The 246,838-nt window shown below is 32.6% G+C and overlaps 17 protein-coding genes, 3 long non-coding RNA genes and 2 pseudogenes across 28 annotated transcripts; 11 read left to right on the top strand and 11 right to left on the bottom strand.

The window, feature by feature from the left end:
* Positions 1 to 19,044: 19,044 nt before the first annotated feature.
* Positions 19,045 to 62,435, top strand: LOC144548045 (uncharacterized). 2 transcript variants are annotated; one of them, XM_078296731.1, is made up of 4 exons: positions 19,045 to 19,377; positions 61,410 to 61,736; positions 61,870 to 62,091; positions 62,201 to 62,435. In XM_078296731.1, the coding sequence occupies exons 2-3, from the start codon at positions 61,509 to 61,511 to the stop codon at positions 62,065 to 62,067; spliced, it is 426 nt and encodes a 141-aa protein (XP_078152857.1). In that variant the 5' UTR covers positions 19,045 to 19,377; positions 61,410 to 61,508; the 3' UTR covers positions 62,068 to 62,091; positions 62,201 to 62,435. The 2 variants fall into 2 exon arrangements, with proteins under 2 accessions (XP_078152857.1, XP_078152856.1); XM_078296730.1 differs by lacking the exon at positions 19,045 to 19,377 and adding an exon at positions 60,751 to 61,124.
* Positions 20,580 to 23,485, bottom strand: LOC144548044 (uncharacterized). The gene is made up of 2 exons (XM_078296729.1): positions 21,416 to 23,485; positions 20,580 to 21,016 (listed from the first exon to the last, which is right to left on the bottom strand). Exons 1-2 carry the CDS (start codon positions 23,466 to 23,468, stop codon positions 20,685 to 20,687), a joined length of 2,385 nt encoding a protein of 794 aa, XP_078152855.1. The 5' UTR covers positions 23,469 to 23,485; the 3' UTR covers positions 20,580 to 20,684.
* On the bottom strand, positions 36,025 to 38,692 carry LOC144548043 (receptor-like protein EIX2). Its single transcript, XM_078296728.1, has 2 exons — positions 38,400 to 38,692; positions 36,025 to 38,366 (listed from the first exon to the last, which is right to left on the bottom strand). Exons 1-2 carry the CDS (start codon positions 38,640 to 38,642, stop codon positions 36,141 to 36,143), a joined length of 2,469 nt encoding a protein of 822 aa, XP_078152854.1. The 5' UTR covers positions 38,643 to 38,692; the 3' UTR covers positions 36,025 to 36,140.
* Positions 48,573 to 51,861, bottom strand: LOC144548041 (uncharacterized). The gene has a single exon (XM_078296726.1). The coding sequence runs from the start codon at positions 51,782 to 51,784 to the stop codon at positions 48,908 to 48,910; it is 2,877 nt and encodes a 958-aa protein (XP_078152852.1). The 5' UTR covers positions 51,785 to 51,861; the 3' UTR covers positions 48,573 to 48,907.
* A 517-nt stretch (positions 62,436 to 62,952) lies between the features above and the next one.
* On the top strand, positions 62,953 to 63,539 carry LOC144548047 (uncharacterized). The gene is made up of 2 exons (XR_013509214.1): positions 62,953 to 63,049; positions 63,501 to 63,539. It is a non-coding gene; the product is annotated as an uncharacterized LOC144548047 (long non-coding RNA).
* Positions 63,540 to 64,456: 917 nt separating this feature from the next.
* On the bottom strand, positions 64,457 to 67,439 carry LOC144548162 (uncharacterized). Its single transcript, XM_078296871.1, has 2 exons — positions 66,524 to 67,439; positions 64,457 to 66,307 (listed from the first exon to the last, which is right to left on the bottom strand). The coding sequence occupies exons 1-2, from the start codon at positions 67,422 to 67,424 to the stop codon at positions 64,686 to 64,688; spliced, it is 2,523 nt and encodes an 840-aa protein (XP_078152997.1). The 5' UTR covers positions 67,425 to 67,439; the 3' UTR covers positions 64,457 to 64,685.
* A 3,307-nt stretch (positions 67,440 to 70,746) lies between these two features.
* On the top strand, positions 70,747 to 72,844 carry LOC144548147 (uncharacterized). Of its 2 annotated transcripts, XR_013509260.1 has the most exons (4): positions 70,747 to 71,227; positions 71,353 to 71,444; positions 71,767 to 71,956; positions 72,718 to 72,844. It is a non-coding gene; the product is annotated as an uncharacterized LOC144548147 (long non-coding RNA). The 2 variants fall into 2 exon arrangements; XR_013509259.1 differs by lacking the exon at positions 70,747 to 71,227 and having other exon boundaries at positions 71,303 to 71,444.
* A 3,435-nt stretch (positions 72,845 to 76,279) lies between these two features.
* On the bottom strand, positions 76,280 to 79,204 carry LOC144547728 (receptor-like protein EIX2; annotated as a pseudogene).
* Positions 79,205 to 89,365: 10,161 nt separating this feature from the next.
* On the top strand, positions 89,366 to 90,093 carry LOC144548046 (uncharacterized). Its single transcript, XR_013509213.1, has 2 exons — positions 89,366 to 89,523; positions 89,806 to 90,093. It is a non-coding gene; the product is annotated as an uncharacterized LOC144548046 (long non-coding RNA).
* A 1,182-nt stretch (positions 90,094 to 91,275) lies between these two features.
* Positions 91,276 to 94,080, bottom strand: LOC144548042 (receptor-like protein EIX2). The gene has a single exon (XM_078296727.1). The coding sequence runs from the start codon at positions 94,021 to 94,023 to the stop codon at positions 91,291 to 91,293; it is 2,733 nt and encodes a 910-aa protein (XP_078152853.1). The 5' UTR covers positions 94,024 to 94,080; the 3' UTR covers positions 91,276 to 91,290.
* A 1,090-nt stretch (positions 94,081 to 95,170) lies between these two features.
* Positions 95,171 to 111,910, top strand: LOC144547781 (uncharacterized; annotated as a pseudogene). The gene is made up of 14 exons (XR_013509149.1): positions 95,171 to 95,179; positions 98,372 to 98,623; positions 98,963 to 99,064; positions 103,892 to 104,002; positions 105,071 to 105,247; positions 105,751 to 106,000; positions 107,853 to 108,010; positions 108,299 to 108,424; positions 108,682 to 108,825; positions 109,594 to 109,681; positions 110,031 to 110,404; positions 110,661 to 110,988; positions 111,123 to 111,344; positions 111,621 to 111,910. The product of XR_013509149.1 is annotated as an uncharacterized LOC144547781 (transcript).
* A 903-nt stretch (positions 111,911 to 112,813) lies between these two features.
* LOC144547690 (receptor-like protein EIX2) lies at positions 112,814 to 115,876 on the bottom strand. Its single transcript, XM_078296376.1, has 2 exons — positions 114,949 to 115,876; positions 112,814 to 114,732 (listed from the first exon to the last, which is right to left on the bottom strand). Exons 1-2 carry the CDS (start codon positions 115,850 to 115,852, stop codon positions 113,063 to 113,065), a joined length of 2,574 nt encoding a protein of 857 aa, XP_078152502.1. The 5' UTR covers positions 115,853 to 115,876; the 3' UTR covers positions 112,814 to 113,062.
* Positions 115,877 to 151,654: 35,778 nt separating this feature from the next.
* Positions 151,655 to 155,567, top strand: LOC144547933 (uncharacterized). 4 transcript variants are annotated; one of them, XM_078296619.1, is made up of 7 exons: positions 151,655 to 151,771; positions 152,191 to 152,259; positions 152,353 to 152,504; positions 152,599 to 152,678; positions 152,784 to 153,986; positions 154,125 to 154,263; positions 154,628 to 155,567. In XM_078296619.1, exons 3-7 carry the CDS (start codon positions 152,366 to 152,368, stop codon positions 155,257 to 155,259), a joined length of 2,193 nt encoding a protein of 730 aa, XP_078152745.1. In that variant the 5' UTR covers positions 151,655 to 151,771; positions 152,191 to 152,259; positions 152,353 to 152,365; the 3' UTR covers positions 155,260 to 155,567. The 4 variants fall into 4 exon arrangements, with proteins under 4 accessions (XP_078152745.1, XP_078152746.1, XP_078152744.1 ...); XM_078296620.1 differs by having other exon boundaries at positions 151,660 to 151,771; positions 152,191 to 152,255; XM_078296618.1 differs by having other exon boundaries at positions 151,769 to 151,902.
* Positions 155,568 to 173,151: 17,584 nt separating this feature from the next.
* On the bottom strand, positions 173,152 to 173,964 carry LOC144547780 (F-box/FBD/LRR-repeat protein At1g13570-like; the record flags this gene model as incomplete). Its single annotated transcript, XM_078296474.1, has 1 exon — positions 173,152 to 173,964. A coding segment is annotated over exon 1 (813 nt), but the record flags the coding sequence as incomplete, so codon positions are not given.
* An 8,192-nt stretch (positions 173,965 to 182,156) lies between these two features.
* On the top strand, positions 182,157 to 184,117 carry LOC144547779 (putative F-box/FBD/LRR-repeat protein At4g00315). Its single transcript, XM_078296473.1, has 4 exons — positions 182,157 to 183,119; positions 183,242 to 183,409; positions 183,638 to 183,954; positions 184,099 to 184,117. The coding sequence occupies exons 1-4, from the start codon at positions 182,157 to 182,159 to the stop codon at positions 184,115 to 184,117; spliced, it is 1,467 nt and encodes a 488-aa protein (XP_078152599.1).
* Positions 184,118 to 186,542: 2,425 nt separating this feature from the next.
* Positions 186,543 to 188,422, bottom strand: LOC144547778 (F-box/FBD/LRR-repeat protein At3g26920-like). Its single transcript, XM_078296472.1, has 3 exons — positions 187,418 to 188,422; positions 187,128 to 187,295; positions 186,543 to 186,899 (listed from the first exon to the last, which is right to left on the bottom strand). The coding sequence occupies exons 1-3, from the start codon at positions 188,420 to 188,422 to the stop codon at positions 186,543 to 186,545; spliced, it is 1,530 nt and encodes a 509-aa protein (XP_078152598.1).
* A 7,125-nt stretch (positions 188,423 to 195,547) lies between these two features.
* NMT1 (myristoyl-CoA:protein N-myristoyltransferase) lies at positions 195,548 to 198,374 on the top strand. Its single transcript, XM_078296665.1, has 2 exons — positions 195,548 to 196,149; positions 197,149 to 198,374. Exons 1-2 carry the CDS (start codon positions 195,775 to 195,777, stop codon positions 198,130 to 198,132), a joined length of 1,359 nt encoding a protein of 452 aa, XP_078152791.1. The 5' UTR covers positions 195,548 to 195,774; the 3' UTR covers positions 198,133 to 198,374.
* Positions 198,375 to 199,494: 1,120 nt separating this feature from the next.
* On the top strand, positions 199,495 to 201,237 carry LOC144548175 (uncharacterized). Its single transcript, XM_078296881.1, has 4 exons — positions 199,495 to 199,840; positions 199,988 to 200,086; positions 200,199 to 200,378; positions 200,944 to 201,237. The coding sequence occupies exons 1-4, from the start codon at positions 199,613 to 199,615 to the stop codon at positions 200,983 to 200,985; spliced, it is 549 nt and encodes a 182-aa protein (XP_078153007.1). The 5' UTR covers positions 199,495 to 199,612; the 3' UTR covers positions 200,986 to 201,237.
* A 591-nt stretch (positions 201,238 to 201,828) lies between these two features.
* LOC144547844 (tetraspanin-18-like) lies at positions 201,829 to 205,458 on the bottom strand. The gene is made up of 6 exons (XM_078296529.1): positions 205,125 to 205,458; positions 204,931 to 205,030; positions 204,327 to 204,407; positions 203,863 to 203,967; positions 203,099 to 203,293; positions 201,829 to 202,164 (listed from the first exon to the last, which is right to left on the bottom strand). The coding sequence occupies exons 1-6, from the start codon at positions 205,286 to 205,288 to the stop codon at positions 202,111 to 202,113; spliced, it is 699 nt and encodes a 232-aa protein (XP_078152655.1). The 5' UTR covers positions 205,289 to 205,458; the 3' UTR covers positions 201,829 to 202,110.
* A 1,843-nt stretch (positions 205,459 to 207,301) lies between these two features.
* Positions 207,302 to 210,713, top strand: KIS (tubulin folding cofactor A (KIESEL)). Its single transcript, XM_078296537.1, has 4 exons — positions 207,302 to 207,472; positions 208,976 to 209,132; positions 209,819 to 209,905; positions 210,406 to 210,713. The coding sequence occupies exons 2-4, from the start codon at positions 208,980 to 208,982 to the stop codon at positions 210,502 to 210,504; spliced, it is 339 nt and encodes a 112-aa protein (XP_078152663.1). The 5' UTR covers positions 207,302 to 207,472; positions 208,976 to 208,979; the 3' UTR covers positions 210,505 to 210,713.
* A 4,932-nt stretch (positions 210,714 to 215,645) lies between these two features.
* On the top strand, positions 215,646 to 218,024 carry LOC144548171 (pentatricopeptide repeat-containing protein At4g01570-like). The gene has a single exon (XM_078296878.1). The coding sequence runs from the start codon at positions 215,650 to 215,652 to the stop codon at positions 217,894 to 217,896; it is 2,247 nt and encodes a 748-aa protein (XP_078153004.1). The 5' UTR covers positions 215,646 to 215,649; the 3' UTR covers positions 217,897 to 218,024.
* A 414-nt stretch (positions 218,025 to 218,438) lies between these two features.
* LOC144547843 (CLIP-associated protein-like) lies at positions 218,439 to 230,809 on the bottom strand. 3 transcript variants are annotated; one of them, XM_078296527.1, is made up of 20 exons: positions 230,397 to 230,809; positions 227,378 to 227,555; positions 226,471 to 226,635; positions 225,982 to 226,079; positions 225,610 to 225,684; positions 224,854 to 224,922; positions 224,672 to 224,757; positions 224,157 to 224,274; positions 223,484 to 223,582; positions 223,099 to 223,242; positions 222,448 to 222,668; positions 222,326 to 222,399; positions 220,616 to 221,952; positions 220,289 to 220,390; positions 219,978 to 220,082; positions 219,804 to 219,878; positions 219,640 to 219,708; positions 219,475 to 219,543; positions 219,005 to 219,106; positions 218,439 to 218,856 (listed from the first exon to the last, which is right to left on the bottom strand). In XM_078296527.1, exons 1-20 carry the CDS (start codon positions 230,748 to 230,750, stop codon positions 218,713 to 218,715), a joined length of 3,684 nt encoding a protein of 1,227 aa, XP_078152653.1. In that variant the 5' UTR covers positions 230,751 to 230,809; the 3' UTR covers positions 218,439 to 218,712. The 3 variants fall into 3 exon arrangements, with proteins under 3 accessions (XP_078152653.1, XP_078152652.1, XP_078152654.1); XM_078296526.1 differs by having other exon boundaries at positions 222,326 to 222,668; XM_078296528.1 differs by lacking the exon at positions 230,397 to 230,809 and adding an exon at positions 228,009 to 228,226 and having other exon boundaries at positions 222,326 to 222,668.
* Positions 230,810 to 246,838: the final 16,029 nt, after the last annotated feature.

Genomic DNA, 246,838 nt, shown 5'->3' with positions numbered 1-246,838 from the left:
CGTGTGTGTGGGTGTGTGTGCGCGCGTGTGTGTGTGCGTGCGGACGATACATAGATCTATTTATTTCCAATTTCACCTCTTGAAACACTCTTACCGCTGATTTTATTTTAGGATCCTGATAACAATCTCCGCACCTTTATCCCCCACAATTAATTCCACATGTACTTCCAAAACAACCATGGGGGACCACTCAATCATTAATAAAATGCTAGTGTTTAACTTGAAGCATCAAAGTATTTATATTGAATTTGCAAGTATTAATCTCCATGCAATGATCTCTATTTATGAAAGAATAAATTAATCCATCAGTTATCCCCGCAAAAAAATTTCTTTTTTCTTTGTATCGTCCTCGCACAACTAGGGACTATTAAATAAACATCATGGTCCAAAACTTCATGGGTTGAACTTCTCAGACATTATGATAAATACTTATCAGAAAGAATGATAAATATTTTTTTGAACATCAATAAAAATATAAACATTTATTTCTAAATATTTTAATATCAACTTTTAGTAAAACATCTATGACTTAAATAGATTATATTAATATTTTATGTTACATGGATAAATACTTGTCAAGACAAAAATAAATATTGTATTTTTGAACTTGCCAATAAGTAATGTTTAATCAAATCAATGTATCATCATGTCAGAGACAATGATAAATACTTTCTTGAACATCAATAAACAAATAAATATTTATTTCTAAATATTTTAATTGCAACTTTCAGTAAAACATATATGACTTAAATAGGTTGGATGAATATTTTATGTTAAATAGATAAATACTTTGTTCTTGAACTTGCCAATAAGTAATGTTTAATTAAATAAATGTATCATCATGTTAGAAATAATGATAAATACTTGTCATACATAATGATAAATACATTCTTGAACATCAATAAACATTTATATCTAAGTATTTTAATTACAACTTTCAGTAATACATCTATGACTTAGATATATTAAATAAATATTTTATGTTATAGGAATAAATACTTGACAAGACAAAAATGAATATTGTATTCTTGAACTTGCCAACAAGTCCTGTTTAATCAACGACAATTATTAGCGGGACCATCGATAGTTAAGGAAGTTATTAGGGTACAGTATATTTTAATTCAAAAGTAAGTCAAGGTAGCTATTAGCGGGGATCGTTATTAGGAGACAGTATTATTTAATGGGGTGCTAAATGAAAGTTATTAGCGGGATAAATGGGGAGGACAGGGGAGAGGGGAATGATATAATTATTCTTTATTTTAATATTAAATATTAAATAAAAAATAATACAAATGTCCAAGTAGTCTTGAGAATTTTAAAAATATCCAAACCGCAAAAAGTTTCGGCAGTCGAATAAAGAACTGGATCGCCGGAATTTTCGGCAGCCGTATAACATGAGTTAGGTTTCTACCCGAAACCTTTTGTATATTTATGATTTTTTATTTAATTAGAAATTTCTATGATTTTTTTATTTTTTATTTTTATATTAGAAATATTTTATATGTTTTCTCGAAAATAGATGCAATATTATATAATTTGATTTATTAGAATGACAACAACAAATAATCCAGATGAACCTTTTTGGAGCTGGATTTTTTGTGAATGTAAGAAAAATTAATTAAATATTTCTTTTTGTTCTATTGGAAAAAATAAAAAATATGTTTTATCTGAGTAAATAAAGAAAATATTATGGTCCTTCTAATGCAATTAAATTCTAAGATATTATATCTATTTTGAATTTTTTTTCTTAAAAGAAGTAATTTCTATGACAAAAGTCAGAGAATATTTTTCTTTTTTCAAAAGTAGAAGGATCACAATATTTTTTGTATTTATTAAGAAATGACTTTTGAAACGAAATCAATAACTCAGAATTAAATTATATATTATTTCATCTACTTTCGATATATATCTCTTTCCAATGCCTACTGTATAAACGATTATGTTACTGCGGAAGATCTTTTCCATGTTACTGTGAAAGATCTGGAGAAGTTCTATGCTGGTTATCCTGACATTGTTCTATATTCATCCTTGAATTTTCGCCTTTATAACGACTTAGCAACATCCAATATATAAGTGCATTAAAATAATATGGATAGAACAGGCTGATAATTAAGTAGTAATAATGAATTTAATGTTGTTTCCCAAACAAATTTGGGGGTATATACCCAACCAGATGATGTGATCCTATTCTTTAAAAATAACTCAGTCAGTCAAAAACCCTGAATTTTATTTTAAAATGAGGTTGGTACCAATATTTGGATCCTCAACCGTCTGAAAAGAAAAGAAAGTAATTTTGTTGTATTTTATACACATCTCATTACAAACAATGTTCTTGAATTGCACATCGCATTTCTATTTTAGGATGAGATGCTGCGCGGGGATATCGAAAAATCCGTTCAATGTACTATGCGTGACAAAAGTTAAGTGTCACAGAATCTGTTGCTCGCCAAGAAATAATGGAAATGATTTTGAAATATTGGATATCGCTCAACGGCGAAGTTTATGGCAATTCTACTTTTGAGAAGTATTTCAAAAATGTTGCTCTCAATATCCCACGCATGACACAACGTTTTTATCGATATGGCGATGGATATGGAAAGCCCTGCAGTGATATAAAAAATCTAGTTACCTCAATATTGTTTGAACCAATTAATTACTAGGATGTTTTCTTTTCTTCATTTTCTTGTTTCTTTCTTTCATTAAAGTGATTTATTTTTTACTTGTACTCCCACTGCAGATTTTGCTGTTGATTTTTCGTTCTAAATATATTAATAATAGACTTTTGTAGAAACTGTATGAAGTTATTTTTGTTTAGTACTTTCCTATTAGAAAATATGTAAAAAGGTTTTGCAAACTAGTACTTTGATTCTCTCTAATATCCAACTAATAAAATTCAAGTTTGCAAGTTGTCTTGTGTAAGAATATATCACTACTACAAAAACGTGAACTATACATGACATATCATATATACATGGCTATGAAAAAAATTCACATTAACAGTGTGTAATGAAAGGAGACACTTCGACGAAAAACCATACATACCCACAGGGTCTGAGAGTTTTGAACAGTATTCGGAAGTCATGCTGTAAATTTTTACGTTTTTTTTTTTGAAATTATTTGAACGTGTTTATAAATTTTGTAAAATTAGGGGTCACTTTTATTAAAATGGAAAACGCAAAAAAAAGGTTTATCTAACATGGCATGGGAGCCAGATCATGACCTCATGCATGGATATGTTTTACCACCGTTAAAATATTATTTAAAACGAACCATTCTATCACGTTACCGGATGAGGATGAAAAAAAATAAAGAAGAACAAAGTGAAATTGAAAATAGAGAGAAAGAGAGAAAAAAAAAAAAAAAAATTTGACAAAATGAAAAAAAGAAGTTTTGATAAACATGATGATATTTGATTTAAAGCCTAATTAGAATTCTGATTACATTGTGTTAATTCTGAACAATTAATAGGACTTCTCTACAATGTGTTTCGCTTTGTTGGTTGAATTGGATTTCGAATTGGGTGTTGAATTATGAGGGAATATTTAATGGGTTAGCGGATTTAAGGTTTGAATTTGAATTGTGAAATGATATGATTGTGTGTTTCGAATTTGCGAAATGATATGATTGTGTGAAATGAAATGATATGAATACTTTGTGACTTGTTTATTGATAATCTAGACCCAGGTGCTATCGTTGGTTCAATATGCATGCGTAATTTGATTTGAATTTGGTTAATTAATCCAGTTGGTTTGAATGGTTATTTATTTAAGTCAATTATGTAATTGTGACTTGAAAATTACATTCCTTTTTTAAGAAAAAAAATCTTTTGTCTCTGCAAATACTGGCATAGCAATGCAGTATTGTTTTCTCCGTTTATCTATTCTTATTCAAGTGACTCATACAACATAACACGTAATGAAATTAGAAATTATAAACTTAGATAATATAATCCCAACACTTCACGGTACAAAAAAAATAAAGATAATTCAAACCTCAACACATCCATATATATATAATTCAAGAAATATTCAACATGAACAACATACATAAGACAATATTCAACATTCAACAAACATATAAATCTATAATTGAAGAAATATTCAACGTTAATTCAATTATATTAATTAACATACATAAGACAGTGTATATTAAGCATTAATTCAACATAAACAACTTACAAAGGATAATTAATTAATATTAAACATTTAACATACATATAAAATATATATATATCAAAAAATATATATATTAAAAACATTTAATATATATATTTCGATTTAAATAATTTTTTAGTTGGATATCAATTATTATTTCTGCAATATAACTGTTTTTCAAAATCAATTATTTTATCTTAAAAAAATTGAATGTCAAACTACCCAAGGAAAGAAAAACCCAAAAATCATTCTTCCCTCATTTTCTACCATTTCAAACAGCCCCTAATTAATTAAGGGATGCCTATTAATTAATAATTACCCAAACTATAACAAATTCTTCTCCTACAGTAAAAAATGGTCCAAGATAACAATTGTTGAGGGGTAAGTTGTTTATTTATTTTTTTCCGACAGAGAGGGCCCATGGGCCGATTTCATATATAAAAACGTGGTTCAAGCTGCTGAAAGTGAAAATATAGTTAAACCTATTGGATATGTTTCTCGAGGTATTTTGTGAATTGTGAACTAATTAATTTGATGCACACTGATCATGAGTAATTAATATCGGTAAGCCAACATGATAGATTTTGCTAACTTATTTATGCAAGTTCTTTAATATATATAGTCTCAAGGATGTAACTTAATCATTAACCCTGCATGCTCTTCTTTATCTACACGAATTGAAATTAGGTGGCAGTTCCATTGATTAAGGATAAATTATCCAACTTTGACATGAACGTCTGGATTATAAGTCAAATTTTGAGTTTCTTTAGAGGAAACTGTTATTTTATTCAACTTAATTTCTAAGGGTACAAGCTATTCTTTGCAAAAAGTGGTAGCGTACTTGTGACCAAGTATTTGATATATATTAACAGTAAATTAGATATGGCTCCCTCTCCTAGCTCACCCTGCAAGCTGAATAGATTAAAGAGTACGGAGAATTAAGAATATTTTCTCCTCTCAAATCAAAATAAAAGAATCTATACTTTTTTTTTATTAGTCTTATAGATTAATGGTGTATCAATTATGATGTAATCTGCGTGTCACTTGATAATCCATCAAATGCAGTTGAAAATGGACTATTGTAAGTTTCAAAGTTATTTACTTAATTGTAAAAGATGTATTAATTTGATTAATCATTTTTTTATGTACAGGACATGCCTATTGTATATATTGCATATATAATTGTAATATTAAATTTTTGTTTGTGTTATAAAAAAAATATTAAGTTAATTTATTATAAATAATGGTGTAGCCAACTTTTTCAAGTTATTTTCTCAATAAGTACTTATTTTATTTTATTTTTGTCTATTATACTGTAACAAAAGAAAAAAAGTATATCATTCTCTATTGGATTATTCTCCATATTATTTTATTTCGCGAAAAATAGTGTAGTGCCAGTAGCCACAGTTCAATCAGTCCAGACTGACAGAGTCAAATATCAATAATTGATCATATTACATATATAAAAAATTAATGAGACCATAATTGTTCAGGAATGCAAATAAATTTTACGACATTACATATATAAAATCTGAACCGATGGCACAAAAATACAGTAATGTCTTATTGCTTCTCAATTTTCTTTCAAGTACTGCTCATAATCTAATTCTATATATTTGTAGAAATTAATTAAGGTTATCTACTTTTGCACGATCTAAATTTATTTTTTCATGTTCAAGATCGCAAGTTAATTACAAAGAATGATAATATATATATATATATATATATAAATATATATATCGTGCAAAAGTAGATACATATTAGAGTCAGAAAAATAGAAGTACTTGATGTATTTATGTTAGTCAAAGATTGTTAGGACTTAAACAGAATTAGTTAGTTAGTTAGTTAATCTAGCTGCTTATATCCTTGTATCCAGGGCTTTATAAGCCGATGTATTCATTACTCAGAAACATGATTGAATAAAATCAAATCTCAATTCTTCTCTCTGTCTCTCTATCTCTTCTCTCTTAATTCAAATCTACCAACTCTATATGGTATCAGAGCATTGATCCTATCCTATCATTTTTTTTCTTGCTCTCTAATGCCTAGTTCATCTATCTCTAACTTCACTATGTCTCCTGCTCCGATTATCCCGGATGTGCACATTACCATTCATGTGTTGACTAAGCTTGATCGAACTAATTTTCTTATCTGGAGGTCATAGATTGAGCCTATTGTCGATGGCTTCGAACTTACTTTGCATCTTGATCCCAATTTCACCCTGCCGGCCCAGAATCAAGATCCACAATTTCTGGCATTGTTATTTCTCAATATGTAAAGTGCCAAACTACTGCTGCTCTTTGATCAGTGGTTAAAGGAGGAAAAATGGTGATTAGTGATAATAACCCATTCTTGATGCATTTCTTGAATAACTCAAGATATGGATGATGCATATATTATCCTACATCTAATATGTATTTTAATTGAAATAATTTTTTAATTGAATTTAAATTTAATTTGATTTCCTCTAATATTTTATTATTTTATGTTAACATACACTTACAACAGTAAACAAATACATGTCTAGATGGAACATAGAGATTTGAGAGAACCTTTTTGTTAGTAATTTTATATTTATATTTTCATCGAAGAATTAAGAGCTGATAATAAGCATATATTTAAGCAAGCAGTCACATAAATGTGATGAATTGGTCACAGGAAATGTGTTATGACATTAATTCTAGAGTTTGGAGCCGGTAGTATTTGTTAGTTTGTAATAATCTAGAAGTCAATAATACGATAAATTATCATAAAGATTTGTTCATGAATTGAATGTTTATTTATATATCATTTTGTTGCCTTGAGTATTATTGAATTTATGGATCATTTCGAGTTCATGACTGAAATTGTGAAACTCCATAATATAGATGATATATACTCTTAAAAAGTCACTGACCAAGGTAATTAGCAGGAACACTAATTACCGCGATAAGGTTAGTATGTGGATTAAAAGATGGTTAAGTTTTACAAACCACCTGACACGAGATGTCATTTTAATCACATAGATACATGTTCTAGGAACATGGTATTTGACAGACCCCGAATGAAACATTAAATAGAATTGTGTTCGTGTCATTAATGTTTTCATTCAGTGTTAAGTTCTAAAGTATGAGGTATTCATCTTTCCTACTAAGAAATGTATATGTGTGATTGTTATCAAACGCTGTCGGTAAAATGCAGTTATAACGGTAGCTCTTCGGTATACATGGCTTAGCTGAGGTAGTGATGGTTTAACAAGAATACTATTTGTCCCTCGTATCTCTATACGAGCTATAGCATCACTGGGCCCCTTGATAGAGTAAGATTATCTGCTAGCAGTATAATTACAAGAGTAATTATATTTGATAATTTGCTCAAAGATCAAGAAAAGATTCAGTTAGCAAGGATGACACACATCTACCTTGAAACTAATCTGATAGCTATGAGACAGAAGAACAGACACAAGTAAATTGTTTACTGGATCGTGATATTGTACAGTACAGCATCATCTGTGTAATTGGATGGTCATGATGTGTTGCCAGATGCCGCTCATGATTATAGAAGTTAAAACAGTTTAACTCTATTTACCAACATAACACAGATCCTATTGGGTCACACCATATAGGAGTTAATCGGAGAATCTTATTGTGATTGATTATAAATTGGTTATGATCAATAGTAAGATGGTTATAATTAATTATACGTGTTATAATTAAATTATAAATGTTATGTAAAAATAACAAGCAAAAACATTAGTTAATTTATAAACGTGTGTGCCACGTTATAAAAGTTAACCGGTTAATTTATAAATGTGCAGGACACATTGTATAAATTACCGAAACAACAACTGCAAGAAAAATATATATAATTGTTCAGAATAATTATACGAATATTATTTGTATTCGGGCCGAGGGCATTCGGGTCTTTTCAGATTCGTGCTTATCCGCATGACATGTCATCGATCCTATCCAGATGACACGTCATCGATCTTATCCACATGACATGTCATCCTTATCCATTCAATGACATATCTTGTAAATAGGCCGAACTTGGAGGGCATTTTGGTCTTTTTTCAACCGACCCTAAACCCTATAAATAGGGGTGGAGGGGTAGAGAGAAATTTGCTAATTCACTCATACTGTTTCGTGTCGAAACGGATCGGTATTTTCTCTCTTTCTCGGTTTCTCTCCCAAATAGTGTTTCGGTTGAGAAACGAAAGTTATACGTAGTTGACGTATAATCTTACGAGTTGTTGTGAAGTATATTTACGGGATCGATGAATAGTGTTTTACCGAATTTCGCGGTATGTCAGTTTTGCATATTGATGAAACTGAGCAACCGAAAATTCATGTTTACGGGTTTTCGTCTTTTTCCCGTGAATAGTGTGTAGGGTTTTCGGATACCACTTTTGGGGTTTCGCGGTAACCAAAACCCTTTTAGGCTTAAGCTGCGGAAAGAACGTAAAACAAAAATTTTTACTTCTAACTCAAGTCGTGAATTAAAAGGGATATGCCGGAAAGACCAAAGCAGAGTTCCTTCTGAAGTCTTTCATTGCAAGGACCCTTTTAATCCTTTTTACAGATCTACTCCATGATTGATTTCTAAAACTTTAATCTACTTACAAATTAAATAGATTAATATAACATATTTATACCTTGTTTCCAAATCACAGTTGGAATGCAGACCGAGCGAGTAGAGCCTCACCAGGGAAGGAGTCGACTCGGAGTATCACACGTGTGATACCTCTATCGGTTATCCACCAGGACTAACCGGAGAGCGGTTTATTTCTTCTGCCAGAAATACCGTAAACCGCGGAATTATGCAAAAACACTATTCACGGGAATAAGACGAAAACCCATAAACACGAATTTTCGGTTGCTCAGTTTCATCAATATGCAAAACTGACATACCGCGAAATTCGGTAAAACACTATTCATCGATCCCGTAAATATTCTCCACAACAACCCGCAGATTATACGTCAACTACGTATAACTTTCTTTTCTCAACCGAAACACTATTTGGGAGAGAAACCGAGAAAGAGAGAAAATACCGATTCGTTTCTGCACGAAAAGATACATGTGAATGTGCATATGTATATATGTGAATATATAATTTCTCTCTCTACCCCTCCACCCCTATTTATAGTGTTTAGATTCGGTTGCAAAAGACCAAAATGCCCTCCAAGTTCGGCCTATTTACAAGATATGCCATTGACACCTCATCCTTTTATATGTGAAATGACCAAAATACCCCTTCCACACCCTTCCACATCCTTCTCCATGCTTCTACACATGCAAGGTGGCATAGGTGTGAAATGACCATTTTGCCCTTGTGGATAGGATTGATGACATGTCATCTGGATAGGATCAATGACGTGTCATGCGGATAAGCTCGAATCTGAAAAGACCCGAATGCCCTCGGCCCGAACACAAATAATATTCGTATAATTATTCTGAACAATTATATATATATATTTTTCTTTCGGTTATTTGTTTCGGTATCGATGACGTGTCATCTGGATAGGATCGATGACATGTCATGCGGATAAGGACGAATCTGAAAAGACTCGAATGCCCTCGGCCCGAACACAAATAATATTCGTATAATTATTCTGAATAATTATATATATTTTTCTTGCGGTTGTTGTTTCGATAATTTATACAATGTGTCCTGCACATTTATAAATTAACCGGTTAACTTTTATACAACGTGTCACACACGTTTATAAATTAACCAATGTTTTTGCTTGTTATTTTTACATAACATTTATAATTTAATTATAACACGTATAATTAATTATAACCATCTTATCATTGATCATAACCAATTTATAATCAATCAAAATAAGATTCTCCGATTAACTCCTATATGGTGTGACCCAATAGGATCTGTGTTATGTTGGTAAACAGAGTTAAAACCATTTTAACTTCTATAATCATGAGCGGCATCTGGCAACACATCATGACCATCCAATTACACAGATGATGCTGTACTGTACAATATCACGATCCAGTAAACAATTTACTTGTGTCTGTTCCTCTGTCTCATAGCTATCAGATTAGTTTCAAGGTAGGTGTGTGTCATCCTTGTAAACTTAATCTTTTCTTGATCTTGAGCATATTATCAAATATGATTACTCTTGTAATCATACCGCGCGCTGATAATCTTACTCTATCAAGGGGCCCAGTGATGCTATAGCTCGTATAGAGATACGAGGGACAAGTAGTACTTTTGGTAGACTATCACTTCCTCAGCTAAGCTATATATATCGAAAAGCTACCGTTATGACTGCTATTTACAGACAGCGTTAGATAACAATCACACATATATATTTCTTAGTGGGAACGATAAATACCTCATACTTTAGAACTTTGACACTGAATGAAAAACATAAATGACACGAACACAATTCTATTTAATGTTTTCATTCGGGGTCTGTCAAATACCATGTTCCTAGAACATGTATCTATGTGATTAAAATGACATCTCGTGTCAAATGGTTTGTAAAACTTAACCATCTTTTAATCCACATACTAACCTTATAGCGGTAATTAGTGTTCCTGCTAATTACCTTGGTTAGTGACCTTTTAAGATTAAGAGTATATATCATCTATATTATGGAGTTTCACAATTTCAGTCATGAACTCGAAATGATCCATAAATTCAATAATACTCAAGGCAACAAAATGATATTAATCATCCAATTCATGAACAAAGCTTTATGATAAATTATCGTATTATTGACTTCTAGATTATTACAAACTAACATAGTGTTATTGCAGAATTCCACGGTTTACGGTATTTCTGGCAGAAGAAATAAACCGCTCTCCGGTTAGTCCTGGTGGATAACCGATAGAGGTATCACACGTGTGATACTCCGAGTCGATTCCTTCCCTGGTGAGGCTCTACTCGCTCGGTCTGCATTCCAACTATGATTTGGAAACAAGGTATAAATATGCTATATTAATCTATTTAATTGGTAAGTAGATTAAAGTTTTAGAAATCAATCATGGAGTAGATCTATAAAAGGATTAAATTGGGTTTTGATGCCAAAGGAATACTGAAGGTGGACCGCCTTGGAAAGTTTCCTGACATACCCCGTTTAATCCTGAGCTTAAGTTGGCCGTAGAAATTTTTGTTCTACGGTCATTCCGTAGCTTAAGCCTAGACGGGTTTTGGTTATAGCACCGTGAAACTGTTACATTTCGAAATTCTAAAACATGATTAAAATTTCTAAATCGATCTTTTGGCTTAAATAAAAATTTGAATTAACTTAACGATCGTTCATAAATTTTCTGACCAACTAAAACGAAACTAAAATTTCGTAATATAAATAATGTATGAAATTATGTATAATAAAATTTAGAGATTTAGAAATAAAATAAAATATAGCACTAGGAATAAAATCATAATTATTCGGTAAATTAGAAACTTAGAAAATCCGTTACAATTCTTTTGAATTTTTAGGAAAGAAGAAATTGATTTAATTAGATTCATGTGAATAAATAAGTAATTGAATTCCAAATAAGAGTATAATTATATGAAATTATTCGTACAAATAAATTATGTAAATTATAAAACTCGTTCATTTAGAATTTTTAAAGAACTAATTGAATATATATAATTATATAAAAGGAGATCGAATTATTCGAATATGAAATTTAGAATTTAACACCTGAAATATTATAACGAATATATGATAAATTTTACGAGACTTGATTCTAATTTTTGTAACATAGAACGTCTTAAAATAACCGATTGAGACCATATATTAAAAATCAGAATTTTAGAACCTTTGATCTTGACCAACACAAATCCTGATATAATACCATTCATTGGATTGAATAAATTAGAGCTTCCCTTGTAAATTAATAAACTCTGCAATTATCTTGGTCGTCCGATCTAATCTAGCACGAATCTTGAAGCAGCCCTTTAATACAACCCGCTCTCCCTTCTCTCTTTCTCTCCTCTCCTTCTCTACCCGTGACAGACCCTCACCCGTGCCCCTTTCCTCTCTGTTACGCCAAACCAGAGGGGCTCCGCCCCCTCTTCCCTCCTCCGTCGCCGGCGAGCCGCCCCCGCCCCACTCCTCACCCTCTCCTCTCTCTCCTTCCCGGTTCGGAAAACCCCAACCCCGCCCATCTCTCTCTCTTCTTCTGCCCCCCTGCCCCTCCGCACCACCCCCTCCTCCTCACTCGTTGATCCCCGCCACCACCACGAAGACCTTCATTTCTTCTCTCCCCAACCCGTGGACCCCTCTCCCGACTGACCTCTCTCTCTCGTTGTCTCGGTTGCCGTTGATTTGAGAGTTCGAAAACCCTAGAAATTAGGGTTGAGGTGTGCTCCATCCTGGTGCTGGCTTGGTGCTGTCTCGGTGCTTGATTGGTGCTGTTCTGGTGCTTGGTTGGTGCTGAGCCGTGCTAAGTGCTGGTTGTTGTTGCTCCGGTGTCGATTCCCCTTTCCCCTTTGCTCTCTCCATACCGAGTTAGCTCTAATCGGATAAATTATCGAGCCTCTTGTTCAATTGATTGTGTTTTGTTGAGGGAATTGTAGTTAATTACACCTTTTTGCTCGGGTTGTTGATTTTCCCGGCAATTGGTGCTGACTTGAGGTTTGAGCCGTGTTGTTGATTTCTGGTGTGCCTGTTCTGATCTAACCTGTGGCTTGTTTCTGTTTTGCTGGTTCTGTTGTTGCTGGCCTGGTCTGTTCTTTTTTGCTGGTTTGTGTTGAGAATGTGGTACTTGTGGTGCTTGTTGTTGTGTATGTGCTGCTGGTACCAGTCGGTACTGGCCCAGTGATACCACTGGTATTGTGCTGAATTTTTGTGTGTATACCAGTCCTTGAACTGGCAGGGGACCATATTGCAAATTAATTATATTTAGGGGTTTGAATTGTAAAATATAAGGCCTTATGTAGAGTAGTATAAATTAAGAGCCTAGATGTGAAAATGTGAGGTTTTGAATTAATGGCCGGCCTATGCATTAGAAATGTTATAAATGGACTTGGAGTAAATTGTGAATTGTTAATTAGAGGCTTAAACCTTTGCTAAATTATGGGCCTTTAATTAAATTGAATTGGAATAAAATAATTGATACGTCAAATGGGACAAAGTGTAAATTGGTGAAATTTATATACCTGGTCGGCCATATGTGAATTGAAATAATTGTAAAGAGGTCTTAAATTGAAATGTTGGTAGATAGGCTTTGAAATAACTTGTTATGACCATATGTATGAAATTATGTGAGATTGTATAAATGTTAAGTAATAAAGAAGAATAAAAAGGATTGACACCAAAAATATATGAATTTCGCTGAGGAAAGTATAAAGAAAATAATATCACTCAAGGAAGCAGATAAATCGTCGAACAATGATTTAAATTAAGTATACATGTAATATAGGCGTAGACTTGGTCGAACAAGACCTTGCGGGACACTTCGAGACGTCTGATTCTTAATTAAGCGGTACGCTCGTCATAATAAGGTGCGGGATTCTTGGACTTATTTGATACTTTATTTTCAGAAATTAAACTGTGTATTCGTTTGTCATGTTGAATATCATTGATTGCATCATTGAATTGTATAAAGCATTTGCATAGCCCAATCAAATTAAACTCGAATTGATGTGACTTGAGTGATTTGCATGCTGGTATGGTTGTAGGTTGTGTCGATCTATTATGATCTGATTTGATTGAAAGTCACCACGATTTAATTTGATATGTATGTGAATGGATTTACGAAGTTAAGCACTTGGATCCAATGAATTTGCAAAGTCGGGTTGTATGCTGACTTTGATTCCCAGGATCCTAAATGGCCTTAGGTGAACAGCCCTCGATATTCCCAGTACCGGTTGGGACAAGGGAGGGTGATTATGTTATGAGATGTGATTGGAAATTGTGGGTGACATGTGTAACGTCTGTTGCTCGGTGGCATTCTCCTACGTGTTAATGCATTTGGAAGGTCAATTGGATATTACGACTATTGGAATGATTCCAAGGAGGATTTTCTTTATATGATTTGAACCAGACCTTAATAAACTGTTAAGCCAAGCAATTGCAGATGGGTGTCAGATAAAGGGTCCAGCTCGGTTGGCCATCTGTAGGTGTCAATAACCCTACAGATGTGGGTTTGATAAAGGGTCCAGCTCGGAAGAACATCTGTAGTTGCTACCAGTCATAAGGAATCGAGTTAAGCCAAAAAGATATGTTGTGTTTGAAATTCATCTTGGAAATTTCGTTGAATTGTGTTTCAAGTTGATAAATTGTTGTCTAGCATTGGCATTCTGTTTATTATGAATATATCTGTTTGAACTGTTATGGTTTGGGTTTCATTGTTGAATATAGAGTTTGATTGCAAGTCCAATAATCTAAACTGTGGCGAATTTCGCACTGAGGATTTATTCTCACCCCCACCCTTTGGGTTATTTTCAGGTTTATTACACGGATGCAGCGAATGAGGATATTGGTAATGCATATAAAAAGATCCACTGCCTTGCGTGTGTTTATATGTGACACTTAATAGATACACGCGGCAGGCTGTCAGACCCGGGATTTGGGGTGTGACAGAAACCCCAACAGTATTGGATTCTAAAGAGTTTCAAATTAACTTATTAATTGTAGCGCATACTATGCTAACTATAGCTAGATCAATTTGTCTCCTTATTTCTGACAGAGGGACGCAACGTCTCAAATTTTGAAGTATTTTTTTAACTTGATTGAGTTGTGCATATTGTAATTGCTTCACAATAAAAAAAAAATTCTCAAGAGTAGTTATTTTGTAATTTTTTTTAATTATCTTTGACCATATTATAAACTTTATAGATCTTCGGATTTATTTATGTATGTGTCTTCACACAATTATAATTAATCAAACATAGATATATTTTACAATTTTGATATCCACTACTATTTCTACAATATAACTGCTTTTTAAAATCAATTATTTTATCCTGAAAAAATTGAATGTCAAACAACTCAAGGGATGCCTATTAATTAATAATTACCCAAACAATCACAAATTCTTCTCCTACAAAAAAATTAGTTAGTACGCGTGATGCCCATGGGCCGATAATTTTTCTGCGTCTTAGAGCATCTACATCCCTGAAATTCTTGGAGTTTCTAATCTGATGTGGCAGTTGCTAAACCAGTTTCAGGGATGCAGATGAGTTTCTTATTTAGCAACTTTGCTCCAAAGTTTCTTAATAAGAAACCGTTTATAAATTCTGACGTGGCCAAATAATTGGTTGAAATTCTTTTCTCTTGTAATTTATTTGCTGATGTGGCAATTAAGAAATTATAATCTTAGTTTCAGGGATGTGGGAGTTTAGAAACTTTCAGAGACAAAATTTCTAAAAATTAGTTAACAGTTATTTAGAAACTCCAAGAGTTTCACGGATGTAGATGCTCTTACATAATTTATTATTTTTGTTCTTTTCGGCAGAGAAGGCCCATTGGGCCGATGTCAAATACAAAATCGGGGTTCAAACTGCTGAAAGTTCTTTAATATAGTTAAACCCATGTTGTGATTTCTATCGGATATGTTAGTTTCTCGAGGTATTTTGTGTACTTTGAAGTAATTAATTTGATGTGCACTGATCATGAGTAATATCGGTTAGCCAACGTGATAGATTTTGCTAACTTATTTACGCAAGTTCTTTAATATTGTTTCAAGGAGGTAACTTTTTTTTTTTGAGCAAAATCAGGCAGAGTCTGCCAGATGTATTGGATTGAAAAAGAAAGAGATATGGTACATCATGCATGTTCTTCTAGCTAGCAACAACCTAGTGTATCATAAAAAGAACACAACATTCATTCCATCTAGCTAGGTCTCCATATCTCGCATGCCCCTGTTATTTACTAGACAGCATACAACAAACACTTAACCGTACTTCCCTTTTCCCATTCTAAGGAGAAATTATTAGCCACAATTAATGTGAAGTTGTCATATGAAACCGAGTTAACTTTAGAAGAAACTTTAATAAGATTTTGTTCAAATATTATGATTACGTGCGTTCATTGCCCGTAGGAATTGTAAAAAGAAAAGAAAAAGGAAACAGAATTAAGACAATAGAAAAATTCAACGAAGAATATTATGTTGCTTAAAATAACAAATGTATTGTTGTCAAGAATGTACAAACTCATGAATTTATATAATCAGCATTAATTAATGGAAGGAGCTTAATTAGGTGTATCGGTGTTTTCTTTTTCCTTCTTTTAATTTGGTTCATTGTCCGGTTGGATCTCATAAAAACAATTCGCTGTCTCTTTGAGCAAGCCAAGTCACCACTTTTTATATTTATTCTTTTTTTTAATCAGCTACTTGGTTGTTGTTTTTTCAAAAATCCTTTTTCAATTCAGTTATGTCACTGTTTAACATTTATGTTCAATCATACGAAATTACTATTCGTGTTCATGTTAAATTTGGTGGCCACGTAAAACCCGCAATGTCCAATTGTTCTATGTTCCATGTATTTATTTATTCAACATTGAATACATTTAAATTTACTTAATTTCTGTTTCCTGACTCAAGTCACTGCCCTCCATGATATCATATGATACTTTTTTCTGATTAAATTACCACCATACCATAAGAACCTCTTTGATAATTTATCAATTTGTAATTTATTCTAGCAAACATATTAAACACTGCCAATCAGTATGAAGGAATGGAGGAAATTACATCATTTAGTAAAGTTACTCTGCCTCCTAAGAATGTGATTCAGAAAAAAAAAAAAAAAAAATAGAGAAGAGGAAAAAAGAGAAGGTGAACTTTATATACAAATTATTCAAATTTTGAAAACTCCACTTATCCTGCCCTCTCCCTTCCCCTCTCTTCTCCGATATAATTGGAAGGCAGATATTCTTACACCTCTAATATATTTGCTAACTGGAACTAATTGAATCAGATATATTTAGGAGTATCATTTCTCATTTAGCAAGATTATTTTTTAACTCTTAAAATCTGCAAACCCCATTTATTTGAAAGCCTCAATCATGAAAGGTTTTGTCCTTATAAAGATTAGGTATCATCAGTAAAATGTAAATTGAATATTTGTCTAGTAGATGAAAAATTACTCAATCCTTGAACAATTACTTGAGTTTTTTTTAAGAATTTTATTTAAAATTTCAGCTACTAGGTCAAAAAGAAATAGGGATAATGAATCTCTATAAGGCCCCTTACAAGAAAAATAATTATCTTAAGGCCCCTTACAAGAAAAATAATTATCTAAAATGCCATTAAAATTGACACAAATTCTAAAAGATTCTGCATCCCTAAAAGAAATTTATCTCCTAAAACCCCTTGCTTTTAAAACTTATAATAAAAATAAACAATTCACTCTATCAAAAGTCTTTTCAAATTATAATCTGAAAAAGACTCCCCTGAGTCTTAGTCAATCTAACTTGAAGCAAAAGACTCCCCTGAGTTTTTTTGGTGATGTCGAACCGAACGTTGAATTATTTGATTAACCGAATTTTGATCGAATTAAACTCAAATAATGCGCGAACTTTACTAAATTCTTTTGAATTTTTTAAATTATTTGCGAATTTTTCTTAGAACATTTTTTTTTCTTTTTCCTTTTTTTTCCTCTCTTGCAGGCTGAGATCTCTGGTCCGGATAATTCTGAATCATTCCCGAATTATACCCGAATTATTCATGAATCAGAAATTTTACCTCGCCGAACCGAACCCGGATAATTCATTTGTCACTTTGCTATCTATGAGAAAATTCATGAATGAGCTAATCTATTTTATAAGACTTTAGTTATTAATTTAAAACTGCAATTTAATAGACTTATTGCCTATAATTGAAAATAGTAGTTGCATAATAAAATTTGCTATTATTAATTGTTTAAAATATTAATACCAACTATATATACAATATATAACAGACACCTTGTGGTAAGTTTAATTTTTCTTGTTATTGAAAAGGAGTACCTACATGTGCAAGTTTGGTATAATTTTTATATACAAAGTAATGGTGTCATTTGCAAGAGCTCTGGTGTAGCACACACATATTTGTTAATGACTTGTAATTAATGGTACATTTAAATTTTTGGCAGTGTTATCAAGCCCATAGGCTCCATCTTTTATTATGTCAAATTGAATTAGTATAAGCAACATTTATCTGTCCCAAGTTGGTCAGATTCTAAATGCAGCAGGTTTTATGTATTTACCATTAAAAAATTTAATAACTCATCTATTTATTCAATTCTTGATTGTATGACTTATACTTTGGAAATATGTTTAAATATAATTTTTATATTTTATTTATAAAAGTAAATCAAAGAAAGGGTATTTTGGTCATTTCAGGACTTGGCTGATGATTAAATATGTTCAATTATGATTTAGAAATGTAGAGAATGTAATTTGGGTTAATTTATAACTGGTTTGAGATGATTTGTACTTGAAACGAAGAAGTTATGACCAAAAAAGACTTGAAATTGCTTTTCTGTAAAGTTTTTATGCTTTTAGGAACCTATTTGTAATTTTTTAGGGGCCTAGGACTTAATTTGCGTTTTTAACAGGCTCTAGAGTGTAAAATGGGCTGCGAAGGGCTTGTTTGGAGAAATTTTAAGTCGCCAGGAACCTATTTGTAAACCTTTAAGGGCTATGCTGCACATATTGCATTGTCAAAAGGGTTTTTCTGCAAAAGAGGTTTCATTTAATTATTTCTGGGCTTTGAGATTGGTGTTTGGGCTTTATGATTGGGATTTTGGGCTTTAAGTTGTGTACTATGCATTAGATTAGGTCACTGGGCTTTCAGATTTGGGTTTTGGGCCTTAAGATGAGTGCTGGGCCTTCAATATGTGCACCGGGCCTTTGATTTACAACTCTTAAGAAAACACAGTAATATTATGCATTTCCATGCAGGGCTCGTGACAAAACTTACTTACGATCAAAAGTACGGGATGATAGAAGCCATAGCACATCGAATCCACCGTGACTATGATGCAATTGTAAAAGATTTTGTCAAGCTTGGTTTCATTCCAGATGGGGTTAACCTCGATCCTATTTTACCTGTGTTAGCCAAGGTCTTTGATCAGGCTTTAGAAGGAGGTGGCGCCAAAAATATTAATTTCCAAGAATTAGCGTCTGATCTTGCACAGATATCCTTTGATTATCCTTTTAGAATCCCTCCGTATTTTGCCCTGATTATTCGAGCTATTGGCGTTTTAGAAGGTATTGCATTGGTCGGCAATTCTGATTTTGCTATTGTTGATGAATAAGCTTATCCTTACATTGCACAGGTAAACATATAGGTAGGCCAGCCCACGTTATTCCCAAAATGTGAGAGAAGACATTGCATCAATTCTATACTAATGGACCAGACTGAACCAGCTAGCCAATACTGGACTCATCTGGTACATTACTAGGCCATATTGGAGACAAAAATATTTTCTTACTTTTTCTTGATTGGCAATTAACTTTAAGCCTCAGTCCGACTCTATGCATAAGAACCTTTATTAAAGTAAAAAAAAAAAGAGTCAAAATAAATAAATTAAAGTTGGATATACTAGTGCCATTGAAACACTTTTCCTTGATGCCTTTTGATATGATTCAACTGAAACACTTTTCGCTGGTGCTTTTTTCTCTTATGCTATAATTCTAGCATCGTTGGGACAGGTGTACAAAGGCCGCTTGAAAGAAACAGGAGAATTAGTAGCTGTGAAAGCCGCAAAACGGACACAGTCTGAATTTGAACTCAAGTCTTTGCAAATACAAAGAATACACATTTAACGTCTTATGGGGCAGACTAAATTATATATAATTTTTATTAAAGTTCAATTAAATTTTAAAATACATAATTAAAAAAATTAAAATTATAGATGGCTCAGTGCTGAAGGTCTGCCTTGATTAAACTCCAAATTTTTTTGGGAGGAAGAGTAAATATTAACAGCAACTCGGATTGAAAAAGAAATAACGGTGTTTGTATTAAATATTAACAGCAACGGTATTTGAGTAAATATTAAACTCAAATGGGCTTCGGCCTATAAAATTTAAATTGGGCTTTCATATAGCCTAGTATACTGGTTGACAATGCTTGGTTTGTTGCAACTTGAATGATCTTCTTTTATATTTCAAGCAACAATTCAAGTTCCATTTTTTCCTTCTGCCATTTTCTTAGAAAGGAAACTCCAAATCTTTTATTACTCCTCGTGATGCTATGGTACTATCATATTGCATATTGATCCACACTATGAATTCATTTTTTTAACTTTTTTTTTATATGCGGACTATTGATCTTTTATTACTCGTGATCCGTACTTCACTTTTTTTTTATAATGCCATTTTTATAACTTTTCTTTTATCGAGCACCTTGCATGCATACATCCATTCCCGATCAAATAAAGAAATATGGAAATCAAACAAGAAGCAAACACAAACAAGCAATCAAGCAATCAAGCACAAGATTTTACGTGGAAACCCTTTCGGGAAAAAACCACGGGAGTACACGGCACAAATTCACTAGATCAATGGAGTGTTTACAAATACAAGGAGATAATCAAGCCATTAATACTCACTCTAACACTCTCTAACAAAATGACTTAATGGCTTACTGGGCTGAAGCCCATTTGAGTTTTGGCTTCAACATCAACCCATACAACCTGTTAAACACAGTATCAACCATTTGAAAATAAGTATATCTCCACTTTACTTTGAATAGTAGGATGAAATACACCACCACAAATCCTACCACAAATCCAAACTCGATGAACAAATACAACCACTTATCCCTATCCCCAGTATTTTTTGAATTGGAATCGTTGTTACCATTATTATGAGGAAATCTCCCACTACTTCCGCAACTCGTCTCTAGTGGGGGTCCACATAGGTATGGATTACCACTGTAGATTGATGGGTCATCAAGCGCCTGCAATTGATACCCTGTGGGAATGCTCCCAGATAGATTATTGTAAGAAAAATTGAGTTTTCCTAAAGAGTATAAAGCAGATAGGCTTTGTGGGATAGTCCCAGACAGGTTATTCATGTGAAAGTCAAGTGACTCTAGAGTTGTCATGTTTCCGATTTCAAGCGGAATGTTTCCTATTAAGTGATTGTTTGACAAGTTTAGATTCAATAAACCAGCAAGAACAACTATCTCACGAGGTATCTCACCAATTAGATTATTGTTTGACAAATCCATACTCTTCCATAAAAGAAGACCACTAGCATCATACTGAAGTTTCAACCCTTTGGTCATTGCAATTAAACTTTCGTCACTATAATATCCATGTAACGTCCACAAGGATAATTGATTACTCATCGAAGTAAAATTATTCAAACCTCTAGGTAGCTGTCCCGAAAGGTAGTTATTTGCAAGATCTAAGACTTGTAAATTATTGAGTTGTGTCAACTTGGATGGGATATTACCTGAAAATAAGTTTGAACGCAATATTAGGAATGCCATATAGGGAAAGCTTTCTCCTACCCAATCTGGTATAATACCGTGAAAATTATTTTCTCCAAGATCAAGCAATTGTAATCCTTTGCAGAATTGCAAATCAAATGGAAACTCTCCAGTTAGACTGTTGTTTTCAAGTTGAACCACTTCTAGTTCAACTGAACAACTCAAAGAGCTGGGCACAACTCCAGAGAACCTATTATTTGTCAGTTTTACTAGTCCACTGATGTTTGACCAGCAAGGAGGAAGATGCCCTGATAAACTATTACTCGAAAGATCAAGAAAACCCAAACTAGTTAATCCACAAGGAAACAATTCTACAACTTCAGCAATGTGATTGTTCGAAACAATCAATTTATTCTTATATGGTGACTTAAAGTGTTTACGCAATTGTCCTGACAAGGAGTTATTGGAAAGATCCAAATACACCAAACTTGTAGGAAGAAATGGTATTTTACCCACAAGCCGATTATTACTCAAATCCAACAACTCTAGTTTGGTCATGTGCAACAAGCTGGCTGGTAACTTTCCTCTAAGTATGTTAGTAGACAACCAAAGGTATCTAAGTGAAGATAAGCTCCAAACCCAATCGGGTATACAGTCATCAATTCCAGTGTCTCTCAGATCTAGATACTCAATCAGTACTTGTCTCTGGATCCAAGAGGGAAATTTTGGCCCAAGTTTATTTGACCGCAACCAGATTGTATTCAATTGAAAAGAGGGGGTCCATTCACTACCAAACAAAATAGTCATGTTGTTAGATCTAAGGTTTAAATCCTTGAGTTTTGACAAACCAGTTAGGTGAGTTTCTGATAGTAATCCTGTGAGGGAGTTAAAACTAAGATCAAGCTTAACAAGATTTGTTAAATTTCCAATTTCAGTTGGTATTGTTCCATTTAGGTTATTAACGCTAAGATCAAGCTCAACAAGATTTGTTAAATTTCCAATATCAGTTGGTATTGTTCCATTTAGGTTATTATCGCTAAGATCAAGCTGAACAAGATTTGTTAAATTTCCAATATTAGTTGGTATTGTACCATTTAGGTAATTATATCCAAGATCAAGCTGAACAAGATTTGTCAGATTTCCGAGTGTAGCGGGATATGGCCCCACCATGTGACAGCTTTTGAGAATTAGAACATTTAAACTGTGTAAACTGCCCATCCAATTGGGTATGGTGGTATTGATGTTTTGAGCAGAAAGATGAAGCACTCTGAGAGAGGTGAAGTTCACTAAAGTGAGTGTATTGGGAATTTGGATTAGATTGTTATCGGACAAAACTAACACTTCAAGTGATGATAGTTTGTTCAAACTTTGCACCCAGTTATTTGAATCTTTGAAATCAACTCCTGACATGTCTATATACTTTAGAGACCTCATATTAGATAACCACCATGTATCGGCACTAAACATAAAACCAGAAAAATAATAGTCTTGCCTAAGATCAAAGTACAACAACTTAGAAAGGTTCCCAAGCTGAGGATGTATCATTCCTGACAAACCTGTGTTAGACAAATTGAGATACTTTAAGTTTCTAAATGCGCTAATAAATTCTGGAAATTTATTCCCACTAAAATTATTGAAGCTGAGATCTAAGTGCTTCAGATCACTAAGAAATAACAAAGATGGGCTGATCTTCCCGGTCAAGCCAGGGTGGTAATTCAAATAATACTCGATGGTACCTTCATAATAAATCGGTTCAACGTTGGTATTTCGAAGGTTAAGCTTGACAACACGACTTGTTCGATTGTTGCATCGAATCCCTGCCCAGTTGCAACATTTTTCACCTCTCCATGAAGCCAGACGACTACTATTATCATTGACACCAGCTTTGAATTCAAGCAGGGCATCCCTCTCCTGCTCAATACAGCAATTTGCCAAGAAGGCTTGAATGAGTAAGAGGAGGAGGATGAAATTGGGTGAGAAATAGCACATCTTGAATTAATGTGAGAAGCTCTCAATGGTTCACCAAAATATTCCCGTTGCAACTACTTATACAAGTAGATATTGTTGGTGTGATAAGATAGCTACTTGCAAAATATCTAGTGCAATTTTCTACAAGATTTATTTCGACCATACAAATAGTAAGAAGAATTGTATGGTACTAGTCTTTTACTCAAAAAATAAAATAAAATAAAAACCTACGGTACTAAACATGTCTATATATGTTACTTTATGAGAAATTGTACTTGTATTTCAAATGATATACGGGCATAATTAATTTGCAAATTTATAGTTTTGATGTGTTGATTATGCCTTACATTAATGAATCAAATAAGAAAGCAGTGTTTTCACGATAATTTAATAAATTCAGCTATACATACAAATAAATTGTTCTCAAATTTATCAATTCCATGTAGAATCTAATTAGAATAGCCATAACTCCCACGGCAATTTATTGAATTTCGCAGATCAAATTTCTTCTACAAATTTGTAATAATGTTGTTGATAAGAGACGACTGTCATTTTAATCAAAGACTTGAATTGCTGAATTTTCCACAGTGAAACCTTCTGTTAATTATTGGAGAAAAAAGCAGGTGAAACGGAGAAACAAGCAGCACAGCGCGCACGGGCGAGAGAGGCAGTCCAAAGAGAGGGAGAGAGAGAATGGAGAGGGTAGGGTTTCAAATTCAACCTGCTTCAGGACGCGTGTTATTTGAGATCCAACAGTTGAAACAAATTCGGTCAATTTAAATTGGTTTCTATTTATTAAATGATCTATTATGGTTATAAAAACTCGAATTGAAAGATTTATAAAATTTTACAATTAAAATTCGCATGAATATTTCAAATGTTTATCGTTCTAATTTAAAACTCGATTTATTTTGTTATTAATATATATCAAATTAAAGTGATCATTATCCAATAAATCAACGAGACTTGTATAATTAAATATTTAAATTACGAATCTTTCGAATAGTCAGCGTTAAATTTATAGTTTCTAATTTTAGTTATAATTTCGTTAATTACATTTTTATCATAAACGCATTGTAATGTATTATCATCCATATCATGAATTTAGTATTCGTTTTGAAACGGACATCTCATTGAAAGTTTCAGAATTTTAAATCGTATTAGATAATTTAGTTAATACTTTGATCACCATTTATTTAACGAAATTTTTTTTATTAGGCGAAATTACAATTAATTATTCGTTAATTCTTGATTTAAATTTATGGATTATAACACAAACCAAATCTAAAAAGACCATTAATCTATACTTAGCTTTGCGATTAAATCTCTTAATATACCATCCCTGTGGACCGATATCCCAATCTATATTATACAATTGATTCATGTGCTTGCGAATTAATAGTAAAGTAGACAATTAGAATTATAAATATTATTAGCTCTGATTTTGATTCATGATACGCTGGCTGCAGAACTTTCGGTATTTCGTTCCATCGTTTGGTAGCTTTGGCTCTCACACAAATTGGTGATAACCTTCGCTACTTCTTCAACACTTAAGTTGAGAAACAATCCTTTGGCGGCTAGATCTAATGATCCAACACTTAATTTGTGTGACTCCATCCACTTTGATCATGCTGCAAGCGTCTTTGAATCTGTTGAGGTGGATCTGAGGATTCTCGTCGGGTTGACCTTCAAATATATTTCTAATCACAAATCGGATGTAAGAATTCTTGATGTCGAAATTAGCTGCATCTATCTATCACAAAAAGATTTGTCGTAAACAACCTTGTATTTATATTTAGTAATTGTATTCATCTTGTATAATTTTTTTTTAAATAAGGAATTCACGAGTACTTAAATATATGGAAATAATTTCTTTTAAAAGACCAAAATTAATACACTATCAAAAATCTGTTATATTGTTGAAAGTAATCATACACATTTACTCGTCAAAAAAAAATTTAAATAATGTTGTCAGGGATAAAATTTTAAGTTTTTTTAAAATATTTTGGTATCCAACTTGCAATAATTTATTAAATAAGCAAACAAATTATCAGACATCAACTCTCCTTGTGTTCCCGATCGATCAGGTCTCCGAGAAGACTTTGGTGAGATGCATGGCGAGTGTTCTTTTAAGAGTCGTTCAGATCAGGTAAACATTTAATTACATTTATTGCCCGTAGGAATTGTATAAAGAAAAGAAAAAGGAAACGGAATTAAGACAATATAAAAATCAACGAAGAATATTATGTTGCTTAAAATAACAAATGTATTGTTACAAAACTTTTGAATCGTTTTATAAAATATCATGGTTTATACTGTACATAACTTTTGAATCGTTTTATAAAATATCATGGTTTATGCTAAAATATGAGAAAGCTATGAAGGAGAAGTATGGAGAGGATAGAGATACATGACCCAGTTACGACGACGATCTCTAGTACACTACGGGCATTGATAATCAGAATGCCTATGGCGATAACTATGGTCTCGGTGCTCTAGGTAAAATAAATATTTTTTGAAATTTGAAATTTATTTTTAGTTTTGTCAGATAATACTAATTGTCTTACTTTTATTCAGGCAAGACGAGAGGCATGTTCTGCTCCAGTGGGTCTAGCAGTGCTCTGTCGCATTCGATATAGTCATATACTTCTATGTCGCCAGCGACGCATCTCACAGAAGAAGATATTGACATGATATCTTCTCAAGTACTTGATAAGATGGAGGCTCGGGAGGCTCAGTTGATTGATAGGATGGAGGCTCGGTTCAGAGCTCCAGTACGAAATTCGATATTTCAGTATGTTTTAATTGTGAACTCTAAACCCTAAATCATAATTATCTAAAATATCTTTTTACAACTTCATAGGGAGGTTCAGGCTTGCAGCCGGCCTCGATTCCCGCTCCTCAGGATGATGAGGATGACAAGTTGGATGTTGGCGACGATGGTACTGCTTAGTTTAGTTATTTATATGTTGTTCAGATGTTGTCTTGACATGTTATGCGACATTTAGAATATCTGTTTATGTTATACGACATTTAGATCGATATATTACTTGACATTTCGATGTTTATGTTTGATCAATATATTATCAATTTTCTGATATTTATGTTTATATCTGTTTTTTATGGATCGATGTCTTGTATTATGTGTATGTATCGATGTTTTCTATTTATGTATTGTACATATCGATGTTTATCTTTAAATTTGTTCGTAATTTTATGTTGTATGTTGGTACGTCTCGTAGCAATTATTAAATGGTGCAAATTTAAATAATAAAAAAATCTAAAAAATTGACAGTTCGCAGAAACTTTTGTCTGACGTCAGCAAAAAACTTTCAGTGACTGTCTTTTAGTTTTTGCAACCGTTATTTTGATCGCAGACACTATTTTCTGATGTCAACAGAAAAAATAGCGACCAAAACATTTTGGTTGCAGAAAAAAGTATCAGCGACCGTTTACGTTAGCAGAAGAGTATCTGCAACAGTACTTTCCGTGACCGTACTTTCAGCAACCGGAATCAGACATCAGCGACCATTTTCATGTTCTGTGACCGGAATTCTGGTCGCAGAAAGCCTGTTCTGCCATAGTGATACACATTTACTCGTCAAAAAAAAAAATTAAATAATGTTGTCAGGGATGAAATTTTAAGTTTTTTTAAAATATTTTGGAATCCAACTTGCAATAATTTATTAAATAAGCAAACAAATTATCAGACATCAACTCTCCTTCTGTTCCCGATCGATCAGGTCTCCGAGACGACTTTGGTGAGATGCATGGCGAGTGTTCTTTTAAGTGTCGTTCAGATCAGGTAAACATTCAATTACATTTATTGTCCGTAGGAATTGTATAAAGAAAAGAAAACGGAAACGGAATTAAGACAATGTAAAAATCAACGAAGAATATTATGTTGCTTAAAATAACAAATGTATTGTTACAAACTCATGAATTCATATAATCAACATGAATTAATGGAAGGGGCTTAATTAGGTGCATCGGTGTTTTATTTTTCCTTCTTTTAATTTGGTCCATTGTCCAGTTGAATCGAGCCGTTTGATCTTCATCAATATCCGTGTCTACTTGATCCACACAAAGTTTAAAGCTATGTGCGATCGAACACCCCCTCCCCCCATTTCAACTTAACAAGTGTGGTTTGGAACAAATTTCTTGCATGCATAGCACATGTAATTTTTATGGTTTTAATAAAGAATAAAATGGGTATTTTATAATGATCTTTACTAGAAAAGACAAAAAGTTTATTAATTTGTGAGTTTTTTAAATTTAGAAGGGTAAATATGATTTTGATTATGAAAAAAATATGATTTTGATTATGAAAAAATTATTTGGTTTGAGTCTAAAAAAATTATGAAAAAATTATTTGGCTAAGTACACATGACATTATGTAGGAAGACGCTATTTAAATCGTTAAACTATGTTTTGCCTGACCATGTGGGACCTTAAAAATTAGAAATTAATAAACCGCCAGGAAGGCACACACGTGGCTTGCCTGATCTGAATTGTCAAAATGGCTAAGTACGCATGACACGTACTAACTTACCGATTACCGGTACCTCTGGTTTGTTATGGCTTTAAGAATTCGAATCACGAGGCAATCTCGAACAACGAATTCAAATTGGACGGTCTTGATCCAAAACCCAAAGATTGGGTTACTTTATGGGATCCGGACCCGTCAAATATGATAGATCATTGTTTCATCAGAGGTTTCCATGGCTTTACTAGGCATTCTGATCCAGACTTTTCCATAAGCAATGGACTACACGTGCACAGTTTGACGCAAAGCGGTCCCGTTACGATTTTGCCCGTTAAGCTCACGTACCAGTTTAGCAGCAAAGAGGAGAAATATAGAGTCACAAACAAAACGAAACAACAAACAATCAAACTTTTCTATTAAACAACATTGCCCCAACATAGGGGATTCGTTACATATTTATAGTAAAACAAAATTAAAAACTATCATAGGAATTGCTAACTAATAAATGCTAATTTTTAGTAAACCAACAAATTAAGTTTTAATTCTTATCAAGACCCATGCGTGCATGGTCAAAGAAATAAAAACTTGATTGTTTCAAGACTCCTAGAAGACCATGACATTTAATTGTTTCTTAGAAGACTGCTCATGTCATTATTTCGGATTAAATTTCAAGTTGTAGATATAAATTCTTGATCGGCTTGGATCTTATGTGGCCATTGTTTACGTCCAAATCTGAATCAAACATTTCTTTGATACGCACTGCGTCAAGCTCCCCGGGTTGGTTGAAGCTTGTCCTCAAGCTTGCATCTTTTTCGTAGTACTTGTGAATATGATTAACATTGAACTTATTGGAGATATGGAAATCATTGGGTAATTTCACGCGATAGGCATTCGCTCCAAACTTCTTTTCTTTGTAGAACTCTTTAAAACAATATAGTTTTAGATCACGTACCATTAAATCTTTGCAATCCTCTTTCAGATTGGATTTTCTATGCATGTGTTTCCACTGCACTACTCTAGAAATTAATGAACTAAAGCCAACTTCAATCGTAAATGGTTTGACACTTGGTTGTAAGAATGGATCATTGTAGTTGACCGGCAAGGCTTCATTGTTGGTGGAACACAAATGTTTGGTTTGCAACAAAAAATCATATTGAACCTCTATGGACAAAGAATTTGCTAAATTACCCGTAAGCATCGGAAAATTACCAACAAAGACTTCTTCAATGTTTGAAGAGTTCTCAACAATCACTGCTTTTGTCTTGAGTTCATCTGTCAAGGTGTTGGCTTCGTCTTCATCATCGAGCTCTTGAATTTCTTCAACCGTGACAAGCCTATCAACAAGCTCATCCGGCTGTTCTAGGTGCTCTTCTACTGGAGTGGTTGCCTTTCGGTCTATGACCTGCTGGGAACATGTGCTCAGTGAGGTGTTGTGTTGATGTCGAGCGTCTTCATCACATGAGACCAATGATTTGCTGCCGTGAAAGGGGTTCATCTCTTCTTCTACTCCATTGAAATTTTCTCCTTTTGAATCATAAGGCAAATGATTGAGGATTTTGGGATAGTTATCTCTCTGTTGGAGGTGAGGAGAAGGAGAAATAATATTAGTGGAGATATTGTATCGGTGTTGAGGAGAAATGTTGTTGTAGCTCGGTGGTGAGGAGAGATGTTGGTGGTTGTTTTGATTGTTGGTGGGAGCAAGGCGTTCAACAAGATTAATGATCAGTTGCATGGTTTTGGCATGGTTTTGTTGCATACGATCGAGAATAGCGAGAAGGTTAGGATCGGCCATGGTGTTGGCGATAGGTGGGAATAGCGTGAGGTTTTGTTGATGGAGGTGGTTGTCGAATTTGCCGATTGGTGGTGATACAACTTCACGCAAGCATGAAGGTGGTTGTCGAATTTGGCGGTTGGTGGTGATACAACTTCACGCAAGCATGAAGGTGGTTGTCGAATTTGGCGGTTGATGATGATACAACTTCACGCAAGCGTAAAGGTGGTTGTCGAACCTGGCTCTGATACCACTTGACGCAAAGCGGTCCCGTTACGATTTTGCCCGTTAAGCTCACGTACCGGTTTAGCAGCAAAGAGGAGAAATATAGAGTCACAAACAAAACGAAACAACAAACAATCAAACTTTTCTATTAAACAACATTGCCCCAACATAGGGGATTCGTTACATATTTATAGTAAAACAAAATTAAAAACTATCATAGGAATTGCTAACTAATAAATGCTAATTTTTAGTAAACCAACAAATTAAGTTTTAATTCTTATCAAGACCCATGCGTGCATGGTCAAAGAAATAAAAACTTGATTGTTTCAAGACTCCTAGAAGACCATGACATTTAATTGTTTCTTAGAAGACTGCTCATGTCATTATTTCGGATTAAATTTCAAGTTGTAGATATAAATTCTTGATCGGCTTGGATCTTATGTGGCCATTGTTTACGTCCAAATCTGAATCAAACATTTCTTTGATACGCACTGCGTCACAGTTCCATGTAAGTGTAACTCGAGATTGGCAAGGCTTCGACAATATTGATTGAACTTTGAAGGAAACTTAGAAGAAAAGAAGAAGAGCCACCGTTATTGACAGCGTGTGGTTGTAGGTTAGCTCAGGCATATTATCAAACAACTTGCGTGCTCAACTAAATCAAGGGAATGGAGATGGTGTGGCTTTGTCAGCTTGAATTTGTCTTCAAAATGGTGCGTTCAAGTGGAATTAATACGGTCGCAAAATTTCTCTTGCTAATTAATTCCAAGTCCGGCCTACAGAACATACGGTCATAAGCCCAATCTGACACCGACAACCTGTTTTGAGATTCATGCCAGGTTGAAAGAATGGTCGGGATCCATTAATTGCACCTCAGGTTGAAGCACTGCATTGCTATTCGCTTCGCCTATTTAATTTACCATACTGTGGGAAAAAAAATTACATTGAAAAATATTTACATATTTAAAAAACGCTGAACTAAACAAATAAATATGAGCTAATTAAGAATATTTTTTATATTTATTACATAAATTCTTTATTATTTTCATTCTGATCAATATTAGTTATTAGAAGAAATATTACATGTATACAATATATTTATTCAGATATATTGTTAAAATCTAAATTGATTAAATTAATATATTTTAAATATACAACTTATTTTAGTAGTGTATAAAAGACTGAAATTTTTTGTTAACTTGAAACTTTGTTAGATTTTAACAAAAAATTTACATGTATAATATTTATTCAGATATCTTAATATTGTATTAAAATCTAAATTGATTTAATGAATATATTTTAAATACACAACTTATTTTAGTAGTATATAATTAAAAGACTGAAATTTCTTGTTAACTTGAAACTTTGTTAGATTTTAACAAAAAATCATTTTAATCTAATCAATTTAAAAGATGAGTTACCGTTGTACTATTTATAATGAATGAGATGAGAAAAAAACCAATTAATGAAGGAAAGGTTACTACAGGTGATGGGCTCTAATTTGGGATGCTCCTTGGGTTTGGGCCTGGACTTTCAATTGAGGCTATTGCTCTACCTTCAGTTATCATTTAACATGTCTCTGTAATTTACAAAAGACAGTTTACATTGCAACAACAATTATAAAGATATTAACCAAAAGTAAATGTAGCTTTTGAAGGTTGGAAATTAATGCATTAAGAGAATTATTTACTATTAAGAAAAAAAAATGTCCGAAGAATGAGGAAAATGTTGTCATAAGATAATTGAAAAAAAAATAGAAATCTTGAATCTTAGGCAGCCTTTTTATTTTATTATTTTTTAAAGCTAGTTTGTTTAAAGCTCAAGTATTGTTGTCTCCTGAATTTATCTAATTTAGTTGGGTTTTTAATTTTTATTGGAAGTGTTTTGCATTTTCTTTCATTCCTCTTATTTAATTTGTCAAATAAAGAATTTTGAGCCATTTCAAATAAATGCTGACTGACCATTTCAAATAAAAAAAATTAGTTAGTATAATTAAAAGAAAACAAAAGATTTGTCAATATTTTAATTTCTTAATCATTTTTGTGTTACTTATTATTTTATGAGACTTTAGATAATGTTGATAATTACTAGAAATATAAAATAAAATTAAAAAAAAAGCTATGTAGAATAGCTTTTGCTATAGCTACACTATTCGCGATAACTTTTTTTTAGCCTTCCCGCTACTATGACGTGATAATCGTTATTTACAACCTTGGGTATACGTGAAATTTTCCCTTTTAAATTTGTTATCATTCGAATTCACTTTTACTATTTGATTTTTAACATTGTTATTATTTGATTTTTAACATCTTTACTATTTGTTTTTTTTTCGTATTATACAATTTAAACTCAAACCACGGTTCTTTTGGGATCAAAATTATATCTTGAACTCACAACAAGGTAAGGACTTCACTTCAAGTGCAATCAAAATGGTCAACAAATTTATTAATTATGTCAACTCTTTAAACTGTCATCTTTTTTATTCTTATATTTTATTTCATTTTATAATTGGCTAGATTATTATATTTAAAATACTAAATAACTTATAATCTGGACTCATGGGACTAATTATAATTGAAACTAAACCAACCGTATTGTATTACAATATGCGGCAGACATTGAAAACTTGATAAAATATGCAGTTGATTTCTAGACACAGTGATGAACCAGTCCATAGTCTGCTCTAGTAAAGTCGGAAATTGAAGATAGGAGGAAAAATGGTGGTAAGTGAGGATAAACCGTTTTGGAAGCATTTCTTCAATAGCTCAAGATATGGATGATGCATATATTATCCTACATCTAATATGTATTTTGATTGAAATAATATTTTAATTGCATTTAAATTTAATTTGATTTTCTCTAATATTTTATTTTAACATACACTTACAACAGTAAATAAATGCATGTCTAGATGGAACATATATATTTGAGAGAACCTTTTGTAAATAATTTTATATTTATATTTTCATCGAAGAATTAAGAGTTGATAATAAGTATATATTTAAGCAAGCAGTCACATAAATGTGATGAATTGGTCACATAAAATGTGTTATGGTATTGTAGAGTATGGAGCCGGTAGTATTGGATTCTAAAGAGTTTCAAATTATTGACTTATTAATTGCAACACATAACTATTAGATCAATTTGTCTCCTTATTTTTGACAGCGGGACGGAGCGTCTCAAATTTTGAAGTATTTTTTTTAACTTGATTTAGTTGTGTACATTGTAATTACTTCACAATATATAAAAAAAAAATATATCTCAAGAGTAGATTGTGAAAACAGAAAAGAAGAACTTGGATCACGTTGTTTGTGTTCCGAAGAATATTGTTTCCATGCATGTGTATTAACAAATTTTAAGTAGACGATCGTTCCTTAACTAAAGCAATCACATTATTTTTTTAAAATGGCTCTTCACAAATTGAGTATTGTTAAAGTTATTATTTTTTTTAATGTTTTCAAGTTATTGATTCCTCTTATATATCGAGTCCATCAAGCACGTGTGTAGTTAAAATTTGAATTCAAGAGAATTTTTACAAGTTTTCATTTTAATTGACGTTATAAAAAAATTTGTATGGGGAGTTGGAGAGAGCGAGAAATAAATTTACTATTATGTAATTATCTATGTGGAAAGGACAAGAAATGGAGATAAAAAAAAATACTCCGCAAATTTAGATTCCTAAATGATCTATTACAAAAATTATTTCTCAAATATTGACCATGATTTAACATACCGGCCTTACCTCAATGCCTACAAAATTCGGATTATTTTCCATAGATATATTGTATATATCACAAATGACGAAATGCACAACTCGATCTTGTCTAATGCCAGTATTAAATTCTCCCAACTTAATTTTTCTCCATCCATCTTCTCTTTTCTGAGATTCTTTCCGCCAGATATCCATTGAGTAAATTGAATTTACATGGCCACTTGAACTGTCACAGATCCATTGAGTAATTCTGAAAAACGGCGAGTACTGTGTTCCTGTAAATATAATATAAGCAGCATAGTTCCTCTTGGGGGAGAGATCTTTACAATGTATTGCTCCCTTTATCCCTTTTGGAGTTTCTATCAGATCCTTATTTGTTGATAGATATTCCTTTGTTGATAGATATGGTTTTTGTAAAAGTATTATCTTTGCTCCGCTCAACAATTCCAACCTTAACACCTTGTTTGGATGGAGAGTAGAGGGAGGGAGGGAATGGAAAGGAACAAAAATTTTCCGTTGAATTGTGTTTGGTTGATAAAATTATGTCGGAGGTGAAGGGTACAGGAGGTAAAAGGTTTAACCTTGTATCATGATAATTAATAGAATCGGTTTCTCTCCCAAATTGGAGTGTAACGGATGGAAAGAAATTTTATTACAAATATTTTTAGAAAAAATGACACAAATGGTCAACCCTATATCTTACATATATAATTTTCATACAAGATTTTTTCCTCAAACCTACAACAGTCACTGAATTTCTCATTAACCTCCTAAATTTTAATCAACCAAACAAGAAATAAGACGGAAAGGAAAATTAAATTTATTTTCTCTCATTAATCATCCAAACACGAAGAGGTTAAATATATTAATCTTCCTTTCTATTCCATTCCATTCCCTTCTATTCTTTACCTCCCATTCCTTCCTCTACTCTTCATCCAAACAAGGTGTAAACTCTTTTTCCCACCAAGCATGAAAACACAAAGTAAACAAAATCATAGAAAATTCAAAATTCAATATGGTATGTATAAAGTACAAATTAACATACTGTTTTGTTTCTTGTAATGGCTCACAATTATTATTCACTTATGTTTCTTCTCATAGCAGTTCATTCCAAATATTACGTTATATTAATTTTCAATACAAAGCTTTATATGTGGACCGTTCTGCATACAAAATTATGATATAACTGATTATTTTCTTGGAAATGAATTTTGCGAGATGGAACCAATATTTGAAAACAGCATATTGCACAATGGAATTAATCAAATATTTGTTATGCTTTGTTTATTGAGTGTTTAATATTCTCATATTAAATGTAATTGAATATGATACTTATTGTCGGATAAACAGTTAAAAAGGGTGCCATTGAAACCGCCAGATATAGCTGAGAAAGAACATATTTTGTTTGCACTTGTTGCGAACCTTTTGGACGAGTTCAAATCAAAATGAGTCATGTTCTGATATTGTTAGCACTCCTTTTATTTTTTTTTAATAAGAAGTATTTTAAATGATAGTCACGTAAGATGTCAAATTAATTCGTCATCACAATGTCTAAAATTTTTAATATATGATTGGGATCATTGTATACTTGCGATCAGGTACCGACTAGTATCAGCATCTCACAAGCCTCAACAAGGGACCATTCGCAAAATGGTCGCAGTCAGAATTGGAACTCAAGTTTTTGCAACTACATACAATACATATTTAACGTTTTATGTGGCAAACTAAATTATATATAATTTTTATTAAAGTTCAATTAAATTTTAAAATACATAATTAAACAAATTAAAATTATAGATGGCTCCGAGCTGAAGATCCGCCCTGATTGAACTCAAATTTTTTTTGGGAGGAAGATTAAATATTAACAGCAACTCAGATTGAAAAAGAAATACTGTTTGTATTAATCTAGAAGCAAGTCTATAAAATTTTAATTGGGCTTTCGTAGAGCCCAGTATACTAGTTGACAATGCTTGGTTTGTTGCAACTTGAATGATCTTGTTTTATATTTCAGGCAACAATTCATGTTCCATTTTTAATTTCCTTCTGCCATTTTCTTAGAAAGGAAACTCCAAATCTTTTATTACTCATCGTGATGCTATGGTACTATCATATTGCATATTGATCCGTACTATGAAGTCATTTTTCTAACTTTTTTTTATAATGCGGACTATTGATCTTTTATTACTCCTCGTGATCCGTACTTCACTTTTTTTTATAATGCCATTTTTATAACTGTTTTTTTATCGAGCACCTTGCACGCATACATCAATACCCGATCAAATGAAGAAATATGAAAATCAAACAAGAAGCCAACACAAACAAGCAATCAAGCACAAGAAAATAAAAGAAGATAAGATTTTACGTGGAAACCCTTTCGGGAAAAAACCACGGGAGCACACGGCACAAATTCACTAGATCAATGGAGTGTTTACAAATATAAGAAGATAATCAAGCCATTAACACTCACTCTAACACTCTCTAACAAAATGACTTAATGGCTTAATGGGCTGATGCCCATTTGAGTTTTGGCTTCAACATCAACACATACAACCTGTCAAACACAATATCAACCATTGGAAAATAAGTATACCTCCACTTTACTTTGAATAGTAGAATGAAAAATACCACCAAAAATCCTGCCACAAATCCAAACTCGATGAACAAATACAACCACTTATCCCTATCACCAATATTTTTTGAATTGGAATCATGGTGACCATCGCTCTGCAGAAGTGTCTCACTACTACCACAACTTGTCTTTAGTGGGGGTCCACATAGGTATGGATTACCACTGTAGATTGATGGGTCATCAAGTGCTTGCAACTGATGCCCAGTTGGAATGCTCCCAGATAGATTATTGTAAGAAAAATTGAGCACTTCCAAAGAGTATAAAGCAGACATGCTTTGTGGAATAGTCCCTGACAGGTTATTCATGTGAAAGTCAAGTGACTCTAGAGATGTCATGTTTCCAATTTCAAACGGAATGTTTCCTATTAAGTGATTGTTCGACAAGTTTAGATTCAATAAACCAGCAAGAACAACTATCTCACGAGGTATCTCACCGATTAGATTATTGTTTGACAAATCCATACTCTTCCATAATAGAAAACCACTAGTATCATAATCATACTCAAGTTTCAACCCTTTGGTCATTGCAATTAAATTCTCGCCCAAATATATATTTAACGACAAGAAGGATAATTGATCACTCATCCGAGTAAAATTATCCAAACCTCTAGGTAGTTGTCCCGAAAGGTAGTTATTTGCAAGATCTAAGAATTGTAAATTATTGAGTTGTGTCAACTCGGATGGGATATTACCTGAAAATAAGTTGGAACGCAATATTAAGAATGCCATATGGGGAAAGCTTTCTCCTACCCAATCTGGTATAATACCGTGAAAATTATTTTCTCCAAGATCAAGCAATTGTAATCCTTTGCAGAATTGCAAATCAAATGGAAACTCTCCAGTTAGACTGTTGTTTTCAAGTTGAACCGCTACTAGTTCGACTGAACAACTCAAAGAGCTGGGCACAACTCCAGAGAGCCTATTATTTGCAAGTTTTACTATTCCACTGATGTTTGACCAGCAAGGAGGAAGATGCCCTGATAAACTATTACTGGAGAGCTCAAGTAACCGCAAATTAGTTAATCCACAAGGAATCAATTCTACAACTTCAGCAGGGTGATTGTTCAAAACATTTGATTTATTCTTATATGGTGACTTAAAGTTCTTACGCAATTGTCCTGACAATGAGTTATTGGAAAGATCCAGATACATCAAACTTGTAGGAAGAAATGGTATTTTACCCACAAGCCGATTATTATTCAAATGCAAAACCTTTAGTTTGGTCATGTGCACCAAGCTGGCTGGTAACTTTCCTCTAAGTATGTTAGTAGGCAACCAAAGGTATCTAAGTGAAGATAAGCTCCAAACCCAATCGGGTATACAGTCATCAATTCCAGTGTCAGTTAGATCTAGATACTCAATTTGTACTTGTCTCCGGATCCAAGAGGGAAATTTTGGCCCTTGTTTATTTGACCTCAACCAGATTGTATTCAATTGAAAAGAGGGGGTCCATTCACTACCAAACAAAATAGTTATGTTGGTATCTGCGAGGCCTAAATACTTGAGTTTTGACAAACCAGTTAGATGAGTTTTTGATAGTAATCCTGTGAGGGAGTTACCGCTAACATCAAGCTGAACAAGATTTGTTAAATTTCCAATATCAGTTGGTATTGTTCCATTTAGGTTATTATCTCTAAGATCAAGCTGAACAAGATTTGTTAAATTTCCAATATCAGTTGGGATTGTTCCATTTAGGTTATTACCGGAAAAAACTAACACTTCCAGTGAAGATAGTTTGTTCAAAGTTTGCACCCAGTTATTTGAATCTTTGAAATCAACTCCCGACATGTCTATATACTTTAGAGACCTCATATTAGATAACCACCATGTATCGGCACTCAATATAAAATCAGAAAAATAATAGTCTTGCCTAAGATCAAAGTACAACGACTTAGAAAGGTTCCCAAGCTCAGGATGTATCATTCCTGACAAACCCGTGTTAGACAAATTGAGATACTTTAAGTTTCTAAATGCACTAATAAATTCTGGAAATTTATTCCCACTAAAATTATTGAAACTGAGATCTAAGTGCTTCAGATCACTAAGAAATAACAAAGATGGGCTGATCTTCCCGGTCAAGCCAGGGTGGTATTTCCACTCAATGAAGGTACCATCGTAATAATAGAATACCGGTTCAACGTTGGTATTTCGAAGGTTAAGCTTGACAACACGACTTGTTCGATTGTTGCATCGGATCCCTACCCAGTTGCAACATTTTTCACCTCTCCATGAAACCAGACGACTACTCTTATCATTGACACCAGCTTTGAATTCAAGCAGGGCATCCCTCTCATGCTCAATACAGCAATTTGCCAAGAAGGCTTGAATGAGTAAGAGGAGGAGGATGAAATTGGGTGAGAAATAGCACATCATGAATTAATGTGAGAAGCTCTCAATGGTTCTCCAAAATATTCCAATTGCAACTACTTATACAAGTAGATATTGTTGGTGTAATACGTCAGCTCATAAAGATAGACATCCAACTTTGACTGGACGTTAACCTTCTACTTGCAAAATATCTAGTGCAATTTTCTACAAGATTTATTTCGACCATACAAATAGTAAGAAGAATTGTATGGTACTTCAATTCTATGGTACTAGTCTTTTACTGAAAAAAATAAAATAAAATAAAAAACCTACGGTACTAAACATGTCTATGTTACTTCATGAGAAATTGCACTTGTATTTCAAATGATATACGGGTATAATTAAGTTGCAACTTTATAGTTTTGATGTGTGGATTATGCCTTACATTAATGAATCAAATAAAAAAGCAGTGTTTTCACGATAATTTAATAAATCCAGCTATACATACAAATAAATTATACTCAAATTTCTCAATTCCATGTAGAATCTAATTGGAAAAGCCGTCACTCCCACGGCAATTTACTGAATTTGGCAGATCAAATTTCTTCAACAAATTTGTAATAATGTTCTTAATAAGAGACGACTGTCAGTTTAACCAAAGACTTGAATTTGCTGAATTTTCCACAGTGAAACCTTCTGTTAATTATTGGACAGCCTCATAATTTATTTATTTAAGTAATGAATTGACTGATGACAACTACAGATGAAAGCTACACGTTCTTGATTACATGAGGCACAGATATAATAGTTATGGCACAGGAGCACTTGACCAGTAAATGTAACGACTGAATCTGGTCTCACCAGAGCACGCACGACATTTGTTTAAAACCTTCTCCTAAAAGAACAAACGACAGTGCTCTGATGTACCCAATTTTTTTTTTATTAGCATGTTTATTTCCAAAAAAAAAAAAATGGATTAAACGTGTAGACTCCCTTTCACAGGCTAAAATGATTAATTTATCAAAAAAAAAAATTATCCGAGAAGATAAAACATTTTTTTTCATAATTGCATCTTTATTTTTTATTTGATGTTAGTCAAGTGTCATTCCTGTGACCCCTCATAGTTGGATTGCCATTCCACACTAATTGAAGCTGTTTTCCCATTTAGAAGATTACACAACTGGAGAAAATCAGTAAAGAAACGAAATTCTGATAAGTGAAAGTACCTCTGTTCGGATAAGTGAAACAGAGTTGAAGCATGCTTAAAATTAGAAGATTTTTTTTGTCTATATAAAATATTGAAAAACAAGATACAGAACCAAAGCAAGCACACAAGAACCAGGCGGCACAAGCCAAACCAGAGACAGGAAGAAAAAGGGAACAATGCAAAAACACACACAACAAGCACCAACGTACCCGGCAAGGGTGAACCAAGAGGTACCGCTGGTACCGTAAAATTGGTGGCAATATCACAAAATAAATTTTCAGGGTCTTCGGTGAAAAATAGACACAAAATAAAATAATATATATCTAAAACATTTCAATTATTCTAATTGGTTAAAAAAAAATTCCCAATCCGCTACATTATATAGTAGTTTGGGCTATTGGCAATTAAATTTCCAGGATATTCGGTGAAAAATAAGCACAAAATAAAATAAAATATATGTAATTAGACTTCTTAGTAATAAAAATTAATTTATGAATATCGGTGATTAAACTTTCAGGGTCGTCGATAAAAACTAACCATAAAATAAAATAATATATATCTAAAACATTTCAATTATTCTAGTTAGTTAAAAAAAAATTCCCAGTCTGCTACATTAAATAGCAGTTTGGGATTTTTTTTTTTGAAAAAAATCCCAAACCACTAATATAATAGTATTCCAATCCGCTATATAATATAGCAGTTTGGGTATTTCTATAAAAGTTTAAAAACTTAGTTAAAAGTGGTAAAATATATTTAAAGTTGGTTATTAATAAAAAAAATCACTGTCCTTTAATTTTGTTCCTGGTATTATTTCTTCCTCTAATATAAGCGTAAATATCCCACAAATCCACGCTTGCATATGCATTTGAAAGTGTTATATAACCTGATACATCATCTCTAGAGAAAAATCCTTCACTAATTTCACCACCACATCACATCACATGAAGACTTATACAAGTAGACTGGACGTGAACCTTCTACTTACAAAATATCTAGTGCAATTTTCCACGAGATTTATTTCGACCATACAAATAGTAAGAAGACTTCTGTGGTCCTTCAATTCTATGGTACTAGTCTTTTACTCAAAAAATAAAATAAAATAAAATAAAAAACCTACGGTACTAAACATGTCTATGTTACTTCATGAGAAATTGTACTAGTATTTCAAATGATATACGGGCATAAATAATTTGCAACTTTATAGTTTTGATGTGTTGATTATGCCTTACATTAATGAATCAAATAAGAAAGCAGTGTTTTCACGATAATTTAATAAATCCAGCTATACATACAAATGAATTGTACTCAAATTTCTCAATTCCATGTAGAATCTAATTAGAAAAGCCGTAACTCCCACGGCAATTTATTGAATTTGGCATATCAAATTTCTTTCACAAATTTGTAATAATGTTGTTGATAAGAGACGACTGTCATTTTAACCAAAGACTTGAATTGTTGAATTTTCCACAGTGAAAACTTCTGTTAATTATTGGACAGACTCATAATTTATTTATTTAAGTAATGAATTGACTGATGGCAACTACAGATGAAAGCTACACGTTCTTGATTACATGAGGCACAGATATAATAGTCACATGGACCAGAAAGTGTTCTGGCACAGGAGCACTTGACTTACCAGTCCTTGACGGCCTATTAGAAACTCGAATTATGGAAAAAATTAAATCTGTAGGGACATGTATACTTGTATTACATACCTGTCGTTGTCATCCATGAATTAACCATTGTCATGTTCATTCAATCATCTATAACCTAATAGTCTGGACCAGCTGGAGCCTGGAGGCATGGATAAGGTTTGGATTCAAAGTGTCATGGAAATACGAAGCCTTCATTTCATGAAAGACTTCATTCGGGGTGCCATTTGACTGTGGAGAGTAACACGTTTGGAGCTACATTTAAATATGTGGGTTTCATATAGAATATATATATTCGGAACCATGGAAGACTAATGACTTTGAGGAATATTGTAGTGTCACTGGGGATAAATATTTTTATATACAGATCACATAAAAATTAGTTTCATTATTATTTTTAAATATTACTTTTATTCATATTTTATCTTTACTTTGTGCTGAGGCAATAGGCAACTAATGAATAGCAAAAATCAATAATTTACTAACATGAAAAAAACCTAGGGTTTTCAACAGCCACCATCCCCTCTTCTCCCTTCAATCGACTCCACTTTTTTTACTTCTTGTAGTCTTCATTCCGAAGCAACACCTCCCATCTCTCGGATCTACCTTCTCAAGCGACGAGGATAATGAGGGAGAGGGGAGGAACCGAAGCCGGATGGAGCCGATCGGAGCCGATCGGAGCCGAGAGTGCGGTCTCGTCAGACTTCGGAGTGTAGAGTTATTATAGCACGATGGTGAGTAGATTCGGTCGTCATCGGAGCATGACGGCAGTTGAAGAAGAAGATCCAATCGTAGAGCGAGATGGTGATTAAAATACTAGTAGATCCGGTCATCGTCGAAGCACTGCGGCGGTCGACAAAGCAGATCCGGTTGTGAAGCAATATAATGATTAAGATATTGGAGTTATTATGAGAGATTTTTGATGTTATATTAGTTTAGAGAATTTTATGAGAATAAAATAATATATTTAAAAATTATAGTCATTTGACCCATTATAAATACGTTTTTTTATTAATGAAATATTGTTAGTATGGCATTTAAAACCACTAACCTTCAAGAAAATAATTTACTAAGATAAAATTAAACATATGAATACTACCATTATATATATATATATATATATATATATATATATATAAAAGTATGCAGTTGGTGATCTTGTTTTAAAAAAAATATCAATTACTTATTTAAATAATACAACTATACAAAATGTTAGAAAAACCCCATTACAAATAATGTATTGTTAAATGAATGACTAATAATTATCAAATATGAATAAAAATAATACACACGAAATAACTCTTCTAGATTTATGTCCAGACTCAAGTTTATTTATCATACAAGTCTCACGATAGAATTGTTTTTCAGAGTTAATTTCATTATGTTTTAGTCGGCAGGTAAATTAAATAAAGTTTGGATAGCAGACACTCAGGCCGGTTTGGGTCATTTCGGAGAAACTCTTGGAGTTTCTAATCTGATGTGGCAGTTTCTAAATCAGTTTGAGAGATGCAGATGAGTTTCTTATTTAGCAACTTTGCTCCAAAGTTTCTTAATAAGAAATTGTTTATAAACTCTGACGTGGCCAAATAATTCGCTGAAATTTTTTTCTCTAGTAATTTGTTTGCTGATGTGGTAATTAAAAAACTCTAATTTTAGTTTCAGGGATGTGGGAGTTTATAAACTTTCAGAGATAAAATTTGTAAAAATTAGTTAACAATTATTTAGAAATTTCAAGAGTTTCAGGGATGTAGATGCTATAAGTTGTTTTGAGTCTTAGGTTATTATGTTTTTGCCAAATATGGTCAGCTCTCTAGTATGAATTATGATGAGCTGGCGTGTCCTTGCCATCATGATACGTCGCCGATTTCTCGTTGAATTGTGACGATATGGTTGGAGACCGTCGGGACACTTCTATTTATTTATTTTTTGTCTCCGCACAATTTGCTCCTGGTCCCAAGCTTTCAGAATATTTAATTAATTTTGTTCTTGGACCTGGTCCAATACACCCCGTCCAAAGATTGCTTGCAATAATTGAACTATTTTTGCTCCGTGCGTGGTTCGAAAACATCTTGGTAAGGCCAAAACCCTTACCCACTGTGATAGAGATAGACTATATTATGTGATATATTCTAGTAGGTATAATATTTAATTTATACTCAAGTCTTTGTACAAGTTTGGTTTAAATTTAATATTAATCTAAATATCATAATTAAAATAGAAAAATAATATATAATAGATGTATCATATTCTAGATTTTTTAAGATTACCGTACTGCCGTATGTGTATCGTATCCGATACGATCCTTGCAACATAGGTTATTATTAAATAATGCTGTTGCTGTGTATGGGCATCCTCTCTGGTGCAATTAATAAACCGCCGGGAAGGTGCGCGTGGCTTGCCTGATCTGAACAAGAAGAACACTCGCAACGCAATCTCACTGAAGTCGTCTCGGATACAGATCTTCGTCAGTCCAATAGTTCATGTCTCTCATTCGCAGGTAGAGCTACAGAAAACCCTTAGACGCCTATCCAACCAACCCTTCCAGGTAGAGCTACAATCTCGTTAAGTCCTCCCATCTCTACCAGGGTCTGTTTCTATGGAAGAGGGGAGAGGAGTCACTTAAGGAAAAAGCAGCTGAGAGCTTCTTGGCATTTCGTTCTCTGGGGCATTTTTACGAACAGCTGGCAGGCGACAGACAAAGGGACACAAACTGTTATCTGAGAGCTGTTACACTCAACCCTGATGATACCGAAGCTAGAGTAAGTGTTCAATTATTAAATTCTTGGATTCTTGGATTGTGACATGGTCTGGCCCAAGTAAAATGATTTGTGTCAAAATCCGGTTTTTTCGGTTCTGACCTGTAAACAACTCTATCATTCGAGCAATGCATGCAATTAGATGTTGCTTTGGCTGAGGCATGGTCATATATTGGAAAGGTGATAAATCATCTCAAGTTCATTAAATTAGGAATGTTGTAATTTATGGCTTGCATCTGAGACGTAGGTCTGGTTAGAAAATGGGTGTTTATGGCTTTTACTGAGCATAACTCATTCATGGAACCCAAAGAATCTTACATTAAACTAATTTCTTTTCATTTCTTAGTGAGTTTGGCTAGTATAACATCAGTGTCATTTCAACTTATATAACACCAACTCTAAAACCTATCGAATCGACTTCAAACGGTGAATCCAAACCGTTCAAACCAATCTACTTCATTAGTTGTGCGTTTCCATGCAAAATTTATAACTTTCGAATTTATTTAGTATTAAGTCAAACGGTCAAATATGTGAGTTTTTAAGTTAATTTTAATACATTCATTTTTTCAATATTTTTACCGCTTGATTTGATACTAAAATAACTCAAAAATATAAAAAATTTGTATGTAAACGCATCACTCATAATGTAAATCGGTTTGAACGGTTTGGATTAATCGTTCGAAGTCGATTTGATAGGTTTTAGAGTTGGTGTTATATAGGCTAAAATAACACTGATGTTATATTAGCCAAACTCTTTATTAGTTCTTCATTTTTTATATTAACATTATTTATATTATTTATGGGCTGGGATGTCAGTTGATAATCAGACTGGGTATTATTAATTGCTTCTTCTTTCCAAATTTGTATTATTTTTTCTACTGCTTCAGTAGTGTCTTGTATTCTCTGATTGTTTGCGTACTAGATAAGGCCCTTTTCGATTTATAAGGCCCATGAGCCCATTTCATAGATAAAATAGTTTTTACATTGAGCGCAGTGAGGTGAATGTAAGCTGTAAATTGTTCCAAAAACCATCCATACACGCAAATAACCAGCTACTTTTGACAATACAGAATATAAACCATACACGATATACCACTGTCTACCCGGAATCCAAAACAGCGACTTACACAATTTAGACTCAAACCAAACAATTTTTTCATAATCAAAATCATATTTATTTATTTTTCAAATTTGGGCACTTTCTCATAAAAACAATTTGCTGTCTCTCTGAGCAAGCCACGTCACTCCTTTTTATTTTTATTCTTTTTTTAATCAGCTACGTCGTTGTTGTTTTTTTAAAATTCCTTTTTAAATTCAGTTATGTCACTGTGTAACAGTTATGTTCAATCAGATGAAATTACTAATCATTCATGTTCCATAAATTGTTATAAAGTATGTTAAATTTGGTGGCCACGTAAAGCCCGCAATGTCCAATTGTTCTATGCTCCATTTATTTATTTATTCAATATTTAATACATTTAAATTTACTTAATTTCTGATTTCGCGTCATAGCCTTTAAGCTCCAACTTTTAAAGAATAATTTTATTTAGAGACGATATTCAATAACTCGTGGTTTGTCCTGAGGCACAAACATATTTGCTCTACCGATCCCGCAACAGTGATCTGACCATACTATACAGTGATTGGATTATTTTTTTTAAAAAAACAGAACAAATTTTAAATATTTTGAAAGAACAAACATCATTGTTTTTTAAAAAAACAAACATCGCAGAAGTGTTATTTTTTACATTTTTGCCAGAAAATTCTTTTTATGCTTTTTCAGTCTAACTACATTACCCGTCTCAGCAATTATGTTAGCATGAGAATTCATAAACTTGTACACAAGTATTATATTTCCAAAAATATAAAATAAAATTTTCACTTTTATATTCATATTCTTATCCTTGAATAATAAAAATCAGTTTATTAATGGATCTTAAATGTACAACTAGAGTCAAGCATATTTTGTTCTACGCTTTTGGAATTAGATATCAACCAATTCTTAAAAAAAGTGAAGGCAAGGTAACAGCAATTAGCATAACTCTCAAAATTCTAAAAATAATGGACTAGACTGTTCTTGGTTCCTAAAACAAATGAAATTAACTAGAAAATAATGAGATATGTTTTTGCTTTTAGCATTTAGTGGGTGAACAAGTTTTCCTAACCAATTACATAGCATACTTGGTTTCAATAATTTTGCTGCAATTTCCTCCGATCTTATATTTTCTTGAGTTCCATCAAGATAGGTTTTTTTTTATCTATTATGTTGTCGATGATGCATATATATTTTTTGATTGAAATAATTTTTTAATTTGATTTTCTCTAATATTTTATTTTAACATACATTTACAACAGTAAACAAATGCATGTCTAGATGGAACATATATATTTCAAGGAACCTTTTGTAAATAAATTTATATTTATATTTTATCTAAGAATTAAGAGCTGATAATAAGTACATATTTAAGCAAGCAGTCATATAAATGTGATGAATTGGTCACACAAAATGTGTTATGGAATTAATTCTAGAGTTTGGAGCCGGTAGTATTGAATTCTAAAGAGTTTCCAATTAACTTATTAATTGCAGCACATACTATGCTAACTATAGCTAGATCAATTTGTCTCCTTATTTTTGACAGTTGGACGCAGTGTCTCAAATATTGAAGTATTTTTTTAACTTGATTGAGTTGTGCACTTTGTAATTGCTTCACAATTAAAAAAATCTCAAGAGTAATTATTTTGTAATTGTTTTTAATTTTCTTTGACCAGATTATAAACTTTGTAGATCTTTGGATTTATGTATGTGTCTTCACATAATTATATTTTGTTTTAATCAAACATAAATATATTTTACAATTTTGATATCAGCTACTATTTCTGCAATATAACTGCTTTTTAAAATCAATTAGTTTATCTTGAAAAAATTGAATGTCAAGCAACTCAAGGGATGCCTATTAATTAATAATCACCCAAACAATCACAAATTATTCTCCTACAAAAAAAAAAGAAAAAAAAAATTGAAGATAACAATTGTTGAGGGGTTAGTACGTGTAATGCATTAAGGGAGTAGCTAACAGTCCCCCAACTCCAGTCTCTCAAAAATCCCCGGAGATTTTCAACTAATTCTGTAAACATCAATATTAAATCCTGTAAACATCAATACTAAATCCTGTAAACTAATTTAACAAATCCTGTAAACATAAAAACGGGTGAAAATTGTTAAAAATGCGTGACAGCTGTTAAAAACACGTGACAGCTATTGAAAACACGTGACAGCTGTTGAAAATGCGTGACAGCTGTTGGGGACCACCTTCTGTGAACATACATATAATATCCTGTAACATACACATATTATCATGTAAACATACACATATTATCCTATAAACATACACATATAATTCTGTAAACATACATAGTGTACTTAAAATTATAGCAGTTGAAATTATGGCAGTTGTGGCAGTTAAAAATGCGTCAGAAATAACTACAGATCATACATCACAAAGTTCAATTTCTGTTAGCCATCAGCTGTTTTGGTTACTTTGATGCTAGCCTAACCCACTTTGGCTTGGTTATATATTATTTCTTTTTTAAATATTTACGTTTCTGTTTGCACTTGTTGCGAACCTTTTGGACGAGTTCAAATCAAAATGAGTCATGTTCTGAAATTGTTAGCGCTCCCTTTATCTTTTTATTATTATTTTTTTAATAAGAAGTTTGACATGATTTAAATGATAGTTACGTAAGATGTCAAATTAATTCATCATCATAGTGTCTAAAACTTTTATTATGTGATTGGGATCATTGTATACTTGCGATCAGGTACTGACTGGTATAAGCATCTCACAAGCCTCAACAAGGCACCATTCGCAAAATGGTCGCAGTCAGAATTTAAACTCAAATCTTTGCAACTACAGAGAATACACATTTAACGTTTTATGCGACGAACTAAATTATATATAATTTTTATTAAAGTTCAATTTTAAATACATAATTAAAGAAATTAAAATTATAGATGGCTCAGAGCTGAAGATTCGCCCTGATTGAACTCTAAAAATTTTTTGGGAGGAAGAGTAAATATTAACAGCAACTCGGATTGAAAAAGAAATGGTGTTTGTATTAATATAGAAGCAGACCTATAAAATTTTAATTGAGCTTTCGTAGAGTCCAGTATACTAGTTGACAATGCTTGGTTTGTTGCAACTGGAATGATCTTGTTTTATATTTCAGGCAACAATTCAACTTCCATTTTTTCCTTCTGCAATTTTCTTAGAAAGGAAACTGCAAATCTTTTATTACTCATCGTGATGCTATGGTACTATCATATTGCATGTTGATCCGTACTATGAAGTCATTTTTCTAACTTTTTTTTTATAATGCGGACTATTGATCTTTTAATACTCCTCGTGATCCGTACTTTACTTTTTTTTATAATGCCATTTTTATAACTGTTTTTTTTATCGAGCACCTTGCACGCATACATCAATACCTGATCAAATCAAGAAATATGAAAATCAAACAAGAAGCCAACACAAACAAGCAATCAAACACAAGAAAATAAAATAGAGACACAAGATTTTACGTGGAAACCCTTTCGGGAAAAAACCACGGGAGCACACGGCACAAATTCACTAGATCAATGGAGTGTTTACAAATATAAGAAGATAATCAAGCCATTAACACTCACTCTAATACTCTCTAACAAAATGACTTAATGGCTTAATGGGCTGATGCCCATTTGAGTTTTGGCTTCAACATCAACACATACAACCTGTCAAACACAGTATCAACCATTTGAAAATAAGTATACCTCCACTTTACTTTGAATAGTAGGATGAAAAACACCAGCAAAAATCCTGCCACAAAACCAAACTCCATGAACAAATACAACCACTTGTCTCTATCACCAGTATTTTTTGAATTGGAATCATTGTGACCATCGCTCTGCGGAAGTGTCCCACTACTACCACAACTCGTCTTTAGTGGGGGTCCACATAGGTATGGATTACCACTGTAGATTGATGGGTCATCAAGTGCTTGCAACTGATGCCCAGTTGGAATGCTCCCAGATAGATTATTGTAAGAAAAATTCAGCACTTCCAAAGAGTACAAGGCAGACATGCTTTGTGGGATAGTCCCCGACAGGTTATTCATATGAAAGTCGAGGGACTCTAGAGATATCATGTTTCCAATTTTAAGCGGAATGTTTCCTATTAAATGATTGTGGGACAAGTTTAGATTCACTAAACCAATAAGAAAAACTATCTCCTGAGGTATCTTGCCCGTTAGATTATTGTTTGACAAATCCATACTCTTCAAATAGACAACATCTTCATAACTATACTCAAGAATCAACCCTTTCATGATTGCATTTAAATTCGCAGTCTCACCATAATCACCTTTATACAGTGACTGACTCATCAAAGTAAAATTATCCAAACCTCTTGGCAATGGTCCAGAAAGGTTGTTATTTGCAAGATCTAAGACTTGTAGATTATTTAGTTGTGTCAACTTGGACGGGATATTACCATAAAATGAATTGGAGTGCAACCTTAGGAAATGCAACCATTGAAAGCTTTCTCCTACCCAATCAGGTATTATTCCATGAAAATTATTTTCTCCAAGATTAAGCATTCGTAGTCCTTTGCAAAATTGCAAATCAAATGGAAACTCTCCAGTTAGACTGTTGTTTTCAAGAGAAACCACTTCTAGTCCGTCTGAACAACTCAGAGATCTAGGCACAAATCCATAGAGCCTATTATTTGCAAGATTTACTACTTCAACGATGTTTGACCAGCAAGGAGGAAGATGCCCCGATAAACTATTACTTGAAAGATCAAGAAAAACCAAACTAGTTAATCCACAAGGAAACAATTCTACAACTTCAGTAGTGTGATTGTTTGAAACAATCAATTTATTCTTATATGGTGACTTAAAGTGCTTACGCAATTGTCCTGACAAGGAGTTATTGGAAAGATCCAGAGACCACAAACTTGTAGGAAGAAATGGTATTTTACCCACAAGCCGATTATTACTCAAATCCATATAATATAGTTTGGTCATGTGCACCAAGCTGGCTGGTAAATTTCCTCTAAGTATGTTAGTAGACAACGAAAGGGATCTAAGTGAAGATAAGCTCCAAACCCAATCGGGTATACAGTCATCAATTCCAGTGTCTGCCAGATCTAGATCCTCAATTTGTACTTGTCTCCGGATCCAAGAGGGAAATTTTGGCCCTTGTTTATTTGACCTCAACTGGATTGTATTCAATTGAAAAGAAGGGCTCCATTCACTACCAAACAAAATAGTTATGTTGGTAGATGCGAGGCCTAAATACTTGAGTTTTGACAAACCACTTAGGTGAGTTTCTGATAGTAATCCTGTGAGGGAGTTATAACTAAGATCAAGCACAACAAGATTTATTAAATTTCCAATATCAATTGGTGTTCCATTTAGGTAATTACGTCTAAGATCAATCTGAATAAGATTTGTTAAATTTCCAATATCAGTTGGTATTGTTCCATTTAGGTTATTATCGCCAAGAGAAAGCTGAAGAAGATTTGTTAAATTTCTAATATTAGTTGGTATTGTTCCATTTAGGTTATTCATGCTAAGTTCAAGCTGAACAAGATTTGTTAAATTTCCAATATTAGTTGGTATTGTTCCATTTAGGTTATTAAATGTAAGATCAAGCTGAACGAGATTTGTCAGATTTCCCAGTGTAGCGGGATATAGCCCCACTAGGTTACAACTTTCGAGAATTAGAACATTTAAACTGTGTAAACTGCCCATCCAATTGGGTATGACGGTACTGAAGTTTTGATCAGAAAGATGAAGCACTCTAAGAGAGGTGAAGTTCACTAAAGTAAGTGTATTGGGAATTTGGGTTAGATTGTTATGGAACAAAACTAACACTTCAAGTGATGATAGTTTGTTCAAACTTTGCACCCAGTTATTTGAATCTTTGATATCAACTCCCGACATGTCTATATACTTTAGAGACCTCATATTAGATAACCACCATGTATCGGCACTCAACATAAAATCAAAAAAATAATAGTCTTGCCTAAGATCAAAGTACAAATCAGAAAAATAATAGTCTTGCCTAAGATCAAAGTACAACAACTTAGAAAGGTTCCCAAGCTGAGGATGTATCATTCCTGACAAAAGCGTGTTAGACAAATTGAGATACTCTAAGTTTCTAAATGCGCTAATAAATTCTGGAAATTTATTCCCACTAAAATTATTGAAGCTGAGATCTAAGTGCTTCAGATCACTAAGAAATAACAAAGATGGGTTGATCTTCCCGGTCAAGCCAGGGTGGTATTTCCAATAATAGATGGTACCTTCGTCATAGATCGGTTCAATGTTGGTGTTTCGAAGGTTAAGCTTGACAACACGACTTGTTTGATTGTTGCATCGGATCCCTGCCCAGTTGCAACATTTTTCACCTCTCCATGAAGCCAGACGACTACTCTTATCATTGACACCAGCTTTGAATTCAAGCAGGGCATCTCTCTCATGCTCAATACAGCAATTTGCCAAGAAGGCTTGAATGAGTAAGAGGAGGATGAAATTGGGTGAGAAATAGCACATCTTGAATTAATGTGAGAAGCTCTCAATGGTTCACCAAAATATTCCAGTTGCAACTACTTATACAAGTAGATATTGTTGGTGTGATACGTCAGCTCATGAAGATAGTAATCCAACTTTGACTGGACGTGAACCTTCTACTTACAAAATATCCAATGCAATTTTCTGCAATATTTATTTCAACCATACAAATAGTAAGAAGACTTGTATGGTACTTCAATTCTATGGTACTAGTCCTTTACACAAAAAATAAAATAAAATAAAAAAACCTACGTTACTAAACATGTCTATGTTGCTTCATCAGAAATTGTACTTGTATTTCAAATGATATACAGGCATAATTAATTTGCAACTTTATAGTTTTGATGTGTTGATTATGCATTACATTAATGAATCAAATAAGCTAGAAAGCGGTTTTGTCACGATAATTTAATAAATCCAGCTATACATACAAATAAATTGTACTCAAATTTCTCAATTCCATCTAGAATCTAATTAGAAAAGCCGTAACTCCCTCGGCAATTTATTAAATTTTGCAGATCAAATTTCTTCAACAAATTTGTAATAATGTTGTTGATAAGAGACGACTGTCATTTTAACCAAAGACTTGAATTGCTAAATTTTCCACAGTGAAACCTTATGTTAGTTATTCGACAGCCTCATAATTTATTTATTTAAGTAATGAATTGACTGATGACAACTACATATGAAAGCTACATGTTCTTGATTACATGAGGCACGTATATAATAGTCACATGAACCAGAAAGTGTTCTGGCACATGAGCACTTGACTAGAATATGTAACGACTGAATCTCATAGTAAATGGCAAAAGAGACATTTACTTGTAAATTAGAAAACCATCAACATTCCTCAAAATTAATTAGTAAATAATAAATCTCATAGTACATGAAATTCCTCACAATTTGTTAAAAAAAAAAAAGGATTTGTAAAGTAGTGGCAATCCACACGTATTGTTTTTAGAAAAAAGAAGAAGAAGACATAAATAGTTAAATACAAATTGTTTTCTAAAAAAACTAATTAACAAGGATCGTAAAAAAGCCCCCAAAAACAGCATAATCCCTGACACGACAAATCCAGTGTACTGGACTTACCAGTCCTGTGGTTCAAACAGACTCAACAGACATGCTTGACGGCCTATTAGAAACTCGAATTACAGAAAAAATCTGTAGGGACTTGTATACTTGTATTACATACCTGTCGTCTATGAATTAATCATTGTCATGTTCGTTCAATCATCTATAACCTAACAGTCAGGATCTGCTGGAGCCTCGAGGCATGGATAAGGTTTGGATTCAAAGTGTCATGGAAATACGAAACCTTCATTTCATGAAAGACTTCATTCGGGGTGCCATTTGACTGTGGATAGTAACACGTTTGGAGCTACATTTAAATATGTGGGTTTCATACAAAATATATGATGCCATCACTATGTCGGAACTATGGAAGACTAATGACTTTGAGGAATATTGTAGTGTCACTGGGGATAAACATTTTTATTTACAGAGCACATAAAAATTAGTTTCATTATTATTTTTAAATATTACTTTTATTCATATTTTATCTTTACTTTGTGCTGAGGCTATAGGCAACTAATGAATAAATTATCAAACTCTACATATTGAAAAATAGCGATGGCGTTGGGTTCATCAAATCCGATGGTCAAAGGTGCCCTGCCGATGGTATATTGATTAATGGCATCTGTTTTGATCAATAGCATAGATGTGTATATTTTTTATTGGGGCGATATGCATCGGTTCGAAACCCGATAGCAGAATGCGATTTCAACCAATATAAAAGTGTTTTTTTTTGTAGTAGTGTGTGACATTAATCGACTCATCAAGGCACAAATCAAGAATTTTAGAAGCAAATTTTAGAAATTACCCAAAAGAGAGAATATCAAATAAAAACGGCCGGTTCCAACGGGTTCGCCTCGCCTCACAGCCGCCTCAATCGGGAACCAGCAAGCACCAGAACAACCAAAGAAGGCACCAGTGGCCCAGATTGAAAACCGATTGACTGAACTTTGGTTAGAATTGAATGCAACATATTTTGTGAATGGTCTTGGGTTACCTAACAGTCAATGTACATATATTCAATGATCGATAACGTAACATTCACGGCCAGCTGGATAAGTTTGGGTTCCGAGGGAAATAGGAAGCATTCAATTCATGGAAGACTTCATTGACTGTGTAGAGCAACCCGTTTGGCGCTGTCCATCAGATATTTTGTTATCAAATATTAACAAACACATATAAATAAATAAAAATTAGATAAAACAAGGTTTACTTGACTTATGACTTGTCAGGTCTACTTAGATAAGAAAATATCTTTATAAACTACAAATAGGGTTGCGTCTATACATTCAAAAAATGTAATTATATTATTTTGATATATACTATGAAAGAGTGACTTCAAGAAATTTTGTACTGTGTCCATGAGGATAAATGTTTTTATATACATATCCAGTAAAAATTAGTTTTATTATTATTTTTTTAAATATTAATCTTATCCATATTTTATCTTTACTTTTCACTAATGCTACAACCAACTAATCGATAAATTATCAAACTCTACATAATTGAAAAATAGCTTTGAATAATATACTAAGAAAACATGTAACATATCAATACTTCCATTATATAAACAAAAATGTATGCAGTTGTTTATCTTGTTTTAAATAAATATCAATTACTTATTTTAATAATTTATACTATACAAAATATTAGAAAAATCCCATTACAAATAATATATGGTTTAATGAATGATTAATAATTATCAAATTTGATTAAAAATAATACATACCAAATAACTCTTCTTCATACTCGTAGACCATAACTTAGATATTTTTAAGAGCATATAATTAATAATCATTACTATATGAGAATCATTTCATCTAGTGGTTAAAGACAATGCTCTCTACGGAGGAGATAAAGTTTTGAAACTCAGATGTGATTCTTTATGGATACTAATGGTTGGATTGCATAACCCTTATTAAAAAAAATCCAATTACGAACTGCCTGCTTTGTTTGCATTTCTTTCATATTTGATGAACTAAGAAAGAAGTTTATTTCTATCCTACAAGAAAGTTTCAAGTCAATGCCTACTTTTTATTGCAAGTATAATTTGTCAGAATTATTATGATAGTATAATAGAGAACACGAACACACTCTCCCATGAAGCTCCCTTTCCTCCCTTTGTTTTATTAACTCTGAATAGAATTACCGAGTATTTTTGTATATCTTTTTCTGGTTAGCATGCCCTCATATATATAAATTTGATTGCTAATCTATCCTGTCTCAAATTCATCTTTCTTAACAAATACATATATTTTTTTTTTACTATTTCCTTAATCTAAGATTGCCTAAATATTACATTGAAAATAAGCAAATCTTCTGCCTTGTTCCGTTGTTCGCCACTCTTATTTAGATTTCCTATGACACACGTAAACATGTCAATGTGTATATTCCAACATAATTGCACTAATTAATCCTTAGGGCCAAAGAACCGAATTTTTTATTAATATCCAAATTTAATATTCAATTTCAAAAAATATCCGAATCAGCGGTATTTTTCGAAATCTACCATTTCCAGAAAATTTTTTTCCGGAAATTGCCTCCGTTTCCGGAAATTTTTTTTCCGGAAACGGCCTCTCTTTCCGGAAATTTTTTTCCGGAAACAGACTTCGCCTACAAAACCCCACCCCCTTTACAAATTCCCATCCCCATCACTCACCATCCGAATTTTTCACCTCAAAGGTAATTTTTTTTTCTAATTTAATTTATTTAATTTATTTTATTTTAAATGGTTTTAAATAATGTCCAAATAATTTAGAAAATACAAAAATGGTGCCAAATAATTTAGAAAATACCAAAATAGTGTAGAATAATTTAGAAAATACCGAAATGGTGTAGAATAATTTAGAAAAATACCGAAATAGTATAGAATAATTTAGAAAATACCAAAATAGTGTAGAATAATTTAGAAAATACCGAAATAGTCTAGAATTGTTTAGAAATTACCGAAATTGTGTAGAATAATTTAGAAAAATACCAAAATAGTGTAGAATAATTTAGAAAATTCCAAATGGTGTAGAATAATTTTAAAAAAAATACCAAAATAGTCTAGAATTGTTTAGAAATTACCGAAATGGTGTAGAATAATTTAGAAAATATCAAAATAGTCTAGAATTGTTTAGAAATTACCAAAATAGTATAGAATAATTTAGAAAATACCAAAATAGTCTAGAATAAATTAGAAAATACCAAATGGTGTAGAAAATTACCTTAGTAATATAGAACATTGTTCGATTAATTTAAAATTACCTTAGTAATATACCAAAATAGTCTAGAATAATTTAGAAAATACCAAAATGATATAGAATAATTTGGGAAAATTTAAGGTGATTTACAATATTGTTTGAATTTTGTAGTATGGCAGACCCAGTACTTAAGCATAGATTTAGCCCCCTGTTGTGGATAGTTCACGGTAATCACAGGATATCTGAGGCGTCTAAGGAGGTAAACATTTACTTATTTCGTTTAGAATAATTTAAAAAGTAATCAAATAAATATTGTAATTAATTTTTTTCTTATTTTAGAGTAAAGAGATTTTAACCGTGAGACATTATCGGCACAAATGCGAGTATAATGAGAGGTACGCACCGTTTTTAATTTGAATGGGCTTATATCAGCTCGCGACATTGCCCGATATTGCCCTCGATGCGGCCCTCATTCATGGACTTGTCGAGCGGTGGCGTCCGGAGACGCACACTTTTCATCTTCCATTCGGAGAGATGACAGGTATTAACTAATTTAAATTTATATTTTTTTTTATTCCTTACTGACAAGTCAAATATATTTTCAGTTCCCAATGTCCACTCCATGTCTGTGCCACTATTGACATACGGTACAAGGGGTTGACGTATAAATTTTCATTATATCTCATTTCACGGACAACGGCCATGAAATGAGAACAAGGTATGCCGGTCAATTGAGGCTTCTGACATTCACATTCAACCTTGTTGTCCTTAACAACAACCCTATACCCGAAATCCCTACGAGTATACTCAAGTCTCGGCTGATTACGCCTTGCTGGAATTTTTTCACCCTTAACTAGAACCTCAAAAAGCCCATGACTTCCACGATAAGGAATCACAGTCATGTCCCTTCCTTTTCCGATACGCTTTTGCAATAACTTAGTTACCCTGTCGGACCACACCTGACCATGCTGACATGTCATTTGAGCTTTGTTCCATCGTTCAAAAAACCACTTATTCAACTTATAGAACTGGTCGGGATCTAACTGGTATTGGGTCTTGATCCACATGATTCTGACTGCTACTGGGTCGAGATATAACTGGTTGATCCACAGAGTTGCTACCGATACTGGGTCCGGGTCTCATTCTTACATCCACAGAGTACCGACCGGTGCTAGGTCGGGATCTAACTGGTATTGGGTCAGGTTCCACAGGATTCTGATTGGTACTAGGTCGGGATCGAGGTTCAGGAATCTGACTGGTACAGTTCGGTTCCAATTCTACATATAACTCCATAATCTGGAACATTTGTGACAAAGACGACACAATTCCTAAAATCATTTCGAATGATTGTTGGTCCATTACCGGTACTAATTGATAGTCACGTTGTCCATCGGTGGACATATTAAACCTGGCTTGAATTTCCAGATTTGCTTGACTAGCATTGTACCCAACAAATTTATAAATCTCGTTCTGAAGATAATCAAAATTGTGGTTCACGGTTAGCGGTAATGAGTATTTAGCTCGGGTACTGTAATAGACCCCGTCATCATTATATTGGATTTCCACTCCAGTATAAATTTTCGCACAAATAGTTGTCATTTATAATTTCGATTGGTCTGGCAATTTCAAAAATAACAACATATAATTAATTAAAAATTGTGTTGCCATTGGTAAAAATATTATAGACAATTTTCAATAATTATTCTACACTATTTTGGAATTTCATCAATTAATAGGGCAACATTCTAAACTATATTGGAATTTTTTAAATTATTATAAACCATTTTGGAAGGTTGTAAACAATTATAAATTTTCTGGACAATATTATAAAAAATAAAAAAATATTTTGGAATGAAGTAATTAATTATAAATTAAATTAAATTAAAAATAATATAAAGAAAAAAAAATTACCACAATCGAAAACCGGTCGATCTGACTGTCAGAGCTCCGTAAGGAATCCGAAAAGCAAAAAGTTCCTAAAAAAATTCTAAATCATTTCAGAATTAATCAAAATTATTTAATAATTAATAAAATTATTTTAGAATTAATAAAAATTTTAAAATTATTCTGCACTATTTTTTATTTTTTTCAATTAATATGACAATATTCAGAATTTAAATAATTTCAAATTAAATAGTAACATATTTAAATAATTACAAATTAAATACTTCTAAATTTAAATTATAAATAAAATAAATTTAAATTTAAATTATAAATAAATGAAATTAAATTTAAAATATAAATAAATTATAAATTAATTAAATTTAAATTATAAATAAATTAAAACTTACTGTGAGAGAGCAGGTGCTGTGAAAGCAACGACACTCCGCGGATTTTATAAACTAATTCAATGCATTTCCGGAAAAAAAATTTCCGGAAATTCCATCTATTTCCGGAAAATTTTTTTCCGGATTTAGCTGGTTTTCGGAAAAATTTTCTCCGGAAATATAGGCTGTTTCCGGAAAAAAAATTTCCGGAAAGGGTAGATTTCGAAAAAGGGTGCTGATCCGGGTATTTTTTGAAATTGAATATTAATAAAAAATTCGGGCCAAAGAAGCTGAAATATAATTCCTGTCTTTCTTGATGACAACGCGCGTGAGGTCACTAAATTATAGGCTTTTTCTTAATGACATTGGATTATCTCTGATAACCCAACAATATCTGATGATTCGGTGACTTCTCAATGTTAATATCACACAGTGTACACAAGGAAATAATTTATTTTATGTAAACAGCAAACTTATAAGGAGATAATTTATTTTTGCAATTCTGCATTATGCCCCCTCATTTTTGCCAAATTAAAAGGAGAAAAATTATTTTTGCAAACTTAAAAGGAGATAATTTATTTTTGCAATTCTGCATTACGCCCCCTTCATTTTTGCCAAATTTAAATTGCTCTAACTTGGCTGATCAAGATTGATGTCAAAAAGTTTCATTTATACCAAATTTAAATATCATATCATATTCTCATTACAAAATAGTTGAGTTACATGCCAAATTAAAAGAAACAATTACCAAAACAACAAAATATCTATACAATTAATATTCCCAAACAAAAACAGAGACTAGAGCAACATGTTGTGGTTCTACCAAGCTTGGTTGTCAGAGTTTTTGAGCACCGGCTGGTCAATGCAACGGAGCTGCCGTGTGGGGCCAATAAGAAGGGCATCAACCTTTTGTATCTCTCGAGTGCTGTGTTTTGCACCATCTCTCGATTGCCCATTTTTGGTGTTTAACTGTATGAGCAGAGCCTGAATGTTGTTTATGAAGATCAATAAATACACAATTCAAGAGTAGTTATACCATATGAATTTAAGAATGGAGCATTTACCCAATTTTTTATTAATCTCCTCCATTAAAAAAAAAAATCCAGAAATGCCCTCAAGTGCCCATTTTTGGTTTTTTTTTTTTTTAAAAAAGATGTAAAAGATGCTATGTTGTTGACAACAATCACAACATATTGGTTTATATTCATCTAAAATAAATTTTTAAGTTTTTATTATTGTCAGTGGGTGGAATTTTAACTAACTAGTAAATAGTCGAAATTCGTATTCATGAAGAACACTTAATTAAGAGAGGTGCGGATAATGATAATTTCCGAAAGTACTTGTAAACAAACCATATATTTGCTTCCATGGTGTAGGAAGATTTGCACACAAAACATTCCACGGTGCCAACTTTCGAATCTAGATTTCTGCAAAATAAATAGTAATTAACTTGGAAAAAATCAATAAATCCTGCAACTATACTGTTAAAATTGATGCCAATTAATTCCGACCATCTAGGTTTTTTAATAAAAAAGAAGAAGAGGAAAATGACACCATCTAAGATTTCAATATCATATGTTACAGAAACTTTTTTATGATTTGGCAATAAAAATTAAATAATAAAAATGATAACAAATTATCCCAAGATATTTAGTTAGTGCATTGCGAAAATAGAAAACTTAATTACATACTTACATAACACACTTAACATTCTTTCCATAATTGCATATTGGGCAGATGAACTCTGTGTCGAGCTTTGGCGGCTTTCGTTTTGGTGCAAGTGCCCTCCTTGACTTCCTCTTCCCCATTTTCGAATCTGTTTAAAGAAAATATGTTCAAGCAGCTGATGTTAAGTAAACAAATGAAGATTAGCTCCCAATGTTATTTTTTTAAGAACAAGGTTTAACTTCAAATTTCACCCCCTGACAATAATATAAACTTCAAATTTTATTTTAGATGAATATAAACTCAGATTGTTGTCAAAAATAGCAACTTTTACATCCTTTTAAAAAAAGAAATGTAGCAACCGCCAGGAATCCTAGCGGTTCTGTGCTATACAGTAAACCACCGGCAAGCCTAACGGTTGGGGCTTTTAAAAAAATATATATATATTGAAGTCATTTCTAGATTTTTTTTTTTTAATGGAGGATATTAATAAAAAATTTGGGAGCGTTTATAGTGGGATATTATTCAAATTAGTACCCCCCTCATTTAATTCTGTTTCAAGGCCGAATAAATCAAGACCTTCAGCTAGGCCCGCATCTATTATTTAGTGTTTTGCGGGCCATCACATTGGTTAGGCCCAGTAAGGCCGAAATGAATAGGCCCATTAGCCTCAGTTTGGGCTATTTCAAGAGTAGGAGTAATTAAAATATCTTGGCCCAGTTGTATGGACTGGTTGGGTGTTTGTATTTCCATGCAGGGCTCGTGACAAAACTTATTGACGATCAAAAGTACGGGATGATAGAAGCCATAGCACATCTAATCCACCGTGACTATGATGCAATTGTAAAAGATTTTGTCAAGCTTGGTTTCATTCCAGATGGGGTTAACCTCGATCCTATTTTACCTGTGTTAGCCAAGGTCTTTGATCAGGCTTCAGGAGGAGGTGGCGCCAAAAATATTAATTTCTAAGAATTAGCATCTGATCTTGCACAGATAACCTTTGATTATCCTTTTAGAATCCCTCCGTATTTTGCCCTGATTATTCGAGCTATTGGCGTTTTAGAAGGTATTGCATTGGTCGGCAATTCTGATTTTGCTATTGTTGATGAAGCTTATCCCTACATTGCACAGGTAAAGTATCTTTCTTAAACCTACTAGTTCTTGTTCAGACTGGAAATATTCCTAATTTTAGTTGTTATATCACCAAAAGGAAAATGTTCCGGATCTCAAGGACTTCTATTTTCCCTTTATATGTTTCCAGGAGTATATAGCCTAAAGGCATGATTCCTAACTAAAACATGTAACATTTAGTTAACGGTACTGTATAGTGCGCTGATGTAATCTTCTGTGCTTTGGTTCTTTATATTTTGGTATTTATCTACTTTTTTCATTTGTTTCTCTTTTTGTTTTCAACAGAGATTATTGACTGATGAATCACCTCGGTTAAGGAGTGCATTAAGATACACAATTTATGGAAAGTCTGGTGTGTTTGATGCTGAGAGATTTATTGATGTCATGCAAGCCTTTGAGAATTTTATTACAGCAGCAAAAAGTGGAGGTGGTGAAAATTTGAAAGGAAGCATGGCTGAACTCGGTGTTTTACAAAGTCTGCCAGGTTCCCCTTTGGTGCCAGTGCTGCCATCTATGATTTCTGGACCAGAGCAACCAATCAAAACTCGAGCAGCACTTGCATTTTTGTTGTCTGATAAAGGAAATTTCTTCAGAGAGTTTATTCTTGATGAGGTATATTATTGGTTCTGTTATTCCAATAAAGTATCAAAAATTGTTTTGCTACCGTTGCATGTTCTGTTATTACTTCATTTATTTGCTATATGTTACTAATTGGTGAATACTATTTACATGGTATTGAATGTAGATACTGAAGGCCATAGATGCGATTTCAAGGGATCAATTGGTACAAGTTGCGACTGCTTTGGGTATAAGAAACCCGGTGCCAGTTTTCGGAATGGCTCCCGTAAGAACTACCGCTCTTCTACCGACAATTACTGCAGAAGACAAGGTCATTTTAAACAATGTGGAGAAGGTGGTTAAATTTCTCACAGCTGGGACTTGAAATCCAAATTCTACATCTGACAGGGTAATTCCGCGTGTATATCAATTTAATTTTGCTTCATTGACAGAAAAAGAATTAGTCAATTCCGCGTGTATCAATTTCTTAGTATGCATATTATTTTTTTCATTGGCAGGATATGAATCTGGCAAATACTATTCAAGAGCTTCTTCCAGTATTGCCGGGAATATCTGCAAAGGTGCTACCAGATATAATGAGCAGACTTTCTCGCATATTTGCACGGATAATCCGGGAGGTCTTTTTGTAGAAATTTATCATTCCTTGCAAAAGTAGTCTGACTTCATTTTTTTTTTCCTTTTCTTGTGCATGTATAGCATTAAGTAACATCTTTCTTGTGTATAATGCCACCACAAACTGTTGGGATTTCGGGTAGGTTATAGTGCAACAATTCGAAACAGTTCAATATTTGTTCACTACCCGAAAACCAGAATCCATGTATGAAACTAATTCTAGGATTAAAACAGATTTTACCACTAGACGCGCAGCGGAAACTTTAAGTCTAGCAGTAGCCTTCTTCTCCTTTCGTTCTGTGTCAGATTCACATAACAGCCCACCAGTCACGCCTCTATCAGTATCCACACGAACAGATCCAAAATCAACAATCAGTCGGTATGCTAGTATCGATCTGAAAGCCCCGTCTTTTTCTTTTTCTTTCTCTCTTCCGTTTTCTAATATCCGTGGAACAGAATTTCTAGAACCAACCAAAAACCGAACTGCTGCATAATACTTATGCATCCATTCATTCGCACCATCTGGTTGCATCTCTTCAGAAAACGTGATCTGATCTGATCAAGAATTTGGGCCTAGCCCAATAAGACTTAATACTTTAATTCAGCCCATATTATTTGGCCTGTAGAACACTTCTTACACAAACTTTAGAAATAACTACAGATCATACATCACAAAGTTCAATTTCTGTTAGCCATCAGCTGTTTTTGGTTACTTTGATGCTAGTGTAACTAGAGTGGAAAAAACGTGCCGTACCGTGACTAACATGTCGTGATTTTGATCTCGTGCCGTGCTGTGCCGTGACCAAGTCAATAGTGGCCCGTGTCATGCCATGCCGTGCCATGCCGTGACCAAAATGTCAAGGGGTGGTTATGGCACACGAGTCACGGCGTGACTTGCGTGTCGTGTCCAAACATAACTAGTCACGTTTCTCAGGTTTAACTATTTTTTTTATAATTTAAGTTAGTTTATTCAAAATTCACCACTTGATTAAGACCTAACGGTCCTAATTACACGTGACTCACGTGATTATGTGTCGTGCCGTAACCGGATCTTTCACGTGCCGTGCCGTGCCATGGCCAAAATGTCAAGGGTTGATTACGGCACGGAATATTAATACATACCGTGCAGTTTTGTGACAGAACCAGCTCCGCCGTGCCATTTGTCGCACTCTAAGTGTCACCCAGTTTGGCTTGGTTATATATTATTTCTTTTTTAAATATTTACATTTCTGTTTGCACTTGTTGCGAACCTTTTGGACGAGTTCAAATCAAAATGAGTCATGTTCTGAAATTGTTAGCGCTCCTTTTATTATTTTTTTTAATTAGAAGTTTGACATGATCATTTAAATGATAGTTACGTAAGATGTTAAATTAATTCGTCTAAAACTTTTATTATATGATTAGGATCATTGTATACTTGCGATCAGGTACCGACTGGTATCAGCATCTCACAAGCCTCAACAAGGCACCATTTGCAAAATGGTCGCAGTCAGAATTTGAACTCAAGTCTTTGCAACTATAGAGAATACACATTTAACGTTTTATGTGGCAGACTAAATTATATATAAATTTTATTACAGTTCAATTAAATTTTAAAATACATAATTAAAAAAATTAAAATTATAGATGGCTTAGAGCAGAAGATCCGCTCTGATTGAACTCAAATTTTTTTTGGGAGAAAGAATAAATATTAACAGCAACTCGGATTGAAAAAGAAATGGCGTTAATTTGTATTAATATAGAAGCGGGCCTATAAAATTTTAATTGGGCTTCCATAGATCCCAGTATACTGGTTGACAATACTTGGTTTGTTGCAACTTGAATGGTCTTGTTTTATATTTCAGGCAACAATTGAGGTTCCATTTTTTCCTTGTGTCATTTTCTTAGAAAGGAAACTCCAAATCTTTTATTACTCTTCATGATGCTATGGTACTATCATATTGCATATTGATCCGTACTATGAATTCATTTTTCGAACTTTTTTTTATAATGCGTGCTATTGATCTTTTATTACTCCTCGTGATCCGTACTTCACTTCTTTTAATAATGCCATTTTTATAACTTTTTTTTCATCGAGCACCTTGCACGCATACATCAATACCCGATCAAATGAAAAAAAATATGAAAATCAAACAAGAAGCCAACACAAACAAGCAATCAAGCACAAAGAAAATAAAAGAGAGACAATATTTTACGTGGAAACCCTTTCGGGAAAAAACCACGGGAGCACACGGGACAAATTCGCTAGATCAATGGAGTGTTTACAAATACAAGGAGATAATCAAGCCATTAACACTCACTCTAACACTCTCTAACAAAATAACTTAATGGCTTAATAGGCTGAAGCCCATTTGAGTTTTGGCTTCAACATCAACACTTACAACTGTCAAGCACAATATCAACCATTTGAAAATAAGTATACCTCAACTTCACTTTCAATAGTAAGATGAAAAACACCAGCAAAAATCCTGCCAAAAAACCAAACTCCATGAACAAATACAACCACTTGTCTATATCACCAACTTTTTTTAAATTGGAATCATTGTGACCATCACTCTGCGGAAGTATCTCACTACTACCACAACTCGTCTTTAGTGGGGGTCCACATAGGTATGGATTACCACTGTAGATTGATGGGTCATCAAGTGCTTGCAACTGATGCCCAGTTGGAATGCTCTCAGATAGATTATTGTAAGAAAAATTGAGCACTTCCAAAGAGTACAAGGCAGACATGCTTTGTGGGATAGTCCCTGACAGGTTATTCATGTGAAAGTCGAGGGACTCTAGAGATGTCATGTTTCCAATTTTCAGCGGAATGTTACCTATCAAATGATTGTGGGACAAGTTTAGATTCACTAAAGCAATAAGAAAAACTATCTCCTGAGGTATCTCGCCCGTTAGATTATTATTTGACAAATCCATACTCTTCAAATAGGAAATATCTGCATTATTATACTCAAGAATCAACCCTTTCATGATTGCATTTAATTTCACAGTATCATTCTCACCTTCATACAACAATAACTGACTCATCAAAGTAAAATTATTCAAACCTCTTGGCAACGGTCCAGAAAGGTTGTTATTTGCAAGATCTAAGAATTGTAGATTATTGAGTTGTGTCAACTTGGATGGGATATTACCATAAAATAAATTAGAGTGCAACCTTAGGAAATGCAACCATTGAAAGCTTTCTCCTACCCAATCAGGTATTATCCCATGAAAATTATTTTCTCCAAGATCAAGCACTTGTAATCCTTTGCAAAATTGCAAATCAAATGGAAACTCTCCAGTTAGACTGTTGTTTTCAAGAGAAACCACTTGTAGTTCGACTGAACAACTCAAAGATCTAGGCACAACTCCAGAGAGCCTATTATTTGCAAGAGTTACTCTTGAACTGATGTTTGACCAGCAAGGAGGAAGATGCCCCGATAAACTATTACTTGAAAGATCAAGATACTGCAAACTAATTAATCCACAAGGAAACAATTCTACAACTTCAGCAGTGTGATTGTTCGAAACAATTAATTTATTCTTATTTGGTGACTTAAAGTTTTTACGCAGTTGTCCTGACAAGGAGTTAATGGAAAGATCCAGATACCACAAACTTGTAGGAAGAAATGGTATTTTACCCACAAACTGATTATTACTCAAATCCATAAACTCTAGTTTGGTCATGTGCACCAAGCTGGCTGGTAACTTTCCTCTAAGTATGTTAGTAGACAACGAAAGGGATCTCAATGAAGATAAGCTCCAAACCCAATTGGGTATACAGTCATCAATTTCATTGTCTGTCAGATCTAGATTCTCAATTTGTACTTGTCTCCGGATCCAAGAGGGAAATTTTGGCCCTAGTTTATTTGACGACAACCCGATTGAATTCAATTGAAAAGAGGGGGTCCATTCACTACCAAACAAAATAGTTATGTTGGTATCTCCGAGGTCTAAATACTTGAGTTTTGACAAACCAGTTAGGTGAGTTTCTGATAGTAATCCTGTGAGGGAGTTCACACTAAGATCAAGCTGAACAAGATTTGTTAAATTTCCAATATCAGTCGGTATTGTTCCATTTAGGTTATTAAAGCTAAGATCAAGCTGAACAAGATTTGTTAAATTTCCAATATTAGTTGGTATTGTACCATTTAGGTTATTAAATCTAAGATCAAGCTGAACAAGATTTGTAAAATTTTCAATATCAGTTGGTATTGTACCATTTAGGTTATTAAAGCTAAGATCAAGCTGAACAAGATTTGTCAGATTTCTCAGTGTAACGGGATATGGCCCAACCAGGTTACAACTTTCGAGAATTAGAACATTTAAATTGTGTAAACTGCCCATCCAGTTGGGTATGGTGGTATTGAAGTTTTGATCAAAAAGATGAAGCACTCTGAGAGAGGTGAAGTTCACTAAAGTGAGTGTATTGGGAATTTGGGTTAGATAGTTATGGGACAAAACTAACACTTCAAGTGATGATAGTTTGTTCAAACTTTGCACCCAGTTATTTGAATCTTTGAAATCAACTCCCGACATGTCTATATACTTTAGAGACCTCATATTAGATAACCACCATGTATCGGCACTCAATGTAAAATCAGAAAAATAATAGTCTTGCCTAAGATCAAAGTACAACAACTTAGAAAGGTTCCCAAGATGAGGATGTATCATTCCTGACAAACCCGTGTTAGACAAATTGAGATACTTTAATTTTCTAAATGCGCTAATAAATTCTGGAAATTTATCCCCACTAAAATTATTGAAGCTGAGATCTAAGTGCTTCAGATCACTAAGAAATAACAAAGATGGGCTGACCTTCCCAGTCAAGCCAGGGTGGTATTTCCAATATTCGATGGTACCATCGTAATAATCGATTACCGGTTCAACGTTGGTATTTCGAAGGTTAAGCTTGACAACACGACTTGTTCGATTGTTGCATCGGATCCCTGCCCAGTTGCAACATTTTTCACCTCTCCATGAAGATATACGACTACTTTTATCATTGACACCAGCTTTGAATTCAAGTAGGGCATCCCTCTCATGCTCAATACAACAATTTGCCAAGAAGGCTTGAATGAGTAAGAGGAGGAGGATGAAATTGGGTGAGAAATAGCACATCTTGAATTAATGTGAGGAGCTCTCAATGGTTCTCCAAAATATTCCAGTTGCAACTACTTATTCAAGTAGATATTGTTGGTGTGATACGTCATCTCTCTCAACTTTGACTGGACGTGAACCTTCTACTTACAAAATATCCAGTGCAATTTTCTACAAGATTTATTTCGACCATACAAATAGTAAGAAGACTTGTATGGTACTTCAATTCTATGGTACTAGTCTTTAACTCAAAAAATAAAATAAAATAAAATAAAATCCTACGGTACTAAACATGTCTATGTTACTTCATGAGAAATTGTACTTGTATTTCAAATGATATACGGGCATAATTAATTTGCAACTTTATAGTTTTGATGTGTTGATTATGCCTTACATTAATGAATCAAATAAGAAAGCAATGTTTTCACGATAATTTAATAAATCCAGCTATACATACAAATAAATTGTATTCAATTCCATGTAGAATATTCTAATTAGAAAAGCCGTTACTCCTACGGCAATTTATTGAATTTGGCAGATCAAATTTCTTCAACAAATTTGTAATAATGCTGTTGATATTTGATAAGAGACGTGCTTGACGGAACAGAGTCAACAGACGTGCTTGACGGAACTATGGAAGACTAATGACTTTGACGTGCTTGACGGAGGCATGGATAAGGTTTGGATTCAAAGTGTCATGGAAATACGAAGCCTTCATTTCACGAAAGACTTCATTCGGGGTGCCATTTGACTGTGGAGAGTAACACGTTTGGAGCTACATGTAAATATGTGGGTTTCATACAGAATATATATATGATGTCATCACTATTTCGGAACTATGGAAGACTAATTAATGACTTTGAGGAATATTGTAGTGTCACTGGGGATAAACATTTTTATATACAGATCACATAAAAATTAGCTTCATTATTATTTTTAAATATTACTTTTATTCATATTTTATCTTTATTTTGTGCTGAGGCTATAGGCAACTAATGAATAAATTATCAAACTCTACATATTGAAAAATAGCAAAAATCAATAATTTACTAACATGAAAAAAACCTAGGGTTTTCAACAGCCACCATCCCCACTAGTGGAAAAACTGGAATTAGTATCGGCTTATCTGGATCGGCTATATGAAACAACCGATACTAATACCAATCTGGATTGGTTTTTTAAAAAAAAATCGATCCTAAAAACTATTCAGATCGGCTTTTAAGTGAACCGATCCTAATACTATGCTAATTAGGATCAGTTCTTTGCAAAACCCGATCCTAATAGTATTAGGATCGGTTATTTTAAAGAACCGATCCTAATAGTGCATACATTAGGTTTGGTTTTTCGAAAAAACCGATCCTAATACTATTAGAATCGGTTATACAAAGAACCGATCCTAATATATGCACTATTAGAATCAGTTCTTTATAATAACTGATCCTAATACTATTAAGATCGGTTTTTACAAAGAACCGATCCTAATTCTGCAAAAAAAAATGTTGGTTCTGCAAAAAAAAATAAAATAAAAAAGGAATTAGGATCGGTTCTTTATAATAACCAATCATAATACTATTTTGTAAATAATTTAATACTATTTTTTTAGAGATCTTAATATTTTGATTTAAACAATTTTGTGAAGAAAAATTTTTCTTGTATGCCAAAAACAAGGTTCTAAATAGCGCGCTATAGCGGCGCAAAACACTATAGACTGACCTCTGGTATGGTACCAAGTCCAAACTCAGCATCCAAGCACTAAGCAAAGGCCACTGGTATAGTGCAATGCACTAAAAACATCAAATTTGACCTCTGCTGGTAAATCAGCAAGTATGGATTGATATATGAATCAAACTGCAAAAACGATTACACCAGCATGTAGAGCATTCAAAAATACACAGAATTGACACAAATTTCAATTTATTTGGATTTTTCTATAGTTGTTATGAATTTCCAAAGTTCAACTTTCGAAAAATTTTAAACATCCATAATTTTGGCTAAGAAAGTCGGATTTGCGCATATGACCACTTTTCGGAAAGGGGAGGATGAGACGGATCCAGATATCACGGTATTTGAAGCATCAAAATTCCAAAAAAAAACGTCGTTTAGTGCCTCAAAAATGCAGTTTAAGTTTTCGTTCGACGGTAGATACAATGATCGGTGTTTTGTTTAGTCAAAAGCCTAAGAGATTATTTAAGAATTATTCATATAATTATTTTTAAATACATTTACTATTTATTGTGTCCGTTTGCCTATCTCCGAGCAAGTGGTATATGTCGACAATAATCAAATAATCCAATTATTATCTCTCTCGCTCTCCAATTATTCTCTAAAAAAATAGAAGTTGACATCATTGAGGCAATCTAACTATATTTTCTTTTGTATATTTAAATAAAATAAATTATTAAGAATCAAGGCCAAGTCCTTAATTAGTGTTATCTTTAGACTTATGATATCCAACTGACAAATCAAATCAAAGTTATAAAGAGTTACAACATCACTTCATAAATAATGGAGATGATTGTTTTAGCCCCCTGTGCCAAGGATTTATTGTTTCAAATGTTTCTGGGGCACCTGTTTCAGGAGGAAAGGTTGCACCACTCTTCACATATAATGGAGATGATTACTTTGTTACACTGAGCATAAAGATGGTTAATTTTGCAAAAAAAAAAAAAAATAGGATTGGTTTTTTGAAACAACCGATCCTAATTCTTTTTTTTTTAATGTTGGTTTGGCAAAAAAAAAAAAAAAGAATTAGGATCGATTTTTTGAAACAACCGATCCTAATTCTTTTTCTTTTTTTTAATGTTGGTTCTGCAAAAAAAAAAGAATTATGATCGATTTTTTGAAACAACTGATCCTAATTCTTTTTCTTTTTTTTTAATGTTGGTTCTGCAAAAAAAAAAGAATTAGGATCGGTTATTTCAAAAAACCAATCCTAATAGTACTATTAGGATCGGTTTTTTGAAACAACCGATTCTAATTCCTTTTTTTTTTTTTGCAGAATCAACATTAAAAAGAAAAAGAAAAAAAGAATTAGGATTGGTAAACAACCAATCCTAATAGTACTATTAGGATCAGTTTTTTTGAATTAACCAATCCTAATTCTAATTTGGCACTAGGGTTTATTTTCATTTCGCGCCTCTGTACTTAGCCAAAAATTTTGAATCTCAAATCTCAATACTATTAGGATCGGTTCAATAAATAACCGATCCTAATAACTCTCTATATAACCTGCTTAGGGTTCTTATTTTCATTTCGCGCCTCTCATTTTCAACTTATCATCTATCTCTCTGTGTCTCCGTCTCTCCCTCTCAAATCCTCAGATCTCCATGTAGTTATGAGGGAGGTGACATCCTCTATAATTAAAAAATGGGCATACTAATTTACTAAGCTTATTAGTGCATTCTGAAACGGATAAAGTCGGTGTAGTTATTCTTGATGATCGCATGCAGGTAAATAAGAAAATGCAAAATAAAACTGACTCCTCTCTTATTTTTAATCATTTTTCTTTTATAAATTGTTATTTTTTTTCCTAGGCAGCACTTGAATTTGTGAGTAACTCCTCTCTGATATTATAGTAGGTTATACATCAAAATGAAGGCATGAATTAATTGTTGTTTACATATAGATTAACTGATTGTTTTTTTTTAATTTATCTTTTTAAGCACCATATAGATTAATTGTAATAGTCATTTGAAAATATTAATTATAACAACATTTGTCGCATCAAAAGCTGAAAGTAGAATTTATTTAATGGGGAAGGAAGAGGTCAACAAAAAATTTGGATCAGTACATGACTGGTTCTGTGCTGTAGTAGTAGAATAGTGGTATTTATTTCCTCTGCCTTAGAATTAATGTGTCAGTAAGCAATAATTGTTATCAGTACATATTGTATTGAAAAGTTTTTATCTTTTTCTCATCATTATTTTCTTTCCAACAATTGTAATTGCAGAGTTGGAGAAGAACATTCTCTAAGAGACAGATCCCAACTTTGATGCTTTAATATCCGTGCTATATCCTGATATTGACAGATTTGAGAAAGAGGTATTACATCTTTTATTGCATTTTTTTTTTTTTGAACTACTTAGCATGTTATATTTTCTTTTGAAATGAGGCTATGGTACTATGCATAGCGCATAATGGTCTGTACTATGGATCAATATCTTTATTTTTAAAGTCCAAAAAAATTACTTAAACTGTTCAACATGATCTCCATATAAAAATGTACATATAGATCAAATTTTACATTTAATTTTTTTACTATTTTTCTATACCAATCAAAAAGTAGTGATTTTGTTGGCATAAATTTTTTGCTGGAGCTATGTTTTAATGAAGAGGAAAAACTAAGCATAGCACTGAATCACAGATTACTGATGAGAGAATAATAGGCGAAACAGGAAAGTTATTTACAAGACAGTTTAAACTCATCACTTCTGATAGCGTGGTGCCGCAATGGGACCCGGTCCTGCCATGCTAGGGTTCTGTGCTTGATCAAGTTGAGAAATTCTGAAGAAGAAACTAATGAGGTATGAATGTATATGATTCATTTTTTGATGGTATGTGCAAATTAATTGTCATTCGAAAAGTTAGAAGAAATTAACTTGTCATTATGTTATTATCTGCTTTGACATCCGGTGCATTGGCCCTGCTTTGACTAAATTGCCCCCGTTAAAACTTTTTGTGAAGTCAAACTTCCCAAAATGACATATTTAATAAGACTTCTTGGAAAATGTTAGCATATTATCCATGAATGGTGGACCTTATCTTTGTTGCAAGTACAACTAAGAAAGAGTTTGGTTTGAAGAAAAGTAGTATATTTAATAACTCGGGGGGGGGGGGGGGGGGTTTCGTAAATTTTACTTTCACGGAATACATCAAAATGGCATAGATTATCCAGTATAGCAAGTAAGGTAAACAAAACAAAAATATTATAGTAAACTTCCCAAAAACTATCTAGAGGGTTTTTGTTATGTGATCAGATGAATCTGTACTATGGGTTTCAGTTCAACTGAACTGTAACAGTTTACTGTTATCTGTACTATAGGTTTACTACGGGTTTCAAGTTACTGTTATTCAAACGATCAGTTAGTAGTTTACTGTTACTGCAGTTAGTTTACTCATTTGTGAAAGAACATTCATATATTTTATTTTTTTATCTACTTAAGCACCATAGATTAATTGTAACAGTTATTTCAAAATATCAGGTAGCAAGAGGTACTACATCAAAGCTGAAAGTAGAATTTATTTAATGGGGAAGGAAGAGGTCAACAGTTATTAACCCTTCTCTTCTCTTCTCTTCTCTTCTCTTCTATACCAGTTCAAAATACTCTCACACACTGGGACTGTCACTGGACTGCCAATTTAATACTTGCTTACCGACCGGTACATTCTAAGAGACGATCCAAACTTTGATGCTTTAATTTTACAAGTTTAATGAAAATTTTAATGAAACACCTCAAATAAATTAAATAAACATCAGAGATACAGTTCATATATATATATCATCAAATAAATCAGAGATACAATTTGGTCCTTACAGTTTCATCTCTTTTCCATTTTGGTCCTTGTAGACTTTGTACCAATTTGGTCTTACCATTAATTACTGTTAAAAGTAATATTTCGATCCAGCTCTGCATTGATTGAAAACATATATTATAACATGAAACTTACAAAGACCAAAATGGGAACCGTGAAATTTGGAGATCAAAATTAGGGTATGAGTGATACATTGAGGACCATTTCTGTAATTGCTCCTTTTTTTTCTTTTGGACAGGTGGTTGCTTGGCTTGATGAAGATGGATAGTTTTGTTAATTTTAATTATATAGATGTCGTGGTTTTGTTAATGAATAGTTGAAAAATGCTGTTTTGGATTTTGACAAAACGAGGGTCTGTTTTGTAAATATATATATATATTTTTTTTTTCTGATATAATTTAGGATATATATATGATGGATTTTGTTTAGTAACATGACGGTTTACAAGTTTTCCTGTGTTTTTTTTTTTTTGCTTGTATTATTTGTGCCTTTTTTACTTTCAAAGTTTTTAGATCTAGGTAGAAATGAAGAAATAAATTCACGCGTTTTCCCCCCTCGTTATATCAAAATTAACTTGCTCCAAAAGAATTAATTTGTGGGAGAATTTCAGGTGTACAACAAAAACTACAAAATTATGTAATTACCACTAAAAAATTTAGTAACTCATGTATTTTACCGAATTAATTGAATAATGATATTAATTAGGTTTAAAATTAATCTCAATTGGGTTGATCGCACAGCAGCTAGTGGGCAGTCTTACTTGCATTGTGGAGTCATTAAAATTGGGTAAATAAATATGGGAGTGATAAAATTTTGCATGGCAAATACTTAATTATAGAATTTGGAGAAGGAAATACACAATTTTACAGTTTCTGAGGAGAATGAGTATGTATCCCAAAATAATAACAACAAGGATTTATTTGTATAAACTGACCCGCAACCCGTTAGCAGAACACATCGGGAGCTTGGAGGATGCACGGAAGGTGTTTGACAAAATTCCCGAGAGAGAGAAATCATATCACACGGTCAGCTGTGATTTGGGGGTATGGATATGTGTATGGCGATAGTGAAAAAATTATGCTCTATACTCTCAGGTAACCGAGTACTTGAGTTTGGATTTTGACTGTTAGATCAAATTACTCTCCATCACAAGTACATCAGACGCTCCCCATTCATAACCAAATTTTATGTTACTTCAGGGGAAGGACAACAAAGGTGATATGAATTTACCTGATGTTTTTGTTCTCTGCTTGTAGCTTTTTAATTTCCATCTTGGAGGCCTGTTGGGCTTAACTACTTTTTTTTCATACGCTGCATTCTCTAATTCTACAACATAGTTAGCTAGCCCAATTTGTTCTTTATTTCTGTTTTTCTGGAATTCGACGCCCGAGTCAATAATGGGTGAACCACAAAAAAAACCAAGAAAAAGTAAATTTCTGAACTGACAATTAGAGTACCATATATATTTCCGTTGAATTATTTTGCTTATTTACCTTTTCACTTTTCATGCATTGTAGCATTCACACCAAATTTCAATTGCACTGTTTGAGATGATAGACGACGCTGATCCCTCAGTTAGAGAGCTCTCTCTCTCTCTCTCTCTCTTTACTTGTTGAGATGCTTGATAAACAGGTACAGTTATACATCTCGAGTATGCTCTAAAATTTTCTAAGATCAATGCAAGATCTATTATATATTCCTGAGAAGTAAAATTGTTGTGTTTGTTATTCAAGAATGTACAAACTCATGAATTCATATAAGCATTAATTATGTGCCTCGATGTTTGTTTGTTTTTTTTCATTTTTTTAATTTGGTCCATTCTCTGGTTGGATCGAGCCGTTTGATCTTCATCAATATCCGTGTCTTCTTGATCCACATGAAGTTTAACAAAGAATAAAAGGGGTATTTTTTTTTAATGATCTTTAATAGAAAAGACAAAAAGTTAATTAAATTTGTGTTGTAGAAATTTAGAAGGGTAAATATGATATTATGAATATTAGAGGAAGAAATACAAAATTTCAATTATTTTGAGAGATATAAATAAAAAAAAATGTGATTTTGATTATGAAAAAAATGTGATTTTGATTATGAAAAAAATGTGATTTTGATTATGAAAAAAATATTTGGTTTGAGTCTAAATTAAAATTATGCAATATAAAAAAAAATTCAAATTGTCAAAATGACTAAGTACGTATGACACGTACTAACACTTACCCAAATTTCAGTACTAACTCTTGTTACTTATGGCTTCACGGTGATTAAACTTTCAGGGTTGTCGGTGATTAAACTTTCAGGGTTGTTGGTGAAAACTAATCATAAAATAAAATAATATATATCTAAAACATTTCAATTATTCTAATTAGTTAAAAAAAAATTCCCAATCTGCTACATTATATAGCGGTTTGGGACTTTTTTTTTTTTTGAAAAAAATCCCAAACCGCTATATAATATAACGGTATTCCAATCCGCTATATAATATAACGGTATTCCAATCCGCTATATAATATAACGGTATTCCAATCCGCTATATAATATAGCGGTTTGGGTATTTTTATAAAAAGTTTAAAAACTTAGTTAAAAGTGGTGAAATATATTTAAAGTTGGTCACTAATAAAAATCAGTCCTTTTGTTCCTGCTTTTATTCCTTCATCTAATATATATATAAGCGGAAATATCCCACAAATCCATGCTTGCATATGCATTTGAAAGTGTTATATATAACCTGATACATCATCTCTGGAGAAAAATCCTTGACCAATTTGACCACCACCTCCATTCATCAATGGGGACTGGATCGAATGTTTCTTGGTTTTCTATTTGGCCATTTCAAATAGTGTGGTAACATTGTTTATTATCTTGGATTTTTCACTTTAGGAGAAGGATTTGTGATTGTTAATTTGGGTAATTATTAACTAATAGGTATCCCTTAGTGGCTGTTTGAAATGGTGGAAAATGAGGGAAGGAGTATTTTTGGGTTTTTCTTTCCTTGGGTTGTTTGACATTCAAAATTTTCAAGATAAAATAATTGGGCTTTCGTAGAGCCCAGTATACCGGCCGGTTGACAATGCTTGGTTTGTTGCAACTTAAATGATCTTGTTTTATATTTCAGGCAACAATCCAGGTTCCATTTTTTCCTTCTGTCGTTTTCTTAGAAAGAAAACTCCAAATCTTTTATTACTCCTCGTGATGCTACGATACTATCATATTACATATTGATCCGTACTATGAATTTATTTTTCTAACTTTTTTTTATAATGCGGACTATTGATCTTTTATTACTCCTCGTGATCCGTACTTCAATTTTTTATAATTCCATTTTTATAACTTTTTTTTAATCAAGCACCTTGTACGCATACATCAATATCCGATCAAATCAAGAAATATGAAAATCAAACAAAAAGCCAACACAAACAAGCAATCAAGCATAAAAAAATAAAAGAGAGACACAAGATTTTACGTGGAAATCCTTTCGGGAAAAAACCACGGGAACACATGGCACAAATTCACTAGATCAATGGAGTGTTTACAAATACAAGGAGATAATCAAGCCATTAACACTCACTCTAACACTCTCTAACAAAATGACTTAATGGTTTAATGGTCCGAAACCCATTTGTGTTTTGGCTTCAACATCAACACATACAACCTGTCAAACACAATATCAACCATTTGAAAATAAATATACCTCCACTTTACTTTGAATAATAGGATGAAAAACACCAGCAAAAATCCTGCCGCAAAACCAAACTCCATGAACAAATACAACCACTTGTCTCTATCACCAGCTTTTTTTAAATTGGAATTATTGTGACCATCACTCTGCAGAAGTACCTCACTACTACCACAACTCGTGTTTAGTGGGGGTCCACATAGGTATAGATTACCACTGTAGATTGATGGGTCATCAAGTGCTTGCAACTGATGCCCAGTTGGAATGCTCCCAGATAGATTATTGTAAGAAAAATTGAGCACTTCCAAAGAGTACAAGGCAGACATGCTTTGTGGGATAGTCCCTGATAGGTTATTCATGTGAAAGTCGAGTGACTCTAGAGATGTCATGTTTCCGATTTCAAGCGGAATGTTTCCTATTAAGTGATTGTTCGACAAGTTTAGATTCAATAAACCAGCAAGAACGACTATCTCACGAGGTATCTCACCGATTAGATTATTGTTTGACAAATCCATACTCTTCCATAATAGAACACCTCTAGCATCATACTCAAGTTTCAACCCTTTGGTCATTGCAATTAAACTCTCGCCATTATAATATCCATATAACGACGAGGATGGATCATTCATCGAAGTAAAATTATTGAAACCTCTAGGTAGTTGTCCCGAAAGGTAGTTATTTGCAAGATCTAAGAATTGTAAATTATTGAGTTGTGTCAACTCGGATGGGATATTACCTGAAAATAAGTTGGAACGCAATATTAGGAATGCCATATGGGGAAAGCTTTCTCCTACCCAATCTGGTATAATACCGTGAAATTATTTTCTCCAAGATCAAGCAATTGTAATCCTTTGCAGAATTGCAAATCAAATGGAAACTCTCCAGTTAGACTGTTGTTTTCAAGTTGAAACACTTCTAGTTCGACTGAACAACTCAAAGAGCTGGGCACAACTCCAGAGAGCCTATTGTTTGCAAATTTTACTAATCCACTGATGTTTGACCAGCAAGGAGGAAGATGCCCTGATAAACTATTACTCGAAAGATCAAGAATCCACAAACTAGTTAATCCACAAGGAAATAATTCTACAACTTCAGCAGTATGATTGTTCGAAACAATCAATTTATTCTTATATGGTGACTTAAAGTGTTTACGCAGTTGTCCTGATAAGGAGTTATTGGAAAGATCCAGATTCTGCAAACTTGTAGGAAGAAATGGTATTTTACCCACAAGCCGATTATTACTCAAATCCATAATCTCTAGTTTGGTCATGTGCACCAAGCTGGCTGGTAACTTTCCTCTAAGTATGTTAGTAGACAACCAAAGGAATCTAAGTGAAGAAAAGCTCCAAACCCAATCGGGTATACAGTCATCAATTCCAGTGTCTGTCAGATCTAGATACTCAATTTGTACTTGTCTCCGGATCCAAGAGGGAAATTTTGGCCCTTGCTTAGTTAACCTCAACCTGATTTTATTCAATTGAAAAGAGGGGGTCCATTCACTACCAAACAAAATAGTTATGTTGGTACATGTGAGGCCTAAATAGTTGAGTTTTGACAAACCAGTTAGGTGAGTTTCTGATAGTAATCCTGTGAGGGAGTTATAACTAAGATCAAGATGAACAAGATTTGTTAAATTTCCAATATCAGTTGGTATTGTTCCATTTAGGTTATTATCTTTAAGATCAAGCTGAACAAGATTTGTCAGATTTCCCAGTGTAGCGGGATATGGCCCCACTAGGTTACAGCTTTCGAGAATTATAACATTTAAACTGTGTAAACTGCCCATCCAATTGGGTATGGTACTGGTATTGAAGTTTTGATCAGAAAGATGAAGCACTCTGAGAGAGGTGAAGTTCACTAAAGTGAGTGTATTGGGAATTTGGGTTAGATTGTTATCGGACAAAACTAACACTTCAAGTGATGATAGTTTGTTCAAACTTTGCACCCAGTTATTTGAATCTTTGAAATCAACTCCTGACATGTCTATATACTTTAGAGACCTCATATTAGATAACCACCATGTATCGGCACTCAATATAACATCAGAAAAATAATAGTCTTGCCTTAGATCAAAGTACAAATCAGAAGAATAATAGTGATCTTGCCTAAGATCAAAGTACAACAACTTAGAAAGGTTCCCAAGCTGAGGATGTATCATTCCTGACAAGCCCGTGTTAGACAAATTGAGATACTTTAAGTTTCTAAATGCGCTAATAAATTCTGGAAATTTATTCCCACTAAAATTATTGAAGCTGAGATCCAAGTGCTTCAGATCACTAAGAAATAACAAAGATTGGCTGATCTTCCCGGTCAAGCCAGGGTGGTATATCCAATAATCAATGGTACCTTCGAAATAATAGATCGGTTCAACGTTGGTATTTCGAAGGTTAAGCTTGTCAACACGACTTGTTCGATTGTTGCATCGAATCCCTTCCCAGCTGCAACATTTTTCACCTCTCCATGAAGCCAGACGACTACTCTTATCATTGACACCAGCTTTGAATTCAAGCAGGGCATCCCTCTCATGCTCAATACAGCAATTTGCCAAGAAGGCTTGAATGAGTAAGAGGAGGATGAAATTGGGTGAGAAGTAACACATCTTGAATTAATGTGAGAAGCTCTCAATGGTTCTCCAAAATATTCCAGTTGCAACTACTTATACAAGTAGATATTGTTGCTGTGATACGTCAGCTCATGAAGATAGTCATCCAACTTTGATTGGACGTGAACCTTCTACTTACAAAATATCCAGTGCAATTTTCTACAAGATTTATTTCGACCATACAAATAGTAAGAAGACTTCTATGGTACTAGTCTTTTACTCAAAAAATAAAATAAAATAAAAAAACCTACGGTACTAAACATGTTTATGTTACTTCATGAGAAATTGTACTTCTATTTCAAATGATATATGGGCATAATTAATTTGCAACTTTATAGTTTTGATGTGTTGATTATGCATTACATTAATGAATCAAATAAGCTAGAAAGCAGTGTTTTCACGATAATTTAATAAATCCAGCTATACATACATATAAATTGTACTCAAATTTCTCAATTCCATGTAGAATCTAATTAGAAAAGCCGTAACTCCCTCGGCAATTTATTGAATTTGGCAGATCAAATTTCTTCAACAAATTTGTAATAATGTTGTTGATAAGAGATGACTGTCATTTTAACCAAAGACTTGAATTGCTGAATTTTCCACAATCAAACCTTCTGTTAGTTATTGGACAGCCTCATAATTTGTTTATTTAAGGAATGAATTGACTTTTGACAAATACAGATGAGGCACAGATATAATAGTCACATGGATCAGAAAGTGTTCTGGCACAGGAGCACTTGACCAGAAAATGTAACGACTGAATCTCATAGTAAATGGCATAGGAGACATTTACTTGTAAATTAGGAAACCATCAACATTGCTCAAAATTAAATACTAAATAATAAATCTGATAGTGCATGAAATTCCTCACAATTTGTTAAAAAAAAAAAAAAAATTTGTAAAGTAGTGGCAATCCACACGTATTGTTTTTAAAAAAAGAAGAAGAAGAGATAAATAGTTAAATACAAACTGTTTTCTAAACAAACTAACAAGGACCGTAAAAAAGCCCCCCAAAAGTAGCATAATCCCTGACACGACAAATCCAGTGATCTGGACTTACCAGTCCTGTGGTTCAAACAGAGTCAACAGAGACGTGCTTGACGGCCTATTAGAAACTCGAATTACGGAAAAAATCTGTAGGGACTTGTATATATACTTGTATTACATACCTGTTGTCTATGAATTAATCATTGTCATGTTCATTCAATCATCTATAACCTAACAGTCAGGAGCAGCTGGAGCCTGGAGGCATGGATAAGGTTTGGATTCAAATTGTCATGGAAATACGAAGCCTTCATTTCATGAAAGACTTCCTTCGGGGTGCCATTTGACTGTGGAGAGTAACACGTTTGGAGCTACATATAAATTTGTGGGTTTCATACAGAATATATGATGCCATCACTATTTCGGAACTATGGAAGACGAATGACTTTGAGGAATATTGTAGTGTCACTGGGCATAAACATTTTTATACACAGATCATATAAAAATTAGTTTCATTATTATTTTTAAATATTACTTTTATTCATATTTTATCTTTACTTGTGCTGAGGATATAGACAACTAATGAGTAAATTATCAAACTCTACATATTGAAAAATAGCAAAAATCAATAATTTACTAACATGAAAAAAACCTAGGGTTTTCAACAGCCACCATTCCCTCTTCTCCCTTCAATCGGCTCCACTTTTTTTACTTCTTGTAGTCTTCATTCCGAAGCAACACGTCCCCTCTCTCGGTTCTACCTTCTCGAGCGGAGAGGATAATGAGGGAGAGGGGAGGAACCGAAGCCGAATGGAGTCGATCAGAGCCGAGAGTGCGGTCTCGTCGGACTTCGGAGCATAGAGTTCCCATCTCGATTATAACACGACAGTGAGTAGATCCGGTCGCCGTCGGAGCACGACGGCAGTTGAAGAAATGGATCCGATTGTAGAGCGAGATGGTGATTAAAATACTAGTAGATCCAGTCATCGTCGGAGTGTTGCGGTGGTCGAAGAAGCAGATCCGGTCGTGAAGCGAGATAATGATTAAAATACTATGTTTTGCCTGACCATGTGGGACTAAAAAAAAATATAAATTAATAAACCGCTGGGAAGGCGCGTGCGGCTTGCCTGATCTGAACAAGATAAACTGTTACAAGAAGAACACTCGCGACGCGATCTCACAAAAGTCGTCTCGGGAACAGAAGGGGAGTTGAGATGTGCTTGAGAGATATAGCCTCGGAGACCAGATATTCGTCAGAAAACCCTTAGACGACTATCCAACCAACCCTTCCAGTCACTACAATCTCGTTAGTTCCTCTCATCTCTACCAGGGTCTGTTTCTATGGAAGAGGGGAGAGGAGTCACTTAAGGAGAAAGCAGCTGAGAGCTTCTTGGCATTTTGTTCTCTGGGGCATTTTTACGAACAGCTGGCAGGCGACAGACAGAGGGACACAAACTGTTATCAGAGAGCTGTTACACTCAACCCTGATGATGCCGAAGCTGGACTAAGTGTTCAACTGTTAAATTCTTGGATTCTTGGATTGTGACATGATCTGGCCCAAGTAAAATGATTTGTGTCAAAATCCGGTTTTTGTTCGGTTCTGACATGTAAACAACATTCTATCATTCGAGCAATGCAATTAGATGTTGCTCTGGCTGACGCATGGTCATATCTTGGAAAGGTGATAAATCATCTCAAGTTAATTAAATTAGGAAAGTTGTAATTTATGGCTTGCACCTTAGCATAACTCTTTGATGGGACCCAAAGAATCTTACATGATTAAACTAATTTCTTTTCATTTATTAGTTCTTCATTTTTATATTAACATTATTTATATTATTTATTGCTTAGTTTTTGTTTTCAGATTTATTGGGAATTAAATGAGAAACTTTATCTGGATCGTGCAAGAGGCATAGACGGAACCCTTCTCTGGCAGTGTCATGGGCTGGGATGTCAGTTGATAATCAGATCAGGTATTATTGCTTCTTCTTTCCAAATTTGTATTATTTTTCTACTGTTTTAGTAGTGTTTTGTATTGTCTGATTGTTTGCGTACTAGATAAGGCCCTTTTCGATTTATAAGGTCCATGAGCCCATTTCATATCTAAAATAGTTTTTACATGAGCGCGGTGAGGTGAATGTATGCTGTAAATTGTTCCAAAAGCCATACACGCAAATAACCAGCTACTTTTGACAATACAGAATATAAACCATACAAGATATACCACTGTGTCTACCCGAATCCAAAACAGCGGCTTACATAATTTAGACTCAAACCAAACAATTTTTTCATAATGAAAGACGGCTTTATATAAAAAAAAACTATTAGTTAGAATTGATTGCATATTTGTATTTTAATTTTATATTAGTAATTTCGATTGCATATATATGACATGATAAGTTTTAATGATTTATTTGTAAAAATAATAAAACCATTATATTTGTATTATTCGTTATTCGCCCGCTACCTGTTAATTTTAACGGATATGAATAGAGTAAGATAAAACATATTCTTAACGGATATAGATAGGATATGTGTAAGTTTAATTCTTAAGTGAATATGGATAAGAAAATGGTTCTACTCTACTTTTATCGTACCCATTGACACCCCTAGGTGTATTTCTCATATAAACAATTTGCTGTCTCTTTGAGCAAGCCACGTCACTACTTTTTATTTTTATTCTTTTTTGAATCAGCTACGTCGTTGTTGTTTTTTTTAAATTCCTTTTTAAATTCAGTTATGTCACTGTGTAATATTTATGTTCAATCAGACGAAATTACTATTCGTGTTCCATAATTTTATGTTATAAAGTATGTTAAATTTGGTGGCCACGTAAAGCCGGCAATGTCCAATTGTTCTATGCTCCATTTATTTATTTATTCAATATTTAATACATTTAAATTTACTTATTTTCTGATTCCGCGTCGTAGCTTGTAGGCTCCAACTTTTAAAAAATAATTTTATTTAGAGACGATATTCAATAACTCGTGGTTTGTCCAGAGGCACAAACATATTTGCTCTACTGATCCTGCAATAGTGATCTGACCATACTATACAGGATTCTTTTTTTAAACAAAAAATAGAACAAATTTTAAATATTTTAAAAGAACAAACATCATTGATTTAAAAAAAAACAAACATCACAGAAGTGTTATTTTTTACATTTTTGCCGGAAAATTTTTTTTATCCTTTTTCAGTCTAGCTACATTACCCTTCTCAGCAATTATGTTAGCATGAGAATTCATAAACTTGTACACAAGTATTATATTTTCAAGAGTATAAAATAAAAGTTTCACTTTTATATTCACATTCTTATCCTTAAATAATAAAAATCAGTTTATTAATGAATCTTAAAGGTATAACTAGAGTCAAGCATATTTTGTTCTACGCTTTAATTTGGAATTAGATGGCAACCAATTCTAAGAGGAAGTGAAGACAAAGTAACAACAATTAGCATGGCTCTCAAAATTTTTAAAATAATGTATTAGACTGTTCTTGATTCCTAAAAAAATGAAATTAACTAGAAAATTATGAGATATGTTTTTGCTTTTAGCATTTAGTGGGTGAACAAGTTTTTCTAACCAATTACATAGCATACTTGGTTTCAATAATTTTGCTGCAATTTCCTTCGATCTTATATTTTCTTTAGTTCAATTAAGATATGTTTTTATTTATTTATTATGTTGTCGATGATGCATATATATATATATTGATTGAAATAATTTTTTAATTTGATTTTCTCTAATATTTTATTTTAACAAACACTTACAATAGTAAATAAATGCATGTCTAGATGGAACATATATATTTGAAGGAACCTTTTGTAAATAAATTTATATTTATATTTTCATCTAAGAATTAAGAGCTAATAATAAGTGTATATTTAAGCAAGCAGTCACATAAATGTGATGAATTGGTCACAGGAAATGTGTTATGGCATTAATTCTAGAGTATCGAGCAGGTAGTATTGGATTCTAAAGAGTTTCAAATTAACTTATTAATTGCAGCGCATACTATGCTAACTATAGCTAGATCAATTTGTCTCCTTATTTCTGACAGAGGGACGCAGCGTCTCAAATTTTGAAGTATTTTTTTAACTTGATTGAGTTGTGCATATTGTAATTGCTTCACAATAAAAAAAAAATTCTCAAGAGTAGTTATTTTGTAATTTTTTTAATTATCTTTGACCATATTATAAACTTTATAGATCTTCGGATTTATTTATGTATGTGTCTTCACATAATTATAATTAATCAAACATAGATATATTTTACAATTTTGATATCCACTACTATTTCTACAATATAACTGCTTTTTAAAATCAATTATTTTATCCTGAAAAAATTGAATGTCAAACAACTCAAGGGATGCCTATTAATTAATAATTACCCAAACAATCACAAATTCTTCTCCTACAAAAAAATAAGTTAGTACGCGTGATGCCCATGGGCCGATAATTTTTCTGCGTCTTACATAATTTATTATTTTTGTTCTTTTCGGTAGAGAAGGCCCATTGGGCCGATGTCAAATACAAAATCGGGGTTCAAACTGCTGAAAGTTCTTTAATATAGTTAAACCCATGTTGTGATTTCTATCGGATATGTTAGTTTCTCGAGGTATTTTGTGTACTTTGAAATAATTAATTTGATGTGCACTGATCATGAGTAATATCGGTTAGCCAACGTGATAGATTTTGCTAACTTATTTACGCAAGTTCTTTAATATTGTTTCAAGGAGGTAACTTTATTTTTTTTGAGCAAAATCAGGCAGAGTCTGCTAGATGTATTGGATTGAAAAAGAAAGAGATATGGTACATCATGCATGTTCTTCTAGCTAGCAACAACCTAGTGTATCATAAAAAGAACACAACATTCATTCCATCTAGCTAGGTCTCCATATCTCGCATGCCCCTGTTATTTACTAGACAGCATACAACAAACACTTAATACAACAAACACTTAACCGTATTTCCCTTTTCCCATTCTAAGGAGAAATTATTAGCCACAATTAATGTGAAGTTGTCATATGAAACCGAGTTAACTTTAGAAGAAACTTTAATAAGATTTTGTTCAAATATTATGATTACGTTCATTGCCCGTAGGAATTGTAAAAAGAAAAGAAAAAGGAAACAGAATTAAGACAATAGAAAAATTCAACGAAGAATATTATGTTGCTTAAAATAACAAATGTATTGTTGTCAAGAATGTACAAACTCATGAATTTATATAATCAGCATTAATTAATGGAAGGAGCTTAATTAGGTGTATCGGTGTTTTCTTTTTCCTTCTTTTAATTTGGTTCATTGTCCGGTTGGATCTCATAAAAACAATTCGCTGTCTTTTTGAGCAAGCCAAGTCACCACTTTTTATATTTATTCTTTTTTTTAATCTGCTACGTGGTTGTTGTTTTTTCAAAAATCCTTTTTCAATTCAGTTATGTCACTGTTTAACATTTATGTTCAATCATACGAAATTACTATTCGTGTTCCATAAATTGTTATAAAGTATGTTAAATTTGGTGGCCACGTAAAACCCGCAATGTCCAATTGTTCTATGTTCCATGTATTTATTTATTCAACATTGAATACATTTAAATTTACTTAATTTCTGTTTCCTGACTCAAGTCACTGCCCTCCATGATATCATATGATACTTTTTTCTGATTAAATTACCTCCATACCATAAGAACCTCTTTGATAATTTATCAATTTGTAATTTATTCTAGCAAACATATTAAACACTGCCAATCAGTATGAAGGAATGGAGGAAATTACATCATTTAGTAAAGTTACTCTGCCTCCTAAGAATGTGATTCAGAAAAAAAAAAAAAAAAAAATAGAGAAGAGGAAAAAAGAGAAGGTGAACTTTATATACAAATTATTCAAATTTTGGAAACTCCACTTATCCTGCCCTCTCCCTTCCCCTCTCTTCTCCGATATAATTGGAAGGCAGATATTCTTACACCTCTAATATATTTGCTAACTGGATACTAATTGAATCAGATATATTTAGGAGTATCATTTCTCATTTAGCAAAATTATTTTTTAACTCTTAAAAATCTGCAAACCCCATTTATTTGAAAGCCTCAATCATGAAAGGTTTTGTCCTTATAAAGATTAGGTATCATCAGTAAAATGTAAATTGAATACTTGTCTTGTAGATGAAAAATTACTCTATCCTTGAATATAACCAGCTAATTACTTGAGTTTTTTTTTAAGAATTTTATTTAAAATTTCAGCTACTAGGTCAAAAAGAAATAGGGATAACGAATCCCATTGTCTCAAGGCCCCTTACAAGAGAAATAATTATCTAAAATGCCATTAAAATTGACACAAATTCTAAAAGATTCTCCATCCCTAAAAGAAATTTATCTCCTAAAACCCCTTGCTTTTAAAACTTATAATAAAAATAAACAATTCACTCTATCAAAAGTCTTTTCAAATTATAATCTGAAAAAGACTCCCCTGAGTCTTAGTCAATCTAACTTGATGCAAAATTTCTTGTGGCACAACCACATTGTCCTTGATCAATCTAATTCTTAATGTAAGCTGTTTTGTCTACTATCTAACGTGGTCACAGGATTTGCGAATTATTCGCGAATTAAACTCGAATAATTCATTTTTTTGGTGATGTCGAACCGAACGTCGAATTATTCGATTGACCAAATTTTGATCGAATTAAACTCAAATAATGCGCGAACTTTACGAAATTTTTCCGAATTTTGCAAATTATTTGCGAATTTTTCTTGTAACATTTTTTTATTTTTCCTTTTTTTGCTCTCTTGCAGGCTGAGATCTCTAGTCCGGATAATTCTGAATCATTCCCGAATTATACCTGAGTAATTCATGAATCACAAATTTTACCTCGCCGAACCGAACCCGGATAATTCATTTGTCACTTTGCTATCTATGAGGAAATTCATGAATGAGCTAATCTATTTTATAAGACTTTAGTTATTAATTTAAAACTGCAATTTATTAGACTTATTGCCTATAATTGAAAATAGTAGTTGCATAATAAAATTTGCTATTATTAATTGTTCAAAATATTAATACCAACTATATACACAATATATAACAGACACCTTGTGGTAAGTTTAATTTTTCTTGTTATTGAAAAGGAGTACCTACATGTGCAAGTTTGGTATAATTTTTAAATACAAAATAATGGTGTCATTTGCAAGAGTTCTGGTGTAGCACACACATATTTGTTAATGATTTGTAATTAATGGTACATTTAAATTTTTGGCAGTGTTATCAAGCCCATAGGCTCCATCTTTTATTATGTCAAATTGAATTAGTATAAGCAACATTTATCTGTCCCAAGTTGATCAGATTCTAAATGTAGCAGGTTTTATGTATTTACCATTAAAAAATTTAATAACTCATCTATTTATTCAATTCTTGATTGTATGACTTATACTCTGGAAATATGTTTAAATATAATTTTTATATTTTATTTATAAAAGTAAATCAAAGAAAGGGTATTTTGGTCATTTCAGGACTTGTCTGATGATGAAATATATTCAATTATGATTTAGAAATGTACAGAATGTAATTTGGGTTAATTTATAACTGGTTTGAGATGATTTGTACTTGAAACGAAGAAGTTATGACTAAAAAGGACTTGAAAGTGTTTTTCTGTAAAGTTTTTATGCTTTTAGGGGCCTATTTGTAATTTTTTAGGGGCCTAGGACTTAATTTGGGTTTTTAACAGGCTCTAGAGTGTAAAATGGGCTGCCAAGGACTTGTTTGAAGAAATTTTAAGTCGCCAGATACCTATTTGTAAACTTGTAAGGGCTAGGCTGCTAATATTGCATTGTCAGAGGGGTTTTTCAGCAAAAGAGGTTTCATTTAATTATTTCTGGGCTTTGAGATTGGTGTATGGGCTTTAAAATGTGCACTGTGCATTAGATTAGGTCACTGGGCTTTGAGATTTGGGTTTTGGGCCTTAAGATGAGTGCTGGGCCTTCAATATGTGCACCGGGCCTTTGATTTACAACTCTTAAGAAAACACAGTAATATTATGCATTTCCAAGCAGGGTTCGTGACAAAACTTACTGACGATCAAAAGTACGGGATGATAGAAGCCATAGCACATCTAATCCACCGTGACTATCATGCAATTGTAAAAGATTTTGTCAAGCTTGGTTTCATTCCAGATGGGGTTAACCTCGATCCTATTTTACCTGTGTTAGCCAACGTCTTTGATCAGGCTTTAGAAGGAGGTGGCGCCAAAAATATTAATTTCCAAGAATTAGCATCTGATCTTGCACAGATAACCTTTGATTATCCTTTTAGAATCCCTCCGTATTTTGCCCTCATTATTCGAGCTATCGGCGTTTTAGAAGGTATTGCATTTGTCGGCAATTCTGATTTTGCTATTGTTGATGAAGCTTATTAATTCCTACATTGCACAAGTATCTTTCTTAAACCTAATTTCAGTTGTTATATCACCAAAAGGAAAATGTTTCGGATCTCAAGGACTTCTATTTTCCCTTTATATGCTTCCAGGAGTATATAGCCTAAAGGCATGATTCCTAACTAAAACATTTAACATTTAGTTAACGGTACTGTATAGTGCGCTGATGTAATCTTCTGTGCTTTGGTTCTTTATATGTTTGGTATTTGCACACTTTTTTCATTTGTTTCTCTTTTTGTTTTCAACAGAGACTATTGACTGATGAATCACCTCGGTTAAGGAGTGCATTAAGATACACAATTTATGGAAAGTCTGGTGTGTTTGATGCTGAGAGATTTATTGATGTGATGCAAGCCTTTGAGAATTTTATTACAGCAGCAAAAAGTGGAGGTGGTGAAAATTTGAAAGGAAGCATGGCTGAACTCGGTGTTTTACAAAGTCAACCAGGCTCCCCTTTGGTGCCAGTGCTGCCATCTATGATCTCTGGACCAGAGCAACCAATCAAAACTCGAGCAGCGCTTGCATTTTTGTTGTCTGATAAAGGAAATTTCTTCAGAGAGTTTATTCTTGATGAGGTATATTATTGGTTCTGTTATTCCAATAAAGTATCAAAAATTGTTTTGCTACCGTTGCATGTTCTGTTATTACTTCATTTTATTTGCTATATGTTACTAATTGGTGAATACTATTTACATGGTATTGGATGTAGATAGTGAAGGCCATAGATGCGATTTCAAGGGATCAATTGGTACAAGAAACCCGGTGCCAGTTTTTGGAATGGCTCCCGTAAGAACTACCGCTTTTCTGCCAACAATTACTGCAGAAGACAAGGTCATTTTAAACAATGTGGAGAAGGTGGTTAAGTTTCTCACAGCTGGGACTTCAAATCCAAATTCTACATCTGACAGGGTAATTCCGTGTGTATATCTATTTAATTTTGCTTCAATGACGGAAAAATAATTAGTCAATTTTGCTTGCGTTATTTAATGTTTTCTCGAGCAAGTCGTTCTTCAGCTTAATTTTGTTCTGTCGAACTGTTATGTTGTCAAAAAATTTGCATCTTCCATACCTGAACTGCATCATCTCTTGGGGCAAAATATCAAATATGTGCACCTTAGTAGCATTTTTACGGACTCAATATAATGCATACGTTACTATTTCTTAGTGTGCATATTATTTTTTCATTGGCAGGATATGAATCTGGCAAATACTATTCAAGAGCTTCTTCCAGTATTGCCGGGAATATCTGCAAAGGTGCTACCATATATAATGAGCAGACTGTCTTCTCGCATATTTGCACGGATAATCCGAGAGGTTTTTTTGTAGAAACTTATCATTCCTTGCAAAATTAGTCTGACTTCATTTTTTTTCCTTTTCTTGTGCATGTATAGCATTAAGTAACATCTTTCTTGTGTATAATGCCACCACAAACTTTAGAAATAACTACAGATCATACATCACAAAGTTCAATTTCTGTTACCCATCAGCTGTTTTCGTTACTTTGATGCTAGTCTAACCCACTTTGGGTTGGTTATATATATATATTTTTTAAATATTTACGTTTCTGTTTGCACTTGTTGCGAACCTTTTGGACGAGTTCAAATCAAAATGAGTCATGTTCTGAAATTGTTAGCGCTCCTTTTATTTATTTTATTTTATTTTAATAAGAAGTTTGACATGATTTAAATGATAGTTACGTAAGATGTCAAATTAATTCGTCATCATAGTGTCTAAAACTTTTATATATGATTGGGATCATTGTATACTTGCTATCCTGTACCGACTGGTATCAGCATCTCACAAGCCTCAACAAGGCACCATTCGCAAAATGGTCAGAGTCAGAATTCAAGTCTTTGCAACTACAGAGAATACACATTTAATGTTTTATGTGGCAGACTAAGTTATATATAATTTTTTATTAAAGTTCAATTAAATTTTAAAATAATCAAAAAAATTAAAATTATAGATGGCTCAGAGCTGAAGATCCGCCCTGATTGAACTCAAATTTTTTTTGTGAGGAAGAGTAAATATTAACAACAACTCGGATTGAAAAAGAAATGGTGTTTGTATTAATATAGAAGCAGGCCTATAAAATTTTAATTGGGCTTTCATAGAGCCCATTATACTGGTTAACAATAGTTGGTTTGTTGCAACTTGAATGATCTTTGTTTTATATTTCAGGCAACAATTTAGGTTCTATTTTTTCCTTCCGCCATTTTCTTAGAAATTAAGGAAACTCCAAATCTTTTATTACTCCTCATGATGCTATGGTACTATCATATTGCATATTACTCCTTCCGCCATTTTCCTTCCGCCATTTTTTTATAATGCGAACTATTGATCTTTTATTACTCCTCGTGATTCGTACTTCACTTTTTTTAATAATGTCATTTTTATAACTTTTTTTTTTTATCGAGCACGTTGCACGCATACATCAATACCCGATCAAATGAAGAAATATGGAAAATCAAACAAGAAATCAACACAAATAAGCAATCAAGCACAAGAAAATAAAAGAGAGAAGATTTTACGTGGAAATCCTTTCGGAAAAAAACCACGGGAGCACACGGCACAAATTCACTAGATCAATGGAGTGTTTACAAATACAAGGAGATAATGAAGCTATTAACACTCACTCTAACACTCTAATAAAATGACTTAATGGCTTAATGGGCTTCAACATTTGAGTTTTGGGTTCAACATCAACACATACAACCTGTCAAACACAGTATCAACCATTTGAAAATAAGTATACCTCCACTTTACTTTGAATAGTAGGATGAAAAACACCAGCAAAAATCCTGCCACAAATCCAAACTCGATGAACAAATACAACCACTTATCCCTATCACCAGTATTTTTTGAATTGGAATCGTTGTTACCATTATTATGAGGAAATCTCCCACTACTTCCACAACTCGTCTCTAGTGGGGGTCCACATAGGTATGGATTACCACTGTAGATTGATGGGTCATCAAGCGCCTGCAACTGATATCCAGTGGGAATGCTCCCAGATAGATTATTGTAAGAAAAATTGAGTTTTTCTAAAGAGTATAAAGCGGATATGCTTTGTGGGATAGTCCCAGACAGGTTATTCATGTGAAAGTCGAGTGACTCTAGAGATGTCATGTTTCCGATTTCAAGCGGAATGTTTCCTATTAAGTGATTGTTCGACAAGTTTAGATTCAATAAACCAGCAAGAACAACTATCTCACGAGGTATCTCACCGATTAGATTATTGTTTGACAAATCCATACTCTTCCATAAGAAAAGAATATCATCATACTCAAGTTTCAACCCTTTGGTCACTGCAATTATACTCTCGCTACTATATGAAGCTAACAAAGAAGAGGACAATTGATTACTCATCCAAGTAAAATTATCCAAACCTCTTGGTAGCTGTCCCGAAAGGTAGTTATTTGCAAGATCCAAGACTTGTAAATTATTGAGTTGTGTCAACTTGGATGGGATATTACCTGAAAATAAGTTGGAACGCAATATTAGGAATGCCATATAGGGAAAGCTTTCTCCTACCCAATCTGGTATAATACCGTGAAAATTATTTTCTCCAAGATCAAGCAATTGTAATCCTTTGCAGAATTGCAAATCAAATGGAAACTCTCCAGTTAGACTGTTGTTTTCAAGAGAAACCACTTGTAGTTCGACTGAACAACTCATAGATCTAGGCACAACTCCAGAGAGCCTATTATTTGCAAGATTTACTACTCCACTGATGTTTGACCAGCAAGGAGGAAGATGCCCCGATAAACTATTACTCGAAAGATCAAGAACATACAAACTAGTTAATCCACAAGGAAACAATTCTACAACTTCAACAGTGTGATTGTTCGAAACAATCAATTTATTCTTATATGGTGACTTATAGTGTTTACGCAATTGTCCTGACAATGAGTTATTGGAAAGATACAAATCCAACAAACTTGTAGGAAGAAATGGCATTTTACCCACAAGCCGATTATTACTCAAATCCATAATCTCTAGTTTTGTCATGTGCACCAAGCTGGCTGGTAACTTTCCTCTAAGCATGTTAGTAGACAACCAAAGGAATCTAAGTGAAGATAAGCTCCAAACCCAATTGGGTATACAGTCATCAATTCTAGTATCTGTCAGATCTAGATCCTCAATTTGTACTTGTCTCTGGATCCAAGAGGGAAATTTTGGCCCTAGTTTATTTGACCACAACCAAATTGTATTCAATTGAAAAGAGGGGTTACATTCACTACCAAACAAAATAGTTATGTTGGCATGTGCGAGGCCTAAAAACTTGAGTTTTGACAAACCAGTTAGATGGGTTTCTGATAGTAATCCTGTGAGGGAGTTATAACTAAGATCAAGCTTAACAAGATTTGTTAAATTTCCAATATTAGTTGGTATTGTTCCATTTAGGTTATTACCGCTAAGATCAAGCTGAACAAGTTTTTTTAAATTTCCAATATCAGTTGGTATTATTCCATTTAGGTTATTACCGATAAGATTAAGCTGAACAAGATTTGTTAAATTTCCCAGTGTAGCGGGATATGGCCCCACCAGGTTACAGCTTTCGAGAATTAGAACATTTAAACCGTGTAAACTGCCCATCCAATTGGGTATGGTGGTATTGAAGTTTTGATCAGAAAGATGAAGCACTCTGAGAGAGGTGAAGTTCACTAAAGTGAGTGTATTGGGAATTTGGGTTAGATTGTTATCAGACAAAACTAACACTTCAAGTGATGATAGTTTGTTCAAACTTTGCACCCAGTTATTTGAATCTTTGAAATCAACTCCTGACATGTCTATATACTTTAGAGACCTCATATTAGATAACCACCATGTATCGACACTCAATATAAAACCAGAAAAATAATAGTCTTGTCTAAGATCAAAGTACAAATCAGAAAAATAATAGTCTTGCCTAAGATCAAAGTACAACAACTTGGAAAGGTTCCCAAGCTGAGGATGTATCATTCCTGACAAAGCCGTGTTAGACAAATTGAGATACTTTAAGTTTCTCAATGCGCTTATAAATTCTGGAAATTTATTCCCACTAAAATTATTGAAGCTGAGATCTAAGTGCTTCAGATCACTAAGAAATAACAAAGATGGGCTGATCTTCCCGGTCAAGCCAGGGTGGTATTTCCAATAATTGAAGGTACCTTCGTCATAATAGATCGGTTCAACATTGGTATTTCGAAGGTTAAGCTTGACAACACGACTTGTTCGATTGTTGCATCGGATCCCTGCCCAGTTGCAACATTTTTCACCTCTCCATGAAGCCAGACGACGACTCTTATCATTGACACCAGCTTTGAATTCAAGCAGGGCATCCCTCTCATGCTCAATACAGCAATTTGCCAAGAAGGCTTGAATGAGTAAGAGGAGGAGGATGAAATTGGGTGAGAAATAACACATCTTGAATTAATGTGAGAAGCTCTCAATGGTTCACCAAAATATTCCAGTTGCAACTATTTATACAAGTAGATATTGTTGGTGTGATATGTCAGCTCATGAAGATAGTCATCCTATACGCAAACAAACGTACAATTAATTAATTTGGAATTATCTTACCGATATTATACATACATACATATTTTAAAATTATTGTTTTTCAATGGAATTATCTTACCGACATTATACATACATACATATTTAAAAATTATTGTTTTTCAATGGAATTATCTTACCGACATTATACATGACATCACATGAAGACTTATACAAGTAGACTGGACGTGAACCTTCTACTAACAAAATATCTAGTGCAATTTTCTACAAGATTTATTTCGACCATACAAATAGTAAGAAGACTTGTATGGTACTTCAATTCTATGGTACTAGTCTTTTACTAAAAAATAAAATAAAACAAAAAAACCTACTGTACTAAACATGTATATGTTACTTCATCATCAGAAATTGTACTTGTATTCCAAATGATATACGGGCATAATTAATTTGCAACTTTATAGTTTTGATGTGTTGATTATACCGTACATTAATGAATCAAATAAGAAAGCAGTGTTTTCACGATAATTTAATAAATCCAGCTATACATACAAATAAATTGTACTCAAATTTCTCAATTCCATGTAGAATCTAATTAGAAAAGTCGTAACTCCCACGGCAATTTATTAAATTTGGCAGATCAAATGTCTTCCACAAATTTGTAATAATGTTGTTGATAAGTAGAGAACTGTCATTTTAACCAAAGACTTGAATTGTTCAATTTTCCACAGTGAAAACTTCTGTTAATTATTGGACAGCCTCATAATTTATTTATTTAAGTAATGAATTGACTGATGGCAACTACAGATGAAAGCTACACGTTCTTGATTACATGAGGCACATATATAATAGTCACATGGACCAGAAAGTGTTCTGGCACAGGAGTACTTGACTTACCAGTCCTTGACGGCCTATTAGAAACTCGAATTACGGAAAAAATTAAGTCTGTAGGGACTTGTATACTTGTATTACATACCTGTCGTCTATGAATTAATCATTGTCATGTTCATTCAATCATCCATAACCTAACAGTCAGGAGCAGCTGGAGCCTGGAGGCATGGATAAGGTTTGGATTCAAAGTGTCATGGAAATACGAAGCCTTCATTTCATGAAAGACTTCATTCGGGGTGCCATTTGACTGTGGAGAGTAACACGTTTGGAGCTACATATAAATATGTGGGTTTCATACATAATATATTATGCCATCACTATTTCGGAATTATGGAAGACTAATGACTTTGAGGAATATTGTAGTGCCACTGGGGATAAACATTTTTATATACAGATCACATAAAAATTAGTTTCATTATTATTTTTAAATATTACTTTTATTCATATTTTATCTTTACTTTGTGCTGAGGCAATAGGCAACTAATGAATAGCAAAAATCAATAATTTACTAACATGAAAAAAACCTAGGGTTTTCAACAGCCACCATCCCCTCTTCTCCCTTCAATCGACTCCACTTTTTTTACTTCTTGTAGTCTTCATTCCGAAGCAACACCTCCCATCTCTCGGATCTATCTTCTCAAGCGAAGAGGATAATGAGGGAGAGGGGAGGAACCGAAGCCAGATGGAGCCGATCGGAGCCGAGAGTGCGGTCTCATCGGACTTCGGAGTGTAGAGTTCCCATCTCGATTATAGCACGATGGTGATAGATCCGGTCGCCGTCGGAGCATGACAACAGTTGAAGAAGCAGATCCGATCGTAGAGCGAGATGGTGATTAAAATACTAGTAGATCCGGTCATCGTCGAAGCGCTGCGGCGGTCGAAGAAGCAGATCCGGTCGTGAAGCAATATAATGATTAAGATATTCAAGTTATTATGAGAGATTTTTAATGTTATATTAGTTTAGAGAATTTTATGAGAATAAAATAATAGATTTAAAAATTATAGTCATTTTATCCATTGTAAATACATTTTTTATTAATGAAATATTGTTAGTATGGCATTTAAAACCACTAACCTTCAAGAAAATAATTTACTAAGATAAAATTAAACATATGAATACCACCATTATATATATATATATATATATATATATATATATAGGCTGTGGCTAATTTGCTGCCGGCAGCATTTCTGCCGGCGGTGCTGCCACTGTTTTTTCTATTTTTTGATGTTCAAATGACAAATCTAAACCGTTAGATGTTTAATCTATATTATAATCTACTTGGAGACCAAATTTTACATTTTTTGGAATTTTTGTACTATATATTAAGCTGGTTTGAAAACCGCTGATTTCAATGCTGCAGAAATTTACTGAAATCAGCGGTTTTCAAACCAGCTTAATATATAGTAAAAAAATTCCAAAAAATGTAAAATTTGGTCTCCAAGTAGATTATAATATAGATTAAACATCTAACGGTTTGGATTTGTTGTTTGGACATCACACGGCTAAATATAGCCCCGGCAGCACCTCTGCCGAAATGCTGCCAGCAGCAATTTAGACAGACCCTATATATATATATATATATATATATATATATATATATATATATATATAGGGTCCGGCTAATTTGCTACCGGTAGCATTTTAGCCGGAGGTGCTGCCACTGTTTTCAATTTATTTTTTGTAGGTCAAACAACAAATCTAAGCTGTTAGATGTTTAATCTATATTATAATCTACTTGGAGACCAAATTTTACATTTTTTGGAATTTTTTTACTATTTATTAACCTGGTTTGAAAACCGCTGATTTCAATGCTGCAGAAATTTACTGAAATCAGCGGTTTTCAAACCAGCTTAATAAATAGTAAAAGAATTCCAAAAAATGTAAAATTTGGTCTCCAAGTATATTATAATATAGATTAAATATCTAACGGTTTAGATTTGTTGTTTGAACATCAAAAAATAGAAAAAACAGTGGCAGCACCTCCGGCTAAAATGCTGCCGGCAGCAAATTAGCCGGACCCTATATATATATATATATATAAAAGTATGCAGTTGGTGATCTTGTTTTAAAAAAATATCAATTACTTATTTAAATAATACAACTATACAAAATGTTAGAAAAACCCCATTACAAATAATGCATTGTTAAATGAATGATTAATAATTATCAAATATGAATAAAAATAATACACACGAAATAACTCTTCTAGATTTATGTCCAAACTCAAGTTTTTTTATCATACAAGTCTCACGATAGAATTGTTTTTCAGAGTTAATTTCATTATGTTTTAGTGTAAATTAAATAAAGTTTGGATAGCAGACACTCAGGCCAGTTTGGGTCATTTCGGAGAAACTCTTAGAATTTCTAATTTGATGTGGCAGTTTTTAAACTAGTTTCAAGAATACAGATGGGTTTCTTATTTAGCAACTTTACTCCAAAGTTTCTTAATAAGAAATTGTTTATAAACTCTGACGTGGTCAAATAATTCGCTGAAATTTTTTTCTCTAGTAATTTATTTGCTGATGTAGCAATTATAAAACTCTAATTTTAGTTTCAGGGATGTAAGGATTTATAAACTTTCAGAGATAAAATTTGTAAAAATTAGTTAACAGTTATTTAGAAACTCTAAGAGTTTCAGAGATGTAGATGCTATAAATTGTTTTGAGTCTTAGGTTATTATATTTTTGCCAAATATGGTCAGCTCTCTAGTATGAATTATGATGAGCTGGCGTGTCCTTGCCATCATGATACGTCGCCGATTTCTCGTTGAATTGTGCCGATATGGTTGGAGACAGTCGGGACACTTCTATTTATTTATTTTTTGTCTCCCAAGCTTTCAGAATATTTAATTAATTTTGTTCTTGGACCTGGTCCAATACACCCCGCCCAAAGATTGCTTGCAAAAATTGGACTATTTTTGCTCCCTGCGTGGTTCGAAAACATCTTGGTAAGGCCAAAACCCTTACCCACTGTGATAGAGATAGACTATATTATGTGATATATTTTACTTAAGTTTTTGTGCAAGTTTGATTTAAATTTAATATTAATCTAAATATCATAATTAAAATAGAAAAATAATATATAATAGACGTATCGTATTCTATATTTTTTAAGATTGCTGTACCACCGTATCTGTATCGTATCCGATATGATATATGTACCCGCATCCTTGCAACATAGGTTATTATTAAATAATGCTGTTGCTGTGTATGGGCATCCTCTCTGGTGCAATTAATAAACCGCTGGGAAGGTGCGCATGGCTTGCCTGATCTGAACAAGAAGAACACTCGCAACGCAATCTCACTGAAGTCGTCTCGGATACAGATCTTCGTCAGTCCAATAGTTCATATCTCTCATTCGCAGGTAGAGCTACAGAAAACCCTTAGACGCCTATCAAACCAACCCTCCAACCAGGGTCTGTTTCTATGGAAGAGGGGAGAGGAGTCACTTAAGGAAAAAGCAGCTGAGAGCTTCTTGGCATTTCGTTCTCTGGGGTATTTTTACGAACAGCTGGCAGGTGACAGACAGAGGGCCACAAATTGTTATCAGAGAGCTGTTACACTCAACCCTGATGATGCCGAAGCTGGACTAAGTGTTCAATTGTTAAATTCTTGGGTTCTTGGATTGTGACATGATCTGGCCCAAGTAAAATGATTTGTGTCAAAATCCGGTTTTTTCGGTTCTGACCTGTAAACAACTCTATCATTCGAGCAATGCATGCAATTAGATGTTGCTTTGGCTGAGGCATGGTCATATATTGGAAAGGTGATAAATCATCTCAAGTTAGTTAAATTTGGAATGTTGTAAATTTGGTTAAAAAATGGGTGTTTAGGGCTTCTACTGAGCATAACTCATTCATGGAACCCAAAGAATCTTACATTAAACTAATTTCTTTGCATTTATTAGTTCTTCATTTTTTATATTAACTTTATTTATATTTTTTGTTGCTTTCAGATTTATTGGGAATTAAATGAGAAACTTTTGACAAGGCAAGCTTTAATGGATCATGCAAGAAGCATAGACGGATCCTTCTCTGGCAGTGCCATGGGCTGGGATGTCACTTGATAATCAGACTGGGTATTATTAATTGCTTCTTCTTTCCAAATTTGTATTATTTTTTCTACTGCTTCAGTAGTGTCTTGTATTCTCTGATTGTTTGCGTACTAGATAAGGCCCTTTTCGATTTATAAGGCCCATGAGCCCATTTCATAGATAAAATAGTTTTTACATTGAGCGCGGTGAGGTGAATGTAAGCTGTAAATTGTTCCAAAAACCATCCATACACGCAAATAACCAGCTACTTTTGACAATACAGAATATAAACCATACACGATATACCACTGTGTCTACCCGGAATCCAAAACAGCGACTTACACAATTTAGACTCAAACCAAACAATTTTTTCATAATCAAAATCATATTTATTTATTTTTCAAATTTGGGCACTTTCTCATAAAAACAATTTGCTGTCTCTCTGAGCAAGCCACGTCACTCCTTTTTATTTTTATTCTTTTTTTAATCAGCTACATCGTTGTTGTTTTTTTAAAATTCCTTTTTAAATTCAGTTATGTCACTGTGTAACAGTTATGTTCAATCAGATGAAATTACTATTCATTCATGTTCCATAAATTGTTATAAAGTATGTTAAATTTGGTGGCCACGTAAAGCCCGCAATGTCCAATTGTTCTATGCTCCATTTATTTATTTATTCAATATTTAATACATTTAAATTTACTTAATTTCTGATTTCGCGTCATAGCCTTTAAGCTCCAACTTTTAAAGAATAATTTTATTTAGAGACGATATTCAATAACTCGTGGTTTGTCCTGAGGCACAAACATATTTGCTCTACCGATCCCGCAACAGTGATCTGGCCATACTATACAGTGATAGGATTATTTTTTTTAAAAAAATAGAACAAATTTTAAATATTTTGAAAGAACAAACATCATTGTTTTTTAAAAAAACAAACATCGCAGAAGTGTTATTTTTTACATTTTTGCCAGAAAATTCTTTTTATGCTTTTTCAGTCTAACTACATTACCCGTCTCAGCAATTATGTTAGCATGAGAATTCATAAACTTGTACACAAGTATTATATTTCCAAAAATATAAAATAAAATTTTCACTTTTATATTCATATTCTTATCCTTGAATAATAAAAATCAGTTTATTAATGGATCTTAAATGTACAACTAGAGTCAAGCATATTTTGTTCTACGCTTTTGGAATTAGATATCAACCAATTCTTAAAAAAAGTGAAGGCAAGGTAACAGCAATTAGCATAACTCTCAAAATTCTAAATATAATGGACTAGACTGTTCTTGGTTCCTAAAACAAATGAAATTAACTAGAAAATAATGAGATATGTTTTTGCTTTTAGCATTTAGTGGGTGAACAAGTTTTCCTAACCAATTACATAGCATACTTGGTTTCAATAATTTTGCTGCAATTTCCTCCGATCTTATATTTTCTTGAGTTCCATCAAGATAGTTTTTTTTTATCTATTATGTTGTCGATGATGCATATATATTTTTTGATTGAAATAATTTTTTAATTTGATTTTCTCTAATATTTTATTTTAACATACATTTACAACAGTAAATAAATGCATGTCTAGATGGAACATATATATTTGAAGGAACCTTTTGTAAATAAATTTATATTTATATTTTCATCTAAGAATTAAGAGCTGATAATAAGTACATATTTAAGCAAGCAGTCATATAAATGTGATGAATTGGTCACACAAAATGTGTTATGGAATTAATTCTAGAGTTTGGAGCCGGTAGTATTGAATTCTAAAGAGTTTCCAATTAACTTATTAATTGCAGCACATACTATGCTAACTATAGCTAGATCAATTTGTCTCCTTATTTTTGACAGTTGGACGCAGTGTCTCAAATATTGAAGTATTTTTTTAACTTGATTGAGTTGTGCACTTTGTAATTGCTTCACAATTAAAAAAATCTCAAGAGTAATTATTTTGTAATTGTTTTTAATTTTCTTTGACCAGATTATAAACTTTGTAGATCTTTGGATTTATGTATGTGTCTTCACATAATTATATTTTGTTTTAATCAAACATAAATATATTTTACAATTTTGATATCAGCTACTATTTCTGCAATATAACTGCTTTTTAAAATCAATTAGTTTATCTTGAAAAAATTGAATGTCAAGCAACTGAAGGGATGCCTATTAATTAATAATCACCCAAACAATCACAAATGCTTCTCCTAAAAAAAATAAAAAATAAAAAAAAAGCAATTCGAAGATAACAATTGTTGAGGGGTTAGTACGCGTAATGCATAATGCTTAGCCATTTTGCTGCGTCTTACATAATTTATTATTTTTTATTTTCGGCAGTGAAGGCCCATTGGGCCGATGTCATATACAAAATTCTCTGGCAGTGCCATGGGCTGTGATGTCAGTTGATAATCAGACTGCGTATTATTGCTTCTTCTTTCCAAATTTGTATTCTTTTTATACTGCTTTAGTAGTGTATTGTATTCTCTAATTGTTTGCTTCTTTTATTATTGTAAAAGGTGTCAGTTTAGTAGAGGACTCTTTGAAAGCTGCTTAAGGGCTGTGCGGATATTACCTGTGAGTAATCTTGTTGCTTTCTACCCAACTAAACATAAATGATACTTGTGTGTTTGAGTTTGAAATTCTTATATAGCATTTCTCATTTGATTTAAATTATTATATCCTATGCAAGGGGGATGAACTGGTACAATCTGAAGTCCGGCACAGCTAGGGGTGCAAATGGATCGGATAATATCCATACCCATACCCACCTTATCAGATACGATACGGGTCGGATAAACGGCTAAAAAGGTACCATTGACAACCCTACTTATAGGTGTATTTCTCATAAAAAAAATTTTGGTCTCTTTGAGCAAGCCACATCACTACTTTTTATTTTTATTATTTTTTGAATCAGCTACGTCGTCGTTGTTTTATTTAAATTCCTTTTCAATTCAGTTATGTCACTGTTTAACATTTATGTTCAATCACATGAAATTACTATTCCTGTTCCATAAATTGTTATAAAGTTTGTTAAATTTGGCGGCCACGTAAAGCCCACAATGTCCAATTGTTCTATGCTCCATGTATTTATTTATTCAATATTGAATACATTTAAATTTACTTAATTTCTGATTCCGCATTATAGCTTTTAGGCTCCAACTTTTAAAGAATAATTTTATTCTAGAGACGACATTTAATAACTCGTGGTTTCTTCAAGATCAAATTAAAAAAAAATTATAATTAGCTGGTTCGATATTCTGACTCAACCACATCGTCCATGATCAATTTAATCCTTAATGTAAGCTGCTTTGTCTAGTATCTATGATGAAATGTATGAATGAAGCTAATCTATTTTGTAATACTTTAGTTATTAATTTAAAACTACAATTTATGAGACTTATTGCCTATAATTGGAAATAGTAGTTGCATAATAAAATTTCTCATTATTAATAGGTTTAAAATATTAAAACCAACTATATATACAATATAACAACCACCTTGTTGTAAGTTTATTTTTTCTTGTTATTGAATGAGTACCTACATGTGCAAGTTTGGTATAATTTTTAAATACAAAATAATGGTGTCATTTGCAAGAGCTCTGGTGTAGCACATATTTGTTTATGATTTGTTATTAATGGTACATTTAAATTTTTGGCAGTGTTATCAAGCCAATAGGCTCCATCTTTTATTATGTCAAATTGAATTAGTATAAGCAGCATTTATCTGTCCCAAGTTGGTCAGATTCTAAATGCAGCAGGTTTTAGGTGCTATAACTCCTTATTAAATTCCATTTATATGCATTTATATTCTTGTTTGGTAAAATTGGTATTGACATAAATATATAGACAATAAGCATCCACCCTTAATTCATATGTCAAGTTCACCTATTGGGTTAAAAAGAAGAAGAAGAGGAGTCTTCCAAAGAACTTTTCATTTTTATTTTTCTGTATCAACTTTTTGTTATATTTTTAGATTATTTATTTTAGATTGAAAGAGGATCAAATTTCTGAACATATAAATTTACACAAATTTTTCAGCCGAGTTTCGAATTTCTAAACTTGTAAAAAGATAGATCATTTGTCCCTCCATATATACGTGAGGAAGAACTGGTTTGTTATTTGGTGGCTAAAAATGTTCTTCTGTGAGAGACCGCAGGTTGAAAAATCAACTAAAAACTCTCTTGTAATTGTGGATATTTAAAATTGAGGGACTTGACTATCATTTTTATCTGAAAAATATTTACAAGAAAAACTCATAATTTATTTATCCAAAAATAATTACTTATTAATCAGAAGCTAACTAAACTTTTTTTTACTTAAAAATGCATAAATGCGCAAGTTGCATGGTTCAATTAAAAGAGTTAATGATAGACCTTGATGCAAGATATTAAAAATGTGCTTCTATTAGTTATTATTAAATAATGCTGTTGATGTGTATGGGCATATATCCTCTGCTGGTGCACTTAATATGCTTTACTTTGTCGGTGCCTGATTTTGCTGTTGCTCTTTAAAATATAAATTTGACCATTATTTATGCCTAGATTCCTTCAACTGCGTAGAAAACAGTTCCAAGGAAATAAACGCAGAGAAAAAAAAAATACTTGGTAACTTGTTTTATTCAATTATATATAATTGATCTCATTTACATTTGATTTCTATAACTTAAAAGTTTGATTCCGTCTATGATATAAATATATATATTTGTACATAGTTGTAAAAATTAATTTGTTAAAAAATAAATAAAACAGGTGACATCTTGCCACTTATTTTCAAAAACCAATTTTTTTAATATGCTTTTGGCTCTTTGGCAGACTATATTTTTTTTTCTTAAAAAAATATTTGATACTTTCAGTTATTATCACTTCATCCTTGCACAGTTGCACTTTGGATTGAATCCAATAACCCGCTAAATGAATCCATTACCATTACTTCTATACGGTATGGGCCTATTGGGTTCTTTCAAGTTTCTTGCTATCCGGCCCAAATAAGCCCCAATTAATTAGGCTCGTTCAATTCAATTTCGTACAAATCAGCTGCGCAATTAATTATAACTCAAGCAAAATGGTTCATAAAAATGCGCAAGACATAATTACATATATACGATCATTGCTTTTAATGTTGAGAATAAATGGATTTATTTCCATATTTGCAAGGTTTTATGCTACGTAGCTCCGACTGTTTTCCATAGCAGTGACTATAGTGACAAATGAATTATTTGGGTTCGGTTTGGCGAAATTAAAATTTCTTGATTCGAGATTAATTCGGATATAATTCGGAAATAACTAGGAATTATCTGAACTAGAGATCTCAGTTCTGCAAGAGAGCAAAAAAAATCTTCTTGGAAAAATTTGAAAATAATTCGCAAATAATTCGGAATATTTGAAAAAAAAATCGTAAAATTTTCAAATTATTCGGGTTTAATTTGGTCGAACTTCGGTCAAGCAAGTAATTTGAAGTTCGGTTTGGCATCACCAAATTTCGGTCAAGAATGAGACACTTTTTGCGAGGATAAAAATGTGACTTTTTGCGACCGAACCGTCATTGTTCTGCTTTTTCTATTCGCGACTGTACTTTTCACGACGGAGTACTGTCATAAATGTGTTTTTTCCCTTGCGAAAAGTGTCTACTCCGTTGTTGTGAAAAAACATATTATTCGAGTTTAATTCGTGAATCTATGACTACGGCGGTGACCCATTGGGTCATACCGCTTGTAAAAAAAGTGATGAAAAAATTAAAAGAATCTAGTCAACTATGAACACATTTAAATTGAACGTCTGGATTATAAGTGAACTTTTGATTTACTTTAGAGAAAACTGTTACTTTATTCAACTTTCCACGGGGTACAAGCTATTCTTCACACAGAATCACCCTTAACTAAGCTTAGCCCGATATAATTTTCAGTTTGGACCTAGTTGACGATTTAGCTTTACTGATGGTCAAAATAAGCTGAGATATATACCAATTTGTATGGCCTAATTAATAAAATAATTATACGTCTGCATGTTTTAGCTTTTCTTCTTTCAATTTCTAGGTTGACGGGGTAAATACAAAAGATGCATTGCCATTGGTGTATGACCCAGATATAATATCAGCTTACTGGGGCAAGAAACCCACAGCTGTTGCCACTCGAATTGTGCAACTTCTTTCTGTGGCTGGTGGTTTCTTATCCGGTCTCATATCTGATTTGATCAACAAAACAATCAAAGAGGTAAGTATATCACCATTCACCGCATCAAATTTTTTCTTAGTCACAATGTCTTATATTGATATATGAAGTTACTCTTCGGTAATAATGCCATGACTTTCAATGAAATAATCCACATCTAAATACGAGATGCTGATCGGACACTCTGATCTGTCTGTCCATGATTACTAACATTCCATTTTTTTGCTTATTGAAAATATGTTAACTCCGAAGATTGCAAGTTTGATAATGCGAAAGTATAAGTTGATTTGCGGGTGATTGGTTTCCAATAACTTCACATGTGTAGTTTCTAGTACCCAATTTTATATAATTACACAGAATTGAAAAAGTTTTTAAACTTCCTATAATTAGTACCCAAAATTTGAAAAAAGTTTTCTAGTACCCAAAATGGAGCCAACAATATTAATAAGGGAGCATAATTTGAACTGGATCAGATTACTTCATGACTTGACTGTTATTTATTTATTTTTTTTTTTGTTTTCATTATGTGTTCTCTGTTTTTGTAGAATGAGGTATCAAGGGCAATCGAACTGAGGGAAATAGTGACATCCCTGGGCCCTGCATATATAAAACTAGGCCAAGCACTGAGCATCAGACCTGATATACTTTCTCCTGCTGCTATGACAGAGTTGCAAAAGTTATGTGATAAGGTCCCTTCTTTTCCTGATGATGTGGCAATGGATTTAATCAAAGAAGAGCTTGGTCGGCCCTGGCAGGAAATTTATTCTGAGCTGTCTCCCTCTCCCATTGCAGCTGGTAAAGCTCATTTCATTCTTATGCTTTTGGGTGATTTCCATGCATGCCCCTGCAAAACTTCGCAATATTGCACACATGCCTGTCAAAGTTTGACTATTGTGCCTAATTGGAAAGTAGGAAAATACACACATTCATGGCCCTTGTAAGTTTCCCTGAAGAGGCTCCAAATTAATCCTCCTACATGATTGATTATTTTTTATATATTAATTTCTTTTCAGACCAGTGTGACGAGTATGTGATATTTCCTTTGTTCTTGAGGTGTTGTGTGTAAATTACTAGCCAAGTATGATATATTTAGGTTTTGCTAGGGCACATGAAACTTTTTTCTTATTGTGTATAACAATAGCATAAAAAGCCAAAATGTAAGAGAAGACATTGCATCAATTCTATACTAATGGACCAGACTCAACCAGCTAGTCAATACCGGACTCATCTGGTACATTACTTGGCCTGTTGGCCATATTGGAGATGGAAATATTTTCTTACTTCTCTTGATTGGCAATTAACCTTAAGCCTCAGTCCAACTCTATGCATAAGAACCTTTATTAAAGTAAAAAAAAAAAGAATTAAAAGAAATAAATTAAAGTTGGATATACTAGTGCCTTCGAAACACTTTCCCTTGATGCCTTTTGAAATAATTTAACTGAAACACTTTTCGCTGGTGCTTTTTTCTCTTATGCTATAATTCTAGCATCATTCACTAGTGGAGAACATACAATTAGTGTCGCCTTAAAAAACCGACACTAATACTTTAGTATCGGTCGTTTACAAAAACCCGACACTAATAATATTAGTGTCGGGTATTTATATGTAGGCGATACTAATAACTGAGAATTAGTGTCGGCTGTTTATAAACAGCCGACACTAATGTATTAGTGTCGGCTATTTATAAACAGCCGACACTAATACTTAACAATTAGTGTTGGCCATTTATAAACAGCCGACACTAATACATTAGTATCACCTTTTTATAAACAGCCGACACTAATTCTCAGTTATTAGTGTCGCCTATTTATAAACAGCCGACACTAAAGCTAAAAAAATTTCATTTTAAGTCCCGCGCACCTCTTTCAAACGCACGCCTAGGGTTTAAAACATCTCCTTCACTTCGCTTCACGCTTCTCTCCGATCTGATCTTCTCAAACCGAGCCGCTTCTAGGCGAATACCAGAAGATGTAATGCAATATGGTCCTGCGCATGCTTCACGAAAAGGGACGTAACTTTTGATCCGTCCGTCGGATCGGACTGAAATTTTGACAGGAACTCCACAGCTCAAAACCGGATGAGAAACCAATCTATGATTCGTTTCGCCATTTTGCGGGCTCAGATTCACGATCCGAGTCTTCCTTCATGGACTTTTGGTATAGTGTTTATAATTTTAGAGTTTTTAGGGTCTTTTATGTATCTTTTATGTATTTTTTGTTTTAGGGTTTGTATGATATTTTATTTAGGGTCTTTTATGTATCTTTGATGTATTTTATGTTTTAGGGTTTGTATGATAACAATAAATAAGCAATTTGGATGATATTTTATCTAGTGAGTGTTATTTGTAAATTATGATGAATTATTTGATATCTTTGTTTTATATATAGTTCAGCAAAAATATATGAGCATTCCAGAATAAAAATTTTCATTTTTAGAATTTTCTATGATTTATAGTGAATTTTTGAAATTTATTTTTTTAATAAATAGCCGACACTAAAAGTTAGTATTAGTGTCGGCCATTTAATAAATAGCCGACACTAATGCCTTACTTTTAGTGTCGGCTATTTACAAAGTATTAGTATCAGCCCGATTAGTGTCGCCAAATGTCCGACACTAATACCCATAAACAGCCGACACTAATTCCAAGTTCTCCACTAGTGATTGGGACAGGTGTACAAAGGCCGCTTGAAAGAAACAGGAGAATTAGTAGCCGTGAAAGTGCAAAGGCCTTTTGTACTCGAGACTGTCACTATAGATCTCTTCATCATTAGGAAATTAGGGTTAGTACTAAGGAGACTTCCGCAGGTAAAGAGTAGCTGCATTTTTGTCAAAGCTTAACTTTTCTGAAGTTTAGGTTAAGGTATATGGTTGTTAGGATGAATACGGCCGGCCCCAACATTGTTGAATCCTTTATAATTGGAGCTACCTGTGTTGTAAACAAAAACTCCAAATGATTAATCATTGAGGTTATTTCTGACATAAGTTAGCTTCCCTTGGTGTGCTAGTCAATGCTTAAGCTCCATATGTCCTTTGATACCTTGTCCTTTATATTTTTTCTTGATAACAATTAGAAATTGTAATCTCGTGTGCTAGATCTCAGTTGATGTGGTGGGGTTGGTGGATGAATGGGCCGCTCGCTTTTTTGAAGAACTTGATTATGTGAATGAGGGAGAGAATGGTACCCGGTTTGCTGAAATGATGAGGAAGGATCTTCCCCAGGTAAACATGAGAATTTTTGTTTGTTTTTGCCATAAACGTAGTTAAAACATTAATGTTTTTGCTTTTTTTGCTTAATGCGAAATGGCTGGGTAGAAATTTAATTGTTCGCTCTTCTAGCATCATGATCTGTATGTGCAAGTTTAAGTGCATGCTACTGGTACCATAAGGGATCGATTAACCGGCTTGTATGTACAAGCTGTCTAGTTGGTGATCTGTCACTCACCTATTATCTTGGTATTTTTGGTTTGCAATTCCAGGTTGTCGTACCAAAAACATATACAAAATACACTTCAAGAAAAGTTCTCACCACAGGATGGGTTGAAGGAGAAAAGCTATCACAGAGCAAAGAAAGCGATGTTGGAGAACTCGTCAATGTAGGAGTGATTTGCTACTTAAAACAGGTTGGTTGAAAACTACACATTTATTCTTTTATTAATATAACCTAAAGTCTGAACAGGAGCGCTATGAGACCAAACAATTGCCAAATTAAGTGTGTACAGTGTAATCAGAATTGGTGTGTTGCAGAACAACACAGATTGATTTTTGCAAGATTCCTCTATAATTATAAGAATCTAAAAATCTCACAGAAGTTATTCAAAACTTCCACATTGGTACAACAGAAATCCCTAAAAAATATAGCCACCATGTTGGTGCTTACGATTATTGGTATATTAACCCTGCTGTTGTACATAATATTGTTAAAAATAACTAGTGTATATATTCAGTGGAGATGCATTTCTTGGGGACATTTATCAGAACATCAAGGATTTTTGCATCTTACCCCCTAATTTCCTTTCCTGGCGCTATGAGCTCCCATATCTATTCTAATTTGGTGACAGCTGCTCCTACTTTTTGTGCTGCTCCAGAAGATTGCAATCTATCTATAATCAGCACCATAATCTTTCTATTAATTATTTGTATATTAACTTTCTTTATTAGTTCCAACGGCTATTTAGCCTAAGTGTGTATAAATAGAATAGCTGCTGTACATTGTAAAGTATGATTTGATAATCAATAAAATCTAGAAATTCCTCTTATCAGAAATTTCAAATATGTTATTTATCTTTTGATCAGAAGCACTAGTTTTGTATGCAATTTACGTTTTTACGTTTACAATATTACCACATATTTTGAATGACTTATTAAGTAAAATGATGAAATCTTTGTAGTTGCTTGATACCGGCTTCTTTCATGCTGATCCTCATCCTGGTAACATGATTCGAACTCCTGATGGAAAGTTGGCCATACTTGATTTCGGTGTGTATTTCTTTATCTTTTTTCACTTTTTAAACTCTGTATATATCTCTTTAGATTGTAAAAATGTGAATATCATCACATGTAATTCATTCTCAATTGCCTCAATATGCACTTTATCGCTCAGAATAATGCAACTTTCATGAAGGATTGGTATCACGGTATTTTGTATCAATACTGCACCTGTCAGGTCAGGTATTGGTGCATATATTATAGCCAGTACCCAGTAGGCCAGAATCATCCTTTTTGGATTCAATTACAATTTCTCTATTACCCCTTTTGTTTCCTCTTTTGTCTTCTTGTTATTTACAACTCTTTAGAAAACACAGTAATATTATGCATTTCCATGCAGGGCTCGTGACAAAACTTACGGACGATCAAAAGTACGGGATGATAGAAGCCATAGCACATCTAATCCACCGTGACTATGATGCAATTGTAAAAGATTTTGTCAAGCTTGGTTTCATTCCAGATGGGGTTAACCTCGATCCTATTTTACCTGTGTTAGCCAAGGTCTTTGATCAGGCTTTAGAAGGAGGTGGCGCCAAAAATATTAATTTCCAAGAATTAGCATCTGATCTTGCACAGATAACCTTTGATTATCCCTTTAGAATCCCTCCGTATTTTGCCCTGATTATTCGAGCTATTGGCGTTTTAGAAGGTATTGCATTGGTCGGCAATTCTGATTTTGCTATTGTTGATGAAGCTTATCCCTACATTGCACAGGTAAAGTATCTTTCTTAAACCTACTAGTTCTTGTTCAGACTGGAAATATTCCTAATTTTAGTTGTTTTATCACCAAAAGGAATTTCCCTTTATGTTTCCAGGAGTATATATAGCCTAAAGGCATGATTCCTAACTAAAACATTTACATTTGGTTAACAGTACTGTATAGTGAGCTGATGTAATCTTCTGTGCTTTGGTTCTTTAAATATTGGTATTTGCACACTTTTTTCATTTGTTTCTATTTTTGTTTCAATAGAGACTATTGACTGATGAATCACCTCGGTTTAAGGAGTGCATTAAGATACACAATTTATGGAAAGTCTGGTGTGTTTGATGCTGAGAGATTTATTGATGTGATGCAAGCCTTTGAGAATTTTATTACAGCAGCAAAAAGTGGCGGTGGTGAAAATTTGAAAGGAAGCATGGCCGAACTCGGTGTTTTACAAAGTCAACCAGGTTCCCCTTTGGTGCCAGTGCTGCCATCTATGATTTCTGGACCAGAGCAACCAATCAAAACTCGAGCAGCGCTTGCATTTTTGTTGTCTGATAAAGGAAATTTCTTCAGAGAGTTTATTCTTGATGAGGTATATTATTGGTTCTGTTATTCCAATAAAGTATCAAAAATTGTTTTGCTGCTGTTGCACGTTCTGTTATTACTCCATTTTATTTGCTATATGTTACTAATTGGTGAATACTATTTACATGGTATTGAGTGTAGATAGTGAAGGCCATAGATGCGGTTTCAAGGGATCAATTGGTACAAGTTGCGACTGCTTTGGGTATAAGAAACCCGGTGCCAGTTTTTGGAATGGCTCCCGTAAGAACTACCGCTCTTCTGCCAACAATTACTGCAGAAGACAAGGTCATTTTAAACAATGTGGAGAAGGTGGTTAAGTTTCTCACAGCTGGGACTTCAACTCCAAATTCTACATCTGACAGGGTAATTCCGCGTGTATATCTATTTAATTTTGCTTCATTGACAGAAAAAGAATTAGTCAATTTTGCTTGCGTTATTTAATGTTTTCTCGAGCAAGTCGTTCTTTAGCTTAATTTTGTTCTGTCGAACTGTTATGTTGTCAAAAATTTTGCATCTTCCATACCTGATCATCTCTTGGGGCAAAATATCAAATATGTCCACCTTAGTAGCATTTTTATGGACTCAATACAATGCATATGTTACTATTTCTTAGTGTGCATATTATTTTTTCATTGGCAGGATATGAATCTGGCAAATACTATTCAAGAGCTTCTTCCAGTATTGCCGGGAATATCTGCAAAGGTGCTACCAGATATACTGAGCAGACTGTCTTCTCGCATATTTGCACGGATAATCCGAGAGGTTTTTTTGTAGAAACTTATCATTCCTTGCAAAATTAGTCTGACTTCAGTTTTATTTTTTTCCTTTTCTTGTGCATGTATAGCATTAAGAAACATCTTTCTTGTGTATAATGCCACCACAAACTTTAGAAATAACTACAGATCATACATCACAAAGTTCAATTTCTGTTAGCCATCAGCTGTTTTCATTACTTTGATGCTAGTGTAACCCACTTTGGCTTGGTTATTTTTTTAAATATTTACATTTCTGTTTGCACTTGTTGCGAACCTTTTGGACGAGTTCAAATCAAAATGAGTCATGTTCTGATATTGTTAGCACTCCTTTTATTTTTTTTATTTTTTTTAATAAGAAGTTTGACATGATTTAAATGATAGTTACGTAAGATGTCAAATTATATGATTGGGATCATTGTATACTTGCGATCCGGTACTGATTGGTATCAGCATCTCACAAGCCTCAACAAGGCACCATTCGCAAAATGGTCACAGTTAGAATTCAAGTCTTTGCAACTACAGAGAATACAACACATTTAACGTTTTATGTGGCAGACTAAATTATATATAATTTTTATTAAAGTTCAATTAAATTTTAAAATAATAAGAAAAATTAAAATTATAGATGGCTCAGAGCTGAAGATCCGTCCTGATTGAACTCAAATTTTTTTTGGGAGGAAGAGTAAATATTAACAACAACTCGGATTGAAAAAGAAATGGTGTTTTTATAAATATAGAAGTAGGCCTATAAAATTTTAATTGGGCTTTCATAGAGCCCAGTATACTGGTTAACAATGTTTGGTTTGTTGCAACTTGAATGATCTTGTTTTATATTTCAGGCAACAATTCAGGTTCTATTTTTTCCTTCCGCCATTTTCTTAGAAAGGAAACTCCAAATCTTTTATTATTCGTGATGCTATGGTACTATCATATTGCATATTGATCCGTACTATGAATTCATTTTTCTAACTTTTTTTTAATAATGCGGACTATTGATCTTTTATTACTCCTCGTGATCTGTACGTCACTTTTTTTAATAATGCCATTTTTATAACTTTTTTTTATCAAGCACCTTGAACGCATACATCAATACCCGATTAAATGAAGAAATATGGAAATCAAACAAGAAGCCAACACAAACAAGCAATCAAGCAATAAGCACAAGAAAATAAAAGAGAGACAAGATTTTACGTGGAAACCCTTTCGGGAAAAAACCACGGAAGCACACAGCTCAAATTCACTAGATCAATGAAGTGTTTACAAATACAAGGAGAGAATGAAGCCATTAACAGTCACTCTAACACTATAATAAAATGACTTAATGGCTTAATGGGCTGAAGCCCATTTGAGTTTTGGCTTCAACATCAACACATACAACCTGTCAAACACAGTATCAACCATTTGAAAATAAGTATACCTCCACTTTACTTTGAATAGTAGGATAAAAAACACCAGCAAAAATCCTGCCACAAATCCAAACTCGATGAACAAATACAACCACTTATCCCTATCACTAGTATTTTTTGAATTGGAATCGTTGTTACCATTATTATGAGGAAATCTCCCACTACTTCCACAGCTCGTCTCTAGTGGGGGTCCACATAGGTATGGATTACCACTGTAGATTGATGGGTCATCAAGCGCCTGCAATTGATACCCAGTGGGAATGCTCCCAGATAGATTATTGTAAGAAAAATTGAGTTTTTCTAAAGAGTATAAAGCGGATATGCTTTGTGGGATAGTCCCAGACAGGTTATTCATGTGGAAGTCAAGTGACTCTAGAGATGTCATGTTTCCGATTTCAAGCGGAATGTTTCCTATTAAGTGATTGTTCGACAAGTTTAGATTCAATAAACCAGCAAGAACAACTATCTCACGAGGTATCTCACCGATTAGATTATTGTTTGACAAATCCATACTCTTCCATAATAGAAGACCATTAGCATCATACTCAAGTTTCAACCCTTTGGTCATTGCAATTAAACTCTCGGCACTATATAACGATGACAAGGATAATGACGATAATTGATCACTCATCCAAGTAAAATTATCCAAACCTCTAGGTAGCTGTCCCGAAAGGTAGTTATTTGAAAGATCTAAGACTTGTAAATTATTGAGTTGTGTCAACTTGGATGTGATATTACCTGAAAATAAGTTGGAATGTAATATTAGGAATGTCATATGGGGAAAGCTTTCTCCTACCCAATCTGGTATAATACCGTGAAAATTATTTTCTCCAAGATCAAGCAATTGTAATCCTTTGCAGAATTGCAAATCAAATGGAAACTCTCCAGTTAGACTGTTGTTTTCAAGTTCAACCGCTGCTAGTTCCACTGAACAACTCAAAGAGCTGGGCACAACTCCAGAGAGCCTATTATTTGCAAGTTTTACTACTCCACTGATGTTTGACCAGCAAGAAGGAAGATGCCCTGATAAACTATTACTCGAGAGATCAAGATACCACAAACTATGTAATCCACAAGGAAACAATTCTACAACTTCAGCAGTGTGATTGTTCGAAACAATCAATTTATTCTTATATGGTGACTTAAAGTGTTTACGCAATTCTCCTGACAAGGAGTTATTGGAAAGATCCAGATACGACAAACTTGTAGGAAGAAATGGTATTTTACCCACAAGCCAATTATTACTCAAATCCAACCACTCTAGTTTGGTCATGTGTACCAAGCTGGCTGGTAACTTTCCTCTAAGCATGTTAGTAGACAACGAAAGTAATCTAAGTGAAGATAAGTTCCAAACCCAATCGGGTATACAGTCATCAATTCCAGTGTTTGCCAGTTCTAGAACCTCAATTTGTACTTGTCTCCGGATCCAAGAGGGAAATTTTGGCCCTTGTTTATTTGACATCAACCAGATTAACTTCAATTGAAAAGAGGGGGTCCATTCACTACCAAACAAAATAGTTATGTTGGTATGTGCGAGGCCTAAATGTTTGAGTTTTGACAAACCAGTTAGGTGAGTTTCTGATAGTAATCCTGTGAGGAAGTTATTACTAAGATCAAGCCAAACAAGATTTTTTAAATTTCGAATATCAGTTGGTATTGTTCCATTTAGGTTATTATCGCGAAGATCAAGCCAAACAAGATTTATTAAATTTCCAATATCAGTTGGTATTGTTCCATTTAGGTTATTACCGCTAAGATCAAGCTGAACAAGATTTGTTGAATTTCCAATGTTAGTTGGTATTGTACCATTTAGGTAATTAAATCGAAGATCAAGCTGAACAAGATTTGTCAGATTTCCCAATGTAGCAGGATATGGCCCCACCAGGTTACAGCTTTTGAGAATTAGAACATTTAAACTGTGTAAACTGCCCATCCAATTGGGTATGGTGGTATTGAAGTTTTGATGAGAAAGATGAAGCACTCTAAGAGAGGTGAAGTTCACTAAAGTGAGTGTATTGGGAATTTGGGTTAGATTGTTATAGGACAAAACTAACACTTCAAGTGATGATAGTTTGTTCAAACTTTGCACCCAGTTATTTGAATCTTTGAAATCGACTCCCGACATGTCTATATACTTTAGAGACCTCATATTAGATAACCACCATGTATCGGCACTCAATATAAAATCAGAAAAATAATAGTCTTGCCTAAGATCAAAGTACAACAACTTAGAAAGGTTCCCAAACTGAGGATGTATCATTCCCGACAAACACGTGTTAGACAAATTGAGATACTTTAAGTTTCTAAATGCGCTAATAAATTCTGGAAATTTATTCCCACTAAAATTATTGAAGCTGAGATCTAAGTGCTTTAGATCACTAAGAAATAACAAAGATGGGCTGATCTTCCCGGTCAAGCCAGGGTGGTATTTCAAATAATGGAAGGTACCTCCGTAATATATCGGTCTTTCGAGCAGTTCGACATTGGTATTTCGAAGGTTAAGCTTGATAACATGACTTGTTCGATTGTTGCATCGGATCCCTGCCCAGTTGCAACATTTTTCACCTCTCCATGAAGCCAAACGACTACTCTTATCATTGACACCAGCTTTGAATTCAAGCAGGGCATCCCTCTCATGCTCAATACAACAATTTGCCAAGAAGGCTTGAATGAGTAAGAGGAGGATGAAATTGGGTGAGAAATAGCACATCTTGAATTAATGTGAGCAGCTCTCAATGGTTCACCAAAATATTCCAGTTGCAACTACTTATACAAGTAGATATTGTTGGTGTGATACGTCAGCTCATGCAGATATATTGTCATCCAACTTTGACTGGACGTGAACCTTGTACTTACAAAATATCCAGTGCAATTTTCTACAAGATTTATTTCGACCATACAAATAGTAAGAAGACTTGTATGGTCCTTCAATTCTATGGTACTAGTCTTTTACTAAAAAAATAAAATAAAATAAAAAAACCTACGGTAAACATGTCTATGTTACTTCATGAGAAATTGTCCTTGTATTTCAAATGATATATGGGCATAATTAATTTGCAACTTTATAGTTTTGATGTGTTGATTATGCCTTACATTAATGAATTAAATAAGAAAGCAGTATTTTCACGATAATTTAATAAATCCAGCTATACATACCAATATTCTAAATAGCGCGCTATAGCGTTTTTTCTCCCATAAAAGCTATGGCGCAATGTCCAAATAGTGTCACTATAGCGCAATTTTTTTAACCCGGCCGCTATGACGCGATAAACGCTATTTAAATCATTGATACATACAATTAAATTGCACTAAAATTTCTCAATTCCATGTAGAATCTAATTAGAAAAGCCGTAACTCCCACGGCAATTTATTGAATTTGGCAGATCAAATTTCTTCAACAAATTTGTAATAATGTTGTTGATAAGAGACGACTGTCATTTTAACCAAAGACTTGAATTGCTGAATTTTCCACAGTGAAACCTTCAGTTAATTATTGGACAGCCTCATATTTTATTTATTTAAGTAATGAATTGACTGATGACAACTACAGATAAAAGCTACACGTTCTTGATACATGAGGCACAGATATAATAGTCACATGGACCAGAAAGTATTCTGACATAGGAGCACTTGACCAGAAAATGTAACGACTGAATCTCATAGTAAATGGCACAGGAGACATTTACTTGTAAATTAGAAAACCATCAACATTCCTCAAAATTAATTAGTAAATAATAAATCTCATAGTACATGAAATTCCTCACAATTTGTTAACAAAAAAAAGATTTGTAAAGTAGTGGCAATCCACACGTATTGTTTTTTTTTTTTTTTAAAAAGAAGAAGAGATAAATAGTAAAATACAAACTATTTTCTAAACAAGTTAACAAGGACCGTAAAAAAGCCCCCCAAAGCAGCATAGTGTACTGAACTTACCAGTCCTGTGGTTCAAACAGAGTCAACAGACGTGCTTGACGGCCTATTAGAAATTAACTCGAAAATTACGGAAAAAAATCTGTAGGGACTTGCATACTTGTATTACATACCTGTCATCTATGAATTAATCATTGTCATGTTCATTCAATCATCTATAACCTAACAGTCAGGATCAGCTGGAGCCTGGAGGCATAGATAAGGTTTGAATTCAAAGTGTGGAAATACGAAGCCTTCATTTCATGAAAGACTTCATTCAGGGTGCCATTTGACTGTGGAGAGTAACACGTTTGGAGCTACATATAAATATGTGGGTTTCATACAGAATAGAATATATGATGCCATCACTATTTCGGAACTATGGAAGACTAATGACTTTGAGGAATATTGTAGTGTCACTTGGGATAAACATTTTTATATACAGATTACATAAAAATTAGTTTCATTATTATTTTTAAATATTACTTTTATTCATATTTTATCTTTACTTTGTGCTGAGGCTATAGGCAGCTAATGAATAACTTATCAAACTCTACATATTGAAAAATAGCGATGGCATCGGGTTCATCAAACCCGATGGCCAAAGGTTCCACTACAACAAAACGGATTTTCTGCGACCGTTATCAGCGACCGTTGAGGTCGCCGGTCGCAGAAAATTATTTTTCCCCCCAAAAAAAAGAAAAACCAATATTCTCCGGCGACCATTATTTTCTGCGACCGTCATTAGCGACCGGTTATTTCGCCGGTCGCAGAAAGTATTTTTTTCCGAAAAAAAAAGGCGCCACGCAGCATTGCGCCGAAAACCCTTTCTCTTCTCTCTCGCTCTCTGTCTCCGTCGATCGATCGCTCCGCCTAAACCCTAACCCTAAACTCGTGCCTCCTCTTCTTCTCACCCCGCTTCTCTCCCGTTAGTTAGGTGAAACAAGCGAAGGCCCGCTCCTCTCCTCTTCTTCTTACGCCGGTTCTCTCCTCTTCTTTCCGAGCAGCCGTGCCGTCCTGTGCCAGTCCGTTGCCTCTGCCTGCGCGAAGAGGAAAGATCAACTCACTCGCCCCCCACCGCTGCCTCAGGTACATTTCTCTTCTCTTTTCTTCTCCACCACTTATGTGTGCATGGAATTCATATGACCTAATTTACCTCAAATTTTGAGTGAGTTTTGATCCCAACCGTCCCATGATCTGCGGGAATTTTTTAGACTGATTGTGGTTATGAAGAAATTCATAGACGGAGGGAGCAAAACATGATCTGCGGGAATTTTTTATTTGTAGAAATTATAATAAAATAATATAGGTTATTAGACTGATTGTGGTTATGAAGGCCCAATGACGCGTAACCAAGGGTAAGAACTAATTCTCTGTTGGAGACGATAAGAATGTAACTTTTATTTAACCTTGAAAGGTCGATTATACATGATCACTAATAAAGCATAATTTGGAAAGTTGCTGAAATATATGTTTTAAATTCAGAATTTCATGAGACATCATATCAATTTTAGTTATGGGTGTTTGGTATAAGGTGTCAAGGACATCTATGACTGACTTTACAATTTTTAGAATTTTATTTATATTTTTAAAATATTTGATTCAAACAGGGAGGGCATTATAGTCCATGAGTTGCAGAAATTTTATGTTTAGTTTGAAGGCTTTGCTTGTACAAGTAATATTCATTTTTTGTGTATTTTGTAATTATTCATTAATTATAGTGCTTGTAATAATTATTCCTGTTTGCAGGACTTTTGATGCAGGGCATCCAGAGAAGACGAAGCAAGTCGCAAAAGTTATTTCGCAAACAGTACGTCAGAATTATCCTGGCCCATACTACAGATACACGGATTTCCCCAAGGATAATAAGGATGTTATCCAGGAAGAGTTTTTAGTAAGTAAATTTTTCTGAAACAAAACCTCTAATAATTACTTTTTTTTTTTTAAGCTAACAAACGATATTAATTCTTAACTATACATTGCAGAAGCACTACCAGTTTCATCCAGATATACCTTTGATAGATGCATGGACTGTATTTAGAAAGATAGCTGATGTACGGCTTTCAGGATATGCTGAATAAATGCAAGGCGGCAGCAAAAAAGTCATACGGAGAGTCAATGCTCGAGTGGAAGGAGCATGGGGCTGCTCCTCGCCCCTACGACGCCTGGATCCAGCCAGCGTACTGGCCCGGACTCGTCGATCATTGGTGCAGCGACGCCTTTGCTAGTCAGAGCCAGCGAAATGCAGAAAATAGGGCCAATGTTGAAGGTGCAGGGGCTTCGACGGGCTCTGTGAACATGCTTGTTCACAAACAGCGCTTCGTAAGTTGTTTTTCATTAAATTAATATATTTTGATTCTTATTGAATATAATCAAATTAACCTTGATAATTTTTTTCTAAATGAAATTGTCTTTCAAATACTTAACAGGAGCAAACACAAGGGCGCGAACCCAGATGGAGCGATGAGCTGTTTCAGCCTACCTATACGAACAAGACGACGGGGGAATACGTTAGTACTAAGGCTAAAAATGCACAGGTAATAGTACTTTCGAATCGTTGTATAAAATATCATGGTTCATGTTATACGTAACATTATTGTTATATTTTACAAAATTTGCAGCTAAAATATGAGAAAGCTATGAAGGACAAGTATGGAGAGGATAAAGAGAAATGGCCTAGATATGACGGCGATCTCTGGTTCACTACGGGCGTTGATGATCAGAATGCCCACGGCGATAACTATGGTCTCGGTGCTCTAGGTAAAATAAACATTCTTTGAAATTTGAAATTTATTTTTAGTTTTGTCAGATAATTCTAATTATCTTACTTTTCATGTTTCAGGCAAGACGAGAGGCATGTTTCGCTCTGATGGGTCTAGCAGTGCTCGGTCGCACTCGTCACAGTCATATTATTCTATGCCACCATCGACGCATCTCACAGAAGAAGATGTTGAGAGGATATCTTCCCGGTTACTTGATAAGATGGAGGCTTGCATCGAGGCTCAGGTGGAGGCTCGGTTCAGAGCTTCTTCGGTACAAAATTCGATATTTCAGTATATTTTTTTAATTGTGAACTCTAAACCCTAAATCATAATTACCTAAAACACTTTCTTAAAACCTCACAGGGAGGTTCCGGCTCGCAGCCGGCCTCGATGCCTGCTCAGGATGACGAGGATGATGACGAGGGGCATTACTCGGATATCGCTGGCGATGGTACTGCTTAGGTTTTTTTATATATTTATATCTTGTTAAATGATACTGTTTATTGTTTATGGTACTGTTTACTGCTTGAGTTACTCAGATATTTATGTTTGATGAGATGATATACAGTTTCTTGATCTTTATGTTATATGTGATTTGTATGCTTATGTTATATGCGATGTTTATGTTGTATGTGATTGTTTTGTTGTGTGTATCGAATTTTATATTTGTTATGATGTATGTTGGTACGTGTAGTATCAATTAATTAAATGGTGCAAATATAAATAACAAAAAAAAATTCAAAAACCTAAAACAAAGTATCTGCGACCGGAATATTATATCAGCGACCGTTTTATGAACGTTTTGATGGTCGCAGAAACTTTAATATGACGTCAGCAAAAAACTTTCAGAGACCATTGTTTAAGTTTCAGCGACCGTTTTATGCGTCGCAGAAAGTTTTTTCTGACGTCAGCAAAAAAAACAGCGACGAAAAACAATTGGTTGCAGAAAAAGTATGAGCGACCGGCGTACGTCATTCAGCGACCGTTGACGTCAGCATAAGAGTATTTGCGACGATGCTTACAGCGACCGGCGTTTCAGCGACCGGAAAATTGTATCAGCGACCGTTTTCTACATCTGCGACCGGCGACACAATTATCTGAGACCGGAAACCCGGTCGTAGATAGTCTTTTCTGCCGTAGTGTTCCCTGCCGATGGTATATTGATTAACGCCATCTGTTTTGATCCAATAGCGTAGATGTGTACATTTTTTATTGGGGCGATATGCATCGGTTCAAAACCCGATGACGGAACGCGATTTCAACCAATATAAAAGTGTTTTTTTTTTTTGTAGTAGTAGTGTGTGACATTAATTTTAGAAGCGAATTTTAGAAATTACCCAAAAGAGAGAATACCAAATAAAAATGCCCGGTTCCGAGGGGTTCGCCTCGCCTCACAGCCGCTTCAATCGGAAACCAGCAAGCACCAGAAGAACCAAAGAAGGCACCAGTGGCCCAGATTGAAAACCGATTGACTGAACTTTGGTTAGAATTGAATGCAACATATTTTGTGAATGGTCTTGGGTTACCTACCAGTCAATGTACATTCAATGATCAATAACGTAACATTCATGGAAGACTTCATTCGGGGTGTCATTGACTGTGTAGAGCAACCCGTTTGGCGCTGTCCATCGGATATTTTGTTATCAAATGTTAACAAACACATATAAATAAAAAAATTTAGATTAAACAAGGTTTACTTGACCTATGACTTGTCAGGTCTACTTAGATAAGAAAATATCTTTATAAACTACAAATAGGGTTGGGTCTATACATTCAAAAAATGTACGTAATTATATATGAGTGGGGTTAAAATGCACCCTCCTTTTTGTGCTCCTAACGTGCACCCTCCCCTCGTTTCTTCATTTTTAAAGTTCAAATAGTTGATTTGAATCTACCAACGTGTTCTACATATTAAAATGTGCTTGGAGACCAAATTTTACATTTTTTGGAAATTTTTTACTATTTTTTCAGAATTTTTTAAAATCATCACTGTGCTGAATTTTTTATTATTGTTTAGTTTAATAAAAAATTCTGAAAAAATAGTAAAAAATTTCCAAAAAATGTAAAATTTGGTCTCCAAGCACATTTTAATATGTAGAACACGTTGGAAGATTCAAATCAACTATTTGAACTTTAAAAATGAAGAAACGAGGGGAGGGTGCACGTTAGGAGCACAAAAAGGAGGGTGCATTTTAACCCCACTCATTATTTTGATACTCTGAAAGAGTGACTTCAAGAAAATTTGTACTGTGTCCATGAGGATAAATATTTTTATATATATCTACAACAAAGTAGACACTTTTTGCGAGGGAAAAACGCATTTATGATGGTCGTCCGTTACAAAAAGTACCGTCGCAAAAAAAAAAAGCTGAACAATAAGAGTAGTCCGTCGCAAAAAGTCACTTTTTTATCCTCGCGAAAAGTGTCTCATTCTTGTTGTATATATACATATCCAATAAAAATTAGTTTTATTATTATTTTATTAAATATTAATCTTATCCATATTTTATCTTTACTTTTCACTAATGCTACAGGCAACTAATGGATAAATTATCAAATTCTACATATTGAAATATAGCTATTAACAATATACTAAGAAAACATGCAATATATCAATACTTCCTTATATAAACAAAAATGTATGCAGTTGTTTATCTTGTTTTAAATAAATATCAATTACTTATTTTAATAATTTATACTATATATACAAAATGTTAGAAAAATCCCATTACAAATAATATATGGTTTAATGAATGATTAATAATTATCAAATTTGATTAAAAATAATACATACCAAATAAGTCTTCTTCATACTCGTAGCCCATTACTTAGATATTTTTAAGAGCATATAATTAATAATCATTACTATATGAGAATCATTTCATCTAGTTGCTAAAGACAATGCTCTCTACGGAGAAGATATAGTTTTGAAACTCAGATGTGATCCTTTATGGATTGCATAACCCTTATTAAAAAAAAAAATCCAATTATTAACTGCCTGCTTTGTTCGCATTTCTTTCATATTTGATGAACTAAGAAAGAAGTTTATTTGTATCCTACAGGAAAGTTTCAAGTCAATGCCTACTTTTTATTGCAAGTATAATTTGTTAGAATTATTATGATAGTATAATAGATAACACGAACACACTCTCCCATGAAGCTCCCTTTCCTCCCTTTGTTTTATTAACTCTGAATAGAATTACCGAGTATTTTTGTATATCTTTTTCTGGGTAGCATGCCCTCATATATATAAATTTGATTGCTAATCTATTCTGTCTCAAATTTATCTTTCTTAACAAATACATATTTTCTTTTCCTTACTATTATGATATTATAATGGATAAGGTTTGGATTCAAAGTGTGATGGAAATACGAAGCCTTCATTTCATGAAAGACTTCATTCGGGTTGCCATTTGACTGTGGAGAGTAACACGTTTGGAGCTACATATTAATATGTGGGTTTCATACAGAATATATGATGCCATCACTATTTCGGAACTATGGAAGACTAATAACTTTGAGGAATATTGTAGTGTCACTGGGGATAAACATTTTTATATACAGATCACATAAAATTTAATTTCATTATTAATTTTAAATATTAGTTTTATTCATATTTTATCTTTACTTGTGCTGAGGCTATAGGCAACTAATGAATAAATTATCAAACTCTACATATTGAAAAATAGCAAAAATCAATAATTTACTAACGTGAAAAAAACCTAGGGTTTTCAACAGGATTTTTTTTTTTAAATAGAATTACTCAAAATTATTTCGTTGAAACAAGCCTCCTCTGGTCTGATATTCGAAAACTAGCATCCACCGATTCTAGGAATCGGTGGAGAAAAAAAAACGCAACCTACACCGGTCCTAGGGATCGGTGGAGCAATTTTTTTATCCATTTTCGCACCTAGTATAGCAGTGCCACAGAAAATCTGAATTTTGTCTACACCGATCCGTAGGATCGGTGGAGGGTTCTTTAAAAAAAAAACCGACGGGTCCTGGGTCCTGCCTCATTTCCTATTTACCTTGTTTAATATTCTTTCCATCAAAGCTAAATCCTTCCACAATAATCCATGACCTTGAAACACTTTGAATGAATTTACAGAAGTAGAGTCGGTGAAACTTGAATCAATATACTGGTGAAAGCTCTAAATGGAGCACAGCTAACCAATACTCGGTAGTCGGTTCCAAGAATGCAAATAAAAACTCTCTCAGTCAAATCTGAATAGGGACCGGAGTGAAGAAAAATACTGGATGATCCAAGAGCAGCACATATGGCACCTACTCAATATGATGAATTCATTCAAATTAAAATGAGGCTGTGAGCCGGGTGTTGACAAAAACTTAATCCCACAGATGCTACGCTACAAAGGCAAAGACTACAGCTGTAGGCTCAGCTTTTGTCTACACCGATCCTAGGGACCGGTGTAGGTTATTTGTGTGGTCTTTGGTGAAACATGGTGTGGTAGATGCAAAACAAGCTCCACCGGTCCCTAGGACCGGTGTAGAATTAATTTTTTTTACTACACCGATCCTAGGGATCGGTGGAGGCTAGTTTTTGAAAATCAGACCAATCAAGGCTTTTTTCAACAAAATAATTTTGAGTAATTCTATTTAAAAAAAAAAATCTTTCAACAACCACGATCCCCTCTTCTCCCTTCAATCGACTCCACTTTTTTTACTTGTAGTCTTCATTCTGAAGCAACACCTCCCCTCTTTCGGTTCTACCTTCTCGAGCGAAGAGGATAATGAGGGAGAGGGGAGGAACCAAAGTCGAACGGAGCCGAGAGTGCGGTATCGTCGGACTTCAGAGCGTAGAGTTCCCATCTCGATTATAGCACGACGGTGAGTACATCCCATCACCGTTGGAGCACGACTGCAGTTGAAGAAGCGGATCCAATCGTAGAGCGAGATGGTGATTAAAATACTATAGTGATCAACATCTTGATAGGAGCTTGACGATGAGTAGATCTGGTCGTCGTCAGAGCGCTACGGTAGTCAAAGAAGCAGATCCGTTCGTGAAGCGAGATAATGATTAAGATATTGGAGTTATTACGAGAGATTTCTAATGTTATATTAGTTTAGAGGATTTTATGAGAATAAAATAATAGATTTAGAAATTATAGTCATTTGACTCATTGTAAATACGTTTTTTTTATCAAGCGAAAATAATTTACTAAGATAAAATTAAACATATGAATACCACCATTATATATATATATATATAAAAGTATGCAGTTGGTGATCTTGTTTTAAAAAAAATATCAATTACTTATTTAAATAATACAACTATACAAAATGTTAGAAACGACGCAGTTGGTCCTCTCCTTCGCCTCCTGCGTTTCTCCTCTCCATCTCGAAACAATGCATCCTCAACCCTTCTTCACACGCACTGTCACAGCTGCAACGCTTCTTGCTATCCCAGCCATGCTGTTTCTCGCTCAGACACACTGCGGAAAATGTCCCAAGAATGAGGAAAATGTTGTCATAAGATAATTGAAAATAAAAATAAAAATCTCGAATCTTAGTGCCAAGTGCCAACCTTTTGATTTTATTACTGTTGCGTCCTGAATTTATCTAACTTGGATTTTTAACTTTTTATTGAAAGTGTTTGGCATTTTCTCTCATTCCTCTTATTTAATTTGTCAAATAAAGAATTTTGAGCCATTTCAAATATATGCTGACTGAGCATCAAACATGTGGATCATCATATATATACCATGTAAAGATTTCCAGCAACTTGCAATGAGGCGAAGCCAATAAGGGATGATAGACGAGTGAATGTACCTTATTTTGCTTGATCTATATGATTGGAAAACGACAATGGATACAAGCAACTAGCTAGAGCAAAATTAAAGTGTGATGTACTCATCAAAAGGGGTTGGTGAGCACATCTTCAAAAGACTATCAGATTGACTTCGAACTGCAAATCCAAACCGTTGAAATCCATGTACTTCGTAAGTGATGCATGTACATGTGATAAATGAATTTGAGTTTTTAACCGTTTGGCTATATGCTAAATGAATTTGAAACTTTAAAAAAAATTGCATGTACATATTATAATTTCCGAAGTATGAAAACAAATTATGTGACACTTGATTTTCTATTTGTATACAAAAGATCATTTTCAAAAAGCATGTAGAAATATAGGTTGAGTGCACAGAAAATTCATAAATTTCAAGGTTGTTTCTTGAAGAAAATATCAAGCAATGTATTGAATTTAGTCTATTTGTAATTGTATTCAGTAACTATCACAAAAAGATTTGTCGTAAAAAACCTTGTATTTATATTTAGTAATTGTATTCATCTTGTATAATTTTTTTAGAGTAAGGCTTGGGTGCTACGGATAGCATAGATGACTATGGTGCTACGGCTCAATATTCGAGTTTTCAAAATTCTAAGGGTCGATCCGAACCGTTCATTTTGTTCTCCATATTAATATGTATTTTTGGAAACCAAATTTTTCATTTTTTTTCATTTTTTACTATTTTTTTAGCTAGGTAGAAAATCACTTAATCTAAAAAATTCTACACCATTCAGATATTTGATTTTCTACCTATCTAAAAAAATAGTAAAAAATTTCTAAAAAATGTAAAATTTGGTCTCCAAACACATATTAATATGGAAAACAAGATGAACAGTTCGGATTGACCATTAGGATTTTGAAAACTCGAATATTGAGCCATAGCACCGTAGCCCTCTATGCTATCCATAGCACCCAAGCCTTACTCATTTTTTTTAAATAATGAATTCACGAGTACTTAAATATATGGAAATAATTTCTTTTAAAAGGCCAAAATTAATATACTATCAAAAATCTGTTATATATATTGTTGAAAGTAATCATACACATTTCCTCGTCAAAAAAAAAAAAAAAATCAAATAACGTTGTCACTTGTCAGGAATGAAATTTTAAGTTTTTTTAAAATATTTTGGAGTCCAACTTGCAATAATTTATTAAATAAGCAAACAAATTATCAGACATCAACTCTCCTTCTGTTCCCGATCGATCAGGTCTCTGAGACGACTTTGGTGAGATCGATGCATGGCGAGTGTTCTTTTAAGTGTCGTTCAGATCAGGTAAACATTTAATTACATTTATTGCCCGTAGGAATTGTATAAACTATAAAGAAAAGAAAAAGGAAACGGAATTAAGACAATATAAAAATCAACGAAGAATATTATGTTGCTTAAAATAACAAATGTATTGTTACAAACTCATGAATTCATATAATCAACATTAATTAATGGAAGGGGCTTAATTAGGTGCATCGGTGTTTTCTTTTTCCTTCTTTTAATTTGGTCCATTGTTCGGTTGGATCAAGCCGTTTGATCTTCATCAATATCCATGTCTACTTGATCGACACAAAGTTTAAAGCTATGTGCGAATCTTGATATGGGTCAAACTCATCGATCACCCCCTCCCCCCATTTCAACTTGACAAGTGTGGTTTGGAACAGATTTCTTGCATGCATAGCACATGTAATTTTTATTGTTTTAATAAAGAATAAAATGGGTATTTTATAATGATCTTTACTAGAAAAGACAAAAAGTTAATTAAATTTGTGAGTTTTTGAAATTTAGAAGGGTACGTAAATATCTACGTGAGTAAGAACCAGTTTTTAATTTGGTAGCTAAAAATGTTCTTCTGTGAGAGATCGCAGGTTGAAAAATTAACTGAAAACTCTCTTGTACGTAATTGTGAATATTTAAATTGAAAGACTTGACTATCATTTTTACCTGAAAAATATTTACAAGAAAAACTCATAATTTATTTATCCAAAAATAATTATTTATTAATCTTACACTAATTACTAATTGTTGACTTAAAAATGCATAAATGTCATGAACATGTGCGCAAGTTGATTCAATCAAAAGAGTTAATGATAGACCTTGATGCAAGATATTAAAAATGTGCTTATATTAGTTATTATTAAATAATGCTGTTGCTGTGTATGGGCATCACTTCATGAGAAATTGTACCCGTATTTCAAATGATATACGGGCATAACTAATTTGCAACTCTATAGTTTTGATGTGTTGATTATGCCTTACATTAATGAATCAATTAAGAAAGCAGTCACTACAACAAAGTAGACACTTTTTGCGAGAGAAAAAACGCTTTTACGACAGTTGTCCGTCGCAAAAAAAAAAACTGAACAATAAGAGTAGTCCGTCGCAAAAAGTCACTTTTTTATCCTCGCAAAAAATGTTTCATTCTTGTTGTGAGTGTTTTCATGATAATTTAATAAATCCACCTATACATACAAATAAATTGTACTCAAATTTCTCAATTCCATGTAGAATCCAAGTAGAAAAGCCGTAACTCCCACGGCAATTTATTGAATTTGGCAGGTCAAATTTCTTCCACAAATTTGTAATAATGTTGTTGATAAGAGATGACTGTCATTTTAACCAAAGACTTGAATTGCTAAATTTTCCACAGTGAAACCTTCTGTTAATTGTTGGGCAGCCTCATAATTTATTTATTTAAATAATGAATTGACTGATGACAACTACAGATGAAAGCTACACGTTCTTGATTACATGATGAGGCACAGATATAATAGTCACATGGACCAGAAAGTGTTCTGGCACAGGAGCACTTGACTAGAAAATGTAACAACTAAATCTGGTCTGACCAGAGCACGTACGGTATTTGTTTAAAACCTTCTCCTAAAAGAACAGACACAGCGCAGCACGCACGGACGAAATGAAGAAAAACACAGCACAACACACATGGGCGAGAGAGGCGATCGCCTCTCTTGCATCTCACAGGAGAGACAGCGAAAGAGAGAAGAAAAGGAAAGGGCCCAGGGAGAGAGAGAGAATTGAGAGGGTAGGGTTTAAAATTAAACCCGCTTCAAGATGCGTGTTATTTAAGATCCAACAGTTGAAACAAATTCGGTCAATTTAAATGATGATCTATTATGGTTATAAAAAACTCGAATTGAAAGATTTATAAAATTTTACAATTAAAATTCGCACAAATATTTCGAATGTTTATCGTTCTAATTTAAAACTCGATTTATTTTGTTATTAATATATATAAAATTAAAGTAATCATTATCATATAAATCAACGAGACTTGTAATTAAATATTTAAATTACGAATCTTTCGAACAGTCAGCGTTAAATTTATAGTTTCTAATTTTGGTTATAATTTCGTTAATTACATTTTTATCATAAACGCATTGTAATATATTATCATGCATCCATATCATGAAATTAGTATTCGTTTTGAAACGGACATCTCATTGAAAGTTTCAGAATTTTAAATCGTATTAGATAATTTAGTTAATACTTTGATCACCATTTATTTAACGAATTTTTCTTATTAGGCGAAATTACAATTAATTATTCGTTAATTCTTGATTTAAATTTCTGGATTATAACACAAACCAAACCTAAAAAGGCCATTAATCTAGATTTAGCATTGCGATTAGATCTCTTAATACACCAAGGAGCTGTTTGAAATGGTGGAAAATGAGGGAAGTATTTTTGGGTTTTTCTTTCCTTGGGTTGTTTAACATTCAAATTTTTCAAGATAAAATAATTGATTTTACAAAGCAGTTATATTGCAGAACTAATAATTGATATCAAAATTGTAAAATAAATTTATCGTTCGATTAAGAAACTATTTATAATAATGTAAAGAACGTGAAATCTACACATACATAAGTCCGAGTATATACAAAGTTTATAATATGGTGAAAGATAATTAAAAAAAATTACCAAATAACTACTTTTGAGATTTTTTTTTTTATTGTGAAGCAATTAAAATGTGCACAACTCAATAATTTCAAAAAATACTTCAAAATTTGAGACTCTGTGTCCCGCTAAATAAGAAACTCTCTCACATCCCTGAAACTGGATTAGAAACTGCCACGTCAGATTAGAAACTCTAATAGTTTCAGGGATGTAGATGCTCTAAGAAGTCTATTTTTATAATTTAAGAAAAAGACCCACATTTCATTCTTATTGTCATCAGAGAAATCAATTTATTTGAGAAATTAAAATAAGCACAAAAAATAAGAAGACAAATTGATCTAGCTAATGCTAAGCATAGTATGCGCTGCAATTAGTAAGTTAATTCGAAACTCTCTTTAGAATCTAATACTACCAGTTCGGTACTCTACAATGCCATGGCATTTTTTCTGTGACCAATTCATCACATTTATGTGACCACTTGCTTAAAAATATATGCTTATTATTAACTCTTAATTTTTCAATGAAAATAAAAATGTAAAATTATTTACAAAAGGTTCTCTCAAATATATGTGTTCCCTCTATACATATATTAAAATAAAATATTAGAGAAAATCAATTTAAATTTAAATTGAATTAAATAATTACTTCTATCAAAATATATATTAGATATAAAATAATATATAAATCATCATCAACAGATCAGATCAAACACTTGAGCTATTCAAGATGTGCATCAAGATGGGGTTATCGATATCCTCGCTTATCTTAGCAGTGTCCAATCAAGTGCGTAGGAATGATAATGAAATCTCTCCATCAATCTGTGATCTAAACTAGACAACTACAACCAACTCCAATAGAAGACTGAGTTGTCTCTTAACAAAAACAAACACCACATGTAACATCCGGTAATTTAAATTATTTATTTAAAATTTATTTTGGACTTAATTGTAAAATTTGAAAACTTGAGGATTTAATTCTTAATATACAAAACATAAAAAAAAAATATTGATGAAAACCAACGCGGCTGACTTGCCACGTAGTTCTCATGCACTGATCACTTTGATCCTTTTTTATTTCTCTCATCTTCTTACCGAGATGGGTAAAGGAAAAATAAAATGAAGCAAATTAACAACAAATAATGGAAACGGAGAAAAATTAAAGAAAGAAAGAAAGTTATTTGTGATACAATTTTGATTGCGATTTATTATTTGATCGTATGTCCGATTGAAATTCTAACTTTGTCGTATTTATTCTGAACAGTCGTTGCAACTCAAATTGAATTTCTGAACTTATCACTAACAGGTAATTAGACTTCTCTATAATATGTGTTTTTTATTTGTATGGTTGATTGAGGTATTGAATTAGATAATTAGATTATGATAGTATATTTAACTAGAATATGGAGTCTAGATACTGAAATTGTTTTTAATGGGAATACTGGAAATCGTCTGTTTCAGGGATTCCAACTGGAATGGAACTATTGTTATTGAAAACCTAGACCCAATTGATATTATCAGTTAAATATGCATACATAATTTGATATAAATTGTGTGGATTAATCTAGTCCTATTGAAATGGTTGTTTATTATTATTAAGCCAATTATAGAGAAGTTGCGTCGTTCAATAATTGGTTATGCGGCTTTGTATAGCTGACTCCGTATTGTTTATTTTCTTTCTGTTGTGACGTAGGTTGACAGGATGACGGATGAATACGAGAATGTCGTTCTGCCATGTCGCGTGCTTGACTTGGCCACTGAGGCGTGACACCATATCATCAATTCTTGATTCGGTCTCTGATTCTTAGAATAACAACCATTAAATAATTAGTAGCCAGATATAATTGGGACTAAGTATTTGATATATATTAACAATGAATTATATATGGCTCCCTCTCCAAACTCACTCTGCAAGCTGAAAAGTACTGAGAATTAGGAATATTTTCTTCTCTCAAATTAAAATTAAAGAATCTACATTTTTTTTATTAGTTTTATAGATTAATGGTGTATCAATTATGATGTAATATGCATGTCGCTTGATAATCCATCAAATGCAGTTGAAAATGGACTGCTGTAAAATTTCAAGTTATTTACTAAATGGTAAAAGATTTATTAATTTGTTTAATCATTTTTTCATGTCCACGACATGCCGAATGTATATATTACATATATAATTGTAATATTAAATTTTTTGTGTTATAAAAAGATTATTAAGTTAATTTATTATAAATAATGGTGTAGCCAACCTTTTAAATAATATAAGTGCAGAAAATTTAATACAATATGTTATGAACCCTCTGCAATATTGTTACAGACTTATGATTATTTTCTCAATAAACACTTCTTTTATTTTTATTTTGTTGTCTATTATACCTTAACAAAAGAAAAAAAAATATTCTCTATTGAATTATTCTCCGTATTCTCTTACTTTGCAAAAAAAATAGGGTAGTGGCAGTAGCCACAGTTCAATTGGTTCAAACTAGTGTTCTAAATAGTGCACTACACGCTACGCGCTATAGTGCATGCTACGCTATATAAGCTTTTATTTTAAAGATCCAAACTGATGGTACATGCGTTGATTTTCTTCTAACTGCTAATTTTTTAATTAAAAGTAAAATGTTTTAAATTGAACTTAATAAAATATTAAAGTATACATCAAGAATTTAGGAAGGACTACTGTTTAAAAGTAAAAGGAAAAGCTAGAAACTAAGGTTTAGATATGTTCTCAATTATTTAGATGTGTGTATCAAATTTGAAAAGATATATGAGGATCAGTCATAAAGAAATTTCAATGAAGTATAATGGTGAAATAAATGTATTTTTAATAATTACAGTAAAATATATCCAATGCTCAGAATAGAATTAAAAAAAATGAATAAAGTTAATTAATCTATTTGTCACTTATTAAGGATCAGTCCAGACTCCAGATAAATAGTTTTAATTTTTTTTATTAAGAATATTAATTCATGAGGTAACAGCTCAGAAGTTAGAGAGAATTTTCAGAATTTTCAGTTTGTACAAAGTAACAAAAATGTTTAAAAAAAAACAAAAAGGTAAATGTTTACATAGCATTTAATGCTGAACCCATTTCTCTCTATTGCCTTCTTGCTATCGCTCTCTCGCCCTATCTCTGTTTCACCATTTCTCTCTCATTGTTTTTATCCATGTCCCTCGCTTTGCCATTCCGTTTCATATTCACAATTCTGCATTTGAAGCAGTTAAGCACCGATCAAAGTAAAGGAAGTGATCAAGGTCCATCTGATGAGGTGAATAAGCAACTGCAAAATCAGATCGTAGCATTTGATCGATCAAATTGCGGAAGTGAGGCACATAAATGTATTTTTGTTACATTTTCGTATTTTTTTCAATATTGTTTAGGTTTTTGATGTATTTTTAGGTATAAATACTTTACCAATTTGTTATAGATGCTTGTTTGTAGGTTTATTTTCGAGATATATTCAAAATTTTGAACAATTTTTGAGTAATTGCCGAAATTTTTTCTATAATTACAGTAATTTTTGTTATAGTATTTTTTTGTATTTTTTTCAGATTTGATAAATATTTAAGTATAAATATCTCTAATTGTAGTTAATAGTTTTTATTATAGTTACAATATAATAAAGTCGGATGTCGGAGATAGGAGGAAAAATGATGAGTAAGGATAACCCGATCTTGATTCATTTCTTTAATAGCTCAAGATAAGTTTTTTTATCTGTTATATATGTTGCCAATGATCCATTTAATATCCTAAATATCTAATATATATTTTGATTGAAATATTTTTTTAATTGAATTTAAATTTAATTTGATTTTCTCTAATATTTTATTTTAACATACACTTATAACAATAAACAAATGCATGTCTAGATGGAACAGATATATTTGAGAGAACCTTTTGTAAATAATTTTATATTTATATTTTCATCGAAGAATTAAGAGCTGATAATAAGTATATATTTAAGCAAGCAGTCACATAAATGTGATGAATTGGTCACACAAAATGTGTTATGGCATTGTAGAGTATGGAGCCCGTAGTTTTAGATTCTAAAGAGTTTCAAATAAACTTATTAATTGCAGCACATACTATGCTATTGCTAACTATAGCTAGATCAATTTGTCTCCTTATTTTTGATAGCGAGATGCAGAGTCTCAAATTTTGAAATATTTTTTTTACTGATTTAGTTGTGTACATTGTAATTGCTTCACAATAAAAAAAAAATCTCAAGAGTAATTGTTTTGTAATTTTGTAATTATATTTCATCAAATTATAGATTAAACAAAGTTCTTTAATATAACCCATGTTGTGGTTTCTATTGGATATGTTTCTCAAGGTATTTTGTGTATTTTGAACTAATTAATTTATCAACCCTGCATGCTCTTTTTTTAGGGATCGACTAACTATCCCCCAGTCAATAACTACTTGTAGAGACCATTAACTAACTGAACTTCATTAATTACTTAGGGGCCACCTAATATTTAATAGATTTTATATACCAAGTATTCATATCTAAGATACCAAGTATTTCGAAAAAAAAACTGGACACATCACACACACATCTTTTACACGTTTTTAGAGTTGGTTTTTTTTCCTCTGTTGAATTTCATCAATATATTATGACGATCTGTGAGAAAATTTGTAAATCTAAAACTGTGGACGTCTTCTACGTAATTTTCTCTTTCAAATGAGATCCATGATGACATACTTTCGAGTTGTCCGTCGTGGAAGTATTCATACCTTGTCATGCAAGTATTCATACATTGTCGTGTAAGTATTCATATCTTATTGAGCAAGTATTCATACCTCGTAATGCATTACCTGTGGGGACCGCTAATTAAGTGGGGGATCACTAACTACTTAGGTAACCACCTAATATTTGATAGATTTTACAACTGTCACATGTAAATATGGATGCATATGCGTGCAGGTGTTAATATATAATATATCAAGTATGAATACTTGCGCGGCAGACAACTCAAAAGTACTTCTTCATGGATCTCATTTGAAAGAGAAAATTACGTAGAAAACGTTTGTGAGTTTAGATTCACAAAAAAAAATTATAGATTGTCAGAAATATGAGCGACATTGAAGTAAGAAAAAAATCATAAAATATGTAAAAAATGAGTATGTGATAAGAAAAATTGTTTAAAAAAATACTAGATATCTTACATATGAATACTTACTATATTAGATCTTATTTATTGCTTAGTTTTTGCTTTCAGATTTATTGTTTAAAAAATTACTTAGTTTTTGCTAAAAAATACTTACTAAAAAATTGTTTAAAAATATTATTTATTGCTTAGTTTTTGCTTTCAGATTTATTGGGAATTAAATGAGAAGCTTTTGACAAGGCAAGCTTCGGATCATGCAAGATTGCAAGAAGCATAGACGGACCCCTTCTCTGGCAGTGCCATGGGCTGGGATGTCAGTTGATAATCAGACTGGGTATTATTAATTGCTTCTTCTTTCCAAATTTGTACTCTTTTTTCTACTGCTTTAGTGCGTAGTGTCTTGTATTCTGTGATTGTTTGCGTACTAGATAAGGCCCTTTACGATTTATAAGGCCCATGAGCCCATTTCATATATAAAATAGTTTTTACATTGAGCGCGGTGAGGTGAATGTAAGCTGTAAATTGTTCCAAAAGCCATAGACGCAAATAACCAGCTACTTTTGACAATACAGAATATAAACCATACAAGATATACCACTGTGTCTACCCGAATCCAAAACAGCGGCTTACATAATTTAGACTCAAACCAAACAATTTTTTCATAATGAAAGACGGCTTTATATATAAAAAAAAAACTATTAGTTAGAATTGATTGCATATATATGACATGATAAGTTTTGATGATATATTTGTAAAAATAATAAAATCATTATATTTGTATTATTCGTTATTCGCCCGCTATCTGTTAAGATAAAACATATTCTTAACAGATATAGATAGGACATGTGTAAGTTTAATTCTTAAGTCAATATGGATAAGAAAATGGTTCTACTCTACTTGTATCATACCCAATGACACCCCTAGGTGTATTTCTAATAAAAACAATTTGCTGTCTCTTTGAGCAAGACACGTCACTACTTTTTATTTTTATTCTTTTTTGAATCAGCTATGTCGTTGTTGTTTTTTTTTAATTCCTTTTTAAATTCAGTTATGTCACTGTGTAATATTTATGTTCAATCAGACGAAATTACTATTCGTGTTTCATAATTTTATGTTATAAAGTATGTTAAATTTGGTGGCCACGTAAAGCCGGCAATGTCCAATTGTTCTATGCTCCATTTATTTATTTATTCAATATTTAATACATTTAAATTTACTTATTTTCTGATTCCGCATCGTAGCTTGTAGGCTCCAACTTTTAAAAAATAATTTTATTTAGAGACGATATTCAATAACTCGTGGTTTGTCCTGAGGCACAAACATATTTGCTCTACTGATCCTGCAATAGTGATCTGACCATACTATACAGGATTCTTTTTTTAAACAAAAAATAGAACAAATTTTAAATATTTTAAAAGAACAAACATCATTGATTTTAAAAAAAACAAACATCACAGAAGTGTTATTTTTTACATTTTTGCCGGAAAATTATTTTTATCCTTTTTCAGTCTAGCTACATTACCCTTCTCAGCAATTATGGTAGCATGAGAATTCATAAACTTATACACAAGTATTATATTTCCAAAAGTATAAAATAAAATTTTCACTTTTATATTCACATTCTTATCCTTGAATAATAAAAATCAGTTTATTAATGGATCTTAAAGGTATAACTAGGATCAAGCATATTTTGTGTTCTACGCTTTTGGAATTAGATGGCAACCAATTCTAAGAGGAAGTGGAGACAAGGTAACAGCAATTAGCATGTCTCTCGAAATTCTAAAAATAATGTACTAGACTGTTTTGGTTCCTAAAAAAATGAAATTAACTAGAAAATTATGAGATATGTTTTTGCTTTTAGCATTTAGTGGGTGAACAAGTTTTCCTAACCAATTACATAGCATACTTGGTTTCAATAATTTTGCTGCAATTTCCTCCGATCTTATATTTTCTTTAGTTCAATGAAGATAGATTTTTATTTATTTATTATGTTGTCGATGATGCATATATATATTTTGATTGAAATAATTTTTTAATTTGATTTTTTCTAATATTTTATTTTAACAAACACTTACAATAGTAAATAAATGCATGTCTAGATGGAACATATATATTTGAAGGAACCTTTTGTAAATAAATTTATATTTATATTTTCATCTAAGAATTAAGAGCTAATAATAAGTATATATTTAAGCAAGCAGTCACATAAATGTGATGAATTGGTCACACGAAATGTGTTATGGCATTAATTCTAGAGTTTGGAGCCGGTAGTTTTGGATTCTAAAGAGTTTCCAATTAACTTATTAATTGCAGTGCATACTATGCTAATTATAGCTAGATCAATTTGTCTCCTTATTTTTGATAGAGGCATGCAGCGTCTCAAATTTTGAAGTATTTTTTTAACTTGATTGAGTTGTGCACATTGTAATTGCTTCACAATAAAAAAAAAATTCTCAAGAGTACTTATTTTGTAATTGTTTTTAATTATCTTTGACCAAGCTTAATAGATCTTCGGATTTAGATATGTGTCTTCACATGATTATAATTTGTTTCTTAATCAAACGTAAATATATTTATAATTTTGATATCAATTATTATTTCTGCAATATATAACTGTTTTTTAAAATCAACAATCACAAATTCTTCTCCTACACAAAAAAATAAAAAAAAATAAAAAAATAAAATCCAAGATAACAATTGTTGAGGGGTAAGTTAGTACGCGTAATGCGTACTTAGCCATTTTGCTGCGTCTTACATAGTTTATTGTTTTTACCGAAAAGGCCCATGGGCCGATTTCATATATAAAAACGTGGTTCAAGCTGTTGAAAATATAGTTAAACCTATCGGATATGTTTCTCGATGTATTTTGTGTATTTCGAACCAACATGATAGATTTTGATAACTTATATATTTATGCAAGTTCTTTAATATAGGTTTAAGGATGTAACTTAATATAGTTCTTATCTACACGAAAGAATGTGGCAGTTCCATTGATTAAGGATAAATTATTAGCCACAATTAATGTGAAGTTGTCATATGGAAGGAAACAAAATATTTTCACTAAATATGAAATTAACCGATTTAACTTTAGAAAAAACTTTAATAAGATTTTGTTCTAATTATAATTACATTCATTGCCCATAGGAATTGTGTAAAGAAAAACAAAACGAAACGGAATTAAGACAATAGAAAAATTCAACGAAGAATATTATGTTGCTTAAAATAACAAATGTATTGTTGTCAAGAATGTACAGACTCATGAATTCATATAATTAGCATTAATTAATGGAAAGGGGCTTAATTAGGTGCATAGGTGTTTTCTTTTTACTTCTTTAATTTGGTCCATTGTCCGGTTGGATCGAGCCGTTTGATCTTCATCAATATCCGTGTCTTCTTGATCCACACGAAGTTTAAAGCTATCTGTGCGAATCTTGATATGGGTCAAACTCATCGGACTCCCCCTCCTCCCATTTCAACTTAACAAGTGTGGTTTGGAACAGATTTCTTGCATGCATAGTACATGTAATTTTTTATTTTTTTTGATAAAAAATAAAATGAGTATTTTATAATTAATGATCTATAATAGAAAAGACAAAAAGTTAATTAAATTTGAGAGTTTTTGAAATTTAGAAAGGTAAATATGATATTATGAATATTAGAGGAAGAAATACATAATTTCAATTATTTTGAGAGAGATAGATAAAAAAAAAATTCAATTTAAAAATATGATTTTGATTATGAAAAAATTATTTGGTTTGAGTCTAAATTAAAATTATGCAAGATAAAAGAAAAATTCATCCCATCATGTCATGAGAAGTGATCGTGTTTCTTACCACATAGACTATTAATTTAGTAGAGCCTAAGGGTGTGCTCCAGAGAGGAGGAGAATCCCTTCATTAAAGGGAAGGAAAGGTAATGCGTGCTTAGACCGAAGCTATCATGACGTTCACCAGAGCCAGAAGCGAGAAAATCGGAGAGAAAAGGAATAAGGGAAGAGGCACTGTACCAAGGAGAACTCCACATACAAAAGTTTTGAAATCCATCCCTCCAAATTCGGAGTGTAGAGAGAGTAAATCAGACTCATGTTCCTTCCTTCGCCTCTCGTCCCCTTCCTCAGCACGACTCTTTTCTGAAGCAGTCTAAGCAACCAGAGTACTTTAATTAATGTAAGAGTAATGGAGGAAGCAGTGGATCATGCTCTATAAATAATGTGACATTGACCAACCCAGAGGTGAGATAATTTTACTAGACGTGATGAATTATTAATTTGATGCAATAATTAAAGAGGAGATCAATTATAATGGAAGTACGCACCATGGATTGTTATCATGCTCTATACATAGGTCACACGTGCATGCATTCCTTTATCCAGAAATAGCACAGAGTTATTCAAGAGAGGGTCGTTGATCAGTTTTTATTTTTCAAATACCTAATAATAGAAGTTATAATTAATTACTAAAGTAAAGGATGTGACTAATTGTATTCAAGCTTTTGTATCCGGTTTTTGTTCAAACCCAACTGTTACGATTCTGAAAAGTTAAAAGTGGATTTAAATATGTTGTTAAAATCAAAGACAAATTATTTATTTCTCTACTTCTGATATATACCCACTAACATACTACATATTTTTTATTTTTTATAAAAGAGTAAAATGTGTACTTTATAAATTTAAAATGAATTTCAATAGAAAATACAATAAAATGAGTAAATTAGTGAGTTTTTTTTTAATTTAGTAGGGTAAATATGGTATTATAAAACTTAAAAAAGGGACATTATGTAATTTTGAAGTTTTTGAAGGGTATACGTGAAATTTTCCTTTTTAAATATGTTATCATTCGAATTCGCTTCTACTATTTGCTTTTTTTCGTCTTATACAATTTAAACTCAAACCACAGTTCTTTTGAGATCAAAATCATATCTTGAATTCAAAACAAGGTAAGGACTTCACTTTCAAATGCAATCGAAATAGTCAACAAATTTATTAATTATGTCAACTATTTAAACTTTCATTTTTTTTTTATTCTTGTATTTTATTTCATTTTACAATTGCCTAGATTATTGTATTTAAAACACTAAATAACTTAGGCAATACTTGTATTTGAAACACTAAATAACTTCTAATCTTGACTCATGTGACTAATTATAATTTGAACTAAACCGACTGTATTGTATTACAATATACGGCCACACATTTAAAACATGATAAAATATGTGGTTGATTTCTGGTAATGGTGATGCACTAATCAGTGGTATGCTCCAGTAAAGTTAGAGGTCAAAGATAGGAGGAAAAATAGTAATTAGTGAGGATAAACCGAAATTAATGCATTTCTTTAATAGCTGAAGATATGTTTTTTATCTATTATGTTACTGATTATGCATATATTATCCTACATCTAATATATTCTTTAATTGAAATAGTTTTTTAATTGGATTTAAATTTAATTTGATTTCCTCAAATATTTTATTTTAACATACAATTACAATAGTAAATAAATGCATATCTAGATGGAGCATATATATTTGAGAGAACTTTTTGTAAATAATTTTATATTTATATCTTCATCGAAAAATTAAGATCTGATAATAAGTATATATTTAAGAAAGTCGTCACATAAATGTGATGAATTAGTCACAGGAAATGTGTTATGGGTCTTATGGCATTAATTCTAGAGTATAGAGCTGACAGTATTGGATTCTAAAGATCTCAAATTAAGTTATTATTTGCAGTGCATACTATGCTACCTAGATCAATTTTGCTGCGTCTTACATTTTTTTTTTTCGGCAGTGAAGGCCCATTGGGCCGATGTCATATACAAAATTCTCTGGCAGTGCCATGGGCTGGGATGTCAGATGATAATCAGGTTGGGTATTATTGCTTCTTCTTTGCAAATTTGTATTTTTTTTTGTCTACTGCTTTAGTAGTGTCTTGTATTCTCTGATTGTTTGCTTCTTTTATTATTGCAAAAGGTGTCAGTTTAGTAGAGGACTCTTTTATTATTACCTGTGAGTAATCTTGTTGCTTTCTACCCAACTAATACTTGTGTGATTTGAGTTTAAAATTCCTTTTGAAATTCTTATATAGCATTGCTCATTTGATTAAAATTCTTATATCCTATGCAAGGGGGATGAACTGGTACAATCTGAAGTCCGGCACAGCTAGGGGTGCAAACGGATCGGATAATATCCATACCCATATCCACCTTATTGGATACGATATGGATCGAGTAAACGGCTAAAAAGGTACCATTGACACAACCCTACTCATAGGTGTATTTCTCATAAAAAAAATTTGATCTCTTTGAGCAAGCCACGTCACTACTTTTTATTTTTTTTTTTTTTTTAATCAGCTACGTGGTTGTTTTTTCAAAAATCATTTTTCAATTCACTTATGTCACTGTTTAACATTTATGTTCAATCAGACGAAATTACTATTCATGTTCCATGTATTTATTTATTCAATATTGAATACATTTAAATTTACTTAATTTCTGATTTCGCGTCATAGCTTTTAGGCTCCAAGTTTTAAAGAATAATTTTATTCTAGAGACGACATTTAATAACTCGTGGTTTGTTCGAGATCGAATTAAAAAAATGTTCATAATTAGCTGGTTCGATTCTGACTCAACCACATCGTCCATGATCAATTTAATCCTTAATGTAAGCTGCTTTGTCTAGTATCTATGATGAAATTCATGAATAAAGCTAATCTATTTAATAAGACTTTAGTTATTAATTTAAAACTGCAATTTATTATACTTATTGCCTATAATTGGAAATAGTAGTTGCAAAAATTCAGCATTATTAATGGGTTTAAAATATTAATACCAACTATATATATATATACACAATATAACAGACACCTTGTTGTAAGTTTAATTTTTCTTGTTATTGAAAAGGAGTACCTACATGTGCAAGTTTGGTATAATTTTTAAATACAAAATAATGGTGTCATTTGCAAGAGCTCTGGTGTAGCACATATTTGTTAATGATTTGTTATTAATGGTACATTTAAGCCCATAGGCTCCATCTTTTATTATGTCAAATTGAATTAGTATAAGCAGCATTTATCTGTCCCAAGTTGGTCAGATTCTAAATGCAGCAGGTTTTAGGTGCTATAACTCCTTATTAAATTCCATTTATATGCATTTATATTCTTGTTTGGTAAAATTGGTATTGACATAAATATATAGACAATAAGCATCCACCCTTCATTAATATGTCAAGTTCACCTTTTGGGTTAAAAAAACTTTCTCATTTTTTCTGATTTTCTGTATCAATTTTCTGTATCAACTTTTTGTTATTTTTTTTAGATGTTTTATTTTAGATTGAAAGAGGATCAAATTTCTGAACATATAAATTTACACGAAAATTGCAACCGAGTTTCGAGTTTTGAATTTCTGAACTTGTTAAAAGATAGATCATTCGTAAAGCCAGCAATACCTACGAAAAGGAGAACCAGTTTTTGATTTGATGGCTAAAAATGTTCTTCTGTGAGAGATCACAAATTCACAGATTGAAAAATCAACTAAAAACTCTCTTGTAATTGTGGATATTTAAAATTGAAAGACTTGACTATTATTTTTACCTGAAAAATATATACAAGAAAAAATCATAATTTATTTATCCAAAAATAATAACTTATTAATTACGCTAACTATTTTTTTAAATTAAAAATGCATAAATGTCATGAACATGTGCGCAAGTTGGTTGAATTAAAAGAGTTAATGATAGACCTTGATGCAAGATATTAAAAATGTGCTTATAATAGTTATTATTAAATAATGCTGTAGCTGTGTATGGGCATCCTCTCTGGTGCACTTAATATGCTTTACTTTGTCTGTTTGTCAGTTCCTGATTTTGCTGTTGCTCTTTAAAATATAAATTTGACCATTTTTTAAGCCTAGATTACTTCAACTGCGTAGGAAATAGTTCCAAGGAAAAAAAAAAAAAAAAAAAACTTGGAATACTTGTTTCATTTGCTGAGAATTAACAGAGAGCCATATAAAGTCATAGGGACTCACATTTTTTTTTTCAAAATATACTTCTATTCTTTTATATTTTTTTTATAAAAAAAACCAATAAAAATATATTTAAAATTAAAAAGAGTAAGGCTTAGGTGTTGTATGGATAGCATAAGATCTTTCGTGCTATGGTCTCAAAAATCTATCGTATAAACTTCAAACTTCGATCTAAGTAGCTCAGTAAATTAGTTATATAATGAACTTGTAAAATACCAATTTTTATTTTATTTTATTTTTTTTCTTACTATTTTTTATGATTTATGAAAGATAGTAAAAAAAATGACTTAAAATATTATCAATTTTTTTTATATGTTTTCGGCTCTTTGACAGACTATTTATTTTCTTAAAAAAATATTTGATACTTTCAGTTATGAGTGAGTCTATGGTACTATGCATATCACGGGTTGTTACCGTGCTACGGCTCTATATTCGAGTTTTCAAATCCTAACGGTCGATCTGAACCGTTCATCTTGTTCTCAATATTAATATGTGTTTGGAGACCAAATTTTACATTTTTTGAAAAAAATTTACTATTTTTTTAGATATTTAGAAAATCACTTGATCTGAAAATTCTGGACCATCCAAAAACAGTGATTTTCAATAAATCTAAAAAAATAGTAAAAAAATTTCAAAAAATGTAAAATTTGGTCTCCAAACACATATTAATATGGAGAACAAGATGAACGGTTCGGATCGACCGTTAGGATTTGAAAACTCAAATATAGAGCCGTAGCACAGTAACAAATCGTAATATGCATAGTACCATAGACTCACTCTTCAGTTATTATCACTTCATCCTTGCACAATTGCACTTTGAATTGCATCCAATAACCCGCTAAATGATTCCATTACCTACTTCTATACGACTATACCGTATGGGACCTATTGGGTTCTTTCAAGTTTCTTGCTATCCGGCCCAAATAGGCCCAATTAATTAGGCTCGTTCAATTCAATTATGTTTCGTACAAATCAGCTGCGCAATTAATTTCAACTCAAGCAAAATGGTTCATAAAAAGATTTTTTTTAGAAACCATAAATAAAAAAATAAATTTTATCATTTTCACAATGTGAAAATGCCTCGGACTGAATTGCCATTTCGGTCCCGGAAAAAAAAAAAAATGATCGAAATGGCATTTCAATTCTTATGGTTTTGTTTTAAAAAAAAAAATGTTGGTTTCATAAAAATCTTTTTTTTTTAATTATGGTTTATAAAAAAAAAATTCTCATAAAAATGTGCAAGATACAGTTAGGCCCTGTTCGGCGGCCTGCTAAGGAATAGAAATGAAACTAGGAATCAAAAATTTTGAACTAATTTTTACTGTTCATCGTGGGAAAAAAAAAACTTTGGTCTGAGTGAATTTTTTTTTCCCCATGTAAATAGTAATCTGCCGAACAGGACCTTACATATATACGATCACTGCTTTTAATGTTGGGATTAAATGGATTTATTGCCATATTTGCAAGGTTTTATGCTACGTAGCTGCGACTGTTTTCCATAGCGGTTACCCATTGGGTCATGCCACTTGTAAAAAAAAAAGTGGTTAAAAAAATTAAAGAATTTAGTCAACTATGAACACATTTAAATAAAATTATGATTATATAATTAGGTTTGTTCACTCTTCATCACCTGATTTTGTGCAAAGTAAACGTAAAATTAATGTGCACGCGTCTTACATAAAAAATTAACAAAATTAATGATTTGGACTCGATATTGGATTTCAAATTTTAAAAATATAAATGAGAAAATAATGTTGAAATATTTTATTACAATAAAATTTGTAAAATTAAAACACTCGATATATTATTTAATTTGTCTACAGATAATTAATTATTGGCTTCCGATATTTTTAAAATCCGGACAAAATGAGACTAAAGAAGGTATTTTTAATCAGCTCTGAGAAACCAGTGTTCAATAGAATTAAACAATTAAGGAAATTAAAAGAAGTGCATTAAGTCTTAGGGAAGCTTAATCCCTTGTTGCCGAACAGTCCTATTAATTATGTTAGAAGATACGATTTGAGATTCATTATATCATTGATTGCTCCATGACAAGTGTTACACAGTAACACCTACAAAAAAAAACAAAAAAAAAACAAGTAGGTTAACAGTGTGATCTCCCCATTATGACCTTGTAGAGAGAGAGAGAGAGAGAGAGAGAGAGAGAGAGAGAGGGAGAGAGAGAGGGAGAGTGTTGTTTAATTAAAAATTATTTATTTAATGTATCATGTACTCAAGTGAAGACAATATGTGAGACATTAACTTGTAATTCCACTTGTATAACCAACCTTACATGGACCATAAAATAGTATAACTTTCTATTTATATAAATATAATAAAAAAATTCTACAAGTAATAAAATGTTATTTCCAAGTAAATTTTAAATGGAGATTATATTGAGCGGTTTAAATTGATTGTCTAAATTTTAAAAATCACGAAGATATAAAATTTAATTAGCTTTTATGCAAAATAACCATGTTGATGAATGACAAATGTTACACAATTTTAAGTAGCTCGTGGCTCGATCGTGATTCGCATCTAACTCATTCGTCATTGGACTGAGCTATTAACGAACCAGCTCGATCGCCATTAGCTCAGTTCAAAATTAACGAGTTCAAGCTGGAACCTAGCTTGCTCACGAGCTAGATCGGTTAGGCATCAATTTGTGAATTTATATGAACTTATGTGCATTTTATACTATCTAACTCAGTCCAGCTTGATTCAAGCTGAGACGAATGCCCTAAGTCCAGCTCGTTCAGCTGTAGCTCAATCCAAAATTAACAAACTAAGTTAGAACTTAGTTCAGACTGAGCCAACTCGTTGCCCCCCCCCCCCCCCCCCCCCCAAAAAAAAAAAAAAAAAAATGTAGGTTACCAATGTGATCGCTCCATTATGAGCGTGTAGAATAAGACAATGTCGTTTAATTAATAATTAGTTATTTATTGAGTGTATCATGTACTCAAGTCAAGACAATATGTGAGACGTGCGTTTGTATAAGGAAGTTAGGAACCGTACCATTTAAGTTATTCCGTGATTGCATATTTTACGGACTAATAATCCCTATACGTGTCTTTTTCCTCACATTATTAAAAAAAACAATTTTTTTTTGGCTTCTTCTACACTAGAGGGGAATCTTGCACCAAGGTCCTTCATTAATTTTTAATACTCAACAAATTTATTTCTACAACTACTATGTACGTACATGCCTTTTGAGATGTCTGACACATCACTACACGGCGGTATGGCGCCGTCACAGTATGACACGTGTGCCACAGTGTCAATCATATACTGTGACTCGCTGGTCACGTGACGTGTTCATACACATGCTGTGATCAACCTATGAAAATAGGCACAGTACGTGGACCAGTTTAGTCACAACACGATGTGACACGTGACCGAACATGACTACAAGTGATCAAAACAATATATAACCTTTGTGCCATTGTTAATTCCAAACAACAATTCAAATTTATACAATAAATTTATTCTTTTACACAGGGTTTTTAGCAATATGCTTCTTTGTGTTACAAGTTTTCCACATTTTCCAATTTTTTATTGTATCTTCCTTAAACTATACTTAAATAATAATTAAATGTTATCAAACATAATTGTACGTAACCAAAGATAATCAAACCTTAATAGCATGACCAAATGTGATCACACGTCAGTAATGTGTCATGGTCATATCACCTTCTATAATTTTGGTCACGACTCGGCTTAATACGACATCACAACAATAAAGTAGGCACATTTCGCGAGAAAAAAACGCATTTATGACGGGACTCCGTCGCAAAAAATACCATCGCAAATAGAAAAAACACGTTTATGACGGTACTCCGTCGCGAAAAGTCACTTTTTATCACAATGTAATCAGTCACGATCACAATAAGCATTACACGGATTTACATTTGATTGTTATAATAAATGTGTATAAATTGATAACTTATTTTATTTAATTTAGTAATTATTAAGAAGTGTAATTTTTTTAAATGATATCAAAGATATCAAACTTATTTAATTTATTAATTATTAACTATTAGAGCTCTTGTGTGCTGATAACTTGTTATAAAACAAAAATAAACAAACATAAACAAGATAGAGGAAATAAAAAGAATTTATATCTCTTTGTTCATATATTTCTCATGTATATAATATAAGACTACAAAAATTTTACTTATAGACCGTAAATTGTAAATAAAAAGTCAAATAAATTAATTCCGATAATAAATAAATAGACAAATGAATTGAGATAATTAATATTGAAAGATACAAAATAAATAAATATTTATAACATTCTTGCATTTATTGTCCTTTTGGAAACAATAATCATGCATAAAAGTTAAAAATGCTGTTGGAAATGTAGGAGACCTACTAATACCATGTCTAAAGATTGTTGGCTGGTTTTGGAAAATGACACAACAACACAATGAAGTGTCAGTGTATTAATTAGTTACATATATATATATATATATATATATATATATATATATATAGTACAAGTGTACAACACAACACTCATGTTTCAACTTCCCATCTAATTATTGAAATGTCAATTTAGGTGTAGATAAGTATCAATTTACCATTAAATGTGTGTTAGGTAATTTATCTGCTAACAACAAAAAAATCATGGAAATATACTTTAAATGTAATTTTTAAAGCAATAATAAATAAGTTTATTTGTCAAAAGCAACTGATATATATTTTAACTTGTAATTTTAAACTAGATCCTTACATAAGGAAGCCAAATTATAAATTAAGGTACACGTTTATTAATTGTACAATGTTGTAAAAAAAAAAAACAATTATTGCAGCCACTAGTTGGAGTAGGCAGATCAATCATCATATATTAATTAATATGATTGTACTGGAATGATATTTTATATTTTAAATATCAAATCAGCAGTCAGACAAGATTAGTTAGTCGTTAAATATGATTAATTAATAAAGAAGTTTAATTAATTAGTTTAGTCATTTATTGTGTAGGATTCACGTACATATTTTGATTGGTATTATGTTTTTCTCGTGTAGGGTGTTCATTAATTGGGTCCGGTTTAGTCGGTTTTGAACCGAACCGAATTAATTAGTTTAGACCAAACGGTTCGGTTTCTTCAATTTAATGGTTCGGTTCGGTTTGATTTTTAAAACCGAACTATAACTTCAGTTCGGTTTGATTTGAAAATTTTGAAAATCAAAATAACCGAACCGACCAAACTTTTATATATTATGAATTTGGTCTGGACTACTCCGGTTTATTTTTTTAATTAATTGCTTTAAATACTTTAGTTTATTTCTTAATATATTTCGGTTTATTATAAATCAATTGCTTTAAATAAAAAAATAATATATTTTGATTTTAACCGAACAAACTGAAATAAAACTTTGGTTCGGTTCGGTTGCAATGCTAAATTGGTTTGGTTCTATTTTTGAAACCGAATGACAACTTTGATTTACCTAGTTCGGTTCGTTTTTAATCAAACCGAACCAATAAACACCTCTACTCTCGTGTTAGTATAAAAACAATTATGCATTTTTTTTATCATTACTAAAGATTTATGGGTCGAATAATTTAATGGAACAGGCAATGCCTGTATCCTAACACATTCAAGAACTATTAGCAATCAAAATCTATGCAAAACTTGTTCAAATGTCTAATTTCCGTTTTTTTTTCTTTCCTTAGATAATTTTTTTTATATATTGTAGATATTAATCTAATGTGACTGATTCGGTCCGGTTGATTCAGTTCCCGGTCTGAATTGATTCAGTGCTTCTTTTGGATCTTCAAAGTGGTGATTGTCTTGGTCCGGTCGATTCAATTCCCGGTCCAGTTTGATTAAGTGCCTTCTTCAATGTCATTTGTCAGAAAAAAAAATATGACAACTATGCGCATCGAGGAAACAATCACTAGGCTTCTGTCATTTCGATCAAGCAAGGATAACCAACTTGGTCTCAACATGATGCATATAGCTGTGGGCTTTTTTCAGACACTCGTGGTTTAATCTTATGTAACAGCTTGTGTGTAACTCTTTTAGTTCAATAAAATTTGTCAACAAGTTTCAACCCAAAAAAAAAAAAATGTTTATATTATTTGAAAAAAAAAAATTACTTTTGGTGTTATCTCATATGTCTACCAAACTCCAGTCTATATTTCTTACAGCATTGTGTTTTTACTTTTTGATTATTTCAAGTGAAATGGCTTTTTACCACGATATCCATAACTAATTGCATAAATACATTAGCAGCGAAACAATATAAATATGGTGAGTAGGGATACACTTACAATATCTTATAACAATTTGATTTTGTGATTTTCAAAGTCTAAACAGTCGATCCAAACCGTTCAACATGATCTCTATATTAAAATGTGTTTGGAGATCAAATTTTACATTTTTTTGAAATTTTCTACTATTTATTAAGTATTTTACAAAGCTGCGTTTTTCAGTGGTCCATAATTGTCTAAGAACAACAGTTTTGTAAAATACTTAATAAATAGTAAAAAATTAAAAAAAATGTAAATTTTGATCTTCAAGGATATTTTAATACAGAGATCATGTTGAAAGGTTTGAATTGCAAAACCGAATTGTTGTAAGATGTTATAAGTTACAAATATTATAAATGAATCCCTCCTCAAATATGATATCAAAATTTCATTTTCCACCAATAATAAGGTTTTTTCCCTGTCAATTTCCGCCGTATGGATTCAATTGTTGAAACTTGAAAGTAATTACTTGTGGTTGCAAAAAAAAAAAAAAATTACTGAAAAGAACCTTCTACTTAAAATATAGAGTGAGTCTATGGTACTATGCATATCATGGGTTGTTACCGTGCTACGGCTCTATATTCGAGTTTTCAAATCCTAACGGTCGATCCGAACCGTTCATCTTGTTCTCCATATTAATATGTGTTTGGAGACCAAATTTTACATTTTTTAAAATTTTTTACTATTTTTTTAGATATTTAGAAAATCACTTGATCTGAAAATTCTGGACCATCCAAAAACAGTGATTTTCAATAAATCTAAAAAAATAGTAAAAAATTTTCAAAAAATGTAAAATTTGGTCTCCAAACACATATTAATATGGAGAACAAGATGAACGGTTCGGATCGACCATTAAGATTTGAAAACTCAAATATAGAGCCGTAGCACGGTGCCAAATCGTAATATACATAGTACCATAGACTCACTCTAAAATATATGTAAAACTTTCCTTAAATTTGAAGTCCAAAAAATTACAGTGCATTTACTGCTTTATACAATAAATAAACTGATACTAATCATATATTAATATCTTGTACAAAATATTGGCATATAAAAATATCTTCAGCCTAATATATTAAGTGGTTACGATGTCGTTCACAACTTTCTTAAGAAAATAATTCACAATATAAAAAAGGATCGAGTACTATTAAATATATTTAATATAATTGGCTAAAATAATATCCTTTCTTTGTAAAATATTACGGGGTTAAAAACTTAAAATCTAGCACTAACTTGAGGAATTTTTTTTAGAAACCATAAATAAAAAAATAGATTTTACCAAACCAATTTGATTGTTTTATTTTTTACAAAAATCATAAGAACCGATATGCCATTTCGGTCTCTTTTTTTTTTTGGAACCGAAATGACAATTCGGTCCAAGTCGTTTTCACAAATTTTGAGAAAAAATACATTAAAAAATTATAAAAATATCTCTGACCGAATTGCCATTTCAGTCCAAAAAAAAAAACCGGACCAAAATGGCATTTCAATTCTTATATTTTTTGTAAAAAAAAAATTAATTATGTTGGTTTCATAATTTTTTTTAATTATGGTTAATAAAAAAAATTCTAACTCTAGTTCATAAGTCAGTCCTTCCCAAAAGGGAAAAAAAAAGAAGGAAAAAATAAAAACATTTCCCAAAGGATCACTACGTGATATTAGAGAAAACAAGGGTACAGATGCAAAAGATCTAATGTTAATTTCTTTGCTATTGTTATCCATCAAAGAACCGTGAATCCGTGATTATGGGCCAGTGATGCAGATATTCTCGTTGAATACATAACTCTCATTGGAAAAACAAAACCCAATAAATTACAGAACTTAAAAAAAAAGAAAAAGAAACAGTTAAAACCGCAGCCTATGGTATGCTATGTGTGAAAGCCGGGAAAGAGGTATTTACATATCCATTTTAACTTCACACAGCGCAATAGTCAGCCACTTATTCATTTTCTCTATCGATGTTCGCTCTGCGGGAAGCTAAATAGCTCTGTCAATATCATTACCCGTCTAAGCCGCTTAGCAAATAAGGCCAAACCAGAACTTAAACGAGAAAGAGAGGGACTACACACTTAGAACAGCGCATCCAATTAATTTCTCTTCACGTGCCTAAGTCGGTACTGGTCCGCCTAACCCCATCCCCTATTCACCCTTCCATTTCTCTCTGCATCCTCTTTCCCTACCGAGTCACTTCATATGGGTCCCGCGTTATAGTTTTTGTTTATATTATCACTCGCTACATGGAGATGATAGGAAATTAGTTGTATGATATCTGTAGTAAGCCCCACAGTTCTCTTTTCTCTCCTCTCTCCTCTGTTACCTCTTTCTCAGCTCTTGCTAGTTGCTACTAGTACGCTCGATATCAACAGTTCAACACAATACCTCTCTCTCTCTCTCTCTCCTCTATCTCTCTGCATTATTCGTTTACACTCAAACGCGTGAAGATAAACTCGAAAAAAAGGAGAAGACCTCCTTCCTTCCAGTCTTCATTTTTCTCTTCTCCTTTTCTTTGATAGCTCGCCTCCGACGAACTTTGAGCTGCATTGCTCGATGTCATTGTAAGATCGCTTTCTCTACACCTAAAAGCCATCTCCTTTTAGCTGGGTTTACTGTATCGCGTTGTGGCCTGGCCACTTTGTCTGATTCCAACAATTTCCTGTTTTTAATGGGTCCCTATGAATAATGTCCTTTCTCTAAAGATTCCCCCTTTTCGGGTTTATCAATACTTAGAAGGTAGATCGGTCGATTTCCCTTCTGGCCTCTCGTTTCGTATCTTTTTGAGTTTGTTTGTTGATTCTTTCTGGGAAAGAAAACAAATAGACGCCACCTTTTGGGTTTCTCTTCTTGCCTGGACTGTTTGGTTTTACGGTATGTTGAGTTGCTGGGAAAATTAGTTGCAGTAGTTGGGAGTTGCATTGCTTTTTCTTTTGGGTATATTAGTTTAATTAGGCTGTTATCATTTGCAATACTTCATTCCTTCTTAAGCAACTTTATTTTAGGTACCGTTTCTTTCCTATTTGGTTTTTTTTTTCCTTATTTTCCTATGCAAGTCTCCATTTATTTGTAGGCAAAAACCCTATTTCATTTGTGCTCTTCTTTCTGCTTGTACCAATCCTCTCAATTCTTAAATTTGTTTTTTTTAATGGGATTTTTGGGAGGTTTATAATTTCTAAGGGTTTTGAACCTTAATAATGCCAGTTAAGTATGAATTGACCTTTGGTTGTAAATGCATTAAATGCTAGCTTTCTAATCTCTTTTTTGTTTTTTTTTTTATTTGTTCTCTGAAGGAATTCTTCCTAGGGGTGTCTCTCTCTGTATAACTTTCTCCTATGAGCGTTTCTTCATAAGCTAGGTTGGTACTCTCACAGTCTCCTTTAATATAATTGTAATTTGGCATCTAACCTTTTTTTTTTATTATTCTAATTATATAATCTTGTTCGATTTGGTAGGTTTATTCGAGACATGAAAGGTATTCAAAACAAAAAAGGTATCGATTTGCACAAGCCGGTACCTGGTTGTATGGGTAGAATGGTTAACTTATTTGACTTGAGTGGTACTGTGACTGATACCAAGTTACTTACAGAGAAGCCTCATAGAGATGGTATTGTGTTTACAATTAATTTTTTCTAATTAATAACAAAAAAATTTTAAAAAATATATGTATTTGACATGTATATACTGTATTACCTTGTCAGGCTACTCACCTCGGCGAAGCTTCTCCGATGATGTCAGTATACCAATTGACCAAGTTGTGGTACATAGAGGGGAGAAACAGGTACACCTTCAAAAAGGTTACAGTTGTCTCTTTTTACTATGGCAGGGAACGGAATTAGAACCTTTTTTACTGCATAAAAACTAAATTATTATTGAAATATTCCAGATAAAAGGCATGCAGGGTGGTACACCAATCAAAATGCTTATAGAAGAGGAGATGTGGAGGGAAGAAACTGAAACCAATCAAAACCCGCCAAGTGTAATCGCAAGACTGATGGGTCTCAATGAATTCCCTGGATCCGTACCAGCACCTGAAGATATTGCTCCTAGAAAAATTGAAAATTCTAGAAAGAGTGATGGCTCATACGAGAAGAAAATGTCTCTGGTACGTCAGAAATTCGCCGAGGCAAAACACATGGCAACAAATGAGAAATTATTCCATTCTAAAGAGTTCCAAGATGCACTGCAATTTTTGAGCTCAAACAGGGACCTATTTGTAAAATTCCTCGAAGAACCGAACTCTTTGTTCTCCAGTAATAATGCGCCTCCTTCCCCTGAAATTAAACATATAACTGTTCTAAAACCCTCATCTGAATCAATTAAGAAGTTGCCAAAAGAGCATTGCTCGCTTCGAGATCGCGACATCGACATCTCTCTGACAAAGCCAACCCACCCGACCCGAATTGTGGTTCTAAAACCAAACCTTGACAATACTCATGATACCAGCAGGAGTATTTTCGAAAGTAGCTACACTGGAGGTGATATCTCTTTTTGTAAGTCTGAGAGTATAAATTTGGATGATGATATGGAGGTGTATACACCTAGTTCAGGTCGGTCGTGGGATTATAACAATAGTAGAATAGAAAGCCCCCTCTCTCACTCTTCTTTTAAAGAAGTGCATCGATCAAACGAGCCGAGGGTGATACGAGAGGCGAAGAAAAGGCTTGTGGAGAGATGGGAGATGGTATCAGGCAAGGAAGAAGAAGAAAAAACTGGTACCACTGGCATGGTAAGTACCTTAGGTGAGATGCTTACCATTCATGAGACAAAGAGAGAGGAAGAATACAGAGAACCGGAAGAGAGAGAACGAGAAAGTGAGAGTCACGTCTCATTACATAGATCAAAATCTCTCCCAGTTTGTTCTTCACTGTACGAGGATTGCAGCAAAACTAATGCCAGATCGGTGGTAGCACCAAAGGAGCTTGAGAAATCGAAAAGTGCCAAGTTTAGGTGGAGGTTACCTAGCCTTTTTTTCTCTAGAAGTAACAAGAGACCAGTAGATAATGACAGAGGGGCTATAGAAAATGAAGGAGGCTCTTGTTCCAGTTCATGTCATGACTCGCAAGAGAACTGTGATACCGCCACTAAGGTACAATGTGTTTCATGATATTATTTTATTTTCAATATTTGGGAAGAGGGTTGCCACACCAACATAGAAAAAAAAATCAAGGTATAGAGATTTTGAGTTTTCAAAATATTGATTTTATTTTATGAATAATATTTTCAGGAGGCTTCTAACTTGGATAAGGTTGGTACTGGTACCACAGATCAACAGCCAAGCCCAATATCAGTTCTAGAAACTTCTTTTGCTTCTGACTTTGCTGACCTCTCCAGTATCTCTGATTTCTCTGCTTCTCTACCTCCTCGTAAGTCCACATTTTTACAATGCATCTTCCTTTTTGTCATAATGAAAAACACCCACAACTTTTCGAAGTACTGTTTTTAACTTCAATCTACAGTAGTACATTTAATCCGTATATAATGAAGCTTTTGAACTAAAACGTATAGGTCAACAAGTGGAGGTTCAAAGGTTTAATTTTAATATATATAAATTTGAATAATAGTGGCAAACAATGGTGGTGCTTTGCTGGTGAAAAGATGATAACTGAAAATGGTGGGGTTCAGCTTTTTGTAACATTAGGTGTTTTTCATAAATCAGAATTAACTGTGAGGATCTTTAGTTGTTTTGTTATTTTTTTTTTCTAACCAATGATATTATTTATCATACAGAAGCGCTGTCAAGATCTTCACCAATTGGCTCAATTTCAAGATCTCTATCATGGGATAGTTCCCAGTTCGAAACAACCTCCCCGAATTCTCTAAGATTATCCAGATTTTTCTCCAGGGCAGATGAAGAACAATATAATTTCACATATATTAAAAAGTTGGTAGCTTTCTCTAAGTTAGAAGAAGGGAAACCGTGGTATTCTTCCGAGATGCCGCTGGATCCTAGTTTACTTTATGAAATTTCCGGGTGCAAATTTGATGGGTCGAATTTGAAAGATAGATTGTTATTCGACTCAGTCAATGAGGCACTTGTAGAAATTGGAAATAGTACCGAATTGGGGTTGTACCCTTGGTCTCGGGTTTCTCATTTGGATACCAAGGAACCGATAACCAAACTCAAAGCCTCATTGTGTGATGAAATTTTGGGTATTGTGAGAAAATGGTGTATGACATTTGAATTTCCTGGAGGCTATAATTGTGGTAATCATGAAGTGGACTTGGTTGCAAAAAAGGAAGTTTCAGGGGCCAAATCAGAAAAAGATTTGTTGTTTGAGATATTTGACTGGAACAAGGAGATTTGTGGGTTTATCATAGGAGAGGAGATTGAAGATCTTATTTTCGACTTGTTTAACTAATTTTTTTTCCTTATTATTTTTGGAAAATATGAGGTAATTGGTTGTTTTTTTCATTATATTACCTCAGATGTGAGTGTATGTTATACATTAAGGTGTTGATTTGCTGGTACCTGTTACCTTTGACACAGTAATTATTACAATCATATAGGTGTTTTGTTGTAATTTAGATGTAAATGTATATTGATTGTTTTTTTCTTCAACCAATATTGTGCCACATATGATATTAAAGAAAACAGGAAACCAATTCTGTGCCACTCAAATTAAATATATTAAATTAGATTAATAGTGGAGTCATTAGTACATTATAATTTAGATGTCTCTGTTTATTTTTGGCCATCTTGGTTTTTGTTTCTTTACAAGGGAAAAATAAAAACCTACATTTTTAACTTCTCTTTAATATTTGTTTATTTAAGGTCATTATAGCGCTATAGTTTTATACCGCATCGATAGCGCAGTCATAGTTAGTTATTTAGAATTATTATAAAAGAAAAACGGTTAATAGTATTATAGTTTTTTAGGTTTGAAAAAGCTATAGCTATTTATTTAGAATCCTCGTATTATTAAGAGTATGACGTGGCAAAATAAACTTTTGTAGTGTGAAAGTAAATAATAAACAGTCTTAGGTGGTGATACAAGTATCATTAGGTAAAGAAATAATTTAAGCATAATTTTGTTTGGATGCAATATGATCTTGGTTGGTTTTGTAATTTTGTTATTAATAAAAGTTTGACTTAATATGAAGAGAAGTAGCATGTGATTTATTTTTATTTTGGTACACCGTACACTTACATGTCATAATAGTTACCAGTAAAAATAAATTTAATAATGAATGAATGGGGGGCATCACTGCATGAGCGCATGTTTTTTTGTTACTGTTCATCTGACAGTATCTGTTTCAGATCAAATTTCCTCTGTTAAATATCTTCTTTTTAAGAGGGGAATTTCACCTGTTCACATAAAAAAGTAAAAAATAAAATGCCAAATAGATTTTTATTAGGTTTCATTTGTTCTCATTCAAAACATCAACCTCATCATTGTTGTTTTTTTCCTTGTAAACAAAATGAGGAATAATTTGTGTACTTGAACAAATATGGATGAGTAGATTCAAATTTTCTGCATTAACTTAATTTTTGTTATTTTAGACAAAGAAATTTGTTATTAAGTTGATACAAATATTAAAGAGACTCTGTAAATTTTTAACTTAGTACAAATTTATGGAAATAAATCTGTTGTTATTACTTGGGAATAACAAGAACTTGTTATTTCGATTCCAACCGTTCAAATTTATGTGTGTGCGAATTTCAACAAAGTTTCTCATACGTAAATCTCAAAGAAGATCAACGGTTGAGATCGGAATAACATGTTTCTGTTATTCCAAAAGAATAACAACAGATTTATTTCCGAAATTTATATAGTTTAAATTTACATTTTAAGTTATTGTAGATTATAGAGTATGGCTAATATAACATCAGTGTTATTTCAGTCTATATAACACCAACTCCAAAACCTATCAAATTGAATTCAAATGGTGAATCCAAACCGTTCAAACCAATTTACTTTATGAGTGATGCGTTTACATGCAAACTTTTTATATTTTCAAGTTATTTTAGTATCAAATCAAGTGGTAAAAAAATTGAAAAATGAATGTATTAAAATTAACTTAAAAACTCAAACATTTGACCGCTTGACTTGATATTAAATAAACTCAAAAACTTATAAATTTTACATGTAAACGCACAACTAATGAAGTAGATCGGTTTGAACGGTTTGGATTCACCATTTGAACTCGATTTTATAGGTTTTGGAGTTGGTGTTATATAGACTGAAATGACACTGATGTTATATTAGCCATACTCTAGATTATACTGATTTAATATTCACCATGTCATAGAGGAGAAAATAAAATAAAATAATTTTCATTTTTAGGGGTGCAATGATACTCAATGTAATAATAATGTAATAATAGGATAGAAATGAAATTTGCTCCTTTTTTTTCAAATTATTTGAACCCAGTTGTTAGGTAATTAGATAGGAACAGGAATCTTGTTTGGTTCACTGTATATATCATCTGTTGGTCTTACCCAAAAATGGAGGCGCAATTTAATAGGAGTCCGGTACAAATCCTACTTGTTTTAAGTACCAAAGTACAAAAATGCTACTTGTGTTTAAGTAGGAATGAAAGGCAAATTAAATGTTTTATATAGTTCACACTTTGACATGGCAGAATTTGGAGGCAAAATGAATGTTTATTAATAGGTGGGTTCAGGGTGAAATTTCTCTGGATAGAGAGACATAGCTAGAAAATTGAAATTTGAATGGTTAAAAAAAATTAGTGTATTGTAATTTTAATTTGTAAGAAGGATGAAAAATGTTAATTTATACAATAACTACAGAATTTAAATAGATAAAATTACAAACTTTTAATGTCCTAATTGTTATTAGAATTTGCTTTAAGATCAAATTTTATATTTTTTTTTTTGAATTTTTTTACTATTTATTAAGTATTTTACAAAATTGTTGTTTTTGGACAATTCTGAACCACCGAAAAATAACAGTTTTGTAAAATACTTAATAAATAGTAAAAAAAATCAAAAAAAAAATGTAAAACTTGATCTCCAAGCACATTTTAATATAAATATCGTGTTGAACGGTTTGAATCGACTGTTTAGACTTTGAAAATTGCAAAATCAAATTGTTGTAAGATGTTGTAAGTATAATTTTATAGATCAATTTAATCCTGCCCTTAATTAAAAGACTTGGGTGATCTCCATTTGAGTTCTTAATGGAGAGATAATTTGAAGAAAGAATCTAAAATCTTGCAAGTGGGCGCAAGTGGCAGAACCCGGGGAACAAGGCATGGATTAGTTGAATGGAAATAAATGATGAGAATCATAAATGAAAACTATATTCTTTCCCTAAGAATAATGTACACTACAATACATATATCCTAACAGAGTTGGACCCATGTGTACCCCAATTGAAATCTGCTGAAATCCTTCAGGGACCTGAAATTTCAAATCCAATCATTCAAGTTTTTCCATGCACGAATCTCAAAGCAGATAGAATTTTATGCACAAATCAAGAAATATATAGATGGTTGGATTGGAAATTTCAGGAACCCTGAAATCTCCATGGATTCCAGCAAATTTGTTTCCATGTGTATCCGAAATGAAATCTGCTGAAATCCTTCAGGACCCTGAAATTTCAAATCCAACCATTCAAGTTTTTCCATACACGAATCTCAAAGCAGACAGAATTTTATGCACAAATCAAGAAATATATAGATGGTTGGATTGGAAATTTCAGGGACCCTGAAATCTCCATGGATTCCAGCAAATTTGTTTCCATGTGTAGTTGTTTTCTCTGAATTTTGAGTTTTAGTAGAGATCGGGACATTCCGATCAATTTTGTCTGCTCCTAAAATTTTTACCCCCTCTGGATATTTAATTTGCAATTCATATTAAATTTAGGGTTAAAATACATATAAATTTTTTGAATTATGATTGGTAATTAGAATTATAGATTAGAAAATAACAAATTATAAGTCAGAAATTACAAGTCAATTGAAAAGTATAAGTTGAAGTATTATTTTTATCGGATACCTAATTAGTTAATGAGTTTTAAATCCGATTCGATATTTTTTTACTCCCCTGACGAAAATTCTAGGTCCGCCCTTATCATAATTAATTATTTTGTTTTTTGGGATCATTAATTTGATGCATATGATTGGTGCACGTATTCATAGCCATGTGATTTCTTGTCTTGTGTTCCTTGTTTATTAATTAATTAATTTATGTTTTAGAATACTATTGATTTGGTTCATTAGTAGTGGACACATGCCTACAATTCAGCATGAAGAAATACTGCTGATTTAGCAATTTTTTTTATGGAAAGGTGTATTTTATGGTTGATCCATTTCTACGGCTAAGGATTGCATTTACTTTGATTTTATATTTGTTTGGAAAGATATACCCCAACTAATTAAGAAATGACACTTGTTTGGAGCATTTTGTGAGTTTACATATCAAATTTCAACCAAATAGTTATGGTAATATACATGTTACACAATAACATGCATTATTAATTTGTATCTTAATTTTAAAATTTTTACCAAATAGTTGATCTTAATCATTTAATGTAATTTTTATGTGAAAATGTATTTGTAAGCTGAATTTCATATTTTTTTTAGATAGAAAATTACTTGATTTGAAAATTTCGGACAATAAAAAACAATGATTTTCTTCCTATCTAATAAATAATAAAGAAATTTAAAAAATATAAAATTTGTTTACCATGTACATTTTCACATAAAAATTATGTTTAACCGTTCATATTGATTGTTTGATCTTTATAAATAAAAATATAGATCTATCGCACGAATCAGTCCGTAATATGCATATTACCATAAGCTCATTCAAAGTTGAAATTAAGAACTAAACCTCATTAAATTATACCAAAACTCCTCCAAACCCCAAAAGTAGTCCCCACCCTCTGACACTCATGATTTCATTATTGAATAAAGTTTGATTAATTAATTAATTCATTAGTAATTTTACTTTTTGTAAGTTGAAAAATTCATTGATTCCTATTATCTATTAATTAAATAGTGAAGGTCAAATGCCACTACCATGACTTTATATTCAAAAGTTATAATAATGAAAATAAGATAAGTATCACTTTTTCTGTATGCACGCCAAAGATAATAAGGTACTATATTTGTTTTAATGGGCTTCAAGATTTGATGTGGGACCATTTTTGTAAATTGACCTTTCATGCTATTAAAGCACATAAAATAACATTTCTATTCTTTTAGTTTTAAAATTTTAATTTAATTAAGATAAATATTTAGAATAAAAGGATGATGAAAATACAAAATATAGAAACATTTAAATCCGTCTCTTAATTTGACATATCTATTGCCAGAATTTCGAATGATGGGAATCAATCATAAAAAATAAAATATGGAGAATGAAGATCAATTTTATAATACTATGTTATTTTACTCTAAATTATATAGAAAATTATAAATAAATACAAAAAAATGCGAGTTGATTGACCGACAATGTAGATATGATGGGCATCATACATACTTTCGGGTCCGATGGATACTAGACTTGTCCGATGCGCTATAAAGTTCGTGTGCACAAATCTCAGAGCGGTGCACATCGGATGACTCCAGTGCCCTTCGAACCCAAAAGTACGTCTGATGTCCATCGGATCTATGCTTTTCTCATTGACTATTGGCAGTTAAATATGTGACACTACAAATAATTTGAATATTTATAATTAAGACCATACCACTTAAATCTGTACCTTTTAAATTGCAAAAATGATAATATTTCTTTCTCTCCAAAATTATGAGGCAATTATTTCCTTCTATTTTCTCTCACTTGATTACACAATTTGATTTTTCTATTTTTATAGGAAGATAACTTTGTTAGAGAAGTTAATTAACTGAATGAATATCAACAAGTTATTTATTAATATTTTTAACCACAATTAGGCGCGCAAGTTGTGGTTGTAATTCTCTCAGCCCGATCTTTTTACCATTAATAGTTAAAGTAAACTTTTTTTTCGCTTCTGCTAGCGAATTTTTTTTATAAACCATAATTAAAAAAAATTATAATTACTTTTTTCTTACAAAAACCAGGAGGACTGAAATGTTATTTTAGTCCCGAAATTTTTTTTTTTGGAACTGAAATGGCAATTCGGTCCCAGTTATTTTCATAATTTTTCAACGTATGTTTTTCTCGAAATATGTGAAAACAGCTGGGACAAAAATAACAATTCGGTCTTAAAAAAAAAAGACCAAAATGGCATCTCGATTTTTATAATGTTTATAAAATACAAAGCAATTAAGTTAGTTTGATAAAATTTATTTTTTTATTTATGGTTTCTAAAAAAAATTCTCTACTAGCCTTAGAAATTTTGTACGATGGTTCCGAATAAATATCCCCCTTCTCCTTAATTTCTCTCTAAAGTCATACAAAGGAAAAAAGTTGGAAGGTGAATCCTAAATTGTTGCCCAAGAAATAACAACAAGGTAAAATTCCAGCTACAATAAAGAGTTCAAAACAATGAGCTAAAAATAATTGACAAGTCCGAAAGGCGATTCTAACTTTATATTTGATGGCAATGCCGAAGGAGATAGTCTCGGATTCATTGAACGAGATAAGAAAAGCTCTTTGTTTTTATGATGTGGGATTAGTGTGAAAAATTTCCAAACGCCTTCTACCTAGTGTTTTAAAAATCGGTCTATTCGGCCGAATATTCGTATTCAGTTAGAATCTGAATAGAAAATAAGTATTTGGTCCAATATACGGTTTTGAATATACAGTATGAGATGAGGATCGATATTTTAACATTTCATCACCAGTTAACATGTACAGTCAATCATAAATATTTGCTTTGTATACAAATTAATATGAATTTTCATTTTAAAGTCCACATATATAAATCCGAATAAAAATCCGTATATGCGGCCGCATGCTGTATATGCAGTATGCGGTGACTTTTCAAATATTGCATAAGAACCGATTTTTAAAACACTGCAGATAACTCTTCTTTTTTGTCATTCTTGTCTTATGATTTCGAGATTGTCTCCTTCTGCACGCATTGCCATCAAAGATAGGCTACGATTCGTATATGCGGCCACATACCGTATATGTGGTATGCAGTGACTTTTCAAATACTGCATAAAAACCGATTTTTATAACACTGCAGATAGCTCTTCTTTTTTGTCATTCTTGTCTTATGATTTCGAGATTCTCCTTCTGCGCGCATTGCCATCAAAGATAGACTACGATTCGTCTTTTGAACTTGAACCACTATTATCGGCTCATTGTTATGAACTATTGTAACTGTAATTTTACCTTTTTGTCACTTCTTAAGAAACAATTCATTATATATGTACTTTGTAGCATATTTTTCTTTTTATGGCCTTAGATTTCACAGTGGTCACAGTACTTCTCAGATTTTGTTTTAAAATGAGGAGCTAGAGAGATGACATATTTATGAGCGATTAAAATAAATGAGAAGATAGAGGCGGAATCTGACAGATGAAACTATTAATAATTAATAATATGACATGAATAATAAAGACTTGAAACTTAATCATTTGTATGGAGTATAGATTCTAAATGTTTGCATTCAGATGTAAACATCAATCAATAAAAAAATAAATGCATATACACATCAGTTATGCGTTTGGATAAATCAAGGAATAGTTCAGAATAGCAACTATTCTTGGGTTCGGAATAGCTGCTAACCCAACATTTCATAGGAACAGCGGAATAGCAGCTAACCCGAGTTATTCCTTTGTTAAGAATAACGTTTTTTTTTTTCATCCAAACGTGCTGTGTTGAAAATAGCTCGTCAGGAATAGCAGCTATTCCTCTATTCCGATTTTTAAAATATTTGATGTCAGTATTTTTTTTTTTTTAATATTTAACAATAATATGTTTATATTGCTGAATACACGTTACTAGCCCAAGTTTGTATTTTTAGAATTCCGAAAAACACTAAAAAAAACCCAAGTACAGAATAGGGGTTGAAATCTGAAAATAAGCATAGTTTTGTCAGATTTTATATACTGAAATAGTCATAATATTTATTTAAAAGATACTGACAAAAGAAAGTCATGAATATTTTTTTTGGCTGGTTCTATGTACCATGTGCTGCTCTTTTCCTTACATAAGTACTGTTGGAGCACACTGTTATTATATGTACAATTTTGCCCTTCAGCATTCCTGTTTTGAAGTCATAAAAAAGTTCTCTAAAATTGTGTCCGGTCTGGTTTGATTCAGTTTTCAATCTAACTTGATTCAGTGCCTCCTACGATGAAGTCTGCCAGCAAAACAACTATGCGCACAGATGAAACCATCGCTAGGCTCCTATCATTTTCATCAAGCAATGATGACTAAAATTGTGTCCACAGAATGCACATATCACTGTGCATTTTTAGTTTGTTTAGAACTGAGTGTTTTCTAAGACATTTCTTATCTAATTTTATGTAACAACTGTTTTGTAGCTCTTTAAATTAATAAAATTGTCTATGAGTTTTACTGCCAAAAAAAATTCTCTAAAATTAATCATTTAATTTCAGGATTTTACAAACATAATGTCCTAAAAAAATATTGCTCATAGAATTTACTATTTAAGTTTTTCCAATAAATAGTAGGAGAAAATTAAATTTGGATCCTCTAGAGTAACCCAAAAATTGAGTTTCAATCTGCACCGTCCGTTACAAACTAGCACAAATTTTGAAATTGTCTCATAAATTTTAATCAGATTTGTTTTCTCTTGCCCAGCACAGCTTTCAACAAAACTCCAAAATTAAATATATTTTAATTATGGTTCTAAATAGCGGGCTACAGCGGCACTATAGCACAACTATAGCGTTTTCGGATCATAAAAGCTATGACGCTATCGGTTATGACGTTTTCGCAACGATAGCACTATTACATAGCGTTGTTATTTTAGCCATTATGCTATGACTCGATAAACGTTGTTTAAACCTTTAATTTTAACCCCCACTACGAAAAAGAAAAGAAAATTGAAAGTATACCCATTCTTTTCAAAAAAATGTTGGTAACATAATATATATATTTTTTTCAGCAACATTTTATCTTCTGCCAAAATTAAATGTCAAATTCACCGAGTCGTTGCATAGTCACAAGATTTACGAATTATTCGTAAATTAAATCCGAATAATTTGTTTTTTTGGTGATGTCGAACCGAACGCCGAATTATTCGGTTGACCGAACTTTGACTGAATTAAACTCGAATAATTCACGAATTTTTTTTTTTGCTCTCTTGTAGGACTGAGATTTCTGATCCGAATAATTTCAAATCATTCCCGAATTATACCCGAATTATTTCCGAATTACAAATTTTTAATCTCGCTAAACCAAATCCGAATAATTCATTTGTCACTATAAGTCGTTGGAGAAATAATACACACACTAGACGACAAAGTATCACTGTTTACTGAAATATTCAAACATTAAAAAATGAATTCCATTTTTCTGAAAGAAAAATTAATTGCGTTACAGAAATGCTAACCAACAGAGTTGCACTGTTTTGGTGTCTGCTTTCTTTCTCTCTCTGTCTCAGTCTCAGTATCTCTCTCGCTGTCAATGATTTCATTTTATTTGATTTGATAAATGTATCTTTGATTTGATAAAAGATACATTCTCAACAACTATTTACTATTTACTGTTTCTTTTCACAGTGTGCCTTAATTGAAGCATTTTGACCAATTCACCTTCAAATGTGAATGCTATATGAATTAAAATTCAAATTTTTTTTAGTTTGAATTTGAATCGTCTGATCATAATTTACATAAAATATTGAATGGATTTTGTAAATTTCAACATGGTTCAAAATTGTTTCAGATTCTGATCTAATGATACAGATTAATACAGATGTAAGTGCTAGATGTGTTCATCGGTTCGATTCAGTTAAAATTGAAATAAAATAGACAAATTAAAATTTTATCTAGTTTTCTAAAATACAACTGAACCGATCAAAATAAACTTATCAATCAAATTAAAACCAAAACAAACAACATAAACTAAATTTTAGTTTGTTCGGTTAAACCGAAATAAGAAGATTAATATAAAAATAAACATTTTTTTTGTAATTTTTTATTTTTTATACACAAAATTGAATTAGTTTTTAGTAATTTCTATACTCAAGGAGAAAGAAAACATTCATAATTAATTAATTATAGACTCAAAAGAATTATATTCTTTTTTCCGGTAGTTCGTCTAACCGGTTTTAAAAAATTCTAAATCAAATCAAACCAAATAATTAAACCGATTTAAAAATGAACCGAACCAATTCATTTGACCAGAAAAACCGAACCATTTAATATTAACTGAATCGGTTTTATTTAAAACCAATAAAATTTTTATGGGAGTTTGGATTGGAAAAATGTGTGATAAATATATATACTTTCAAAAGGAAGCCATATTTATTCTAACAATGACTTCAAATTCAAAATTCATTAAGATTGAAAATCAATATTTAATATGTGTTATTTTTTCTACTCAGAGAAACTTGTATTTATTTTGGCATATATAAAATTCCTTTGGTAGATAGGAAGATGTTGAGCCTAATATGACCACACTGTTTTAATTTTGTTTTAAATCACTTAATAAATTGTTGGGTAATTTCCAAATTGCATTAAACTTTCTACACAATTTATCTAAAAGTAAAAACAATATGTGTGTGTATTTAATTTTATTTTAATAAATTTAATTTGTATTGTCACTTGAAAAATGAAGATTTTAATTGTTAGAGAGAGTATTACAAACTTTTTTTTACCATATATATATATATATATTTTTTTTTTTTTTGAAAGAAATATAGAGGCGTAGTCATCAGATTATATTAAATAACATAACTTACGTCTTTTTTTTTTCTATCAAAATTTTTTTTCAATAAAATATTATAATTTATGTTGTTTTTTTATCATTTATTATTTAGTGTGTCTTTTGTAAAGAATATTGCATAGTTTCTAGTTTCTAACCGTCGTTGATTTTCATCTAAAAAGAAGATAAATTTTAAGTGTTCAATTGCTACCATGCACATAATTCAATGCAAAATAAAATGGAGTTCAGATTTAGTGAAGTAACTCAAAGATTGGGTTTTAACTCGGGACCGACTAATTCAATCCGAGATAATTTATATGAAGTGGAGCGCACACATTTCGAAAGATGAATTCGAATCGCGACAAATTCGAATCGAACAGTCCCTATCCAAAATTCAAAGATTAGGTTACTTTAGGAGATCCAGATGTTCGTTTGCTTTCTATTTCTTTTGATGCTACCATCAGGGTGAAAATGGTACGATAATATCTGATACGTATTCGATTGGTATTTGAAAACTTAGATGTAGATATCTGATATTCGTGTAAATAAGGATACTGATATAGTTTTACGCTTCATATATACCATATATTTTAAGAGTGAGTCTATGGTACTATGCATATTATGATTTGGTCTGTGCTACGGCTCAATATTCGACTTTTTAAAATTCTAACGGTCGATCCGAACCGTTCATCTTGTTCTCCATATTAATATGTGTTTGGAGACCAAATTTTACATTTTTTGAATTTTTTTTACTATTTTTTTAGATATTTAGAAAATCACTTGATATGAAAATTCTGGACCATCCAAAAACAGTGATTTTCAATAAATCTAAACAAAATAGTAAAAAAAATTTCAAAAAATGTAAAATTTGGTCTCCAAACACATATTAATATGGAGAACAAGATAAACAGTTCGAATCGACCGTTAGAATTTTAAAAAGTCGAATATTGAGCCGTAGCACGGACCAAATCGTAATATGCATAGTACCATAGACTCACTCTTTTAATATATATTACATAATTTATGAACTTTAATATTTTTTATATTATTTTAATAAATATCCGATCTAGTTCGAATCTGTATTTACATCCGTCTGATATACTTAATATTCGCTCCGTATCTATATAAAAATATATATATAACTATGATTTTACCTTTTTCACGGAAATAAATCAGCTGCGATTCTTTGGAATCGCAGGGACCTACAATTCCATATCCACCCTTTTATTTGTTTTGAGATTCGTGCTAAGAAAATAACTACTTTTGAAATTCGTACCTTTTAAAAAATAGATGGTGAGATTTAAAATTGTAGGGACGCTACGATTCCAACGAATCGCAGCAGATTTATTTTCCGTTTTCACCCCTAGTTTTGAGCCTACAAAAGAAAAGGTAAATAAAATGGAGGTTAGTTATTTATTATTATTTAACAATTAACTAACTGAAGGAAGGTCCGACTTTTCACGTGTTTTGTTGAACAGTGCACCCCCACGTGATTCTCAGCGGTGCGAGCATTTCCATGCGTACGCTTGGTCTATAGACCTCTCGGTAACCACAACTTTTCTCTTATGGACGTGTGGGGTCCAAATTTCAGTGTATAATGTGATTTAAATGAGAAGGAGATTCATAAAATGCGTTTATTTTGTCTCGATGTCAGTGTCATGAACTTCGTACATGTTTCCCATATCATTAAATTGAGATTTGGGAAGAGTGCGTATCCTCTGAGATACCTCAACTTTTGCGTGACCGACGTGTCCGGTGCCTATTCGGGGGTGATGTAGGGGGTCGGTATTTGTGTGCTTTGAGAGTCGTGCAGAGCGCATGTAAACGGTTGGGATTTTCCATAAAGTCACGCAAAATTTGAGATACCTCAGAGGATGTGAATTCATTTGGGAATATGGGGATACAACCTTTATCAGAGCAGAGATGGCTATGTTTTTCATGGCTATAGTATTATTTATTTCGTTTCATTAAATTGGATTGACAGTATAAGTGTATAACTCACCTCGATTTCTATGCTATTTTGATCATATATTTTAAATTTTATTTAATAAAAAATAATTTTAAAAAAATAACGATGGCATTAAAATCCAACCTACAAATTGTGTAACTTACGTATTATTTATTGCCTTGTTAAATAAAATAGCACTATAGCACACATCAATTTGAAAACTAACATTTAATTTAGTGCAAAGACAATGTTTATTTTTATGTAAAAGATCACATATTTAAAATTATATTTATATTAGTTGTCATTGGAAATTGGAAAATAAATGCTTATAATTTTTTTTGTTCTTCATAATTTTACTTGTGAATTATTAATAATATATTTTGTTAACTAAATATTAAAAATAATATACCTCCGTAAATAAAACGAACATGATTGAAAATTCTTTTGTAATTTATAAATGGATGACTAAATTTTTTTTCCGTAATTTTCATTGTAATTTAAGCCCTAGCAAAAATAGGAAAAATCATTGCAGTCGGTAAAAATTTAATTTTGAACTAAATGTATTTCTGATCCTTAACTTTAGGACAAAAAGGTAATTTCCCGTCTCTTGTTCTTCGTAATATTACTTGTGAAACACATTTTGTTAACTAAAAATTATTAATTAAAAAATCAATTCATAACATTATTTGTGAATTATTAATAGTATAGTTTGTTAAAAATATTCTTAATTGAAATAATTGACCTTCGCTAATAATATTGACCACAATTGAAAATTCTTTCCTAATTTAAAGATGTAGTCTTGAGATCGGAAAAAAAAATGAAATTTCATCGCCGGTTGGAATGGATTTAGTTTCAATTCATGAATTCCTTTTTCTGTTCTTCATAATATTACTGGTGAATTATTAATAATATTTTTTGTTAACTAATTTTTTGTTAATTAAAAAATCGATTCATAATATTACTTGTAAATTATTAATAATATATTTTGTTAAAAATATAATTAATTAAAAAAATCAACCTTCCCTAATAAAACAGAACACGGTTGAGTTGGGAAAGGATTTATTCTAATCCATGAATTTTTTTTTCTGTTCTTCATAATATTGCTTGTGAATTATTAATAATATATTTTGTTAACTAAATATTATTAATTAAAAAAAATCGACCTTCAATGATAAGGACAGTTGAGTTGGGAATGGATTTATTTATAATTTATCAACTTTTTTGTCCTGTTCTTCAATAATTTTACTTGTGAATTATTGATAATATTATTAATATATTTTGATACAGTTAAAAATTATGAGTTGGGAATGGATTTATTTATAATTTATCAACTTTTTTGTCCTGTTCTTCAATAATTTTACTTGTGAATTATTGATAATATTATTAATATATTTTGATACAGTTAAAAATTATGAGTTGGGAATGGATTTATTTATAATTTATCAACTTTTTTGTCCTGTTCTTCAATAATTTTACTTGTGAATTATTGATAATATTATTAATATATTTTGATACAGTTAAAAATTATGAGTTGGGAATGGATTTATTTATAATTTATCAACTTTTTTTTCCTGTTCTTCAATAATTTTACTTGTGAATTATTGATAATATTATTAATATATTTTGATACAGTTAAAAATTATGAGTTGGGAATGGATTTATTTATAATTTATCAACTTTTTTTTCCTGTTCTTCAATAATTTTACTTGTGAATTATTGATAATATTATTAATATATTTTGTACAGAAAAAAATATTTTGTAATTTAAAAATAGCTGAGTGCACATGACGTACACTATTATTGCATTTGATTTGTTGTTTGAATATTGCCAAATGCTTTTGTCAAGCACTGCCTACCGAGGAAGGCGGAAGACTAGTTCTGTGGTTACTTATATAAGGAACTTTTCATTTTAATTAACAATTGTGGGACTAAAGTAAAGAAAAGAAAAACCTATCCGGAACAATCGCCAACATTTTTATCCGTCGTATAATTTATTCAAACCATAGAATATATAGATGGCGTTAATTCAAAATATTTATCCATGCTGTAAACAATTTTAAAATTCTATATGGTCCCTAATTTGGTTTTGAAATTTGGGAGAGGGGGCTGTCCGTTGGCCATCGGACCACTTTTGTGTTCGATGGGTTCTCTTCACCGTCGGATCTGCTTTAGGATTCGTGCCCACAATTTCGCGTCTGCTTTAAAATCCGTACACACGAATCCTAAAGCAAATCTGACGGTGAGAGAACCCATCGAACACAAAAGTGATCCGATAGCCATCGGACAGCCCCCTCTTCCTTGAAATTTTTGTACAAAATTGACTGTGCACGAATCTCAAAGCACAATAACCCTGTCCTCTCTTTGAATCTTTACTACGCCACTTTTCAGTCTGATCAAAATTCAAAAGCGTGTAACTTTAACTAGAAATAGGATATCTGTCACAAATTTTTGTTTGAACAAAAAGATAACATGGGAAAAGTAGATTTTAGCTTTTTTTGATGTCAACTAATCAAATGTTAAGCCCGGTACCGGTACAGGGCCCACATCCCAAACTGGTCCAAAATTTGTTCTCATCTCATTTCCAGATCAAAATGTATTCCATTGGTTGGAAATGGGGCCCAATTTCAAAAAAAAAATGTTTGGTCCCAACTTAATAATTTTCATATGATAATATGTAGACCCCTCATGAAATAAGACCTAAACCATGACAAACAGCTAAATCATACTAATATTTGATGGATTGTCTCCAGTATGTACACAACTGGAGATGTCCCTTTTGTTAAATACTGTCCTAGACTGAATATATGATCTCTCCATGTTATGAAGAAATGGAGAGGAGAAGGAAGGGAAGTAATGAAGAAGTACCAAATGCAACTTGAAACTGACATACTGGCCCAGTAGCAAGTTTGTTCAAGCAGATCATGTGGTACAGCAATAACAAACCACATGCCTGACTCTGTTGTTTGTATACCAACTGGTTTACATGCACCAACAATTGAAAGCGATTGTGTTTCATCAAGCATTCAATATTTTTTTGTAAACTGCCCCCGCCCCACTACCCACAGTGACAAATGAATTATTCGGGTTCAGTTTGGTGAAGTCAAAAATTCATGATTCGGGAATAATTCGGAATTATCCGGACCAGAGATCTCAGTCCTGTAAAAGAGAAAAAAAATGTTCTCAGAAAAATTCGTAATATTCAGGAAAAAATCGTAAAATTCATGAATTATTAAAGTTTAATTTTGTTAAAGTTTGATCAACCGAATAATTCGGCATTCGGTTTGGAATTACCAAAATATGCCATCCCAAATCCTCCCCCCCCCCTCCCCAAGCAAGAAAAAGAACGGTATTTGGAAAGAACAGCCCATAATTGAAATTTGGGCCTTGAATTTTTTTTACAATTGAGGTAACAAGGCCCATTGTGATCTATCTCATAAATGAGGAAGTTTCTTTCAGAGTAATATTACTGGACTAGAGAACACATCTAAATGTTTTAAGAAATGAGATTTTTTTTTCAATGGGTCGTTGGTGTTAAACCGTGTAAATATTCAGTAATATATAAATAACCAAGCAGTAAGCATCACCAAGTAGTAAGATATATATTGTAATGAAAATTTATTTATCTTTTTTTTTTTTTTTTTTTTCCATTTAAGAATACAATCAAGTTTACTCAAGTCCAGTTAAGGTTGTAATATAATTTTATTCTATTTGCTAGTATTTAATTTAGGTTTCAATATATAAGTACTTTTGCTGTGATTGATTGATTGTTGACAGAAAGTTTGAAACACAAGCTAGCTCAGTTTGATTCCACTATGAATGCATTTATTGATTTCTGTTTGAACAATATCATATTATACTTGTATAATAACCAAATATATATGAGAATACTCTTAAATTCATTCCAGCAGAATGTCAGTCATGAGAAAGCTAAAGTTTATAATGTAATTTGCTGATCTGCTATTAGATGAAAAACAATGCCTATGCTGTGTAGAAACATAAGTTGAAAGTAATCACAACAAGTCATAAGACCAAGTGATTTATCAGTTTATTCTCCATAATTTAATTTTTCATATAACCAAATCATTTATCAGAACGAAATCTTAAATTTTGCTTCGAAAACATTAAAAAGCTGCCATTTAGTTCTTCCACAATTCATAGCAAAACAAAATTATATATGTTCCTAAATCAAACAAAAACCATTTGAACAAAAATGATTTAACATCTCTAAGTTATACATATGTCAGACATTGAAATATCAAAATGAAACAACACATAAGTATGCTACATATCTCAAGCACCATAGTTCGATTACAAAACAAAATATTACCAAAATAGATAAGTGCTGGATTATTCGGAGATTAAAAACTCCGTATATCCCTATACCTTGAAATGATGGGTTCGACCATGATCTCAACATCTGGAGATGCAATGTGAATAGCAGAGAGTTCATTTTTTATTTTCTCTGCTATATTTGGTATGTTCTTAAGATACCTGTCACAGAATATGTTCATATTCTTGAGATTAGCAGCATTTCGTAGTAGAAATTTTGGGAAGATGAAACAATCCTCCGACAAATAGTCATCCAAATAAAATGTGGCAGTTGTCAAGTGATGTTTAACACATTCTGCTGCCAATTGTTTCTCCCAAAAATTCAACTCCAGAGCATGAGGTTTATTGCAGGAGTAAAAATTCGTCTTAACCTAGAATCAAAAAGAAAGAAAAAAAATACAATTAAAATTCTTACAAACAATTCCGCCCGTCCCAAGTCAGGAAAAAAGAGGAGGGTTCGTGATAGGCTTGACATATCAGAGGTAAGAAAAAACAATCTCTTTATGAAAATTAAACTCTCACGAATTGGGCAATAGTACTAGGATGGGTGACCTCCTGGGAAGTCTCTGTATTGTTGATTACGGTTGGATTTCATTTCTAACCTAACCCAACTTGTTTGGGAATAAAGGCTTTGAAGAAGAAGAAAAGGAAAAAAGAAAATTTCTTACAAACATGCCATTGATGATCTTTTTCTTATATTTCATCTTCTTTCTCTTTATTTCCTTATTTATTCAACTTCTGACTAAATCTGGACTACTAAATGTTTATGCCAAACTATAACCCTCAGTAAATACAGTACTTAGAGATAGCTTAAATTAGTGGCTGGTACATAGATAGTAATACTTACACAGATGATAATCTCCATTAAATTCGGAGAGCTGTTGAGCAGACAAGATATGACCATATTGAAAGTATTGTAATTGAAGGGGATACAAATGCATAATTTCTTGAGCTCCACCAAGTAGCACTCTGGAGATAGCCTTGTTGGTAAGGTCATCACATCTTTTGACAAAATCTAGCATAAAAATCATTACAGACATAATTATCAGAACTTGTGGCCAGTAACAGTTCATTGATTCAGAAATTATTCCAATCGGCATAAATACATAATTGAGTTGAACTTAATCAGAAAGATACCATGCGGTACTCATTGGAGAAGTTTAGATGAAGATCCTTAACACGGCAAAGCCCGTTTAAAAAAGCCACAAGATTTTTAGCCTCATTGGTCTCCTCACTGAAACCTCCATCGCTCTCCTCATCGTCATAACTGTTACTCTTCCTACTATTATCAAATAAAATTGCCACAGAGACCAGTCGTGGCGCACTTTTAAGCACTACTCGAACCGGCCATGCAAAAGTGATCACCAACTCTGACAATATCGGTGCACGAATGACAATGTTCTTGATCTTGAGGCAATCATCAATGACCAATTTCTCCATTGCCTTGCACTGTGAAATCATCCTTTGGAAGTTGTCATCAGCCACTACAACGTCCCAAAGCACCAGTGATTTGACCGACCGAAGGCCGGTTAATTTCAACGGCACCTCCAGCCAACAGTTGGTGATCTCCAGCTTAACAATTGTGTTGGAATCAAACACTGGTGAAGGTATCCTGTAGTAGTAATCAACGTCAGTGTTTGAGATCAGCAGATTCTCCACACCCGCAGCACAGATACTGGCAAAAACATCGTAGAAATGATCTGCATATGGTTGGAGTATATCAACAGCTATGTGGAATTTCTTGACACCAGTTTTGCGCGAACGAAGAACAGAGCATAATGCATCGATCCATTTGATTCTGTAACTGTTTTCTACATAGTACTGGTCGGGTGTTGGATAGAAGGCAGCGGCTGTGATTTTGAGGGAGGGGAGGATGCTGAAGAGTGGGGCCCACCGCTTGGAGATGGCGGTAGTGACAGCGGCATCACGGATTTGGAGCTTAGAGATGATGGCGAGGAGGATGTCGTCAGGAAGAAGGCTTATGTAGTCTTGGTCTTGTTGCACTTCTTTTTTGGGTCTCTTCGCTTGATTTTGATCTCGTTCGGATGCCATCTGCATCTCTCTATCTGTTTAAATTTTAAGAGAAAATAAACTAATTTTATTTTATTGATTTATTATATGCTTTTAATTTCTTATACGGTGCCTACTTATTACAAGATAGAGAGACCTTTTTTTAGTTCTTTCAGAATGTACATGTTTGGATGGAGCAATAATATTACTAATTTGAGAATAGCACTATTATTTTGAACTATTCGATATTTAGATGGAACAAAAATAGCACTAATTTACTATTTTGTTGTTTATCTTATATGAATTAGTTCACTATTTTACTAACCGAAACAAGAATTTGTTCACTAATTTACTATTTTTTGTTTGTTTTATATGAATTAGTTCACTAATTTACTATTTTTTGTTTGTCTTATATGAATTAATTCACTATTTTACTAATTTGAAAATAACATTATTTTTTTGAACTTTTCAATATTTAGATGGAACAAAAATAACACTAATTCACTATTTTTTTGTTTATCTTATATGAATTAGTTCACTATTCTACTGACCGAACTAAAAATTAGATTAGTTACTATTCTCAAAATTTTAAATTAGCTCTATTCTTGCTCTATTCCTTATGAACCAACTAGTAACTAGAGTGATTTAAATATTGAAATAAATTACAGTTACATTTTTTTTTCTTTCAACTTGGGCTTTTTACTCTTTATTATTAAATAGAGAGAATGTGCGCTAAGAAAATGGAGAGAATGTGCGGGAAGAAAATGGAAAATGCTTTTATAATTTGTTGATTGAATTCAGGAGAGAAAAAAAAATAACGGGATTGAGATATATATAAATGTCAATTTTGATGGTTTAAAAACTTAAACCAACTTCGAAATTAATAAAAAAAAAACATTTGTTATATATGCATGCAAATTGTTGTATATGCTACAACTTTTTTCCTTTGCTTAAAAAATTATAGAGAACAAATAGAAAAACCAATTTATTAAATAAGTAAGCAAGTAATAGCGGACTTAGTGCAGTGCATTCTCTTTAGATGCGGTTTCAATTCTCGAGAATAACATTTAAAAAATGTTGGGTGTACCCATTTAATAAAAAAACAATTATATATGCAATATAGATATACATTTGTCAAATTATGCAACCATATTATATAATTTAAAACAAAAGATGCTGCTAATAAAAATTTCAATTGAGTGAGGTAGAAATTAATTACATTTGAAAAAAAATATAAGTCTAATTTATGACTGGGGCATAATATTTCAAACTTATGTAAAATAACAATATTTAGAAAATTATCTTCAGAAAGCTTGCCAATTAAAAAAAAGAAAAAAAATGGTAGTTAGATAGAAAAATAAAATTATCTATCAATTAAAATTCTAAATATGTGAATTGTAATTAATTTTTTTTATCAAATTAATGCGAATTGTATGGATAACAAACTTTTGTCAGGTGAACACCTCCATTTTAATTTAACAAGACAACTCAATTTAAAAAAAATAAAATAAACGATAAAGGAAACCGCAAAGGCGCAAAGCTCATAACTGAATATTGGAATCTACAAAAAAAAAAAAAAAAAAAATGCAATTTTAGACGGCCACGTCGCTCGTTTTTTAATAACCGTCAGATGAGATCGTCGAACAGCTGTGATAATCTCATATTTCTTCCTAACTATACATCCGGCAAAATTATTAACAGAGCTATTTTGACTTCACGCAGCGCAAAATCAAGAGACGATGAAAAATCACATGATTCATGTGCTGCGTAAAACCAAAATAGCTCTGTCAATATTATTACCCTTAACCGTCTTCGGTTAGGCCCTCATGTCTCTCCACTTTCATAAAACATCTTTCTAGAAACCCTTTTGCAATTGTACGTGAGATTTTGTAACTGTTAGTATCATTTTGTATTAGGCTTTCAGAATCCTGATACAGATAATTTCTTTGGTGCAACGCTTGAGCTGTAGTTTAACTTAAAAATGTTTTATGATCGATTGGAAAATGCTTTATAATTTGTTGACTTAATTAATTCGGTAGTAAATGACGGAATTGAGATTGTGAGAACAAAATAGTCATAAAGTGTGTGGTACCTAGATCATATTTGAGATGCAAATGTCAATTTTGATGGTTTAAACACTTAAATTAACTTCAAAATTAATTGAAAATATTATTGGGTTTTCTTAAGATTTGAAAACATATTTAATTGGAGGCGAATTGAATGTTATTTTTCGCTGATGAACACTTAAATTTGGTCCGTTGATTAAGTCTGTTGATGTGCGGTTAAGATTTGGAGGAACAATTGAGGTAGTGGAACCCTCCACCTTTTTATTATATTAACTTATCTAAATTTAAAGTATTTTATCATAAAGTTTGAGATGTTATGATTATAATGTTTGAATACAATTAAAGTATTTTCAAAACAAAATAAGCTTTTCGTTAACTTCATATACATAACTTGAATATTCAATCTAGTCTCCACAGCTGAATGTATTTTCATTTTTGCCAAGTAGAAATCCTTCAAATTCGAGGGAGCAAAAGGACCAAAATCGGTGGGATTTTGGCACCAAATTCACAGCATTTGGTGAATGTTTCTACTTATAATTTGATCTATGTCTACATATTTATGTTTTGTCAATTTTCATATTGGATAGAAATTGTTAGGTTGACGACGTGATTATAACATTTTTGTGGTTCAATTGAGATGCAAACCGGGTATTTGAATGAAAAACCGCATGTTCAGTAGCTTTCCTTTTTTAGGTTAACATTAAACAAAAAAACATAAATCTGCATGGTACATGCTCAAATTGCATACCGGAATCTATCAGGTGATTAATTTGAAAATCACCAAAACATTTAACAAGCTAATTTGGCACTTCCTCCGTGCTAGGTTTAAGAATTGAATTTTGAATTTTGCAATATTGAAATAATTAACAGTGGACATCTTTTGGATAGAACTTAAATAATTTTGGTTTATGTGAAAGGTGGGATTGCAAAAAGGTGGAATTGATCTTTGTTGTGTTACCAAAGTTATATATAAGGATGGATATGAATGAAGTGGTGTAGAAGAAAAAGAAAAAGTAGATAACAAACAAATGATTCAATTTGGTACTCTCTCAGATCAAAAATTGCTTGACTGTTTGTGTATAGTGTGAAATAGTCAACTAGCTCTTGAACAAAATCTCACCAGAGTTTGAGGCATTTCAAATTTCATTTGCGCCTGTACAGTGTTAATTAAAAAAAAAACATAATTAATTTCCAGCTACCCCATACAAATAATATTTCTTGTAACAAAAACATATGTGCAATATCTTCTGGATCCCTTTCAATTGTCTCAAAATAACCCCAAATGCCTTTACCAGAGAGAGCTCACATGACTACCGAATTTCCTAATGTACAAAAATAGAATATCTAGTCTAAAGTCTAAACAGTCTAAGTACTATTCTGAACCAAAAACAATAGAGGGAAATGAACCACATTCCACATTCATTTGTGCCTACATTCAAACCCTATATAACCTCTCTCTTATAAGAGAAAATTGATCAAATATATATGACAAAATTGTTATTCTACAACCTTCCTACAACTACTAGCTGACTATGTCTTTGAAGAACATAACAACAAAGCTAAGCATCCTCGAGAAATTTGGTTAGACCCATAATGTTAATATTCAAAATCTATGGCCTACTGCAAAACCCTATTTTTTAAAATCTATGGCTTATGAACATAACATGCTGTTTATCACATCATCTATAATTTGCGTCACCTCTTCCTTTCTATCCCTCAAGTCTACTTTGAACTGTGCCCCTATATACAAAAGAGAGTATTTACAAGAAACAGTAAATTTCACACTATTCTTATGACCGATTCCTCACCAAAGCAACAATTATTCTTAAATCAGGAACTGTGTCTAATAAAATAATTTCTTTTGTTGAGATTAATAGATCCAGCAAGATTGTGTCAACAAGAGTAAAATATGTGTATTTAAAACAAGTTGCCAAGATAAAGAACATATAGACAAGTATATTATCCATCATGAATACCAGTTCCAGTGCCATTTGCAAATAAATTTTCACTTTTGAACAGTCTAAGATTCAACAACCCATAAGCCATATGGAAATATCTATTCAAATTGCACGAAAATTGACACATAGGTGTCAATAATTTGCTATTATTTTGTTTGAAGATTTAGTGGATTTGAGATAAATTGACAAGTTCATCGGCTAATTTGTATAGTCAAGTCACTTCATCATCATCACATATGAAAATTAACATTACCATCACATATGAGAATTGAGAAGTGGCGTTTAGCTATTTGTGCTCCAACAAAATATTGTTCAACTTGTTCTCATCATTTTATAGAATCCGGTTAGTATAACATCGGTGTCATATAACATTGGTGTCATACAACAAAATATAATTATAATTGTTTATCTCACATGAGAATGCATATTCGTGAGTATTATCCAATGACGCCCGTAATTGAAAGTCATATAGATTTTATCTCAATATGTATCTCTTATGTGGAGAGATAGTAATTATCAAGAATACCAATATCCCTCGTATAATGAGTGATGGTATCATTGGGTCCCTTGATGAAATAATACAAGTGCACATATAATTAAGGAGTTAATCATAATTACTGAATTATTTCAGAATCAAGAAACGAATGGATTTGCAAGGATCACACATTCCTACCTTGGATTTATTCATGGTATCATAAGACATGGAATTGACACGAGGCAATTGTTGCTTAAGAATCGTGATACAATATGATATTTATCATCTGTGTCATTTCGGTAATTACAATGCATATTGCCAGGTGTCACTTGTAATCCATGGAATCGAAAAGAGTTTCAAATGGTATTGCTAAATAACATGGATCCTACAAGGTCACACCAATAAAGATTAATTAAAAATGCTCCTTAATTAATTTATTTGGCATGTATGGCATGACAAATAAATTGGTTTCGAAATCAAAACATGAGAAATATAATTATTCGGCTCTTGGAATAATTATATATGATACTACAATTAATTAGATTAATTAAAACAAGGAAAAATAAAACTTGGCCCAATAAATAAAGCCTATAATGGCTGTTGTTAATTATGACCCATGTTTATTTTAAGAGTTGTTTCCATAATTAAAAGTTTGTCAAAAATTGTTTACCATGTTTTTTTAAAACTGCTACACAGCATTTCTTATTTTGACCATATCTATCTCAATAGATATCCATTTTTAGCGTTCTATATATTTATGAAAATTAAGGTGAAATAAAAGATCTAGAACTTTTCCTTTATTAAGAAAATCTAATTCGAAATATATCATGTTCAAAATCGTGGTAGAACTTGGTGCTTAATTTAGACTACTATATTATGAAAACTGGTGCGTATGTTTTATAATTGGACCATAGAGCTCTCATATGATGTCTGTTTTGGGCGTACTATATATGGATGGAAAGTTAAAAGAAAGGTCTATAACTTTGTATTCTGAAGCAAAACATAATTCAAATTAGATTATGGTCAAAAACATGGGATTAATTTTGGAAACATAAGTCACATTTATTGTTTGCTATATATAGTCTCTCTCATTCCTTTTGAATTAAAGTTTTGTTATATATAGGGATTAAGAAGCGAGTAAATTTTGATTTTTTTTATTAATTTCTTGGTGGATGCCGTGAAGGACTTGTACTTTGGAGTCTCATCTTGGTGCAAGGCGTTCTAGTTCACACACATATCAATCACCAAGTCACTGCAAGACATCAATCACTATTAGCATCAACAAAGAGGTGAAAGATTTTCAAATCCTACATCTCAAGAACTTTCATTCCTTGTTTGGAGACAAGAAGTAAAATGTATGATATTTATTAATTTGAAATTTTTATTTTGGTTTGATTTCAGTCACACATGATGTTCTTTTGATACTTTTCTTGTCAATTTTTTTAAAATTTCACTGCCTTAAACACCATAAAACCCAACAATATTTTCAATTAATTTTGAAGTTAATTTAAGTGTTTAAACCATCAAAATTGACATTTGCATCTCAAATATGATCTAGGTACCACACTCTATGACTATTTTGTTCTCACTATCTCAATTCCGTCATTTACTACCGAATTAATTAAGTCAACAAATTATAAAGCATTTTCCAATCGATCATAAAACATTTTTAAGTTAAACTATAGCTCAAGCGTTGCACCAAAGAAATCTGTATCAGGATTCTGAAAACCTAAAACAAAATGATACTAACAGTTACAAAATCTAACGTACAAGTGCAAAAGGGTTTCTAGAAAGATGTTTTATGAAAGTGGAGAGACATGAGCGCCTAACCGACCACGTACGGTTAAGGGTAATAATATTGACAGAGCTGCTTTGGTTTTATGCAGCGCATGAATCATATGATTTTTCATCGTCTCTTGATTGACGCTGCGTGAAGTCAAACTAGCTCTGTCAATAATTTTGCTGGACATGTAGTTAGGAAGAAATATACAGTTAGAGGCGGTGGTTTGGGATCTTGCCGTATATATATATATTCAGTAGCACTAAAAAGACTACCACAGCCGTTCGACGATCTCATCCGACGGTTATTACAAAAGGAGCGACGTGGCCGTCTAAAATTGCAATATTTTTTTTGTATAATCCAATATACAGTTATGGCTTTGCGCCTTTGCGGTTTCCTTTATTGTTTTTTTTTTTTTTTGAAATTAAGTTGTTTTGTTAAATTAAAACTGGAGGTGTTCATCTAACAAAAAAGTTTGTTATCCATACAATTCGCATTAATTTACAAAAATAAAAAAATATAAAAATTACAATTCGCAATAAGAATTTTAATTGATAGAATTTAATTTGCATAATTGTTTTTTTTTTATTAAATGGCTCTGGTATACCCAACATTTTTTAAATGTTATATCTTATTCTCGAGAATTGAAACCGCATATGAAGAGACGATGACTCATGCACTACACTAAGTCCGCAGTTACTTGCATATTTATTTAATAAATTGGTTTTTCGATTTGTTCTCTATTATTTTTTTAAGCAAAGGGAAAAAACTTGCAGCATTTACAACAATTTGCGCATAACAAATATTTTTGATTAATTTTGAAGTTGGTTTAAGTTTTTAAACAATAAAAATTGACATTTATATCACAATCCCGTTATTTTTTTTTCCTCCTGAATTAAATCAGCAAATTATATATAAGCATTTTCCAATAGATTTATAAAACATTTTGTAAATTAATCTATAGCTCAAGCAATGCACAAATATAAATTGCAATCATTCGGCTTGTGAGTCTTAATCATTTGTTCTTTATTATTGTTAAATATAGTTACATACTTACAATAAATAAACTACAATTTCTTATCGCACATTATCTCTATTTAATAGTAAATTGTAAATTCACTATATTTAATAAACTACAATTTCTTATCGCACATTCTCTCTATTTAATAATAAATTGTAAATTCGCTCTATTTAATAAACAACAATTTCTTATCGCACATTCTCTCTATTTAATAATAAAATGTAAAAAGCCCAACTGGAAAGAAAAAAAAACTGTAACTGTAATTTATTCCAATATTTATTTTTGCTCCATCCAAACATCGAATAGCTCAAAAAAAAAAAAATTCTATTTTCAGGTTAGTGCTATTCTTGTTCCATCCAAACACACCTCAAAAAAATTGTGCTATTTTTGAATTAGTACTATTATTGCTCCATCCAAACACACCATGCAAGAACTAAACAGAGCTATCTCAAAATAATAGTGCTATTCTTGAATTAGTACTATTCTTGCTCCATCCAAACACACCAGCTGCAAGAACTAAACAGAGCTCTCTCAAAATAATAGTGCAATTCTTGAATTAGTACTGTTCTTGCTCCATCCAAACACACTATGCAAGAACTAAACAGAGCTCTCTCAAAATAATAGTGCTATTTTTGAATTAGTACTATCCAAACACACCATGCAAGAACTAAACAGAGCTATCTCAAAATAATAGTGCTATTTTTGAATTAGTATTATTCTTACTCCATCCAAACAAGAACTAAATAGAGCTCTCTCAAAATAATAGTGCTATTTTTGAATTAGTACTATTCTTACTCCATCCAAACACATCCTGCAAGAACTAAACAGAGCTCTCTCTATCTTGTACTAAATAGGCACCATATAAGAAATTTAAATTATATAATAAATCAATAATAATAGTTTGTTTTCTCTTAAAATTTAAACAGATAGAGAGATGGCCTCTGAAGAAGATCAAAATCAAGCGAAGAGACCAAGACTAAGAAGAGATGGCTTCTCAACTATTGCAACCGATCAAAAAGAAGACCAACAAAACCAAGACTACATAAGCCTTCTTCCTGACGACATCCTCCTCACCATCATCTCCAAACTCCAAACCCGTGATGCCGCTGTCACTACCGCCATCTCCAAGCGGTGGGCCCCACTCTTCAACATCCTCCCGTCCCTCAAAATCACTGCCGCTACCTTCAATCCAACACCCAGCGAGTGCTATGTGGAAAACAGTTACGGAATCAAATGGATCGATGAATTATACTCTCTTCTTCGTTCACGCAAAACTGCTCTCAAGAAATTCCACATAGCTGTTCATATACTCGAACCATATGCAGATCATTTCTATGATGTTTTTGCCAGTATCTGTGCTGCGGGTGTGGAGAATCTGTCGATCACAAACACTGACGTCGATTGCTATTACTGGATACCCTCACCAGTGTTTGATTGCAGCACAATTGTTAAGTTGGAGATCACCAAATGTTGGCTGGAGGTGCCGTTGAAATTAACCGGCCTTCGGTCGGTCAAATCACTGGTGCTCCGGGAAGTTGTAGTGGCTGATGACGAATTCCAAAGGATCATTTCACAGTGCAAGGCAATCGAAAAATTGGTCATTATTGATTGCCTCAGGATCAAGAACATTGTCATTCATGCACTGAGATTGTCAGAGTTGGTGATCACTTTTGAATGCCCGGTTCGAGTAGTGCTTAAAAGTGCGCCACGACTGGTCTCTGTGGCAATTTTATTTGATAATAGTTATGATTTGTGGAAGGATAACGGTTATGACGATGAGGAGAGCGATGGAGAATTCAGTGAGGGCACCAATGAGGCTAAAAATCTTATGGCTTTTCTAAACGGGCTTCGCGGTGTTAAGGATCTTCATCTGAACTTCTTCAATGACTACCGCATGGTATGTTTCTGATTAAGTTCAACTCAATTATGTATTTATGCTGATTCGAATAATTTCTGAATTAATGAGCTGTTACTGGGAACAAGTTCTAATAATTATGTGTGTAATGATTTTTATGCTAGATTTTGTCAAAAGATGTGATGACCTTACCAACAAGGCTATCTCCAGAGTGCTACTTGGTGGAGCTCAAGAAATTATGCATTTGTATCCCCTTCAATTACAATACTTTCAATATGGTGATATCCTGTCTGCTCAACAGCTCTCCGAATTTAATGGAGATTATCATCTGTGTAAGTATTACTATCTATGTACCAGCCACTAATTTAAGCTATCTCTAAGTACTGTATTTACTGAGGGTTAATTGGCATAGTTTGGCATAAATATTAGTAGTCCAGATTTAGCCAGAAGTTGAATAAATAAGGATAAAGAGAAAGAAGATGAAATATAAGAAAAAGATCATCAATGGCATGGTTGCAAGAAATTTTAATTGTATTTTTTTTCTTTCATTTTGATTCTAGGTTAAGACGAATTTTTACTCCTACAATAAACCTAAAGCTCTAGAGTTGAATTTTTGGGAGAAACAATTGGCAGCAGAGTGTGTTAAACATCACTTGACAACTGCCACATTTTATTTGGATGACTATTTGTCGGAGGATTGTTTCATCTTCTCAAAATTTCTACTACGAAATGCTGCTAATCTCAAGAATATGAACATATTCTATGACAGGAATCTTAAGAACATACCAAATATAGCAGAGAAAATAAAAAATGAACTCTCTGCTATTCACATTGCATCTCTAGATGTTGAGATTATGGTCGAACCCATTATTTCAAGGTATAGGGATATATGTACGGAGTTTTTAATCTCCAAATAATCCAGCACTTATCTATTTTGGTAATATTTTGTTTTGTAATCGAACTATGGTGCTTGAGATTATGTGTTGTTTCATTTTGATATATATTTCAATGTCTGACATAGGTATAACTTGAGATGTTAAATCATTTTTGTTCAAATGGTTTTTGTTTGATTTAGGAGCATATATAATTTTTGTTTTGCTATGAATTGTGGAAGAACTGAATGATAGCTTTTTAATGTTTTCGAAGCAAAATTTCATATTTCATTCTGATAAATGATTTGGTTATTTGAAAATTATTGTGGAGAATAAACTGCTACACAAGAGAGATGGTTATTTTGCTCTAATTAACAACATATTACAATGATATTCTGCTGGAATGAATTTAGAGTGTTCTCATATATATTTGGTTATTATAAAATGAGGAGGGTTCAAATGCCTCCATTTTTTGTGCCTCCACCATGCCTCCATTTTTTAAAACTTAAAAATCAAAATAAAACCGTTGGATATGATCTACATCATTTTATCTATGCACATGTAAAAAATTATGACATTTCAATTTTATTTTGATTGTCATCAAGAGCTTATAAAAAATGCACTAATTTGGATGATTTCTAGACGTTGATTTTTGAACTTATTGATTCACATAAAAACAAAATTGAAATGTGATAATTTTTTTATGAGCACATAGAGAAAATAACATAGACCACATCTAACGGTTTTATTTTGACTTTTAAGTTTTAAATCTTGAGTTATTAAAGTTTTAAAAAATGGAGGCATGATGGAGGCACAAAAAATGGAGGCATTTGAACCCTCATCTTATAAAATATAATGATATTGTTCAAACAAAAATCAATAAATGCATTCATAGTGGAATCAAACTGAGCTTGTGTTTCAAACTTTCTGTCAACAATCACAGCAAAAGAACTTACTAGCAAATAAAACTAATTTATAGTACAACCTAACTTTGATGCATGTTTGGGTCGGATCAGGGGGTTGCTAGCTACCTATCGATGGATCCGACCCAAACATGCATCAAAGTGAAGTAACAAAATAGTAGGGCTCAGTTTGGTTTTGAGTTGTTGGTTTCTTCTTATAAGGGGTTGTTTTACAATATTATAGTTTTTTTGTGTTTAGTTGAAGATCTTTGCTTCTTTTGGTTAGGTGCTATATTGTAGATTGTATTGTTTTAGATGTATGTTTCACATTTGTAGTTCTTTCCTAAACGGTCTGGTACCAGAGGTTTGATATCGACTTCTATGATATTGTAGATTTCTTTTATAAGAAATCGGTGGTTTATCCATTTTTATCAAAAAAAAAAAAAAAAAAAATCACGGATCTTGTGACTATGCCACCCCAACCCAAGAAAAGAAAGGTATTTGGAAAGAACAACCCATAATTTAAATAGAACAACCTGCTGCACTGAAATTTGGGCTTTCAAATTTTTTGTAGACTGAAGATAAAAGGCCCATTGTGGTCTATCTAATAAATGAGGAAGTTTCTTTCAGTGTAATATTACTGGACTAGAGAACACATGTAAATGTTTTAAGAAATGAGATTTTTTTCATGGCTCGTTGGTGTTAAACCGTGTAAATATTCAGTAATATATAAATAACCAGTAAACCCCACTTGTAGTTTCTAACTTCTAATTCTCTCCCTTACATTCTTCCAAATAATATTTTCTTTTTGTTTTCTCGATTTTCAATTTAGAAAAGGGATGTGATTGTATTAATTTTTTTTTTTTGGCATCTTGATGTATGATGATGTTCTAATACTTACTGGACCATGTAATCCCATTACCGGTAAGGTACTGATGTGTATTAATACAGATGGTGTACAATTACTGAAATGTGTCAGTCTAATATATAACTATGAAATGCCAGTAAGCATCACCAAGCAGTAAGATATATATTGTAATGAAAATTTATTTATCTTTTTTTTTTTTCAATTTAAGAATACAATCAAGTTTACTCAAGTCCAGTTTAAGGTTGTAATAGAATTTTATTCTATTTGCTAGTAAGTTAGGTTGTAATATAAATTAGTTTTATTTGCTAGTAATTAGTTCTTTTGCTGTGATTGTTGACAGAAAGTTTGAAACACAAGCTCAGTTTGATTCCACTATGAATGGATTTATTGATTTTTGTTTGAACAATATCATTATATTTTATACATAATAACCAAATATATATGAGAACACTCCTTTAAATTCATTCCAGCAGAACATCATTGTAATATGTCGTCAATTAGAGCAAAATAAGCATCTATCTTGTGTAGCAGTTTATTCTCCACAATAATTTTCAAATAACCAAATCATTTATCATAATGAAATATGAAATTTTGCTTCGAAAACATTAAAAAGCTATCATTCAGTTCTTCCACAATTCATAGCAAAACAAAAATTATATATGTTCCTAAATCAAACAAAAACCATTTGAACAAAAATGATTTAACATCTCAAGTTATACCTATGTCAGACATTGAAATATATATCAAAATGAAACAACACATAATCTCAAGCACCATAGTTCGATTACAAAACGAAATATTACCAAAATAGATAAGTGCTGGATTATTTGGAGATTAAAAACTCCGTACGTATATCCCTATACCTTGAAATAATGGGTTCGACCATAATCTCAACATCTGGAGATGCAATGTGAATAGCAGAGAGTTCATTTTTTATTTTCTCTGCTATATTTGGTATGTTCTTAAGATTCCTGTCACAGAATATGTTCATATTCTTGAGATTAGCAGCATTTCGTAGTAGAAATTTTGGGAAGATGAAACAATCCTCCGACAAATAGTCATCCAAACAAAATGTGGCAGTTGTCAAGTGATGTTTAACACATTCTGCTGCCAATTGTTTCTCCCAAAAATTCAACTCCAGAGCATGAGGTTTATTGTAGGAGTAAAAATTCGTCTTAACCTAGAATCAAAAAGAAAGAAAAAAAATACAATTAAAATTTCTTGCAAACATGCCATTGATGATCTTTTTCTTATATTTCATCTTCTTTCTCTTTATCCTTATTTATTCAACTTCTGGCTAAATCTGGACTACTAATATTTATGCCAAACTATGCCAATTAACCCTCAGTAAATACAGTACTTAGAGATAGCTTAAATTAGTGGCTGGTACATAGATAGTAATACTTACACATATGATAATCTCCATTAAATTCGGAGAGCTGTTGAGCAGACAGGATATGACCATATTGAAAGTATTGTAATTGAAGGGGATACAAATGCATAATTTCTTGAGCTCCACCAAGTAGCACTCTGGAGATAGCCTTGTTGGTAAGGTCATCACATCTTTTGACAAAATCTAGCATAAAAATAATTACAGACATAATTATTAGAACTTGTTGCCAATAACAGTTCATTGATTCAGAAATTATTCCAATCGGCATAAATGCATAATTGAGTTGAACTTAATCAGAAACATACCTTGCGGTACTCATTGAAGAAGTTCAGATGAAGATCCTTAACACGGCGAAGCCCGTTTAGAAAAGCCATAAGGTTTTTAGCCTCATTGGTCCCCTCACTGAATTCTCCATCGCTCTCCTCGTCGTCATAACCGCTATTCTTCCACAAATCATAACTATTATCAAATAAAATTGCCACAGAGACCAGTCGTGGCGCACTTTTAAGCACTACTCGAACCGGGCATTCAAAAGTGATCACCAACTCTGACAATCTCGGTGCACGAATGACAATGTTCTTGATTCTGAGGCAATCAATAATGACCAATTTTTCTATTGCCTTGCACTGTGAAATCATCCTTTTGAATTCGTCATCAGCCACTATAACTTCCCGGAGCACCAGTGATTTGACCGACCGAAGGCCGGTTAATTTCAACGGCACCTCCAGCCAACATTTGGTGATCTCCAGCTTAACAATTGTGTTACAATCAAACACTGGTGAGGGTATCCAGTAATAGCAATCGACGTTAGTGTTTGAGATCGACAGATTCTCCACACCCGCAGCACAGATACTGGCAAAAACATCGTAGAAATGATCTGCATATGGTTTGAGTATATGAATAGCTATGTGGAATTTCTTGAGAGCAGTTTTGCGCGAACGAAGAACAGAGCATAATGCATCGATCCATTTGATTCTGTAACGGTTCACATAGTACTCGTTGGGTGTTGGATTGAAGGTAGCGGCAGTGATTTTGAGGGAGGGGAGGATGTTGAAGAGTGGGGCCCACCGCTTGGAAATGGCGGTAGTGACAGCGGCATCACGGATTGTGAGTTTGGAAATGATGGTGAGGAGGATGTCGTCAGGAAGAAGGCTTATGTAGTCTTGGTTTTGTTGGTCTTCTTTTTGATCGGTTGCAATAGTTGAGAAGCCATCTCTTCTTAGTCTTGGTCTCATCGTTGCAATAGTTGGGAAGCCATCTCTTCTTAGTCTTGGTCTCTTCGCTTGATTTTGATCTCGTTCGGAGGCCATCTCTCTATCTGTTTAAATTTTAAGAGAAAACAAACTAATTTTATTGATTTATTATATAATTTTAACTTCTTAGATGGTGCCTATTTATTACAATATAGAGAGAGCTCTGTTTAGTTCTTGCAGGATGTGTTTCGATGGAGCAAGAATAGTACTAATTAAAAAATAACACTATTATTTTGAGAGAGCTATGTTTAGTTCTTGCATGGTGTATTTGGATAGTACTAATTCAAAAATAGCACTATTATTTTGAGAGAGCTCCGTTTAGTTCTTGCAGGATGTGTTTGGATGGAACAAGAATAATACTAATTCAAAAATAGCACTATTATTTTGAGAGAGCTCTGTTTAGTTCTTGCAGGATGTGTTTGGATGGAGCAAGAATAATATTAATTCAAAAATAGCAGTATTATTTTGAGAGATCTCTGTTTTTTTCTTGCATGGTGTGTTTGGATAGCACTATTATTTTGAGAGAGTTCTGTTTAGTTCTTGCATGGTGTGTTTGGATGGAGCAAGAATAGTACTAATTCAAGAATAACACTATTATTTTGAGAGAGCTCTGTTTAGTTCTTGCATGGTGTGTTTGGATGGAGTAAGAATAATACTAATTCAAAAATAACACTATTTTTTTTAGGTGCGTTTAGATGGAGCAAGAATAGCACTAACCTGAAAATATAATTATTTTTTTAAGCTATTCGATGTTTGAATGGAGCAAACATAGTACTAACCCACCATTCTTTCTTTCTCTTATATGGAATTGTTCACTATTTTACTAACTCAATCCAAAATTCGGTTAGCTATTATTTTCAAATTTGAAATTAGCTTTATTCTTACTCTATTTCATACAAACCAACTAGTAATTAGAGTGATTTAAATAGTGGAATAAATTACAGTAAAAGTTTTTTTTTCTTTCCACTTGGGCTTTTTACAATTTATTATTAAATAGAGAGAATGTGCAATAAGAAATTGTAGTTTATTAAATAGAGCGAATTTACAATTTATTATTAAATAGAGAGAATGTGAGATAAGAAATTGTAGTTTATTAAATAGAGAGAATGTACAATTTATTATTAAATAGAGGTAATGTGCGATAAGAAATTGTAGTTTATTTACTGTAAGTATGTAACTATATTTAACAATAATAAAGAACGAATGATTAACACTCACAAGCGAATGATTGCAATTTACATTTGTGCATTGCTTGAGCTATAGATTAACTTACAAAATGTTTTCTTATTTCTAGAGTGTGTGGTACCTAGATCATATTTGAGATGCAAATGTCAATTTTGATAGTTTAAACACTTAAATTAACTTCAAAATTAATCGAAAATATTGTTGGGTTTTATGGTGTTTAAGGCAGTGAAATTTTAAAAAAATTGACAAGAAATTAAAGTATCAAAAGAACATTATGTGTGACTGAAATCAAACCAAAATCAAAATTTCAAATTAATAAATATCATACCTTTTGTTTCTTGTCTCCAAACAAGAAAGGAAAGTTCTTGAGATGTAGGATTTGAAAATCTTTCACCTCTTTGTTAATGCTAATAGTGATTGATGCCTTGCAGCGACTTGGTGGTTGATATGTAGCAAGATGGGACTCCAAAGTAGAAGTCCTTCACGGCATCCACCAAGAAATTAATAAAAAATCAAAATTCCCTCGCTTCTTAATCCCTATATATAACAAAACTTTAACTCAAAAGGAATGAGAGAGAGACTATATATAGCAAACAATAAATGTGACTTATGTTTCCAAAATTAATCCCATGTTCTACCATAATTTTGGCCATGATCTAATTCGAATTATGTTTTGCTTCAGAAGACAAAGTTATAGACCTTTCTTTTAACTTTTCATCCATATATAGTATGCCCAAAACAGACATCGTGTGAGAGATCTATGGTCCAATTATAAAACATACACGCCAGTTTTCAGAAAATGGTAGTCTCAATTAAGCACCAAGTTCTACCACGATTTTCAACATGATATATTTCGAATTAGATTTTCTTAATAAAAGAAATGTTCTAGATTTTTTTTTCACCTTAATTTTCATAAATATATAGAACGCTAAAAATGGATATCTATTGAGATAGATATGGTCAAAATAAGAAATGTTGCGTACCAATTTTGAAAAAACGTGGTAAATTAGTTTTGACAAACTTTTAATTATGAAAACAATTCTTAAAATAAACATGGGTCATAATTAACAACAGCCATTATAGGCTTTATTTATTGGGCCAAGTTTTATTTTTCCTTGTTTTAATTAATCTAATTAATTGTAGTATCATATATAATTATTCCAAGAGCCAAATATTTATATTTCTCATGTTTTGATTTCGAAACCAATTTATTTGTCATGCCATACATGCCAAATAAATTAAGGAGCATTTCTAATTAATCTTTATTGGTGTGACCTTGTAGGATCCATGTTATTTAGCAATACTGAAACTATTTTTGATTCCATGAATTACAAGTGACGCCTAGCAATATGCATTGTAATTACCCAAATGACACAGATGATAAATATCATATTGTATCACAATTCTTAAGAAACAATTGCCTCGTGTCAATTCCATGTCTTATGATACCATGAATAAATCCAATGTAGGAATGTGTGATCCTTGCAAATCCATTTGTTTCTTGATTATGAAATAATTCAGTTTTTATGATTAACTCCTTAATTATATGTGCACTTACTTGTATTATTTCATCAAGGGACCCAGTGATATCATCACTCATTATATGAGATATTGGTATTCTTGATAATTACTATCTCTCCACATAAGAGATACATATTGAGATAAAATCTGTATGACTTTCAATTACGGACATTATTGGATAATACCCACGAATATGCATTCTCATGTGAGATAAACAATCATTTCATACATGAATTCTTAACACAAATAAAACATTAATGATACAAACACAATCCATATTAAATATTTTATTTTGGTCAAGTCCAATCCCCTGATCTTTATTAGGTATTCATTTGATTAGATTGACAACTCTTTGTCATATGATCTGCAAAACATGATTATCATTTGATTCAAATGTTAATCGTATACTGGTAGTTAATATTCCTTGTTAATTACCAAGACTAGGGACACTTTAGAGTATTTATTAAATTCTTTATAGAGTTCTACAATTTCAAGTCCTCAACTTAGATGATCTATAAGTAATAAAATACTTAAAAGAACAAAATGATAAACAAAATCATTCAATTAATAAACAAAACTTAAAATACAATAATTCTATAATTAACTTCTAGATAACAACACTAACAAATATATATTATGCATGCAAATTGGTGTAAATTCTACAATAATTTTTTAGAACCCTATTTGAAAATCACTGGTTTTTAATCGAAAATTATTGTTTTTTGAAGATTCTGGACTATCCAAAATAGTATTCTTTTTTTTTTTGTAACTATCTAAAATAATAGTAAAAAAGTTCAAAAAATATAAAATTTAATCTCCAAGCATATTTTAATATTGTGTTGCTTGTATCGACTATTTAAACTATAAAAATGAAAATAAGAATGTGAGGCATAAAAAACATGATATATTTGAATATTCGAATATTGCTCCAACAATAATTTGTGCAAGTGTTAGTTTTCATTTGAAGCATAATTGTTAATTTAGTTATTTAATCACTTTAAATGAGTGAGTTATAGTCTTGTTTGATTTCTATGATTTTTTTTCTCTTTTTGCTTCATAGATTGATGTTGTGTTGAATATGGTCATTGTAATCCGAAAATTAATTAATATTTTTATTCCCATAAATTTGTGTCATTTAGTCGTTGGAAGCCATTTGTTCAAATTTGTTTGAATAAACATGACATGGGATGTTGTTAATTTTATAATACCAACAGAAATTTCAGAAGGAAAATTTCAGGTAAAGCTCGGCTGAATAGTGAAAATTTAACAAATTAATTGTTTTAATCAGAAAAAAAAAAAAAAATATATATATATATAGGCTAATGTGCTTTTGGTAGCATATGGGCCGAAATACACACGGTCCAAATTTGAAATTTCAAAATTCAAAAAAGTCGATCTAAACCGTTCATCTTGTTCTCCATATTAATATGTGCTTGGAGACCAAAGTTTACATTTTTCTGAATTTTTTTACTATTTATTAAGCCACTTGGAAAATTGCTAATCCAACGGTGGCTTAACAAAACAGTAAAACCGTTGGATTAGCGATTTTCAAAGTGGCTTAATAAATAGTACAAAAATTCAGAAAAATGTAAACTTTGGTCTCCAAGCACATATTAATATGGAGAACAAGATGAACGGTTCAGATCGACTTTTTAAATTTTGAAATTTCAAATTTGAATCGTGTGTATTTTGACTCATATGCTACCGAAAGCACATTAGTCTATATATATATATATATATAGTAGCCCACAACTAAAATTTGGGCTTTCAAATGCTGTCCATAAAAAGAGAATAGGTCCATTGTATCTCTATCTTTGTCAGAAATGGAGAAAGTTTATTTTAGAAATAATATTAGAACATTGGAGAGCCCATTTAAACGGTACAAGGAATCCTCTGAATTCATTGGATTCATTCAATTCAAATAATTTTTGAAAAATATGATTTAATTTATATGTTTTTCTTAGAACTTTTTGTTACAAAGATGTACTTTAAGATACAATAAATTATAAATTTATGTTTTATCCTAAATTTTTTCTCTAGAATATGCTTCTATTTCTATACTATTTTCATTAAAAAAAACATATACTTAATATTTAAAATAATTATAAAAATATTCCTCATTTTAAAAATTTTCCCCACTTTACTATCCTGGCTCCGCTCTTGCCTTTGTTCATTAGAGAGCACGATAATTGATGAAAAAAATGAATAGTATAAAATGGGGTTTGGCTAGTATAGTAGTATAACACCAGTGTCATTTCAGCCTGTGTAATACTAACTTCAAAATTTATGGAATCGACTTCAAACGGTGAATTCAAACCGTTCAAACCGATCTACTTCATTAATTGTGTGTTACATGCAAAATTTATAATTTCCCGAATTTATTTAGTATCAAGTCAATCGGTCAAATGTGTGAATTTTTAAGTTAATTTTAATGCATTCATTTTTCAACATTTTTACCGTTTGATTTGATACTAAAATAACTCGAAAATATAAAAAATTGAATGCAAACGCATCACTCATAAAGTAAATTGATTTGAACGGTTTGAATTAGTCGCTTGAAGTCTATTCAATTAATTTTAAAATTAGCGTCATATGACACCGATGTTATACTAACCGGATTCTATAAGAACAAGTTGAACAATACTTTATTGGAGCACAAATAGCTAAACGCCACTTCTCAATTCCATGATAAGTATTTGAAATTAAATAAGAAAAGTTGACAGGAATAAACATGAGATTTCACTTTGTATAATTATTTCTCGTCAAATCTATGTTTTTTTATGGTCATTTCAGCAAAGATTTTTCTCTTTCAAAATCATCTGAATTGAATTTATTTTCTGTCTTCGTCACCTTTTTCAGGGGCGAAAGAATGTATAGTTAAAAGGGTGCTAATAAGCACCCCCTATTAATTGAAATATTTTAATTTTATCTTTTCAAAATTTAATTTCTAAAAAAAATTATACTATATATGAGACCTTCTCATAAAATGAAATTACACAAGCGTTCTTTATCTCTATTTTCTAGTTCCGTCCTTGCTTTCCGATCACGGAAATTGTACAAAAAAAAATTATCAATCGCTTTTCTCCTGACGCGATTCGCTTCTAGTTAGAATGTTAAAGTCCAAACTAGATAAGAACATGAAACGATGTGGTAAGTTGCAAGATTATTATCAATTCATCATTACAAATTTTCTTTTACAGTATTTAATTTTTATTTTTATTTTCATTTTCATTTTGACCCCATAATTTGAATGTGAGAACTATTGCATAACAAAAATTTATATTTACTTGATAGCATTATATGAGTATTATTATACGAGTGAAGTTAGGTACTTGAAGAACGAAATTTATATATATATATATTTTTTTTATAATTTTTGAAATAGATTAAAAATTATATTGAGATAAACTTCATTATTATATGGGAGCTGATAACATAACCCGTGCTACAGTACCCGCAAGGGGGGCCACAAAAAATTAAATGTGAAAAAAATAACTTTTTGTGGGGTCGAAAAAACTTCACAATTCGATTTTTTTTCCTAAAGTATTATTACCTATGCACGGAAGTATTTATAGTTATGAAGTGAACAATTATTTATAGTGCGGATACTGTAGCGCGAAGATAATAGTACCTGCGGTACTGTATCCGCGGGAGGACCACCGAAAATTAAATGCATAAAGATAACTTCCTATAGGGATTGCAAAATCTTCACAATTTTAATTTTTTTCTAAATTATTAATACCTACGCAATTTTTTCTTTCAAATAAGATGCATGATGACGTACCTTCAAACTCGTCGTCGCACAAGTATTTATATCTCACCGTGCAAGTATTTATATCTATACTTGCAAATATTTTTTACATATTACACTGAAAGTATTAATATCTAAGTATTGAAAGTATTTATACTTATACACTGAAGTATTTATACGTATAAGGTCAATTATTTTTGTTAGAGGAAGGTTAACGCGAGAATGATTGGAGAACTCGAAAAGAGATAATCATAACAAGTTATGCATCAAAGTAAATGGTGTTGTTGGGATTTAAAAATAACAATTAATTGAGACTATATAATATATTTTTAGAATAATAATTAGTGGGAACCATAATACATTATTGAGTATGACTAGTATAACATCGATGTCATTTCAACCTATATAACACCAATTCCAAAATCTATCGAATTGACTTCAAACGGTGAATCCAAATCATTCAAACCAATTTATTTCATTAGTTGTGCGTTTACAGCAAAATTTATAATTTTTCAAATTTATTTAGTATCGAGTCAAGCAGTCAAATGTGTGAGTTTTTAAGTTAATTTTACATTCATTTTCCAATATTTTTACTACTTGATTTGATACTAAAATAACTCGAAAATATAAAAAAAATTGTATATAAACACATCACTCATAAAATAAATCGGTTTGAACGGTTTGGATTATTCTTATTATATATCCTTCAGCTAACATTCACTGCTGTCTAAAACAAGTAAAGAGAATAATAAAAGAGAGAAAAAAAAAGGGAGAAAAAGAAAAGGAAAAATAAAAACGAAGTCTTCTCTGATTCTTTATTCTTTGAATATATCACCGCCTCCTCGTCTCTCTTTCTCTCTCTCTCGCAAAAACCCTAATTCGATTTCCTTTCTCCTCTCCTTCGAACCTCTCTAGATCTCTTCTCAGATCCACACTATCATCTCTTTCACCAATGGCGGATGGGGAAAACAACACCTCCAATAACTCCGCCTCCTCCTCTCCACCGGGTTCGCCAGATTCAGATCCTATTCGGATTCTAAATCACGACGAATCCGACCCGAATTCGTCTTCTCCTCCTGCTGAGACTGAGACCGGAATTGAGGAGCTGGCGCGGCGGGTTCAGGAGAGCCTTAGTATGAGCAAGCGTCACAAATTTTGGGAGACGCAACCAGTTGGTCAATTTAGGGATTTGGGAGACAGTAGCTTGGTAGAGGGGGTTATTGAGCAGCCAACCCCACTGTCAGAGGTCAAGCAGGAGCCATACAACCTCCCAGCTCAGTACGAGTGGTCGACTTGTGACATGGATGATGGGCCCACCTGTAACGAGGTAATTGATTGGTTCGATTTGCTTTGGATCGGTTCAGTTGCATGAAAGTTAGATTGTTTTGTTTGTTTAATGTGAAGAGTTGTCTGATAACTATGAAATTGCTGAGTAATTATGTTCCTGAACTCCATTTGATGATGAAAATTTGAATCAACGTATCATTTTTAAGCCAACAGTTTGAAATTCTTGCATAAATTAGGTGAATTCCACTCTTCGTGGAAACAATTGTATCATTTTCGAGTACCAAGCACTATACAAAGTTACTTGGTGGGTTCATGAATAAGATTCAGATATGCTTTCTGTATGAGGGTCAATGGCCAATAAAAAAAACTTCATATTCGTTAATGTTTATATATTTTTACAATTTACATGAAAAAACAGGGTTGGATATTTCTTAAATATAGTATTCTGGCCAATTAAAAATGTCAAGAAAACTACAAGTTAATCTGGCAAATCACAGTGTTTATTGAGTAATTGCAATTCCTGAGATGTTCTGGTTTGGCCCACTACTATTCTATGTAATTGTCAGTTTTTTTTTTTTTCCCTGCTACAGGCTGGTAGGGTTATAGTAGTGGGTATGAATAAATCTCATATTTCAGTACCAATTCAGTTGGACCATTGCTGTCATATGCAATGCCATTTTTTAGGCTTCTTCTTTTGCCTGACCGCATCGTCCAGCTTTGCTTTAGTCGAAATTGTATTGATCAAGGATTTGTTATCAAATTGAACCAGAATTGTATGATTGAGGGTTAAGTGAGGCAAATATGGTTTAGACAAGGGTTTGTTAATGTTAAACAATTCATGCTTATTTTTAGGGCTTAATCGGGATTTATTTGGGTTTGATTCTGCAAAAATGAAGAGTTTGGGATGCCAGTACCTTTGCATGTATACGCACTTTTAATGAGGATTGCTACAGCTAGATAATCCTGACTATTTTTTTAATTTATTAATTTATTTAATTGTCAATTGCAATTAACAAAATCTGACAAATTAACAAAACAGGTGTACGCATTGCTGGCTCAGAACTATGTAGAGGATGACGAGAACATGTTTCGGTTCAACTACTCCAACAGCTTCCTTCGGTGGGCCCTACGCCCCCCGGCCTTCTTTAAATCGTGGCACATTGGCGTGAGGGTGAAGGCCTCCAAAAAGCTCGTGGCCTTCATAACAGGTGTGCCAGCCCGCATCCGTGTCAGGGACGAAGTCGTCAAAATGGCCGAGATCAATTTCCTATGCGTTCACAAGAAACTCCGCTCAAAACGCCTTGCACCTGTCATGATAAAGGAGGTCACTCGTCGGGTCCACCTGGAGAACATCTGGCAAGCTGCTTACACTGCTGGAGTTGTTTTGCCTACACCAATCACTACCTGCCGGTATTGGCACCGCTCTTTGAACCCTAAAAAGTTAATCGATGTGGGTTTCTCTCGCCTTGGGCCCCGCATGACTATGAGCCGCACTATAAGGCTGTACAAGCTGCCTGGGTCCACTGTCACTCCAGGTTTTCGCAAAATGGAATTGAGGGATGTCCCGGCTGTAACTCGGCTATTGCGGGGGTATTTAGGTCAGTTTGCCGTTGCACCTGATTTTGACGAGGCTGATGTGGAGCACTGGTTGTTACCACGTGAAGATGTGGTTGATAGTTATTTAGTCGAGAGCCCAGAGACGCATGAAATCACTGATTTTTGTAGCTTCTATACGCTCCCCTCTTCGATTTTAAATAATGCGAATTACTCTTCTTTGAAGGCAGCATACTCATACTATAATGTATCAACCAAAACCCCATTGCTACAGCTCATGAACGATGCACTCATTGTGGCAAAACAGAAGGGGTTTGATGTGTTTAATGCACTTGATGTGATGCAAAATGAAGGGTTTTTGAAAGAGCTCAAGTTTGGGCCGGGTGACGGACAATTGCATTACTACCTCTACAATTACCGCCTCCGCAATCCTCTCAAACCATCGGAACTTGGGTTGGTACTCCTATAAGTGTGGCTTTTGATTGTTTGTTTTCTCTTAGGTTGTTTGTTGGGTCTGTGCTGGTGTTGTTTCTTTAAAGATGCACAAGTTTAATTTTGCCCTCCCGATGTAAGGTCATTGGACAATGAGTTAGATTTTTTTTTTTTTTCTTTTCATTTTGGGGGAACTTCTTTGATCTGGCATTGGACATGCAGCATGCGCTTTGAACTGCTCTTACATTTTGAAATTTGTTCAAAGTTGGCTTTTTTTTTTTGTTTTTTGTTTTTTGGGCGTTATGCTTTAAAAATATTAAAATTCCAGTATTTTGTTTCCATGCCAGAATTGGAAACTTCCGAAGCTAGAAGAAATTTGTCATATTTGCTTCATTCTTTTTCTTAATAATCAATAACAATGATAAATTCAACTGTTAGGGCTTTAGGGGACATTTTCTAGTTGTGGTTTCATTTTTCAATGGAAATTTTATATTGAAATTTGGTGCGTACAGGCATTTGTTTACATGCTGGAAAAACTAAAATTAGAAATCCTTGTCGTCATGATTTAACCTTTTTTTTAAATCAATAATCAAATATCGATACAAGCTATGCCTAACTTTCCAAAAACACGGGGGATTATGAATGACTATTTAAATTTAGAGGGTTCAAGCTTCCATTTTTTTCTCTTCTATGCTTCATTTTTAAAATGTTAATAATTCAAAATTTAAATCATAAACTTCAAAATAAAACCATTAAATATGATCTATGCTATTTTACTTATGTGCTCAAAACAAATTATCGCATTTCGATTTTTTATTTTTATGTGAATCAATAAGTGGAAAAATTAACGTCTATAAATTATTTACATTAGTACGTTTTTATAAGTTCTTGATGGCAACCAAAACAAAGTTTAAATATCATAATTTTTTACACATGCATAGATAAAATAATATACATCATATCCAACGGTTTTATTTTAACTCTTAACTTTTAAATTTTGAGTTATTAATTTTTTTTAAAAATGAAGGCTTGATAAAGACATCAAATGGAGGCATTTCAACCTTCCTCTTAAATTTATCATTTAATTTTAACGGATAAATTGTGGTGCAATCGGAAAATATTTCCGTTGAAATTTGTTATGCTATCATTGAAAAGGCATAATTGTAGACAATGAACAAACAGAGAGAAAGAATTCCTGCCTCCCATCAGCACGGGACCTTTAATATTCGTGCTAAAGCAAATCGAACGGTTACGATCTAAACTCAAAATTTCAGTTACCTGAGTCGCCTCAATCAATAGGAGTATTTGTGGACTGGGACCGATGGTCCTTCAAATCAAATTCCAATTTAATTATTCAATTCAATTTAATTCAATTGGAAATAAAAGAGTGTGTAATGAAAGTGACCGTTGCTGGATAAGATAGATATTTTTGCATCCTTGTTTGCTTGCTCTTAAGTCTCACTCTTACCTTCTCTTGACCTTCAAGTACAAACAACGATAAAGAATTAAATATTAATATGACAGAGAGGAGGCCGAGCCGGAGCGACGAGCACCTGGCTGTTGAAGAGGAGGTAAGGATGGAAGCAGAGGTGCGTGAGTACTTTGACGACATGAACCCCAAGCGCCACACGAAACCCTCCCGCAGTGACCCCTCAGACTCTCTCCTATATGTCCTTGATAATCCCGATGCCCCTATTCCGGAGCTTCGTAAGTTTCAAGATCTCGAAGCTCATTCCGAATCCCAGGTTGGGATATATTTCCACTATATATGTACTCCAAAATATTAACTTAACCAATTATCATCAATGATCAAGTAATTTGATTGTATCTGTGTCTCTTTTAATTCTTAAATGATGATCTCAAATGAATTGGCTGCTTGTTCATGCATGCAGAAAATTGTGTGCGAGTCGGATGGGAGCAAGCCAGCAGAGGAGTACATGGCGACCGACTACTACGACGATCTCAACCTCATGGATAAGCAACACCACACTGTACTTTATATATTTTAATTAGAAAATTAATACTAAATTGAGAATATATAGATAAGTGGAGAAATAAATGAATAGAGACAAATAATATTAGTTTGTTTCAATTCAAATGCAGACTGGTTCAGGATTTATTAAGATGGAGGAATCAAATACAAATTCAAATTCAAGTTCTAGTTCCAATAGAAGTTGCTTTACGATAGCATCTGATGCGAATGTGAATGCATGTGATGAACATGTTTCCAGTAAGGGGAATCCAGCAACCAATGACTGGATCCCTTCTGCTCAAACCCAAAGGGTAGCTATCTACTTTTTTTAGTGAATATAAGTAGAGGAGGGATCCAATTACGAGTTCAGATCCAGTGAAGTAACTCAAAGATTGTGTTTTAAATCGGGACCGTCCGATTTGAATCTGAGATAATTTATCCGAAGTGGAGCGCACACATTCCGAGAGATGAATTCGAATCGCGAAGCAATCTCGAGCAACGGATTCGAATCGGACGGTCCCGATCCAAAATCCAAAGATTGGGTTACTTTATCCGAACCCTCCAATTACACTATTTTTTTGTGACATCGGATTACACTATATTTTTGAAGTCCAAACAGTCAATTCAAACCGTTCAACACGATAGATATGTTAAAATGTGCTTGCAGATCAAATTTACACTTTTTTTCGAATTTTTTTACTATTTATTAAATATTTGACATATATCTATTATCTTGAATAGTTTGAATCGACTATTTGAACTTTAAAAATGAAGAGTATAATTCGGTGTCACCAAAAAAAGGTGTAATTAGATCCCTTCTCGTATAAGTATTAGGTCGATTTAATTTGTTAGCACACATTTATGCTTTTATTGCAGGTGATTGCAGAATCAAACAAGCCTAAGAGAAGTGATGAATGAGAGAGTCATGCTCGCCTTGGACTTCGAGTTCGCAATCAATCAATCCATTATGTCTCAGATTTATTTTCTCAATATATATAATATGAGACCTACCTGTTCTGCTCTGTTATGAGAATAAATTGTCTAAATAGTTCTTGTTGATTTTCTTAACAAATCACACTTGCTTTGAATTGTACTGTAGTAAGTTTGTATTTTTTTTTTCTTTTCGAATGTGGATGATTGATTGCTATGAAATTATAGAATTAACGACTCTTTAGTCATTTTTTTATTTTTTTTTCTCTAACAATTATATGACTTGTATTAATTATAAATAGGTCCTTGTATACACTGCAACATTGATGAGAATCCACTTACAACATTTGTAAGCTACAATATCTTGTAAATTTGATACGAGACACCATCAAAACTTTAGGCACTGAGATTGAAAAAAAATGCTATCTTGATTTTTGATGAAAATGGGACAATTGTATAGCCTGACTTGAAATTTTCTTTACCGTTAATTTTTTTTATCTAACCCTCCAAAACCTGAAAATATCTTATAGGTCCCTAAAAGATGAGATGTACTATTGTAAATACAAAAGCATAAGAAATAACATAACCCATTGCTGTTTGACGATCAGCACCTTTCCATCTTTTTAAAAAGGAAAGTTAAGAATTATTCATTGCTCCTTCAGACAAGAAAAGGTTTGCAAACTTTTTAATATAAACCGGATTAAGGGCCTGAATGATATTTATCGCCTCTCCTTGGATATTCTTGAAAAAATTTCAGGTACCAAAAAGTTGCTCTAGCTATTTGATCCCAAGAAGAATATCAACATTTTCTTATGTGACACAGTTCTAAGATTTGTCCAAGAATTAAACAATTAATATATATATAACATAATAACAAACATATACCATATGATGAACATACATCAAGAGCATGACAAGAACAAATGCATACCATTGATATGTACACAGCACACAAAACCTCTAGTCATAAACACCCAAAATGATAAGAAAAGAAAAAAATAAATGAGATTGAGACATTTTTCTACCTATCAATAGCACAAATTTCGTTTTTTTTTACTGTACCAAAACCTTCATTTCTCCCTTTAACTGGAGCTTTCCATTTGAAATGTCCATTCATACTTTGCTGTCAACGGGATTGAATGTGTACTCATTCTGGTTCAATCCATACTGCAAAAATGGCGCAGAAAGTGCAAATGATAATCAAAGAGCAGTTACCATTTATAAAAATAAAATTTTTAATAATATCATAATTCCAATATTTTATTGTACACATCCTAAGGGTGCAAATGGATCGGATAGTGGTAAAACCATATCCGTATCCCTTTTTATTTTCCAGAAACGGATACGGATCGGATATTAGACAGATACGGATACAGATCGGATATTAACCTGATACGGATATGGATATCCGCTTTTTATAATAGTGAATAACATAATATTTTTCATAATATATATTAAACTATATAATATATATCTACTATTTGGATACGGATATTTAAAATTCAAAACCATATCCGTATTAAATTTTCAGATACGGTCGGATAATATCCAACCCGTTTGCACTCCTAACACATCCCCAACTTAAAAGTTGAATCAGTCAATTAGTACTATATATTAAGCAACTTAATAGTGGAATCACAAGCAGCTGAAATTAACCCCTGAATCAATACAAGAATTTATCCTGACAATGCATTTAATCAACTTAAATGGAAATGCAGCCCTCCTATGTTCAGAAATTACTAGCTCTTAATCAACTTTTCTCAATAATTCTTTGCTCTTAATAAAGTTCACAAATTACTTGAAATTAATAAAAATATAATAGAAAAATAAATTAATAAATAGTCTAAATGATTTGTTAATATTATTATGGCAAAGGGTTGTATGCTCTAGCAAATTGCTGTTACTTAATTTAGTCAATTGCTTAGGCCAAGCAATATTAACTTCAAAGCAATCGAAGTGTGCTCAAAGAAACTTACGGTCTCATCTCCGATTCATAAAAGGGTAATGCATATTTAAAAAAATACAGGTACATCTTTTCAAAAGAGTTGTACAGCAAAATGATAAAAAAAATGAACAAATTAGGTGAAGATAAAAAAGGTACCTTCTGTCTCATTCGTGAGCTCCATACATCAGGTTGATACCCTTGACCATTGACTGAGTTTGAGGAGTAACTTGGTGCAACTTGGGGGATCAATAACGGCCTTCTTATGACAACAAAATCTTCATCACTGTCATAATCCAACCCCCTCCTTGGAATCGCAGCCTTCAAACTCAGTGCCAAGAATACCGAAATCCCCTTTACAAAGATATACCAAAAGAAAATTAATAAAGAAATAAATAAATAAAGAGATGATAATTAAAATGGAAGTTGGCAAAATGTAATCAACATATAAATAAATAAAATAATGAACTAACACCAAATAATCCAGTACGCTTCCTATTATCTATAGCAACAGATGCAATGGGGCTGTTTTGAGGACTTATAAAACACTTCCCCTTATCTATAGCAACTCAACTAGTGTTTAATGGGAGTTCATAATAAGTCAATTTGTATTATTAATGTTAATATTCGCAAATATTAAGAAATTAACATCTGGCCAATGTTTGAAAAAACTTTTTTGCCCCATCTCGAGCTCATTTGCTTGTCTAAGTTCACAAGTGAAGGTAAATGAACCAATTTGGCTAAATATCATCATACAGTTGCAACTCAAGTCGCAAGTTAGAGAAAACTATTAGGCTCAGATTATTGTGTAATAACTAGATGATTTGGGTTTGATTGGACCGATTTTGGGTTTTGACCAATCACAGAAAAATAATGCAGTATTTAGCATGTAGTTATCAAAAACTTTAAAGGCCTATTATTACCTGAATAGCAACCATGCTCAAGCCAATCCACTTAAATATGTCTTCATTTTCTTTGATAAATTCTAGCAGGTTTTTTAGCTCTCCAGTCGAGTCATCCGGCAGATACTGTCAAAAGAAGCATTTTCAAAATGGATCCTTCGAGTTACCTTACCAAGCATAATTGACATTTTTTACATTCATAAGATGTATTGTTCAAGTTCATACATGTATCATACAGGTGCATTTTCAACATGCCACGCACATGTAAATTCTCAACACATCAGCATACAGGTACATATGCATGTTATAGTATATGTAATAGATGTACATTTCTCAACACATTTACATTGACATCACACTAACATGAAAATTCTCAACACATGACATACAAGTAAATATCCATGTGCGGATATCCACCCCCTAATACATAGTTGGAAATATCAAATAACTAAGGATTATTTAATTTATTATGGGAGTATAGTTACCTGTCGCCAATTTTTGTTGGAGATAACACAGCCAGCTAAAGCGGCTTCAGCTATAATCAGCATTATGGCGACAAAAGAGTACTGCCATAAATTCAAGTCAAGGATAACAATTTGCACGAATTAAGGAAAATTATGTGCATAATAAAAGTATAAACCAGCCCTTATTAACTTATTATCCTTCTCTCTTTTCAGCTTCATGTGCTTCATCTCAAAACATTTAACATTATTCAACTTGCGGAATGATTAATTATAACAGACAAAGGTTTACGGTCGAAGGCTCCGAAAGGGTTAGTTACTAATTTGCCCCTGACGTGGATGACTAACGTAATACTATAAAGAGAAGGGCAATATGGGAATGAGTAATATGGCATCCTATAAATTCATTTAAAAATAGCTATTATCTAAGGAAAAAAAATGCAAGGGTCTTACCGTACATGCACATGCCCACAAACTGAGCAAATTTGCAATTTCTATCTCTTTAACTATTATTCACTCACCAATTGAAGCTACTTCCAAAGTTTATGATTGATACCAGTAAAAGAACCTCACCAATACTGTTAGGAAACATAAGAGAAGAAAAACTACTGCAAATTAAAAAGGATACAAAACAGAGACAGCAACCGCTTCTGGTTTCAGCTGCCACAAATCCTGTGAGAACAACCAGACATATAACAGCTCCAGCTCCCATTAAAGCACCTACAAACCTACTCACACAAGAGAAGAAATAATGAGAAAATTGAAAACCTTATCTCTAATGATCTCTCAATCAAATATACCTCATGTACAATTAAAATTCACCATAGATCGGAGAGCTTATTGAGGTCGAGTGAACCCCCATGTCGGATCCAGTGATTGAGCACCCAAATGGCGTACACAGTAAGAGATACACCGAAAAAAGCATGGAGAAAGTTGAGAAACTTGAGGAGAAAGCCAAGGCAGCTCTTGCAGCAGTTCTCCCCCATATCTTCTCCTCTCTAGCTTCCTTCTCCAATGGAAGATGGATAAGGATCCTGAAGAAACCCTAGAACCGATCGCTTCTTTTCTTCTTCTCTTCTTGAACTCTTCTTTTTTATTTTTTTTAGAGCGTTGCTTTACGTTGTAGACCGGGTCTATGAGAGTTAGTTAAACCAACATGTCAAGTGTTAACTTTTTTTTTGTTTAATACGTGCTGCAGTCCATACTCCGAAGCAACTCAAATTTTACTTTTAAATCTAAACCGTCCGATCAGAATTTGGAATGCAAGGGATCCTTTAATATGCGTGCCGAATCAAATCGGACGGTCAATATCTAAACTCAAAATTTGAGTTAACTCCGGTGTTGTATTCGGATTGGACATGGTTCACGAGATTCTCAATATAAGGGAAGACGAAAGAGGAGACAGCGTGGAGTAGCGGCTCGGAATTGTCCTTTGAAAGTATATAGCTAATGTTTTTACAAACTATATGAAGCGGGTACATTATTAGTCGAAATTGACTTTAAAATGACCCGCTTCATATTTAGCATCAGTTAAATGAATATGACATAATGGTATATGGTCCCGACGAAACAACGTGGCAAGGGTTTTTGTTTTCTGAGGTAAAACGTGGCAATGATTGGGTGGTAAAAATCTTGCTTGGGTGTACACATTACAGAAACGCGCACGTCTGATTCGCTGATGCTGGGAATAGTTGATCCAACCGCTACTACAGACTAAAAAAGTAAAGAGATAGGAGTAGGTCCGATAGGCATTGGACCTATTTTAAGTTTAATTAGCTTTAACATCATACGATTAGCTTTAAGATATTTGTACACGGAAACTGATACAGACACGCACGGATTTTAATACATAGTACACGAATCCTAATGTAATCGAATGGTCTTTACACCCATCGAACCAAAGTAGGTCCGATAGACATCGGACCTACTCTGAACACAAAAGAGAAAGAGTTTGTACAAAAAGGTTATATTTGTCTAAAGTATTTCAGTACCATGAAATACTAGGTACTCCACAGTCCATATTAAATTGGTGTCGGAATCCCCTAAAGTAACTCAAATTTTGTGTTTAGTTCCGGACATTCAAAATCAGGTCGATTCGAGATAGAATCATAGAATACACGTGACTCCTTCAATATTTGTGTCGGAGCAGATCGAACAGTTGGATCCAAACTCAAAATTTGAGTTACTTTAGGAGATAGACTTCATGAAATTGTGCATTTTTTAAATTAGTAGAAGTGAATATTTATGTATTAGTTAAATTTTGAAAATTAATTATCAGTTAGGTGATTTTATGATTTGAAATTATTTCTAAGTTAATGCACGCAATATTTTATAAATGTATTTAAAGATTTCTTTTTAACATTAAAAAGTTAGGCTGAACCTCAAATTTTTACTTAAAAAGAAATTACTTAATAAATTGCATACAATCAGCCGGCCTAATTCAAGTATAATGTAACTCTTCTTTACAGCAACTTCTCCAGTAATTTTACATAAAAAATAATAATAATAATAGCCGGCGTAGGCCCAATCAACAGAGATACAAACCAAAAGCTATCAACAGCTCAAAGGAGATTTCTGAAACTCACGCTGTATGACAGATGGGCCCCACAGATTTACACTTGTTTTCGGGCCTGCTACGAGTAGGATCCGCTGTAAGGCTGAATCCGAACAGGGCCAAGATCCGCTAAAGGCCCAAATATCCTTCTTCTTCAGGCTCCAAATCTAGTCTAGATACTCTGAAGTACCTCAAATATTAAGTTTATATTTGAACCGTCCGATCAGAATCTGGACAAACGCTGGCACGCTTCCCTAGGCGTGGAATGCATGTGTTACTTTAAGATATGTGCTAAATCAGATCGAACGGTCCGATTCTAAACTCAAAATTTGAGTTAACTCAGATGATATGAATTCCTTCAAATTTCTCTCAGATCTAAACGAAGTATCACCTCTGTGTCTCTCATTCTCGTTGTCCCTCACAGCTCCTCCGCTTCTGCTGCGCACTATCTCTCGTTTACGAGATTCGCTTCATCCCGAGTAGATCGCGACGCAGACGGCGGAGGATCCAACTGGAGAAATCGCGACGAGGACTGGTTGCGCTGGTTTCTCTGTGTTCACTGGTTGGGCTGTGCACCTGCGCCTCACCTCTCTTCCATCCCAGATTCCCAATTCAAGTAATTTTTCTTATCTTTGGAAAAATTCGAAATTTGAATAATAGAATAGTCGATTCTATTAGAGGCTTAATTGCTGTATGAAAGACCAAATGCATAAATCGTAGAAACAAATTGATTTCAATTTCTAATTTCAATTGAAAACTAAAAGAACGGGGGTAGATAGCTGGTACCAGCTATTGAACGGGGGTAAATACTGGATGGTACCTGTCAATTGGGGGTGAAATTATGATCTCGTGATAGGCCTCTGAGCTCAATTTGAGATTCATCGAAGTTAGTGAGTGAATTTTTTTTATTTATTTCGATTCAATTTTGTGACTGATTTGGTATTACTGGTTAAAATAACGTGCACAGTTATTTTTAGCTTCCCAATTTGTGTTTCAGGCCTTTCGTGCCTAATTCTGTTGATCATGCAATTCACCCTGTATGATTATTGTGGCTTGTAAAGTTTTAATCCTCAGTATTTTATAGAGAGGGTTCTATAATAATGGTTTAATGACTCACAAAAAAAAGGAAATTTGCACAGGTTTTAGCGTTTATAATTACTGGGAACAACTAATAGTTAGCAGCTTGATATCTTTTTGCAAGAATCCTTTGCATTCTTGTCTGATCCAAGAAATCAATAGTTTGTGGAACATCAGGCAGCTTTTGTTTTATTTTGGAAGAATCCTTGGCATTCTCGACTGATCCAAGTTGATCAATTATTGTAAATCATGCATGCAACAATCTTGAACTTTCCTGGTAAAATAAATTACTAAAAATATGCATCATGAACCTTTCAATTGCATGAACATCCTCTGGGAATACAATAATCTTGACATTACCATGTCTTTCCTCATTGCCTTTGCATACTGTAACATGTCAATATCAAAACAACCTTCATAAATAGTCGATTCTATTAGAGGCTTAATTGCTGAAACCCTTTTAGCTCTTTTATTCAAGGCTTAATTGCTGAAACTTACATCTGATTCTCTGTTTTTCACTTAGGTCAGAGCGCTTAATTGTTTTTCACTTAGATCTGATTCTCTGTTTTTCACTTAGGTAAACTTAGATCTTCATTAATATATATATATATATATATATTTTTTTTTTATATGTAAACGAATATTTATTATAAACTTTTGACTTAGTTGAAACTTTTGATTTTCAATCATATTATATTGACTTCGTGTTTATTTTGATTGATATTGTAGTTTTTGTTATGTTGATTTTTTTTTTTTTTTTTTTGCAACTATATATATTCTTTCATATATGTTCACCTACCCCTGGCAAAATATCTGGCTACAACACTAGTTGTAAGTGAAACATATGAGTAAGAGATTTGCGAATGAAAGATAGAAAAAGAGTATTCTTTCTATGAGATAAAAGAATGAGTGGCTTAATGATTAATTGAGGTTCAAGATATAGGATCCATGACAAAACTGCACTGCTATTACTGAAAATATATTTATTCTAAAGGGGTTATGAAATGCTGTTTAACAGTTTTATCATATTTTCTTGAGCTAGGAACATGGCAACAATTAGAAATTTGAAGATCAAGACCTCCACATGCAAAAGGATTGTGAAGGAGCTGCACTCCTATGAGAAAGAGGTCGAGCAAGAAGCTGCAAAAACTGCTGGGATGAAAGAGAGAAATGCTGATCCCTATGATCTGAAACAACAGGTATGTTATTTTTTTCCCCTTCAATGTGATTGCGAAAGAAACGTAGATTTATTGGTGAAGTTTGTTTAATTTTATGTTTCTTCTGTATTTAATTCGTACCAAATTGTGGTAGCAAGATGAAACTGCCTTGACCTTGAATTATCTTAATTTAGAAAATTTTCAGGTTAAATTTGAAGCCATTTGCCTCTGATAAAAATAACCTAGTTCAGTATTCGCCAATTAACTACCTTTTGTTGGGTTTTTTCACCAAAATGTGCTTATTACATTATAGAATAGAAGCTGCCCTCTTCCTTGTCTTTTCTTTTCTATTTTTGATCTCCTTTTTCAATAGTTGTTTAGCTGTGGCCTGATTGAGGCTAAAGCTTTGGCCGACACAAAAGACATAAAAACACAATTATTAATTCAAAAATCAGCACAGTACTAGCTTGGACTTGGGTGTACTTTGAGAAGTAAAATAATATACATTATATTAAGGTTTTGAAATACGCCAAAATCGTATATGCATGTGCAGGTGATTCCTCATAAACCTAGACCCTTTACCTTTGACCACTTTACATACACCTAAAGTTTGGTACCAACATCATCTTTCCTTTATAATTTGTTTACAACTTGCTCTCACTGCCTGCTAGTTTTTTGATCAAAACTGAGAAATCCATCAATTATTCTTTTATCTGAAAACCTGACAGGAGAATGTGCTAGCAGAATCTCGGATGATGGTCCCAGATTGCCGCAAGAGACTTGAAGCCGCACTCACTGACCTCAAAGCTACTTTGGTACGTTAATATCAATTTGTAGGTTGTTGACTTGATACGTATCATTACTAAGCTTCATCATTGCTGCACCTGTATTGATAACATTTGGTACTACAACCTGATGTCTGCAAAAAGTAAATCTAGGTCTAATTCTAATTCGGCAAGGGTGGTTCTGCATATATGCTAGGGGGTGCTTAGCCATCTTAAAATTTTTAATCATGTATATTGAAATCTAATTGAATTTTCATTCTTTTTTTAAGTTTTTATATAGTTTAACTCCCCTCGTAAAATGCTAAATGTGTTCTGGTAGCCTAGTAGTTGGAATTCTACTTGGTGGTTGTGGAGACTTAGGTTCAAATCCCAGTGACCACACATTATGCATTTTCTCATATTATCTATTTTACATTTCAGCGCCCCAAATCTAAATTTTCTAGTTCTACCCTTGTAATTTGGTACATAATAAAAGTCTCTCTTTGTATACAAATTGTTCATTAATGATAATTTATATACTTTTTCCATAGGCTGAGATTAAAGAGTCAGACGAGGGAGGAACTGAGGTTGAAGAAGCAGAAGCTGTGATCACACAAGTTGAAACCGTGGTTCAAGCTGCTGAAAGCTAAGTAGGAAAGTATTGTGGTTATGTTAATTTTTTTTTTTGGTTAAAAAGGCCAAGGCCCAGTTTCATTAAAGCAACGAAACAGGATTTTAGAAGTGGTTATGTTAAATCCATGTTGTGGTTTCTATTGGATAGGTTTCTGGAGGCATTTTGTGTATTTTGAACTAATTAATTTGATGTGCACTGATCATGAGTAATATCGGTTAGCCAACACGGTTGATTTTGCTAACTTATTTATGCAAGTTGGGATTTATTGCCAACTAACTTAACGTCTAATTGGGGTTTTCTTTACTATCGTTTTAAGGATGTAAATTAAATTAATCATTTAATCCTCAACTTTGCATGCTCTATTTTATCTACAAGAAAGACTATGGCAGATTGGCAGTTCCATTGATTAAGGAAAAAAAATTAGCCACAATTAATGTGAAGTTGTCATATGGAAGGCAACAAAATATTTTCACTAAATATGAAACCGATTTAACATAAGGAGAAACATTAATAAGATTTTGTTCAAATTACAATTACATGCGTTGCCTGTAGGAATCGTATAGAGAAAAAAGACAAGAGAATAGAAATATTCAACGAAGAATATATGGCTTAAAATAACAAATGTAGTGTTGTGAAGAATACACAAAATAATGAATTCATATAATCAGCATTCATCAAGATCTGTGTCTAATTGTTTCACACAAATTTCAAAGCTATCCATGCAAATCTTGATGTGGGTCGAACACATCGGAATGCCCCCGATTTCAACAAGTATCGTTTGGAACGGGCTTCTTGCGTGCACAGCACATGCACTGATGTCCTGGAGACATTGAAATGCGGGACCCAGTACATACAGTTATGTAATGCTGGGGGGAATGGATGTGTCTTTCTACTTGAAATGCCTTCCAATGGCATAGGGTAAGAACAATGTGTTGAACTGATTTGAATTGTATGTTTAAGTGACTGATATGTCTGTGATGCATTGATTTTCTTTATTCAAACTGTTTTGAGGACCCTGTGAATTGAAATAATCTAATGTGATATGTGAATTGCATCGATTGAGATGTTGAATGGATTTAATTGATCTATTTGCATGTGATGGGTGAAATTTATCGATTAAAATGTTCAAATGTTGAATTTCTTCTTTGTAAAGCATGTCTCTGTTGACAAAGAAGCATGTGGTTACAGTTCTGGTATGTTACAATCTTAGATATTGGTACCCTTAATAGTGGTAGAAATGCATGTAAGTTAATTGTTATGATCTGTACAATATGGAATTCTTATATAAATTGCAGTAATAAAATTTGCTAAATGTTCAGTGTCTGTTACATGCTCCATTTGTTCATGTTTCACTTGAGAACCAAGAAAAAGAATACCATTAGATATTTCAAGGTCTACTATCGTCTTGATATTATGCACTTGCGTACATTTACATTTTTTGAAAATTCTAATTTCAATTCCAAGGAGAATATATGCTACAAAAAAAAATGATGCCCATGTATACCAAAAAAAAATGATGCCCATATATTCCAAGAAAAGAAGTTGCGGAGTTGAGCTAAATTTGATCAAAATTTGGAAGCTAATCTGGCCCATGACATTCTCAAAAGGAAAAGAATTCGCTGATTGTTTCATTCCTGGCCTAAAATAAAATTTCTATACCAAGAGACTTTTTGGGCCGCTAAAAATTTTATAAAGCAAAATCAGATGCGAAAGGAGCCCAAATTTTCGGAATTCTTTCAAGAAAGGGTGTTGGTTTTGAATTTTCTTCACATGTTAAATGATTGTAAATTCAAACATCTCACTCTTTTGAAAGAATAGTTTAAATAGTTTAAGCATGTTTAAGCTATTTTTTTTTTTTTCTTCACATGTTAAATAAAATCTTTCATACTTTAAATGTGAGGATTCAACATCAATTGAAAGAGTTGTCATCGTATTTACATGACAATGAAAAAAAAAATTGTTGTACCTTTGTATAAACCACAATTTCATGATATGGAGTTGGTAAAATTTACTCAACTATATATAATCTTGCTTTATGCAATAAGCAAATTGAAGAATCCTAAGCGTGTTAAGGTTTTTGTATTTTGCATTTAACCCCTCCTACCAAAATAATACTGAACAAATTAATCCAGTATGGTGTAAAACTAAAAAACTAAAAGAATATTAATAAATGAATCTTTGTTATTTTTTTAATTCCAAAATATTAATTTCACTAAGTTGAAAGCTATAGGATATTGGAAGAAAATCAATTAAACTAACTCAAAAGATATGCTATTATTAATGTGTTGTTTATATCAATATTATCAGAATCAGATCGGTGGTTGAACCGTAAAAAATCAAAATCGGACCCAATCACAAGTTCGATTTGGTTCACTTGAATAATCGTTTATGCTGTTGGACTGGTCAAAACCGCTTAAATCGGTCGGTTTTACTAAAAAAATCGATGAATTCTTTTGAGAAGAAATCTGATTCAATACAAATTCATTTAATTTTCAGATTTTAATTAGTATTAGTCGGAGAAAATATAGATTGGAAACGAGAAGGAGAAAAAGAACAAATGAAAAAGAAAGAAAAAGAATCTAACGGTGGTTCCCAGTACTTTAATAGTCAATAAAACATTCCAAAAGCTCAAAAAATGACACATTAATTTACTCTTTTAAAATTATACTAAATGCATTGTGGATGCCAGGATGTACAAGTAAATCGTTACTTTTATATATATATGACAAAAAGGAAAAAAATTAATTATTCTTATATATTAAGTATGAGTTTCTTTTTTTATTGCAGAAAGATATATGTCGGATATTTTTCAAACATGTTTATTTTTATCATGTAACATTTAATTTTTTGTGTAAAAATAAAATTTGCAATTTACCTCTACTAAAATTTCTATTCAATTTTAAGTTTTATATATGCTCTTGTATTTTAATTAAAAGTGAATCATATGAATATTATATTAGCTATAAATTGTTGCAATCAATAATAAATATGATATTGCCTTCAAATATTGTGTTGATAAGATGATCTGATCTGAATATTATAACAAATCGAAGCATTTATATATAAGTATATTGAGAATGTGTCTTTAATTCTTTATCACTCAGTTTAATTCTTTAATTTGTTTTTGATTTTTCCTAAAACTAAATAGTATATAATAATATATTTATTATCTATATATATGATAACATGTTAAAAAAAAATGAAGGTATGCCCTTGTCACCAATTTTTGTTGGATTGGCAAACACCGTAATCTGAATTATATATGTTATTCTTTTTCATGACATATTTATATTGGTTAGTTGATCATGATAAATATTATTTTAAATTATTATGTTTATTTTTGAAAGTTAATATATATTTTTGTTTGAAATAACAGATTTAAAATGAATGTGGTTTTTTCCTATATGTTCTGCAAATGACATTCACATCTCATTTAAGGGAATCTTAACAATTATAATTTATTAAATAACTTTTAGATTTTTTTTCTTTCTTTTTACTACGTGTTTTTGCTTATTTTTTATTTTATTTTATGTATGTTATGTTTTTTTTTATTTGAGATAGATTTGTCACTGTTAAAATTTTATTACGTTTTGTTTGATTTAGAAAAAAATTAGATAAATCATTTTAAATTTGAAATTGAAATTATTTTCTAATTTTATGCAGATAGAACCTACGGTTTTTAATTTTAAAAAAATATTAATGAAATAATAAAGCTTCTCTATTTGAAGCATTTACATAACTGACATCCTTATTTACAAAAGAAAATTGAGTATTGTCAATTTTTAAGCCAATAAAGAGAACCAACAGGTCGGGCCGAGTTCCCATCCTCTGAGATACCTCAAAATTGGAGTGTTCTGTTTGAAAATCACAACCGTTCAGATATATTCTGCACGAATATCAAAGCACAAATAATACTGACCCTGCGCTATCCCCGAATAGGCACCGCACATGTCGGTCACGCAAAAGTTGAGGTATTTGACACTCACCCCGTCGAATTCACGTCCCCTCACTCCTCAGGTTAACGGACCGAGTACAAATGAATCAGATGGTCCAAAATTGTTCTATTTAACTTGGCACGAATCTCGAAGCAAAAATAATACTGTCTCCTCTGTCATCCCGAACAAGGACCAGCTGACAGTAAATCTGAGCCGTCCGTTTCAATTGTGTTGAGTCAAGTACCTGAGAGGGTACGGATTTGGAATTCAGATCCAGTGAAGTAACCCAAAATTAGGTTTTAAATCGGAACCGTCCGATTCGAATCCGTGATAATTCATCTGAACTGAAGAGCATACATCTTGATAGAGGTTTGCTAAACCCCTAATGGGTTGAGCCCGTTTTGCCCGACCCGTACCCGTTACCCGTGGTACCCGTACCCGTTGCCCGGGTACAGACGGGTAGACGGGTAGACGGGTACGGGTAATAAACGGACCGGACACCCCTATTTTGAAAAAAACCCATTGTACCCGTACCCGTCTACCCGCCAACCCGTACCCGCCTACCCGTACCCCTATACCCGCCTACCCGTACCCGTCTACCCGTACCCGTTACAAAATTTGAATTTCAAAATTTTTTTGGCGGCACCCCTATAGAATTCAGATCCAGTGCAATACCTGACTTAGTAGAATGAGATCTGAGGCATCAATTTTAATTTGGCATGAATCTCAAAACGGACCCCTATATCTAAACTCCATCCATCCATGTCCTTTAACTTGGCACGAATCTCAAAGCATAAAAATTCAGAAAAAAACAGAAAAGAAAAAAAAAAAAAAAAAAAAACCCGCCCGTACCCGGGGTACCCGTACCCGTCAACCCGCAACGGGTACGGGTAATAAACGGGTAGGGTAGAGGTTTTGGGAAAACTACCCGTCTACCCGTTGCGGGTTGTACCCGTACCCGTCCTACCCGTCTACCCGCCCTACCCGTTACCCCTAACGGGTTACCCGGAACGGGTCACGGGTAACCCGTTAGCAAACCACTACATCTTGAGCAATAGATCCGAATTTCGAAGTGATCATGAGCAACGGATTTGAATCGTACGGTTTCGATCGAAAACCCAAAAGTTGGGTTACTTTATGGGATCCGGACCCACGTATCCGCCCCTCCAGTTTTCTTCAAATCCTAATCTGTCTAATTCCTTTCTCTGCAGACTGCAGGGCGTGAAATGCAATCAAAGCTTGGCATTGGTGGGGTCCGCTCAACAGCGACTCAGTGCAATCTCCTCCCCTTCTCCACCTCCTCCCCCTCACCTCTCTCTAACCTTCTCCTCACCGCTGCTCTCTCAAAGCCCAACCCGAGTACTACTTCCCTCCCCTTCCCCTCCATTTCTTTCCTCCCCCGGAACCGTCCAGTCCCAGAGCCTCTTCTCTCCCATCTCCTCTCCTCCCCTTCGTCTCTTCCCCCTTCCACCTTCCTCTCTCTCCTCAACTCTCTCATTCGCTCCTCCCGATTCCACGACGCCTTATCTCTCCTCTCTTCCCCTTTGCCTCCATTCCCTTCCCCTCTTTCTGCATCCTCTATCTCTTCCCTAATCCTCTCCTCCCTCTCCACTTCCAACCCTCACCTCCCTCTTGCACTATCCCTCTTTCGCCTTCTCCTTCTCTCTTCCCCAGATGCGCTTCCATCACTCCGTGCTTGTAACCACCTCCTTTTAGCTCTCTCCCGCTCCAACTCCGTACAGTCTTTCCTTGATGTATTTCAGAAACTTTCTCAAAGAAACCTTACCTTCTCTACCTTCACATACAATATATGCATCAATGCCTTCTCACGCTTTGGAGCCCAATTCTTACCATTATCTCTTTCTCTCTTTCAAAAGATGAAGACCTCTGACCCACCAGTCTGCCCTGATCTCTGCACCTACAACTCCCTTCTTCGTGCCCTCTGCCTCTATGGAAAGGTCGAAAATGCCCTCATTGTCTTCCATGACATAAAGGCATCTGGCCATGAGCCCGATGTATACACGTATCGTCCCCTGATCCAAGGTTGTTGTAAAACCTGCCGGATTAATGACGCACTTAAGCTGTTTGATGAAATGCTAACACGTGGAATTCGTGGTGATACCATTGTATATAACTCTCTGCTAGATGGGCTACTCAAGGCACGTAAGCTTGATGAGGCGTGTAAGTTATTTGAGAAAATGGTTTATGAAGGAATTCCTGCTTCAACATATTCTTTTAACACTTTAATACACGGCCTTTTCAAAAATGGCCGGCTGGTTGCTGGGTTCGTACTGTTTTGTGAATTGAAGAAAAAGAAAGGGACTTTTGTTGATGGAATTAGCTATAGCATTGTAATTACAGAACTATGTAAAGAAGGTCAAGTCGAGGAGGCCCTTGAATTGGTGAAAGAAATGGATGAGAGGGGCTTTATTGTGGATTTGGTCACGGTTTCCAGCTTACTGATTGGGTTTCACAAGTGCAAGAGATTAGACTTGGCCGAAAGATTGATGAAAAATGTGAGATACAGTTCAGTTGTGCTGAGCGTCAATCGGTGGAAGGAGAGCATGGAGGCGGCCATGAGAAACCCTCCAGATAAAGGGAAAGATTATACACCGTTGTTCCCTTTTTCGGGTAGTTTCGATGATGTATATAATTTAATCAGACTCAAAATTGGTGAAGATATAGGCGGTGGCGGTGCATCCTTAGATAAAGAGGAGGTAAAGGATGAATGGTCTCCTTCGCCATATTTGGACAAACTTGCACAAAATGCAGATTCTATTGACAACTTTGAGAGTGTTTTCAAGATTGAGAGAGGTAAAAGAGTTCATGGATTAGGGGATAAAACTTTTGATGTAGACATGGTCAATACCTATCTGTCGATATTTTTATCGAAAGGGAAGTTGAGCATTGCTTGTAAATTATTCGAATTATTTGCCACATTGCAAAGAGAGGAAGGGGCCAATAGCTACACATACAACTCTTTCATGAGTTCCTTTGTGAAAAAGGGATACTTAAGAGAGGCATGGGCTGTGCTACATGAGATGGGTGAGAAACTATGCCCGAGAGATATTGCAACTTATAATGTAATTATTCAAGGTTTAGGCAAGCTTGGCGAGGCTGAGGTGGCTAGTTCTGTACTTGAACAATTATCTAAAGAAGGTGGTTATCTCGACATTGTTATGTACAACACATTGATCAATGCATTGGGGAAGGGAGGGCAAGCTGAACAAGCTGATAAATTGTTCGAACAAATGGTGACAAGGGGTGTGAATCCTGATGTGGTTACGTTTAATACCTTAATTGAAGTGAATGCTAAGGCAGGAAGGGTAAAAGAGGCTTATAAGTATCTCAGAAAAATGCTGCTGTCAGGTTTGTCTCCAAATCATATAACTGATAACATTTTGGATTTTCTTGAGAAGGAGATTGCGAAGCAGAATCGCAACAAAGGGCCACATTGCGAAGAGAAAGTTTGATTGGCAAGAGATTAATTTGGACCTAGAGCCTTTAAGATAGTTCTATTTTTACATTTTGACATCAATATACATATAATTCTTTGTATTGATATGTGAAACAATTAAAAATTATCCACATTAATTTTAGAAGTTTCAAAGTGAAAGATTTATTTATCTTTGACTACAAGATAGCTTTAGAAATTATTACTGGCATGTGAGAAGAGGCTTCTTACAAATGAAATACTCCCTTGATTTCACACCACCCAAGTAAACACATGAAAGGTCAGGTTTTCCCTCAAGAAGTCATGTGCTCGTACAATGTTTTGTTGATCAAGGAACAAGTTTAAAGAAAATCTCGCAATCTCATCTTCCATTTTATCTCACAAGTGATTGTTGAGTCTTGATTCAATTCAAAAACTTTTAATTTAGCAAAGGTATACTTTTTGTTTGGGTTTGATTCTTTAGAGAAAATCCTTGACTGATGCTGGTTAAACAGATACTATTTCAGCCTTGTCTGGTTGAAAGCCCGTTAAAACTAAATTGAAAATAGAATGGCAAACAAGTAATAAATGCTCATGTGATTTACACAAAATACACTTCACTAATCTGTGAGCAATGGTATAATTAATGTACATTAATTTAAAATAAATAACACAATAACGAAAAATATACATTAATTTAAAAAGGAGCCACTTGTTAAGTAGCCTTTATTTCCTTTACTTTATTCTAAGTTGTTGCCGGGGGATGTGGTGGTGGTGGTTGTGGCAGGGGGGGGGGGGTGTTTCGGGGGATTTTGAATGGAACAAAATTACTTAATTTATTTTACAGTGGTAAGATCTAATGGGCCATCAGTTCAGGCTGAGAAAGGCGAGATGCGTAAGTGGTAACAAGTCGGAGCTGTGTAGGATCGAGCCTTTCCAGATATGGCAAGAATGCCTTCCCAAGCTTAACATAGATTTCCACAAGGCAAAGCAACGCCGTCTGCAGTAATCAAAACCAGTAATTAAGTTTCCTATTGAGGCAGTAATATGTGAATATATTGCACTATGTGGTTTTCAGTGTGGCACACTTCAGAAGTATTACATAGAAGCATTCTGACAAGGTTTCATTCAAGGTAGAGGGATCAAACCTTTCTGACATAGGGGCTCCGGTTTCCAGTCAAATCTAGAAGGGAAGGTACGAAGGATAGTAATTGAGTCATCAAGTCCTCTTGGGAAAATCGACATATAATCTGAAAAATCATATAAAAAATTTAATGAACAATGATGGCAGAGCATAGAAGTAAAATTTGATATTAATGCACAAAGAGCACTAGAGCAATAACAACTACTAGTTTGCCAGCAATTTGATCAAACTGTTATATTGTAATTTTGTTGGCCCTTATTTTGTTCATATTTTTCTTTTATTTCATTTCATGACCAATTGAAGTAAGGTAAGCTAATTAAGTTCAAAACAAGGTGTCTTGGCATAAGAGAAATAAATACATCCAAGACATTAACAAGGTGTCTTAGCTTCTAAAATTGCTGTAGTTTATACAATATTGTAAAAAATATCATGGAATGAAATAAAAGTTTCTTATTCATAACATGTAGATGTTACCTTAGCCAAGCTATTCGTGCAGACGATAAGGAGCTTCTCATCGTCACATACTAATAATGGCCTTATTGCCTACAGTAATATAAAAGAAAATATAAAAGAAATTAGAGATATTGAAAGATCTAAAAAACTAGAAAATAAAATAAAAAACCTGTCAAATTTTCATACCGCAAGGCATCTCAATGGTTCGTATTGTGATATCACCACGTTTAAGCATCTCTGAGCCTGATTTACAATCTACACACACAAAAAAAAAAAAAAAAAAGATATGCATCAGAAATGGAATTAGATCAACAAAAAAATGATGTTGCAAATAGGTAGAAGTTATTTACCGTCATGTCAGGGTCCTTGGTTGCATGGAGCAGTTTCATGATAAGCACCTCAAGATGTTCCTCCATTGAGTCTCTCTGGAATAACAAACACAACAATTTTACTTCTCAGGAATAATAAACCTTGCATTGATTTTAGAAAAATTTTAGAGCATACTCAGAGATGTATAACTGTACCTGTTTATCAAGCATCTCAACAAGTAAAGAGAGAGAGAGCTCTCTAACTGAGGGATCAGCGTCGTCTATCATCTCAAATAGTGCAATTGAAATTTGGTGTGAATGCTACATTGCATGAAAAGTAAAAAGGTAAATAAGCAAAATAATTCAATGGAAATCATCAGAAAATAAATGCCCGAACCAGCTACTGATATAGAGCTGATTAATTTAATCTCTTTAATTATTTACTTTTTCTTGGTTTTTCTAATACAAAAATATATATGGTACTCTAATAGTCGGTTAAATACTTAGTAATCCTAAATTAAACTAACCTTAAACCATACCGAGTTCCCTTTGTGTTTTGAAATTTCAACGAGTTGATGGATTGCTTCTAGCTTGGTCAAATTTGAGTTCCTACTATTCCCAGTGCACACCTGCAGCACAAATTATAAAGTATTTTAATTAAAGATTTTCTTGTTGAAGTGTCCTGAAGCAAGCAAAATATTAAAGCATTCCAAGCACATTCCAAGCATTCCAACAATAACTGGATTTTTCCTGTCCCTTACCCAATAACTGGGGTGTATACTGGTACAAATGATCAGGCTCTGCTGCCATGGTACAGATATACTATTATTCAATAGAAAATATACTTAACATACCTGGTTAAGGATTTGATTAATACTCGCTTCTTCATCTAACTGGTAACAATTCGCTGCATGCCCTGATTTCTCTTGCATGGAACTTGAGACACTTGCAAATTTCTGAAACTTCCCTTTAAGCCCGTCATAATTTTCCGGCATGTGAGAACTCGATCTAGACCCAAAATTCACTGATCTGAACTTAAGTTTAGGATGCAAATTGAATGCCGGCTCGATCACGCCATAACGGTCCATGGAAGGTGTATACCGTGGCCTCTGCTTCTTGGCTTGCATGAAATTTACCAAATCAACATCTATTCTAGGGTTACGCTGCTTCAGCGCCAACCTAATTGGTTTTTGTTCTTCAACTGACAAACCAGTTAAGAACCCTAATACAGATCCAGCGTCAAAGTTGCTATAAATGGTTAAAATACCAACCAGGGCAGCCTCTTTCAACCTAGTGTTCTTGTCTTTGAACAATATTACCAGTTTCCCGAGCCATAATTTGATAAAACTGTTAATGCTACCCAGGTAATTTTCTGTGTTTACTGTGCATTTTTCGAAATTTCCTTTGGCGTATTCGATAATTGCCAATTTTGCTCTTGGCGCCTTCTGTTCATCCAAAGACCTCAGAAGCCCAGGAAGAATGGAATCTATTCCGTAATTTTCAGAAATGATCTGCAAAATTTCTGATGCATTTTTCCTGATGGACTCCTTTGGGTCATGGAATCTTAAAAACACTCGCGGTAGAATCCTCTCTAGATAGTGCTCTGATTGTTTTTTGAACTTGGGAATCATTTCTTTTAGTGTGGTGAGCGAGGCATGGGCCACCTTGTAATGCGGATCGTCTAGATGTAGAAAAAATAATTTCATCACCTTGTCGAAATTTTGCAATACTTCTTGCAATCCTTTTGGCCCATGATTCAATAATGATTTCAAAAAATTAAACACAAAAACACGCATGATCCAGTCCGATTTAGGGTTTAATCCTTCGGTCAAAGCCTCTGTAAGAGAGGATGGTACATCGGCATATCCTGGCATTTCTCCTAACTTGAATTCGGTGGGGGTGTTTTCGAGGTTTTCATTCTTGTCCTTGGCCAAAAACCAATTTGTCATTTGTTTTCTCAAAAGGGGTCTTTGGAAATTTGGTACATAGTTGGAGCATGTCTCGTCTGAGTTCCTTGAATTAGGTTTTGATTCGGTGGGAGTAGGGTTGGACAGGGGTAAATCTGTCATTTTCTGGTGACCTATGGAGATAATACTTTTGTCATATACTGCTGAGTTTTGTGAAGAAAGGATTGGATCTACGTGAGGTTGAGTCTGAGGATCATAAGATAATGGCAGATTAAATCCTGTAACTGATCAAGAAAAAGGAGAAAATGTTAGAGGAAAGATACAGGTAAAAGAAAAAAGGAGATAAAGTGGTATACTTTATTGTACCACATAGAAACTGTTATAGCAGTGAATAGAGATATCTTTTGGCTAAAAAGATGATGGAAATCTCCTTTATTCAAAATGAAAGGGAATTGTTGTATTCAAATAAATATAATGTAGCTATCAGTAATAACTTACAAAAGGTCTTCTCACTAAAGAAAGGAACTCTTTCTGGTAGTTTACAGTGATGTAACAAGTTTTTCAGAAAATTCCCTTTTGTTATTTATAATATATTCTCGGAAATCTAATTTAATACGACTTGAGAATTGAAATTTTTTTATTCTTATCTGTACATACCTAAATCTAGATTATCTGAGCAGAGAAGAGGCAAATCTAGCATTTCTGATGGAACAACTTCTCCTTCTCCTTCTCCTTCTCCTTCTCCTTCTCCTTCTCCTTCTCCTTCTCCTTCTCCTTCTTTTCCTTCCTTTTCTTTTTCTTCTTTTTCTTTTTCTTTTTCTTTTTCTTCTTCTTGTTCTTTATTATCCTCCATTTTTATTTCATTTAAAGATAGATTTCTCTCTGGAAAATATGAATCCTCACTAGGAAAATTAACCTCACATTTCTCTACCCCTACAATATCATGGCTCTCAGTGACTGATTGAAAATCATTGAAGTCACCTTCTCTATCATCAATGACCTGGAGAAATATAGAATTTTGGTTATATTCATAGTGTTATTTTTTTTTTTTTGGAGTAATACCCAATTGTTTGTGCACATAAGACCAACATTTCTTAAATTTCTAACAAACATCCGAAGTCTTTGTGCAGTCATTGTACTGGTATCATAAAACTTTATTTGGTCATAGATTTAGAATTTTGCCCTTCTTGTGAGCTGGGCTTGAAGTTGGATGTAAACGAGGCCTTTCACTCTTTCATGGGTAGTTTGGTCATTCTTTTGCTTCTTAGACCAAATATTTAACAGCTGAGTGTTACCTACATATAACTCAAGATGTTTTCTAAGAGTACAATACATATTTGGGTTATTTGGAAAGGCAAAGGTTTCATCCAATTTGCAAAAAGCTCAAAATAGAAAGTGAATTCTCTTACGAAGAATAATTAGATCCATACCTCGCATTGTCCTTTGTCTAGAGGAATATCATGATTCTCGTTTCCATTGGAGTGTGGAATCGAGTTTTGAACTCCAAACTTAGAAGTTTTGTCCAATGAAGGAATCGGTTTCTTTTGCAAATCCCCTTCTTCATCATTTATTGCCTATGAGTTTAACAATCATATTAGGGGCGACATTCTGACAGCATGAATTACAATACCTGACCAATTTTAATCCGTTTTTGTCTTTTTTTGTCTTGTTTAGTTCTTTTTCCACGACATAAGCTGACTTTGGTAACTGAGGCTAATCACATCATTGGACTGGTTTCTGTGACCTCTAATGGGGCCTATACCTTAGGTCCAAAAAAGAAATACTTTTCTACAGTAAAAGTTTTTGTAATTGTACCTTTTGTCGGGCTGGATCAAAAGATTCGAAGAGGCGAAGTGACCGATCAGGCCAGGTCTTGGTGAAAAGCCGGTAACAAGCCCTTGCAGTTGAACGGACCTAAAAAAATTTAAACTTCAGAAATTAAAGCATGAACGCTGTAAAATAATGGAAATGCAAATTAGTATTAAAGGATACATTTAAATAGCTACGAAACAGTCAGGCCGGAAACCAAGATGTACTCGTTAGATAGTACTATCCTAGACTGGTACCAATATGGTATTGGTACTGTTGTTCAGGCTCAGTAACAACATATTTCCCAGTCCAATACCAATTAAGATCAATACTAACAAGCGCAGGTGTTCAGCTAGGTACTAGTTGTATTACTCTTGGAATAGATGGGAATTCACAAATATTTTTGGGTACCAATGATATGTCCTTTCCATTATATATATATATATATATTTTTTTTTTGGTTTCTTTTACACTTTGTAATAAAGGGGACTTTAGTGGGGGGGTCTTCTTTGTATTTATTATTATTTATTTATTTTTGTCTTGGTGAGGTTTGCTTAATATCTGCATCTGTAGCTTAGTATTTCAGACTGGATGTAGTAAGGGTTCATGTCATGATTTATATGTAAAAACTTTGGGTGTTTCATGATAAATTATTTATTTTTCTTTTAGATGGCATTACCTCACTTGTAGCATCTTCTATACAACATTTTATAAGATCTTCGTAAAGATCTGCTGCTTTTTGTACTTCAGGCGAATCACCCCAATTCTCTAACATCAAAAGTGCATACTCACAACACCTTCAAACAAAATTATATGCAAAGTAAATATTAGAACACAAATAAGAAAATAAAAGGAAAGTTAAGTTCACTAATTAGTAACAATTTCATGTGTAGCCCAAGACAACAGTAAATACAATGTGCACCCCTGAAACATAAGAAATTTAGATACGGTCTTGAAAAGATTGCGATATCACCAATATAAATTTACTTTCTTCAAAAGATAGAGAACAAAAGACTGAAGCTACTGTTCTTGTTTTTTCACATTACACAATGAATGACAGAGGGTCTGTGGGAGGATGGGTTGTTTTTGGTACATTTTAAGTAAATGGGAATGAGTAAACACTAAACAGTATTTTTTTGCATTTTCTGAGGAAGTTGGACACTCTTGTATGACTCTACTTTACTATTATCATACCTGGCACGAAGAACAGCACTTCTGTCATTCTTCGCAGAATCGATAATTCGAGGAATAACACGAGCCACCTTACAATTGCTTAAAATCTGTAGAACCACACTGTGGTTAATTGGATAAACTTGCAAGGCAATGCAAAAGCTTCTTAAAAACAAATTTATTGAATAAATAACATAGCTTTATACCGTCTTTATACAGTTGTCGGCTGAATCTCCAATCACTTGAATTGTGATGACAACAAGCTTAAACAGAACCTGAAATATGTATTCAGCTTTGATATTAGGCAACTAATATTTTTCAGATTATTAAACAATTTAAACTACAAACGTTTCTTCGGTCAAGGAGGAAAAAGTGAGATTGGGTAAGGTATCAATGAGGACAGATACTTATACTTTTAGATACTAGCCTAGATTCTGAAGCCAATACAATGATGAACATATCTAAGAAACAAAAATGTGAGGTCACGAGTAGAGAAGAGTGATGTTTTTTTCTTTTTTTTTCTTTTTTAATGTTGTGTTGATATCTGTCGATTTATTTGGTGTGTAAAAAAAGCCTTCAGTAATTGAAAGGTTGATACCACTTAGTAAAAAAATTAGTAGCACGTAATTTTCAGAACTATATCCCATGTGCGATTTGACTGTCCTGTGATTCAAATGGAACATTCTGTTGAATATTGACAGTCGTCAGAGGAGGAATGGATAGTAGGCATATCAGTTATAGCAACAAGACTAAGCAAAATATCTTTTCACCTTTCTTAGTCAGTTGTTTTCCACTTGATTGACTGTTAATGAGTTTGAGGAAATGCTAGGGATAATTTCATCTCCTTTCACTTAAAGTTTACTGAGTTTCAGTTTAAAGTTATGACAAGTTTTTGTTGTTATTTACAATCGTAGTCATATTCTGGGTATAACTTGCAAAAAATGAGGGAGAGAAAAACTTACTGGGATAAGTAATTCAGCACAAGCCTCGAATTCACGTGACATTTCTTTTGAGAAGAGACACAATAGGTGGCACACCTGAAACAAAAAAGTGTTGTGTCATATTAAAATTAAAAGTGTAACAACTTACAAAATTATACTGTATTCAGATGGTGAAATAATCAATTATTGTAAACACATTACAAAAACTAGGAGGAGTTCGCTAAACTAACAAAAATTTATCTGTCGGTTCTTTGCAGCTTTTTGTTATGTTGAAATACGATTGAGGAGACTTATGAGCTTAATTGAAGCTTAAAATATTGCATGCCAAATAAATCCAACATTTAGACCTAAAGCTGTTAATGACCACATCAAATTAATATACAAAATAGAAACCTGTTTGACCACACTGGATCGTCTATCAAGCAGCTGAGTAATAAATGGTGTGACAAGATGTTTTAAGAGCCCAGGAAATGATTTATACCGCGTAGCACCTGAAAAACAATCTCTTGCATACATCAGTATTATATGTACCCGTACTTGTTGGTTATCAATTTTTCTTTCAATGTTTTTCTCAGTGCAAGACTATATTGAGTGAAGCTGAGGCATCATTTCATGAATTAATTGATGCAAAATCAAATAAAATCAGTGCTTAGCTGCGTAGCTTAGTTGCTATTTGAGAAAATTTGGTGGGACCAACCTCTAATTCTACCAGTGTCATTGTAGTCGTCTTTACAATTTCTAGTGGAATTGATCAACATTATATACTTTGCAGTACCAAACAGAAAGAACCAGTAACTGATATATCTACCTTGTACCAGTACCAGTATCCTACATATAGCAGCATTTTTTTTTTTTTTTTTTTTTGTGAAAAAGTTAGTATACCTCCAAGAACTATTCCTTCCAGCCGTTGCATAGCAGCTGTGCGAATAGACCATTCTTTATCTGGCGCCATGTTAAAGGCTATCCGTTCTATTTCTCGTACCAATTCCTTATCTGAGTTTACTTTTATCACCTCAACTCCAAAGTTGCTTGCATTTTCACTCTGGCCTGGTAAAAAAAAAGGAAGCCAAAATGAATGCATGTAGCTACATATAATATCCACAAATTACAGAAAAAAAGTTCTTATTTACTATTTGCAAAGAAGACCCAAGTTGATTTGACATTAGAAATGAACATGCATGCTAGTTGGTCTTTAACATAACATGTCATACATTAAACAATAACCGAGTCTTCTGACATGACAGGATTAGAAATGATGGGTCGAGAAAATCAAATAAAAAATGATTTTTTTTTGCTTAATTATGTCTATTCTTGATGCGTTCCTTAATTATGTCTATTTGCAAAGAACTGAACTATAAAGGGGATTTAACTGGGCAAAGATAAAAGGAAGGGCTTGTCTGTAATTTCTTGATAAATGGGGGACACATGAAGTTGTTTCATCCATAAAATATATCTAAAATGTCATTACAATTTCTCCATATTAGACCTTATGCCAGCAATGAAACCTAAGTCCACCACAAGATAAAAGAAACAAGAAGATAAAAAGGAAAATGTAAGAGATCATGTTAATACCAGATGCAGTCGGTATGGCCATGAAATTTAATATAATTTTTGTCATACACTAGGCTGACTGTACGAACACTGTATTAGTGTTACCAAAGTAGTTACTCTTTTACTTCAAGATATATTTTGATTTGGTTTTATATAAACATAAACTCTGATAAATGTTCTACAGTCTTCCCTTAATTTCTCAAAAAAAAAAGAAATCCAAGTAAAATAAGAAACTAACCAGAAATTGTTGGTGTCTTTTTCGGACTTGACACCTTTGCCTTGGGGCTGATCTTTGTGCTGATACCGGAACCTTTTACCTCTCTAGTTGTGGTAATAATAGGTCTTAGATTTAAATCCGGTACCAAATCCTTTGCATCTCGTTTCTCTCTCTCTGCTCTCGCATTCTTCTCTTTCATCTGCCATGGATTATGTAAAAAGTTGAGTAATTACTAACAAATTGTTCATTTTTTGTATGTCATTTGGTTAGAAAACTAAGTTGGGTTCATTCATGCACAATGCATAAGTTAATGGACTAAGTTGCAAATATCAAAAAGTCAAGAATCTAATTACAAAAACCTTAAATTATATACTTTTTTTTTATTTTTATTCTATTTGGGAATATATTGTATTGGCATTTTCTGGTCATAGAGATTTGGGACTTCTAAACTTCTAAACAGAAATGTTGGACTTAAGCCCTTGTAAAGACTTGATTTTACTTGCACACAATGTTCTTTCTTAACATGCCATTCTTATTTCATCATCTAAACAAACCAAAATCTGATAACAAAATTGAATTAGAATAATAACCACGGGAGGATCATTTGCTAAAACCTAAGCGAAAAGAAAGAAGAAGAAGAACGAAACAATACATTAGTCGTGCACAGGTTCATTCGTTTCTCTTTCCTTTTGTCGCACCTGTCGCCATTAATTGAGCTCAGAGGCGCCATTAAACCCTCCCGAATTTTGTAAGTTCACTCTGAACAAATAAAATTCGAGAGGTAGAAGAGAAATTGGATGACTAGCAGAAGCGCAGGAATTCAGAATGTTACAAAAGAATCAAAATTTGAAAAACTTGCGAAAAATTGGGGGAGGTACGAAGAATTCAAATCCTCTGACATATCTCATATTTTGCGCGACTTTTTGGAGAATCTTAACCGTTCAAATACATTCTGCACGAATCTCAAAGCCCAAATAATACTGCCCCTGCGTTATCCCCGAATAGGCACAGGACACGTCGGTCACGCAAAATATGAGATACCTCAGAGGATACGCACTCAGGTACGAAATGGTGTACATGCGCCAAAATATTTTATTGTAAAGTACTTTGGACAAATCTAAAGCCGAGCCTAAACCGTCCGATTGATGTCAAAATTTCCACAAACGGTTTAGATTCATAGGACCGTTTAAATTGATAAAGTTATAAATCGTTCGCACGAATCTGGACGTAACTCGGACGGTCCAAACATGAACTTAGATATAATTTGTCCAAAGTGATTTGGACAAATCCAGTTCTCTTTCCGAAGGAAAAAGTTGCTCTCCACATAAACGCCAAAAACGAAGTAGAGGAGAATGTTATGTACTTTTTTGATTTGGTCCCTGTTTCTTTTTGTTATTATGAGAATACTTTTGTTTTTTTAATAATTATTTAAGTACTTTATATTCTTCATTGTTGCATTAACTGACATCATTCTAAGTACTTCAAACAGCCCCTTTCAAAAGGATACATAGGAATGCTTTTAAATTTGTTAATAACAAAAATATAAGGAGAGGATTCATGACCTCATGGGAACCTATCTAAAATACTAATTTCTACAACTTGCTAGCTTCTTTAGGATAATTAATTAATGAGGAGGGTTCAAATGCCTCCATGTTTTTGTGCCTCCATTATGCCTCCATCTCTTTCTATCATTTTCAAAGTTCAAACAGTCGATCCGAACCACTTAACCTAACCTCCATACTAAAATATGTTTGGAGACCAAATTTTATATTTTTTGAAATTTTTTTACTATTTTTCTAGATAGGTACAAAATCAGTAAATCTGAACCATCTAAAAACAGTATTTTTGTACCTATTTAAAAAAATAGTAAAAGAATTCCTAAAAATATAAAATTTGGTCTCCAAACATATTTTAGTATGGAGGTTAGGTTGAACGGTTCGGATCGACTGTTTGAACTTTGAAAATGATGGAGAGAGATGGAGGCATGATGGAGGCACAAAAACATAGAGGCATTTGAACCCTCCTCTAAATATGCATTTTAGCTGTACTTGAATGTTCATATTTCCTATATAATTATAAATTAAGACTGTCAATACTTTTATTAAAATTTAAGGCTAATTAATATGCAAGCTGCAGTGTATATTATTTTGGATTTGATTATGTTAAGAAAAATAGCAACTCTCTACTCTCTATTTTTTTTCTCTCTCTTCAAAAAAAGAGAAAAGAGAGAGAATAGCAAAGAAGAGAAAAAATTTTAAAGAGCAGCGCATTTCGTTCTCATATTTTCAATGTAATTATCTAATTATGTACTAGGAGTAATAATTTTCATATTTTGCTGTTTTTTTTCAGTATTAGATGAGAATTAAAGTTTTCAAATTCTGCACACTAAATTTTGAACATGTAACCCCCTACCTAAAAACAATTCTAGTTTTACAATTGTAAGTGTTGTTTAATTAATTGGTCGTCCCTCCTTTTTATCCAATATGTTAAGATTTTAACTCATGATAAGAAAGCATTTGTATCCTTAAATCAAAATAAGCACTAATAGATATTATTGCATATGTTATCTTAAAATTTGAAGGTGCTAAGTGTCAATTAATAAATCATTGACAATTGACAGATAACCAAACAAAATTCTTGCTAATTTGCATGGCGCCTTTATGTTAGTCTTGAAGAGGGGCCAGTTCATATATACGTAACCTAAGAAATTATTGTTTTGAGAATTGAATATGCAATTATTAAGAGAACAAAATCAGTTGGTACATTACATTAATTCCTCAGAAAATAACATATTTTGTAATAAGTTGCAAATCCACAACAGGTCAATTTAATACACAGAAATTGTGGAATGTGTGATATATACTATATATTTTGAAACTCTGACGCATAACCATAAAAAGTTCAATGCACACTAAGTAATTTGAAAAACTGGAATTAATGCTAATTAAGGTGCTTGCAGAATTAAAATTAATTTGCATCCTAACTTCTGATAGAACTAATGCTCTCAGTTAATTAACATTTTACATATATAGATATATACCTCCATGAGAGAGACAAGAAATCTTCTAGAAGCTTCCCTGACATGGTGGCTTTCATCTCCAAGTTTCTCCAGGACCACCGGCGTCATCCCGTCGAGGCAAGCCATGAGCCTCTGGTCGGCACCACCAGCAGACAATGCCATGACAAAAGACAGCGCATCGAGCGCCCCTCGGGAGACACTCGAGTCGGCATCTTTAAGTAGGTCGGTGCAGAGTTGAACGAGTGAGATTGATTCATCGACTGACAGTTCTTTGCCTGACACGTGCCATTTTGCCAGGAACTGGTCGATTTGCTGCATGACGGCCGCTTGGTTGGCCGGGTCGCCCGACCGGGCTGACTCCAGCAGTTCATCCATCTTAATTTGTTCTTGGTTCTCTTTGATTGTGTTTATGTATGTTGGAGGGGGGTTGCAGTTGAAGGGAAATGCCTATTTATGTAATATATATATATATATATATATATATAGATATAGATGTTATGTAGGCCATATGCTTTAATAATTTTATGATGAATAATCAGAAGACACAAAAATTTAGGCATATTTGTTTTAATTTATTGTAATGAAGTGCCTCTTCCATTGTTTTGGCAAGAGTAGTTGGCATTTGATGTCTTTATCTATTTACTATTTTCATTGTATGTTTGTTTTGATAGGTATTGAAAAGGAAAAATTAACAAACAATATTGGAATAAATTTTATCCAGGCATAAAGTCAAAACCTTTAAAATTGATGGGTGAACCTATTTCAGTTAGACAACTATATATATATATATATATATATAATATGCTATATTACTATATACACATATATACACAATAACATATTAAATTATTTATTTCAGTTAACCTATCTATGATCTTATCTAGCTAGCTTTCTAACCGCCCAAATAAAAATATGACTTCAATCATGTACTCCCATGTGCAAAATAAGGAAGGGATTAGGTCAAACCAGTGTTTTAATATTCAGTTTATATGTAGTATATATAGAAAGTCACCGTATATCGCATATGTGGTATGTAATCACATATACAGATTTTTATACGGACTTATATATGCGGATTTTAAATGAGAATTCATAAATATATAAACAAGTATATGATAATGTGTGGTATAAACCACTGTTAATATACTATAAAGCGGTATTTTATCACTGTTAATATACTCTAAACCGGTATTTTTATCACTGTTAATATACTCTAAACCGGTATTTTTATCATTGTTAATATACTCTAAACAAGTAATATGCTCTAAACCGCATATTCAGATGGATCATAGATTTTTTATTCGGATTGCAACCGAATAGGAATATTTGACCGGATAGACCGAATATCACTACACTGGGTCAAACGGTTGGAAAAAGGATTTTTAAAATTACCAGGGGTCCCAGAATAAATATGACACCTAAAGATAATATACTGATGCACCCGTGGAGAGGCAACCTATGTAACCACCTCAATTGATTAATTAAGTTCGCATAATACAAACAAGTGCATGGTTGTCATAAATAATTCAGTTTCCTTCAAATATTTCTCTTTATTTCTTAACAAACTACTTAAAATTAGTAAATTAGGTAGCCAAGGGGTTCAAAATTTTACTAAAAATTAGTAAAATATTTCTCTTTTTTTCAAAACTTGAGTTGATAATTTCTGAAAAATCCGAATCGTTCGTATTTTCAAAGCACGAATCTCAAAGCACGCATCTCAAAGCAATTTATTCCTTATTAATACTGCCTTGTGTATCTAAATAGACATCGTAAAAAGTTTTAGCACTAGTTTTGAGATAATTAAATAGAGAAGTTTAGTTATCTCAAACAATATACACTTTTCAATGGGCATCAGACCGAATTCGATCTGACATTCAATCTGGACTGATCAATTTGCGTTGAGATTCACACATCTGTATTTAGATTTACAGACAGTTTATAATTTTGGTCTTCGCACAAATCTTGATACAGATAGAGCAGTTCATACCCAGCATCAAACTAAATTTGATCAGATGGACATCAAATAGGGCTAGCAACAAACCGGCTCTATCCGAGCTAGACCAAGCTCACGGCTCATTCGTTTTAGCAACGAGCGAATCACGAACAAGCCAACATTCGGATCCGAGCTGAAAAAGTGGTTCGTGGCTCATTTGTTTTGATAACGAGCAAGCCGAGCCAGCTTGTAAAAAACTCTTGGACCAAAAGCCCAAATATATTAAATAATGTATTATAAAGCCAACTACCATAAATTAAGTTTTTAACTAAATTCATACATATTAAAATACTAAATCTCCAAATTCATGCAAACATAGTTCACTCATGCATACTAAATTCACACAAATTCATACTTTCACCGAGCTAGATCGCCAGCTCGTGAGCAAGCTAAGCCCTAGCTTAAACTTGTTAATTTTGGATCAAGTTAATAATGAGCTGGCACGTTAACAGCTTGGTCCACTAAAGAACGAGTTGTTAGCGAGCAAGTCAGATGCGAGTTACAATCGATCCACGAGCTACAAGCTTTTTTGTCACCCCTAGCATCGAATACATTCCGCGAAGAAAGTCTCCATCTCATCCATCTGATTAATATTGTCTATCACAAGATTACAATGACAAAATCTAACGGCTGTAGATGATCCTGATGGATAAGAACCAAGAGGATAAAGGATTAATTAGGTGGTCCAAAGTATGAAAAACACTTGTTATTGTCAAAGAATGAATTGGAGAGATTAGGCTAATTAAATCCGTTAAGATGTACGCGTCGTGCAAGTTGGGCATGGCGCGCACTTCAGTCAATTTTTGGCGCCTTTCTTCGTTTCTCTTTCCATGCTGCTTTTGTTAGAATATTAAATTAATAGCACGTCTGGTTCCTCTCCAGTTCAAACACAACGAGAGAGGGAAAGTAATGAAGTTGGAAACTCATTTACTTGAGAGTTGAGACAAATCATCTACAAAATAACTGAGAGCTAATATAATATATATATATTTTTTACAATTTTGTAATTTAATATGGGTAGCGTTTTTCTTTGTTTTTTTTTAGTCTCGGTTTGAATTAGACAGACAAAATATATATTAAAGCAACACTTTTATTTCCGTATATTTATATTTTAGATTATGATTATAGTAACTATAGTTATAAAATTTACAAATAAATAGCTAATTCACAAATTATTCTTTTAATTACGTGAATTATATACAAACTATTCACAAACATTATATATTTTACGAATAAACACAACTGTCCTTTTGCTATTAGCTAGCTCTCAAACTTCATACATTCCATGCTTCATTAATTTTATTTGTAGACTGTTGTCAAAGCTATCACGTGAACTAAAGAGATGTACAACAAATGTCAACTTCGTTTAGAAAAATAGACTTCTTCTCCCGTTATCTTCACTACTTTTCTTTATAAAAATAATTCAAATTCTCATTAAGCTCAAGAAACATGCTATCACATCAATAATTATCGTATGTGTTAGCGTCAAAATATAATTGATATACACATTTGTTATTGACAATAATCTTAGGAATAAACAAAAGAAACTTAAGCGATTAATATCCTTATTGTTTATAAAATTATATATTATTTATTTATTCCTAAGGTATCATAATTTTGCCATATTATTTGTAATAAAAAAATATGTCCATAACATATCTACATTATATTAAAATAATAAATATTTTATCTCGTTAAACCATTACCAAATTCCAAAATTTACTGCTGCAATAGTAATACCAATTACCAACCATGAACAAAAGATGTCTCATGCTGAGTTTAAAATGGAGAGGATAAAAAGCACCAGCATTTAAGTTCATGCTAATCCTAAGAAAGAGATGTCAGATGAGGAGCAACCTCACAACTAGAAACGGAGAGAGCGAGTAGCTCGGACGTCCGAATCGTAAGATAGAGAGACGAAGCCTAATCGGACGGTCACGATCGCACTAGGCTCTCTACAACGGGGTACACAGAAGCGATGGCTGAGGTGCTACGTAGCAACTACCCACCACACACAAGTTACAAGGGAAAGTTACAGATTCCCCCCCAATAATTTCTGTTATTTTAAATTCTGGCTAGTTTTTGTCTAGATTTAAGAATTAATCAGATTGTCAGTATTTAATTTAAAGGAGAATATCATATATACCATTCAAAAACTGTGAAATTACATATTTACCATTTAAATTTTTGTAATTACATATTTATCATATAAAAATCTAATAACTCACATATTTGCCCAATATAACTTTAGTATATATCAAATATACACAAAATTCAGATTAATTATGCTTAATTTTTTTTAAAACTATAATCAATCAAGGATTAACTTAGCATCTTCTGTTTCTTTTCTTAGAACCGTTATCCTTTATACCCAATATAAAATATTAAAAACAAATATTCCAAACTGAGCCAGTAACAAAACACAAATTCTTAAACTCAGTTACTACTTTATAACGGGTTGCGATATCATTCTTGAATTCAGTATGAGTTATTTTGTTAGAAAAATTGGAGTGGTTATCTTGTTTTTAAACGATAAGCTGGAGTTGGAATCCTTAAATCTGAGTCTGCTGCCTCTTCTCTCCGAGTTTAAACGGGAGAGACGAGATGAGGGGAGAGTTTAAGCGGAAATGGGAAGTTTCGTCAAAAAAGACGGAAGAGAAATTTGTGCGCAAAAGATCGAGGCAGAGAAGAAGAAGAAACTAAATAACTTATTAATTATATTTTATATAATCTTAAAATTAATTAATCTCATTTTTTGATTAATTGAGTAAATATGTGAGTTATTAGATTTTTAGATGGTAAATATGTAATTATAAAATTTTTGATGGTAAATACGTAATTTCACAGCTTTTGAGTAGTATATATGAAATTCTCCCTTAATTTAATCATTTACCACCTGTACGTGTGGAGTGGTTAGTAATAACGAAGTTGTATTAGGTAACAGTTTGCATTTCTTGAATCACATTAATTTAATTGATTAGATTTGTGTTCAAATTAAAACATAAATCTAATATAGATTATGATGGGTCTAGTTTCTCTGCCGAAAGACTCATGATTAATTTTCATATTAATTATTTTAAAAAAGTATATATCCCAGAATTAAATGAATTTCTTATATAAAAAAAGTTGTTATTGGACAATCTAATTAAAATCTTATATATCATGGATATCTTTTTCATACCATGAAAATAGTAAATATATATATATATATATATATATATATATATATATATATATATATATATATATATATATATACATATATATAGAGATGGGCTATGGCGCATTGCAATGCATGGAGGGGTTTGTACATTGGACCATAAATCTAAAATTCAAAATCCAAATGGCCGATCCAAACCGTTCATCTTGTTCTCCATATTAATATGTGCTTGGAAACCAAATTTTACATTTTTCTGAATTTTTTTACTATTTATTAAGTATTTTACAAAATTGTTGATCCAACGGTGGCTGCTGATTTTACTGTTTTGTTAAGCCACCGTTGGATCAACAATTTTGTAAAATACTTAATAAATAGTAAAAAAATTCAGAAAAATGTAAAATTTGGTATCCAAACACATATTAATATGGAGAATAAGATGAACGGTTTGGATCGACCATTTGGATTTTGAATTTTAGATTTATGGTCCAATGCACAAACCCCTCCATGCATTGCAATGCACCATAGCCCATCTCCATACATACATACATACATACGTACGTACATACATACATACGTACATACATACGTACATACATACATACGTACATACATACATACATACGTACGTACGTACAAAGATATATACATACATACATACATACATACATACATACATACATACATACATACATACATACATACATATACATACATACATACATATACATACATACATACATACACATACATACATACATACATACATACATATATACATACATATATACATACATACATACATATATACATACATATATATATACATACATACATACATACATATATATACATACATACATACATATATACATACATATATATACATACATACATACATATATACATACATATATGCATACATATATATATACATAGAGGTTGGCTAAGATCAAAGTGGTAGTTCCTAAGCTTTGGTGCTACCAATTCGTTTTTCAATTTTCAAAGTTCAAAACGTCGATCCGAACCATTCAAGTTGTTCTCCATATTAAATTGTGCTTTGAGACCAAATTTTACATTTTTCTGAATTTGCTTACTATTTATTAAGCCACTTTGAAAATCACTGATCCAACGGTGGCTTAACAAAACAGTAAAATCAGAAGCCACCGTTGGATCAGCTGTTTTCAAAGTGGCCTAATAAATAGTAAAAAAATTCAGAAAAATGTAAAATTTGGTCTCCAAGCACAATTTAATATGGAGAACAACTTGAACGGTTCAGATCGATGTTTTGAACTTTGAAAATTAAAAAATGAATTGGTAGCACCAAAGCTCAGGAACTACCACTTTGATCTTAGCCAACCTCTATATACATATATATACATATATATACATACATACATAGATACATATATACATACATACATATATATACATATACATATATAGAGGTGGGCTACGGTGAGTTGCGAAGTAAAGCGACTATTTTACTTCACGCTCATATTTTGCGATTTTAAAGTTTAAAATGTCGATCCGAACCGTTCATCTTGTTCTCCGTATTAAAATGTGCTTGGAGACCAAATTTTATATTTTTTGGAATTTATTTACTATTTATTAAGCAATTTTGAAAGTCGCTGATCTGATGGTCCAAAAAAAATTACTGTTTTTTACTGTTCACAGCAAAACAGCAATTTTCAAAAATGCTTAATAAATAGTAAAAAAATTCCAAAAAATGTAAAATTTGGTCTCCAAGCACATTTCAATATGGATTAAACATCTAACGGTTCGGATCGGTCATTTGGACTTTCAAAATAAAAATACGGCATGAAGTAGAAACGCGTTTTACTTCGCAACTCACCGTAGCCCACCCCTACATATATATATATATATATATATATATATAGGGTCTGTCTAAATTGCTGCTGGCAGTATTTCGGCAGAGGTGCTGCCGGGGCTATATTTAGCCGTGTGATGTCCAAACAACAAATCCAAACCGTTAGATGTTTAATCTATATTATAATCTACTTGGAGACCAAATTTTACATTTTTTGGAATTTTTTTACTATATATTAAGCTGGTTTGAAAACCGCTGATTTCATTAAATTTCTGCAGCATTGAAATCAGCGGTTTTCAATCCAGCTTAATATATAGTAAAAAAATTCCAAAAAATGAAAAATTTGGTCTCCAAGTAGATTATAATATAGATTAAACATCTAACGATTTAGATTTGTTGTTTGAACATCAAAAAATAGAAAAAACAGTGGCAGCACCGCCGGCAGAAATGCTGCCGGCAGCAAATTAGCCACAGCCTATATATATATAGAGTTAGGTTGGGGTTCTATGGATAGCACAGTGGCCACTATGCTACGGCTCAATATTCGAGTTTTCAAAATTCAAACTGTCGATCCGAACCGTTCATCTTATTCTCCATATTAATATCTGCTTGGAGACCAAATTTTACATTTTTCTGAATTTTTTTACTATTTATTAAGTATTTTACAAAATTGTTGATCCAACGGTGACTGCACAAAACAGTAAAACCGTTGGATTAGCGATTTTCAAAGTGGCTTAATAAATAGTAAAAAAATTCAGAAAATTATAAAATTTGGTCTCCAAGCAGATATTAATATGGAGAATAAGATGAACGGTTCGGATCGACCGTTTGGATTTTGAAAACTCGAATATTGAGCAGTAGCATAGAGGCCACTATGCTATCCATAGCACCCCAGCCTAACTCTATATATATATATATATATATATATATAGAGGAGGGTTCAAATGCCTCCATGTTTTTGTGCCTCTATCATGCCTCCATCTCTCTCCATCATTTTCAAAGTTCAAACAGTCGATCCAAACCGCTCAATCTAAACTCCATACTAAAATATGTTTGGAGACCAAATTTTATATTCTTAGGAATTTTTTTACTATTTTTTTAGATAGGTACAAAATCAGTAAATCTGAACCATCTAAAAACAGTATTTTTGTACCTATCTAAAAAAATAGTAAAAAAATTCATAAAAATATAAAATTTGGTCTCCAAACATATTTTAGTATGGAGGTTAGGTTGAGCGGTTCGGATCGACTGTTTGAACTTTGAAAATGATGGAGAGAGATGGAGGCATGATGGAGGCATTTGAACCCTCCTCATATATATATATATATATGGTCCAGCTAATTTGCTGCTAGCAGCATTTTAGCCGGAGGTGCTGCCACTGTTTTTTCTATTTTTTATGTTCAAATGAGAAATCTAAACCGTTAGATGTTTAATCTATATTATAATCTACTTGGAGACCAAATTTTATATTTTTTGGAATTTTTTTACTATTTATTAAGCTGGTTTGAAAACCGCTATAGATTAAACATATAACGGTTTAGATTTGTCGTTTGAACATCAAAAAATAGAAAAGACAGTGGCAGTACCGCCGGCAGAAATGCTGCCAGCAGCAAATTAGCCACATAAATTTAATTTTCACAAAGATGACGATATGTAAATATTGAGCGGACAATTAGGTGATTTAAATTTTCAAAATGAATATATGGAACCTAACTAATGACACAACTTTACTTCATGAAGTACCTTAAAATTAAAATTAAAAACCTAAATGCTGAATCCAATATGTTAATTTTAATTCTTTTTATAAAGCAATTCCACATAATTTTATATATTTTTCTTAAAATTGTTCCTGCCAAAATAAGAGTCTATAAAATTTAAGGATTTAAGTATATCACAATATATAATTTTTCTTGTCGATGCAATTGAAGTCGGCATTTTAATGCCAATCATAAGAAAATAAGTATATCACAATATATAAATTTGAGTTGTCATTCTTTTGGTTTCAGTGCAAAATCAAGATTTTCTTTCAAATAGGTACAAATAGATATTTGATATGATCAGATGAGATCTAATGCAATGCTTATTAATTTAAGCTATCCATTTTTCAAAATATAACTAAGGACGGTAGGGTTGCCAAAAAAGCTCGTAGTTCGTGATTCGAAAAAAAATTCACAATTAACTTGTTCGATTGAAGTTCGTTCTGAACCAAATTAAACTAGTTCAATTCGAATCTTATTCAAAGTCAAACTCAAACTGGATATAGTTCGTACGAAATTGGTTCGCGAACTATTTAGGCTCAAATATCAAATTAACATGTACCATTCAAATTAGAGCAACGTCAGTGGCTCAGTGCAAAATCAAGGTTTCCTTTCAAATAGGTACAAATAGGTGCCTAATATGATCATATGAGGTCTAATGCAATGTTTAGTTTAAGCTATCCAATTTTCAAATAATAACCAAGGACGGTAGGGTTGCCAAAAAAAAACTCGTAGTTCGTGATTTGATTGACTTCGATTCGAAAAAAACATCGCAAGTAACTCATTCGATTGAAGTTTGTTCTAAAACAAATCAAACCAGTTTAGTTCGAATCTTATTCAAATTCAAACTCAAACTAGAGCAAATTTGATTTGATTTGATTCGTTTGCAGCTAATGATAATATACAAAGTGAACTAAAAAGTTTATGCAATTTTGATTGCACACATAACTCATGAAATATAACAAAATGGACAGCTCAAATTTATAACTTAAATTTCAAATTTTCAAATATTAAAACTTGTTGCTCTAAAATCACCTCCTTCAATAAAATAATATTTCACAAAAGAGAATTTTTTGAATTAATATGTACGAACTATGAGATCCACTTTATAATCTGTACAGACTAAATCCGCACTAATATTAAAAAACTATGTGTTAAAATTAAACGACCAGATTAGTTTCATTTAAAATTAGACGGCCGAAATTTGTTAACTCAAAAGATTCTCTTATGAGTTAATGCAGAGGATATGTGTTCGCATTTCAACTGCATGCAAGTAGGAAAAACAGGTGGTCTGGTTGGAAAAAATAAATAAATCAACGTATCAACTACTCCAGATGATGCCAAATATATGGATTAATTGCTCTACCAAGAAAAAATAAAAATAAAAAAAGAAACAAATGAAAAAGTTGTCAAACAACCAACCATGAATATTTTTGATAAAAAAAAATTATTCACATGCAACAATATATATTTGCAATCAAGCCCAAAGCTATTTGTTTATTGGGATTGTACTTTAGTAAGATTGATATGATGCAATGAGATGTACTTTTTTATACCCTTTTGAAAAAGAAATCATAAGCCTAGATATTCCTTTTTATTTAATTATTCACTCCCAAGTAACACTCTTTCATAATTTCATGATGTACTCTAACATAGTGACAAATTAATTATTCGGATTTGATTCAGCATGGTCAAAAATTTGTGATTCGGATATAATTCGAGAATGATTCGAAATTGTCCGGATCAGAGATCTCAGTTCTACAAGAGAACCAAAAAATATATATTATGGGAAAAATCCGCGAACAAATTTGTAAAATTTGGGAAAAAAATTCGTAAAACTCGCGAATTATTCTGGTTTAATTCGGTCAAAGTTCGATCAACCGAATAATTCGGCATTTGATTTGGTATCACAAAAAAAAACGAATTATTCACGAATAGATAACTATGTACTCTAGTGCATGATAGAGAGAAAACAATGGCTTAACTTTAATTTGAAAAAGAAAGCTATTAAATAAAATTTATTAGTGATGTTTTAATTGTATTTTCTGGATTTGAATGTGTGTATCTCATTTCCTTGGACATTTACTGATGTTTGATTATTTGCAACAAAACAATTGTCACATAAAAGAAATTATATATGATGTATAAAAAAATAGCATTGAAGCCTGATAAAGATTCTCAACTATGGTCATATTTTTTTTCAATTTTTCTTAGTACAAAGTACGCTTATAAGTTGTCTTTATTTTTTTTCAAAAAAAAAAAATTTCAATTCAAAATAAATCTCTCTCTGTCTCTCTTTCTCTCTCAATAAAATAAAAGTTATAACGAAATTAGCAAAGAGGTTTTATCCATTATTACCAGTAATCCTAATTTTTTATGCTTAATTACTTCCTTTATTTTTCTTTAAAAAAAGGCTCTCAATTCTCAAATCAGTTGTGTAATTATATTAACATTGCACGGTAATGAAGAATGACAAGTACATGAAGAGGGAAGAATTTTGCATGCTATCATGCAAATGTTACTCATTTATCTTGTAATTCATTCTAACTTGTTATATATAAGAAAAAAGTTGAAATGTTTTATCAAATAAGTTTACTTTTATTATTCTAATAAGATATGAATGAAAAAATATATAAGTGAACTAATTCCATTATTGATTTTTAACAATTTTTTTAATTTTAAAATGAGAAATAAGAGAAAATCAAAACCATTAGATCCAATAATTTAAAAATATTTGTTCTCTAATAGAGCAATATATCATCCTCATATACTCGATCTAGTGATTTCTAGAGACTCAATCAGGGTTCAATCCGTACAGCTCCATATCATACCAACATGTAGTGAGCCCAAGAACAGAGTGTAACATTTTAACTGTTATTAGAGACAAACCTCAATCAAAATAAAGCATAACGGGCATTTTGTGTGTACTATAGATTTCCGTCTCTTTGAAAAATGTGCAATATCATGAATTGAATCATTTACATCTTTGAATTTGTTGCATGCAAATTTATAATCTACAAAACATCACCGTTCTTGTGAAAAGTTCTCTTGTTTACTCCAAAACCACTTTGGTACCCAAACATTTGCCAATATAAGTAAGCTTCTGCAACGGAGTCAAACTTATCACCTACTGTAGGTGGACTTATGAGTCGAATCTCATATGGATCTGATTGTCTTTCTAACTGTTGGGTTACATTAACCAGTTCATCAACCTAATTCTTAGCCTTGTTCTGATTTTCACCATAATTCAGATTCTCATTCGATTTCTCATCAGAAAAATTCAAAGCACCCATATTCAAATCCCATTCATGCATACATGAATGGGAAACTATGTCGTCTACACTTTTTTTATTTAAGTCAAAATTCATTATGTAATTATGCTTTTTCAAAAAAAAAAAAATTACAAAACAAATTACCAATACTAGTGACCAATGCATTAACATATAAAATCTGACAAAACATACTGTGAACAAAATAACAAATTATGTTAGGAAATAAAATAACAAATTATGTCAGGGAATAACAAATACTGTGAACAAAATAATAAAATATGACAAAACATACTATGACAAAACATATACGTATAACTATAAATATATCACTAATCCTATAAATGTCAATATAAACCATATAATATATCACAACCAATCCTATTACCAAATTATCAATTCTTTATACAATTTCTCAATTTATACTTTATCAACAAATGCATAACAAAGTTTGAAACTTCAGTTGATGTATATAGTAAACATAAACAGACATCGTGTAAATCAATTTACAATGTATAATGCAAATCTACTAATTTGCAATTGTAAAAAACTACCACACTGTGAACATGTGAAACATAAACATGACAAACTAAACTAATGTATCATGTTCACATCATAATTGAATCTTGTAAACAACAATTGATAATCGTTGAAAACTAAACGATCTATGTAACTTTCAATACGAAATTAAAAATTTACATAAAAAAACTTGATGCAAATTCGATACCAGTATATAATGAACAAAATTGATGTAAAAGCGAAATTGGATACCAGTATATAATCAGAAACTCACTTAATAGCTTTCAACACTTCGATGTTATTCTTCAATGATGATCTTGAATGGAGAAATGATGCTAAAATTAGAATCACAGGAGATGGTGCTCCTCAATGCTGTGACTCAATCCTCGAAATAAATCGATTCACACAAAGAAGAAATAGAAGAGGAAACAAATCAAATCAGAAAAGGAAAAAAAAAAGAAAAAATCAATTTAATTTTCAAAAAAATGGAAAGTGGTAAAAATGAAAGGGTTTAAATAGGAAAAATGACGGCGGTAGTGGGGACCGCGTCGTTCTCGGTTATGGCTGTTATAGACGATTGAAAGCGCGTGGCCAAAAATAGACATCTTTAGTTACCGGCGGTTGAAAGCGCGTCGGAACCAAGCTAAAACGGAAAGATTTTTACATGTGGGGATTATCGGGAGACTGAAACAGGGGACGTTACCTTTTCTCTTTAATTTAATATCGAGAAGTTGTATTAGGTAACAGTTTGTATGTCTTGGATCGCATTAATTTAATTGATTAGTTTTGTTTCAAATTGATTAGACGCATGATCAATTTTCATAAAAAATATTTTTTAAAAATAGCTGTCAAAATTAAATGAATTTCTTATATAAATAAGTTGTTATGGACAATCTTATATCTTGATTTTTTTCCCATACCATAAAAATAGTAACAAAATATATAAAATTTAATTTCAACAAGATGGCGATATGTAAATATTGAGCGAACAATTAGATCATTTAAATTTTCAAAATGAATATATGAAACCTAACTAATGACACAACTTTACTTCATGAAGTACCTTAAAATTAAAATTAAAATCCATACGCTGGATCCAATATATGTTAATTTTAGTTTGTTTCATAAAGCAATCCCACATAATTTTATAAATTTTTTTAAATTTGTTCTTCACAAAATCAGAGTCTATAAAATTTAAGGATTTAAGTATACCACAAAATATAATTTTTCGTATCAATACAATTGCTGTCGGTATTTTGACGTCAATCATAAGAAAAAGTATATCCCAATATATAAATTGTAGGCGTCATTCTTTTGGCCTCATGATTAGGGCTGCTAAAAAAAGCTCGTAGTTCGTGATTCGATTGACTTTGATTCAAAAAAAAATTTGCAATTAACTTGTTCGATTGAAGTTCATTTTGAAACAAATTAAACCAGTTCAGTTCGAATCTTATTCAAACTCAAACTCAAACTGAGTATAGTTCGTTTGAAATTGGTTCGCAAACTATATAGGTTAAAATCTCAAATTAACATGTACCATTCAAATTAGAGCAACACCAATGGCTCAGTGCAAAATCAAGGTTTCCTTTCAAATAGGTACAAATAGGTACCTGATTTGATCAGATTAGATCCAATACAGTGCTTAGTTTAAGCTATTCAATTTTCAAAAAATAACAAGGGCAGTAGGGTTGCAAAAAAAATAAGCTTGTAGTTCGTGATTTGATTGACTTCAATTCGAAAAATAATTCGCAGTTAGCTCATTCGATTGAAATTCATTTTGAAACAAATTAAACCAGTTCGGTTCGAATCTTATTCAAACTCAAACTAGAGCAAGTTTGATTTGATTTGATTCGTTTGCAGCTCATGATAATATACCAAGCGAACTAAAAAGTTTATGCAATTTTGATTGGACACATAACTCATGAAATATAACAAAATCGACAGCTCAAATTTATAACTTAAATTTCAAATTTTCAAATATTAAAACTTGTTGCTCTAAAACCTCCTCCTTAAATAAAATAATATTTCATCTAATTCTTTCCGTGCTGTACTTTCATATAACATTTCAACTACATACAAGTAGGAAAAACAGGTGGTATGGTTGAAAAAATAAAATAAATCAACGCATCAACTACCACATATGATGCCAAATATATTGATTAATTGCTCTACCAAGACCCCAAAAAAAAAAAAATCCAAAAAGAAACAAATTAAAAAGTTGTCAAACAACCAACAATGAATACTTTTGATAAAAAAAAAATATATATATATATTCACATTGCAACAATATATATTTGCAATCAAGCCCAAAGCTATTTGTTTATTGGTATTGTACTTGGCTCAGATTGATATGATGCAATGAGATGTACTTTTTTATACCCTTTGAAAAAGAAATGACAATCCTGGATATTCTTTTTTATTTAATTATTCACTCTCAAGTAACACTGTTTCATACTTTCTTGATGTACTCTAACATAGTGACAGATGAATTATTCGTGATTCGGATATAATTTGAGAATGATTCGAAATTATCTGTATCAGAGATCTCAGTCCTACAAGAGAACCAAAAAATATATTATGGGAAAAATCCGCGAACAAATTCGTAAAATTCAGAAAAAAAATTCGTAAAATTCACGAATTATTCTAGTTTAATTCAATCAAAGTTCGGTCAACCGAATAATTCGGCATTTGGTTTGGTATCCCAAAAAAAAATGAATTATTCACGAATCTTGTAACTATGTACTCTAGTGCATGATAGAGAAAGAAAACAATGGCTTAAGTTTAATTTGAAAAAGAAAGCTATTAAATAAAATTTATACGTGGTGTTTTAATTGTATTTTCTGGATTTAAATGTGTGTATCTCATTTCCTTGGACATTTACTGATGTTTGATTATTTGCAACAAAACAATTGTCACATAAAATAAATTATATATGATGTATAATAACATTGAAGCCTGATAAAGATTCTCAACTATGGTCACATCCTTTTCAATTTTTCTTAGTATATAGTACACTTATAAGTTGTCTTTATTTTTATCAAATATAATATATATATATATATATATAATGAAGAATGACAAGTCCATGAAGAGGGAAGAATTTTTGCATGCTATCATGCAAATGTTACTCAAATATCTTTAAAATCATCCTAACTTGTTATATATAAGAAAAAAAGATGAAATGTTCAATTACATAAGTTTACTTTTATTATTCTAATAAGATATTTAATAAAAAAAATGTAACTGGACTAACTGCATTATTGATTTTCAACATATATTTTTGAATTTTAAAATGAGAAATTAGAGAGAATCAAAACAGTCAGATCTAACAATTTAAAAATATTTGTTCCAATCGGATGTCACAAGAACAGAAAGTAAAAATAGATTGTGATATACGCTGATTAGCTTCGGTCGAGTTAAATGCCCACTGTTGAAGAACCACATTTGATTCCATGCATTTGGGGTGGGGAATTCAGACCAAATAAAATGCTTAACATAGCATCAAATCCGGTCCCTCCATACCCCCAACGATGGAAAAGGAGGGAAGTTATGAAAATATTTGTTTCAATCGGATACCGTAAGATCTGGAGATAAAATTAACCTCAGAATTAATGCTACAAATGGAAACAAGTCGAGTTCTTATTATATTTTTTATTCCTTAAGATCTGCTATCCATTAATACCCCACAATATTTTGTTAGACCCGTATAGTAAAATAAACAAATATCCGAAATAATTATTGGCTATAAAGCTAGTGAATTTTGTTCAATAAAAATACAAAAGATCTAATCATTGAAATTAAAATTTTTCCAAATACTTTTCTGTTTTGCTTTCCATTTGCCCTAATGGCCTAATATAAATCCTGATTCACCCATAAAAAATGCAAAATAATTGGCAACACCAATTTGATATCAAAATCGAGATAACAATCTAAAATA

Source organism: Carex rostrata, chromosome 32, assembly GCF_964058835.1.
Source record: "Carex rostrata chromosome 32, lpCarRost1.2, whole genome shotgun sequence".
Lineage (NCBI taxonomy): Eukaryota > Viridiplantae > Streptophyta > Magnoliopsida > Poales > Cyperaceae > Carex > Carex rostrata.
The sequence above is the reverse complement of the archived record's forward strand: the minus strand, read 5'-3'. Positions and strand labels throughout refer to the sequence as shown.

Coding starts and splice junctions, on each gene's coding strand:
- LOC144547779 (XM_078296473.1), top strand. CDS start 182,157: ATGGCCTCTGAAGAAGATCAAAATCAAGCGAAGAGACCAAGACTAAGA. Junction 183,120..183,241: donor TCTTCAATGACTACCGCATG/GTATGTTTCTGA, acceptor TTTTTATGCTAG/ATTTTGTCAAAAGATGTGAT. Junction 183,410..183,637: donor TAATGGAGATTATCATCTGT/GTAAGTATTACT, acceptor TTTTGATTCTAG/GTTAAGACGAATTTTTACTC.
- LOC144547933 (XM_078296619.1), top strand. CDS start 152,366: ATGAAAGGTATTCAAAACAAAAAAGGTATCGATTTGCACAAGCCGGTA. Junction 152,505..152,598: donor AGAGAAGCCTCATAGAGATG/GTATTGTGTTTA, acceptor TTACCTTGTCAG/GCTACTCACCTCGGCGAAGC. Junction 152,679..152,783: donor TACATAGAGGGGAGAAACAG/GTACACCTTCAA, acceptor GAAATATTCCAG/ATAAAAGGCATGCAGGGTGG.
- LOC144547778 (XM_078296472.1), bottom strand. CDS start 188,422: ATGGCCTCCGAACGAGATCAAAATCAAGCGAAGAGACCAAGACTAAGA. Junction 187,296..187,417: donor TCTTCAATGAGTACCGCAAG/GTATGTTTCTGA, acceptor TTTTTATGCTAG/ATTTTGTCAAAAGATGTGAT. Junction 186,900..187,127: donor TAATGGAGATTATCATATGT/GTAAGTATTACT, acceptor TTTTGATTCTAG/GTTAAGACGAATTTTTACTC.
- LOC144547690 (XM_078296376.1), bottom strand. CDS start 115,852: ATGTGCTATTTCTCACCCAATTTCATCCTCCTCTTACTCATTCAAGCC. Junction 114,733..114,948: donor TCGATTTAATTACCTAAATG/GTACAATACCAA, acceptor ACTTCCTCACAG/GATTACTATCAGAAACTCAC.
- LOC144548044 (XM_078296729.1), bottom strand. CDS start 23,468: ATGTGCTATTTCTCACCCAATTTCATCCTCCTCCTCTTACTCATTCAA. Junction 21,017..21,415: donor TTCGGGACAGCTACCTAGAG/GTTTGAATAATT, acceptor GCATTCCCACAG/GGTATCAATTGCAGGCGCTT.
- LOC144548045 (XM_078296731.1), top strand. CDS start 61,509: ATGCAAGCCTTTGAGAATTTTATTACAGCAGCAAAAAGTGGAGGTGGT. Junction 61,737..61,869: donor GAGAGTTTATTCTTGATGAG/GTATATTATTGG, acceptor TATTGAATGTAG/ATACTGAAGGCCATAGATGC.
- KIS (XM_078296537.1), top strand. CDS start 208,980: ATGGCAACAATTAGAAATTTGAAGATCAAGACCTCCACATGCAAAAGG. Junction 209,133..209,818: donor CCTATGATCTGAAACAACAG/GTATGTTATTTT, acceptor AAAACCTGACAG/GAGAATGTGCTAGCAGAATC. Junction 209,906..210,405: donor CTGACCTCAAAGCTACTTTG/GTACGTTAATAT, acceptor CTTTTTCCATAG/GCTGAGATTAAAGAGTCAGA.
- LOC144548043 (XM_078296728.1), bottom strand. CDS start 38,642: ATGATGTGCTATTTCTCACCCAATTTCATCCTCCTCCTCTTACTCATT. Junction 38,367..38,399: donor GAAATACCAACGTTGAACCG/GTATTCTATTAT, acceptor ACCTTCATTGAG/TGGAAATACCACCCTGGCTT.
- LOC144548041 (XM_078296726.1), bottom strand. CDS start 51,784: ATGTGCTATTTCTCACCCAATTTCATCCTCCTCTTACTCATTCAAGCC.
- LOC144547844 (XM_078296529.1), bottom strand. CDS start 205,288: ATGGGGGAGAACTGCTGCAAGAGCTGCCTTGGCTTTCTCCTCAAGTTT. Junction 203,968..204,326: donor CCAACAAAAATTGGCGACAG/GTAACTATACTC, acceptor TTCTTTTGACAG/TATCTGCCGGATGACTCGAC. Junction 203,294..203,862: donor TGAGCATGGTTGCTATTCAG/GTAATAATAGGC, acceptor ATCTTTGTAAAG/GGGATTTCGGTATTCTTGGC.
- LOC144548175 (XM_078296881.1), top strand. CDS start 199,613: ATGACAGAGAGGAGGCCGAGCCGGAGCGACGAGCACCTGGCTGTTGAA. Junction 200,087..200,198: donor TGGATAAGCAACACCACACT/GTACTTTATATA, acceptor ATTCAAATGCAG/ACTGGTTCAGGATTTATTAA. Junction 200,379..200,943: donor CTTCTGCTCAAACCCAAAGG/GTAGCTATCTAC, acceptor CTTTTATTGCAG/GTGATTGCAGAATCAAACAA.
- NMT1 (XM_078296665.1), top strand. CDS start 195,775: ATGGCGGATGGGGAAAACAACACCTCCAATAACTCCGCCTCCTCCTCT. Junction 196,150..197,148: donor ATGGGCCCACCTGTAACGAG/GTAATTGATTGG, acceptor TTAACAAAACAG/GTGTACGCATTGCTGGCTCA.
- LOC144548042 (XM_078296727.1), bottom strand. CDS start 94,023: ATGTGTTATTTCTCACCCAATTTCATCCTCCTCCTCTTACTCATTCAA.
- LOC144548162 (XM_078296871.1), bottom strand. CDS start 67,424: ATGTGCTATTTCTCACCCAATTTCATCCTCCTCCTCTTACTCATTCAA. Junction 66,308..66,523: donor TAGCTTTAATAACCTAAATG/GTACAATACCAA, acceptor ACTCCCTCACAG/GATTACTATCAGAAACTCAC.
- LOC144548171 (XM_078296878.1), top strand. CDS start 215,650: ATGCAATCAAAGCTTGGCATTGGTGGGGTCCGCTCAACAGCGACTCAG.
- LOC144547843 (XM_078296526.1), bottom strand. CDS start 230,750: ATGGATGAACTGCTGGAGTCAGCCCGGTCGGGCGACCCGGCCAACCAA. Junction 227,556..230,396: donor TTCTTGTCTCTCTCATGGAG/GTATATATCTAT, acceptor AATCCATGGCAG/ATGAAAGAGAAGAATGCGAG. Junction 223,243..223,483: donor TTGATCCAGCCCGACAAAAG/GTACAATTACAA, acceptor TTAAACTCATAG/GCAATAAATGATGAAGAAGG.